Source organism: Gossypium arboreum, chromosome 4 (assembly GCF_025698485.1).
Source record: "Gossypium arboreum isolate Shixiya-1 chromosome 4, ASM2569848v2, whole genome shotgun sequence".
Classification (NCBI taxonomy): Eukaryota; Viridiplantae; Streptophyta; class Magnoliopsida; order Malvales; family Malvaceae; genus Gossypium; species Gossypium arboreum.
In genome coordinates this window covers 94,135,608-94,423,965 of record NC_069073.1, presented here as the reverse complement: position 1 = coordinate 94,423,965, position 288,358 = coordinate 94,135,608, and the positions used below count along the sequence as shown (strand labels likewise).

The following is a 288,358-nucleotide window of genomic DNA, read 5'->3' as shown; positions in this document are numbered from 1 at the left end:
GATGAACCAAACCTTTTGTTCTTCTTTTCTTATTTCAATTAATATTTTTATTTCAAAATAATGCAAATTCTTATTATAATATTTAATTAAACATATATATTGCCCATCAACAATCATTATGGTTGGCCACCATAATCAAAAATTGGATATTTGACATGCAAGTCCAAACTTTTTGTGACATGCATTAATAGACCCCTTTTTAAAATTACTTATCACCTTCCACAATTATTTCACATAAGTCCTATTTAATAATTTCACATACAAATGACAAAATTAGAGCATGAAACTTTCACATATGCATGTACACATATAATAAGCATAGAATATAACAATTAATTATTTTTATGACTCGGTTTTGTGGTCCCGAAACCACTTCCCGACTAGGGTCAAATTAGGGCTGTCACAAAATCACTGCTGGCAAGCCATTTACATCATCTGACTCAATTCAGATAATTTCATTATTCTGACATCTCAAATTAATTGTCTTTCTTTTACAATTCACAATCGCATCATGCAATGTTAGCCAATCCATACCCAAAATTATATCAATTCGTCAAATGGCAACAACATCAAATCGGCTGGAAAGAAATTATCCCAAATCATCAATAGACAGTTCTTGCACATTTTATCAACCAAAACATACTTGCCTAAGGGGTTCGATACTCTAATTACAAATGCAGTAGACTCTATAGGCAAAGTCTTACTGGATACTAAATTCACACATACATATGAATGGGTTGATCCTGGATCTATCAATGCAATAACTTTAGTATCATAGAGAGTAAAAGTACCGGTAATGACGTTTGGAGATGACACTTCTTCGCGAGCGCGAATAGCATAGGATCTTGCAAGTGCTCTCGCCTCTGACCTCACAGTAGAGTCTTTAGTCACTTTCTGGCTACCACTCACATTTCCCGTGTTTTGGGGTGGTCTACCTCTAGCTGCAGTGTTTCTGCGTGTGTCTTGGTCGTGTGACTTCAATTTTGTAACGCCCCTAACCCGTATCCATCACCGAATAGGGTTACGAGGCATTACAGATCAATACACATCATTCACATACATTTATACATTTCAATATCAAAAATATTATCCCTTCTAAGGTCCTACGAGACTTTAAAACATGCTTAGAAGTGGTTCGGGACTAAACTGATAACATTCACAAACTTTGAGAAACTTATAAAATTTTTAAAATTTAAAAAATCACATGCCCGTGTGAACAGGCCGTGTGCCTCACACGGTTATCAAACACGAGTGTGTTTTCGGTCGTGTGGTACAAGTGAGTATGTATGCCCTGTTTCCTGTAACACGGGCGTGTCTGATAACCGTGTGAGGTGCACTGCCTGTTCACACAGGCATGTGATCTTTTAAAGTTTGAAAATTTTATAAGTTTCTCAAAGTTTGTGGATGTTATCGGTTTAGTCCTGAACCACTTCTAAGCATGTTTTAAGGTCTCTTAGGACCTTAGAAGGGACAATATGATTGAGATGAATGTATTTTGATATTAAATGTATAAATGTATGTGAATGATTGTATTGATCATAATGCCTCGTAACCCTATTCCGACGACGGATAGGGTTAGGGGTGTTACAAATTTATTCTTGCGTGGCAAGTAGAGAGTTACACGGGTTAGGGACACAGGCGTATGTGACCACCAGACCTGACCAAACGGGCGTGTCCCAAGCCACACGGGCGTGTGACCCCTGTTTTAGCAAAAATTCTCTAAGTGTCGTAAAATTTTCTAAAGTTATCAGTTTAGTCCCGAACTATTCCAAAAGCATGTTTTGGGCCTCGTAGGCTCATGTTGGGGACTTTATGAGTATTTGCAAAAAAATTTATTTTGGACGAAAAATTGTGGCTTGAAAATGTACATTTTCTTGTGTTTAAGTTTGGTAATGCCTCATACCCTGTTCCTGTGTCAGATATGGGTAAGCGGTGTTACATTATTCCCCTTTCCTTTCCCTTGTCTTATAGTGTCACCAAGCTAGCTCGGGGATCAGAGAGTGTCAGAGATCCACTCACACTATCAATAATTATTTTGGTACCAATGATTTCAACATTTTAAGTTATGGTATGTATAGGGGACTTGGTTATTTTGTTATGTGTTATAATTGAATTGGCCAAATGTGTTGGCTTATATTGGTTGATAGTTCATTTTGCATAAGGCCATTTGAAATTGGCTATTATTGCTATAAGTAATTTATATGATGATGTCTTTCATGGATATAGAGTTTTTCCTTGATTTTAATTTGTTAAATATGTGATGTTTGTACATGAAAGATGGTAGCATGTGAATGTTGTGTTGATGTCTTGGTGTGGCCGAATTAGTTGTATGTAAATGTTTGAATTGGTGCTAGGTTAAGTTGTGTAGGTGTGCGCATCAAAGGGTGGCAAAATAGCTTGGTAAATAGCTTTATTTTTGTCTACACGGGTAGGCACATGGGCGTGTGTCTAGGCCATGTGCGACACACAGTCTGCCCCACAGGCATGTGTTCCAGCCGTGTATCCCCTGCACCTTAATTTTTACAAACAGAATGCTTAGAATTGAGCACATGGGTAGAGACATAGGCGTGTGTCTTAGCCGTGTCGATGACACGGCATCAGGCATAGGCGTGTGAAGTTTGCACCTATTTTATGAAAAATCATAATTTTTAAATCGACCACACGGCCCAGCACACGGGCTATGACTTGGCCGTATGTCTTCAATTTGTTCTTGGGTGAAAAATAGAGAGTTACACAGGTTAGGGACACGAGCGTGTGTGACCACACGGCCTGCTCACACGGGCCTGTCCCAAGCCACATGGGCGTGTGACCCCTGTTTGGTGGAAAAATTTTCTAAGTGTTGTAGAATTTTCTAAAGTATCCAGTTTAGTCTCGAACCACTTGCAATGTATGTTTTGGGCCTTGTAGGCTCGTAATAGGGACATCGTGATCGAATACAGAAAGTTTTAAAATTTGACAAAAATTTATGGCCTGAAAATGTGTGGTTGCTTGTGTTTAAGTCCGGTAATGCCTTGTACCCTGTCCCAATGTTGAATACGGGTAAGGGGTGTTACATTTAATGGTACCAAAGCTATGGTTTAGTCGATTCTTAGACTAACGTAGTGTGTGTAAAAGTCTAGCTATACATGCCATAATTGAAATGTGATAGTGTGATGAATCCTGACAATTTTAAATTGTGTTTTCATATAGTAAATGGATCCCAATCAAGCTGAGGCTGATGATGTTGAAAGTAACATATCGGCTTCCGCTCAAGGGGCAGCGCCGTCTGATATTAGACCCCCTACAGTTAGTCAGAGAGAAAGGGCTAGGGAAGCCTTTCTCTAAATGTTGAACGAGTGGTATATGGAGTTTGTTCAAACAAATCCGAATGCCCAACCTCCTTCACCCCTACCTATTCCTCGACCAGTTCTTGTAGCTCCGCAAGGTATGGAATTTGTAAGAATTAACAAGCCCCCGATTGATAAGATCTGAAAGCACAGGGCTGAAGATTTCAGAGCTAATGTGGATGATGATGATCCCGAGAGAGCCAAGTTTTGGCTCGAAAACTTCATTAGGGTATTTGATGAGCTGTCTTGCACTCCGGATGAGTGTTTAAAGTTACCATCTCACTTTTGAGAGATTCTGCATATCATTGGTGGAATACACTAGCATCTGTGGTATTGAGAGAGAGGGTTACTTGGGAATTCTTTCAAGAGAAGTTCTGAAAGAAATATATTAGTCAGTGGTTCATTGATCAAAAACGTAAGGAATTTCTTGAACTGAAATAGGGTCGAATGTCAGTGACAAAGTATGAGCGAGAATTTTTTAGACTTAGTAAATATGCTCGAGAATGTGTTTCCACTGAGGCTATCATGTGCAAGAGGTTTGAGGATGGATTAAATGAGGATATTCATGTGTTAGCTGGGATCTTAGAGCTGAAAGAATTTTATGGTGTTAGTCGAACAAGCTTGTAAGGCCGAAGAGTTGAATAAGGAGAAGAGGAAAGCAAATTGTGAAGCTAGAGATTCGAGGAAAAGACCGACGAGTAAGTCATTTCCATCTCAATCAAAGAAATCTAAAGAAATGTATTCTCATTCGAATGTATCAGCTGGGTATTCTCACAAAGACCATGGGAAGCAATACTCTAGTTTTAAATCTCAAGCTACTTCAATGGCAAGTGTGGGTAATGTAAGGTCTAACATGTAACGCTTTCGGGTTTTCTGTGTTTCTGTGATTTTTAAAATTTGTGTGTGTTCTGGTTGGTTAAAATATATATTTTAGTAGGTTAGTGGGCCTTTGGAAGGCCCAAACTTAAGTTAAATCTGTGGTAGTCTTCGGAATTTTAATTTTATGTACAAGTGATGCAATTGGCGTTTGGGCTTTTAAGAGTAATGGGGTAAAAGATGACACAAAAAGGAGTGTGGTGTAGTGGCAAGGTGGCGCCACTTAGGGGACAAAGAAGTGACGCCATAGAGGAAGCAAGGGGTCCAAGGTTCAAGTCTTGACTCTTGCAATATATTTTGGTTTCTCTTTTCAATAAATTTGGAAGCAAGTAGGTGCGCTTTAAAGTTTAATGCGTTGGATTTATGACACAAATGAGTTGATGGCCTAGTGGTGGTGGCGCGAGTTGGCATGTGAGAGAACTTTGGTTCAAATCCCTTGGCACGCAAAGGTTGATTATTTTGCTATGTTGGGACGGCAAGAGTTGGTGTTGGTTTTAAACTCTGGTGATGGAGGGATCCCACATCGGGAAGCTAACATAAGAGTAGATGGAGAGCTAGCTTTAAATAGAGCAAACCATGAGGAGAGTAGGCATACCCTTCTTGGGTGATCCCTTTCGCTTTGTGACGTGCTCGTTTGGGTTGCGCGTCAGCTAAGAGTGTTTGGAGCGCGGATTAACTGCAGTCTCCTAACAGGTGTGTATTTCTCATTACTCTAGCAGTAGGACAGCTATTTCGGGCCGCGATGGGCTGAAATGGGCCATGTGGTCCCAATGGGTCTATAGGCCCAAGTGGATAAGTTGTAGAATTACTAAAATACCCTTGTAGGGTAGGACTACCGATTTACCCTTGGAGGGTAAAATGACTATTTTGCCCCTCGTGTGTAAATGACTAACTTGTGGGATGATTGGGTTAGTTGACGTGGATTTATGTTAGTTATCGTTAATTTGTAAGTCTAATGTGTTAGTGATTGATCGTAGGATTATCGCGTGGGAGATATTGTCATCAATCGTCATCAACCAGGTGTGTAAACGACACCCTCCCTTAGACTAAATCGGTAAAACCCGAAATACCGAAACGTTGGTATTTTGTGAACTCGCGAGTGTGTGAGCGCTCGTGAGACAGTTGTTAATGAATATGGTGCATTTGGATGATTAGAGTGCAGAGTGTGCATTTTCGTGCACAACGGTATTTTTGGGCTTAATGGGCCGAAAACGGGCTAATGGGCCAATGGGCCCACTTTGGTAAAAAGATGAGGTAAGTACTTCTGATTATTTCGTAAACGTTAGAATGAGCATGAAACCTTAGCAATAGGTAATAATTGCTGAAATACCCTTATGCATGCAAAATTATGATTTTACCCCTAGGGTTATTTTTTTTTTTGAAAAGCATGATGTTCTGTTTCTGTATACGTATGCCATGACATATTGTTTCTGTTGCATGGGACATGTGTTTATATTGATGGAGGAAACATTCTGGCAACCTCATCGCAATCTGGTGGCCTCGCCACATATATTCTGATTCGTGACTTCGTCACAATATCCGGCGACCTCATTTGCAATCTAGTGGCCGCCACATATATATATATATATATATATATATATATATATATTTGTTCGTGGCCTAGCCACAATATTCAGATCTAGTGACTTCGTCACAATATCCGCACCTCTCGCAATTTCTATGGTGTGTAGCGGTTGGGTGGGTCGAGTAGTCTCCCCACATAGTGTAAGGCTGGTATGAGGGTGTTATGGATGGCTCTGGGTTGGGATTTCTGCATTCATGATATATTTGTTCTGTATCTGCTATGGGCATATGGGTTTCATCCTGATTTCTGTACTAGGCCAATGCCCAGATAAGTCTGACTCTGAGGTTTGATCTGTTTTGGGCTATGGTTGGGTTATGTTACACACTGAGTATACCGAACTCACCCTTTATTTTCATCTCTGCAAGAAATCCTCAACCATAGTGGGCTTAGAGCTATGAGGGATTCGGAGTGGCCACATCATCTGCAAAGTTGGTTTTTCTAAGTTAGTTTATTTTTATTATTTTTATATTCTGATTTAATTTTGGGTTTTAAGTTGTAATAAGGCCGCTATTTAAATTTCTTTTTTCCGCTATGGTTTTATTTTACGATTATATTTATACTATGACAAAATCTGCTAGTGTTAGGTCATGGGGTTTTCAAAATTAATGAACGTTTGAAGACTCAACAAGCACAACAAATGGATAGCCTAAAGATTGATAAACCGCTTTTCATTCAACATTGTTTTTACAAAGACCACCCCAATCATTTAAACCAGCGAATGCATACTAAGTCGTAAGTCCATGTGACACGTCAAATCTGGCCATAACGTTTGGGCTGGGTTTGGGGTGTTACATAACAGACTGAATGTCAGCATTGTGGAAGAAGACATCCCGGCAAGTGTAGGATGAATGATCGGGCTTGTTTCAAATGTGGTTTCTAGGAGCATTTTATCCGAGATTGCCCTGAAATGGCTAAGAAAGAAAAATTTTAAAGCACAAGGCTGAGTAATACTACCAATAGGGGTAGGCCACTGAGAAATACTGAAAATGGAACTAGTAGTAAAGGTGTGACGAAAGATTCAGCTGTGAGATCCGAAGCTCGAGCACCTGCTAGAGCCTATGCCATCCGTGCTCTCGAAGAAGTGACATCTCCCGATGTTATCACTGGTACTTTTTCTCTCTATAATACAAATATAGTTGCATTGATTGACCCTGGATCGACTCATTCTTATGTTTGTATAAAATTGGTAGCCAGTAAGAGCTTGCCTATTGAGTTACTGAATTTGTGATTAGAATGTCGAACCCCTTAGGCAAACATGTTTTAGTTGATAGAGTTTGCAAGAATTGTCCATTGATGATTCGAGGTTACTATTTTTCGGCTGATTTAATGTTGTTGCCATTTGATGAATTCAATGTTATTTTGGGCATGGATTGGTTGACATTGCATAATGCCATAGTGAACTATAAAAGAAAGATTATTGAATTGAAATGTGAAAATGGTGAAACTCGTCAGATTGATTTAGATAAGTCGGGTGAGTTACCCGTTGTGATTTCTTTAAAGTCTGCCAAAAATATGTAAGGAAAGGTTGTGAAGCTTATCTTGCTTATGTGTTGAATACAAAGATGTCTGAATTGAAAATTGAATCAGTGCCAATAATTTATGAATATCCGGATGTGTTTTCAGAAGAGTTGCCTGGGTTACCTCTGATTAGAGAAGTTGAGTTTGGTATTGATTTAGTACCAGGGACTTCAGCGATATCTATTGCTCTGTATAGAATGGCTCCGACTGAATTGAAAGAATTAAAAATTCAATTGCAAGAGTTGATAGACAAGTGTTTTGTGAGACCAAGTTTTTCTCCCTGGGGTGCTCCTGTGTTATTTGTAAAGTAGAAACATGGATCTGTGAGACTTTGTATCAATTACCAACAGCTTAATAAGGTGACTATAAAGAACAAGTATCATTTGCCAAGGATTGATAACTTATTTGATAAGTGAAAAGGAGCAACGATGTTCTTGAAGATTGATTTGAGATCTGGCTACTATCAGTTGAGAGTTAAAGAGTCATATGTGCCGAAAACTGCTTTCAGGACAAGGTATGGACACTATGAATTTCTTGTTATGCCTTTCAAGCTAACTAATGCACTTGCTATTTTCATGGGCTTGATGAATAGAATTTTCCAACCGTTTTTAGATAAGTTTGTAGTTGTGTTCATCAATGATATTCTGATTTATTCTCAAGACGAGTCCAAGCATGCTGAGCACTTAAGAACTGTATTGAGACTTTGAGAGATAAGAAATTGTTTGCTAAATTCAGTAAAAGTGAGTTTTGGCTCCAAAAAGTCAGATTTTTGGAACATATTGTTTTAGGTGATGGTATTCGGCCAAATAAGATTTCGGCAATTGTTGATTGGAAACAGCCAATAAATGTATCTGAAGTTAGAAGCTTTTTGGGTTTAGCCGGTTATTACCGATGTTTTGTCAAATGATTTTCGATGATTTCTACTCTTATGACCAAGTTGTTGCAAAAAGATGTTAAGTTTGAATGGTCCGAAAAATGTCAACAAAGTTTTGAGAAATTGACAGCATTATTGACTAAGGCAACGGTTTTAGTACAACCTTAATCGGGAAAAAAAAATTTAATTTACAGCAACGCTTCATTGGATGGTTTGGGTTGTGTGTTGATGCAAGAGGGAAAAGTGGTAGCTTATGCCTCGAGACAGTTGAAACCGTATGAGAAGAATTATCTGACGCACTATTTGGAATTAACCGCCATCGTTTTCACTTTGAAAATTTGGCGTCATCATTTGTACGGCGAGAGATGCCATATCTTTACTGATCATAAGAGTTTAAAATATTTGATGAGTCAAAAAGATCTGAACTTGCGACAATGGAGATGGCTCGAGTTACTGAAGGATTATGACCTAGTGATTGATTATCATTCGGGAAAGGCGAATGTAGTCGCAGATGCTTTGAGCAGAAAGTCCTTGTTTGCTTTGAGAGCTATGAATATGAGATTGACTTTGTCTAATGATAGTTTAATTTTGGCCGAGTTGAGAGCTAGACCAATATTTATTCAGCAGATTTGTGAAGCTGAAAAGAATGATAGTGAATCGCAAGCCAAAAGAGCTCAGTGTGAATCGGGTAGTGATACAGACTTTCGGATCGACTTAGATGATTGTTTAATGTTCCAGGATAGAGTTTGTGTACCAAAAAATGATGAACTTATTCAGAAAATCTTACACAAGGCACACAGTGGTTGTTTATCGATTCATCTAGGTAGTACAAAGATGTATAATGATTTGAAGAAAATATATTGGTGGTCAGATATGAAACGTGATATTTCAGAGTTTGTTTCGAGATGTTTGATTTATCAACAAGTAAAATCCGAACATCAAGTGCCTTCGAGTTTACTACAGCCAATGATGGTACCCGAGTGGAAGTGGGATAGGATTACGATGGACTTCGTAACTAGGTTGCCTTTGACACCGAAATAGAAAGATGTTGTCTGGGTTGTTGTTGATAGATTGACGAAATCGGCTCATTTTATTCTGGTACGTACTGACTACTCTCTTGATAAGTTAGCCAAATTGTACATGTATGAGCTTGTGAGATTGCATGGAGTGCCTATTTCTATTATTTCGGATAGAGATTTGAGGTTCACTTTGAGATTTTTGGAAAAAGTTGCAAATAAAAAGTTGAACTTTAGTACCGTATTTCATCCGCAAACCGACGGCTAGTCTGAAAGAACGATTCAGGTATTGTGTTCTAGAATTCGAAGGTAGTTAGAAAAAAAATCTACCATTGGTCGAATTTGCTTATAACAATAGTTTTCAGTCAAGTATAAAGATGGCGCTATATGAGGCATAGTATGGTCGCAGGTGTCAAACTCCGTTGTATTGGACCAAGCTCAGATAGATTGCAACACCCTTTACCCGTATTCAACACTGAAACAGGGTACGAGGCATTACCAGACATAAACTTACACAATCATACCAAACCGAGACCTGAATTTTCGTCCAAATTTACAACTTTTCATTCACATGCATATCGTCCCTTATATGGCCCTCGAGGCTCAAAACATATATTGGATGTGATTCAAGACTAAACCGAGAACTCTTGAAACTTATACAATACTTAGAAAATTTTCCTATTTTGGAGGGTCACACGCCCATGTGGGTAGGCCATGTGGTGTCACATGCCCGTGTGGCTTCGGACACGCTCATGTGCTCAACCCGTGTAACTCTCTATTTATGACGTCATCAACTAAATTGAGGTCACACAGCCAAGTCACACGTCTGTGTGCTTAGGCTGTGGCCTCTACACGGCTGAGACACAAGGCCGTGTCTCTGCCCGTATGTTTACTACCGAGCATTCTGTTTTACCAAATTAAGGTACACAGGACAAACGGCTAGATCACACGCCCACGGGGGCAGACCGTGTGTCACACACGGTCTAGACACACGCCCGTGTGCCTACCCATGTCGACAACTTTGAGGCTATTTTCCAAGACAGTTTGAAACACTCCTAACCTGAATTCGTCGCCGGAATAGGGTTAAGAGACATTACCGGACATATCGAAACATTTCACATTCATTTCACAAACATCATAGCATTATAAATCATACATCAATACAGAGTCCTTTACATAGGTTAACGAGACCTTAAACATGTTTTGAAAAGGGGTTGGAACTAAACCGAACACATATAAAATTTTTCGAAACTTAAACATTTTTCAAAGTTATACAGGTCACAAACCCGTGTGAGCAGGCTGTGTGCCTCACACGACATTAGACATGCCCGTGTGTCTGGGCCGTGTCAAAACAGGGCATACATACTGACTTGTCCACACGGCCACATGACATGCCTGTGTGCCAGGCCGTGTGAAAATTAAGGAGGCCACTGACTTGAATCACACGGCCAATCACATGCTCGTGTGTCTAGCCTATGGTCAAAACTGACTTGGCCACACGGCCTAGCACACGCCTGTGTGTGCGACATTGTGGTTTGCCCAAGCTCATTTCGAAATGTCACTCGAGGAACACAGCTGAGACATACGCCCGTGTCCGTGCCTGTGTGGGCAAAAATTAGGCCATTTACAAGGCCAATATGCCACCTTTTTAGGGTCCTTCCTACAAGTAACATTCAAGCAGCAAATACATCATATTTCCAACCAATTTCAGCCACAAAACATTCATCATTCATATCATATATTCATCAACTAAATTCATGCTCATTATCCAAACTAAAAAATACCTTATTTACCTACCAAACACATTCAATTATACATGTCCTTATAACTAAGTTTCACATTCTTTCTCATGCCAAACTATTACCAAATTCCAAAATAAAAATATACCAAAACTTACCAAATTTGACCATTTCATTTGGTCATTCATAACACATCATACAGACAATATTATACCACATGATTCATACCAAAAACTCTTTCATTCACACAATCAAAACCAAGCCGAATCACATGGCTAGATATACACATAACCAAACATATACAATTACTTCTAGCCTATACATGCCATACTTCATATTTACACTTTCAAAAAGTAGCAAAAATGAGTCGATAGTAGCTTTGATATCTATAAAACAATACAAACACACACAAAGCAATCTTTCAATAGCATAGTAAGCCATATACAAATAAAATCATCACAAATCAAAAATATTAACAAGCCATAGGTATAAATCATAGCATAATTCAATGTTAAGTTCATACTTCTAATTCAGCTCAAATACTTATAACCATTTACTCATAGGTACATCACATTTCCATATAATACAAACATACCTCATATGTTCACACATATAAACATATACTTACCTGTCATTTTAAATATTAATAAGCATTTCATACGTACCTGAATCATTTACATATTCACATAGTCATTCATTTTCTCGAAATGCCCGTTGAACTGTTCAGAATTAATAAGGATACTTGGATAGCTTGAAAAGCTCGTACAATAAAAATGTCCCAGATGTGGTCTTACATGTAATCAAATATCGATGCCATTGTCCCAGATAGGGTCTTACACAAAATCAAATACGATGCCAATGTCCTAGACGTGGTCTTACATGAAAACACATATTAGATCCTATGTCATGACATATGTATCCTAACTATTCCAATGGTTCATACGAGGCTTTTCGGACATCGGAACTTTGTCGATACTCTCTCAGATATCTCATATTCAATGAATTAAGCAATTTATCATTATTCAATAGCATATAAGCATAAATAAATCATTTCAAACACATTTATTTGTATATAGACTTACCTCATACGGGTATGAACAAAAACGAACGACTATTCGACGACTTTCGACTTTTCCCGATCTAATTCCGTTTTCTTTGGTTCTTGATATATATAAATTCAAATTTAACTCTTTTATTCACCAAATCATTCAAATCAATTCACAAACACACATTTAGGGCATTATACAAATTAGCCCTCAAATTTTCACAATTGACACTTTAGTCCCTAATTCAAAAAATCATAAAATACATAAAATTTCCTTACAAATATGCTTAGCCGAATTTTCATAGTGTTCATATAAGTCCATATATTTCATTTATTTCTCATTTTAGTCCTTCAAAATATCATTTTCACAATTTAGCCCAAATTACTCAATTTCATAAAAAATTCAAAGACAATACTTAGTAATCTAACACATATCTTTCATTTACTAACATCAAACTTCATAAAGCTCATAGTTTCATCAATGGCATAACTCAAAATCATCAACAAAATCAGAAATTGAAACGTGGGCTTTATAGTATATAGAGCAACGATTACAAAAACATAGAAGTTATCAAAAACCGAACAAAAACGGACCTTTAATCAAACTTGGAAGTAGCCGAACCCTAAAACACCATGGAAGCTTTCTTTTCTTTCTTAATATTCGACCAACAATAGGATAAAGAAGCCAATTTTTTATTTTGTTTTATTTAATACATAATAATTATACTAATTACTATTATATCCTTAATGAATTTCATTTATAAACATAAAATAAATGGCTATAATGGTCCACTTACACTTCCAGTGGTCTATTAACATTATAAGCACCTCACAGTTAAGAAGACATAGCAAATAAGCACTTTACCAAATAGAAGGCCACTTTTACATTTTACGCGATTAAGTTCTTATATCAAATTGTGAACACAAACGATTAAATTTTCAAACAAAATTTTCACACATACTCATTCACATATAATAAGCACATAAATTAATATTAAAATATTTTTTGACTTGGATTTGTGGTCCTGAAACCACTATTCTGACTAGGTCTAAACCAGACTGTTACAATTCTTCCCCTTTAGGGATTTTCATCCTCGAAAATCTTACTGTTAAATAGATTTAGATATTGTCGTCTCATAACATCTTCAGGCTCCCACGTAGCCACTTCAACACCATGTCGATGCCACATTACTTTTACCAATAAAATTTTCTTATTTCTCAATTCTTTAATCTCATGAGCTAAGATATGGATCGGTTCTTCTTCGTAGGTCATATTAGATAGAATCTCTATCTCAGACGGAGAAATCACATGTGAGGGATCAGATCTATACCTTCAAAGTATCAATACGTGGAATACATTATGAATCTTTTCTAGCTCAGGTGGCAAAAATAATCTATAAGCAAGTAGGCCGATACACTCGATAATCTCATATGGTCGAATGAACCTCAAACTCAATTTGCCTTTTCTGTCAAATTGGAGTACTTTCTTCTACAGAGATATTTTCAGAAACACTTTGTCACCGATCTCAAATTCATTGTCTTTTCGTTTCAAGTCTGCGTATGATTTTTGACTATCGGAAGCTGTTTTCAAACTATCTCAGATCACTTTTACTTTCTATTCAGCCTCTTTTATCAAATCAACCCCGTGAATCTTATTCTAGCTGAGTTCACTCCAATACAAAGGTGTATGGCATTTACAACCATATAAGGCTTCATACAGTGCCATTTTAATTCTCGATTGAAAACTGTTATTATAGGCGAATTCAATCAAAGTCAAATATTGTTCCCACGTACTTTCAAACTCAAGAATGCAACATCTCAACATATCCTCGAGTATCTGAATAATCCGCTTGGATTGACCATCTGTTTGTAGGTGAAAAGCAATGCTGAAATATAATTTTGTAACTAAAGCCTCTTGCAGTTTCTTCCAAAACCGCGATGTGAATCTCGGATCTCTATCTGACACAATAGACAATGGCACACCATGCAATCTCATAATATCTGAAATGTATAGCTCAACTAATTTATCACGAGAATAATCAGATCGTACCGGAATAAAATGAGCTCATTTCGTCAATCGGTCAACTACAACCCAAATCGCATCTTTCTTTTTCGAAGATAGGGGCAAACCCGATCAATATACATTTTTGTACTACCTAGATGCAAATATAAAAAACTATTGTGAGCTTCGTTCAAAATCATCTGAATCAATTCTGGATTTCTCAGAACATAGATCCGATCTTGGAATCTCAGAAAACATAGATCCGATCTTGGAATCTCAGACAATCATCTTTATCAACTTTGAATTCTGAATCAGAATCTAAATTACACGGGGCTCATTTTGCTAAAATCTTATTATCAACCTTCTGAACTTCATAAATCTGTTGTAAAAACAAAGGTCTCACTTCCAATTCAACTAAAACTGAACCATCATCAGACAAAACTAAATAAGCATTCATCACACGTAAAGCAAATAATGATTTTCGACTCAAAGCATCAGCAACAAAATTGGCCTTTCCCGGATGGTAATCAATAACAAGCTCGTAGTCTTTTAGTAGTTCTAGCCATCTTCTTTGATGCAGATTCAAATATTTCTGAGTCATTAGATATTTCAAGCTTTTGTGATTAGAATAAATGTGACATTTCTCACCAAACAGATAATGGCGCCAAATCTTCAAAGCAAATACAATAGCTGCCAATTCCAAATCATGTGTCGGATAGTTCTTTTCGTGAGGCTTCAACTGTCTCGAGGCATAAGCTATGACTTTGCCTTCTTGCATCAAAACGCAACCTAATTCGTTCAGCCAAGCATCACTGTAGATCACAAATTCTTTACCCAATTCTGGTTGTACTAACACCGGAGCTTCAGTCAATAGGGCTTTCAACTAATCAAAGCTTTTTTGACACTTTTTAGACCATTCAAATTTTACATCTTTTTGAAGCAGTTTCGTCAACGGAGTTGAAATCATAGAAAAGCCTTTTACGAACCATCTATAATAATTGGTAAGTCCTAGAAAACTGCAGACTTCAGAAACATTTCTCAGAGGCTCCCAATCCAAAATAGCTGAAATTTTGCTTGGATCAACTCAGATACCTAATGCTGACATAATATGGCCTAGAAAACCAACTTCGTGCAACCAGAACTCACATTTGCTAAACTTCGCATACAATTGCTTATCACGCAAAGTTTGTAGTACTATTCTCAAATGCTCGGCATGCTTGGATTCGTCATGCGAATAAATCAATATGTCATTAATGAATACAACAACAAATCAATCTAAATACGGTCTAAAAATTTTGTTCATCAAATCTATAAAGATGGTAGGTGCATTAGTTAATTCGGAAAGCATAATAGTGGTCGTACCTCGTTCTGAAAGCGGTTTTCGAAATGTCTGAATCTTTTATTCGCAACTGATAATAACCCGATCTCAGATCTATATTTGAAAATATAGTAGCTCCTTTCAGCTGATCAAAAAAATCATCAATTCAGGGCAGAGGATATTTGTTCTTGATAGTCACTTTGTTCAACTGACGATAGTCAATGCACATTCTTATCGTTCCGTCTTTCTTTTTCACAAACAGAACTAGAGCACCCCAAGGTGAAAAACTCGATCGTGCAAATCCTCTAGCAGCCAACTCTTGCAACTAAGACTTCAATTCTTTTAACTCAGTCGGAGCTATTCTATACGGTTATCGAAATCGAAGTAGTTCCTAATACTAACTCAATGCCAAATTTAATTTCTCGGATCAAAGGTGTGACAGCCCTAAATTGGCCCTAGTCGGAAAGTGGTTTCGGGACCACGAAACCGAGTCTTATAAATAATTAAAGGTTATATTCTGTGTTTATGATGTGCGTAAATGCTTGTGTGATAGTTCCATACTTTAATTTGGTCAGTGTATATGAAATTTTTTAGTAGGGACTTATGTGAGACAATTTAGAAATATGCTAGGCAAGTGTTCAAGTGGCCTATTAATATATGTGGGAAAGTGCTTGTCCTTGCATGTCAAATTAGCCAAATTAAAGCATAGTGGCCGGCCATGCTATGGTGGAAACATGTCACAAACATGTTATGTTAGTGATGTATGTTAGGAAAAATAAAATAATGAGCATGGTAATTAAATAATGAAAGGGAGGAGTGATGAAAAAATGGTCTCATCCATGCCCTCCCTTTGCGGTGAATGGAAGAAAGAAAACAAAGAAAAAAATGTGTGTTCATCCTTGAACATCTTTGGCCGAATAGAAGAAAGAAAGGAAGGGAATGAGCTTGGAGAAAAATCAGCTATGAAGGCTCACTAGATTAAGGTATGTTTAATGTTGCTTTGAAAGTTCATACATCCCTTGGATGATTAGTCTAAATTCTAACTATCTCATGGATGGATTTGGGATTATTAGAGAGTTAGTATTCGACTAAGAGGCTTCAAAAGTTTTAGTTGAAGCCTTGAGACTATTAGCATGTTAGCTATATGGATGTGTTATGAGGCTTGAGGTATCTTGAGCCTCCGGCCATGGTAGGAAGTAGAAGGGAAAATATGGTTGTTGTTAGATGAAGTAGAGTCTAACAAATGAGCACATATGTGCATTAGTTGCTAGATGGAGAAGAATCAGCTAGCAAGTTGTGTGCTAAGGCCGAATATAATTTTGTATATTAATGAGTAATGCATGTGTTGAATTGATGGAAAGGGAGAGGATGCTTTACTGGTGTATATATGTGTATTGGCCAAGTTTTGAACTTGAAACAAAATGGTGTTTAGTCCATACAAGTGGCCATACTTGTAGAATGTATTAAGTGTTGCAATCGGCCTCAACATAGACATGTATGTTCGGCCACATGAATGAGTACATAAGTTGATGTGTATGTTCGCAAAAGGTAAGCATATTGATGGCTTTATCTTGACTTAGAAAATTCGCTAAGGGAATATTAGCTAATATGTTGAATTCGATTCGTGATTTCGTATATATGTGACTCTAATGTCTAATGTATATATGGACTAAGTACCTTGAGGTTCTCTTTGATGTTCAAATGAATTGTGTTAAATTGCTTAATGTGATTAAAATGCGCATGACCATTGTGTATTTGAGCTAAAGGGTGGCCATATGACCTATTAAACTCCTTGTCATATTCGCCATAAGCTAGCATAATAAGACTTTAATAAGTTAAATTTGTTTGAATTAGCTCAAGAGCTTAGAGGACCACAATTGATAAGGAAAGGAAAAGTTATCGAATAGCCACCAAATCGCTCGACCACATCCGAGGTAAGTTTTCGAGTAATGGAACTTAGATTATGATTTGAATAGATCATGTTTTAAGCAAATCAAAATCATGCTCTTTGTATGTGGCTATTGAGCCGAAATTTCAAGTGTGATAAGTGTCTTGTGTTTGAGCTTTGGTAATGAAAATGAAATACGGATGTGTCATGATTTATTGATAAATGTACATGGTTATTCAATGATGTCCTGCTAAGTCCTCAAGGCTTTGTGCTAAGTGACTATATCCGACTAAGATCCAAGGCATTTGTGCGAAGTTACTAATTCGGGCTAAGCCCAAGGCATTGGTGCGAGTCACTAAATCCGACTAAGATCCAAGGCATTTGTGCGAAGTTACTAATTCGGGCTAAGCCCAAGGCATTGGTGCTAGTTACTAAATCCGGTTAAGTCCCAAGGCATTTGTGCGAAGTTACTATAATCGGGCTATGTCCCAAGGCATTTGAACGAGTAGCTATATCCGTTAAATTCAAGGTACGTGATTCGGGAATGAGCGATCTTGCTGTAAAAATTTCAGTTAATACGCTTGTAAAATCCCAACAATGAGGTATGTTTCAGATATGCATTGGAATAGTTGATTCCTTCAATAATATTCGCCAATGAGTAATGAGCTTCCTAGATTTGGCTAAGATGATCCCTTATGTATGAATATAGGGGTTGGAATGTGAAGTAAGAATGATTTGAGCATATGTATATATGGAATTATCCGCTTAGTTATATGAATGCTATACTTTAGTTGTGCTTAAATTCTTTGCTCAAAACTTACTAAGCATTTAATGCTTACTCCGCTTATTTAATTCTCTGCTTTATAGATTTTGGTTCTTCACCATCGGACTCGGATTTTTGAAGTCAAGTCGGCCACACTATCCAAGCTCCTTTTGGTATACTTTTGGTTGAACTTTGAAATGGCATGTATAGGACTACCCTTTTGTTGTTGGTCATGTACCCTTTGGTTTTGTGTAAATTTGGATAGCCATGCGAAAATGGCTTAAATATACTTTGATCATAGCATTATAATCGTTTTGTATGTTGTCCGTCGAGAGGTATGGAAATGTTGGTAACGGTTAGCCATGGTAATGGTTATTCATGATCACTTTTGGTATATGCATGACAAACCCTAGTTGATCCATGGAGGATCATGAAATAGGTAAAGTTTACCTTAAAAATAGATGCTGGCAGCAGTAGTGATGTGGATGTGACAAATCACTAAAAATAGTAGGAATGTAATTAAATAGTGAATAAATTATGTAATCGAACCTTGATGAATCTATTTTCATAGGAAAGTAACGAAACGTTCGTATGAATAGTATATTATGAGATGTTAAAGTTTTCGTGAGACAGGGCCAGAACGGTTTCTGGATCCCCTGATCTGACTTTGGAAATTCATTATAAATTAACCAGAGACATTTAAAGTCATTCCATATATTTATAGATTCCTTTTTGAGTCTAGTTTCTATAGAAACAAATGGCATCAGTATTGAAGCCCTGTACAGGGAGTTATCTAAGTCGCAATGCAAGAAGGTCAGTGTAGTCAAACCCTGTAATAGGGGAGAATTTAACTAATAAACTATACTAATTTGCCTGACGAAAAATTCTAGAAAAAAATCTGTAGATGGATATATGAGTCTAGTTTCAGGGAAAAATTACGAAACTGATTTTCGAGTTGTGGAACTCAAGTTATGATTTTTAAGGTGACAAGGACGCAGTTAGCGCTTGTCCGGAAAATTTTCAAATGGACTGTGAAAATGAGTGATTAAGCCCGTTAACCCCTCGTGTCCGACTCCTAACGGTCTCTGCACGGGTGTTACAATTTTATTGGTATCGAGCTACGGTTTAGTCAATTCTAGGACTACCGTAATACGCTTGGGTCTAGCTATACATGCCATTATGTGATTATTTGATAGTGTGGTGATTTTTGACGCTTGCAAATGTGTTTACTTATAGTAATGGATCCCGATCCCGACCGAAGCGGTAGTGATGATCTTGAGAGTGTAGCGCTTCCCGCACAAGGGACAAATACGACGAACTCTCAACCTATTGCTAGTAATCCGAATGATGAAGCTAGACAAGTTTTCTATAACGTGATGAATGATTGGTTCAACCAATACATTCAACTAATGCGCTTTTCCACAACCTCCATTCCCGACAAATACCACCCCGCACCTACAATACCTCGTAATCGACCAAATAAGGTCAAATAAGCCCCAGCTGATGTAATCCGAAAACACGGGCTATCAATTTAAAGCCACGGACAAATGATGACGCCGAGCAAGTGGAATTTTGGTTGGGCAACACTATCCGGTACTAGATGAACTATCTTGCACACCCGATGAGTGCCTAAAGTGTACTATCTCCTTGCTACGTGATTCGCCTACTATTGGTGGAATACGTTGACTTCACAGCCTAGAGAGCAAGTAACTTGGGAGTTTTTCCAAACCGAGTTTCGGAAAAAGTATATCACCGAGATTTATGGATCAAAACGGAAGGAATTTCTTGAACTTAAACAAGGTTCCATGTCGCCATCGACTATGAACGAAAGTTTGTAAGGCTTAGCCAGACGCACGAGAATGCATTTCTCGAAGTCGTAATGTGTAAACATTTGAGGATGGATTGAATGATGATATAAAGTCGTATGTTGGCATATTGAAATCCGAGAATTTGTGGTACTTGTCGAGCGAGCTTGCAAATCCGAGGAGCTCAGTATGGAGAAAAGAAAAGCTGATATGGGAGCAAAGGAGTTTCGTAAAAGGTCTTCGGGGAGGCCCTTCCCACAGTCATCGAAGAAATTTAGAGATGGCTTAGGCCGGTCTAGAGACACTTCGGGCTTTTCTAGACGAGATCGCGATCGACCCCCTGTGAGCACACGAGTCACTTCGATCGCTAGTGTTGGAAATGATCGTCGAGACGTAACGGAGTGCCAATTGCAGTAAATGGCACTCGGGAGTCAGAGATTCCATGACCGCCTCCTGTTACAAGTCTTGGTCACCAACTACTTTATCGAGATTGCCCGAGGTTGTCCGAATGTAATGCAAATCGAGTGGGAAACCGGTGCTACCACCGCTCGGGTAGACCATCTAGAAATACGGCAATGCTAGTGGTGGTCGAGAGGATCTAGAGATGTCACGACCGATCCGAGGCTCGTGTTCTGCTAGGGCTTATGCTATACGCAAGACGCCGAGGATGCTTCCTCGCCAGATGTTATTACCGTACTTTTACTCTCTTTGATACTAATGTGATTGCTTTGATTGACCCTGGTTCTACTCATTCTTATATATGCGAAACCTTAGCATCCAGTAAGACTTTACCTATTGAGTCTACTGAGTTCGTAATTCGGGTGTCAAATCCCTTGGATCGTTACGTGCTGGTCGACAAAGTGTGTAAGAAATGCCCCCTAGTAATTCGAGGTTCCTGTTTTCCGACGGACTTGATGCTTTTGCCGTTTGATGAATTTGATGTTATTCTTGGTTTGGATTGGTTGACCGTGCATGATGCGGTTGTGAATTTCAAAAGCAAGACTATTGATTTGAGGTGCGTAAGTAACGAGATAATCCGAGTTGAGTCTACGAACTTAAAGGGGTTGCCAGCTGTAATATCATCAATGTTGGCTCAGAAATATGTAAGAAAGGGGTGCAAAGCATACCTTGCGTATGTACTTGATGACAAAGAATTGGAAAAGAAACCCGAATCTGTGCCGGTGGTTTGTGAATACCCGGATGTTTTTCTCGAAGAATTACCGGGTTTACCACTTGTTCGGGAGGTAGAGTTTGGTATTGAGCTTGTACCTGGGACTACGCCAATTTCGATAGCTCCGTATCGTATGGCACCAACGGAGTTAAAAGAGTTGACGGATAGAGGTTTCACTCGACCAAGTTTCTCACCTTGGGGTGCACCAGTATTGTTTGTGAAAAAGAAGGACGGAACCATGAGGTTGTGCATTGACTATCGTCAGCTGAATAAAGTGACGATAAAGAATAAATATCTCATATCACGTATTGATGATTTGTTTGATCAACTAAAGGGAGCCTCAGATTTTCAAAGATAGATTTGAGATCGGGTTATTACCACCATGAATTTGAGATTCTGATATACCCAAAACCGCTTTCGTAATCGAGATACGGCCACTACGAGTTCTTAGTGATGCCGCTTGGGCTCACTAATGCCCTTGCGGTATTTATGGATTTGATGAATCGGATCTTCGTATGATTTGGACCGATTCGTAGTTGTGTTCATTGACGACATCTTGGTCTACTCAAGAGATGAGACCTAACATGCCGAGCACCGAGATTAGTGTTGCAAATTTTACGGATAAGCGCTTATATGCTAAGTTCAAGAAGTGTGAGTTCGTTAAGAGAGGTTAGCTTCTTGGGCCATGTGGTATCTCAGACGGTATTCGAGTTGACCCAAACAAGATTTCGCCATACTTAACCGAAGCCTCGAGAAATATTACCGAGGTTCGAGCTTTTTGGGACTTGCTTACTTACCGATGGTTTGTAAAAGGTTTCTCGGTGATAGCCACACCCATGACGGCTTACTTCAAAAGATGTTAAGTTCGAATGGACGGAAAAATGTCGAAAAGTTTTGATCAATCAAAACTTATTTGATCAAGCTCAATTCTAGTGCAGCCGAATCGTGCAAAGAGTTTGTCATTTATAGTGATGCCTCCCTACTTGGGTTGGGTTGCGTATTGATGCAAGAAGGTCGAGTTGTGGCCTATGCGTCGAGACAACTGAAACCACATGAAAAAAATTATCCGACCTATGATCTCGAACTAGCTGCCATTGTATTCACTTTGAAAATATGGCGACACTACTTATTTGGGGAGAAGTGCCATGTATATTCGGATCACAAAAGTCTCAAATATTTGATGACTCAAAGAGACTTGAATCTGCGACAAAGACGTTGGCTCGAGTTGATAAAAGATTATGAGCTTGTCATTGACTATCACCCGGGAAAGGCTAATATGGTTGCGGATGCCTTAAGTTGTAAATCACTGTTTGCTTTACGAGCGATGAATGTACACTTGTCCGTTCTATCCGACAATGTGTTAGTGGCAGAATTAAAGGCCAAACCATTGTTGATTCATCAATTTCGTGAAGCTCAGAAAGTTGATGATGAATTGGTTGCAAAACGGGCTGAATGTGTTCTGAATGTGGAATCAAAGTTTCAAATTGATGATGACGATTGTTTGAGGTTCAGAAATCGGTTGTGTGTTCCAAGAAATTCAGAACTCATTTCGATGATTCTGAACGAAGCTCATTGTAGCCGAATGTCAATTCACCCGGGAGTACGAAAATGTACCACCACCTAAGACGCCGCTTTTGGTGGCATGGTATGAAACGAGACATTTCGATTTTGTCTCGAAGTGCTTAGTATGTCAACAAGTGAAGGCGAACATCAAGTGCCTACAGAGTTTACTCCACCGATCATGATACCCGAATGGAAATGGGATCGAGTCGATGGATTTCAGATCTGGGTTGCCGAGACGGCAAGTAAGAAAGACGCAATTTGGGTTGTTGTGGATAGATCGACTAAGTCGGCTCACTTTATCCCCGTCACGCACCGATTTTTCATTGGGTAAACTAGCTGAATTGTATGTTTCTCGATTGTGAGATTACACGGGTACCGATTTCTATTGTGTCGGATAGAGATCCGAGATTCACCTCGCGATTTTGGAAGAAATTGCAAGAAGCTTTGGGTACCAAGTCGCATTTTAGCACTTTTCATCCACAAACCGATGGTCAATCCAAGCGGATAATTCGGATACTTGAGGATATGTTGAGATGTTGCATCCTCGAGTTTAGTGGTTCATGGAACGGTATTTACCCTTGATTGAATTCGCCACAACAATAGTTTTCAATCAAGTATTAAGATGGCACCCTACGAGGCTTTGTATGGGCGTAAATGCCGACGCCATTGTTTTGGACCGAGCTCTTGAAAGCAAAATTTTCGAGTGGATTTGATTAAAGATGCTAAATGTAAAGTAAAAATAATTCGTGAAAGTCCAAGGCAAGATCGATCGTCGAAGTCGACGCGCGGATTTAAAACGAAGAGATATTGAGTATCGTGGGAGACAAAGTGTTTCTTAAGGTATCCCTTGGAAAAGATACTCGATTTGGTCGTAAGTGCAAATTGAGTCCGAGATTCATTGGGCCGTATGAGATCTCCGAACGAGTTGGCCTGGGCCCATATAGGTTGCTTTTACCCCGAACTCGAAAGAATCCACAACGTTTTTCATGTTTTCATGCTTCGACGTTACAGATCCGATCCTTCGCACGTAATAAACCCCTCCGAGGCCGAAATTCAAGCCGATATGAGTTATGAAGAAGAACCGATTCATATCCTAGCTCGTGAAGTGAAAGAGTTGCGAAACAAAAGGGTTCCGTTAGTGAAAGTGTTATGGCTCAAACACGGGATCGAAGAAGCTACTTGGGAACCCGAGAACTCTATGAAAGAGCGATACCCAAACCTATTTACTGTAAGATTTTCTAGACGAAAATTTCTTAAGTGGGGAGAGTTGTGACACCCCAAATTGGCCCTAGTCGGAAAGTGGTTTCGGGACCACGAAACCGAGTCTTATAAATAATTAAAGGTTATATTCTGTGTTTATGATGTGCGTAAATGCTTGTGTGATAGTTCCATACTTTAATTTGGTCAGTGTATGTGAAATTTTTTAGTAGGGACTTATGTGAGACAATTTAGAAATATGCTAGGCAAGTGTTCAAGTGGCCTATTAATATATGTGGAAAGTGCTTGTCCTTGCATGTCAAATTAGCCAAATTAAAGCATAGTGGCCGGCCATGCTATGGTGGAAACATGTCACAAACATGTTATGTTAGTGATGTATGTTAGGAAAAATAAAATAATGAGCATGGTAATTAAATAATGAAATGGAGGAGTGATGAAAAAAAAATGGTCTCATCCATGCCCCCCCTTTGCCGTGAACGGAAGAAAGAAAACAAAGAAAAAAAAAATGTGTGTTCATCCTTGAACATCTTTGGCCGAATAGAAGAAGGAAAGGAAGGGAATGAGCTTGGAGAAAAATCGGCTATGAAGGCTCACTAGATTAAGGTATGTTTAATGTTGCTTTGAAAGTTCATACATCCTTGGATGATTAGTCTAAATTCTAACTATCTCATGGATGGATTTGGGATTATTAGAGTTAGTATTCACTAAGAGGCTTCAAAAGTTTTAGTTGAAGCCTTGAGACTATTAGCATGTTAGCTATATGGATGTGTTATGAGGCTTGAGGTATCTTGAGCATCCGCCATGGTAGGAAGTAGAAGGAAAATATGGTTGTTGTTAGATGAAGTAGAGTCTAACAAATGAGCACATATGTGCATTAGTTGCTAGATGGAGAAGAATCGGCTAGCAAGTTGTGTGCTAAGGCGAATATAATTTTGTATATTAATGAGTAATGCATGTGTTGAATTGATGGAAAGGGATAGGATGCTTTACTAGTGTATATATGTGTATTGGCCAAGTTTTGAACTTGAAACAAAATGGTGTTTAGTCCATACAAGTGGCCATACTTGTAGAATGTATTATGTTGCAATCAGCCTCAACATAGACATGTATGTTCTACCACATGAATGAGTACATAAGTTGATGTGTATGTTCGCCAAAGGTAAGCATATTGATGGCTTTATCTTGACTTAGAAAATTCGCTAAGGGAATATTAGCTAATATGTTGAATTCAATTCGTGATTTCGCATATATGTGACTCTAATGTATAATGTATATATGGACTAAGTACCTTGAGGTTCTCTTTTGATGTTCAAATGAATTGTGTTAAATTGCTTAATGTGATTAAAAATGCGCATGACCATTGTGTATTTGAGCTAAAGGGTGGCCATATGACCTATTAAACTCCTTGTCATATTCGCCATAAGCTAGCATAATGAGACTTTAATAAGTTAAATTTGTTTGAATTAGCTCAAGAGCTAGAGGACCACAGTTGGATAAGGGAAAGGAAAAGTTATCGAATAGCCAGCCAAATCGCTCGACCACATCCGAGGTAAGTTTTCGAGTAATGGAACTTAGATTATGATTTGATTAGATCATGTTTTAAGCAAATCAAAATCATGCTTTTGTATGTGGCTATTGAGCCGAAATTTCAAGTGTGATAAGTGTCTTGTGTTTGAGCTTTGGTAATGAAAATGAAATACGGATGTGTCATGATTTATTGATAAATGTACATGGTTATTCGAATGATGTCCGTGCTAAGTCCCGAAGGCTTTGTGCTAAGTGACTATATCCCACTAAGATCCAAGGCATTTGTGTGAGTTACTAATTCTGCTAAGCCCAAGGCATTGGTGCGAGTCACTAAATCCGACTAAGATCCAAGGCATTTGTGCGAAGTTACTAATTCTGGCTAAGCCCAAGGCATTGGTGCGAGTTACTAAATCCGGGTTAAGTCCCGAAGGCATTTGTGCGAAGTTACTATAACCGGCTATGTCCCAAGGCATTTGAACGAGTAGCTATATCCAGCTAAATTCAAGGTAAGTGATTCGGGAATGAGCGATCTTGCTGTAAAAATTTCAGTTAATACGCTTGTAAAATCCCAACAATGAGGTATGTTTCAGATGTGCATTGGAATAGTTGATTCCTTCAATAATATTCGCCAATGAGTAATGAGCTTCCCAGATTTGGCTAAGATAATCCCTTATGTATGAATATAGGGTTGGAATGTGAAGTAAGAATGATTTGAGAATATGTATATATGGAATTATCCGCTTAGTTATATGAATGCTATACTTTAGTTGTGCTTAAATTCTTTGCTCAAAACTTACTAAGCATTTAATGCTTACTCCGCTTATTTAATTCTCTGCTTTATAGATTTTGGTTCTTCACCATCTGGACTCGGGATTTTGAAGTCAAGTCGCCCACACTATCCAAGCTCCTTTTGGTATACTTTTGGTTGAACTTTGAAATGGCATGTATAGGACTACCCTTTTGTTGAACTTTTGTTGTTGGTTGAACTTTTGGTATACGAAACATTCGTATGAATAGTATATTATGAGATATTAAAGTTTTCGTGAGATGTATGTAACAGTTTCTCGATCCCTAATCTGACTTTGGAAATTCATTATAAATTAACCAAAGACATTTAGAAGTCATACCATATATTTATAGATTCCTTTTGAGTCTAGTTTCTATAGCAACAAACGGAATCAATATTGAAGCCTGTCAGGAGTTATCTAAGTCCCAATGCAAGAAGGTCAAGTAGTCGAACCCCGTAATGGGAGACTTTAACTAATAAACTGTACTAATTGGCCCAACCAAAAATTCTAGAAAATAAATATGTAGATGGATATATGAGTCTAGTTTCAGGGAAAAATTACGAAACTGATTTTCGAGTTGTGGAACTCAAGTTATGATTTTTAAGGTCACAAAGGACGCAGCTTAGCCGCTTTCGAAAATTTTCAAATGGATCGTGAAAATGAGTGGATTAAGCCCGTTAACCCTCGTGTCCGACTCCAAGAACGGTCTCTGCACGGGTGTTAAAAAGGTAATCCCGAAAGTTCTTTAAGAAACACATCAGGGAATTCACAGATAACAGGCACTGATTCCACTTTCTTTTTTGTTACTTTTGAATCAATTACATAAGCAAAGTAAGCTTCACAACCCTTTTTCACAATACTCGGAGCTTTCATTGAAGATATCACAGCCGGTAACCCATTCAAATCACTAGATTCAATTCGGACTATTTCATCATTCTTGCATCTCAAATCAATAGTTTTCTATTTGCAATTCTTACAGACTTAATGAACAATTCTTACAGACTTTATCAACCAAAACACACATGCATAAGGGGTTCGATACTCTAATTATGAATTTAGTAGACTCTACAGGAAAAGTCTTACTGGATACTAAATTCATGCATATAAATGAATGCGTTGATCCAGGATCTATCAATGCAGTCATAGAAGTATCGTAAAGAGTAAAAGTACCCGTAGTCACATCTGAATATGAAGCTTCCTCACGAGCTCGAATGGCATAGGCTTTGGCAGGTGCACAAGCCTCAGACCGAACAGCAATGTCTTTAGTCCCTCTTTGACTACCACTTCCATTTCTCATATTTCTAGGAGGTCTGCCACTAATTGAGGTGTTACTCAATCTCGAATTTTGTGCTATCTCTGGTTCAACGGACTCAGGATAGTCTCGAATAAAGTGATCTAAGGATCTACATTTGAAACAAGACCGATCATACAATCTGCAATTACCGGGATGTCTTTCACCACAATGTTTACACTCAAGTCGATTGGATCAGACATTTCCAACACTAGCAACAGAAGTAGCTAGAGCTCTAAAGCTCTAATGTAATCTTGCACTATCTCTAATCGAATACCCCACATTAGCCTTTGAACGGCTAAAATCATCTCGGAATTTCTTTGACGCAGAATGAAATGATTTACTCACGAATGTTTTTCTCATATCTCTAGCTTCTGAATCAGCTTTTCTTTTCTATTTCCCAAGTTCTTCAGCTTTACAGGCTCGTTCAACAAGCACAACAAATTCTTTTATCTCTAGAATCCCAACTAACAAGTGGATATCCTCGTTCAAGCCATCCTCGAATCTCTTTCACATTATAGCTTCAATCGAAACACATTCTCGAGCATACTGGCTCAGTCTCACAAATTCTTTCTTATATTCTGTAATAGACACACGGCCTTGTTTCAGCTCAAGAAACTCTTTATGTTTTTGATCGATGAATCTCTGACTGATGTATTTCTTTCAGAATTCAACTTAGAAGAAATCCCAGGTAACTCACTCTCTCAGAACCACCGATATCAATGTCTTCCACCAATGATACGTTGTATCTCTCAAAAGTGAAATGGCACATTTTATACATTCATTCGGAGTCAAAGACAGTTCATCAAACACTCGTATCGTGTTCTCTAACCAAAATTCAACTCTCTCGGCATCATCATTAGTAGTAGCTCAGAATTCTTCGGCCCCATATTTTCTAATCTTATCGACCGGAGGCTTATTCAACTTAATCAAATCACTTGTGGCATAACAGGAACTTGCGGAGGATTAGACGGGGGTGAAGGTTGTGGCACAGCCGGATTAGTTCAGATATATTGGGTGAACCAATCGTTCATCATTTGATAGAAGGCTAGTTTAGCCTCTCCATCATGGCTACTTGTAGCTGGTCTAGAGTTGGAAGGCGCTGTCCCTTGCGCGGGAGTAGGAGCATTACTTTCGACATCATCAGCTACGGCTCGTTCAGGATCTATTTGCTATATGAAAACACATTTTCATTGTCAAGATTCATCATACTATCGCAGTTTATAAATATGGCATGTATAGCTAGACTCACATATACTACATTAGTCCTAGAATCGATAAACCATAGCTTTGGTACCAACCAAATGTAACACCCTTCACCCGAATCTGTCACCGGAATAGGGTTAAGAGGCATTACCAGACATATCAGAACATTTCATATTCAGTTCATAAACATCATAGCACTATAAATCATACATCAATACAGAGTCTCTTACATAGGTCAACAAGACCTTAAACATGCTTTAAAAAGGGGTCGGGACTAAACTGAACACATATAAAAATTTTCGAAGCTTAAACATTTTTCAAAGTTATACAGGTCACACGCCCGTGTGAGCAGGTTGTGTGCTTCACACGGCATTAGACACGCCCATGTGTCTAGGCCATGTCGAAACAGGGCATATATACTGACTTGTCCACACGGCCACATGACACGCCTATGTGCCAGGTCGTGTGAAAATTAGGAAGGCTACTGACTTGAATCACACGGCCAGTCACACACCCATGTGTGCGACCGTGTGGTCTGCCCCGGCTCATTTCAAAATGGCCCTCGAGCAACACGGCTGAGACAAACGCCCGTGTCCCTGCCTACGTGGGAAAAAATTAGGCCATTTACAAGGCCAATATGCCACCCTTTTACGGTCCTCCCTACAAGTAATATTCAAGCATCAAATACATCATATTTCTTCAACCACAAAACATTCATCATTCATATCATATATTCATCAACTAAATTCATGCTCATTATCCATACTAAAACATACCTTATTTACCTACCAAACACATTCAATTATACATGTCATTATCACTAAGTTTCACATTCTTTCTCATGCCAAACTAATACCAAAATCCAAAATAAACATATACCAAAACTTACCAAATTTGACCATTTCATTTGGTCATTCATAACACATCATACAGACAATATTATACCACATGATTCATACCAAAAACTCTTTCATTTACACAATCAAAACCAAGCCAAATCACATTGCTAGATATACACATAACCAAACATATACAATTACTTTTAGCCTATACATGCCATACTTCATATTTACACTTTCAAAAAGTACCAAAAATGAGTCGATAGTATGGTGATGATCCTCGCTGATCCCTGAGCTCCCAGTAGCTTTGATATCTATAAAATAATACAAACACACAAAAAGTAAGCTTTCAAAAGCTTAGTAAGCCATATACAAATAAAATCATCACAAATCACAAATATTAACAAGTCATAAGTATGAATCATAGCATACTTCAATGTTAAGTTCATATTTCTCATTTAGCTCAAATACTTATAACCATTTACTCATAGGTACATCACATTTCCATATAATACAAACATACCTCATATGTTCACACATATAAACATATACTTACCTTTCATTTTAAATCTTAATAAACATTTCATACATACCTGAATCATTTACATATTTACATAGTCATTCATTTTCTCGGAATGCCCGTTGAACCGTTTGGAATTAATAAGGATACTCAGATAGCTCAGAAAGCTCGTATAATGCGAACGTCCTAGACGTGGTCTTACATGTAATCAAATATCATGCCACTATCCTAGACAAGGTCTTACACGAAATCAAATACAATGCCAATGTCCCAGACGTGGTCTTACACAAAAACACATATCGAATCCTATGTCATGACATATGTATCCTAACTATTTTTATGGTTTGTACGGGGCTTTTCGAAACATCGAAACTTTGTCGATACTCTCTCAAATATCTCATATTCAATTCATTAAGCAATTCAGCATTATTCAATTGCATATAAGCACAAATAAATCATTTCAAACACATTTATTTGTATATAGACTTACCTTGTAGGGGTATGAACAGAAACGAATGGCTATTCGACGACTTTCGACTTTTCCTGATCTAATTCTATTTTATTTGGTTCTTGATCTATATAAATTTAAATTTAACTCTTTTATTCACCAAATCATTCAATCAATCCACAAACACACATTTAGGGTATTTTACAAATTGGCCCTCACATTTTCATAATTTGACACTTTAGTCCTTAATTCACAAAATCACAAAATACACAAAATTTTCTTACACATATGCTTAGCAGAATTTTCATAGTGCTCCTATAAGTCCATATATTTCATTTATTTCACATTTTAGTCCCTCAAAATATCATTTTCACAATTAAGCAAAAATTACTCAATTTCATCAAAAATTCAAAGACAATACTTAGTAATCTAACACATATCTTTCATTTACTAACATCAAACTTCATAAAGCTCATAGTTTCATCAATGGCATAACTCAATCATCAAAAAAATCAGAAATTGAAACATGGGCTTGATAGTATATAGAGCAACAATTACAAAAAATATAGAAATTATCAAAAAAATCGAACAAAAATGGACCTTTAATCAAACTTGGAAGTAGCCGAACACTAAAACACCATGGAAGCTTTCTTTTCTTTCTTAATATTCGGCCAACAAGAGGATAATGAAGTCAAGTTTTGATTTTGTTTTATTTAATACATAATAATTATACTAATTACTATTATATCCTTAATGAATTTCATTTATAAACATAAAATAAATGGCTATAATGGTCCACTTACACTTCCAATGATCTATTAACATTATAAGGACATCACAATTAAGAAGACATAGCAAATAAGCACTTTAACAAATAGAAGGTCACTTTTACATTTTAAGCGATTAAGACCTTATATCAAATTAAGCACACAAACGATTAAATTTTCATACGAAATTTTCACACATACTAATTCACATATAATAAGCACAAAAATTAATATTAAAATATTTTTCTAACTCAGATTTGTTTTCTTGAAACCACTATTCTGACTAGGGTTTAAACCGGGCTGTTACATAGTTGCCACCCTTATTTGCACATACACATACATGACTTCAAAGGCATTTAGCATGGCTTAAGTAAGCACTTAAACATACACAAACAAGACATGACGGTGATCATTTCATCTTTACTTATACATGCATAAGACTTCATACTTTGTCAAGCCCAACTTACCAATTCTCATTTAAGCCATGTCTATCATCATACTAAACAAATCCCAATTAAATCTTCAAGCATTCATAACCACAACACATCTCATCACATTCACACAACCACCAACCACATGACCATTGCATGGGCATATGTATACTTAAATAAATAGGCTTACAATCCAATAATCAATATGAGCCACATCTCATGGCCTTATACCAAATAAAGCAAATATCAATATAAGCCAATATAAGCCAATTTACATGGCTTCACATTACATCAAGCCCTTAACCATTACAAGCCAATACCTTTGGCTAAATCGTAATGACACATTCACAATTGACTAAGTCCCTATACATGCCATAAACTTAAGAGGTTTGTATTCATTTTTTTTACCCACAATGATAGCTTGATAGTGTGATGAAATCTCCGATGGTCTCCAACCCGAGCTAGCTAATTTAACCTATAAGACATGGGAAAGGAGAGGGTAAGCTATATAATATAGCTTAGTAAGTTCATATGCAAATAATAACAACTATTAACATTCATTTACTTTATCTATCCATAAGAGTACTATAATTTCAATTGGAATTAAATTTTAAGTTTTCTATTTATTCGTTCATAGTGCTTACTCCTTTAACTTATAAACACCATTTACATGCCTTGGAATTAGCCTAGCCACTATAGTCTTCCAATTATAACAAATCACATTAACTAACAATTTATTTTCATCCTCTTAATCACATACACATTATTTGTGAGTAATCATAATTTCAACATATAGTTCAATCACCTTTCACTTGTCAAAGCTCGTATCTTACTATATTCTCATAATGTCCTTATTCGGCAATTATGCCTGTCTTTCTTTTTCTCATATCCAATGAAACACAATTTTAATAAATGAACCGTAATATATCACAACCAATTAGGCTCCTAAGCCTATCACATGATCATTATCAAATCTTATCATGAATCCATTCATCATAAATGTTGACCATTTGTCGCAAGGTTATCAATGTTTCACAAGAATAACTTGTTCATGTACATTCTCACCAAAAATTCATCATAAATCAAATTCACTTCACATGAGTTCCATGTACATACCTGTACCACTCGTAATATAGTCACATATTTTCTCGTTCTTAGCATACCCGTTGAGATACAATTCAAGCATATAAACATATTAGGTCACATCTCAATTTGACCAATCAGCCTAACACATAATCATCATTCATATTCATCATATATCCAACATCACGAGTATGTGCACTATCAATCACTATGGGTAATAAACAATTATTTCCACAATAATCATGAATTTACAATTATAGGCTTAAGTACATGTCTGTTTACCCATAGTAATTTCATTCTCATACTCATCTTTAATTTACCCGTTGAACACATCAAAATACTAAGTAAGCTCGGGGATCTCATACTCTTAGTACCGTATCAATGCCATATCTCAGATATGGTCTTACATGAAATACCATAATGTTACTGACATGGTCTTATATGAAATCACACACCAATGCCATATCCTAGATATGGTCTTATACGGAATACTAGCTCTAATATCATGACATTTGTATTCTACCCTTGAGGTTAAATCGAGATTTCTCATTTCTCGAAATCTCGTCAAAATCGTCATTAATCCATTTCATAAAAACAAATGTATACAATTCATGCAATATCAAAATATTAAATACATAACATAAGGTTGCATTATTTACACATGAACTTACCTCGACACCAAAATGGCAAAAGGGATCTAACCGTCAATTTCTCATTTTTACTCAGTTCTAGGTCCGAACCTCATTTTCTTTGATCTATAATATCATATTTAGTCTATTTATTAGTCACATTAGTAAATGTGATCCAAAAATCATACTATGGCAAAATTATGTTTTTGCCCCTAAACTTTGTCATATTTACACTTTTGCCCCTAGGCTCGTAAAATGATTTCTAATTAATTTATTTGCACTTTAAGCCTAGCCGAATCATTTTCATAACTATAGCAGCCCCAATTTTCACTAAATCACACTTTTATGACAAATTTTAAAACTTTTACAAATTAGTTATTTTTATCATTTTCACCGAAAACTACTTAGTAGAAGTCGTTTAACACACAACAAGCATTCATATTTCTTCCTTAAACATCAAAATATACACATGTACCACATGTGTATATTTTTAAACATCAACCCTAGCTAAAATAAATGGTAGAATTAGATAGATCTTTTTAAACATCAATCCTAGCCATGGTTTCTCTATGCAAGTTTTGGCCAAGGGAAAAATTGGCTTTAATTTTGTTTTTAATTCATTTTAATAACTAAATGACCAAAATGCCCTTAATGAAAAACTTTGGAAACATGTCTAACCATGTCCATTTTTGTCCACCAACTTAACCAATGGTCTAATTACCATATAAGGACCTCCAATTTAAACTTTCATAACAATTGGACACCTCTAGCATGTAGAACTCAACTTTTTTACTTGTTACGATTCAGTCTTTTTGACTAAATTTAGTGCCCGAACGTCAAAATTTTCAAACAAAATTTTCACAAAACCATTTCATGAAATTGTAGACCATAAAAATATAATAAAAATAAATTTTCTTACATCAGATTTGTGATCTCAAAACCACTGTTCTGACTAGACCCTAAATCGGGATGTTACACAGATTCATGGGGTTGACTTGGTTAGAGAAACCGAAGCAAAAGTAAAAGTAATTCGTAACTATTTGAAAGCTGCTTTCGATTGACAAAATTCTTACGTAGATTTGAAAAGAAAAGAGATCGAGTTTCAGATTGGTGATAAAGTATTTCTGAAAGTATCTCCGTGGAAGAAGATTTTGAGATTTGGCCGTAAAGGCAAGTTGAGTCCACGTTTCATTGGGCCGTATAAGATTGTTGAAAGAATAGGGCCAGTGGCATATCAGTTAGCTTTGCCGACAGAGTAAAAAGGATCCACAATGTGTTTCATGTGTTTATGTTGCGTCATTACTGTTTTGACCCTTCACATGTGATTTCACCGACAGAAGTCGAGATTCAACCTAGTATGACTTATGGTGAAGAACTGATCAAGATCTTGGCTCGAGAAGTTAAATATTTGAGAAATAAAAGTATAGCTCTAGTGAAAGTTTTATGGCAACAACATGGGGTCGAAGAGGCTACATGGGAACCTGAAGAAGCTATGAGAAAACAGTACCCAAACCTATTCTCTGGTAAGATTTTCGAGGACGAAAATCCCTAAAGAGGGGAGAGTTGTAACAGCCTGATTTTGGGCCTAGTCAAAAATTGGTTTCGAGACCACAATTCAACGCGAAAAAACTTATTTTTTTATATTTTTATGGTCTACAATTTTACGGAGGAAATAGCGATAACTTGAGCTAATTGATCCTCCAAGGAAGAAAATCTAGACCCCATGTTATCCTCTTTCCTAGAAACCCTAATGTCTAAACCCTAAAATCCTATCATAATGATCCAATAGTGTCAAGTATAGCAAGAGTATCAATCAGGAACGTTGGTGCTTACAGTGGAGCAGATGAACTTGTAGGTGTCGACGCTAGCTCAGGTGGAGAAACATCATTTTGCTCGCCTCCTCCAACTTCTTCATCATCAACCTCATGCAGTTCTGGTTGAACACCCTTGACCCAATTTCCAGTAAGTGGATCTTTCTTGTAGCTGGCACGATGAAGAGCACCAAAACTAAGAGGAGTATGGGTTGTGGTCAAAGGAGGGTTGGTATGTTGAGGTAGATAAAAATATAGGACAACTAAGTTCCAAAAGGCAAGGTAACATTGCTTGTAAGCTCCTTACTAATGACCTTGGCAATGTCATTAAACATAATAAGTGCAAGGTCGAGACGCCTATTTGACTGAAAATAATCGATCCACCAATAGTTGATGGATCAAAGGATAGCATGTTTGGAAATAGAGCATAATATCCATGTGAGAATTATGTGTAAAAAGCAATCATGGATATTAAGCTCAGATACATATGAGCTCAGAATGGTTAAGGTTGGATTGTAAGAACCTTTCTCATTCGATACACCACCAGAAGGCAGTTTTAGAAATTCTCTGAAATTTTCTAAGGTGAGACGAATAGGTGTGCTTATAAGAAAGAGTAAATAGCAACAGTAGTCTCACCCATTTCATCATGTTTGAGCGTAGTAGTCAAATAAAATGCTATAACGAGATTAGCATAGGTTGTTAAATGACTTTTAGAAAATTAAACCAATTCCATTTGACAAAAGTATGAATATATCGAAAATTAAAATCAGCTAAGGAGTGAAAATCAAGTGGCCAAGTTACGTTTACTTTGTGATTAGAAAAATAATTATTAAAATGATAACTATCATCGGGATTTCTAAAGCAGTCATTTAGTGAAACAGTTTGACACTAGATAGATTAGAATACGAAGGAACAATACGTAGGCATTTTTTGATAGGCATGCTTGCTAACTAGACTAGTAGAGGCACTAAATTTACCTTGAAATTTTGTTTGGGAATTTAATCAAACACTTTTTAGGAGTAAAAAAAATTTTCAATAGTAAGTTTTGTCTTTGACAGCCTTCTTCAATAAAAATACCACTTATATGTTGTAACAGCTCGATTTTGGGCCTAGTCGAAACAGTGGTTTCGAGACCACAAATCTGACGCAGAAAAACTTATTTTTACTATATATTTATGGTCTACAATTTTACGAAATGATTTTTTGAAAATTTTGTTCAAAAATTTTGACGTTTAGGCACTCAATTTAGCAAAAAGGACTAAATTGAAGGTCCTTAGATGGTAATTAGTCCATTTGTTAAGTTAGTGGACAAAAATGGACATGAGGTAAGAGAAAATTTATGTTTTAAGAAAAGGGCATTTTGGTCATTTAGTAATTAAATGAATAAAAAGCCAAAATAAAGCCAAAATTTGTCCATCTTCTTCCTCCTATAGCCCAAAATAGAAGGGGAAACCATAGCTAGGGTTTGGCAACTTCCAAGTTCGATTGAAATCCGTTCTTCCTCGTTTTTAATGCTCTTTACATTTTTAAAGTCGTTGTAACTCGATCTACCTATTTCTAGCACTAATTTGAGGTATGATTAAGGTCTAGGGTTTGACCCATGTTAGACATGTGTGTATTTTGATGGCTAATGGTAGAAAATGCATGTTTGTTGTTAGAAAAATGACTTTTGCTAAGTGATTTTCGATAAAAAGGTCAAAAATGACCTATTTGTAAAAGTTATAAAATAAGTAGTAAAAGTGTGATTGAATGAAAAATATGGGCCGGTAAGTTCAATGAAGATTCGTCTAGGCTTGGGTAATGAAGAAATTTGATGAAAACCATTTTACAAGCCTAGGGACTAAATTGTAAAAATGTCAAAAGGGGGCAAAAATGTAATTTTTCCAAAATATAAATTTTGGGCTAAATTGAACAATGTGAATATTAAATAATTTAAATTTGCTATTATAGATCAAGAGAAACGAGGTTCAGACTTAGATCGGGGGAAAAACAAAGTGTTTAACGATTAGGCCCCATTTTTACTATTTTTGTATCGAGGTAAGTTCGTATGCATTATTTGCATTGTTTTAATTATGTTTTAAATGCTTTATTATTGTATGAATTATGATTAACCCTTGAACATATTCGAAAAAGTTCTGACAAGCGTGAAATCCCAGTCGAACCTTAGGAATAGATAGGATACAAATGTCATGACATTAGGGCTATCGAGATTTACATGTAAGACCATATCTGGGATATGGCATCAATATGAGACTTCATGTAAGACCATAGCTGGGCTATTGGCATCGATATGAGATCACATGTAAGACCATATCTGGGATATGGCATTGGTACTGTACTATATGTACAAGATTCCTGAGTATCCTTTAGTATTCCAAGTGGTTCAACGTGTAATTTAATGAGTATGTCAAAGGTGAATTGCATATAAATCTAATTTGAGATTACTCAGGTATGTACAAAAAACTGATACATAATGAGCTCAATATGTGATGAGCCCTCGGTAAGGTTATGATTGAGTAAGTTATAGTTACAAGATCTTAATAATATTTATGCCAATTATTATCATGTTAAATGTTTGGATATGATGCTTATTATTTGCATAGGAACTTAATAAGCTATAAAGCTTACTCCCCTTTCTTTTCCCTTGTCTTATATTGTCACCAAGCTAGCTCGAGGATCAGAGAGTGTCAGAGATCCACTCACACTATCAACAATTATTTTGGCACCAATGATTTTAACATTTTGAGTTATGGCATGTATAGGGGACTTGGTTATTTTGTTATGTGTCATAATTAAATTGGCCAAATGTGTTAGCTCATATTGGTTGATAGTTCATTCTGCATAAGGTCATTTGAAATTGGCTATTATTGCTATAAGTAATTTATATGATGATGTCTTTCATGGATGTGGAGATTTTCCTTGATTTTGAGTTGTTAAATATGTGATGTTTGTGTATGATAGATGGTAGCATGTGAATGTTGTGTTGATGTCTTGGTTGTGGCTGAATTGGCTGTATGTAAAAGTTTGAATTGGTGCTAAGTTTAGTTGTGTAGGTGTGCACATCCAAGGGTGGCAAAATGGCTTGGTAAATAGCCTTATTTTTGTCCACACGGGCGTGTGTCTAGGCCGTGTACGACACACAGTCTGCCCCAAGGGCATGTGTTCTGGCTGTGTGTCCCCTGTACCCTAATTTTTACAAAATAGAATGCTAAGAATTGAGCATACGATCAGAGACACGGGCTTGTGTCTCAGCCGTGTAGATGACACTGCATGAGGCATAGGCATGTGTCCTGGGTGTGTGACGTCTGCACCTATTTTATGAAAAGTCATAATTTTTAAATCAACCACACGGCCTAGCACATGGGCGTGTGACTTGGCCGTGTGTCTTCAATTTTTTCTTGAGTGACAAACAGAGAGTTACACGGGTTAGGGAAATAGGCGTGTGTGACCACACGGCCTACCCACACTAGCGTGTCCCAAGCCACACGGGCATATGACCCCTACTTGGTGGAAAAATTTTCTAAGTGTTGTAGAATTTTCTAAAGTATCCAGTTTAGTCTCGAACCACTTCCAATGTTTGTTTTGGGCCTCGTAGGCTCATAATTGGGACATTGTGATCGAATACAAAAAGTTTTAAAATTTGACAAAAATTTATGGCCCGAAAATGTATAGTTGCTTGTGTTTAAGTCCGGTAATGCCTCATACCCTGTCCCAGCATCGAATACAGGTAAGAGGTGTTACATATGTTTCAAATAACCCCAATGAACAATATTCAACAAAATATTTAACCAAATAAATGAGTGAAATTCAAAATAAAAAATAACCAATTTACCTCAAAGATGGCTTTGAAATGATGAAATTTTAGAGCAAACTTGTTGAATCCTTGTTGAGATGGATAACGTGGGTTACTTTGTTTGAAAGTTTTAAAGAAAAATGAAAATTTTGGGAGATTTGACAGTTAGGGTTTGAAAAGAGTTTAAAACTGTTCCGGAAATAATTTTGGGGAAAAACTGATTTTGAATTAGAACACAATGTAGGAATTTTAAAACCCTGATAAGTATCGATACTTTTAATTAAACATCGATACTTTTTATAAAGAATCGATAAATTTGTACTGGTATTGATACTAAATGTCCAATCTATTTTTCAAAGTGCAAAAACTTTTCCCAACTTGGCTTTTAAGTCTTAATATGTTCTAAACTAACCTAAAATGACTTCTTATTAAATTATAATGATTTCATATGCTTAGATATTCCAAATTTAAGATATTCCAAATTTATGTATGATGTATATGAAACATATAATATTATATGGTATGCAAAAAATTGAGCATTTACATCAAATAAAGTCTAATTTAGCACACTCAAAGGCATTAAAAAAATGTATACTAGACAAAATAGGTCAAGATAGATTAAACATACAACATTAACTCCCCCTAACTTTTTGCATATAAGAGTCATAGAAACCCTTCATACATGATTTTTCAATCAATTTTAAGTAAAAATAAAATAAAAATATTAAAGTGCATAAATTTATTTGAACTTAAAATCATGGTAAGGAAGTAATACCTAGTTCTCTCCTAAAGTGTCCAAAATCTTTTATTATCTAATAGTTTGGTAAAAATGTCAGCTAATTGGTTCAAAGAGTCAACAAATTCTAGAATTATATCTCTTTTTTAGATATGGTCTCTAATGAAATGATGTCTAATTTCAATGTGCTTAGTTCTAAAGTATTGGATGGGATTTTTAGTGAGACAAATAGCACTAGTATTGTCACACTTGATAGTAATGGTATCTATATCAACTCCATAGTCCATAAGTTGTTTCATACATAAAACATGAGAACAACAACTACTGGCAAAAATGTATTCTACTTCAGTGGTAGAAAATGCAACACTATTTTGTATCTTTGAAAACTATTATACGAGCATGTTGCCTAGGAATTGACAAGTACTGGAGGTGCTTTTCCTATCTAATTCTCAACCTCCAAAATTCACTTCTAAGAAGGTATGCAAGCTAAATGATGAGTCTCTATGATACCAAAGGCCTAAATTAGGTGTGTCTCTAAGGTTTCTAAAGATTCTCTTAATGGCTTGTAAATGTAATTCCTTAGGACAAGATTGATATCTAGCATACAAGCAAACACTAAAAAGAATATCAGGTCTGGTTGTGGTAAGGTAAAGTAATGAGCCAATCATTGACCTATATAATTTTATATAACATATTTACCTTCCTCATCTTTGTCAAGCTTTTTAAAAGGGCTCATAGGAGTAGCTTGTGGTTTGAGAATATCCATCATAAATTTCTTGAGCATCTCCCTTATATATTTAACTTTATTGATAAATATTTCATCCTTCCTTTGCTTGATTTGGAGTCTTAAAAAGAAATTTAGTTCTCCAATCATGCTCATCCCAAATTCACATTGCATTAGCTTGGAAAATTCTTGACAAAGAATATCATTAGTAGCACCATAAATAATATCATCAACGTATATTTTAACTACTAATAAATCGTTGTCTTTTCTATTAATAAAAAGTGTTGTGTCAATCTTCACTTTACAAAAACCTTTTTCAATAAGAAAATTTGATAATCTTTCATATCAAGCTCTAGGATCTTGTTTTAAACCATATAAGGCTTTTGAAAGTTTGAAAACATGATTTGGAAATTTTAAATCTTCAAAATCGGTTTGTTGTTCAACATACACTTCTTCATTTATAAAACCATTTAGAAAAGCACATTTAACATCCATTAGATATAATTTAAAATCATTAAAGCATGCAAAAGATAAAAGCATCCTAATGGTTTCCATCCTAGCTACAGGAGGATAAGTTTCATCATAACATATTCATTCCTCTTGATTATAACCTTGAGTAACAAGCCCAGCCTTGTTCCTCACTATGTTGCTACTCTCATCTAGCTTGTTCCTAAAAACTTATTTAGTACCTATAGTTAATTTATCACAAGGTCTTTCAACTAGGGTCCATACTTTACTTCTCTCAAATTGATTTAACTCTTCTTGCATGGCCAATATCCAATATTCATCATTTAATGCTTATTTGATATTTTTAGGCTCAATATATGCGATCAATGCAACATAATTAAAAGTATTTCTATGAGAAGACCAAATAGTTACCCTTTTGGATGAATCTCTCAAAATCTTATCATCCTCCATATAGTTGTATTCCTCTAGAGTAAGCTCATTTAGAGCATCTTGAGTTTGTTCTTATGTCTTCTCATTTGGTGATTGATCCACTTTCTCATTATTATCAAAACTTTTTGCATCATCATCATTAACTGTAACATCCCGAATTAGGGCCATGGCGGAACAGTGGTTTCGGTACCACAAATCTGACACAGTAAAATTTGTTTTTACTATATTTTAATGGTCTACAATTTCACGGAATGATTTTGTGAAAATTTCTTCAAAAATTTTGACGTCTAGGAACTCAATTTGGTCAAAAGGACTAAATTGTAAAAAGTGAAAAATTTGAGTTCTAGAAGCTAGAGGTGTCTAATTGATATGAACTTTAAATTGGAGGTCCTTATATGGTAATTAGGCCATTGGTTAAATTTTTGGACAAAAATGGACATGAAATAGGTGAAATAGAATATTTTTAAGTTAGGGGCATTTTGGTCATTTAGTAATTAAAATAATAAAAAGGGAAAATAAAAGCCAAATTTATCCTCATCTTCAACCTTTGGCTGAAATTTGCATTGAAGCCATGGCTAGGGTTTTGTTCAAGCTTTTCAAGCTTAATAGTAAGCCTGTTCTTGCCCCGTTTTTAATGATTTTTACGTTTTTGAAATCCTCGTAACAAGATCTAGCTATTCCTACCATTTATTTGAGTTAGGGTTGATGTTTAAAAATTTACCCATGTGCTACATGTGTGTATATAAATGTTTGTTTTGTGTTAAACAGTTTTTGCTAAGTAGTTTTCAGTAAATACGCTAAAAAGAACTAATTTGTAAAAGTTATAAAATTTGTCATAAAAGTGTGATTTAGTGGAAATTGTGAGCTGATATAGTTATGAAAATGATTCGACTAGGCTTAAAGTACAAGAAAAATGAACACATTTCATTCTACGAGCCTAAGAGCTAAATTGCAAATATGTGAAAGTTTAGGGGTAAAAATGCAAATTTGTAAAAGTATGATTTTTGGGTCAATTTGAATAATGTGAGTAATAAATAAGCTATATTTGAAATGTTAGATCAAGAAAACCAAGATTCGGGCTTAAATTGGGAAAGTAAGAGATTATGGGCTAAAATGGAATAATTAGCTGTGCTCGGATTCGAGGTAAGTTTGTGCGTCAATAATAATGCAATGTTAACACTTGATATTACATGAATTGTAAGTACATTTGTAAATAATGTGAAAATGTGGTATGTCATGTTGTGTTAACATTATGTGATAATTATTTTATTACTTATTATGTATGCTATGTCTAATGGTCCTATTGTAAGCATGAATGATATTATGGTCATTATCCACAATGTCATGAGCAAGTGCAATAGAGGTGCAATGTGCAAGTGAGAAAAACCCCATTTGAACCTTAGGAATATTTTAGGATACAAGTGGTCCGGGTTCGTGATATATGTGGCATTTGAGCTCGTTGAGTGGTCTGAGTTCATAATGGATGCGATACATGTGATTAAGTTCTAGGCAATGGTCTTGTGTGTCCTACCAGTGGCTAGGTAATCCTTGAGTGGTCGAATACCTGACAGCTTTTGTGAACAGCCCGTGTAGTTACACGTTGACCGATAGCTTTTATGAGCAGGCCCGTGAGCAACTCCATTGCGAGCGTTACATGATATGAGGTAGCTCTGGCTACGTATGTATATGTGGCACTTATGTGCAAGTTTTTTGCGTATCCAATAGTATTCCGAGTGTTCAACGGCTAATGTAATGGATGATGTGACGAAAGTTCTAAGGAGAATATGTTAAGGAAGTTATGATTATATGCTGTATTACGAGTTGGTACAGGTATGTGCACTAAACTCACGAGTAATGCCTTGATATATGATGTTTCATGATAAAGAGGTATGTGGGTGATAAGTAAGTCAAAGGTTTTGAATGATGAATAAACTTATGTTTATGTTTATGTTTATGATTATGCTCATTATGTCATCATATGATAATTATCATGACATTGCACTAAAACAGTTTTGGATAACAGCAATTGTGTGATTTTGAAAATCCACCAAAAATTATGGAAATTTAATTAGAAACTTAATAAGATATGAGATTAAATCTTATTGAGCCTAGTTTCTCAAAGAGGAAACGGTGTAAACAAAAGAATTTCATACTATTAGATATTTGAATTTTTATGAGATAGGGTCAGAGTGATATCGGGTTCCCCTGTTTTAACTTTCGAAAATCACTAAAAATTGTACAAGAATAATTATGGGTTATAATTTATATGAATAAATCCTTAATGAGTATATTTCCAAGAGAAATGGACAGGAACATTAACAGAATCCTAAACTAAGATATAAATAAATTTTACTAAAAAAAGGTCAAAGCTGTCAAACAACAGAACAGGGGTAACTTTAAAGAATAAACTGTACTTACTGGCTAATCCATAAATTCTGAAAATTTTATGGTACGAAGATATATGAGTCTAACTTCATAAAAAATTAGAGGATCTTAATTTAGAGTTCTGTAGCTCAAGTTATAAATAATTTAGTGACTATGAATTCAATAGACAGATTGACTGGAATATGAGCAAATAGTGGAGTTATGTGTAATTTTGATTGTGTTACCATGAGAACATGTTGTAAGAATTTGGAAAAAGCACGTTAATAAATTGCTTATTATTATTTTCATACGGGCTTACTAAGCTATAAAGCTTACCCCTCTCTTTTTCATTTCTTTTAGTGTTGTTAGGTTAGCTCAAGGTTGGAGATCGTCGGAGGCAGCATCACACTATCAAATTATCAAGTTGGGGTATTAATAAATCTTAAGTGTTTTCAAGTGAGTGGCATGTATAGAGACTTAGTACTTTATGATATGTGTTTCATGATTTGGCCAATTAAGTTGGCTTATAATAATTCATTTGTATAGAGCCATGAGATATGGCTTATATTTGATCATTGGGTTGTAAACCTAATTGATTTTGCTTGACTGTTCTAATGTCTTGATGATGTGCATGTTGTGATGGCTTGATATCGATGGATGTATGATATGGTATGTGTATTTGATGGATGAACTTTGATCAATAGATGTGACCATAATCTTAGTATAAAAGTGTAAATTTAGAGTAAGTTAATGATGTTAATGAAGATGACAAAACCAAATGAATATGGTTTGGTATGTCTAGACTTGATATAAAATGAGTATGAGAAACACAAGTATGATGACATGCAAATGTTATGTTTGTAACTTAATTGAGGATGTTTAATCTTTAATTGGATACCATGTTTTATGCCTTTGATGTTGTATAAGTGTGTGAGGATTAAAGTTGACCAAGGCTTGGAAAATAGCCTAAGTGTTGGCCAAACAGACAGAGATACGGCCGTGTGTCTCTGCTGTGTGGAAGACACGGCCTAGCACACGGGTGTGTGTCTTGGCCGGCTGACGTCATAAACAGATAGTTACACAGGCTGAGGACACGAGCTGAGGACACGGGTGTGTTTGAGCCACACGAGCGTGTGTGACCGCACGGCCTACCCACGCGAGCGTATAACTCTCCAAAACTAGAAAATTTTCTAAGTGTTGTAAAGAGTTCGTAAGTTCTCAGTTTAGTCCCGGACCACCCACAATGTATGTTTTAGGCCTCGTAGGCCCGCATAGGGGACAATATGCAAGTGTTTGAATATTTTTGAATTGATTGAAATTTTATGGCCCGGTTTTACATGCATGTGTATGTTTAAGGCGGGTAATGCCTCGTACCCTATCTCGGCCTCTGGTACGGGTAAGGGGTGTTATGTTTAATGGTATCAGAGCTAAGGTTTAGTCGGTTCTTGAACTAACTTAGCATGCATGAGAGTCCAACTATGCATGCCACAAATTTGTGATAGTGTGACGTCTCCCGATGCGAATGAGAACCATCTTGTTTGGACAAAGGTACTTTCCAACCGAGCTATACTGACCATGTTAAATGTGATGCCAAAGTATCCGGGTAAAGTACAGTTATGATGAGCCTAAACTCAGAAAATTATGAATAAAAGTTCATGTTGCAATGAGTATCCATACTTGTTTAATGTTCATATGAATGAAATGACACATATATGATAAAGTGCGAGATGAAAGTTTTGATTGTGATATACTTATCCATGCTTACTTGGCCCTCATATGATGCTATGTGCATGACTTGTTTGATTGAATGAATGGGATAAGTAATGTTATTCAGAATCCATAAAATGCATGCATAAGTGCACTGTTTAAATAAGATAACTGGGAAGCTCGTGTCATACAACTGTTAATAATAGTTTGTCTGAAGTGAATGTTATGCTTGTGAAACTGTTGCTATGATGATGAAATAGTGCTATATGCATATGCGTATGAGAGACGAGTTAGGGACCTTACAACCCCACCCTTTTACCAGACTGGTGTTTATAAAGGATTTTATGAGATTTGTGGGATAAGCTCACAAGTGTGAAACCAAAGAGTTCAGTTGTAGTATGATTATAAATATGGTAAGAATTTGTAAATGAGTTGATAAATAAAGACAGAACTAGAAAGGTATCAGATTGATTTAAAGATTATTTTATTTACGAAACATCACAATGAGAGAAGAACTTAACTTCGGTAAATCGACTTATTCAAACACAATGTTGAAAGAATGTAGTAATCGAAATTCCTTCTAAACTTATTTTCTTTAGTGAAAGGAAGAATACGAGATTTTTGATGACAGAAATAGTTGAGGGAATAATATTTGAAGGGTAAGATATCTGAGTGTAACAGTTATGGCTGAACAGATTTCGACAGCTTCTTCTGAGGTATTATATATGTTTAATTGTTCTTGGGATTATTCCATGGCTATTGCTCTTCTAATAAAATCCTTTTTCTGTGGGAATATTTTCTAATCATGATGCATAGACGAAAGTATTGATAGTCCGACTGGTATATAATCTGTATTGCTCTATTTCCCTCTGGCATTCTATTACATTTCATCTATTGGGACTTTATGAGGTAATAAACATGATGTTATGATTTTGTTTCTTCTAATTGATGTTCTGTTCGATACATACATGGGAAGGTATATTATCCTTGTTGCATTTAATTCTAGTGGGTTAGATTGATGTATTCTTCTGGACTTTTTTTCTCTAAGGAATTATCGAGATCCTTCATATTTTTCTTATGAGCGTTGTTCTGGGACTTTCATTATGACATTGTATCTTGGATTTCTGTATCTTGGATTTCTTTATCTTGGATTTTTTTTGTCCTGGACTTCTTTATCTTGGTTTTCATGTCATCTCTATTATGTAAATTGTCGAATATGGCTCATATCTAAAGTGTGTTCTTTGGCTTATGATAACTATGTTAATTATTATCATGCTTCTGGTTGATTATAGTAACGTGGTGATTCCGATATCTGGATTTCTCTAAATTTTCGTGAAAAATTTGACACCAACAAGGACATAAGTAGTGAAAATGCAAATTTCAAATGGTATGGTGGAATTCTTTTTCAAGTTAATCGAAGTTAATACCTTCAATTGAGATATCCTTGTTACTTGAGTTAATGCATTTGAAATGGTTTTTTATTAGCATGATAAGTGAACTTTGAATGATTACTTGTTGAATCGTTCTATCGACTGGAAGAGAGGTGTAACACCCCGAACCCGAGACCATCGCCGGTGTCAGACACGAGGGGTTAACAAGCCAAGTTCACATGTTTTGCCCACCAATTTGGCATTTCCAGTCAGGCTGGAAGACTGCGTCACCGTCGCCTTAAAAATCATATCTCGAGTTTCAAAACTCGGAAACTGGTTTCGTAAATTTTCACTGAATTTAGACTCATATATCCATCCATGGATTTATTTCTAGAATTTTTGGTCGGGCCAATTGGTACAGTTTATTAGTTAAAGTCACCCATGTTACAGGGATCGACTGCTCTGACCTTCTCGCGGTATAACTTGAATATCTCTCTGTACAGGGCTTTAATGCTGGTGCCGTTTGTTTCTAATAAAACTACACTCAAAATGGAATCTGTACATATAAGGTATGTCTCCTAATTATTTCTGGATAATTTATAGTGAATTTTTAAAGTTGCGACAGGGGACCCAGAAACCGTTCTGGCCCTGTTTCACAATAGCTTCAATATCTCTTAACATGTAACTCCTATGATCATTTCGCTTCTTCCATATGAAAATAGACTCATTAAGGTTCATTTACATAGCTTATTCACTATTTAATACCATTCCTACAATTTTGGTGATTTTCACATTCACGTCACTGCAGCTGGCAGCATCTGTTTTAAGGTAGGTCTTATCTATTTTTTGTAGTCTCCATCAACCAACTAGTCTTGCCATACATAGGTTCACATATGATCATTTTAACCATACCAATGGCTGATCATGTGACCAACACTCCCATTTCCGATCCATAATCACATCATGACACCATATATATACATTCAAACCACAAATAGTCTAAGTTCATGCTTCCTTTTACGAGCCATTTTCGCATGGTCGTATACATATACATCGCCACATTTTTAAACCAACAAGGGTAGTCCTATACATGCCATTTCAAAGTTCAACCAAAATTTATACCAAAATAGAGGCGTGGATAGTGTGGATGACTTCGACTTTATTGATCCCGAATCCGTTTGCTATCGGCGAAATCTATAAAACAGAGAGCCAAAGCAACGGGTAAGCATTTTATGCTTAGTAAGTCTCAAGGAATATAATCAGCTTTAATTAAAGCAATACATTCACATAACCAAATGCATCATTTCATTAATGCACATTCACATAATCGTACTTACTTCACCATCCCAACACTTATGTTCATACACAAATAACGGCTTCATTAAGGCCGATAACTCGCTCCATCATAGGAGCAGATATTCATACGCTCTTACTCCTAGCGCGCAAAGCACACACCGCACTTACCTTGTCATTGGGAAATTTCACAAGTGCATTAGCTGAAATTTTCCAGTAAGCTTATAATTTTCAAATCACATACCTTCGGAGTTTAACCGGACGTCGCTACTCGTTCAATCGCCTTCGGGACATAGCCCGGTTATGGTAACCCGCACCAAGGCCTAACGGACTTAACCCGGATATCACGATTTGCACAAATGCCTTGGTCTTAGCCCGGATTTAACAACTTGCACGAATGCCTTGGTCTTAGCCGGATATAGCTACTAGCACAATTGCCTTGGTCTTAACCGGATATAATTTTCAGCATAATTGTCTTCGGGCTTAGCCGGATATCATTCAATTTCTCATGCACACATACATCAATAATCATTGGACATACATATTTCATTTTCCTTACTAAGGCTCAAACACAATTATAATCATTAGCATATTCGCCGGGACTTAGCCCGGTGGAATTCAAATACTCATACACACATAATCAATAATCATACACATCCATATTTCATCTCACATAATTCAAGTAAGGTCACTTCTTGAGGACTTACCTCGGATGTTGTCGAACGGCTTTTCGGCTATTCGATCACTTTTTCCTTCCCTTGTCCAATTGTGGACCTCTTAGCTCTTGAGCTAATTCAAACAAATTCAATTTATTAAAACCTCATTGTGCTAGCTTATGGCGAATATGACAAGGAATTTAAATGGTCATATGGCCACTCTTTAGCTTGAATACACAATGGTCATGCACATTTTATACTATATCAAGCAATTCAATACAATTTATTTGAGCATCAAGGAAATGCTAAGGCCTTCAATAGGCTACCCAAGGCCGAATATTCATGTACATGTTGAGGCCAATTATGCACTTAATACCTCACAAAAACAGCATGCATTTTACTAGTTAATGCTTTGCATATTGTGGCTCAAAACTTATAATATAGCATCAAGCACTTATATGTGTGCTAGGCCGATTTGTGCTTGCAATTTCACAATTATTCTTCAACATCTTCTTCTTTAAACAAACTTATTCATCACTTCCTTCATAACCAAAACATCATGTGCAAACATATATATACATATATGAGCATGGCGAATTTCAAGGTGTCCATAGCCATCCAAAACACAAATTTTAACTAACATGCAAGAAGCATGAACCATGCTCATGAATGCATCATGGTCGAATATGACAATCATGCTCCTTTTCAACTTCAATCATGATAAAACAAAAGAAAGCTCAAAATCTTACTCAAGAGTAGACAATCCATCATTGCATGCATCATCATCAAGCTTCACACTTAGCATGCAATGGCTTTATCACCATAACAACTTTGGCCAAATACCATTTCCATGGCTTAACAAAGATTTGAGCCATGGCTAACATGCACATCAAGTTAGCAACCAAAACATGCATGAAACTCCTAACACAACCTCATACATACCTTAATCTTGATGCAAACTTAGCCAAATCTCCTTCTAGATCTCTTCCAAACCAAGCATGAAGCAAAAATCCTCCTTCTTCCTTAGTTTTGGCTCAAAGAAAGGATGAACAAAATTTTTTCTTTCCTTCTCTACAACCGACGGCAATGGGGGATTACCACACTCACACATTTTTTTTTTTTCATTTTTTATCACCCATACACCTTTGTTTATTATTTCACCCTAATGCACCAACAAAACATGTTTCATGACATGTTTAGCCCATCCTCCTTGTCATGGCCGCCACCACCTATAAAGGGGAATTTGACATGCAAGTCCATTATTTTGCATGCATGCTTTAATTAGTCATCACACATTTCCTATCATACTTTCAAAGTTCATTACTAAGCCTTTCTTGTGGAATTCACCCTTATAACACTAAATCAATCATCATAAAATGTCATACATGAGCACACATATTATAGGCATCAAAATAAATTTTAATTATTTTTATGCCTCGGTTTTGTGGTCCCGAGACCACCTTCCGACTAGGGTCAATTTTGGGCTGTCACAACTCTCCCCACTTAAGAAATTTTCGTCCCGAAAATCTTACCGTAAATAGGTTTGGATATCGCTCTTTCATAGAGTTCTCGGTCTCCCAAGTAGCTTCTTCTATCCCGTGCTTGAGCCATAACACTTTTACTAGCGGAACCCGCTTGTTTCAAACTCTTTCACTTCTCGTGATAGGATACGAATCGGTTCTTCCTCATAACTCATATTAGCTTGAATTTCAATTTCGATGGATGATCACGTGCGATGGATCGGATCTATAGCGTCGAAGCATCGAAACGTGAAAGACATCGTGAACCTTTTCGAGTTCGGGGCAAAATCAAACGATATGCCACTTGGATCGACTCGCTTCGGATATCTCGTATGGCCCAATGAACCTCGGGCTCAACTTGCCCTTACGGCTGAATCTGAGTATCTTTTTCCAAGGCGATACCTTGAGAAACACTTTATCACCCACCTGATACTCGATATCCTTACGCTTCAGGCCCGCGTACGACTTCTGACGATCGGAGGCTATCTTCAGACTTTCACGGATTACTTTCACTTTCTGTTCAGCATCTCTAATCAAATCCACCCCGAAAATCTTGCTTTCACCAAGCTCAGTCCAAAACAATGGTGTACGGCATTTACGACCGTACAAGGCCTCGTAGGGTGCCATCTTAATACTTGACTGAAAGCTGTTGTTGTAAGCGAATTCAATCAACGGCAAATACCGTTCCCATGAACCACTAAACTCGAGGACGCAACATCTTAACATATCCTCAAGTATCTGAATTATCCGCTCGGATTGACCATCGGTTTGGGGGTGAAAGGCGGTGCTGAAATGCAACTTGGTACCCAAAGCCTCTTGCAATTTCTTCCAAAATCGCGATGTAATCTTGGGTCTCTATCCGACACGATAGAAATAGGCACCCCATGCAATCGAATAATTTGGGAGACGTATAATTCTGCCAATTTATCGAGCGAAAAATCCGTGCGGACAGGGATAAAATGAGCAGACTTGGTCAGTCTATCAACAATGACCCAAATCGCATCTTTCTTACTTGCCGACACTGGTAATCCAGATATAAAATCCATTGTCACTCGATCCCATTTCTATTCAGGTATCATGATTGGCTGAAGTAATCCCGATGGCACTTGATGTTCCGCTTTTACTTGTTGACATATCAGACACCTTGAAACAAATTCAGAAATGTCTCATTTCATACCGGGCCACCAAAATTGGCATTTCAGGTCATTGTACATTTTAGTACTACCCGGGTGGATTGACATTCGACTCATGTGAGCCTCGCTCAAAATCATCGAAACAAGTTCAATTCCTTGGAATACATAATCGACCCTTGAGCGTCAAGCGGTCATTGTCGTCAATCTGAAATTCGATTCTTTATCCGAAACACATTCGGCTCGCTTAGCGACCAATTCAACATCGACCTTCGAGATTCAAGTATTTGATGAATCAATAACGGTTTGGCCTCTAATTCGACTACTAGCACCTCCTCGGGTGAAATGGATAAATGAGCATCCATCGCTCTCAAAGCGAGCAAAGGCCTTGCGACTTAAAGCATCGGCCACCACGTTGGCCTTTCCCGTGATAATCAATGATGAGTTCATAGTCTTTCAACAACTCAAGCCAACGTCTTTGTCCTGTGTTTAAATCTTTCGAGTCATCAAATATTTTAGACTCTTGTGGTCCGAATAAATATGACACCTTTCTCCAAACAAGTAATGCCGCCATATCTTCAAAGGCGAACACTATGGTCTGCTAGTTCAAGGTCATGGGTCGGATAGTTTCTCTCATGCGGCTTTAGTTGTCTCGACGCGTAAGCCACAACTCGACCTTCTTGCATCAACACACAACCTAACCCAAGCAAGGATGCGTCATCAGATATGACAAACTCTTTACCGGACTCCATTGTACTAGCACTGGGGCCTCGGTTAAACAAGTTTTTAGTCGATCGAAACTTTCTTGACAAATAAGTTCACGACCACTCGAACTCAACATCTTTTTGGAGTAGTTTCATCATCGGCGCACTATCATCGAAAAACCTTTCACAAATCGTCGATAGTATCCGCAAGCCCCAAAAGCTCCTAACTTCGGTAACATTCCTTGGAGGTTTCCAATTGACTATGGCGAAATTTTGTTCAGTCCACCTTGACACCCGATCACGGACACCACGTGCCCCAAAAAAGCTAACCTCTTTCACCAAAATTCACATTTACCGAACTTTGCGTATAACCGCTTATCTCGTAAGATTTGCAACACTAGCCTCGGTGTTCAAGATGTTCGATTTCATCTCTCGAATTGACCTAAATGTCATCAATAACTACAACTACGGACCGATCCAAGTATGGCTGAAAATTCTATTCATTAAATCCATAAACACCACAGGGGCATTAGTGAGCCCAAACGGCATCACCAAGAATTCAGTAGTGACCGTACCTCATTCTAAAAGCGGTTTTGGGTATGTCCGATTCTCGAACCCTCAACTGATAGTACCCCGACCTTAAATCTATCTTTGAAAACACCAAGGCTCCCTTTAATTGATCAAACAAATCGTCAATTTGTGGCAACAGATATTTATTCTTTATCGTCACTTTATTGAGTTGACGATAGTCGATGCAAAACCTCATGCTTCCGTCCTTCTTTTTCACAAACAATCTTGGTGCGCCCATGGAGAAAAACTTCGATCGAGCGAAACCTCTATCCGTCAATTCTTGCAATTGGACCTTCAATTCCTTTAACTCCGTTAATGCCATACTAAACGAGCTATCGAAATTGGAGTGGTACCAGGTACCAATTCGATGCCAAATTCTACTTCCCAAACAGGTGGTAAGCCCGGCAATTCTTCGGGGAAAACATCCGGGTATTCACAAACCACGGGCACAGATTCGGGTTTCTTTTCTGATTCCTTGTCATCGAAAGCACGTCGCAAGGTACGCCGCACCCTTTTCTTACATATTTCGGGCCAACATCGCGATATTACAGCTGGCAACTCCTTTAAGTCCGTAGACTCAACCCGTATTATCTTGTTATTCGCGCTCCTCAAATCGATAGTCTTGCTCTTGCAATTTACAACCGCATCGTGCATGGTCAACCAATCCAGACCAAGAATAACGTCGATCTCATCGAACGGCAAAAGCATCAAGTCCGCGGGAAAACAAGAACCTCGGAACACTAGGGACTTTTCTTGCACACTTTGTTGACAAGTGCGTAATGACCCAAGGGGTTTGATACCCGAATTACAAACTCGATGAGACTCAATAGGCAAGTCTTCTTGGATGCTAAGGTTTCACATATATATGAATGAGTAGAACCGGGGTCAATCAAAGCAATCACATTTGTATTGAAAAGAGTGAAAGTACCGTAATGACATCCGGAGAGCAGCATCCTCGCGTGCGGCGTATGGCATAAGTCCTCGCAGAGAACACGAGCCTCGGATCGATGGTAGCATCTCTAGATCCTCTCGACCGCCAATGACATTGCCCATATTTCTAGGTGGCCTACCTCGAGCAAGTAGCACCGGGTTTCCACTCGACTCACATTCTGCTCAAGCATCCTCGGGCAATCCTTCATAAAGTGGTCGGCCGTTCCACACTTATAACAGAGCGATCACGAAACCAACAGCTCCCGAATGCCATTTGCCACAATGTGGACACTCGCCCTCTCTCGGCGATTATTTCCACCATCGGCGATCGAAGTGACTCGTGTGGTCACGAGGGTCGATCGCGTCCTCGTCTAGAAAAGCCCAAACGCCTCTAGACCGCTCACATCATCTTGAAATCTCTTTGATGCTTGTTGAAGAGACTTTCCGAGGACCTCTTCGAATTCTCCGGTTCCCACATCAACTTTTTGTTTCTCCTTTTAAGCTCTTGACTTTACAAGCTCGCTCAACAAGTACTACGAACTCTCGTATCTCGAGAATGCCAACGAACATCCTTATATCATCATTCAGCCCATCCTCGGCGTTTACACATAATAGCTTCGGACGAAATGCATTCTCGCAGCGTCTGGCTAAGCCTCACAAACTTTCGTTCGTAGTCGATAACGGACATAGAACCTTGCTTAAGATCAAGAAATTCCCTTCACTTTTGGTCGATGAATCTCGACTAATATACTTTTTTGAACTCGGTTTGAAAGAATTCCCAAGTCACTTGCTCTCTAGGCACCACAAGTCGAGTACTCCACCAATAGTAGGCGGACTCACGTAGCAAGGAGATGGTACACTTTAAGCACTCATCGGGTGTACAGGATAGCTCATCGAGCACCGGATAGTGTTATCCAACCAAAATTTAGCTCGCTTCGGCATCATCATCATCCGTAGCCTTAAATTCAGTGGCCCCATGTTTTGAATCCTATCGATTGGGGCTTACTTGACCTTATTTGGTCAGATCACCGGAGGTATTGTGGGTGCGGGGTTGCATTTGTCGGGAATGGAGGTTGTGGAACAGTAGTGTTAGTTCGAATGTATTGATTAAACCATTCGTTCATCACACTATAAAAGGCTTGCCTAGCCTCATCATTCGGATTGCTGGCCATAGGTTGAGAGTCCGCCGGCGCTGTCCCTTGCGCGGGAGCAGGCGCCACACTCTCACACCATCAGCTATCGCTCGGTTGGGATCGGGATCCATTCTAATAACAAACACAAAGTCAAATTGTCAGAAATCACCACACTATCGATTCATCATTTAATGGCATGTATAGCTAGACCCCAAACACATCACGGTAGTCCTAGAATCGACTAAACCGTGGCTCGATACCAATAAAATTGTAACACCCGAACCCGAGACCATCGCCGGTTATACACGAGGGTTAACAAGCCAAGTTCACATGTTTTGCCCACCAATTTGGCATTTCCAGTCAGGCTGGAAGACTGCGTCACCGTCGCCTTAAAAATCATATCTCGAGTTTCAAAACTCGGAAACTGGTTTCGTAAATTTTCACTGAATTTAGACTCATATATCCATCCATGGATTTATTTCTAGAATTTTTGGTCGGGCCAATTGGTACAGTTTATTAGTTAAAGTCACCCATGTTACAGGGATCGACTGCTCTGACCTTCTCGCGGTATAACTTGAATATCTCTCTGTACAGGGCTTTAATGCTGGTGCCGTTTGTTTCTAATAAAACTACACTCAAAATGGAATCTGTACATATAAGGTATGTCTCCTAATTATTTCTGGATAATTTATAGTGAATTTTTAAAGTTGCGACAGGGGACCCAGAAACCGTTCTGGCCCTGTTTCACAATAGCTTCAATATCTCTTAACATGTAACTCCTATGATCATTTCGCTTCTTCCATATGAAAATAGACTCATTAAGGTTCATTTACATAGCTTATTCACTATTTAATACCATTCCTACAATTTTTGGTGATTTTTCACATTCACGTCACTGCAGCTGGCAGCATCTGTTTTAAGGTAGGTCTTATCTATTTTTTGTAGTCTCCATCAACCAACTAGTCTTGCCATACATAGGTTCACATATGATCATTTTAACCATACCAATGGCTGATCATGTGACCAACACTCCCATTTCCGATCCATAATCACATCATGACACCATATATATACATTCAAACCACAAATAGTCTAAGTTCATGCTTCCTTTTACGAGCCATTTTCGCATGGTCGTATACATATACATCGCCACATTTTTAAACCAACAAGGGGTAGTCCTATACATGCCATTTCAAAGTTCAACCAAAATTTATACCAAAATAGAGGCGTGGATAGTGTGGATGACTTCGACTTTATTGATCCCGAATCCGTTTGCTATCGAGAAAATCTATAAAACAGAGAGCCAAAGCAGCGGGTAAGCATTTTATGCTTAGTAAGTCTCAAGGAATATAATCAGCTTTAATTAAAGCAATACATTCACATAACCAAATGCATCATTTCATTAATGCACATTCACATAATCGTACTTACTTCACCATCCCAACACTTATGTTCATACACAAATAACGGCTTCATTAAGGCCGATAACTCGCTCCATCATAGGAGCGGATATTCATACGCTCTTACTCCTAGCGCCGCAAAGCACACACCGCACTTACCTTGTCATTGGGAAATTTCACAAGTGCATTAGCTGAAATTTTCCAGTAAGCTTATAATTTTCAAATCACATACCTTCGGAGTTTAACCGACGTCGCTACTCGTTCAATCGCCGGGACATAGCCCGGTTATGGTAACCGCACCAAGGCCTCACGGGACTTAACCCGGATATCACGATTTGCACAAATGCCTTGGTCTTAGCCGGATTTAACAACTTGCACGAATGCCTTGGTCTTAGCCGGATATAGCTACTAGCACAATTGCCTTGGTCTTAACCGGATATAATTTTCAGCATAATTGTCTTGAGGCTTAGCCCGGATATCATTCAATTTCTCATGCACACATACATCAATAATCATTGGACATACATATTTCATTTTCCTTACTAAGGCTCAAACACAATTATAATCATTAGCATATTCGCCTTGGGACTTAGCCGGGTGGAATTCAAATACTCATACACACATAATCAATAATCATACACATCCATATTTCATCTCACATAATTCAAGTAAGGTCACTTCTTGAGGACTTACCTCGGATGTTGTCGAGCGGCTTTTACGGCTATTCGATCACTTTTTCCTTCCCTTGTCCAATTGTGGACCTCTTAGCTCTTGAGCTAATTCAAACAAATTCAATTTATTAAAACCTCATTGTGCTAGCTTATGGCCGAATATGACAAGGAATTTAAATGGTCATATGGCCACTCTTTAGCTTGAATACACAATGGTCATGCACATTTTATACTATATCAAGCAATTCAATACAATTTATTTGAGCATCAAGGAAATGCTAAGGCCTTCAATAGGCTACCCAAGGCGAATATTCATGTACATGTTGAGGCCAATTATGCACTTAATACCTCACAAAAACAGCATGCATTTTACTAGTTAATGCTTTGCATATTGTGGCTCAAAACTTATAATATAGCATCAAGCACTTATATGTGTGCTAGGCGATTTGTGCTTGCAATTTCACAATTATTCTTCAACATCTTCTTCTTTAAACAAACTTATTCATCACTTCCTTCATAACCAAAACATCATGTGCAAACATATATATACATATATGAGCATGGCGAATTTCAAGGTGTCCATAGCCATCCAAAACACAAATTTTAACTAACATGCAAGAAGCATGAACCATGCTCATGAATGCATCATGGTCGAATATGACAATCATGCTCCTTTTCAACTTCAATCATGATAAAACAAAAGAAAGCTCAAAATCTTACTCAAGAGTAGACAATCCATCATTGCATGCATCATCATCAAGCTTCACACTTAGCATGCAATGGCTTTATCACCATAACAACTTTGGCCAAATACCATTTCCATGGCTTAACAAAGATTTGAGCCATGGCTAACATGCACATCAAGTTAGCAACCAAAACATGCATGAAACTCCTAACACAACCTCATACATACCTTAATCTTGATGCAAACTTAGCCAAATCTCCTTCTAGATCTCTTCCAAACCAAGCATGAAGCAAAATCCTCCTTCTTCCTTAGTTTTGGCTCAAAGAAAGGATGAACAAAATTTTTTCTTTCCTTCTCTACAACTGACGGCAATGGGGGATTACCACACTCACACACATTTTTTTTTCATTTTTTATCACCCATACACCTTTGTTTATTATTTCACCCTAATGCACCAACAAAACATGTTTCATGACATGTTTAGCCCATCCTCCTTGTCATGGCCGCCACCACCTATAAAGGGGAATTTGACATGCAAGTCCATTATTTTGCATGCATGCTTTAATTAGTCATCACACATTTCCTATCATACTTTCAAAGTTCATTACTAAGCCTTTCTTGTGGAATTCACCCTTATAACACTAAATCAATCATCATAAAATGTCATACATGAGCACACACATATTATAGGCATCAAAATAAATTTTTAATTATTTTTATGCCTCGGTTTTGTGGTCCCGAGACCACCTTCCGACTAGGGTCAATTTTGGGCTGTCACAAGAGGATTTCTTGAAATGTCATTTATTGATGATTAAGTCCGACTTGGTTGTTCAAACGGTATTGGTTATTGTTTGAAAGATTAAATGAGATATTTATGTCTGGGAATAAAATTTCATTTCTTTATGGGTAAAAGACGGTTAGTCTGAATGAAAAGTGTATATTTCCTAGCAGACTTTGATATGATTTAAAGTTTCTATGAATGAAAAAGTTATCGCCTTGTAAAAGTTGAACAGTCTATTGCATGTTAGTAAAGTTTGGAATAGACGAGAACATTGTTAATCAAAACATTAGACCCGGTTTAGCCTACATCGGGCAAGAAATTCTTGATTTTTAGTGATGTGTCATTAAATGGATTGTAATGCGTTTTAAGACTAAAAGGCAATGTGATAGCTCAATGTATCCAATGTTATAGCCAGATCTGAGTATTTGATAGCATAGATGATTAAAGTTGTTAAAAAATGATGAGATAGTTATTGTATGATCTTCGAGAAAAGAAAAATACAGTCACTAGGGCTTGGACAAATAATCCAGAGCTAATACAAAAAGCCAAAAGCAAACTCACAGGAGTAATGTATTGGTGTTCGAGTTTGGAACTTGACATTTCTGATCTTTGTGCTTGAATACATGAAATGTTATAAGGATTAAAGTCAAATATTAGGTAATGTCAGAACGATTTTCGTCAGTGGTGGTAATTGAATGGAAATAAGAATGAGATTATTATGGATTTCATATCAGGATTATTCCTATCTTTGAAAGAGAAAGATGTTATGTGGCATGTTGTTAAGAATTTGATGAATCTACAAATCATGTTGTATGTACTGAATTTTTGCTCATCAGACTTCTGGAATTAAGTATCTATAAGACTGTTGAATTTCTTAAAAAGCTAGTTTTTGTTAATTGGATTAAGATCCGGGATTTATATCATGAATTATTGAAAAAGCTAAATGAGGTTCTGAATTTTAATGGCGACCAAAGGTTGAATTAGTAAACTATCAGGTTGTATGAAATGATAGAGAACTTAAGGCCATGATGATCAGGCTGGCTACGCCATTTGAATCTGAGAGGATTCAAGTATGATGTCTATATATGTTCTATGATGGTATGGATTTGACCCTTGTGTAATGAATTCTCAGATGGAAATCAAGATTCGGTTGATGTGTCGTAAAACAAAGAATTGCTCATAACTTTAGTATGAGAAATTAAAGAGCTAAGTATTAAGCATAGCCTGAGTAAAAGTTCCTTAGCAATGATTATGAGATAGTGGAGTTTATGTGAAAAACGAACCACTCTTTTGGTAAGATTTTCGGGGATTCGGTTGATGTGTCGTAAAACAAAGAATTGCTCGTAACTTTAGTATGAGAAATTAAAGAGCTAAGTATTAAGCATAGCCTGAGTAAAAGTTCTTTAGCAATGATTATGAGATAGTGGAGTTTATGTGAAAACCGAACCACTCTTTTGGTAAGGTTTTCGGGGATGAAAATCCCTAAGGTTGTAACATCCCGAATTAGGCCTAGTCAAAATAGTGGTTTCGGTACCACAAAATTCGACATAGTAAAATTTGTTTTTATTATTTTTTATGGTCTACAATTTCACAGAATGATTTCGTGAAAATTACTTCGAAAATTTTGACGTCTGGGCACTCAATTTGGTCAAAAAGACTAAATTGTAAAAAGTGCAAAACTTGAGTTCTAGAAGTTAGAGGTGTCTAATTGATATGAAATTTTAAATTGGAGGTCCTTATATGGTAATTAGACCATTGGCTACATTTTTGGATAAAAATGGACATGAATTAGGTAAAATAGAATATTTTTAAGTTAGGGGCATTTTGGTCATTTAGTAATTAAAATAATAAAAAGGGAAAATAAAAGCCAAATTTATGCTCATCTTCAACCTTTGGCCGAAATTTGCATGGAAGCCATGGCTAGGGTTTTGTTCAAGCTTTCCAAGCTCAATAGTAAGTCCGTTCTTGCCCCGTTTTTAATGATTTTTACGTTTTTGAAATCCTCGTAACAAGATCTAGCTATTCCTACCATTTATTTGAGCTAGGGTTAATGTTTAACAATTTAACCATGTGCTACATGTGTGTATTTTGATGTTTAAGGGAGGAATATGAATGTTTGTTGTGTGTTAAACGACTTTTGCTAAGTAGTTTCGATGAAAACGCTAAAAAGGACTAATTTGTAAAAGTTATAAAATTTTTCATAAAAGTGTGATTTAATGGAAATTGAGGGCTGATATAGTTATGAAAATGATTTGGCTAGGCTTAAAGTACAATAAAAATGAACACATTTCATTTTACGAGCCTGGGGGCTAAATTGCAAATATGTGAAAGTTTAGAGGTAAAAATGTAAATTTGTAACAGTATGATTTGGGGTCAATTTGAATAATGTGAGTAATAAATAAGCTATATTTGAAATGTTAGATCAAGAAAACCGAGATTCAAGCTTAAATTGGAAAAGTACGAGATTATGGGCTAAAATGGAATAATTAGCTGTGCTCGGATTCGAGGTAAGTTCGTACGTCAATAATAATGCAATGTTAATGCTTGATATTACATGAATTGTAAGTACATGTGTAAATAAAGTGACAATGTGGTATGTCATGTTGTGTTAACATTATGTGATAATTATTTTATTGCTTATTATGTATGCTATCTCTAATGGTACTTGTCGAAACCTTTTTTTTTAAAAAAAACGGGGTCGCTGACTTTTTATTTTGAAAATGAAAATGGGGAGTCGCCACCAATCTTTTTTTTTATTTGTTTAGGTGTGATCGGATCACCTCGTAATTTGATTGTTTTAATAAAATGTTTTGTTTTACTAAAACAGTGATTTTGGTATACGAAATTCGAGAAAATGGGTTTGGGAGTCGATTACGTACGAAGAAGGATTAGCACCCTCATAACGCCCAAAATTGGTACCTAATTGATTAATTAATGTCTTAATGTCGAATATTTAAAAACTCATACGAAATTGCATTATGATCCCTTTTTTATTAATGTTAATTTTACTAAAAAAGACTTGAATAAGTCGAAACAACGTTAAAGATCATCTCGTCTCGAGATAACAAAAGGTCACATCCCGTAAGTTAGGACACGACACCTTGGACCTTTGAGAATAGGCTTGTTTTTATTTTTTATTTTTGAAATCCCACATGTTTTAATTTAGAAGGATATTCGATTATTTAGATCCATCAAGAAAAATTAAAACCCCGAAAGTTAGGGCACGACTTTCTCAAGTTTCTAAGTACGGAATATTGCCTTTATTTTTATTTAAAAATCATGTATTTTAATTTGAAAGGATATTTGGCGGTTCAATGAGAAAATCGAAACCCTGTAAGTTAGGGAACGATTTCTCATTTTCCCAAAATACGAAATATTACTTATTTTCAAAATTCCCCTTTTTTTACAAATTTAGATAAAAATTAATGTTATATTTAAAACAATACCTATTTAACACGATAAAATAATCTAAATTCAACCAACGATATGTGTTGGAAAGGATATGACTTGAAGATGTCAAAAATAATAAAATGGATGATGGCGTAACACCAAGAAAAAGGAAATTGATAACCATATAATAACGTGTACACATGCGAGCAATATGAATAAAAAAGCAAGGCAATAATAAATAAATAAATAAATAAGCAAATATATACGAAAATAAAAAAGAAATGAAAAGGCTAAAATTAAACATAACGGATTTAATTAAAATTTAAACAGAACTGGGAGAAAATTGCGAAATAATTAAGGAAATAGGAAATAGAGGACTAAACTGAAAGTCCAAAAATGTCTAAATCAAAAATAAAATAAGAGAGAATGTCAAGTTAAAATAGAAGAAAAATAATAATTAAAAAAATCTAAAAGTTTGGAACCCAAAACTAATACTAAACAAATAAATAAATAAATATAGTGTAACATAAATTAAAAATCATAATGTTAATAATAATGATGATGTTAATAATAATATAATAAAAGTCTAAAGATTTAAAATTATAAAAGAATATAAATGAGTAACAAATAAAATAAATGTGTATAAAATTTAGGTAAATAAATATAAAAGAATCATAATGATAATAGTAATAATAAAGCAAAATTGATTAATAATATGATAATAATAACTAATAAGTAGATACAAGAAGAGAAAATAAAATAGCAATAATAATAATAATAATAATAATAGTAAAAATACAATAGTAGCAATAATAATAGTAGTAATAATAATAGTAATAGTAATAGTAATGATAATAATAATAGTAAAAATAAAATATTTTAAAATTTGAAAGCATGTAAAGATATAACAACTAAATAATAAATAAGATGACAATAATAAAAATAAGTAAATAAAAAATATTTAATATTAAATTAATCCGTTTATTAATATAAAAAAAACAAAAAAGGGCTAAATTGGAATCAAAATAGAATTTTGGGTAAAAATCAGGGATGAAAAATAGGATGGAGGACTGAATTGCAACACACGCACAACATGGAGGGACTGAAATAGAAAATATCTCGCCCTCCAAAACAGTAGTTTAAATATGGACCAAATTGAAGTAAAAACAAAATTATGCGGTAAAATTAAAAGAAAAACAAAGAACGGGACTAAATTGAAATAGGTCGAAAAAGCGGAAGGGCCAAAGGTGCAATTAGCCCTTCTGTTTAAAAAACACGCGAATCCTAGGCTATGGGTCAGGTCGAAATCAGGTCATAAGCAAAACGGCGCCGTTTTGGCGTCTGAAATTAAAATCCAAAACGACGTCATTTTGGAACCCCTATTTAAGTCAGAATTTTTCCAAAAAAAATCATTTTAACAAATTTAAAAAAAAAAACTTCAAAAACACTCTCCTCTCTCTCTCTCCCCTTCAAGTATCCGGCCATGGCTCCGGCGCCGGACCACCGTGGCGGCCAAAAAAATAAAAATATCCCTTTTTTTATTATTAGTCTCTGAACCCAATGAAAGTCAATTTTCATCGGAATTGACAAACCTTGGCCACCTACAGCGGTGCAATGCGAGAACGACGGTAAGGTTTCGATTCTCTGCTTTTATATTTTTTGTTTTCTTTTCAAAAATAAAATAAACAAAATAAAAAACGAAATAAAAAAAAAACTACCTTTTAAGAATTTTTCTTCTGATTCGATTGCTATTTTTTGTATTTCAATATCTATGTGTAAAAAAATACATTCGTGTTTGTGGCTTTTATAGCCGAAATTCGTTACAATTTTTGTTCTATTTTTTGCTTTCCTTTTTTTTTGTTTTCTACTATTCTTGCTGTATGTTTCTGCAGGTACGGAGTACAGAGGGGACGTGGTGCCATGAAGCGTGAAGCATATGGAGGCCAACATGGCGCTGGAGGCTGGGGGCTGCTAGTGGTTGTTGCGGCGCAAAGCTGTTGGCTAGGGTTTTCGAAAACTTTAAAAAAATTAGGCTTTTCGGGCTTTGTATTTTTGGGTGTAGGGTTTTAAAGTTTATTATTTTTGGGCCTGTTGGGCCTTGTAACTGGACACTTGAATTATTTATTTGGATTTGGTTGTTTATTTTTGGTTTGAGCCCGGGCTGAATTAGCCCATTACAGAACCATTGTAAGCATGAATGATATTATGGTCGTTATCCACGACGTCACGAGCAAGTGCAATAGAAGTGTAATGTGCAAGTGAGAAAAACCCTGTTTGAATCTTAGGAATAGTTTAGGATACAAGTGACATGTCACTAGGAATTAAGAAGTCCGAACTCGTTGAGTGGTACGAGTTCGTGATATATGTGGTATCCGAGCTCGTTGAGTGGTCCGAGTTCATAATGGATGCGATACATGTGATTAAGTTATGGGCAATGGTCTTGTGTGTCCTACCGGTGGCTAGGTAATCTTTGAGTGGTCGGATACTTGACAGCTTTTGTGAGCAGCCCGTGTAGTTACACGTTGATCGATAGCTTTTATGAGCAGGCCCGTGAGTAGCTCTATTACAAGCGTTACATGATATGAGGTAGCTTTGGCTACGTATGTATATGTGGCACTTATGTGCAAGTTTTCCACATATCCTATAGTATTCTGAGTGTTCAACAGGTAATGTAATGGATGATGTGATGAAATTCCTAAGGAGAATATGTTAAGAAAGTTATGATTATATGTTGTATTACGTGTTGGTACAGGTATGTACACTAAACTCACGAGTAATGCCTTGATATATAATGTTTCATGATAGAGATGTATGTGGGTGATAAGTAAGTCCAAGGTTTTGAATGATGAATAAACTTATGTTTATGTTTATGATTATGCTTATTATGTCATCATATGATAGATATCATGATATTGCACTAAAACAGTTTTGGGCAGCAGCAGTTGTGTGACTTTGAAAATCCACAAAAAATTGTGGAAATTGAGCTAGAAACTTAATAAGATGTGAGATTAAAGCTTATTGGTTAATCCATAAATTCTGAAAATTTTATGGTAAGAAGATATGTGAGTCTATTTTCAAGGAAAATTAGCGGATCTTAATTTAGAGTTTCGTAGCTCAAGCTATAAATGATTTAGTGACTATGACTAAAGTAGACAGCTTGACTGGAATATGAGCAAATAGTGGAATTATGTGTAATTTTGATTGTGTTTCCTTGAGAACATGTTGTAAGAATTTAGCGAAAGCAAATTAATAAATTGCTTATTATTATTTTCGTACGGGCTTACTAAGCTATAAAGCTTACCCCTCTCCTTTCCATTTCTTTTAGTGTTGTTAGGTTAGCTCGAGGTTGGAGATCGTCGGAGGCAGCATCACACTATCAAATTATCAAGCCAGGGTATTAATAAATCTTAAGTGTTTTCAAGTGAGTGGCATGTATAGAGACTTAGTACTTTATGATATGTGGTTCATGATTTGGCCAATTGAGTTGGCTTATAATAATTCATTTATATAGAGCCATGAGATATGACTTATATTTGATCACTGGGTTGTAAACCTAATTGATTTTGCTTGACTATTCTAATGTCTTGATGATGTGCATGTTGTGATGGCTTGATATCGATAGATGTATGATATGGTATGTATATTTGATGGATGAACTTTGATCAACAGAAGTGACCATAATCTTAGTATAAAAGTGTAAATTTAGAGTAAGTTAATGATGTTAATGAAGATGACAAGGCCAAATGAATATGGTTTGGTATGTCTAGACTTGATATAAAATGAGTATGAGAAACACAAGTATGATGACATGCAAATGTTATGTTTGTAACTTAATTGAGGATGTTTAATCATTAATTGGATACCATGTTCTATGCCTTTGATGTTGTATAAGTGTGTGAGGATTAAAGTTGACCAAGCTTTGGAAAATAGCCTAAGTGTTGGCCACACGAATAGAGGTACAGCCATGTGTCTTAGCCGTGTGGAAGACACAACCTAGCATACAGGTGTGTGTCTTGGCCGTGTGACCTTAAAATATTGTTGACGTTATAAACAGAGAGTTACACGGGCTAAGGACATAGGCGTGTCCAAGCCACACAGGCGTGTGTGACCACACGGCCCACCCACGCGGGCGTGACTCTCCAAAACTAGAAAATTTTCTAAGTGTTGTAAAGAGTTCGTAAGTTCTCGGTTTAGTCCCAAACCACACCCGATGTATGTTTTGGGCCTCGTAGGCCCGCATAAGGGACGATATGCAAGTGTTTGAATATTTTTGAATTGGTTGAAATTTTATGGCCCGATTTTACATGTATATGTATGTTTATGTTTGGTAATGCCTTGTACCTTATCCCGGCCTCGGGTACGGGTAAGGGGTGTTACATTAACACAAGATTCCTTTTCTAGGAAAAGTGTTAGATTCATAAAAAAGAATGTATAGACTCTTTTACTACTAAATCTCTTTCGTTAAAGACTTAATAAGCTTTAAAATTTAAGGAATAATTAAGAAAAATTCCTCCACCGCTTTTTGCTTCAAATTTGTCAAGATTATCTTTTTCATTATTTAAAATAAAACACTCACATCCAAAAGGATGAAAATAGCTAAAGTTAGGCTTTTTATTTTTGAAAAGTTCATATGAAGTTTTCTTCAAAATAGGCCTAATCATTACTCGATTTACAATATATCATGTGGTGTTTGTGGCTTTCGCCCAAAAATATTTCAAAAAATTATTTTCACAGAGCATGGTTCTAGCCATTTCTTCTAAAGATCTATTTTTCTTCTTAACAACTCCATTTTGTTGAGGGGTTCTGGGTGCTAAAAAATTATGGCTAATACCATTTGAGTTGCAAAAATTATCAAAACCAGGATTTTGAAATTTGATTCCATAGTCACTTCTAACACAAGTGATAGAGTAATCTTTTTCATTTTGATCAAGTTTTTAAAATGTGATGAATTTATTTAAAGCTTCATCTTTAGTACTTAAGGAAAAAAAAACCCAAGTAAATCTAGAATAGTCATCAACAAGCACAAAATCATATTTTTTTCCACCCAAGCTAGTTTTTCTAATAGGTCCAAAAAGATCTATGTGAATAATTTGTAAGGCTTTACTAGTAGACACATTATTAATAGGTTTAAAGGATACTCTTTTATGTTTGCCTTTAGTACGTGCATCACAAACTATCTAAATCTAAATCAATTTTTGGTAAACCTCTTACTAAGTCATTTTTAGCTAATTTATGCAATATGCTCATGCTAGCATGATTCTATGCCATAACAAAGAAGTGTTTTCTTTCTTGACTATGAGACAAACATTTGAATTATGTAATTCATCTAAATGCACCATGTACATATTTCCTATCCTATGACCTACAAACATAATCTTATTAGATGCAATGTTAATAACTTTGCAACCATTTGATTCAAATATGACATTGAGACCTTTATCGCACAATTAACTAATACTCAAGAGATTATGCTTAAGACCACTGACATACAAAACATTTTCAATAAATATTGAAGAGTTTTTACTAATAGAATCAATTGATTCTATGAGTCCTTTAGGGTTGTCACCAAATTCAACTTCTCCTTCACTTTTTGGCTTTAAATCGATAAAATGGCTCTTGTCACTAGTCATACGTCTTGAGCATCCAATATCAAGGTACCATGAGTTCGTGCTTGAATTTTACACCTTGAAGCAATGCTCCTTCCCCTAAAAACATAGAATTAAACTTTGCTTTTTGGTACCCAATTTCTTTTGGGTCCATAAGCATTAGCTCCTAAAATCCTAGCCCCTTTAGGTATCCATTTTGAAAAAGCTTCTTTGTCTTGAGTAGCACTAAGTCCTTTAGGGACCCATATACTCTTAACAAGTTTTTCCTTGTAGAATCTTGAGGGACCTCTATGTTTATAGAAATTAAAGCTAGTTTTAACAAAGTTTTGTTTTGAATATTCTCCTTATTCAATCTTTTTGGCAAAACTTTGTTAGAGTGAGCTTTTTCACTCTTGAGCAACTTAAGTTGTTTTTCATGATCATCATGAACTTTGGAAAGTAAATTATCCAAGCCACAATTATTTTTTTCTCAAAATCATTTATAATAGCTTACATTTTACTTATTTTACTTTCAAGTTCATGATTGGCCTTGCGGAGTAAAGTATTTTCATCTTTTAATTTTGAAATGTTTTTCTTATATTTTGAAACCATAATTTCAAACTCCAAGATTAGTTCATCAAAAGCATCTTGTAACTCATCAAAAGAATAAGAAATTAAATTGGATGAGTTAGAACTTACCTTTTTTTCATTTATGGCCATAAGGCAAAGGTTTGCCACTTCATGTTATTAATCATCGAAAGGATCTTCGTCACTCCAAGTAGCAATATTAATCTTGAGCTTTTCTTTGTTTGATCCCTTCTTCTTCCATTAGGCAAAACTGAATTTTATGTGTCCCAGCTTTTTGCACTTGTAGCAAATGATAGGATCTTTCTTTTGGGGGCTCAAGTTTCAATCCCTCTTTTTTTTGGAATCTTCTTCCTTTATTAGACTTCATGAATGTAACAGTCCGTTTTTGGGTCAAATCAGAACAGTAGTTTTGGGACCACAAATCTGAAGTATAAATATTTATTTTATTATTTCTTTAAGGTCTACAGCATGATAGAATAATAGTGTGAAAAATTTCATTAAGAAATTTTATCGAATTTAGTTAGAAGGACTACATTGCAATAGGTGCAAAATTTGAGTTCTATACGTTAAAAGTGTCTAATTGCTATGAAATTTTAAATTAGAGGTCCTTAAATGGTAATTAGACCATTATACTTTAGAATGGAAAAAAATGGATATGGCTAGGTAAAATTTTAAAGTTATGCATTAAGGGTATTTTAGTAATTTGGTAAATAAAGACAAAATTAACTAAATAAAAGTGTCTATCTTCTCAAATTAGTCACCCCATAGCTGAATTTTACAAGAAGCCATAGCTAAGGTTTTTTCCATGCTTTCAATCTCACATTGTAAGTCTGTTCTTGTTCCGTTTTTAATGATTTTTATATTTTTTAGATCGTTGTAACTTGATTTAGCTATTTCAAGGACTAATTTGAAGAATGATTAAAGTTTAAAATTTGACCCATGATGAATATGTGTTTATTTTAATGTTTAATGGTATAAAATGTATGTTGATGTTAGATAAACAACATTTACAAAGTGATTTTTGATGAAATGTCAAAAAGGGACTTATTTGTAAAAGTCTACAAAATGTGTAGAAAAGTGTGAATAAATTGAAAATGTGAGCTTTCATGAGCATGAAAAAGGTTCGGTTAGGCTTGGGTTGTGAAGAAATTGAAAGAAATTCATTTTATTAGCCTAGGGACTAAATTATAAAATGTCAAAAAGTTAGGGGTAAAAATGTAAATTTTTCCATAATGTGTTTTTGGGCTGAATTGAACAATATGATGATTAAATAAGTTAAATATGGTATTATTGATCAAGAAAAAACAAAGTTAGGGTGTAGATCGAGGGAAAAACAAAGTAATTGACGAATAGATCTCTTTGGTCCTTTTTGTAACCGAGGTAAGTTCGTATGTTAAATAAGCTTTAAATGTATTTTAAATGCTTTAATTTATGCATGAATTGTGTAATCGACCTTACAGACACATTTGACGACATTTTGACAAGCGAGAAATCTCAATCGAACCTTAGGAATAGATTAGGATACAAATCGCATGTCATTAGGGTTTTATGTTATGTGATCCGGATGCTGGTCTTGTACGTCCTACCGATGGCTAAGTATACCGGCATGTGTTGTGATTACCTGACAGCTTGTATGAGCAGCACCAAGTAGCTATGACTTGACTGACAGCTTATGTGAGCAGGCCCGTTAATGGCTCAAGAGTGAGCATATATGTGATATGAGATAGAGGTAGCAATGGCTACATATGTGGCACCTTGTGTGCAAGATTTCCCGAGTATTCAAGTGGTTTATTGGGTATGATAAAGATGAGAATGAGTATGGAACCATCATTAGTGGTACACGTATGTGCACAAAACTTATGATTATTAAATTCACAAAATGATGAACTCAAGGTAAGATGTGATGGAATGAATTATGATCATAAGAATATGGTAAAACACATTATCTTATGTTATATTATTTGCATGTTAGTGTATGGTAAGGTTACCTTATCTCTTTCATACGAGCTTACTAAGCTATATTGTAACACCGCTAACCCATATCCGTCGCCGGAATAGGGATCAATACACATCATTCACGTACATTTATACATTTTAATAACAAAATACATTCATCTCAATCATATTGTCCTTTCTAAGGTCATATGAAACCTTAAAACATGCTTAGAAATGGTTCGGGACTAAACCAATAACATTCACAAACTTTAGAAAAATTAGAAAATTTTTCAACATTTAAGGGTCACATGCTGGTGTGAACAGGCCGTGTGCCTCACACGGCCACCAGACACATCTGTGGCACAAGCCATGTGAAAATAGGGCATACATACTGACTTGTACCACACATTTGGAGACACGTCTGTGTGCCATGGCCGTGCAAAATTTAGGGAGGTTATTGACTTGGTTCATACGACCGACCACACAACCATGTGCCAGCCCGTGTGCCACACACGACCAATAGACACGTCCGTTTGTCTAGGCAGTGCCAAACCTGTAAGGTATACTAACTTTAATTCAAAGGGCTACCCCAGGGGGCACACGGCCGTATAACATGGCTATGTGTCACACACGACTGAGACACACGCCCGTGTCTCTGCCCGTGTGGACAAAAATAGGCCAATTGAAAAGCCAATTTGCCACCCTTTTCACAAACACACATAACAACCAAAATAACACCATTTCAATACATCTTTAAGCAACCAAAAACATGCCAACTCAAACACATATCAAGCTAACTATCATCAACCAATTCAACTACTAAATTCCATATACAAATATACCAAATCCATATACCTAAATCATCACAACTTGCATAAATTTCAAATGCATTAACTCATCAACTTATCAACTATTTTATGCCTCAAAATCAATCCACGACATATTATATTTCAAGCCTTAACTTACCCAATGGCAACTAACTATTTGAGCAACCATATAACCATACCAAAACATGAGACAACTTATACATCATATATTACTCAACAAGCACATAATTCAAGCCAATTTAAATGGCCATACATACTAACATTTACAAGCCAAATACCATGGCTAAAACCATAATTCAAAACACACCAAAATAACACTAGCCTATAGATGCCATATACCATAAATACAAAGCTTCCAAAAATACCAACGAGATGATTGATAGTGTGATGATGTTTCCCGATGATCCTTGAGTCTGAGCTAGCTTTGATAATCTATAAAACATGGAAAGAATACACAAAGCAAGCTTTAAAAGCTTAGTAAGCCATATACAAATAAATCTATCAGATGAACCTTTGCATATCAATTCAATTATGCTAAACTTAACTAATCACACACAAGTTCACAAACCTTTCACATTGAAGACATATTCAATATCATAATCAAATTCATCATTTACTTCACTTCTCAATAATCGTATGAACCTTGTACATACCTGAGTCACTTAGCTCATTTCCATATTCTTTTTCAACTTGACTTTGCCCGCTGAACCATTCGAAATCGTTAAGGATACTCGAAAATCACATAAGCTCGTACAATGCCATATCCCAGATGTGGTCTTACATATTATCACCTATCGATGCCACTGTCCCAGACAGGGTCTTACATGAAATCGATTAACGATGCCAATGCCCCAGACATGGTCTTACACGTAATCTCAATACAATGCCAATGTCCCAGACATGGTCTTACATGTAATCACATCTCAATAACCTAATGTCATGACATTCGTATCCTATACTATTCCTAAGGTTCGTACGGGACTTTCAGATATCGTAATTCTGTCAATTCATGCTCGTAAATTTTCATTCAACATTTATAACATTTCAATGATAAGTATACACATATAATTCAAATTTAAGGCATTCATTTGTATATGAACTTACCTCGTAGTCGGAATAGACGGACGGGGTCGACTATTCGGTAACTTTCATTTTCCCCCGATCTAAATCCAATTTCTTTTGTTCTTGATCTATAAACAGTCAAAATTAACTCTTTTATTCATCAACACCTTCAATTTCATCCACAAGCACATATTTGGGCATTTTTCACTTTAGCCCTAACATTCCATATTTTTACAATTTAGTCCCTATTTCAAAACAACACAAAACACTCATAATTTCAACAAACCCCAGCATGACCGAATATTCCCTAAGTCCTTAGCAGCCGATAAATTTCATTTATTTCACATTTTGACCCCTCAATTTGCAAATTTCACAATTTAATCCTTAATAAGCATTTTTGTCAAAAATCACTTAACAAAGCTTGTACATCTATCATTAAACATTCATAATCTATCATTAAACATCACAAAGCTTATAAATTCAACAATGGCATTTCAAAAAATCTTTGACAATTTCGAAAGTTAAAGCACGGGCTAGTTAGAACATGAAGCAATAATCATCAAAGACCGAGCAAAGAACATACCTTAGTAAAGCTTCAAAGGTGCCAAATTTTACAAGCCCTAAATTTTTTCTTCTCCCTTTTATTTTTGGTTAAAAGATGATAATAAAACATGATTTTTGATTTTTTTGGTTTTACTTATTATATGTTAACTTACTTAATTACATATTTAACCTTTAAAATATAACTTCAAAATCACTTAAACCATGGTCATAATTGTCCACTTACCTTAGTTATGGTCTAATAACATCATAAGGACCTCACATTCAATAAACCATATCAAATAAACACTTTTAACTTATAGCATGCTACTTTTGCATTTTACGCGAGTAGGTCCTTTTCTCAAATTAAGCATTCAAATGCTAAAATTAGCTCATGAAATTTTTGCACATATAAAATCAAATATTGTAAAACCGAAAATAATATAAAAATAATTTTTCAACCTCAAATTTGTGGTTCTGAAACTACTTTTCTGATTCAGCTAAAACCGAGCTGTTACATATATAGCTTACTCCGTTTACTTTCCATGTTTTATAGTGTCACCAAGCTAGCTCGGGTTGGAGATTATCGAAGTTTGCATCACACTATCAAACCATTATTTTGGGTACTGATGATTTTAAACATTTTGAGAATATGGCATGTACAGGGACTTGGTCATTTTGTTATATGTGTCATTATGAATTTGCCCAAATGTATTGGCTTGTAATTGTCAAAGGCTTGATGTGGTATTTGGCCATGTAACTTGGTTCATTTTGGTTGAATTGGTTGTAAGCTTATATATATCTATATATGCATGCATGTGTAATTATCTCTTGTGTGATGTGGTTAATAAATGCTTAGTAAATGGTTGAATGTGGCTTAATGGTTTTGTTGTTGAATAGTTAAGATTGGCTCATTGATATGCTAGGAAAACTAAGTAAAAATTATGCATGTTATTAGTAGCTATATTGGAACTTGTAGAATGTGAGTTTGATATGATTTGATTTGGCAAAGTATGATGTTGCAAATAGGTTGAGTGTGGATAATGGAATGACATGTATTGGCCATGATTGTGTATGTTTTGGTTGCCTAAATATGTTATTATTTATGTCATTAAAGATTGTGGATGTGTATGTACAAATGAGGGTGACAAATGGGTTAGTAAATAGCATTTATTCTATCCACACTGGTAGACATACAGGCATGTGTCTAGACTGTGTGTGACACACGGCCTGTGCCATGGTCATGTGTTTCGGCCATGTGTCCCCTACACCTTAATTTTGAGAAATAGAATGCTCAGAAATGAGCACACAGGCAGAGACACGGGCGTGTGTCTCGGCCATGTGAGGGACACGGCCTCAAACATGGGCATGTGTCCCAGGCGTGTGAAGTCTGCACCTATTTTATGAAAATAAAATTAACCACATGGCCTAGCACACAGACGTGTGACTTGGCTGTGTGACTTCAATTTGTATCATTGCCTTGATACATTCATTCCACACTGCTTGACATATGATTGCCTTATTACCCCTAACAATTATCTTCCTTTGACTTGGTTTTTACATCTGCTCTTCACTAAGGAGTCCAAATTCTAACATCTTCACTTGCAATCTTGTATAAGACAATTAGGCTAATTAATAAACACTTCTTTCCTTGTAGATTTGTGCTCCACAGGATAGTCCCGTAGGATCTTTCCCCTTTGGAACAATTTGATAAGGCATCTCCAATAGCAGATAGCCCCCGAAGGTTTATCTCTTTCTCAAATTTCCCTAGTGGTTTTTCCACTACGGACAATCCCTCGCGGACTCTTTGTGCTATAATAGACTTGACTGGCATCCTCTTCTTTATCCAAATTTTGATGGATTCTGTAACACCCCTAACCTGTATCCGTTGCTGGAGTAGAGTTACGAGGCATTACCTAACAAAACACAGCTTAAACAGGTATTCATTACATTTCATGCTTCGCAAATTAACCACATCAATGCACTTATCTAATTCAAATTTCTAATCATAATACTAAAATATTCACATCCATCACATATTACTATATTATTTAACTCTATATTATTATATAACATTTATCATACATATATCAAAACAAACATTTTCAAAAACTGACTATCCAACGTTTTATTCCAATACATGCGAATATTATACTTATTATGCGATATCACATGGCATACAAACCAAAACACATTCGGCATAAACAACCTCACAAAATAATCAAGTATAAAATTTTCAAACATCAAAGTCATGTACTCATTTTAACTAATTAATATAAACCATTTTAAAACACATACTACAAATCAAAGTATACTCAATTTACAAATTTAATAATCAAGCTAAACCACATATATCTATATATTCACTTCATGAACTATTCGGCTAGCACAATAACCTAAATTAAATTATTTTCACTGCATAGTAAACACATATATTTTACACATAAACAATCTTTATAACAAGACCAATTATACCTCTTCACTCATCATGAAACTATGTGCATAAGTCCACATTACTTTAAACCCTCTTGAGCACAAATAACAACTAAAAGTACACCCATTTCACATGCCTAATATTTCACATGCCAATTACCATATCACCTACTTAACAATATGAGTCCACTACCTTAGCTGAATATGCTCACACATTATTCATCATTTCTAACCAAATCACCAATACCGACATTCTATTTCAAATCGACTCAAAATAACCATATTCTTTAATCAAATTATTAAAGCCTAACCTAGTCCACACATGACCAATACAACAAATTCAACATTAACATTTTGCTAAACACTTGACTAAATTATTTAAACCATCATTGCCGAATCACAAAGTTGATTATAATCATCACATAACCGAATACACAAACACATTTTAAACAATTTCCAAACTAATTTATATATCAATCACACCACATACAAGTACCATGAAACCTAATTTCCCACATGAACATATATCATAATTAAAACTACGTAATCATAAGCATCATTTCTAGCCATTTTCGCATGGCTTTATATATATACAAATCCAAAATCAACTAACATAAAGGCTAGCCTATACATGCCATAAGTTCATAGTTTTAAACTTTTGTAATACCGAAATAACAATCGATAGTGTGACGGATTTCCTTGACAATCCCCGAGCTCGTAACTAGTTTTCAAGAATCTATAAAACAAAGAACAGACACTCACACAATAAGCTTAAATAGCTTAGTAAGTCATAAGCAAATAATTCATTTTAATGACATCCATAATTCAATTTAACTAGGTCAAACTAAACAAATCTTAACCAAATGTACATGTACCACACTTACAAAATCATACATATCTCATAATCATTAGCATTTTAATATCAATGACCGAATATACATATACTCATAAACATATATAATTCTCACTTTTATAATGCATATTTCATATATATATCACAAGTACACACTTACCTTATTTTCCCAATCATTTAACTTAGCACCTACCTGAGCTCTTAGCTCGATTTCACATTCAATCATTACTCGATATTGCCCGTTGAACCTTTTGGAATTAATAAGGATACACAGATAGTCAAAAAGCTCATACAACGCCAACGTCCCAGACGTGGTCTTACATGTAATTACATATGGATGCCAGTGTCCCAGACAGTGTCTTACACGAACTCATATACGATGCCAATGTCCCTGACATGGTCTTACACATAAATCACAAATCGATGCCAACGTCCCGGACATGGTCTTACACGAAATCACATATCCGAATCCTATTGCATAACATATGTATCCTAACTATTCCTAAGGTTCGTACGGGGCTTTCGGACGTCGTAACTCAATCAATTCAAGCTCGTAAATATTGCTCCCATGCTTAATTCAATTCGGCATATAGATATACACAAGTAATAATTCAATTTGGCACTATTAATATATATACAATTGAATTTAACGACATTTATTTACTTATGACCTTACCTCAGACGAAGATGAACGAACCGAGACGACTATTCGACAACTTTAGATTTCCCCCGATCCAATTCTGATTTCCTCCTTTCTTGATCTAAATTTATACAAATTTGAATAATTTAATCTCACATTCATTCAAATTAATCCAAAAACACATAAATGGGCAAATTACACTTTTGCCCCTAACATTTAATATTTTTCACAATTAGTCCCTATTTCACAAAACACAAAATATTCAAAATTAGACCACACCCATGCTTGGAGGAATTTCACTAAGGTCCCTAGTAGCCCATTTCTTTCATTTATTTCATATTTTAACCCCTAAATTTACAAAATTTGTAATTTAATCCTAAATAGGCATTTTTACTAAAAATCACTTAATTAAATTTAACAATCTAACAACATATATTTATTTTTCATCATCAAACACAAAATTCATCAAGCTATCAACAATGGCTATTCATGAACACCATCAAATTCAAAAATTCAAGCATGGGCTAGCTAAAACACGAAGCAACAATCTCAAAAACGTAAAAATTATCAAAAACCGAGCTAAATACATACCTTAATTGCACTTGGACAAGGCCAAACCTAAGAAATATCTTTTATTTTCTTTTTCCTTCAACTTTTGGCTAAGATGAACACAAAATGCGTGGCTTTTTAATTTTTTTATTATATCATCATTAATTTGCATTTTTACTATATAAACCTTTTTAATTTAATAACCAAACTACATATATCAAGTCCAATACCGTCCATGAATGGTTCCAAGGGTGAAATTTCATCTTAAGGACTCCTCATTATAAAAACAATGGCAATGTAGCACTTTAACAATTAGCTAGCCACTTTTACATTTTACGCGATTGAGTCCTTTTAATTAAATCGAGCATACAAACGATAAAATTTTCACACAAAATTTTCACACATATTAATTCATATACTGTAAACACCAAAAGTAATATTAAAATATTTTTTTGACTCGGATTTGTAGTTCTAAAACCACTGTTCTAAATAGGGTCTAAACTGAGCTGTTATAGATTCCCTGCCAAAGATAATCCCTGGCGGATTTCTCTTTTGAAAGAATCATTGGCGAGTTTACCCATCTCTTGCTGCCTCTTACCTATAGACCCTTAGGATTGAAATCTGCTTGGTCATCTCACTTGTAACGCCCCAATTTTCGGGAATTCTGTGAATATTGGCAAAATTTCATGCTTTGATTTTTGTCATTTGTGAGTGAAATTATGAAATAGGACCTATGTGAAAATGTTTGAAAATTATATAGGCTAATTTGTAGTGGCCAAATAAATAGGAGTGCAAAATAGGAGGATTTGATGTCAAACCTCCCATTTTACATGAAGTGGCCGGCCATCATGTTGTTGAAGACAATATGTGCACTTGATATCCATAATTTATGGTACAAATTGATAAAAATTGATAATGGGTTAGGTAAATGTTCCATGATAATGGGTTAGGTAAATGTTCCATGATGGGCATTTCATGTCTTTTGTATTAAAGAATTAAATGGATGAAATATGAAATTTTATTAAAAGAAAAATGGGTGAAAAGAACAAAGTTTTGTCCATCTTTGTTCATCATAGCCGAAAGTTAGAGAAGAGAAAGGAGAGGAGAAAGCTCTTGAATGTTCGGTCACTTGGGGAAGAAAATTGAAGGTAAGTTCATGGTAGTTTGCTGCTATCTTGATGTTCATGAGTTCTTCTTAATTATACCTTAACTCTTGAAGCATATTTTGGTTTTTGGGTGTGTTGTGAGCATTTGGTCATGAATTAAAATGAAGTAAATGGTTGTTGTTTCATGTTCTTTTGATGAAAAATGGAAGATAGGTGAAGTTGAGCCAAACAAATGATCATGCATGTGCCTTAGATGCTAAAGGGAAAAATCGGCTAACATGTTGTGCTTTAAAATGATGAAATGGAGATTATGCTTAAGTAAAAATCATAGATATGTGATGATTGATTGGTGATATACATGTTTAAATAACATGCATGCAAGATAGGTGTGTGAAAGAGTGATTTGGTAATAAATCTGCTTGGGACAGCAGCAGTAACGTGACTTTGGAAAATCACCATAAATTGTGGGAGATGAATTAGAAGTTGAATAAATTATGTAATTAAAGCTTAATGAGTCTAGTTGCAAATGAAATAAACGAGAATATATTTTGAATTCTGTACAATGAGAAATTTGATTCGTAATGAAGAGTGGTCAGATTAGTCAAACAGTGAAACATGGGAAACTTTGAGAAAAATCTGGTATTGATTGGCTAAACCAAAAATTTTGAACATTTTATGGATAGAATATATATGAGTCTATTTTCAGGGAAAATTAACGGCACTTGATTTGGAGTTTCGTAGCTTCAGTTATAAATGATTTAGTGATTGTTGCTCAGGAAGACAGCTTGCAGTGAAATTATGATTATGTGGTAAACATTGACAAAAATTTGTTAATGAGTTGCTTATTGATTTCTTATAAGCTTACTATGACCTGTAGGTGTGGTTGGCCGAATATTGTAAGGGGTTAATACGTAGTTTGTATTTGAATAGTTAGATTAACGTGCTAGTAATCCAATTGTAGGTGGTTCGTGTGTGGATCTCGTCAGCATATCGTCGCAAACAGGTGTGTAGCTAACACCCTCTTTCTTAGTCTAGATCAGCAAAAGCCGAAAAGCTGAAATGCCGAAAACTGGTATTTTTTAGATTTGTGAGTGTGCGAATGCTCGTGAGGTGAATCGATTAATGTTTTTGGTAAGCTGCAATGTTTGGACTGCAAAGTGAATGATTTCTGTGCCCTCGATATTTTTGGGCTTAATGGGCCAAAATTGGAATGATGGGCCAACAGGCCCAATTCGATAAGAACCCTCGGTAGTGATTCTGTTAGTATGTGGAAGGTAGGAATATGCATGAAAAACCCTAAAATAGATAAATTACTGAAATACCTTTAAAAGTTGAAAATTTACAGTTTTATCCCTAAGAGATAAATTACCGAAATACCCCTAAGGTTAAATTGACCTAAATGCATGTTTGACTGTTGTTATTTACTACATGCCATGTTGTTATTATCTGATGCATGGGACTGGGATATTAACGGAGGAAGTACTGAAAGTGGCTTGTCCACGTACTGGAGGCTTTGCCTCAATTCTATGATAATCGAGCGAAGAAGGCAGCAATCGTGGAGTGTTGGGCTGGGTGGGTTGAGCTATTCCCCACATGGATTGTATGGCTAGTACGGGTGGAGTGTAGTGGTTGGTGGGTTGAGTAGTCTCCCCAAATGGGCTTGTATATGTTATTGATGTTGCATGTATTTTGAAATGGGCCTATGGGCCATACTATTATCTGAATAAGGGGCTAAGGCCCGGTTATTATAATCTGAAAAGGGCTCGGCCCAAGATCATTTATTACTGAATGGGCTTAGGCCCAATGGGCTTGAGTTGACTTGGGCTTTGAATGGGTTTTCCTTACACACTGAGTTTCCCCAAACTCACCCCTTCTTTAACCTTGCAGGTGAGCCTTGATGTGGGTGACTTGGAGCCGGAGGGGATTCAGAGTGGCCATGGTGAATACTTTTGGGTTTAAAAAAGAGACTGGTTTTCTTAAGTTATTTTTAATTACTATTTAATTTTTGGCTTGTAATAAGGCCATTTTAACTTTATTTTCTTCTTTGATTTTTTGGGATTATATTATTTTAAACAACTTTAAATTGATGGATAATAATTCAAATGGGCTAGACTTAGGGCGTGATTTCAAAACGATACTTGTTTTTTTTAAATAACACGACGTCATGAATATTCGATTTACCAAAGATAATCACTCAAAGAAATTTCAACTTGTTATAACCAAGTGTGGCAATAGATGTGGGCATGTCTAGGATTGGATACAATCGGAGAGCTTTGTACTTAAGCAGCCTTCATGGCTTACCTCCTCTGTTATGGATACCTACCTAGTGCCCAGCTTCCATTCACTTGGTTAGTTTGACAAAAGTCGGCTTTTTAAAACACTAAAAAGGGAACACGGGTTTTTTACTTCAATGTGGCACGTCAGATTCGGCCTTAATGTCTGGGCTGGGTTTGGGGTGCTACATTTAGTGGTATCAGAGCCCAGTTGCAACAACTCGGCTGTGGATCAGGACCAAAAAGGGTTTTCAAAACTTTATGCCAAAAAAAAGAGGGTATTTTTGAAAAAACATGACTTTTGAAAATTTCCTGTTTAAAGGAGATAATCTCCGAACTTTTTTTTTAACACAAATGTTTGGAAAATGGATTTCAAAAAGCCTAAATCTTTTGAGTTTATCTGAAAACTGATGAGGTGGCACACTGAATCCCCGGCACCAAGGCTGTAAGTACTATTCTGTTTTATATACTGAACTGTACTGTAGTTAGTACTAAACCTTAGAGATAGTACTATAGATAATATAGCGTAAAGGCTATGAAACTGAGACTGTAGGGTAAACTAAGCCCTAGGAAACTGAGACAGTAGCAAAACTGTGGTTACGCAAGAACAACTCTGAAACCTTATTTGTTCATAAGATATTCTGTAATAAACAGTGGAAACAGTAAACTAAATGCATAAAATTTGTAATCAGATAAATCGATATGAGTACGAGAGCTACTCGGGGAAGAGCCCGTGGTCAAGGCCGAGGTAGTACTCAAGCTGGATCTTCATCTTCTGAACACATACCCACTGGAGTAGCACGACCATCACCGGTGGATGAGAATGGGCCGTATGAACGGTCACGGGGGATGATGCCCTGTCACAGGCAATGCTTCGTGTTCTATGTTGCATGTGCCATATCTAGGTCGTTGGGTGAGCACTCTGAGGACATTGTGAGTGGAGTATCTGTACTAAGTCCTTTGGGTCACTCGGTTAGGGTAGACAAACTGTATAGGGATGTACCCTTAGAAACTCAAGGTAAGATTTTCCCTGGAGATCTGATGGAGTTACCGTTCGGAGAGTTTGATCTCATTTTGGGAATGGACTGGCTTGTTAAGCGTAAAGCGACTCTGGATTGTGCTGCTAAACAAATGGTGTTAAGGACCACAAAGGATGAGGAGGTTATGGTGATAGGTGAGCGAAGGGATTATTTGTCCAATGTGGTGTCGGCATTAAGAACCAAAAAGTGGATTCGGAAAGGTTGTGAGGTCTATTTGGCATTTGTAAGTCAGTTAGAAGAGGAGGGACTGACAGTGGATAAGGTTAGGACCATAAAGGAGTTCCAAGATGTTTTTCCGGAGGAGCTTCCAGGATTGCCTCCGAACCGAGAAGTTGAGTTTGGAATAGATTTGTTGCCTGGAATGGCGCCTGTGTCCATCACACCGTATAGGATGGCACCGAAGGAGTTAGTGGAGTTAAAGGCTCAAATTCAAGAGTTGTTGGATAGGGGCTTCATTAGGCCAAGCGTGTCTCCATCGGGAGCACTGGTGCTGTTTGTGAAGAAAAAGGACGGGACAATGCGCACGTGCATCGATTACCGCCAGTTGAACAAACTGACAATAAAGAACAAATACGCTCTGCCAAGGATTGATGATTTATTTGACCAACTTAGAGGAGCTTCAGTATTTTCCAAGATTGACCTTCGATCTAGATACCATCAGTTAAGGGTAAAGGAAGTGGATATTCATAAGACAGCATTCAGGACTCGATATGGTCATTACGAGTTCTTGGTTATGCTGTTTGGGTTGACGAATGCACCTGCCGCTTTCATGGATCTGATGAATCGAGTGTTCCAATCTTACTTGGACCGATTCGTGGTAGTTTTCATCGATGATATTCTGGTATACTCGGAAACCAAGGAGAAACATGAGGAGCATCTACGTGTTGTCTTTGCAAGTCTTTGAGAGAGAAGGAACGTATGCAAAGTTTAGTAAGTGTGAATTTTGGTTGCGAAGTGGCTTTTCTAGGTCATGTGGTTTCTGCTGAAGGAATTAGAGTGGATCCTCGAAAAGTTGAGGCAGTTCTGGGATAGAAGCCACCAAAATCAGTATCGAAAATTCAGAGTTTTCTGGGTTTGGCAAGCTATTACCGAAGGTTCGTAGAAGGATTTTCTCTGATTGCTGCACCATTGATGAAACTGTTAAGGAAAGGGGTAGCATTTGTCTGGACTGAGAGTCAGCAAAAATCTTTTGACCATTTGAAAAAGGTATTGACTGAAGCACCAGTGTTGATTCAACCGGAGTCTGGGAAGGACTTCACTGTGTACAGCGATGCGTCACATGTGGGGTTAGGATATGTACTGATGCAAGAGGGTAAGTGGTCGCTTATGCTTCACGGCAGCTTAAGTCTCATGAAGCGAACTACCCTACGTACGACTTAAAGCTAACAGCAGTGATCTTCGCATTGAAAATCTGGAGACATTACTTATATGGAGAAAAGTGTAATATCCTGATTTTGGGCCTAGTTGGAATAGTGGTTTCGTGACCACAAAATCCGAGATAGAAATAATTATTTTATGATTATTTTGAGGTCTATGATATGATTGCATGATTGTGTGAAAATTTCGTGAAGAAATTTTATGCATAAAGTGCTTAAATTGAAATTAGGGACTAAATCGAATAATTTGTAAAACTTGCATTCTAGAAGTTTCTAGTATGAAATTGTTTTGAAATATTAAATAGGAGGTCTTAAATAGAAATTTTACCAATTTCTAAGTCTATGGAAAAAAATTGGACATTGATGGAATTTTTGGAAAGTTTAGTAGTAAGGGCATTTTGGTCATTTAGGGGTAAAATGAATTAAAATACAAAATTAAAAGCCAATTTTGCTCATCTTCAACCCCATGGCCGAATATAGCAAGGATAAACCATGGCTAGGGTTTTTCAAGCTTCCAAGCTCGATTGTAAGTCCATTCTAGCCCCGTTTTTCAAGTTCTTTACGTTTTTTGAGTCCCGGTAGCTTGATTAAGCTTATGCTAGCAATAATTCAACCTAGGGTTCATATTTGGAAAAATACCCATAGGTTAAATTTGTGTATTTTGGTGTTTTATGATAGAATATGAGGTTTTAAATTATGTTAGACAACCTTTGCTACTCGGTTTTAAGCGAAAACTAGCAAAAGGGCTTAATCGGTAAAAATACCTAATAGTCATAAGTACATGTTAGAGTGAGAATTTGATGTTGCCATAGAAGGGAAAAATGATCAGCATGTCATAAAACATAAGAAAATAGGCTGAAGTTTAATTTACGAGCTTTGGGGCAAAAGTGTTAAATATGCAAAAGTTTAGGGGCAAAATTGTAATTTTGCCAAAATATGATTTTGGGTCAATTTGAATAATGTGAGTCCTAATTAGACTATATTTTAAATGATAGAGCAAGGAAAACTAAAATTCGGGCTAAAATGGGGAAAATACCAAGTTGTGGACGAAATGGTAAAAGTAGCCATTTTCGCATACGAGGTAAGTTCATATGTAAATGTTGGTAACATAGTTATTATTTTAAATGTTTTTATGTTATTTAAATGATATGATAATTATTATGAAATATCATACTTGTGACAATTGTTTGATAATATGTCAAATTATGTGATATACTTGAAAAATGAAATGTGAAATATTATCGAGTATCGGTATCGACATTCTGTAGGAGATGGTTGAGACACATGATTGGGAAAAAGGTCCCGTTGAACCTTAGGAATGGATTAGGATACAAGTGACATGTCACTAGGATGTTTGGGCATCCGAACTCGTTGAGTTGAGTCCGAGTTCACTTATGGATGCGAATGTCCGAACTCGTTGAGTTGAGTCCGAGTTCGAGAGATGTAACTAGGCATCCGAGCTCGTTGAGTTGAGTCCGAGTTCACTTATGGATGCGAACACCCGATCTCGTTGAGTTGAGTCTGAGTTCGCTTATGGGCGGATTACGTGGTAGCTTGGCTACATATGTGGCGCTTATGTGCAAACTTTCCATGTATCCGAATTATATTCCGATGTGTTCAACGGGTAAAGTTCTACTGAAATGGAGGAATACTCAAGATGAAAGGGACGTATTGGTAAGTGTTGTGAAATGAATACTTTGAACAGGTATGTACTTAACCCTCGGGTTGAAAACTTGATATAACAACAATATGGTAAGATGATAAATGAAAATGTGATATGAATGTCTCGGTGATGATTATGCAAATGATGTTTTATGTTTGCTTATATAGTTATGTTACTTGCTATTTGCATGTGAACTTACTAAGCATTTATGCTTACTCCCTCCTTTTCATTCCTTGTAGTTTTGAACAAGCCAGCTCGGGAATCGGGACGGGTCGAAGGTTCGATCACACTATCCAAAGGACTTTCATCTGGGTAAATGGCTTGTAAAACTTAAGTATGGCATGTATAGCAATATATTTATTTTGTGTAAATAATTTTATGATATGGCCATGATTCATTGAGAAAATGTTTGATATTGATAAGTCATGGTGATGGTTAAATTTAGATCATGTTTGATATCATGGAAGTTTAATAGGTTATCTAGTTCATAACAACTCATGAAAAGATGAAATTTGCCTTAAAATAGAATATTGCTGCAGCAATGACATGAATTTGAAAAATCACTAAAAATAGTATAAATGGAATTAAATAATGAATAAGTTATGGAATCGAAGCTTGATGAGTCTATTTTCATATGGAAGAACAAAAATAGGTATATGAGCTATATTTTATGAGATGTTTAAATTTTTGTGAAACAAGGCCAGAGTGATTTCTGGATCCCCTGTTCTGACTTTGGAAATTCACCATAAATTTTACAAAGATAATTAGAAGTCATGATTTATATGTACAGATTCATTATTGAGTCTAGTTTTATTAGAGACAAACGGCATAGTCATTGAAGCTCTCTACAGGTAGATATCTGATTTGTAATACACAGAGGTCAGAGTAGTCAAACCCTGAAATAGGGGAGACTTGAACTAATAAACTGTACTAATTTGCCCGACCAAAAATTCTAGAAAAAAATTAATAGATAGATATATGAGTCTAGTTTTAGGAAAAATTTACGGAATTGGATTTCGAGTTTCGGAACTCGAGATATGATTTTTAAAGCAACTGTGATGCAGTTAGCCAGCTTGTCTGGAAATTTTAAAAATAAATTGTTTGAGCTGTTTAAGTAATGAATTAAGTCTATTAACACCTCGTGTTTGACTCCGGCGACGGTCTCGGGTACAGGGCGTTACAAAAAGTGTATTATATACACGGACCATAAGAGCCTAAAGTATCTGTTAACTCAGAAGGAGTTAAACCTTAGGCAACGAAGATGGGTAGAGTTGCTTAAGGATTACGACTGTTCGATTGAGTACCACCCAGGTAAGGCTAACGTGGTGGCTGATGCGTTGAGTCGAAGGGTTGTTTCTGATTTGAGAGCCTTGTTTGCACGTTTGAGTCTGTTTGATGATGGAAGTCTGTTAGCAGAATTGCAAGTGAGGCCTATTTGGACTGAGCATATTAAAGAAAAACAGTTGAAGGATAACTTGTTGGTTCTTCGGTTTCAGGAAGTTGAGATGGGTGAGAATGAGGATTTTGGACTGAATACTGAAGGAGTTTTATGCTTCCGAGGAAGAATTTGTGTTTCGAAGGACTTTGACTTGAGACAGTCAATATTGAAGGAAGCTCATGGGGGACTTTGTGCCATACATCCTGGAGGGAATAAGTTGTATCACGACTTGCGAGAACTGTACTGGTGGCCTGGGCTTAAACGAGAAGTAACGGAGTTCGTGGGGAAATGTCTGACATGCCAGCAAGTGAAAGCTGAACATCAATTTCATTCTGGATTACTGCAACCGGTGAAAATTCCATTGTGGAAGTGGGAGAGAGTCACAATGGACTTTGTGAGTGGGCTACCTTTGACACTCACCAAGAAAGATTCTGTGTGGGTAGTGGTGGATAGGTTAACAAAATCTGCCCATTTCATACCAGTTCGTACTAATTACTCCCCACAAAAGTTGGCTAGGTTGTATGTGGCAGAGATAGTGCGACTACATGGAGTGCCAGTGTCGATTATTTCCGACCGAGACCCTAGGTTTACATCTCGGTTGTGGAAGAAGCTACAGGAGGCATTGGGTACACGTTTGGATTTCAGTACTGCCTTTCACCCACAGACAGATGGACAGTCGAAGAGGTTTATTCAGATTTTGGAGGATATGTTAAGGGGTTGTATCATCGATTTTCGTGGGAGTTGGGAGGACTACTTGCCATTGGCGAAGTTTGCATACAATAACAGCTACCAAGCAAGTATTCAGATGGCTCCATATGAGGAACTTTATGGGCGGAGATGTCGTACGCCTACGTGTTGGACAGAGTTGGGTGAACGACAAGTGCTTGGACCGGAGTTGGTGGCAGATACTGAAAGTAAGGTTAAGTTGATAAGAGATCGATTAAAGGAGGCATCTGATAGACAGAAGTCATATGCAGATCTAAAGCGCAAAGAGATAGAGTTCGTGGTTAGGGATATGGTTTTCTTAAAGGTTTCACCTTGGAAGAAGATCTTGAGATTCGGCAAGAAAGGCAAATTGAGTCCGCGATTTATAGGGCCTTATCGGGTTCTTAAGTGGGTAGGGCCAGTAGCGTATCAGTTAGAGTTACCACTAGAGTTAGACAGAATCCATGACGTCTTTCATGTGTCTATGTTAAGACGATATCGATCGGATCCCTCACATGTTGTGCCAGTGGAGGAGATTGAAGTAAGGACTGATTTGACCTTTGAGGAAGAACCCATACAAATTTTAGATCGAGAGGTTAAAGTTCTAAGAAGGAAGTCGGTTCCGTTGGTAAAAGTACTGTGGCGTAATCATGGAAGGGAAGAAGCTACTTGGGAACCAGAAGAGACTATGCGTCAACAATACCCTCAACTATTTGGATCAGGTAAATTTCGAGGCTGAAATTTCTTTAAGGGGGGTAGAGTTGTAACGCCCCAATTTTCGGGAATTCTTTGAATATTGGCAAAATTTCATGCTTTGATTTTTGTCATTTGTGAGTGAAATTATGAAATAAGACCTATGTGAAAATGTTTGAAAATGCTATAGGCTAATTTGTAGTGGCCAAATAAATAGGAGGATTTGCATGTCAAACCAACCATTTTACATGAAGTGGCCGGCCATCATGTTGTTGAAGACAATATGTGCACTTGATATCCATAATTTATGGTACAAATTGATAAAAATTGATAATAGGTTAGGTAAATGTTCCATGATGGGCATTTCATGTCTTTTGTATTAAAGAATTAAATGGATGAAATATGAAATTTTATTAAAAGAAAAATGGGTGAAAAGAACAAAGTTTTGTCCATCTTTGTTCATCATAGCCGAAAGTTAGAGAAGAGAAAGGAGAGGAGAAAGCTCTTGAATGTTCGGTCACTTGGGGAAGAAAATTGAAGGTAAGTTCATGGTAGTTTGCTTCTATCTTGATGTTCATGAGTTCTTCTTAATTCTACCTTAACTCTTGAAGCATATTTTGGTTTTTGGGTGTGTTGTGAGCATTTGGTCATGAATTAAAATGAAGGAAATGGTTGTTGTTTCATGTTCTTTTGATGAAAAATGGAAGATAGGTGAAGTTGAGCCAAAAAAATGATCATGCATGTGCCATAGATGCTAAAGGGAAAAATCGGCTAACATGTTGTGCTTTAAAATGATGAAATGGAGATTATGCTTAAGTAAAAATCATAGATATGTGATGATTGATTGGTGATATACATGTTTAAATAACATGCATGCAAGATAGGTGTGTGAAAGAGTGATTTGGTAATAAATCTACTTGGGACAGCATCAGTAACGTGACTTTGGAAAATCACCATAAATTGTGGGAGATGAATTAGAAGTTGAATAAATTATGTAATTAAAGCTTAATGAGTCTAGTTGCAAATGAAATAAACGAGAACATATTTTGAATTCTGTACAATGAGAAATTTGATTCGTAATGAAGAGTGGTCAGATTAGTCAAACAGTGAAACATGGGAAACTTTGAGAAAAATCTGGTATTGATTGGCTAAACCAAAAATTTTGAACATTTTATGGATAGAATATATATGAGTCTATTTTCAGGGAAAATTAACGGCACTTGATTTGGAGTTTTGTAGCTCCAGTTATAAATGATTTAGTGATTGTTGCTCAGGAAGACAGCTTGCAGTGAAATTATGATTATGTGGTAAACATTGACAAAAATTTGTTAATGAGTTGCTTATTGATTTCTTATAAGCTTACTATGACCTGTAGGTGTGGTTGGCCGAATATTGTAAGGGGTTAATACGTAGTTTGCATTTGAATAGTTAGATTAACGTGTTAGTAATCCAATTGTAGGCGGTTCGTGTGTGGATCTCACAAGATATCGTCGCAAAAGTGTGTGTAGCTAACACCCTCTTTCTTAGTCTAGATCGGCAAAAGCCGAAAAGCCGAAATGCCGAAAACTGGTATTTTATAGATTTGTGAGTGTGCGAATGCTCGTGAGGTGAATCGATTAATGTTTTCGATAAGCTGCAATGTTTGACCGCAAAGTGAATGATTTACGTGCCTCGATATTTTTGGGCTTAATGGGCCAAAATTGGAATGATGGGCCAACAGGCCCAATTCGGTAAGAACCCTCGGTAGTGATTCTGTTAGTACGTGAAAGGTAGGAATATGCATGAAAAACCCTAAAATAAATAAATTACTGTAATACCTTTAAAAGTGGAAAATTTACAGTTTTACCCCTAGGAGATAAATTACCGAAATACCCCTAGGGTTAAATTGACCTAAATGCATGTTTGACTGTTGTTATTTACTACATGCCATGTTGTTATTATCTGATGCATGGGACTGGGATATTGACGGAGGAAGTACTGAAAGTGGCTTGTCCACGTACTGGAGGCTTTGCCTCAATTTACTGTTAACTGAGCAGCAAGGCTGCAACTGTGGAGTGTTGGGCTGGGTGGGTTGAGCTGTTCCCCACATGGAGCGTATGGCTAGTACGGGTGGAGTGTAGTGGTTGGTGGGTTGAGTAGTCTCCCCAAATGGGCTTGTATATGTTATTGATGTTGCATATATTTTGAAATGGGCCTATGGGCCATACTATTATCTGAATAAGGGGCTAAGGCCCAGTTTATTGTAATCTGAAAAGGGCTCTGGCCCAGTATCACTGTTACCTGAATGGGCTTAGGCCCAATGGGCTTGAGCTGACTTGGGCTTTGAATGGGTTTTCCTTACACATTGAGTTTCCCCAAACTCTCCCCTTCTTTAACCTTGCAGGTGAGCCTTGATGTGGGTGACTTGGAGCCGGAGAGGATTCAGAGTGGCCATGGTGAATACTTTTCGGTTTGAAAAAGAAACTGGTTTTCTTAAGTTATTTTTAATTACTATTTAATTTTTGGGTTGTAATAAGGCCATTTTAACTTTATTTTCTTCTTTGATTTTCTGGGATTATATTATTTTAAACAACTTTAAATTGATGGATAATAATTCAAATGGGCTAGACTTAGGGCGTGATTTCAAAATAATACTTGTTTTTTTTAAAATAACACGACGTCATGAATATTCGATTTACAAAAAAGATAATCACTCAAAGAAATTTCAACTTGTTATAACCAAGTGTGGCAATGGATGTGGGCATGTCTAGGATTGGATCCAATTGGAGAGCTTGGTACTTAAGCAGCCTTCATGGCTCACCTCCTCTGTTATGGATACCTACCTGGTGCCCAGCTTCCATTCACTTGGTTAGTTTGACAAAAGTCGGCTTTTTAAAACACTAAAAAGGGAACACGGGTTTTTGACTTCAATGTGGCACGTCGGATTCGGCCTTAACGTCTGGGCCGGGTTTGGGGTGCTACTCACTATCCTACCTTAGGCTAGTTTACTCGCCAACACTGGCAGACTTATGCTGGCAGAAATTTTAATTACCTCGAAGGGAATATCCCTCCCATTAAGTTTGTCGCATGAAAAATGCATATACCAATTCTTCTCATTTTCACAATTTGTTAGATCTCTGTCAGACGGTTCTACCAATTCTTTTTATCTACTAAATTTGGCGAACTCTCTTATTATCCCGCTTACTCGTATTCTCAGATGAACCATGATAGTCTTGTTATACCGCCCGTCGCACAAGTCATACAATGTTTCCCCTTTTTGTGCCTTGACAGCTTCCTAGTTTATTGTCTTAGTGGACTTCATATGTTGCCATAACCAGCTATGGTCTTACATAATATGGTGCCATGTTTTTTGTCCTGGTGGAATTGATATGTTGCCTAGCCCAACTATGGTCTTACACTATGTACCATTACATAGTGTCGCCCCAAAAGACTAGTTAATAATCATTATCATGGTGTCGCTCCATAAAGTTGATAGACCATCGTCGCAGTGTCGCTCTAACAAGCCAGTAGATAACCATTCCACGATGCCACCAAACACCCTTGAGTCCCATAACAATCTTCCCATTCCTTCACTTCACCAGTTGTTCCTATCTTCATCTCTCCCATCAAGGTAAATTCCTCTATACACCACATACAATTAACATGCATAACACTGAAGGCATTTCACTTATTACTATATCATACAATATGCCATTAATTACTTAGTAAACTCATATTCCATTTGATATCCAGCATACATTCTTACACATTAATATGCATACTAAGCATGCTTATTAACCATTACTGCACACAGCAATAGATTTAAAAAAACCCAAAACAACCACAAACACAGACCATTTCAATAGTTCGATATCAACAATCATCCCAAGGCAAAGTACAGGAAGTCACCTTACATCCTTTATCCTCGCCAGCTTAGCTTGTCCAAATGCCAGAGTCTCTAACATTTAGAAGCTAAGCACAACACCCATATATCGGTTAAATTGAAGGCATTCAAACTATAAAATCCAAAATTCAAAATCATTCAAAGTTTTCCAGAGAATTCAGAATTCCATACTCCCTTTTCTCAAACCACAATATAAAAATATATAAAAGCTTACTCGTTCCTATAATTCTTTCCTCCTTGACTTATATCATCACGATAACTACCCATGCAATGCTTTCATCCATTTTTCCCCTTCATAACAACTTAAGAAGATGATGGAGAATGAAGGAAATTAAAACAAAAATGAAGAGGGTTGTACCTTCAAAAAATCCTCCACTTACACACATATATATATATATAACCCTTATTTTGCACAGTTCAAAGCCCTAAGTAACCACCCAATAGAAATTATTTTGTCTCCCATTAAGGAACTAGTTGGTTCCAACATAAACAAACCGAAATTTGATCTCAACGAATTACTAACCAACCAAAATTTCCCAGTTTTTTAGTAGAGCTCTCCAACTTACAATTTAATTCAATTAACTCCTAACTTTCCTTTAAATTTGGGACATAAGTGAAAATCGGGTGTGAAAATATCCCAAGCCGCTAAATCATTGGCTTGAATAAATAACATCATCCTCTTCTTCCAATAAGAATAATTTGCACCATTGAAATAAGGAGGTTTGGAGATAGGTTGAGATTCTCCATAGAAAATTGACTCAGAAGTAGACGTTGTTCTTTGTGGATTGAGTTGATGATTTGAAGAGCTTTCTTTAGGATTTTCTCTTGCTTGGTAAAACATCTTTTAGAGACTAGTTCTGATACCAATTGTTAGCTCGATAAATCAATCTGAAATTACCAAGTGGGGGTGAATTGGCTTTTAAAAATTTTGGAAACTTAAGCAAAATGATAAGAAATTTAGAGTGGTTTGGCCTCAATTGCCTACTCCACTACCTTAACTTTCTACAACTAAGGATTTTCTCAAATTAACTAATTTAATCAACCTTTGAGGACAAGGTTTAACCTTACAACTACCTTAAGATTTATACACAAATTTAATACTTAAACCCTTTTTAAAAAGAAACAAATAAGCAAATAAAAAAATAACTCTTACAAAATCAAAGTGTTTTCCAATTAAGCACAATTACAAAAAAAAAACACTTAAGCTGATAGAAAAATAATAGAAGCTCACAAGTATATACAAGAAAAGTATGAAAACTTTAATCACAAAGGTTGATTTATTGAATTTTTTGCTTTGATAATCCCTCTTATTGTTGTAGGACCTTAAGAAGCTAGTATTTATACCATACAATTGATTTCCAACAGTTGTGGTTGTTGGGATATTGAATAGAGTTATTAGGGATGAAAATATCAATGCATTAATGTCACCAACAACAATAGGTATTTAATGACCGTTGGAACCATCAATATCAGTACCAAGAAAATTCTATCGATACCAAATAAAATGTATCGATACTATATCGATACGTGATGAATCCTTTGGAAGTCAAAATGCCAATTTCATATCAATACTGAAAAATGTATAGATAAAAGTATACCATTATCAATACTTGAAGAAATTTATCGATACCCAATCAAAAGGTATCGCTATTATATCTGTTAGAGTGTACCCAAAGACCAATCATGAGATAATTGCAATCACATGCTTATTTTACCTTGTTTGTTAATAATATAAGGCATTAACATTGTTACTTCATTTTATTTTTCTCTGTGTATAAATAAACTAGTTAATAATAAGGTCTTGAGAATAATATGATTATTCTTAAAAGGTCCTTTGTCAAGTATTATTATGGGCTTGGAAATTAATAATGCATTGAGACTAATGTGTTAGAGAACAACATACTGGACTGACCCACTATAAGTATGTTTCTTGTATTATTATGTAATAGTTACAACATTACTCATAGTGATAACTATGTATAAGATCCTCAAACTTGAGATCATCATTATCCCAACATCATGAGTCATATATTTTGATACAGTCAAATGTCTACCATAACAGGTTGTACTATAAAGACTAATGTTGGATATGCCACAATCTATGAAGTGGGGTATGATTGATCAAGATAGGATTTGTCCCTCCAACATAATAGAAGCAATATCTTAGGCCACTTGATGAAGTGAGACTAGAAATACATGATCATGCTCAAATAAGTTGATATGAGATATGACACTTATTTGTTTATTGTAGTCTACTTAAAATATCAAGAAATATGAGATTAGACTATACAAGTGTGACTATTCTATGACTTGTGTCCAATCTAGATATAAAGCATAAAAGGATATAATACATGAAAAATTTACCACAAAAAGGTTATGTTGAATCACGACTTCTTATAACTTGGGTAGCAATGAAGCATTGCTAGATGCCATTCATTACTTGTAACACTAGAAATATTCTAGTATTACTACTAATGTTATAAGAGCCTATAGAATCACACCCTATGGTTAAAGCGAACAGAATAGAAACACAGTTGATAACTTGTTTAACTGTCACATGAATTAAATTAGTTATTAAATTAATTTAATTTGACAGTTAAATATTGAACACATTATATCTACAAACTTGTTGTACACAATAGAGAACATAGTTAAAATTATATATGAAATTGATTTATATAAAATATTAATTGAATATAATTTCTCAAATTATTAATATAAATAGTTATACTAAAATTTCGGTCAAATATAAAAATATGGAAATTGATATTCTTTTGGAAAGAATATAATATTATAAAACTTTTCATATGTTTCTCTAAAAGCAAAGGAATAATTCTCTTTTTATTATCACGTGATATTAAAAGAAAAGGAAGTGAATCCCTGTGTGTAAGGGTTACTAAAGAAAAGAAAAGAAATCAGAAAAGGTCTAGTAGCCACTTTTCAAATTCTCTCTGAAAAGTTCAAAGAGTTTTTGTTGTCCATTGTTGATTGGATGGACTACGTAGAGGCTGATACATTTTTGGTTGCGACTAGGAATCGACATCATGAAAGAAATAAGATATTAAAGGTATATCTTCAACTCTTTTTCAACCGATTTGTTCCTCCTACATGGATCTGTGGTTGATGATCATCGGAATAATTTTTTCACTATGCCACGGGGTGTACGGGTGATTCAACAATATTGATACTTGGTAAATACTTTGAAAAAAATAATGTCATCCTGGTATCAATATTGAAAAATGTATTCTATCAATACTCAGAAAAAACTATAGATACTTTGACAAAACGTATCGATACTGGATCAATACTTTTTGGCCTGGAGCAGTTTTAACAAGTTTGGAAAAATGTGAAAGTTTGTTTAACTAACTTGGCTTTAAAAAAATTCTCTGTATAAGTTCAATAATTTTTCTTTTTACATATCATTTGAAATGAAATTCTTGCCAAGTTTTGTTTAAAATTATTTTTAATCAAAATATAGTATTGGTTATATCAAAATAATTTACAAGCTTGGTTCAACATGGAGAAATGGAATCATTTGGAAATGAATGTGGTTTTCTCAAAATGAAAATGGAAATGAGAAATGATTCATTTGCAAATGAACATATATTACACAAAAATGATCAAAAGAATGAGTTTATGTTTTTGAGCTATTTAAAGCCTGAAAACGAAAATAAATCATTCGGTCATGATGAACATGTTGAATGGTGAAATGTTAAACATATTTTCTCAAAAATTTTACTAAAGGTAAACTCATCATAATTTTATCAGGGGTAAAATTGGGATGAGAAAATTATTTAATATAAAATATTGAAGTTTATTTTGGGAAATAGAAAAACAAAATCAGGTTGGATCAAATTACCAAGTTCTAGATCAAAAAGTTTGGGAAGTACTCATAATTGGACTCGATGTAAGAAAGGCCCAAAATCCTCTTATGGAATATGAAGGGGTTGGAAGTTGTCTTTCTATTTGAAATAAACCTCTACAATTCAACAAGGGTTTTACTTTCTCTTCCTATAAATAGATGGCATCAGTAGAGCTATTAGCACAACTTTGAAAGATTGTTACTCTGTCGAAAAATAGAGAGAATTTATTCTCAGCAATTAAATATATTTTCCAGAATAACAATTCTACCGATTTCTATTAAAAAAATAGAGAATTTTTCATTTTCACCCTAAAAGGAAAAGAAAATTTTTCTAGTTATGTGTTTTGATTCAATTGGTTGAGCCTACACTCGAAGTAGTTCATGGTGCATGAATAGTAGAGAAGATAGTTTGGTGGAACATTGAAAAACATCAATGATCTGTTTATTCGAAAACACAGGTATAATTTTGGTCTAAGATTTATTGCTATAAATATCAAAAATCAAGTTAGTTTTCAAAATTTTAATTTTTCGCTGTGCAAGAAAATCTTTTTCAAATCGAATTTTTTCCAACAGAAGGAGTATATTATGGAGATGTTCCATATTGCTTCAAGACTTAGGGCACTTAAGATCGAGCTTTCTAAGGATTTGTATGTTCTTATGGTTTTGGTATTGCTTCCTACATAGTTTAACCAATTTAAAATTAGTTACAACTATTAAAAGGAAAAATAGACTCTAAATGAGCTCATTTCTTATTGTGTGCAAGAGGAAGAAAGGTTGAAGCATGATAAGTCTAAAAGTGCTCATTTGGACAGTGCCTCCAAAGACAAGGGCAAGAAAAAAAATATCAGAATAAAGTTGCTAAGGGTCCAGCTCAAAAGAAACAACTGCAAGTTATAGAGGATTGTTTCTTTTGTAACAAGTCTAGACACGTAAAGAAAGAATGTGCCAAGTATCACGCCTAGCGTGCAGAGAAAGGTATATTTCTTGGTGGATAGATTTTGGTGCTACTACTCACATAAGTGTTTCTATGCAAGGTTGTATGAGCTACTGAAAGCCAAGTGATGGTGAAAGACACATCTTCGTGGGCATTGGAAAATCGATAGAAGTAGAAGCAATTGGGAATTTTAGGTTGTTATTAGGAACTAGTTTTTATTTGGATTTAAAAGATACATTCATAGTATCATCTTTTAGGCGAAATTTAGTTTATGTTTCTTTGTTGGACAAATTTGGATATTGTTGTTCATTTGGAAACAATCAATTTAGTTTGTCTTCAAATTTGAATGTTGTTGGAACTAGTTATTTAAATGCTTATGAAAACCTTTGTCCACACCAATTTTTTCCCGGCCCAACAATCAAAATTAAACCTACCCAACAAAACAAAACCCAACCTATCCTAACCCAATTACATGAGCCCAAACAAACACCTAACCCTAGCCCAAACAGAAAACAAAAAAGAAGAAAAAATCAGATTTTTCAAGGGCATTCGGCCAACTGCCCTATCCCATCATCAGTGCAAGTAGCACACCTGCCCCCTGCCTCCACCGCCGTTCACCTGCAAAAATTAAAAGGAGAAAAGACAGTATGCATAAAGAATAGAAATCTTGTAAAAAAATGGGCTATATAAGCCACCAAAGAATCAGATGTACGGTTCGGTTCATTTTTTTGAAATACAAAAGGAAAATATAGTAGACATCGAATAGCAAAAAGGAGAAACTCAAATAGCAAATAGAAATCTACAAAAACAGATTCGGGGATAAATCAAGTTAAAAGGGTATTTTTTTCTTTTCTTTTTTATTTTATTTTCTTTTTTTATCTACTAACATGGATACATAGATATTTTTACATTGTTCTTTAAAAATACGTAAAAAAATACAAAAAAAAAATCAAAAAAATACCTTTTTTGAATTTTCAGCCACCGTACGTGGTGGCTGGTGACGGCTGGCGACGGCGGCGGACGGAGCTGGAGGTTGGCTGGAGGGAGAGGGCCTTGAGAGAGAATAGAGAGTTTTTGAAAAAAAATTTAAAAACAAATGAAGAATGGGTTTTTTTTAAAAAAAAATGACTTATATAGGCCCCCAAAACGACGTCATTTTGGGACTGGCCTTAAATGCCCAAAACGACGTCGTTTTAAGACTACCCGCGCGTCGACCCGATCCGCCTCAGGGGATCCGCGTGTTTTTTATGAAGGGGCTAATCGTATTTTTAGCCCCTCCGCTTTTTATCGTTTTGAAATTGAATTTTTCATTATTTATAATTTAGCCCTGTAATTTATTTTGATCTCCAATTTGGTCCCTCTTGGTGCTGTGCGTTTTGGGAGGATGGGATATTGCCCATTTTGGCCCTCCCTTGTTATCCGCGCACCCAAATTGGTCCTTTCCTGTGTATTTTTATTCCGAATTGGCCCCGAACTTTTACTTTAAGTTCAATTTAGTCCTTTTTGTTATTTTCAATATTGTAATTAAATTAATTAATTTATTATTATTATTATTATTATTATTATTATTATTATTATCATCATCATTTACATGATATTATTTCTTACTCTTTTATTGTAGTCTTACTATTATTACCACTATTTTTATTTTTTTATTTTTTATTTTTTATTTTTTATTTGCCTACTATGGTTGTTATTGTACTATTACTATTATCATTTTTTATATTTTCATTTTTTACTACATTATTATTATTATTATTATTATTATTATTATTATTATTATTATTATTATTATTTAGTTATATTACTATTATTATTGTTATCATTATTACTATTATTTTTATTTTTATTTTTATTTTTATTACTATTATCTTTTTATTATTACTACTACTATTATTCTTATTAACACATTATCATCATTTTTACTATATTTTTGTTCCTTTTTTTACATATTTTTATTATTGTTATTAACATATATTATTATTAATGTATTGTTGTTCTCTATTACTATTATTATTACCATATCATTGTTATTAAAGTATTATCCGGTATCATTATAATTATTCCTTGTTTTATTATTATTATTCTTATTATCATTTTTTTGTTTGTTTTATTTAATCTTTTTATTATTCTCACATTTGTTTGTTTAGCTTTTTATTATTTGTTATTCGAGTTCTTTTTATCTTATCAAATAATTTTGTTTATTCACTTATCGCTTTTATTTAACCCATTATTTATTTTATTGATTATTTTGCACTTGTCATCGTTATTTACGTTATTACGTTTATTACGTTCTTTGTTTCACATATTAGCATTATAATTTGTTCTCTCATTTGGCCATAAAATCATAATTCATTAGTCTTTCACTCGACACAACAATTGTGCTTTCTAAAGTAAAGCAATATTCCATATTTGGAAATTCAGGAAATCGTGCCCTAACTTACTAGGTTTCAGTTTTTCTCGTTTAACCTAAATAACGGCACATTCTTTTAAATCACAATACGAGTTTTGAAATAAATGTTTACTCTCGGAGATACGAGGTGTTGTGTCCTAACTTACTGAATATGACATCTTGTTACCTCGAAATAAGAATATTTGCAAATAAAGGCAATATTCGGTATTTAGAAATTCGAGAAAACGTGCCCTAACTTATCGGGTTTCGACTTTTCTCGTTTACCCTAAATAACCGAACATCCTTTTAAAAAGTTAAAATACATGAATTTTAAATAAAGGCGAGCTCATTCTCAAAGTTCAAGATGTCGTGTCCTAACTTACTGGGTGCGACATTTTATTACTTCGAGATGAGAAGGTATTTAACATCCGTTTCAATTTATTCAATCATTTTTAAATTAGCATTAATACAAAGAGGGATCGTATTTCAAATTCTTTCAAGTTTTCAAAACTTCGACACTAAGACACTAATTAATCAACTAGGTACCAATTTTGTGCGTATCGAGGGTGCTAATCCTTCCTCGTGCGTAACCGACTCCCGAACCTATTTTCTTGATTTGCGTGGACCAAAATCGTTGTTTAAATAAATCAAACTATTTATTAAAAACAATCACTTTTACAAGGTGACCCAATCACACCTCATCAAAAAGGATTGGTGGTGACTCCCTTTTTTTTCATTTTCAATTTCTAAACCAAAGTCGACCCCATTTTTCAAAAAAAAATGGTTTCGACAACCTTTATTTGCTATAAATTGTTGCATCCTATAATGATACATTGCATGTGGAATCACGTGGTATTAAAAGCAAATTAAATAAGGAAAATTTAGCATCATTATGGCATAAGTGCTTAGGTCATATCTCAAAAGGTAGAGTTTAGCGCGTTGTGTCTGATGGCATTTTAGAGTCCCTTGACTTCAAAAAATTTGATGTCTGTGTCGATTGCGTTAAGGAAAAACAGATCAAAACTAATAGATTGGGTGCCAACAGATCTTTAGATGTCTTAGAATTAATTCATATTGATATTTTCGTGTCATTCTCTATATCATCTTGGAATGGTTAACAATATTTCATAACATTCATATACGGCTACTCACGTTATGGATACTTATATCTCGTTCATGAGAAATCACAGTCTATAGATATGTTCAAAACCTATAAAGCTGAAGTTGAGAATCAATTTAACAAAAAGATTAAGAACATCAGAACTAATCATGGTGGTGAATACTACAGTAGATATGATGGCTTAGGTGAACAACGTCCAAGACCATTTACAATATTCCTAAAGGAATACGGTATTATCCCACAGTACACCATACCAGGATCACCTAATATGAATGGTGTAGCTGAAAGACGAAATAAGACTCTTAAGGATCTAGTAAGGAGCATGATTTCTCATTCTACCTTACCTGAGTCCCTTTAGGGAGAAGCATTACAGCAGCTTACATTCTAAATAAAATACCCACTAAAGCAACTGTAAAACACTTTATTAGCTTTGGACATGTCGAAATCTTAGTTTAAAGCACTTTCACATTTAGGGATGTCTAGTTAAGGCAAGGTCTTATAGGCCACATGAAAAGAAATTGGACTCTAAAATAGGGAGTAGCTACTTTATTGGTTATTCTGAGCAATCTAGGGGCTATAAGTTTTATGATCCTACAATTAGGAATATTTTTGAGATAGGAACTGCAACATTTTTTAAAGATGATGAGTTTGAAGGGAGAAATAAGGTTAGAGACATTACTTTTGAGGAGGAGTTGGATTCTAACTCAATTACTGCTATCACTTTTGATAATGTTCAAACTCTCATACCTATCATTGATCAAGAAATGAATCCACAACCTTAACAAGACAATATTAAAAAAACTCTCTATTCAATATGAGGTAATTCTTCTAAAAGAAAAAACTTAACAACCTGAAGAATAAGTGTCAATAAAGAGGTCCATGAAAGAGAGGAGAAATGCTATTTTAGATGATTGTGTTGTATTTCTCCAAAGGCGTGATGATAAAAATGGAATGATGAAAGATGATCCAATCAACTTTAATCAGGCCATGAAAACTTTTAATTCTAAAAAGTAGATTGATACCATGCAAAAAGAGTAGAAGTCTATGCAAGATAATAAAGTTCGGGGACTTGTCCCATTACCTGAAGGTGCAAAACCAATTGGTTGTCAGTGGATATTTAAGGCCAAGAGGTATGTAAATGGTAATGTGAAGAGGTATAAGGCGTGTCTTGTAGCTAAAGGATATACTCAAAAAGAATGCATTGATTTTATATAGACTTTCTCTTCAATTTCATCTAAAGGCTCTTTCAGGACAATCATGGTGCTTGTTGCTCATCTTGATCTTGAGTTACATCATATGGATGTTAAAACTGCATTTCTAAATGGCAACATTGAAGAAACAATTTATATGGCGCAACCAAAAAACTTTGAGTTGGGAGACTTAAAGAATATGGTTTGCAAATTAACAAAATTCAACTATGGACTCAAACAAGCTTCCCGTCAATGGTACCACAAGTTTTATCAAGTAATTAACTCATTCAATTTTGATATCAATATTGTTGATGAGTGTGTGTATCACAATTTTAGTGGGAGTAAGTATATATTCCTGGTTTTATATGTCGATGAAATTTTATTTGTCAGCAATGATATAAGCTTATTGCATGAAACAAGAGGTTTTTATCTAAGCATTTTGAAATGAAAGATCTTGGAGACGCCTATTTTATTTTAAGAATTCAGATACATTGAGACTGATCTTGAGGTATTCTTGAATTATCACAAAAAAGCTATATCAATAAAGTACTCAAAAGGTTTAGCATGGAAGGTTGTAGATCAGATGACACCCCTATTACTAAATGAGACAAATTTAATCTTACTCAATTCCCTAAAAATAACCTTAAAATTTAGGAAATGCAAAAGATTTCTTATGCATCAATTTTTAGGAGTCTAATGTATACTCAAGTATGTACACTTCCAGGTATTGCATACATTGCTGGGATGTTAGGTAGATATTTAAGCAACCCTGGTATGGACCATTTGATAGTAGCCAAGAGGGTTATGAGGTATCTTCAAATAACAAAAGATTAAATGCTCACTTATAGGAGATTAGATTATTTACAAGTCATAGGGTATTCTGATTCCGACTTCACTAGGTGCCAAGATAGCAAGAAAGTTAAATTAGGCTATAGTTATCTGTTAATTGGAATAGCTATATCCTGGAAAAGTGACAAACAGACACTTGTAGCTTCTTCCACTAAGGCATCAGAGTTTGTAGCATGCTATGAAACATCAAACCGTGGAATATAGCTGTGAAACTTTGTCATCTACACATTTAAGAGAATGTAGAAAGACACGCCCGTGTCTCAGGCCATGTAACATTCGAAATAAGGACACACGACCATGTCCCAGCCCACATCTGTACTCGTATAACTCTCTGACTTGGGTCACACAGCCAAGCCACACGCCCGTGTGCCAAGCCGTGTGCTAGGCCATATAACTGTCTGACTTGCAACCCTTTGAAACCTACAGGGGACACACAGCCATGTCGCATGGCCGTGTGTCACACACGACTGAGACACACACCTGTATCTTTGGCCGTGTGAACAAGAAATAGGCCAAATTCAAGCCATTTCATTCACCCAAATCAAGCACACACCTACAAGCCATTTGCACATACAATCAAACCTTTAAAACATGCCTAAAACATGCATAACAAGACCAATTCAATAGGTCATTTATCCATACAACCAATATGCCCAAAAGGCACCTCAATCACAACAACCAAATATGCTTAAACATATGCATAATTTAGTCATTCATTACCCATACATTTCGAACCTATTTTCTTACCAAACTTACCGCAATGACCACATGCCAAATCACATTAAAACATACCAAATTGGTCTTTCAAACATACTTTCACTTGGCCATAACCATACTAACCATCAAAGCATTAAAATGCCAAAAGTTTACCAACCATATTACCACATTTACAAGCCAAACATAACAACTATCTCATCAAACACTATTCACCTATACATACCATTATAACCATGACCACAACATCAAAATATATCGATATAGTAGCTCGATAGTGTGATAGGTCTCTGACGAGCTTCCAAATTGATCGAGTTTCCAATAATCTAGAAAACATAGGAAAGAAAAACGTCGTAAGCACATAATGCTTAGTAAGTTAGTAAATTATGAGCATAGCTTACCATTCAATGCATAATCATAAAAACAGACATGAATCAATCCAACATAGCTTGACACAAGCCTAGGTATCATCAACAACCCAAGTTAGTGATTAAACACATAACTTAACAATATCATCACATGGTAAGGTATAGTACATGAGCTTAACATCACTTAAATAATACTTCACATAAACATAAGTATTTATACTTTGATTATCAATATTTCATACCTTTTCATGAGTTCTTAATTTAGCTTTCGGTACACTTACCATTCTTTCCCTTTTAATGCCCGTCGAACCACTTAGAATAATATCAGATATACGGGAAGCTCACACAAACTGTGCTAAATACATGGTCGAAACCATTCCTTTCCTTTTCCTTTACATAAATGCTCACTCGAGCCATAAATGGGTTTGTTCATACAAGATGATAGTCAGAATATAGCTACACAATGCCTCTCACACAAGCTGACGAGTATCCGCAACAAATGCTGGAACTCAACCATCGGTAGGACATTTAGGACCAGCACTCGTAACATGCTAACCCTAATGACATGTCATTTGTATCATATATATTCCTAAGGTTCAAATGGGGCTCAATAGTCGGCGTAACATCATTGGATTTTCGTCGTGACAAATACGATGAATAACATAATGGCATTTAAATCAAATACATTAAAATGTTATTTAAACATATGAACTTACCTCGATCACAAAAACAACGAAATAGGATCGACTAGTTTGATACTTTATTTTCCCCTCGATCTAGATCAGTACGAGGCTTAACTTGATCTAAATAAGCAAATTCAATCCATTTAATATTCACTCTATTCAATTCAATCCAAAATACATACTTTTGTAAATTTACACTTTTACCCCTAATATTTTAACTTCTTTACAATTTAGTCTTTAAACCCGTAAATTGAAATTCATGCAATTTCATTCACATATTATGCTATTCGAATTCTATATAAACCCATAGCAACTCATACAAATCATTATTTCACAATTTCACCATGTATTTTTACACATTTTACAAATAAATCCCTTATTGACATTTTCAATAAAAATCACTTTACAAAAGTTGTTTATTTATCAACAAAGATTCATTTTCTTCCATCAAACATCAAAAATCACATGAACACATTCATGGAAAAGCCCTAACCCTTTAATAGTTTTGCAAACTAGTCTTTGGGCTAGCTAGATTAAGCTACAACGATTCTGAAAACATAAAAATCATTAAAAACGGAACCGAAATTCACTTACATGTAAGGGAGATATAACCGAAGCTTTAAAACCCCATTAATGGCTTTCTATTCGTCAATAATTGGTGGAAGAAGACAACAACAAAGATGATATCTTTGTTTTCTTTAATTTACATAACATATTTATCAATTTACTAACTTAACCTTATTAATTAACTTTTAAAAACACTTCATTTTAGGTCCATATTTGTCCACCAACTTCATGAATGGTAAAATTACCATTTAAATCCATTCACTTTAAAGTTTCATAGCAAATTATCCCTTTTAACTAATAGAACTCTACTTTTGCATATTTTTCAATTTAGTCCTTTTCACCAAATTAAACATGTAAGCAATAAAATTTCTTAACGAAATTTTTATACAACACTATTAACATATTGTAGACATTAAAATAGTAATAAAATAAATATTTTCACGTCAAATTTGTGTTCCCAAAACCATTGTTCTGATTTCACTAAAAACGGGCTGTTACAAATATACTCAATTATGGGCACATATAATGTATAATGCTATTTTAAAGTGTGACACAAAATTAAGTGACCAATTATGTTATAAGTATCATAGGTATTAAAGTGTCATGGAAATAATGTGTAGTTATTATAAGTAGTATTTATAATTTGATCTTCGTCAATTTATAAATACCCAAACCTGATTTAATAATAAATTATTTTAAAAAAAAAGAGAATGGTCTCCAAGAAATAGATATATCTCATATTTCTTTTCCATCCTCTTCTGAAAATACAAAAGAAAAATAATTATTTTCTTGAATGATCAAACCTTCTGAAAAATCTCAAATAATAAATTCAAGTATGCTTTCATATATAATTTTATTCTTAATGGCTTGATAAGATAGTTACTTATTTATATTAGATTCTTTCGATTTTGTCAGAATTTTCATTAAGCGCCAACAATAGTCGACGGTATCAGTGATGAGTCAGGAAGGAAAAATCAAAGTTGGTTCGTTCATGAAGGAGAACCGGATAAAACCATAGAGAAAAGAAAGAGAAAAAATAATATTATAAATAAAATTTTGGACGCTGATAGATAGGTTTTTAATAGTATTTTTAATATTTAGAATAATTTTGAATACTATTTTTAGGTTTTTTAAATAAAAATTAAATTTACTGTTAAACTAGGAACATTCTCTTCTGGTTTCACCCGAAATTCAAAGGAACTAAAAAAAATTTACTTGTATTTATGAAGAAGAGAATAGTGGCATACATAAGTTCACGTGAAATTCATTTTTATATTATACATGAAGAAAATTAATTTTAATTTTTTAAATAGTCCCTCACAATCATCCTTTCTAAACGACTGCTTTCACGTTCACGTTGTGAAAATGGCTAATTTTAAACTGAGATCTCAAAAAAGATTTTTTTTTTTTTTTATCTTGAAATCTAAATGTAACATTATATTATTGCAAGCTTCTAATCGTATAGAGGTTAATAGAAAATGTAAGTGCCCTTGTCGTGGAAAATTATTTCTTCTTAAATTAATATATAATAAAATTATAATTTAGTCCCAAAATGTTAGAATTTCGATTTAAATCTTTTGAAAGTTATAAATATATGAATCAATACAGTTGTAAAATTATTATTCAACTCTCATAAAAATATATAACTTAATTTAAACCCTATAAAAATTTCTAACAGCCCCTGCTGATAGAAACAGATATATTAAGAAAAGCAATGCCAACTTCATTCGTATTTGACCCAAGGGATGAAGCAAATGGAAAGAAAGAGTTGAATAAATAGGACCAAACCCCAAATATTTAATTAAGCAAAGAAAAACATTGCCAACTTTAAACAAAGATTTGAGATTCCAATAATAATGACCAGTAGAACCGCAATCAACATGGCTAGCTATAGCGTTAATGATGGTAAGCCTCTTGTTTCATTTATGTTGTTCTTTTGAAAGAATTAAATTATTTTAATATTATTTTGTGATATAAAATTTGTAATGTTATTATTGGATTATATTATATTATATTATATTATATTATATTATAATACTATTCTAAATATATAATAATATATTCATATATTAAATTTTTAATTATAATATTAAAATTTTCTACATATATATTGATTTTGTAATTTTTATGAATTATATTAGTTTAATTTAATTTACATAAACATTTAATAATAACAGAATAGTAATAATATCATTTACACTTAATGCTATTACTTCTCTAATTCATTCAACAAATCATGATATTTATTATTTCTATATTTTATTCTCACTATATAATTATTACAATATACCTTATTCTATTTCTATGTTAGTGTTATATTGCTTTTGATTAGATAAATTATGATATTCCTTAAATAAAATATGAGTAAAATTTTTCGTTAAAATATGATGATGCAACACTTTAGAATTACACATTATTTAAAGATTTAAAAAAAGTTACACAAAATCTAATAAATACAAAAATATTGTAAAAATAACTAATTTTAAAAATTTAAAACTTTTAATAATAACGTGAAGCAATCTTAAAAACTCTCTTGATTAATGGCTAAAGGCTATCACCCATGAAATCCACTCAGTGATGGACAACTTTGAATATAATACATGCATGTGCGACTCAAATATGTTCCTACAATAAGTAATTCAAGATTAATATAATATATATATATATTCAAGAATAGGATAGAAAACCTCGCTAAGTTGAAAAGACTAAATGCTACTATCTAAAAATTGATAAACCTTACTAAAAATGAATATCTTCACTCCGAACACATTCTAATTGTTTTAGAAATAAATTTTTACCTTTTTCAAAGAAACAAAAAAACGGAAGTAACTTAGAAAACCAAATAGACAAATAATGTCCCAAAGTTAAACTAGTACTACATTTAAATTTGAAAGGAGCACAACCTCTAGTATATTTAAACCTTCTGCTTTCAATCATCGTGTGTTACAAACGGTAATAAGCGGCAATAGTTGATTATTCTGGTAAGAGGAAAACAAATAACATACCGAGTCGAAATCCTGTTTTCTCATGAACTTGAACCAAGAAAATCCGCTGGCAAATTACAAATTTTAGTTTCAGAACATAAATTACATACTATAAAATATGATTTGGATCCACTGAAATCGTCACGATACCCCCCACTTCGCATCCAATTTGAGACCACATATGACTTTATGCCCTTTTCCTCCGCTCAAATACTCATACAGCAACTTACTAAAACATGGTGCAACTAACAAAAATGAAAATCAAACCAACAGAATCGGGCACAAATAGTCGAGTATACAGCATACTATAAGCACAATCTGTTTGTTCCTCTTCTCTAGCATTTCACCAAGATAGCTTTGACAGAAGGTTTCCGTTCATAATAAACCGGCTGACCGGAGAGCAGTTCTAAAGTCTTCCTCATTCCTCCAGTCAGGAACCTACCATCCAAGAACGATGTTGTGGAAAGCAATCATATGAATATGATAACAAAAAAAGAAAAATGTATGGACTTGCACCAGCACCACGCACAGGGAGGGCTTTACCTCTGCTATTTTGCTGTCAAAATGATTTTCGATTTTGGATATTATCATTTGGTCCATATCACCACAGAGTAAGTTGAACACGGCTCCTGCAAATCAGACAGACATGACCCTGAATGATGTGTTCTTCAAGTAATGTTTTCATATGCAAAACAATTATTCAATGCCATTGATACAAACATTGTCTAACAGAAAAAAAATTGGGACATCTGGAAAAAGCTGAAATATTAGAACTACAAATCTAGCTACCAGTCAGGTTTATCAGGCAGCAGGAAGCAACAGTATCCTCATTTAAGGGAAATGACATTTTCATTCAGAAACCTACCCTTGCGACCAAAACGTCCTGCTCTGCCAATTCTATGCAAGTAAACCTCACAATCAGGCTCCACACGGTTGTCGTGTTTCACAGGAAGATCATAGTTGATGACCAAATTAACCTGCAGAAAAATACAATATTAGACAATACAACTTGTAGACGGCAAATACAATATTAGGATAATACACCTTGTACATAGCAAAACAACTCATAGAGGAGAAAGAGATACCTGTTGTTGGTCAAAACCCCGGGCAAGGAGGTCCGTTGAAATGAGCACTTGAGTCAAACCATCTTTAAATTCCTTGACTATCTTGTCTCGTTCAGCTTGATTGAGAGCACCTTGAATTGTGGTAACATCATAACCAAACTCAACAAGTGCTTTATGCAACATGCTTGCGCTATTCCTTGTGCGTACAAATATTATAGTCTGCCCTAGGCGCTCTCCAAATTCTAAAATTCTATCTTTAATCACCATAACTTTGGAAAGTTCATCTGGAACATTCACCTTGTATTGCTTCACAGACTCCAAAGATAGTTCTTCCTTCTTAACAAAAAGTTGATTGTGATCTCTCTTGACTATCTTTGAGACAAAATTCTTCACAGTGTCGCTAAATGTGGCAGAAAACAGAAGAACCTTGAAATTGATTCAAAAAATGTATACAGTCAATGTTTCCCAATACCAAGCATGAAAAAGAAAGTAATCAATCAGTCATTGGTCACTAATGCTAAGCATGCATCACAGAAAAATGTATTCAACCAGTCATTTTTCTTCAATGCTCAGCATGCAACTAGGTTGTGATATTAACCCTATTCTCTTAACCCATAGGCTTAGCCCTTTATAGACAAATAATACATATGCAAGTCCATTTGGAGCAAGAAATTAGCAATATCAATGCATTGGCATAGATCAAAAATTGATATCTACCAAACAAGCAGAATGATTAGTTTATAATCCATCACTCTTCATCCTGAACCATGTCTGAGTATAGGCTTCTTTGATAACAGCTTATAGAACCACCAATTTTATGTCATAGTTCAATAATAATAGACGCATAAAACGTTTCCAACACCCACTAGATAAAGAAAATTTAAGACATTACATAGAAAAAAGTTGACACACCACATGCAAATAAAATTTACAAGACATCTTTGATACAAACCTGGCAGTGAGAACTCATCTTTTCAATATCCCTCATTATTCTCAAGGAGTCATCTTTAAAACCATCCTGCAGCAAAGAAACGTACATAAGCAAATTAATGATTTTATGAAATCTAGTCAAATAGTTGGATCATATGATTGCACTACATAATTAAAAAAATGTCCATCCTTCCAAAATCAATCATCAACAAACAAAGTCATTCCAATCCTCCTCAATGCTCCCTCACAAACACTTCCCAGAACAAAAAATTAAAAGAATACAGCAAGCAAACATCTTTTAGATTGATAGAAAAGAGGAAATATCTTTTGGAGTTTTTAATGGCCTACCAATCCTATCATTCACAAAATTTAAATTCTTATCACACTTCACTATTATTAATTGAACCCTATTCTTCTTGTCATGCTTTACATTCTTAATTACAGTGACACGAAAACCTACACAAGGAATTCCCACAAGCATGCTCAAAAGCTATAATATTCAAATAAAACGAAAAATAGACAAAGCATTGTAGTAAAAATTCTGCAACCTCCACCTAAAATCCAAAGGGCTACACGCTGGATGTTGCAAATCAATTGAAAATGCAAACAATTGCTTAGGCAGCCATGAATATCACATACCACTAGAAAGATAACTCCCAAGTTACCTTCTCATATGCATAACATGATTCACTAACAAACACATGTCTCTACCTATACAGCTGACCAAACCAAAATCAGGTAGCCACAAATTCATATATAGACAAGTAAAGTTAGACAATGTTCCACAATAAAGAGACTTAGTTACAATTCTAAAGTTGCAACAATTTGTTCTTTCCTAATACTGAGAACAAGGCACTACAAATTCTAATTTCATCAAAACAAGAAGCAGATAAACCAGCAAAACAAAAGTTACCTCAGCCAGCATGTGATCAGCTTCATCAAACACAAGAATCTTCACATTACTCACACCCAATTTCTTTGCTGACATCCACTTCTTAATAGTGCCAGGAGTACCAATAACTACTTGAGCGATAACGGGTGCCCGTTTATTAATTGGAATATAATTGGAACTATCCATTGGAATAGCACATTCTGATGTTATCCCAGTATGCTTCCCCATCTTCCTAAGCACTTCCAAATTCTGCAAGAAAACACAGCCAAATTTTAACATCAAAACCAAAACCCAGATTTCATTGGTACCTCAAAAAATTCAAGATCTCATGAACTTAACCTGAATAGCCAGTTCTCTAGTAGGACAAATGCAAAGTGCTTGAGGAGCTTTTAGATTCGGATCAACACGAGACAGCATTCCAAGAGTAAAGCAAGTGGTTTTACCAGAACCATTGTGAGCTTGAGCAATTAAATCCAAGTGAGGAGGCGTCAAAATCATTGGTAAACTAATAGCTTGGATTTTGCTAGGCTTTTCAAATTTCATCTCAACATATAGCCCTTTTAACAATTCAGGGGACAGATTCAATTCCTCAAACGTAAATGCTGAAGTGTATGGTGTCTCCCCAGATGTGACCTGCAAAAGTCGAACAAAAACATGAAGAAGTCAAAACCCTAAATCTCAGTCGAACAAAAAAGGAAAAGGCTCAAGTATTTAGGGTCAGGGATAGATACGGCTTTGATGTTGGAGTCCTCGGGTTCGTCGAGGAACTTGTTGATCTTTTTGCTTTCATCGATTTTTAGGTTTTCAACTCCGAGTTCCGGCGCACCTTTGTCTTCCGATGAAGTGCTCGGTTCTTCCGAAGCTTCGTCTTCCATATCGGCCCATCTTACTGGTGCCTCGGTGGTCTTTTTGGTTTCTTGAGGCGCTGGCGCCTCGGCGGTGGTAGAGGTAGAAGGGGCGGAGTTAGAGGCGGTTTCAGCCATGAAGCTCTAGAAATCGATGGAACAAAGGCAAAAGGGTAGTAAATCGGTTTCTTTTTCTTATTAGGCTATTAGGAAAAACCAAAATCAGAAACAAAAATGACTATAAATATAGGTGGAGGAAAATTATAAAGAAGGCTCGTTAAAATCAGATTTAAATAGGCTCCAAACAATATCAACCGTTTGATTAAAAGCAATTAATCTGAACCATTGAAAGAAAAAGAAAATCTTAAAGATAAAAATGCAACTACCTTTTTTGTTAAATACAACTTGATTTATCGGTAAAATATTCGTGAATTCATACTTTAAAAAAAGGTTTTATTTACCTCACCCCTAACAGATTACTGTAAAATTCTCGCCGTTTAACCGACTTACACCCCAAAGTAAACGGTTTAGTTTCTTTCAACTATATCCTTCCTTTACTTTAGTTTTTTCCTTTTCAGCTTTATTTTCAATTAAGTAATTTGATGTTAAAAAAATTATTAAATTTATAAAAGTATGATAAAAATCTTTATAGTATAAACTAAATTATATTTTATTTTTCTATTCAAAAATGAGTATATTAATTCTTGTATGTTAATCTATTTTTGTTATTAATAATTTATTTTATATATCAACATAAAGTATAAATGACACCTCACATATCATTATGTTAAGTTTTATATTATTGTTACTCATTCTCTCGTTAAAATCTCTTTTATGGGTGATTTTTATTTGAATATAATAGACCACCTTCAAATATAGGTTTTAAGTTTTGTAGTGCTATTGATAGTAACTGAGACAATAAGGGCAGTAATGTCATTCTTTTAATCTTAAAACCACACTTTCTTACCCTTGGAAAATGTTTAGGAGGGTGCAAGCAGACTAAGGGTGGGTTTGGGGCGACGGTACGGTGCGTTTAGCTTACTTTTTATTTCACGCTATAGTATCGCTACAGTATCCAATCTCACTGTCACCGCTATTTTTTACACTAAGCGTAGGTAAACGCACCGTCTATCCAAACTCACCCTAAATTGATGGTGTCAAATACACGTAACCTGCATTTAGCTTTGAGCATTTGAGCTACAATGACACGCATAATATCTATAGCTACTTACATTATTTCATGCTACGAAGAAAGGCTTAGCTCAACTATTGCTTTCCCCCATTGTTGATGGACTTAAACTAATGAAATCAATTAGTTATTTGTTTTGCTTGTGTATGTAATAGGCCAAACTTGACCAGGCCTCAATTAAACTTCAAATTATTTACAACATCAAGCCTAAACTTAAACCCAAAATAAAAAAAAACCCTAAAGCCCAAAGTTATGGCCCACTACCTAAACAAATTTTGGCAAAAATCAGAAAACCCTAACCCTAGGAGCGCCGCTGCCCCCATGTGCATCCTCTGATAGCCACCTGCTCTGCCATCAACCACCACCCTGCAAAGAAGGAAGAACACGCAAGATCAATAGAAAAAACAGTGTTTGGAAATTGGCTATAAAGCCACACAAAACTGAATGTAAAGGGGTTCTTGAAAAAAAAGAGGATTATCAATACAAACAGTAGGTGTTCAAATACAAAAAAAAAAAATCAAAAACAGATAGCAGTTGAAGAAGAAAACGATTCGTTGTCAAGGTTTCCTCTTTTATTTTATTTATTTTCCTATTTTCGAATCTATTTCCTTGCATATATACGTCTATTATAAACATAAAAAATACAAAAAAAATAATAAAAAATAAACCTTTTTATTTTTCGGCCACCGTGTGTAGTGGTTTGGTGATTGGTGGCCAAGTGGTAGTCCTGTAGAAACGTTGCAGGAGCAGAGACCTCTGCAGAAAAAAAAAAGAGAAAGAAGAAGTTTTTTTTTGGAACAGAGAAAAAAATGAATTTTTAAAAAAAATTGGATTTATATAGGCCACCAAAACGACGTCGTTTTGGGACTGGCCTTATACGCCCAAAACGACGTCGTTTTGCCTCATGACCCGCGCACTGACCCGACCCGCCTCAGAAGATCCCCGTGTTTTCGATAAAGGGGCTATTTGCGCATGTGGTCATTCTGCTTTTTTAGTTTTATAATTAAATCTTTCTTTATTCTTAATTTTGGCCCAAAAATTTTGTTTTCATTTCATTTCTGTCCCTACTAAAACTGTGCGTTTTGGGGGGAAGGGGATTATTTTCCTTTTGGTCCCCCCATGTTATGCACGTGTTCATATAGGTCCTCCCCTTTCTTTTTATTTTGAATTTCCCCCCAAACTTTCGGTTTTAAATTCAATTCAATCCTTTTTCCTTATTTTGATGTTTTATTATTAAAATTAAGTGTTTTATCATTTCCTTATTATTATTATTATTATTATTATCATTATACTTATACTTATATTTATTTTATTTTAATGCCATTTTATTACTATTTCCATTATTATTATTATTATTATTATTATTATTATTATTATTATTATTATTATTATTATTATTATTATTATTATTATTATTATTATTATTATTATACATACACATCCTTTTACTACTGTTTTTATAAACATATATTATAAATATTATTACTATTATTATTATACTTATATTTATATTTATTTTGTTCTAATATCAGTACTATTACTACTTCTATTATTATTTTTCTTTTTGTTACAATTATTATTTTTCATACACATATATTATTATTTATATTATTCCTATTATTAACGCCCTTATTACTGCTATTATTATTCCTTTTACTATCACTATTATTATTACTATTATTACTATCTTTTTATTCTTATTTTTATTTATATTATTATTATTATCTTATTTCGTTCCTATTATCTTTTTAAGATTATTGTTGCTATTATTCTTTTACCATTTAATACATTATTATTAATATTTCGTTATTATTATTTCGTTATTATTATTATCACTGTTGTATTATTACTATTATTATTATTATTTTATTTTATTTTTTGTATTTACTTATACGTTATTTTTTTATATATCAACTAATTTAGTATATATATGTATATTTTAGCACACTTATTTTATTTATATATCACTACTCTTATTATTATCATTTCATCATTTATTTATTTATATCCTTGTAAATAATTTCAAACTTTAAATCATTTATTATTTGTATTATCGTATTATTACCATTATTATTACCATCACTTTTTACTTTTATTACTATCATTATATTATTTTATTTTTACTTTCTATTTACCATTATTATTATTATTATTACTATCATTAATATTCTTATTATGACTATTATTATTATCATTAGTATTTTTACTACTATTATTATTTATATTATTATTATTCTTGTTATCATTCTCATTATCATTGTCATTTTTATTTTTTATGTTTTATAGTTTTATGTATTTGCTTATTTCATTTTTCTTATACATTTGTATTTACATATTACTAGCCTTGCTATTATTTCATCTTTTATAATTGCTCATATTATTGTTATTGACAATCGTCGCACCTATTATTATGTTGTTATATGTATTAATACCATAATTTGCTTTTACGTTTTATTATAAATCACATTATATTTTTACTCGATACATTAAAATAATTCTTTCATAAAAGTAATATTCCGTATTTGGTAAGTCGAGACAATCGTGCCTTAACTTACTGGGTTTCGATTTTTCTCATTTAACCTAAATAATGGAATATTCTTTTAAATCACAATACTAGTTTTGAAATAAATGCTTACTCTCGAAGATGCGAGGTGTTGTGTCCTAACTTACTGAATATGACATCTTGTTACCTCGAGATATGAGTTTTTGCAAATAAAGGCAATATTCGGTATTAAGAAATTCGAGAAAACGTGCCCTAATTTATTGGGTTTCGACTTTTCTCGTTTACCCTAAATAACCGAACATCCTTTTAAAAAATTAAAATACATTAATAAAGGCAAGCTCATTCTCAAAGTTCGAGATGTCGTGTCCTAACTTACTGGGCATGACATTTTATTACTTCGAGATGAGAGAGTCCTTAATATCTGTTTTAATTTATTCGATCATTTTTCAATTAACATTAATACAAAGAGGGATCGTATTTTAAATTTTTTCAAGTTTTCAAATCTTCACCACTAAGACACTAGTTAATCAACTAGGTACCAATTTTGGGCGTATCGAGGGTGCTAATCCTTCCTCGTGCATAACCGACTCCCAAACCTGTTTTCTTGATTTGCGCGGACCAAAATCGTTGTTTAAATAAATCAAACCATTTATTAAAAACAACCACTTTTACGAGGTGACCCGATCACACCTCATCAAAAAAGATTGGTGGCAACTCCTCTATTCATTTTCATTTTCAAAATCCAAGTCAATTCCCGTTTTTCAAAAAAATGGTTTCGATAGTGTCGTCACTGAATTTTGTTGCCGGCATATTGTCTCTGGCAGCTAGTTGAAGAACAACATGGTGAACTGGCTTCTTTGTTTGGTTGAATGGATATGCATAACTACTTTTACCATTCTATCATGCACCGCTTGTGAGAGGAGATCTCACCGAAGCAATAAGCACCATCGCATTATCACCAGCTTGGCAACTACAGCAGCCACACTCTATGGTGAAGGCAGGTGTTTGATGGGTATATTAGAAACTATACACGTTTGGGGTTGGTGTTTGATGGGGTATGTAGATGGTTAAAGATTTTGTGCGAAAATTTAACTTCTTTGCTCATTGTTGCAATTGATTTTTCAATATGAAAAAAAGTTATTTCCACATTCACCGACTAGCTTGACTCCCTCTCATTCTAGTTCTTTTCCTACTACTTCATCATCACAAATACCAAAACCAAAGAGCAGTAAAACTTTCAGTGAACACATCCCATTCTCAGCAATACAGTAATGGCTCCTTGTTGGGGACCCATGCAAGGAAATGGCTTATCAAATCAATATATATCATTTTAATATAAAATAAATCTTTAATTAAGGGAAAGTTAGGGTGTTTAGAATTTTTATAATATATTTTTCAATTTTATATTTTTAAGTGTTTTTATATGATTTTTAATTTTTAATAAAAATAATTTTAGAATTTTATTATAACCAGCACCAAATTGAGATAATGTATAAATGTGATGGACAATTTTTTTATAATCAGATTGGTAAAATATGTAATCATTTAGTATTAATATTTTATTATACCAAATCTATAACTGTGGCGTCATCTTTTCCTTAAAAGAATTAGACCAAAAAGAAAAATTAGATAAATTAAATAATTATTTTATAATTTTTATAATTAAATGATAAAAAAATACTAAACATAGTTGGAGACTTCCAGCATAATTTATTCATAGAAAATGAAAGTATGCGTCACCAACAAAACATGATACAACCCGAGAGACTACAGTAACAGTAACAATATAAAGCGGGCAACAAAGATCGACAAATACGTGTCTCTATTAGAGCATAAGACAAAATATTAAAAAAGAACATGTAGTAGAAATTATCTAAAAGGATTAATACAAAAGGAGAGAAAAAGACATAAAATTCAGAGATGGGATATATATATACACACAAAATTAGTAGTACCTCAAATATTTTAACTCATAACAAACGAAAACACAACACAAAAAGGTAAAATTATCATGAGAATCGCCTATATTAGGAGCAGAGGCGAAGTCAGAATAATTTTTTAGGGAGTCAGATGAAATTTTAACTTTTTATAATCTATAATTTTATAATTTTTAAATGATTAAATCAAATTTTTATATTTTTAGGGGCTAAAGTGTAATTTTACCTTTATTAATTTAAAATTTTAAAATTTTTTAAAGGGCCTAAATAATAATTTTTTATTTTAGGGGGGCCCGGCCCCTGTCACCCCCTAGCTACTCCTCTGATTAGGAGTCATATTACATTTTAACCCTTATTCAAAAGAAGGCTAAATTAGTTCATGTACTTATATCAATAAGTAAATTGATTCTTTCTATTAAAATTCCATCAATTTCTACTATTAAAAATTGATCTCTATATATAATTGTCTAGTTATTCTATTAGCTATGTCAATTTTTATAATAGAAATAGATGAATTTTTTAATAGAAATGACCAGTTTGCTTTTTTATCTAACATATAAGGATTAACTTACACATTTTTTGAGTAAAAGAGACAAAATTCAATTTCACCCATAAATACTTTTACCAAACACAAAAACAAAACAAGCAAGAAATCCCAATTTTTGTATATAATCGTAAGTGTTCTCCAAGGTAGAGCCAAGAAATTTGAATTGTGTAGTCTTTTTTTTTATAATTTAAAACATTTATAAAAATCATATAAAGTAATGTACAATTTTTTCCTTGTTGTTTTTTCTCTATTTCACTAGTAGATTTTTTTAAAATATTTTTCATTCATTTTAAACATTTAGAATATATATATATATATATATATATATATATATATAAACACCTTAAACACGCAAAGGTTTTCATGAAGCTAACATATCATTAGTAATTTTCTTTCTCAAAAATTAATATCACTTAACTACTTTTTGGTGTCATGAGAATGCAATATATCAAATTTTCAAACATAAGATTCACAATAATTACCCTAGTAATAGTAATTTCTAAATCAAAATGTAACGCCCTTACCCGACCCTATCACCAAGTCCGAGTTTAGAGTGTCACAATTGAACTGGTTTGGTCTAATATCATACTAAAGTCAGAAATTTTCCAAAAAGACTTTACTAATTTATTTCAAATAATCATTACAACATGATCCTTAACTCAAATGTAGTTGACTAAACTAAAAATATAATCTCTAAAAAAATACTACTTAATTACAATATATCTGAAACCTAAGGCGAAACCTCTAAAGGTACCCTATTCCTATGTGTATGACACTTGACTAAATGATCATTGATCTAACAGGGTCTAGCTTGATCCCTTATCGAGTTCCTTATCCCACAAATCCTACAAACACAAGTTAAAACCCTTGTAAGTTCGAATGAACCTAGTGAGTTTTTTTCCTACATTATTAAAAAATAAACCTTATCTTGGAGGGGATTTAAAATGGAAAAGAACTAAATACACTACTCTCTGTTTCGTTTAGATGATCCCGTTTTGACTGGAGTGTCGAACTCCTATTCGACTTCCGCCTTTTCTTAATGGCGGATTGATCATTGAGCAATTGTTACCTAGTCAGCTTATTACTGTTCAACCAATTCTGGTGGATTCTAGATGATTTATCAACATTGTGAATCCTTTCCTTTCCTTGCACAAATTACTTGATTAACTTTAGTCTAACTCATAACCAAATCTTAGTTTTGGCGGATTAACTGACATTCTTCTCATCAGGCCTACTAGAAAAGGCTCATGCCCTACTGGCGGACTTACCTTATTTCATTCCTTCTACTTCTACCTTACAATCGAGTTGAAATTGTTGTGTGGACTACCTTTTGTAAACCGCCCTAACTGCGATACCTTGTTGTTAAAGCACATTGAATCCATCCGCATTGGACCGTTTTGGCTTATAGTTTCCAGCAGTTTATTATTCTTTCTAGTTCCCGATCTTCCTTATATAACATTTCCCTATGAAACTTCTCATTAGTGGATATATTTGCAATAGATTTTCCACAATGATGAATAGTCTTGACAGGCATATCTGTCACTTGAATTATCCATTTTTAGTACATTTTCTATCAATAGGTTCTAAAAAACCTCTCTTTACCAATTTAACGATCTAAAGTTCATGTGGTCAAACCTTCTCACACAAACAATAGGTTCAACGAACCTTATTTCAGAAATGATTTCCCATAACCTTCTAAGGTCTCCTCTAGCATACATAATTTCTTTAAGCCTTTCTTGGCGGTTCTCAATAGTGGATCCTTGTTCGTGATCCTCGGTTAAATCCTTTTTTTCTTTTACCTATATATAAGGCATTATTTGTATTTCATTCTCATAACTAATTTTAGTTGGGTTAACACCCTAGCCCTACTGACCTTTTGCCTACTGTTTCAGCACACCCTTCCTGTTTCTATTATTTTTCCCTTTTCAGCGAACGTCTCAAACCTGCTGAATAGCTTTTGATTTTCAACACTAGTATTATTCCTTGTTTCCATGATCTTTCCACGATTACTGCCTCGACGGCTATCCCATTTTATTGTTCCTGCAAATTACTCCATGTTATTGTCCTAGCAAACTACCCCGTGTTTAATGTCCCAACGGACTACCCGCATTTTAATGTCCTAATAGACTTTCTATGTTTCCATAATCGAGCTATGGTCTTACTCATCAGGCCCCATGTTTAATGTCCTAATAGACTTTCCAATGTTTACTATCCTAGTGGACTGCCTCATTTTTAACGGACTCTTTATGCTGCCATAGCCGGGCTATGGTCTTACACAATATACCTCATGTTTAATGTCATGGCTTCTATTAGTCACCATAGTTGAGCTATGGTCTTAAGCCTCAAACCTCTTTGAGGTGTCGCCCCGAAGGACTTTACCGCCATCGCGGTGTCACCCTATAAAGCCTATTGACCACCATTGTAGTGTTGCTCTATGGAACCTAATCATCATTACCATAGTTTCACCCTAAAGAACCAATCAATGTCATTCCATTTCTTATTTGAACTTGATGCTTGGAAACACGAAAATATACACACCTTTTCATGCCCTTTTTAACTCAAATTCATGCAGTTTCGGTAAAATTATTGTCGAAAAATATATAATTATTATAAAATAATTATTTTGTACTTAAATTATTAACATGTTGAATTTTAATTAATTTTATAATTAATTTTGATTAATTTTGATTATTTTCGACAGATTTGTACAAAGGGCGAAAAATGACTTAGCAGACACTGTTAGAAGCACAAAACCAAGACGCAATTTTGAAGCATCAAGGAGAATTAATTTTTCAGCCTAAGACGATCCAAATTTTGTGTATTAATTCATAATATAATTAATTTTAATTTTAATCCAATTTAATTTGGGTTAAATAAATTATTATTAATTAATTATGAAAAGAGGCCCAGTTGAGCTGAATTGAGAAAATCGATCCAAACGAGCACTGGGCAGCCCAAAACCGTCCCATATGCTGACCCAATCAGCTTGCTTGGCTGATTATTTAAATTGCAAAATGGACCTTGAAGACTCCTTCAAATTGCATTCAAACCCCTTTACTATTTGTGCCTTTCTAGATTTGCCCGTACCTTAAAATAGCAAGTTTGAAGAATTCAAACTTGCCACATGTGCTGCCGACCATGGGGGGAATCTATGGCTACTGATTTTTGGTAATTTTAGCAGTCATCTCAACCTATAAATACCCCCCTTTTCTGCTCACTTCAAACACATCTCAACATTTCCCATCTCTTCACTTTTCTCTCATTTCTCTCTCTTTATTCCCTTCCATTGTTCTTTATTTTCTTCCTCTATTCTCTTGTCAATTCCACCTCTTGAAAAAGACTCAATCAACCACCATTTGGAGCAGCATTCAAGTCTTCATAGAAGCCTCGGTTCGATAAGAACAAGCGGAGAAGGAGGAGTGTAGCAAACTAGTCAAGCCACGGAGAAAACACCGGATTTGATTCTTGTTCCCTATCCTTTTAATTTTGTTGTTGTTATAATGAACATGTCTATGAATATTTGTGATGTTGATATATTCAATTTAATTAATATGGCTTAAATTTAATTAGTGTTAGGTTGATTGCATTTCGTATTCTTAATTTATTAAAATTGTGTTTGTGTTGTTATAGGCCTCGGTAAGATGTTTGATTAAGTAAAACAATGACTAATTTATTCTTGCATTACAATCGTAAGGTAACTAATGAATTAATTACTTAAACGGATTGAAATTGTAATTAATTGACACGTTACTTAATCAGTAATGTTTGATCATCTAAGGTAGTTGAGGGTTAAATTAGCAACGGTATCTAACGATACATTAGCCTTGCATAACTTGCAAGATTATTGTGATTAAACTATTTCAAGGTATAAATACATTGTTACCTCACGTAATCTTTTATGTGCTTATAAGATTGAATTAATTGTTTGAATTGAGATAGAGATATGTACAAGAGATTATTTTAATTTCATAAGTATGTATGTGCATTAACACATTTGCTTATTAAAATTTGTTTAATCGGTTGAATTGACATAGAGATAGAGTCAAGAGATAAATGAATTTTTTGGTAAGTAAGTATGTTCATAAGTTAGTAATTACCGAGTTGCCATGAATTTATTCGTAACAACATAAACATGAGCTTAATAATTCTAAGTTAAGAAATGTAATTAATCTAACACAATTATGTCATCTTAATTAAAATCATCTTTTGAAATCGTGCATTGGAACTTTTATTTTATTTTTTATTTATTTTACTTAGTTAAAATCCTAGTTTTTAATCACCTCCTCAAAGCAAAATATTTTTCTTTAGCAAAGTGTTTTTAAAATTGCATTCATAAATAATTCTTTTCACAGTCCCTGTGGGTACGATAACTCGACATTTACTTGTCACTTTATTACTTTTTGTGATTGTTTACACTTGCACATTTCAGTCGTTCCAATGCTCAAACACCGTGATGTCCCCTCCTAAAGGCTCGAAGCTTCACATATCATGCTTTGCACTCAACAACACCAGATTGAGGAATCTTAACGAAATTCCATTTCCCTATCCATCTGTCCATTCCTCCATTTCATCACTTCTAAAATTGATGCTTGAACACCGCAGTGTTCCCTCCATAAGACCCAGATCTTTGATGCGACGTGAACTAACTAAAAGTTTGACTAAGGCAAGTACACCTATCAATTAATAGTATAACTATAATGAGCAAAGATATCATTCCTGCGAAGACTAAAAGTACTAGTAATTATTGTCTTTCTATTATTTAATCGAATAATTCGAGTGATTGATTAAAAACTAAAATTAACTAAATTAATTAACTAATGAACACAACAAAGAACAAGTCATGAAAATAAATAATTAACAACCAATAAGCGAAATAATACCCAAGAAAGAATCCACTTAGATTTCATCTGTCACTATTAATCTAAATTATGTAATTTCTTTACTTAGTAACTTGATCCATAGAAATCCCTAAATTATGCTAATATCTCTTTCGAGCATAAGAGCAACTAACTCTAAGTTGATTAATTGAAATTTCTTTCTAATTAAAACCCCTATTATCGCATTAACTTGTACTTTGGATTCCCCTATTAGATTTGACTCTAACCTGATAGATTTATGTCATCCTATTTCTAGGATTGCATGCAACGCCACTCAATTACGCAATATTTACTCTTAAACAATGTCTATTCAACCTCTGATTTAAGCACATCAAACATGGATCAATAATCTAGACATATTAAACCAAGAATTAAGTACACATAATTGAGAATAAGAAACTGAGTATTTATTGCGTAAAATAAAAATAAAACGATAGAATCCATCATAAGGTTCATCTCCCTAGGTATTTGGAAAATTAGTTCATGCTTGAAAATAAAAAATCGAAGATACAGTATAACCAAAAAAAATAAAGAAACTCATGATAATCTCCTAAGAAATCAACTGGGAAACTTCAATCTTGATGGAAATCTGCTTCAGAATCAGCTTCAATGGTGTTTTTCAAGTTGTTTTCTTAAATATTCTTTGACGGCTCACTCATATATTCTTATTTTTGTCATATATAGTCTTAGAATGTCTGAAAAACCTAAAATTGTGATTTTCTAAAGTTACGTGTGAAATCCCGTGAAAATAACACGGCCTACCACACGTCCGTGTGGCTTTTGTGACTTGCTTCGAATTTTCAGTTTTCTCTCATTTTGCTCCTAAGTGCTCTATTAAGCATCAAAACATGAATTTAAAGGATTAGGAGCATAAAATTCATAATTAACATCGAATAATCACCCAAAAATGCATTAAGAATGAGGTCAAAATATGTTACTTTTAACACTTATCAAGCTTCGCACATCACGGTTTGCACCTGATGACACCGTATGGCGGCATACAGAAACACCATTTCCCAAATCCTAACGTCATTTAACCTATCAATAATTTCTCCTTCAAACCCCACCGTTATAATCATGCAAAACATGCATTTCACTTACATACTATCATGGAGTACATTATCTTTTTAAGCATGGAAATAACTATTTCATGCATATTGAACTACATTGGCGGATAGCCATATACCAAAGCAATCTTATACATACTTAGCATTTCATAATTAGCGGACATCATGCATCATTACAGACCCTTACAAAACTCGACAAAAATTCATGCCAACCTTACAGTATTCCTAGATATGAAGTATAGAAACTCACTTGATGTTTCTTTGTCTCTTATGCTTAACTTTTTCGAATGTGACATGTCCCAAAAACTAAGCTAGTAGAATCGAGATAGTAAATTAGGGGTAAGTGAATCGAAAATCGTAACTGGGTTAGATAATTAAAATAATTAGGAATTAATTAAATAAAATACTAAAATAATTAGAAGTAATAATTTTAGGTTAAGAAATTAAAATTTAGTGTTCGGGAATTAATTTGGTTAAAACAGATTTTAAAAACAAGATTGGATTTGAAAATAATTTTAAAATTGGCTTTAATTGAAAAACAATGACCAATTTGGAAAAGGGAGAAAAATGGAGGTGATCAAATGGACAATGGCCCAATTTTTTTAAAAAAAGGTTACCTATGTAACAACCCCCGCTTTTTCTTCTTCCCTCCCATTCATCATCCTTTTCAATTTTTGCCAAATAGCAAATCAAAGCTTTTCTCCTAGAATTAGCTCATCCTCTTTGATTTTCAAGCTCTCCAAACACAAAATCTCTCTTCAATTTTGAAGAATACTCATGTTTTCAACCTTAATTTCTCTAAATTTCTTCATACGTTCCAAACTCGAATTAGCTTCATAGCTCGTCAATTTTGCAAAATTGAGGTAACATTATGAATTTTCATGATCAAACTAAGTGTGTTAGCTTTTCAAATTGAGTTTTATTTGATTAAATCAATTTCTCAATAAATCATTTGATTTTAAGTTGATTTTAAGTTGATTTTAAGCTTGAAAGTGGTGGATCTCGTTTTACTAAGTAAGTTGTAGTTTCAAAGCTATTTTTAGGTTTTTAAAGTCAATTTTAAAGATTTTCAAGGAATTCAAAGGATTTAGACATTTTCCCCTTTTTAATGAATTTATTTAGCTTGATTTTTCCAAAAAAATGAGATCTGTGTAATTGGCCTAAATTGAAGATTTAAATATGTAATTAAATGATATTTAGCATGTTTTGTAACACCCCTAACCCGCATCCGTCGCCGGACTAGGGATTAGAGGCATTACCGAACATAACATATTCACACAGATCTTCTTCGCAAATTAAAAAAAAAACATAAGACTAATTGAATATTAAATATTAAACATTAAATGTACATTATTAGTCATACTACAAATACGAATCATAACTCATAACTGTCTGAATCCCTATCAATAATATAATTATATTCGCACATTAATAAGCATACCTCAAAGTTGTACATAACATGTTTGGCTATATAAATATATACACAAATCATATGCTCATTATAAAATAATATTTGAATACTTCATAAATAATCAAACATTTTAACTTCATAATGATACGCATACACTTAAAAGACCAAACAAAATATATCACAAAACTTTATGTCCAATATCATATGCGGCATTGCTCATGGTCATACATTTACATATAATTCATTTAAACAAATATGATTTAAGACTAATCTTACCTCTTTTCTAGTCGCAAAACCATGTGCATATGACCATATGAATTTAAACCATTTTGAGAACAAGTAACAACTAAGAGTACACTCAATTCACATGTCAATTTACCATACCTAAATTACAAATGTATAACCAAAACACCAACCAAATTTTAACCATAATTCTCGTTCAACATTAGCCATTAACTATGTACCAAAGTAACCATCAGCTTATCCATTAATTCACAACCATTTTACTATTATACCAATCACCGTTTTCGATCACAATTAATAAGTTCATAATATACTTAGCTTACTAGCAGACTATTATAACATACACGACATACAAGACATATACATTTATACATATATGATACACATAAAAGGGACTTTAAAACTAAACTAAATATACATATTTTATTATTACAACTTTATGCATATAAGACCATATCTATTTGGGCTATTTTCGAACTCCTATACTCAAACAATACATGCCAAAAACTATTTTTTCATACTCGTCAACTTGAACCTAAAATCATAGTCGAATACTCATATACATGTTATCTATCATTTCCATCACATAAATCATGCCATAAAAATACTTTTAAAACAACTTACCATCATAGCCAAATATACAATTAATGAACATTACTCATTTACCAAATCAACTAATAACTATTATAAATACAAAACATATCAATATATCAAACTCATTACCTCACCTATTTAGTCAAGCCGAATAATACAATCATTCACACTTAATCTATCCTATTATATAATTTTTCTCTATAATGAACTAACCATAGTACCGATTGTATATTATACCTAGCATTTCTCATTATCAAATCACAAAACCAAACACCACAAGCATATTCACCATAAAACACATCTCCAAAATGAGTTGAAAACACAACCAAATAAACAAAAACATTGGCATTATGCCCAAGCCATTTTCGCATGGCTAAATATATATACATACTTCAAGTTCAAACATACTATCTAGTCTATACATGCCATAAGTTCAAAGTTCAAACTTATAGAATACCGAAAAGTGATCGATAGTGTGACGGATTTCCTTGACGATCCTTAAGCTCGTAACCAGCTTCTAAAATCTATAAAACGTTAAACAAATACACACTGTAAGCTTGAATAGCTTAGTAAGTCATAAGCAAATAATTCATCAAATGAACATTATCATTGAAATCTACTAGGCCGAATATGAACAATCTCAAAATCATATGTAATTCACTCTTGTATTAAACATATTTCATATCTTCATTACAAGTACTTTACTTACCTTACTTTCATAATCATTTAACTTCATACGTACTTGAACCATTTAGCTCGTTTTCACATTCGATCTTAACTTGTTATTGCTTGTAGAACCATTCAAAATTAATAAGGATACTCGGATACTGGAAAAGCTTGTACAATGCCAACGTCCCAGACGTGGTCTTACATGTAATCACATATCGATGCCACTGTCCCAGATAGGGTCTTACACGAACTCATATACGATACCAATGTCCCAGACATGGTCTTACACGTAAATCACAAGTCGATGCCAACGTCTCAGACGTGGTCTTACACGAAATCACATATCAAAATCCTATGTCATGACATATGTATCCTAACTATTCTTAAGGTTCATACAGGGCTTTCGAACATCATAACTCGAACGATTCAAGCTCGTAAATATTGCTCACATGTTTAATTCAATTCGGCATATACATATGCACAAGAAATAATTCAATTCGGCACTATTAAAATATATACAATTGAATTTAACGACATTTATTTACTTATGAACTTACCTCGTACGAAGATGAACAGACCGGGTCGACTATTCAACAATTTTAGATTTCCTCCGATCCAAATTCAATTTTCTCTTTTCTTGATCTAAATTAATATAAATTAAACTTATTTAATCAAATATTTAATCAAATACATCCAAAAACACATAAATGGGCAAATTACACTTTTGCCCCTGACATTTCACATTTTTCACAATTTAGTCCCTATTTCATAAAACACAAAATATTCAAAATTTGAATACACCCATGTTATGCTGAATTTACCCTAGCCCATAAAAGCCCATATTTTTCATTTATTTCACATTTTGACCCCTCAATTTGCAAAATTTACAACTTAATCCTAAATAGACATTTTTATCAAAAATCACTTAATTAAACTTGACAATCTAACAACATATATTTATTTTTCATCATCAAACACAAAAATCATCAAGCTATCAACAATGACAATTCATGAATACATCATCAAATTTAAAAATTCAAGCATGGTCTAGCTAGTACTCAAAGCAACGATCTCAAAAACGTAAAAATTATAAAAAACTGAACAAATTACATACCTAATTTGAAGAACACAAGGGCCGAACCTTTAAAACTCTTTTCTTTCTTTTTTTTTTTGTTATATTCGGCCAAAAGATGAACATTTGCATGGCTATTTTAATTTTTGTTTTATTATAACATTATTAATTAGCATTTTTATCAGATTAACCTTTTAAAATTAATAACCAAACTATATATTTCATGTCTAATACCTTCCATGCATGATTTCAAGGGTGTAGTTTCATCTTAAGGACTCCACATTATAAAAACAATAGCTATGTATCACTTTAACAATTAGCTAGCCACTTTTACATTTTAAGCGATTAAGTCATTTTAATTAAATCGAGCACACAAACAATAAAATTTTCACACGAAATTTTCACACATATCAATTCACATATTATAAACATAAAAAATAATATTAAAATAGTTTTCTGACTCAGATTTGTGGTCCCAAAACTACTATTCTGATTGGGGTCTAAACCGGGATGTTACAACTCTCTCCCATAGGGATTTTCGTCCCCGAAAATCTTACCAGCGAATAGGCTTGGGTAACGTTCTCTCATAGCATCCTCGGGCTCCCACGTAGCTTATTCTACCCCATGCAGATGCCTTAAGACTTTCACTAAAGAGATTTTCTTATTTCTTAATTCTTCAATCTCGCTATCTAAAATTTGAATCGGTTCTTCTTCGTATGTCGTATCGGATCGAATCTCAATCTCTGACGGGGAAATCACATACGATGGATCGGATTGATATCATCGAAGCATAGAAACATGAAATATGTTATGGATCTTTTCTAACTTAGGTGGAAACAATAGTTTGTAAACAATTGGCCCAATACGCTCAATAATTTCATACGGCCTAATAAATATCGGATTCAATTTGCCTTTACGACTGAATCGAATTATTTTCTTCCATGGTGAGACTTTCAAAAACACTTTGTCCCTGATCTGAAACTCAATATCTTTTTGTTTCAAGTTTGTATACGATTTCTGACGATCTGACACTACTTTTAGACTATCACGAATCACCTTCACTTTCTGTTCAGTCTCTTTGATCAAATCGATCCCGTGTATCTTATTCTCATTGAGTTGAGTCCAATATAAAGGTGTTCAAAATTTGCGACGGTACAAAGCCTCATAAGGAGCCATTCTGATACTCGATTGAAAGCTGTTATTATACGCAAACTCAATCAGTGGTAAGTATCACTCCCACGCACCTTCAAACTCAAGAATGCAACATCTCAACATATCCTCGAGTATCTAAATAATCCGATCGAATTGACCATCCTTTTGTGGGTGAAAAGCGGAGCGAAAATGTAGTTTCATTTCTAATGCATCTTGTAGTTTCTTCCAAAACCGCGATGTAAACCTCGGATCTCTATCCGAAATAATAAAAATAGGTACTCCGTGCAATCTCAAAATATGAGAAATATACAACTCAGCAAGCTTTTCAAGTGAATAATCTGTGTGAATCGGAATGAAATGAGCCGATTTAGTCAATCTATTCACAACAACCCAGATCGCATCTTTCTTGCCCAGTGACAAAGGCAAACCCGATACAAAATCCATCGTGACTCTGTCCCATTTCCACTCGGGTAACATAATCGGTTGAAGTAACCCAAATGGTACCTGATGCTCGGCTTTGAATTTTTGATAGATTAAACATTTCGAAACAAAGTCAGAGATGTCTCGTTTCATACCATTCCATCAGTAAAGCTACTTTAAATTGTTATACATTTTTGTGCTTCCCGGATGAACTGATAATCGACTGTTTTGTGCTTCATTCAAAATCATCCGAAGCAACTCTGAGTTTCTCGGAACACATATTCTACCTCTGAATCTTAAACAATCATTAGCATCAATCTGAAATTCTGAATCAAGGTTCGAGTCACATTGTGCCCGTTTTGCTAACAATTCATTATCGACTTTTTGAGCTTCGTAAATCTACTGTATAAATAACGGTCTCGCTTTTAACTCATCTACAATCGAGCCATCATTAGATAGAGCTATATGTGCATTCATTGCACGTAGAACAAACAAAGATTTTCGACTTAAAGCATCAGTAGCTACATTGGCCTTTCCCAGATGGAAGTCAATTACAAGCTCGTAATCTTTTAACAACTCTAACCATATTAGCTGTCGTAAATTCAGATCTTTCTGATTCATCAAGTATTTTAAGCTTTTGTGATCAGAATAAATGTGACATTTCTCACCGAACAGATAGTGGCGCCAAATCTTCAACGCAAACACTATAGCTGCCAATTCCAAATCGTGCATCATATATTTCTTTTCGTGCGACTTTAACTATCTCGAGGAATAAGCTATAACTTTGCCTTCCTGCATCAAAACACAACCCAAACCATTCAAAGATGCATCACTAAAGATTACGAATTCTTTACTCGATTCTGGCTGAACTAGCACCGGAGCTTCAGTCAACAAAGCTTTCAACTGATCAAAACTTTTCTGGCACTTTTTTGACCACTCATGTAACACCCCGAACCCGAGACCGTCGCCGGAATCGAACACGAGGTGTTAACAGACTTCAAACCACTTATTAAAAATTTCCCAGACAAGCTGCCAATCTGCGTACTATTCGCTTCAAAAATCATATCTTGAGTTCGAAACTCAAATCCAGTTCCGTAAACTTTCCCGAACTAGACTCCTATATTTATATGGTAGAATTTTTGTAGAATTTTGGTTGGGCCAATTGGTAGAGTTTATTAGTTAAAGTCACCCTGTTTGTGGTTCGACTACTCGACCTTCATGCATTACGACTTAGATATTTCCCTTTGAGCTTCAATGCTTATGCCGATTGTTTCTAATGAAACTGACTTAAAGGGAATCTATACATATAAGGCATGACTTCTAATTGTCTCTGATTAATTTATGGTGAATTTCTAAAGTCGGAATAGGGGATCCGAATTCGCTCCGCCCTGTTTCACAAGAGTTTAATTATCTCCTAACATACAGCTCATATGGTCGTTTCGTTTCTTCCATATGAAAATAGACTCGCTTCGATTACATAATTTATTCCTTATTTAATTCCATTCCTACTATTTTTAGTGATTTTTCAATCTCACATCATCGCTACTACCAAAGATCTATTACTAAAGCAAACTATGCCTATTTTGTGATTTTTCCTTAATCTAACTAATAATTCATCATACATATCATGAATTTAACACCGAGAATAATCAGCTATGACAACATTATCAAACCAATTTTTACTAAGACTTATGACGAAGTATCATAGGACCAAAATTCAACTTAATATTTATGCCATTTTCGCATGGCTAAAGTTTACATACCAAAGTTCAACAAAACATAATAGCCTATACATGCCGAAATGTTCTCCTAGACCAACTAAGAAGAAGATACCCCAAAAGTTGCAATCCGTGTGATGACTTAGATGACAAATCCGAGCACGCAAAAAGATGAGTCCAAGGAACCTAAAATAGGTGGCAAGCAAACACCGAATGAGTATATAACTCAGTAAGTCATAAGAAATGCACTACCATCCATTAATAACATTATCACAAGAGGAAACAAAATGGAACGAGGCTAATTACTCCATCCAAACCGAACTATACCATAGTTCCTTAGACCTTTCGGTTCAATCTCATACTAAGTTACACATTCACATTCCATATACTAATCAATAGGATATTTGAGGCATTTTTATACATCATTTTGTTTTCGTTACAATCATACAACTAAATAACCTTTCACTTATTCCACGATAATTCTTATGTACGTGACTTCAATTAAAATTGTCACATAGGTTCAAAACTTACCAAGCTCAACTCCAAATATAAACATAGCGCCTATTAGCCATGAACTCAAGGTACTTACCCGATCCGCTGTCCGTGATCAACTCAATAATGTCGCACACTCAGTGTCAATAGTGATTTAAAAACATATAGTGAGTCCGCACACTTAGTGCTATATAATCAACTCACACACTTAGTGCTATATAATCAAACTCGCACACTTAGTGCTGTACAAATTTTAAACCCGCACACTTAGTGCCAATCTCATGATCATGAATGTTTATACCCGCACACTTAGTGCCGAAATCAACAACTCAATACATCTCACCTCTTTTCTTTTCATTCAATACTTTCATCACCACATACATACATGTATATAAATTTATCATTCCTTTCAGCATAATTACATAGACATTATGTCTATTTAAATCAATACAAAATATATGCTTAGTGACTTACCTTGTGTTGGGTAAAATAGTTCCAAGTCGGCTACTCGATGACCTTCGTCTTTCCCTTGCTTGATTCTCCTCCTTTAACTCCTTGAGCTTAATCAATAAATCAACTAGTTTAACCATCTTGCTAAACATTCATAATTCAATTACACATGCATATGTATGTTTGTATATTCGCAACCATCCTCACTAATTACCCATTTAGTCGATTATACACATAATTAAAGGTAACATCACGAGCAGGCATACTTATGTATATTTATATATATATATACACTTCCAAATGGGCATCACAATTAGATTTAACACCACCTTCATACTCAATTAGATGGCCGAATGTATGTATATATATACAATGTCAACTATAACATCTTTTAAACACCTAATTTCATCTCATGAACACTTAATCAAATTTTCCTAATCTAGCATATATTTTCACATCTATTTGTAACATCATGTAAATTCACATATAACTACATTTCTTAAGTTCTACATCTTAATGCCCATTATAGCCACTCCCATGGTCTAAATCTAACAATCGGCAACACCTACCTTTTCACTATGTTAGCCGAATACTCATTCTCTTCTTAGTCCTAAATTCGGCACTTCCAACAAATTAGCTTAACAATTCCAACTTTCATGCTAACATCCCAAGCAACTTAACACATCCATATAACTAGCATGCTAATAGCATCAAGGTATCAACTAAAATTTTAGGCTCCTTAGCCAAATTCTAACTCTCCATCAACCCCAAATCCAACCATGAGATAGATAGAATTTAGACTCATCACCCAAAGGTTGTATATACTTCCAAAGATACCCTTGAACATACCTTAATCTAGAGGACCACCTTGGCGAATCTTCCTTCTTCCCTTCCTCTAGTTACGGCAATTGCAAAAGAAAGAAAACATGAACACTCCTTCTTCTTCTCAAGTCACGGCAATGGAGAAGAGAGATGAGCATTTTTTCTTTTTCCTTCTTTACTAACATTATTTTATTTCCAATAACCCAATTTCTTATTATAATATCTAATTAAACATATGTATTGCCCATCAACATTCCATCTTGGCGGCCACTATAAAGAAATTGGGCAACTTGACATGCAAGTCCACCTTTGTGTTAACATGCACTAATAAGCCATTTAAAATTAGCCTATCATATTTCACTATGTCTCATATTGATCCCTATTTAATAATTTCTCATGAAATTGGAAAAATTAGAGAATGAAACTTCCACATACTCATGTACACACATAATAAGCATAGAATATAGCAATTAATTATTTTTATGACTCGGTTTTGTGGTCCCGAAACCACTTTCCGACCAGGGTCACACTAGGGCTGTCACAACTCAAACTTAATATTTTTCCAAAGTAGCCTCGTCATAGGATTTGCAATCATAGAGAAACCTTTTACAAACCGTCTGTAATAACCAACAAGTCCCACAAAGCTTTGGACTTCAGATATATTTCACAGAGGCTTCCAATCTAATATCACGAAAATCTTACTCGGATCAACCCGAATACTCGATGCTGATACAATATGTCCCAAGAAACCAACCTCACGCAACCAGAACTCACATTTACTGAATTTCGCATACAACTGTTTATCACACAAAGTCTGTAGCACAATTCTCAAATGTTTGGCATACTTGGATTTATTACGGGAATAGATCAAAATGTCATCTATAAACACGACCAAAAATCGATCTAAATACTGTCTGAAGATTCTATTCATTAAATCCATAAAAGTAGCAGGTGCATTAGTAAGTTCGAAGGGCATAACCAGAAACTTATAGTGTCCTTACCTCATTCGGAAAGCAGTTTTCGACACATTGGAGTCTTTAACTCGCAGCTGATAGTAACCCGATCTTAAGTCTATCTTTGAAAACACTGTAGCCCCTTTCAACTGATCGAACAACTCGCCAATTCTTGGCAAAGGACAAAACCGGTGCACCTCAAGGAGAAAAACTTGTTCGCACAAAGCCTCTATCAGTCAATTCTTGCAACTGAGCTTTCAACTCTTTTAATTCGATCGGTTCCATTCTGTATGGAGCTATCGAAATTGGTGTTGTCCCCGAAACTAACTCAATGCCAAACTCTACTTCTCGAATCGGTGGCAAACCCAATAATTCTTTAGTAAACACATCCGGATATTCACACACAACTAGTACTGATTCAATATTCTTTTCGGTCACTTTAGAGTCAAGCACATAGGCAAAGTAAGCTTCACAACCCTTTCTCACATACTTCTGAGCCAACATCGAAGATATCACTGTAGATAAACCATTCAAATCATTAGACTCAATCCGAATAATCTCATCATTCTCGCATCACAAATCAATAGTCTTCCGTTTGCAGTTCACAATAGCATCATGTAATGTTAGCCAATCCATACCCAGAATTATATCAAACTCGCTGAATGCCAACAACATCAAATCAGCCGAAAAACATGAATCTCGAATCATCAACGGACAATTCTTGCATACTTAATCAACCAAAACACACCGGCCTAAGGGGTTTGACACTCTAATCACAAACTCAGTAGACTCAACAGGCAGAGTCTTACTGGATACTAAAGTTTCACATACATAAGAATGAGTCGATCCAGGATCAATCAATGCAACAACACTAGTATCATAGAGAGTGAAAGTACCGGTAATCACATCTGGAGACGAAGCTTCTTCACGCAGATAGCATAAGCTCTGATAGGTGCTCGAGCCTCAGATCTAATAACCGTGTCTTTAGTTCCCCTCTGACTACCACTCACATTACCCATATTTCTGGGTGGTTTACATTGAGCTGCCGTGTTACTAGACCTCATATTCTACTTCATGTCTTGCTCAACCAACTCAGGGCATTCACGAATGAAGTGATCCATCGATCCACATTTAAAACAAGCTTGATCATTCAATCTACAACTGACGGGATGTCGTTTACCATAATGTTTGCACTCAGGTTGGTTCGGTCGGATGTTACCAACACTACTACTGAGGTAGCTCTCGAACTCACTGGTGGTCTGTCTCGATCATGTCTAGAATAGCCCGTAGTAACCTTTGAACAGCTAAAATCATCTTGGAATTTCTTTAATGCTGACTGAAATGTTTTACCTGACAATCTTTTTTGTGAATCTCTAGTTTCAAAGTCAGCTTTTCTTTTTTCTTTCCTAAGCTCTTCGGCTTTGCATGCTCGCTCGACTAGTACAACAAACTCTTTTATTTCAAGTATCCCGACTAACAGCTTAATTTCTTCATTCAACCCATCTTCAAATATTTTACACATTATAGCTTCAGTCGGAACACATTCCTGGCTGCTAAGTCTAACAAATTTCCGTTCATACTCTGTTATGGTCATACGACCCTCTTTCGACTCAAGAAATTCTTTACGTTTTTGATCAATGAATCTCTGACTGATGTGTTTCTTATAGAATTCAGTCTGAAAGAACTCCCAGGTCACCCGTTCTTTCGGAACTACTGATATTAATATATTCCACCAGTGATACGCAGAATCTCGAAGTAAGGATACAACACATCTTATACACTCGTCAGGGATACAGGATAGCTCATCAAACACACGAATAGTATTATCGAACCAGCATTCAGCTCGCTCCGCATTGTCATCAACAGTGGCTTTGAATTCTTCAGCCCCATGTTTTCTGATTTTATCAACCGGGGGCTTATTTAATCTTATCGGATCAATAACTTGAGGTACCACGGGTATCTGAGGAGGATTAGGCCGGGGTGGGGATTGTTGAATAGTCGGATTTGTCCGAATATACTGTGTGAGCCATTCGTTCATCATCTGAAAGAAGGCTTGTTTAGCCTCTCCCTCGTGGCCATTTGAAATCAGCCTAGAATTAGTTGGTGCTGCCTCTTGAACAGGAGCAGGCACATTACTTTTCATGTCATCGGCTACGGCTCAATCGGGATCCATTTACTATACGAAAACACATTTTAATTGACAGGAATCATAAACTATCACAGTTTATAAATATGGCATGTATAGCTAGACTCATAAGCGCTACATTAGTCCTAGAATCGACTAAACTGTAACTCTGATACCAATCAAATGTAACACCCCTAACCCGTATCCATCGTTGGACTAAGGATTACAGGCATTACCGAACATCACATATTCACACAGATCTTATTCGTATATAAAAAAATATAAAACTAATTGAATATTAAATATTAAACATTAAATGTACAATATTGTCATACTACAAATACGAATCATAACTCAAAACTGTCTGAATCCCTATCAATCATATAATGATATTTGCACATTAATAAGCATACCTCAAAGTCATACATAACATGTTTGGATATATAAATATATACACAAATCATATGCTCATTATAAAATAATATTTGAATACTTAATAAATAATCAAACATTTTAACTTCATAATTATACACATACACTTAAAAGACCGGACAAATCATACCATAAAACTTTATGTCCAATATCATATTCGACATTGGTCATTGTCATACATTTACATATAATTCATTTAAACAAATATGATTTAAGACTAATCTTACCTCTTTTCTAGTCACAAAACCATGAGTACATGACCATTTTAATTTAAACCATTTTGAGAACAAGTAACAACTAAGAGTACATTCAATTCACATTTACCATACCTAAATTAAAAATGTATAACCAAATTTTAACCATAATTCTCGTTCAACATTAGCCATTAACTATGTACCAAAGTAACCATCAGCTTATCCATTAATTCATATCCATTTTACTATTATACCAATCACCATTTTCGATCCCAATTAATAAGTTCATAATATACTCAGCTTACTAGCATACTATTTTAACATACACGACATACAAGACATATACATTTATACATATATGATACACATAAAAGGGACTTTAAAACTAAACTAAATATACATCTTTTATTATTACAACTTTATACATATAAGACCATATCTATTTGGGCTATTTTCGAACTCCTATACTCAAACAATACATGCCAAAAACTAATTTTTCATACTCGTCAACTTGAACCTAAAACGATAGCCGAATACTCACATAGATATTATCTATCATTTCCATCACATAAATCATACAATAAAAATACTTTTAAAACAACTTACCATCATAGCCAAATATACATTGAATGAACATTACTCCTTTACCAAATAAACTAATAACTATCATAAGTACAAAACATATCAATATATCAAACTCATTACCTCACCTATTTAGTCAAGCCGAATAATACAATCATTCACACTTAATCTATCCCATTATATAATTTTTCTCTATAATGAACTAACCATAATACCGATTGTTTATTATACCTAGCATTTCTCATTTCCAAATCACAAAACCAAACACCACAAGCATATTCACCATAAAACACATCTCCAACATGAGTTGAAAACACAACCAAATAAACAAAAACATTGGCATTATGCCCAAGCCATTTTCGCATGGCTAAATATATATACATACTTCAAGTTCAAACATACTATCTAGTCTATACATGCCATAAGTTCAAAGTTCAAACTTATAGAATACCGAAAAGTGATCGATAGTGTGACGGATTTCCTTGACGATCCTTAAGCTCGTAACCAGCTTCTAAAATCTATAAAACGTTAAACAAATACACACTGTAAGCTTGAATAGCTTAGTAAGTCGGAAGAAAATAATTCATCAAATGAACATTAGCATTGAAATCTACTAGGCCGAATATGAACAATCTCAAAATCATATATAATTCACTCTTGTATTAAACATATTTCATATCTTCATTACAAGTACTTTACTTACCTTACTTTCATAATCATTTAACTTCATACGTACCTGAACCATTTAGCTCGTTTTCATATTCGATCTTAACTTGATATTGCCCGTCAAACCGTTTGAAATTAATAAGGATACTCGGATTGTTGAAAAGCTTGCACAATACCAACGTCCTAGAGATGGTCTTACATGTAACCACATATCGATGCCACTATCCCAGACAGGGTCTTACACGAACTCATATACGATGCCAATGTCCCAGACATGGTCTTACACGTAAATAAGGAAGGAAATGTGGGACTAATCTAGACAATTTAAGACTATGAACTGTTAATGGTTTGTAATTGGACATTATGGACTCTTTAATTGGTTTGATTTGGAGCTTTTATTATTAATTCAGATAGATGATTGAATGGTAGGTTATGAATGTTTAATGAATGGTATGAGTAATTTTTTGACTAACTTGTAAGTGCAGGTTGAAGAGCTATTGGTTATTAAGGTAAGTCTTCTATGTTTTATGTGTGATTTGGAAATTAATCATAGTTTAGTATGCATGAAATATAAAATTAGACAAATTACGTAAATAATAGGTGGCCTGTAAACTAATTAAATGATGATGATTTTATGAAGAGATGCATGATGTTTTAATGAATTTTCCCAAACAAGATTTATACATATTACTCTACTATATATTTTCAACCTTATGAAATGGTGTTTTCCAACATTTTACTACATTATGATTTAGATCTAATCATTTGTTTTTAAATAAAATGGTTTCTAAAATCCTTTCAAATATAATATTTTAAATACCCTATCACCTGCATAAATGTTCAATTGAAGCTTTTATAATATTTGCTTGTTAAAAATTCAATTTACGAATTATGCTGATGACTTGATGATCAGAGTAGTATAACGGAAGCATGAATTTAGGTTATCCAATATTCCATGAATAATTGTGTGAGGTGTGTTTGGTGGTTGGTGTGTTTTGTGGTGGTTTTAATGGAGAGTCACTTCGGTGGCTAATGTGAAGTTCGAAATTCAGGTCGAACCATCCCGACTGGGTTTGGGGCACCATAAAATGTCAGAGCTTCCATTCTCCTAGCAGCTAAGCATTATAACAAAAAACCATGAGTTAAGCTCAGTACTTTCATCTTAAAACTCAGTTTTCCAAAAAACATGCAAAACAACTAAAAAGGTTTCTGGAAATCCTTAACTTCACTTTCTTAATTTTACGTATACGAAAGGAATAAGAACTTTACTAACTTATTGGATTTTCTACTTTTTTTACTCAAACCTTATGATCACTACTCCATGCAAAGCTTCCTGTAACTGTCTCTTTCTCGGAGCAACTAAGGAAGAAGTTGAAGAAGAGAAGAAAATGAAACATATTTGAAAAGAATTCTCCCTAGGAAGTCATTTTCCTAGCTATTTATAGCCCTTCGCACTCAGTTATCAACCCCATAGAAACCATCTGTTGGTAATCATTTTGTCCCTCACTAAGAAACCAATCAATTTTAATCCAACCAAACCAGAATTTGATCTCAACCATGTCTAATTAAGTCACTTGACTTTCCTGATTTTTCAATAGAGGCTGCCAACTTACTGCTTCTTTCAATTTAATCCCCCACTTATTCCTAATTTCCAAACTTAAAAGAAAACCAAATGTGACAAAAAAATGCTAAATTTCTAATCAATCATAATTTCTTCAAGGGTTTGTATTAATCAATCTTAATTTCTTCAAGGATTTTTACCAAACCTCTAGAAATCATTACTTTATCACGAAGTTAAGAATCTCATACAAAATCAATAATCCCAAAATTATTCAATAAATAAAAAATAAATAATGCATAAAAAAGCCACAATCCTAATTTTCTAGGGATTAATCAATAAAACATATGTTAGAGCTATATGATCTAAATTCTGTTAAATAAAATAAGAGATTCCTTGCAAGTCAAGTTAAACAAAATATATTTTCTTTCTAGAAGATTTAGTATTTATTAGTATAATATATTTAGCATTTATAAGCATAATTTATTTGACCTACAAATTTAGTCCATAAATAAACTTTTTTATAGCTTTAGAAAACACACCCATTAAAGATTAGAACTCATAACACTTTTTGGAGAATTTTGTGTTTACGTTTTGAGGGTTCTTTGTTTTCGGCTTTTGGGGTTTAGTTTTTATCTCCATCTTTTTGTACTCTTCGTTCTTTTGCCATTATAGTAAAATTATCTTTAGCCGTGATTTTTATCCTCTTTGGAAGGGTTTTCATGTTAATATTGCATGTTCAATTTCTCAATTTCTTCTATTATTTTATTTGTTTGTTGCTTAATTAGATCGATCCCCAACAAGTGGGATCATAGTTAGTTCAATTTTTCGTAGATCAACTCGTTCAAAGATGACAACAATAATGTTTGACATTGAGAAGTTTGATGGTGTCATAAATTTCAATCTATGACAAGTTCAGATGATGGCAATTTTAGTTCAGACTGGCCAAAAAAAGGTCATTACCAAGAAAAAGCTTGAGAATCTATATTAGATAGAATGGGAAGAGCTTGATGAAAATGCCTTGTCTGCAATCCAATTGTACCTCACGAATAGGGTATTGCAAGAGGTATTGATGGAGAAAACCTCATCTACCTTGTGGAAAATGTTAGAGACTCTTTATGCAATTAAGTCTCTTGTAAACCGTTTAGTGTTGTAATAACAGCTATTTACGTTTCTAATGAATGAATCTGAGCTTCTTAGAGATCACATTAGTCAATTTATTACTCTTTTGAATGATTTAAAGAATGTTGAGGTTAAGATTGACGATGAAGATCAGGCTATGCTATTATTGTGCTCTCTACCCTTTCATACAAGTCTTTCAGGGAGACCTTGATTTATGATAGAGACAAACTCTCATTTGAGGATGTAAAGGGTCATTTCTTGAGTTAAGACAAACTTGAAAATGAGTTTGGTTCGGATAGTAAGGTAGGTAGGCAAGATTTTATTTTGGTAGCATCAAAGAAGTGAGACAAAAGTTGTCGTTATTGTAAGAAGTTAGGTCACGTCAAAACATATTGCTATAAACTACGAAATAAAAGGGCTGCTGAGAGTAGCGAGGAAGATGTAGCTGGTGCTAATTTAACCGATGAAAGTAGTGATGATTTCTTATTAGTGTCAACAAACGATAGCTCCGAGCTTATGTCCAAGTAGATCCTAGATTCGAGATGTTCTTTCTACATGTGTCCCAACAGAGAATGGTTCTCCATATACAATTCGATTGAAGGTGGAGTTATGCGCATGAAAAATGATTCATCCAGTAAGGTAATCGGTATTAGTACTATTAAAATTAGGAGGCACAATGGGACAATTAGCACATTCTCAGATGTCAAGATGTAACTGAGTTACAAAAGAATCTCATCTTCTTGAGTATTTTAGACTCGAAAGGTTGTAGAATCAACATTATTTTAATAGTATTAAGGTGTCTCATGAGGCTCTTGTTTTGTTAAAAGGTAAAATGACTGTCAATCTTTATATTCTGGAAGGTTCTATAGTGACTAGTGAAACCGGATGTCCCTCATCTGTTATAGAGTCAAAATCGACTCATTTGGAGCTAAAGCAACTTGGTCATATGAGGGAAAAAGTATGACCATGTTGTTGAAGAGAGGTTATCCTTTGGATGCATTTTTTGAAAATTTAGGGCACTGTGCTCATGAAAATTAGACCTCGGTTAGTTTTGGTTTGGCAGTGCACAAGTCGAAGGCTATAAGTCTTCCAGCTTCTGAGCACAGATTTAACTCAGTTAATTCCTTGCACAATTCAAGATAGTCCCGTGGCTAGCTTTGGCAAAGATGGCGTTGTGAGAATTCATGTCAAGCAGATTCGACTCTGTTAATTCGCTGTACAGTTCAAGATAAGCCAGTGGCGAGTTTTGGCACAGATGACGTTGTGAGAATTCGTGTCAAGGTAGAGATTGTTAGAGTTGTGTGATCCAAATTCCTGTTAGATAAAATAAGAGATTGCTTGCAATTCGAGTTAAACAATATATATATATATATATATATTTTAGAAGATTTAGTATTTATTAGTATAATATTTTAGCATTTATTAGACCTGGTTCTTTGTTTTCGAATTTCAGATTTAGTTTTTATCTCCATCTTTTTGTACTCTTCATTCTTTTGCCATTAGTAAAATTATCTTTACCCATGGTCTTTTATCCTCTTGGAGAAGTTTCCATGTTAAATTTATGTTCAATTTCTCAATTTCTTTCGCTATTTTACTTGTTCCTTGCTTAATCGGGTCGATCCCTAATAACATAAAAAAAAGTTGTTATCAAATTGGGAGATCAAAATGAAAGTATTGAAAGATTGAACACTTATCTTGTAAAAATTCTAGAGAATAAGAGAGTAAAAGAAATTTAAAAAAAATGTGATGAATGTTGGAACAAAAAGAAAAATAAAAATTTTAAGGTTTTAGTGACTAAAAAGCGATTCATTTGTTTTTATATGAAATAATTGATTTTATAAAATAATTTTTTTTTCAAAAAATTTTGTGAGATCAATTCTTTTTGTAGTCATTTTTTATTTTTTTTTTGTAAATTAATGCATCAATTTTGTAAAAAAAGTAATATTTATTTTGGAATTTTTTTTTTGTAACACCTCTTACTCAAGTCCGACTCTCGAACAGGGTACGAGGCATTACCGACTTAAACATACACATTCATGCAAAAATCGGGCCAAAAATCTTTTAATTCAAAACCTTTCAAACACATGCATGTCGTCTCTTATTTGGGTATACGAAACCCAAAACATTCATCAAAATCGATTCGGGACTAAACCGAGAACTTTGAGAAGTTCAGGAAAACTTAGAAAGTTTTCCCATGAAACAGGGTCACACGCTAGTGTGGACATAGGGACATGCCCGTGTGCCTTTGACACGCTCGTGTCCTCAGGCCTTGTAACTCTCTGTTTATGATGTCATCATGCACTTCGAACTACACGGCTGGGCCACATGCCCGTGTCTCCAAGCGGTGTCCCTCACACGGTTGAGACACACAACTGTGTCTCAGCCCGTGTGGCCAACACTTAGGCTATTTTCCAAGCCCTCATGTTACCCATAATCTCTTACAACCTTATGCACATCAAAATCGCAAATCATGCCATCATTTTAGTGATTAAACACTCTTTATTAAGACATATCCTTAACATTAGCATGTCCTCTTACAAGTAATGCATCTACTCATGCAATACCAAGTCTAGATTCCTTACTTCACATTCATAAGACTTGTCATTTTGATGACCACTTTTACCATTATACTATGGTTACCAACTTATCCATCAAGCACTCAAGTTCAATCATTATCACGTTGTGTTTATAACGTGCAATTATTACATGGCTATGACCACCTCAATTGGTCATAGAGCATACATCCAACACATATGTCATATTACTAACCATGCATGGCAAACAAATATAATCACCTTATAAACATTAGACATGACATGAATAGTTAGCCTTACAAGCCAAAATCAATATGAGCCACATCTCATGGTCATATACATATAACTCAATATAAGCCAACACATTAGGCCAAAGCAAAATAATACATGTCAATCAACTAGATCCTTATACATGCCACTCACTTGAAATTTCTAATATATACTTCATTATTCCAAAGGTAGCGACTTGATAGTGTGATGCTGCCTCTGACGATCTCCAACGTCGAGCTAACCTGAAAATACTAAAGGAAAGGAAAGGAAGGGAGTAAGCTTTATAGCTTAGTAAGACTGTATGAAAATAATAAGCAATCTATCAACTTGCTTCTCATGGTAATACAATCCTATTTGCAGTTTTACTCATGTTCTAGTCAAGCTATTTTATCGAGTCACAGTAACTAAATCATTTATATCTAGAGCTACGGAACTCCAAATTAAGTTCTAATAATTTTTCCTGAAACTAGACTCACATATATTCTTACGATAAAATTTTTAGAATTTTTGGTTTAGCCAATTAGTACAGTTTATTCCTTAAGGTTACCCCTTTTTCGCTGTCTGACAGTTCTGACCCCTCTTCACTAAAAATTAATTATCTCATAATACAGGACTCGGATGATGTTCCTGTTTATTTCTCTTGAAAATAGACTTATTAATAATTCTAATATATAAATTATAACTCATAAATATTTTTGTATAATTTTCAATGATTTTCTCAAATCACAACAGGGGATTTTGAAGTCATTCTAACTCTATCTCACAAAAATTAAAATATTTCATAATATAAAACTCTTTTGCTTACACCATTTCTTCTATGTGAAATTAGACTCATTAGACTTTAATTTCATATTTTATTCAGCCTCTAACTCAATTTTCAAAATTTTTTGTGGATTTTTACATTCGGACTATGGCTGCTGTCCAAATTTGTTTTAGTGTAAATTAACGATACTATGTTTATCACACCATATTAATTCATTTTCACCACATTGGTAAGGTTACATATTCATACATCATAAGTACAGACCTATAATCACAAGGTCATCATAAAATCATTCTCATAAGCATGAATTACCCATTTACATCTTCACTAAATGTGCATCATAAACTGAAATCACTTCTCATGGGCTTGGCATACATACCTGTGTTACTCAACATGTTCATATTCATTCCTTACTAATCATATAACATGAATTGAATTCACATCTCATCAATTTCATGTAAGTACCTGTACCACTCACAATATGGTCATAACCTTTCTCATTTAGCTTAAATCGTAACTCTCACCGTTGAACCATTCAGAAAGCTATCGGATATTCACAAAGCCTCAAATATAGGGTATAATGCCGATGCCATGTCCCAGACATGGTCTTACACTGACTATCTAAATTGAGGCCGACGCCATGTCCCAAACATAGTCTTACACTAGCTCTCACATATAGGTGCCGATGCCATGTCCCAGACATGGTCTTTCACTGACACATCTCGTAGCTGATGCATGTCCCAGACATGTCTTACACTGGCTTACATCTCAAGGCCGATGCATGTCCCAGACATGTCTTACATTGGCACACAAATAACCCGAATGTCATGGCATGAATATCCGAATTGTTTCTTAAGGTTCAAATGGGAATTCTACTATCTCAATATTCATCAAACATAATCATTTCCACAACTAAGCAATTCACGCTATATCAATTTAAACACATATAATAACAATGCAGTTGTACTATTTACATACAACTTACTCGTTTCAATGGAATATCATATTCCATCAAATCTCTAAGCATTCAATCAACACATAAATGTGATTTACATTTGACATCACTTTCTCATATACAATATCATCAACATAAAATTTAACACAATTATGGCAAGATAGATTTTCAAGTATAATAACAATGGCATAAATATCATGCTCATTTAATCACACGGGCTTACCTCAAATGTAATTTCGGCTAATTATTCTCTTTTTGTCTTTAATCACGCACTTTCTCGATTTAAGCCCAAATCTCGATTTTCTTGATCTAACATGATGAAATTCACTCATTTAATTACTAAATAAATTTTAACAATCAAAATTCACATTTTTGGAAAAATGACCATTTTGCCCCTAGACTTTCACAAAATGATTTACTCTTAGGTCCGGAAATCGATTTTTATCGAATTTTCTTATTAGCCAAGTGTAAATGACCAATTATTACTCTTATGACAACCCCAAATTTCCACTATTTCACACAATTACAACCTATTTTATAACTTATACAAAATGACCATTTTAGGTGTTTTCCATAAAAATCCTTTCACAAAAGTTGTTTATTACACAATCAAGACTCATTTTCTTCCATAAAAATTTAGCAAACAACATAAATCCTTTCATGGAAAATCCCTAGACCATCAACCATTTCACAAAATAGTCCCCCCATTAGCTAGTTCATGCTATAAGTGTCCTAAAAACACAAAAATCAACAAAAATGATCATCAAAATCACTTACTTGCAAGGGATGGAAGTTGCTGATATTTTGAGCTTTCAAAACCCCTATTTTTCTGGTATTTTTGGTGGGGGAAGGAAGAAAGATGAAAAGATGACATTTTTTCTTTTTGTTTTATTTTAATGCCAAGAAAAGCTACCTAATACCCACAACTTTGACTTTTCAACCTTTTTTTGTCTCTTTGATCAGCCACTAACATATTTATGGTCTATTTACTCAATAAATACCTTAATTTAATGTTCTATAGCTATTTGACACCTTTAACTAGCAAAACAAAACTTTTTCCCTTTACGCGATTTAGTCCTTTTTCGCAATTAAGCATGAAATCGCTAAAATTATTTCACCAAAATTTTCATGCACTCATATGATCATGCTATAACACATAAAATATCATTAAAAATAATTTCTCCAGCCCCAAAATAGTGGTTCTGAAACCACTGTTTCGACTAGGCCCAAAATCGAGCTTTTACATTTTTATAAGGTCAATTGACACCATAACCCATTAAGTGATTCTACCACTAAATATTTTCATCCTACTATTTGAATCTAAATTTATGCGAGTTGAAGTGATTGATAGCAAGATAAATTTGTATTTTTATTTTTGGCTAATTATAGGATAAAATGCTATTTAATTTGGGATTTTCTTATCAGGAATGAAGTTGGTGTGCTGAATTCAAACTCTTACAAAAATGGGCTAAATTGGAACAAAAATAAAATATGAGGGCTTTATTGAAATATTGAAGATTCAAAAATGACTAGATAAAGATTGAAGGGTTGAAGATTTTTCTAAAAGTGGCGGGATAAAATTAAAGGATTTTTTATATTGTTACAACTGTGTAATTAGTTTAAGTTTAATCTTTAGTTTAATTTTGATTTTTAAATTTTGAATTATTTAGTGATAATATTTACAATTATTTAGTGATTATATTTAGGATTATTTAGTGATAATATTTAGGAAAAATATAGCGAAATTTTAGCACTAAAAGTGTGTATAAATACCTAGTAGCTATAGCCAATTGAACACACACTTTTGCCTTAGGCATTCAATAAAATTCCTTAATTTTATTTCCTATCCTGTGTCACATTTCTATCTGCTGTTTCATTCTTTTTTTTTCTTTAAATTTCATTTTTTGGTTTAATTACCTTTCAAGGCCCTTTCCCTTTCTATCTTCTACAATTCCACAAAACCACTTTCAAAGCATGATTTTTTTCATGATTAAATATTCCATTTAAGCCTTAGCCCGGTTATCACTTTGATAAAGTAATCGTGAGATATGAATCCACACTAAATAATTTTCAATTCAGTATTCATTATCTCTCTGGTATATGAGATAGTACAAATTCGTTCCTCAAGTTTGATTCGATTTCAATTCAAAAAGCCCACATTGGGTTGGAATCGTTTGGCGTATAGTTGGGAAGTTGAGTCGGCAGTGCTATATTCAAAATCCCGCGAACAAATTGCGTGTTCAATTGGAAAAAGCTAGTTGGATTTCGTCAAGGGAGACAGTGATCGGATTTAAATGGCTCACACGGTTAGGCCGTTGATTCTAGTTGGGCTTTTTAGATTGCAAGGCTGTTGAAGCCTTAAATTACGGGTACATGCCACGTGGTTGGAAATTTGAAAAGGGTCGATTTGCAGGTGATACCGTGATTGACTACGAGAGGAAGAGTTGGTGATTTAAAGGATCCTCGATTGCTATAACCAGCTTATCAATTGGAAAGGAAAATCTATTTCAAGGATCGATTCAAGATTGGAGTACACCGAGGCTAAGGCTTTTTATTGTCTTAAAGTTATTTTTGCATTTTCGAATCTATTTTTATTTTATTTTATTTTTCGTATTTTATTATTTTATTATCTTAATCAATTTAAAACCATTTTTATTTTCTAGCATTGCAACACATTGGTCGTGGGTATGACTATTATCGCGACAACGATTCTGGTCACAAGAAAAGGCGAATTAGACAACCAGTCCCTGTGGATTTGACCTTACTACTCTATATTTCAATTTACTGTTATTTTGTTATAGGAATTTATATTTGGTGGTTTTGACGCCAATCCAATTTGGCGCCATTGTAGGGGACTGGTGAAAATTTCTAATTTTTGTTTGTTTTCTTTATAACCAAGTCAGAATTAGAAACTCTAGCTTTTGAACCGAAAATACAAAAGTTGGCTTGAACACTTCGAAGAGAAGCTATTCGGCGCGGTAAACAACCACAACCTGATTTTGAAGAAGGATCTTACACTGAATATATCTACCCATCCAAAGATTCAAACAAAATAGTAGATCAAACTATACGCCAACTTGCAGCTACACTAGATGAACAACAACCATTATGCATAACTTATCTGGTGGGTGAAACACAGTTCAAGTTAAAGTCGGGAATGATGCATTTATTGCCTACTTTTCGCGGTTTGAAAATTGAGAACCCTCATACTTATCTGAAATAGTTTCACATGGTTTGTCTGAGCATGAAACTAGAAGGAGTAACTAAAGATCAAATAAAACTACGAGCTTTTCCTTTTCATTAGCTGATTCTGCTAGAGAATGATTGTTTTATTTACTTTCAGGATCTGTTAATACTTGGACTGATATGTCTCGATGTTTCTTGGTAGGTTTTTCCCAGTAGCTCGAACAGCTGAATTAAGGAGAAGTATAGTCGAAATACAACAAAAAGAAGCAGAATCACTCTACGAATATTGGGAGCGTACAAGAAGTGCGCAAGTTGCCCACAACATGGCTTGTGTGAAAAGTTGATCTTATAGTATTTCTATGAGGGGTTACTCCCAATGGAAATGAAGATGATTGATGCTGCTACTGGAGGGAATATTGTAAACATGACTCCTCAAAGAGCTAGGGAATTAATTTCGACCATGGCTGCAAATTCTCAACAATATCGACCACCTATGGAACCCACGAGAAGGGTTCATGACCTAAATACTCTTTCCATAGTAAATAAGATTGATGAACTTACTAATGTGGTTAAAAGTATGCTTGCAGGAAAATCGAACCCAACTCGACTATACGGGATTTGTGCTCAGCCTGATCATCCAACTGACTCGTGTTTGATTTTACTTGAAGACACAACTGTACAAGTAGATGTCGTTGGGAACTTCCCATGGCCACCTCAAAGGCGTTATGATCCATATTCAAACACGTACAATGCAGGGTGGAGGGATCACCTAAACTTAAGCTATAGGTCGAACCCTCAATACAATCAACCATATCAACCAAGACCACATCTTCCTCAACAGTATCAATCTCCAAAGTCATCTCTTAAAGCCATAGTAAAGAGGTTAGCTGTTATCACCAAAAAGTTCCAATAAAAGACTGAAACACATTTCCAAGAACTAGATCAGCAAATAAGTAAGCTAGCACTTACGGTTAGTCGCTTGGAGAACCAAGGAAAATTGTCATCTTAAATCGAGCCAAACCCACGTCAAAATGTAAGTGTTGTAACCGTAAAAGATGGAACAGAGTCAAAACTAGTGCCTAGCACGAGTCGTGACCACGACGTTGAACAGGAAGCCAAACCAGTAGCTCCCACTAAGCCGGCACCTCATAAATTATTTGTTGTACCTTCCCCATACCTTAAAGGTTCGTCCAAGTTAAAAAGGAACGAGAGGAAAAAAAATCCTTGAGACATTCCGAAAGGTAGAAATTAATATTCCTTTACTTGATGTAATTAAACAGGTTCCACGCTGTGCAAAATTTTTGAAAAAATTGTGCACCGGTAAAAAGAAGCTCCATGGAAACAAATGGATGAATATGGGAGAAAACGTTTCTACAATGCTACAAAGGAAAATTTCACCTAAGTGTAAGGACCAAGGTATGTTTTCTATATCTTTCAAAATATGTAATATTGGCATAAAGAAAGCCACGTGTGATTTGGGAGCTTCTATTAATGTAATGCCTTTATATATTTTTAAATTGCTAAACATGGGTCCTTTGAAAGAAACAGGAGTGACTATTCAATTGGCAGATAGGTCATGCATATATCTAGAAGGGGTGTTGGAAGATGTCTTCGTAAAGGTAAATGAACTAATTTTTCTTTCAGACTTTTACATCATCTATATAGAGGACGACTACTTAAAAATACTTCTAATATTTTACTCGGAAGACCATTCCTAAATACCGCATGTACAAAGATTGATGTTCGAAGTGGAACCCTCATTATGGAATTCAATAGTAAGGTGGTAAAATTTAATGTTTATGAGGCAATGGGCCAACCCAATACAATGTCGAATATTTCTAGTGTTGATATTATTGAACCACTAACGAAATTTCATTTTGAGTATGATGAAGAGGATGGGTTACAAACTGTGCTTCGCAGGAATTTAGACCTCAATACAATAGATAAACCGTAGGAATTAATGACATTCAAAGAGTCAATTCGTGAAACTGTCGTTTACATGGAGGCACCACAGTTTCTCAAAAGTCAAGGTAAAGAATTTGAATTGTCTCCTTTTCAAACTAAACTTTTGTCTGCTATTTCGCAAGCCCCAGAATTGGAACTCAAACCATTACCGGAACATTTAAAGATTCAGATAGAGGAAAAGGAAAACTCAAGCGGAGAAGCTCGAATACATTTCAATCCAGCGATGATGAAGGAATCTGGAAAATGCTTCAAGGTCAAAGGGCAAAGGTTAAAATCTTTCTATGAGAACTTTCAAGTGCACGTAATGGAAGAATTAATTCTCGAAGAACAAACGAATAATACTCAGGTCGTCGAGCTAATGACGTTAAACAAAAGTGCTTTATTAGAGGCAACCCATATTTATCTTTATTTATTTAATTTAATTTTAAATTCTAGTTTAATTTGATAATTAAATAAAATTATAACAGCTTAATTTTTAGTGGTGTCGGAAACAGTGATTTGAGGTCACTAAACCTGACGAGTAAGTTTGAAAATTTAATAAATTAATATTTATGAGTCAAGTGTGATTTTAGAAATATTTTTGAATTAGTGAATTTTGAGATTTAAAAGAATTTATTAGGTAAATTGGGTAGAAAATGAGGAAACGAGACCTCGATTTCATAAATTGAGCCATAAATATTTTTATAAATATTTACAGAGTGCTAGTGAATTAGTATTAAAGTTTCGTTAGAAAATTTTAACGTTTTGATAGTCAATCAATTAAAAAGGATTAAAGTGAAAAAGGTGCAAAACTTGCTAATTAAAGAAATGGGGATTAAATAGCTTAAGAAGTAATTAAGGGAGAACCAAATGGGAAATTAGACATATGGGTAATAGGTTGGACGGTGTTTATGAAGAGGAAAACAACAAAACTAGTGTGAATAAGGAGCAAAATTGGAAAAGAAATAAGATTTAATAGATAAAATTGGACTAAAATGAATTTCTAGACATTTCTTCATTTTTATTCAGCCAAAAACACCGTTAACAAGTCTCTCTAAGTTGTTTTTTCATATTCTTGCTACAAGTAAGTTCAATTCTTGTTTCTTTCTTGTAATTTTTGTGATTTTGATACTTTTATAACTAGGTCCAACTATTGAATTCATTAGTTTTTTATTCTATGGAAAATTTTGAAAGTTACCATAAAGGAATGCTGGATATTTATGATGAATTAACACGGATTTGAAGCTCAATTTTATTATATGATGATTTTATTAAGTGATTTTGATAGAAATTGGTTTTAGGACCTAATTGTAAAAAAGTTAAGAATTAGGGTTTGGTGCTGAAATTCTGAATATCAGAGGCTTTGGGGTAGCTTAAAATGATTAGATAAAGTGTTAATTGAGAAAAATTAGCTCAATTGATGAGTTAATTAAATAAGGACTAAATTGTAAAAACTGTAACATTTGCGGTAAACGTGTAATTTTAAAATTTGAAGGGTATTAATTGTGAAGTGAATTAGAATTGAATTAGATACTAATGAATGAATAATTTTACATTATAGATCAAGAACCCGAAGATAAACGTGGAAAAGAGAAATTAATTAACATAATAGTTCCAGAATTTCTACTACTACAAATTACCCAGGTAAGTTCATATGGTTGATTTTTTATGATTAATTGTTAATATAGAAATAATATAATGTATAATTTCATATTTTTTTATTGAAATATGATTATTGTAATAATATATGAAGATCAAATTGAATGTTCAAATTAAGTGGAACACAGGATTGAGTACGATCATTCCATCTTACAAGATAAATTGACGAACAAGACCATGGTTGGACCATGGCAAAGTGTTAAATGTAAGACCATAACTGGGCTATGGCATTTTAGTGAAAAGACCATAACTAGGTTATGGCATCGTGAACGTAAGACCATAGTTGGACCATGGCAATATATGTATAAGAGTAAGACCATAGCTGGGCTATGACATCCTGATGATAAGACCATAACTGGGTTATGGCACTACGAGTGTAAGACCATGGCAAGGCCATGGCAATATACGTGTAAGACCATAGTTGGACTATGACATTAAGAAAACGATGTACTCAAATTCGTAAGACGTTCACTAATTTGATAAGTATTGGTAAGTGTCATATGGACTTATTCTGGAAGAAAATAAGAAGTTTTTAATATTGAGCTCAATTAAGTGAATTTATTAATTGAAGTTGTGATTGGCAGGCAATCTTAGTGAAATGCCTTGTTTAATGTTTTATTATAGTTTGTTCAGTAAGATTTATTTTTAAAGCCTATGAACTTACTAAGCTTCTATAAGCTTACTCTTGTGTGTTAAATGTTCTTTGTATATTGACGTGAGTTTGGAGGATCGGATCAACACATCAAACCACACTATCCAGATTTCTCCGATAGAGTTTGTAATACAACATATGGTTTATATGACATGTATAGGATTAGTTTAGAAAAGAATTAAACTTAAAATATGGTTGTGAATCATATATATATAAGTTTGTATGCATGTGTTTAATGGTAGTTTTTTGTAATTAATGAATGAAATTATTATGGTAAGTTTATGCAAATAAGTTTTGTAATGACTTAATAAGTTTAAAACATGATTTTTGGCTTGTATTGGTTACTTGGTTGGATTATATTGGTATATGAAAGTATTGTGTGCAGATTGATAATAAAAAGGGTGAGAAAAGTGACCTTAAAATGGCCTATTTTCATCCACACAGGTAGAGACACGGGCGTGTGTCTTAGCCGTGTGTGACACACGGCCATGTACATGAGCGTGTAGTCTGGCCGTGTGTCTCCTGCATCTTAAAATTGAGAAACATAATGCTCAGAATTGAGCATACGGGCAGAGACATGGGCGTGTGTCTCAACATGTGAGGTACACGGTCTAACACACGGGTGTGTAACTTGGCCGTGTAAAACCTGTACCTAATTTTCGAAAAAATAAATTGACGACACGGCTTAGCACACGGGCGTGTGGCTGGCCGTGTGACCTAAGTCAGAGAGTCACACAAGGTAAGACACGGCATGAAGCACAGGCATGTCAAAAGGGTCACACGGGCGTGTCCTTTGACCACACGGGCGTTTGTGCCCTACACTAAGGAAAAAATTTAGAATTTTGCAAAAAATTCTCTGAATGTTCGATTTAGTCTTGACTTGTTTCTAATCCTTAAATTGGGTTTCGAGGGCCCATTCAAGGGAAGATATAATTAGTTTTCGACTATGAATAATAAATGACAAGAATTATGTGTAATTACTCTGTAAACTCCAGTAATACTCTGTAACCCTATTCCGGCAACAAATACGGGTTAGGAATGTTATAAAAATATTGTTTAATACATTTTTTCGCATTATATTTCAAGTACATGAACCGCTCGAAGCAATAAAGTCTTTCGACGAAGACACGATCTGGCTACTAGAAAACAAGAGGAGCAATCACCTTCTACTGTAGATGAACGACTTCATCGCATTGAAGCTGGCCTTGAAACAATGGAAGCCAGCATCTCAAGCATCCTCAACATGCTACAAAGTGATCCCTTCCACCGTCCTCCGACCTATTGAATATACACATGGAGTACACTTAACCCTTCTATTTATTATTATTTTAATTTGCACATTGAGGACAATATGGGCTAAATAGAGGGTTCATAGGATCATGCCATACATTATTCTTTACATGTGTTTTGCTAAGAATAATTTCTTAATTCGTTTCAAAAATAAAACTCTAATTCTTATGTTTAGTTTATTTAAATAAGTGAGTGAATCATGAATAACTATTGCTTGCTTGTAGAATTGAAAATGTTATGTCTTAGTCAATATTTCATGAAAATTGTTGATTTTTTTAAACTTGCCTAATGAAAGTACTCGTTTTAAATAAATTTGCTAATAGCTTGGTTAAGAGTGAAGATTCAAAAATGTGACCAAGTTGAGTAACCGGGATGAGGTGCTTGGGTTGTCATCTCATTTCGCGTCAAAAGGTTTGGTGATGAGCCAAAGCTTGTAACACTTCGCTAACTAAGCTACCTTGAGAAAGGAGAAATAAATCGTTTAGGGACATGTGAAATTGAGTAACCGGGATGAGGTGCTTGGGTTGTCATCTCATTTCACGTCAAAAGGTTTGATTATGTCTCAAATTCATTAAAAATAAATAAAGAGAACGTGTCGGGTTGAGTAACCAGGGTGAGGTACTTGGTTATCATCTCATTTTGCATCAAAAGACTTGACTACGTTTGAAAAAAATAAAAATAAAAATAAAAATTAAACAAAAAAATAATAATATATATAAATATAAATAAAAGTATATATATTGTTTCGCATGTTTGATTAAGCTTAAATTTAGTGAAATAGTTCAATTTGACATACTATTCGAGATTTTATAAAATGCTTATTGATTGAGTTTAGCAGTTGTTTATTTTTTATTCACCTAATTGTTTGCAGTATGCTTGACTAGGAAAGGGGGTTTTGATTTTGAAAAGGATTGACGAATTGTTTTTGGTAGATATCATGCTTGAGGACAAGCATCGGCTAAGTAGGGGGAACGTAATAGCAAAATAAAGTTTTATTTTTATTTTTGGCTAATTATCAAATAAAATGCTATTTAATTTCAAATTTTCTTATCAGGAATGAAGTTGGTGTGCTGAATTCGAATTCTTACAAAAATGGGTTAAATTGAAACAAAAAGCAAATATGATAGCTTGATTGAAAGGTTAAAATTCAAAGATGATTGGATAAAGATTGAAGGGTTAAAGATTTTTTTCTAAAAGTGGCTAGATAAAGATTGAATTATTTTTTTATATTGTTACAACTCTGTAATTAATTTAAATTTAATCTTTAGTTTAAATATGATTTTTAAATTTTAAATTATTTAGTGATAATATTTAAAAAAATATCTAACTAAATTTTAGCACTAAAATTATGTATAAATACGTAGTGGTTTCAGCTAATTAAACACACACTTTTGCTTTTCACATTCAATAAAATTCCTTATTTTTCTTTCCCATCCTGTGTCACTTTTCTATACTGCTGTTTCATTTTTCTTTTCTTTAACTTTCATTTTTTTGGTTTAATTCCTTCTAAAGGCCATTTCCCTTTCCATCTTCCACAAAACTATTTTTTTTATGATTAACTAAATTCTTTTTAGTCTTAGCCCGATTATCACTTCGACAAAGTAATCGTAAGATGAGTTGGGTTTTTCAGATCGCAAGGCTGTCGAAGTCTTAAATTACGAGTACGTGCCACGTGGTTGGAAATTTGACAAGGGTCGATTTGCATGTGATACCGGAATTGACTACTAGAGGAAGAGTTGACGATTTGAGGGATCCTTAATTACTATAATCAGCTTATCAATTGGAAAAGAAAATCTATTTTAAGTTTTGATTTAAGATTGGAGTATAAGGCTAAGCTTAAAACATATTTTATTTATCCATTTATTTTATTTTCTTAAATTTACTTTTCTATTTTTGAATCTGTTTTTATTTCATTTTTCGTATTTTTTATTTTATTATCTTAATCAATTAAAAACCACCTTCTTTATTTTCCAATATTGCAACGCACTAGTTGTTGGCACGGCTGTTACTGCGACAACAATTCTGGTCACGAAAAAAGGTAAAATTAGACAATTAACCTCTGTAGATTCGACCCTACTACTTTATTATATTTTAATTTACTATTATTTTATCGTAAAAATTTATATTTGATGGTTTCGATGCCCATAAGTGATATTATAGAATTTGAGATTTGAATTGTTGGGAGAAAGAAATCACAATTTTTAACATAGAAATACCTGACCATAATTTTAAAAATTAAGGCATTATTTAACATAATGCTAGGTCATGAAGTGAAGTCAAGAATACCAAACATGCCATATACGTAGGTTTTATAAATAGAGGCAAGCATATATTTGAATCCAATATTCTGCAATTATGAGTTCAAATTACAAAGAAATTGAATTCAGTGTGAAGATCATCAAGTTTCCTGGCACCCTGCAGAAGCGGAAACAAGCATTTCAACCGCAACTTTTTCCACATCACGACGAACTCCGATGTCGGAAACCAAGCGGCTAAAACAATACATCCCGTAACCAACAGCAGCCAGGCCACTAAAGCTAGTCGTTAAATATCTCAACGGTGAAGAAACAATGGCGCTAGCAGCCGCCAATAATGACGTCGCTTGCCCACTCCGACCAACGCTGATCCTTGTGATTACCAGCAACCCGGTTTTACAATAAATCGCGAAGTCTTCACAATTGTTTTTGAATAGATGGTAGACGCCAAAACCGTTATGGAGTAGGAAGGAAGCACGATGAAGAACTTCGGATGTGGGATCTGAAGCGGCAATGGTGCAGGTTCCTCCCCTGGGTTTCGCCAGAAACAAAGCCGGTGAAACGGCGTATTGGAATAGGTATAACTCACCGTCGGCTAGGAAGCAATCTAAGCAGGAAGAAATGACGCCGCAGCGACCCGATTGATCGCCGCATGCGGCGCAATTAGAAGCCTCTGAAGATGATGAACTGAAAATTACACGATCTAAGACGGTTCCGGTGCCGATCTCTCGACCACCTTGTGATTGGGTGAAATGGATCACCTTTCCCTCGCCTATGTATATCCCTGATTTCATTAACATTGAAAAATTCATCAAATCATTGATCGATGAAAAAATAAATGAAGAGTGGGAAAAAAGAAGAAATGGAACCGTGATGCGCATAGATGTAGGCGTATCTCCAGGAGTAAATGTGATCGCCAGGCTTCAAGTCTTCTCTGCAAATTCTGTTTGACAAAACTCCCATTTTCATCTCTCCATTCCATATACTCTTTTTTCCCCGTTAATAATATTATAGTTAAAATTACTATGAAAGTTTCCTGATCCCATCGTTACCCCTTTCCTCATCTTACCTCTTTTGCTTAGACACTAAGCCACCCAACCCCCATTCATCTTCATCCACGTGGCCTTTATTAATTGCTTTTTTAATGAATAAATTCGTATTAAATCTAAATAATCAAAATACAATTATTTTTCGAGATAAATATTTAAATTATACATGAATTTTGTTATAATTTATAATGTTATACATAAACTTTAGTTTGATGCATTTGTATGCATTAAGTTTCAATTTTGATTTAATTTCTATGTTCGAGTTATTTGAAATCGAAAATTTAACTTGATTTGAACTTGAAATTCAAAAAATATTCTAGTTGACTCAATTAAATCGATTTGAATAATTCAAAATTTATTTTTTATTTTTTATTCGAATGGAATTTTGTTGACCCTACCAATTCACGAGTAAAATTCCTACTCAGAAAACAACTTGGGCTAGTTATTTTACTGTTTTAACTTGAATAATTCTAAGTTATAAGTGTTTTTTTTCAATTTTTAAATATTGATGTAATTTTGATTAAATATTCAATTTTTAACGAAAAATTAATATATTTAAATTTGAATAATCAAATTTTGTACCAAAATTTTAACAAATAAATATGATATATTTAAATTAAATAATAATTTATAAAATATCAAAGCATAATGGTAGTATAAGTTTTATGTTAAAACGTTAAGAATTTGAATAAGGAAATAATTTTATTTTATAAATTCAAAAATATAAAATATGTTTTAAGGCTTAATATAAACATGCAATTAAAATGTGTATGTTTGAAATTGGAAATAACTAAGTGCAGACTTTGCAAACATTGTGAAATTAGAAGACCAAATGAAAAAAGAAAAAAAACAGAGAGGCCTTACTTAAGGAATTAGTCCATATCTTTTATTACCATAAGAACCCCATTTTCTTTCCTCATTCTCACTACAGGAAATTTGTTTCCTTTTAAGCCAACTTTTTTTTCCTTTTATTCTATTTTATTTTTTAACAATTAATAAATTGATGATAATTATTTATAGATAATATAATTTAATATAAATATAGTATATTATATTATATTTTAAAATGCAATATTATAAAATTTTATATATGAAATATAAAATTACTTATTATATAATTTTTGGTTAATGAAACATAATAAAATAACTATAAAGTTTGACTTATTTATTATTACAAATTTCATTTAATAAAAGTATTTTAAAAATTAGAATTCTTGTTTATAAACATGATGAGTTTTTATCAAATAAATTAATCAATTTTAGTAAAATTAAAAACTCCGTAATAGATTATGGATAATGGATAGAGATCATAGATATTAGTCACTTAGTTAACAATAAATAAGTAATTTTAAAAAAACTAAATTTTAAATAATAAAATGTAAGTGATTGTTTTATTATTTAATTAAAATTTTAAATAATTTCATTAAATAAGTTGTTCGATAAACTGAAAAATAAATATTGAAAAAATTAAATATTGAAAAGTTAAGTAGTGGATTTAAATTATAAAAGTGTATGATATATTACTTCAAAATAACTATTGAATATAATTAGATTGTTTGATAAATATATATTTTAAATTATAAAACATATTTTATATTTTATACTTAATTTTAAACATTTTACTTTATTCTAAATAAGAATCAAAATTTAAACAGAAAATTTTTATAAAATAATATAAAATTAAATTAAATTGATTGAAAATATTATCTATAAAGTGATAAATAAATTTTATATATTTATTATTTTTCACATTTTTATAAAAATTCTATTAAATTGCTCTATTTTAGATTATTAAATGTGTAAAAATTAAATCTAATATTTTCAATGGTTTAATTTTTTAATTGTCTATCAAACAAACCGATGTTTAATTTAATTATTTTTTATACAATTTAATTAATATTTTTATTGCGAAGGATCAACTCCTTTAGGAGAAATCATTAAAGCGTTGTCATTGTCCCCAAGAAAGGTTTTATCCCCCCATTCCCAGAGAGTAGTGTACAGTTCATAGAGGAGGATGCCTTGATTGTACGTGAATGTATGATCTTTCACTAAGAGGCGACGTGAACATCTCGCACTTGATAAGATTCAAACCTCTAAGCTATTGAATATAGGTCAATTGTTGGGGTATATGGTACCACTCCAAGAAAATAATAATTTTTATTATTAAGAGATTAGATCAACATTTTCGAAGACAACATTTTAAAAACTTTTTAAAAAAAAACCAATCTCCCATGATCAATTTAATTAATACAACTATCAACTATCTCTACTTTGTTCTTTTCACTATGTTAATATAATTTTTAACAAACATAATCCTAATTTTTCCATAGGAAACTAAATTAAAAATAAAAATTATATTAAAATAGAAAAATTATATTACAAAAATATAAAAAGATAAAATAGAACAACTATACGCAGAAAGGGGCGTGGTGTTTGGGGAATTGAGGCCATAAATCGTTGAGAGCTACAGTAAAAAAGTAGTTTATTTGAAGTTTGAAGCAGTCTTTTAGAATTTAGATAAATTTTTTATACCTTTTATATTTTTATTTTGGCCTTGTATTTATTACATGCCAAATCAATAATTTTCACTTAATTATATAAAATATGGAAAAAATATTACACCTAAAAATTTGCACACCCGTTAGCAGATAATTAAAAAATAATAAAAATCTTTTCTAGATTATTTTTATAATAAAGGTATTTTTACTTTTTTTAAATTAGTTTTTATCTTATTTATTATTAAATTAATAAAAATACATTTAAAAAAAAAGTATGAAGGAAGCGTTAAAACTCTCCCAAAGAGCGCGTGCATTAACCCAAAGGGTGCGTTGCATTTCCTTATAGTTAACGTCCCAAAATCCTCTCGTTTGCTTGCGTCCATGCAAAAAACTCTTCTTATTTTCTTCTGAAAAAAAAACCCCCAAAACTCTGTCATTAATCACTCTCTAAATAACAGAAAAGAGGAATAAAGTGAATATTTTCGGTTTTTAGTACTGGGGATTACCAATTAATATCAATGGCGGTTCCATCGGCTGCAACGGTGACGGCTTCGCCGGTCTCATTGTACGTTGGGGACTTGCACCCTGACGTCTCTGACGCTAATCTGATCGAAACTTTCTCTGAGTTCAAGAGCTTGGCCTCTGTTCATGTTTGTAGGGATTCTTCTACCGGGAGATCTCTCTGTTATGGCTATGTCAACTTCATCTCTCCTCAGGATGGTATACCAGATTTCTTATTATCTTTTTCTTTTGGTTTGCGATATTGGGATATATTTAGGGTTTGGGAATTTGGCTTTTGCTTACGTTTGGTCTTCAAGTATTTGCTGTTGGATCGATTTTTTTTGAAAGACCTCTATTGAGATCCATGATTAATGGTACTAGACATCTTATTGTTGGTATTAGAATTAGTTTTTATTTTTATTGATTGATTTTGTTAAACCGTGAGTTGATTTCTTAGAACCATTATTCTCCCTTCATTACTTTTGGCTATATTAGCGTAGGGATGAGTGTCAGATACAGTCCGATAAAAGTATAACAATTTTATCGAAGTTTTTCTATGTATTTAGAGAATGTATCTGATGCCCCATATCTGAATATGTTTGGACAAAAATGCTTCACAGAAAATGAAAATCGAAGAGTCCGATTAACAGATAGACTTTCTGATCTTTAAACTTGTTTGGTTGTACGTTAATTTCTTGGTTGAAGTTTTTTCTATAAGATTCATCTCTAAAATGTTCTTTGTTTACTTCTTCTTGATTTGGCTAGCACATCATGCTATTGAGGCAAAGAATCATACCTTGCTGAATGGGAAAATGATAAGGGTGATGTGGTCACTTCGAGATCCAGATGCAAGAAAAAATGGAGTTGGAAATGTGTTTGTTAAGGTTCAGATCTTCCCATTCCTTTTTAACAGATATCTTACTCGAAGATTGAGCAAATATTATATAACTTTCATCTTTGTTTTTATTCTTTTCCCTTGAAATGAATTTGGTCTATTTGTTCATATCAGAATCTCAGTGATTCAATTGATAATGTGGGACTGCAAGAGTTATTCCGCAAGTTTGGGAATGTAATATCTTGCAAAGTTGCAACGTTTGAGGATGGAAAGAGTAAAGGTTATGGCTTTGTTCAGTTTGAGTCAGAGGAATCTGCAAGTGCTGCTATTGAGAAGCTTAATGACACCATTTTTGGGGATAAGCAGATGTATGAAAATTCTTGAAAGAGCCTTCATGTTTAATTTTCTCTGGAATTTAGTCATTTCAAAATTATAATTTTATTCTTCGTTGGCTCAGATATGTTGGGAAATTTATGAAAAAAAGTGATCGGGTTTTGCCAAGTCCTGATGTCAAATATACAAATTTGTACATTAAGGATTTGGATCCAGAAATCACAGAAGAGACTTTGCAAGAGAAGTTTTCCGAGTTCGGAAAAATCGCTAGCCTGGTTGTAGCAAAGGATGAAAATGGAGCCTCTAGAGGTTTTGGGTTTGTGAACTTTGAAAATCCAGATGATGCTAAGAAGGCAATGGAAGTGATGAATGGATCACAACTAGGTTGGTTTTTCTAACCAATTTTTAAGCCTTAATTGCTTCGAATAACAGACTGATACACTTATTTTGATCTCTGGTAACATTTGCATTGATTAGGCTCAAAGGTTATATATGTAGCAAGGGCACAGAAGAAAGCAGAACGGGAGCAAATATTGCGTCAACAATTCGAGGAAAGACGAAAAGAGCAGATCATGAAATATAAAGTATGCCTGATCTCATTTCTCGAACCGATACGTAATTCATGATAGTGAGTTTATAACTCTTTATGCCTGCCTTATTCGTTTCTGAATTTCAGGCTTCGAATGTTTATGTGAAGAATATTGATGATGAAGTCACCGATGAAGAACTGAGAGACCATTTTAGTCAGTGTGGAACAATCACTTCTTCAAAACTTATGCGAGATAATAAAGGATTATGCAAGGGGTTCGGATTTGTTTGTTTTTCTTCTCCCGAGGAGGCTGCCAAAGCTGTAAGCACATTTCATGGTATGTTAATTTTTCACTAGCAATGTTGGATCTTAATCTGTTGAAAGTAGGTATTAGGTATTCTTGTCAAAGTTGTCGATTATCTCATTGTTGCATATTTTTTTACAGGCTACATGTTTCACAACAAGCCATTGTATGTTGCTATCGCTCAAAGGAAGGAGGATAGACAAGCACACTTACAACTTCAGTATGCGCAGCGTATGGCCGGACTAGCAGGGCCTTCAACAGCTATTTTCCCTGGAGGATATCATCCACTTTACTACACAGCTCCAACCGGCGTCGTTCCACAAGTACCTCCACGGCCAGGAATGATGTACCAACCTTTAGGTTTGAGGCCAGGATGGAGGGCTAACGGCTTTGTACCGCCAACCAGACCAGCCTTTCAACCATCATCGTTGCCCATGGTATTTATTTATCCTCCTTTTAGCAAGCATATTAATGAGTAGATTAGTGGTTCAATCTACTATTTTACTTTATTTTGTAATCATAGGTTCCTAGTAATCCAAGGCAAACTAGACAAAACCGGGGTCGTATGAACGGGCATGCTCTTCCACAGGGTGGTTCTCACTCTGTCACATATATACCCCAACTGCAACAACCAACTCAGACAATCATTCCTTCAAAGGATCAAAGTAACTTACAGGTTGTTTTGCTCTCCCTTTTTCCTTGTTCATTGTTATACATAATGAAGCTGTATTTCAAATATCTGAGCTACATTTTGCAGCGGGGTGGGCAAGCTAAATATGTACCAAATGGTCGTGCACGAGAGGTGAACAAAGGATCTAGAGTCCCACCAGCGGCTTCCAATTCTGTTGCAGCTGTATCACAAGGATCTGAGATGCTGAGTAGCATGCTTGCTGCAGCTTCCCCCGAGCAGCAAAAAACGATACTCGGCGAACGACTGTACCCCCTTGTTCAGAAACACCAGGTAAAAATTAATTCCCATAGAATTTTATTATTATTATTTATGTTTCAATATCTCAATGGCATTGTTGTTGTCTGCAGCCTGATCTGGTTCCGAAAATCACAGGGATGCTGTTAGAGATGGACAATGCAGAACTGCTGCTGCTATTAGAGTCACCAGAATCTCTGGCTGCCAAAGTGGAGGAAGCTGTGGAGGTTCTGAAGCTGTCAAATGCAAAAGTATCTGGACAAGATGTTCTTCATCCCAGTTTCCTGTCTGCTGAAGTTGCCGTCAACTGAAATCCCCAACACAATTGGGCATTGGAAATAAAGAAGCGTGGATCTTTTTGGTTTTTGGGAATTTTCTTATTTCAGTTTAGTTTTCTTTGTAGGATGATGTTTTTGGTTGCTACTTTGAACAGTCTTATTTTTTTCCTTATACCATTTAAGATATAAGTATTTTGGTTGTCAAACTCAAAAGTTTTCAATCTTGTCACCACAAAGATAAATTAAAAAAATTAAGATATAAAACGAATAAATTTATCTTACCAAATGGAGGAGTTATAAAAAGATATCAGCTGAGTTCGTTTCTAATCCTCCCAACAATGTCGTTTTCAAGGTTCAAACATAATTTTTATTTTTGATAATACAATGTACCTTACTATTACATCCAATCACTTATTGATAGGTTAAATAATAGTTTAATTACTTAATAGTAACTAAATTATAAACTTGTAAAACTATAGCAATTAATCTTTAAAAAGTTAATTTAAGGTTTTAGTGGCATTTTTAGTGGCATTTGGATGAAAAACGCCGCAAATATTATATATTAGCGGCGCTAACGGAAAAACACCATAATAGGTAAAGCAGTAGCTGCGTTTATGAGAAAAACACCACAAAAGGTCAAGCAATAGCGGCGTTTATGAGAAAAATGCCGCAAAAGGTAAGCAATAGCGGCGTTTTTGAGCAAAGTATCATTTTATTTTAAACGAAACGGCGTCGTTTTGCTCTGCTTAGTTTTATCCCTAAATCATATCCCTAAAATCCCTTTTTTTTCCCCTAAAAATTTTCCCCAAATCCTTTAATTTTTTCTCCAAATCAAAATCCCCAAATCCCTTGGATCTTCCCCGACAATTTGTTGCATCGTCGTCGACTGTCCCTTCTGCTGCATCGTCGTCGACACTCCTCTGCCGCATTGCCGTCGACACTCCTCTGCCACATCGCCATGTAAGTTTTTTCTGTTTGTTTCTCGAGAAAATAAAAAAAAGTTGAGCATTTTCGTCTGTTCTTTGCTTTTTTTATTGTATATATAAGATTGCAGATTTGTTTACTTGACTGAAATCAACTAGAAAATAATGTAAAATCCCGAATTAGGGCCTAATCGGAATAGTGGTTTCGTGACCACAAATTCGAGATAGAAATAATTATCTTATAATTATTTTGAGGTCTCTGATATGATTGCATGATTGTGTGAAAATTTCATGAAGAAATTCTATGCATAAAGTGCTTAATTTGAAGTTAGGGACTAAATTGAATAAGTTGCAAAACTTGCATTCTAGAAGTTTCTAGTATGAAATTGCTTTGAAATATTAATTAGGAGGTCTTAAATAGTAATTTGACCAATTTCTAAGTTTATGGACAAAATTGGACATGGATGGAATTTTGGAAAGTTTAGTAAAAGGGCATTTTGGTCATTTAGGGTAAATGAATTAAAATACAAAATTAAAAGCCAATTTTGTTCATCTTCTTCACCATGGACGTGTATACCAAGGGAGAATCCATGGCTAGGGTTTCCAAGCTTCCAAGCTCGATTGTAAGTCCGTTCTAGCCTCGTTTTTAATGATTTTTACGTTTTTAGAGTCCCGATAACTTGATTTAGCTTATGCTAGCAATAATTCAACCTAGGGTTCATAATTGGAAAATTACCCATAGGTGAAATTTGTGTATTTTGGTGTTTTATGATAGAATATGAGGTTTTAAATTATGTTAGACAACTTGTGCTACTCGGTTTTAAGTGAAAACGAGTAAAAGGGCTTAATCGGTAAAAATACCTAATAGTCATAAGTACATGTTAGAGTGAGAATTTGATGTTGCCATAGAAGGGAAAAATGATCAGCATGTCATAAAACATAAGAAAATAGGATGAAGTTTAATTTTCAACCTTGGGGAAAAAGTGAAAATATGCAAAAGTTTAGGGTCAAAATGAAAATTTGTAAAATATGATTTTTGGACCCGTATGAATAGTGTGACTAATTATTAGGCTAAATGTGATATTATAGATGAAGGAAATCGAGATTCGGGCTTAAATCGGGAAAATACAAGGTTATGGACTAAAATGGTAAATTGTCGCTTCGGATCGAGGTAAGTTCAGTATGATAATAATAATGCAATGTTATGTTTGAATTATATTTCTTACTATTATTGCATATATTGTATGATTTAATATATTGGAAAAGTTGATGGAATGGTGTTTATGATGTGGAAATATGACATGAAAGAATGTTACATGAAATGCAAGAAAATTATGATACATGACAAGTGATATATGAAATATGTGATATATGTAATGTAAATTCTTAAAAGCTGATTTGATATTTGAGTTGTGTCTTATTATACTATGCATTGACAATTGGTACTATGGATAGTAAGATCGACACTTCGAGTAAGTTCATACATAAATAATCTATCGATTCTTTTTATGTTATTATATTTTGATATCATATGAAATATGGCTGCTTATCAAATGGTTATTTGATGTAAGTTATGAATTTAAATTGATTACGGACAATTTAGTAAAATGTTGAAAAGTGAGAAATTTCCCGGTTGAACCTTCGGAATAGAAATGATACAAATGAACTATTGTGAGGTCACGTGTGTAGTACTAAGTGCAGGCTACGACGTGTACCGGATAATTGGTCGCATGTGTGGTACTAAGTGCAGGCTACTATGCGTACCCGAAAACTGTGATCACGTGTGTAGTACTAAGTGCAGGCTACTACGTGTACCAGATTATTGGTCGCATGTGTAGTACTAAGTGCAGGCTACTATGCGTACCAGATAGCTTAGGCTACAAGTGTGGAAATGGGAAAATGTGCAGGCAATTGTGTATCTGTTATTATTCCGATGAGTTCAACGGGAAATCGATTAAATGAAAATACATGTGAAAGTGATTATGTGATGAACAAGTGCAAGTATATGTTTATTTGAATTTATGAGCAATATGCTCGATATTTGAGCGAACCTAGGTAAAATGGAATGGATTAAGTGAATTGTGTAAAAGTGAATTTTAGTAGTAAAACGGTGTTGGACAGCAGCAGTTGCATGACTTTGAAAATTCACCAAAAATTGTGTAAGTTGAATTAAATTTCAAACAAATTATGGAATTAAATATTAATGAGTCTATTTTCATATAAAAGAAACATGGGGAGCAAAAGAGTTATATATTATGTGATATTATAATTTTTATGAGACAGTATTAGAATAAATTCGAGATCCCCTATTCTGAATTTAGAAATTCACCATAAATTGTAAAAAACTTATTAAGATTCATACCTTACATGAATGGATTCCTTATTGAGTCTATTTGTAATGGAAACAAACAGCATGGTCGTTGAAATTCTGTACAGGGAGAAATTTGGTTCGTAGTGCACAGGGGTGAGAGTAGTCATACCCTGAAACAGGGGAAACTTTAATGAATAAACTGTACTAATTGGCTAAACCGAAAATTCTGGAAATTTTATGGGAGAAATATATATGAATCTAGTTTCATAGAAAATTAACGAAACTAAATTTGGAGTTTTTTAGCTTCAGATATGAATGATTTAGTAACTATAACTCGATAACACAACTTAACCTAAACATGTGTAATTGTACAATTACGGTGTTTTATCTTGGAAAGTGTGGTAGTAATTGCTTATTATTTTCATATGAACTTACTAAGCGTAAAGCTTACCCATCCTCTCCATTTCTTTAGTATTGGCAGGTCGACTCGGGGTTGGAGATCATCGGAGGCAAAATCACACTATCAAACTATCATTTTGGGAGAATTAATTCAAATATTAGAAATATCAAGTGAGTGGCATGTATAGGAAGTTGGTTTGTGATATGTATTTTTATTATGATTTTGACCATACGTATCAGTCTACATTGAGTTATCGTATATGATCATGAGATGTAGTCTTTATCCATTATGGTTTATAAGTTTAATTAATCGTGCCATGTCCTATGTTTTGATGTGATGATATAGTTAGCTTTGTTTGTTATGCATGTGTTCGAAAAGTTTTGAATTAAATGAAATTTTATGGCCCGATTTTCGTCTATGTGTATTTTTAAGTCTGGTAATGCCTCGTACTCTGTTCCAGCCTTGGATACGAGTAAGGGGTGTTACAAATAAAGTGGTATCAGAGTTATGGTTTAGTCGGTTCTCTGACTAACCTAGCATGTGTAAAAGTCCAGCTATACATGCCACTAATCTGTGATAGTGTGATGTCTCCCGACGTATATGAGCACCGTCTTGTTTAGACATAGGTACTCCCCAACCGAGCTGCACTGATCATGTTCAATGTGATACGAAGGCGTTTGAATAAAATTACGATTATGATATATATATAAGTGATAACACGTGAGATGAAAGGTCATGTTATGATAAATATCCATACTTGCTTGATGCTCATATGATGTAGTGTATTTGGCTTACTTGATAAGATGAACGGGTTAAATAGAAATTCATAGAGGTATGAGTAAAAGTTCCTAATATCATGATATGAATGAAAATGCCATTGCCTTGATTGAACGTTGAATGTTGATGAATGTAAATGATATTTTTTTTATGAGATAAATGATTATAATGAAATGAATTTATTTATGTTAAATTGTTTGGACTGAATTATGTGATTGTAATGATATGTATATGATGATGCACGAAATGAAAGTTGCGATTGTGATGCAAATATCTATGTTTTCTTAACCCTTATATGATGTCATGAGTATGATTTGTTCGAGTAGATGAATGGATAAGTCAAGCTATCCAGAAAACATAGAATGCATGCATAATTATACTTGACTAAATGAGATAACTGGAAAGTGGGCATTAAACCAATATGAATGTTAGTTACTCGAAATGAATGACATGATTGAGATATGATTGCTATGATGAAAACTGTGTTACATGTATATGTATATGAGAGTTGAGTTAGAGGCCTTACGACCCCTTCCCCCTTACCAAAGTGGTGTTTATAATAGAATTTCATGAGATTTGTACTGAATAAGTTTCCGGTTGAGAAACCAAAGAGTTCAGTGCTAGAATAATTATAAATATGATTAGAGATTGAAGAATGAGTTGATAAGTAAAGTCAAAGCTAGAAAAGTATCAGATTGGCATAAGGATTATTGGAGTTATGCACTGTTCTAGTTAGAGAAGAAATTTATTTTGATAAATCGAATTACTAAGGTACAAGGTCGAGAAAAGTGCAAATCAAAATTTATTCAGAACTAGTCTTCTTTAGTGAAAAGAAATTTTTGTTATATGGGGATGTTTTCTAATCCTGATGTTAGACGAAAACATTGGTACCTGATTGGTTTATAATTTGTATTACTCTATTCCTTCGGGCATTCCATTATATTCTGCCTGATAAAAAAATTGGTGAGAGAATATGTATAATACTATGATTCTGTTTCTTCTTCTTGATGCTCCATTTGATATGTATATATATGGGAAGATATATTGTTCTTGTTGCATTTGATTCCAGTGAGATTAAATGATGTTTTCTACTGGATTTCTTTTCTCTGAGGAATTATCGGGATCTTCTATATTTTCCTATGAGTGTGGTTTTCAATTTTCTGGCATAGTATCGTATCTTGGGTTTCTTTATTCTGGGTTTTTCTATCTTGGATTTCTTTATTCAGTTTTCTTGTTATCTTTATTCTGTAATTTGTCAATTATGACTTATGTTCGAAGTGCATTCTTCAGCTCGTGATAAATAGTTATACGGAAAGCTTAGTAAGTGTGAATTCTTGTTATCAGAGGTCGTATTTTTGGGTCATGTTATCTCAGCAGATGAAATTAGAGTTGATTCGAAAAAGGTAGAGGCAATTATTCAGCGGAAAGCACCAATGAATGTGTTAGAGGTTCGTAGTTTTCTTGGATTAGCTAGTTATTATCGAAGATTTGTAAATGGATTTTCAAAGACAACCTTGCCAATGAAAAAGTTGTTGCATAAGAATCTTCAGTTCGTTTGGATGATCAATGTCAAGAAAGTTTTGAGAAATTGAAGCAGATGTTGACTGAAGCTCTAGCTTTGACTTTACCAGAATTGGGAAAGGATTTTGTCATTTATAGTGACGCTTCCTTAAGTGTTCTTGGTTGTGTTTTGATGCAAGATGGGAAAGTGATTGCTTATGCATCTCGTCAGCTAAAAATGTATGAACAAAATTATCTGACGCATGATTTAGAGCTAGCTGCTGTGGTTTTTGCTATAAAGATCTGGAGACACTATCTATACAAAGAAAAATGTTATATTTATATCGATCATAAGAGTCTCAAATACCTTCTATCTCAAAAGAAGTTGAATTTGAGACAGCATCATTAGGTAGAGCTTCTGAAAGATTTTAATTGTGTTATTGATTACCACTCTAGTAAAGCTAATGTTGTAGCTGATGTGTTGAGTAGGAAAGCAGCAATTGAATTGCGAGCAATGTTTGCTTAGCTCAGTATCAATGACAATGGAAGCCTATTGGCTAAACTAAAAATCAAACTAGTGATGTTTGATCGGATCAAGTCAACGTAGTTAAATGATGAAAAGTTGACGAAGAAAAGAGAAATGGTTCAGAATAGTATATTAGAAAATTTCAGCATTGATAAATGTGGTTACTTGAGATTTCATAACCGAATCTGCGTTCCAGATGTTTTTAAATTACAAGAGTTGATACTTCGCGAAGCTCATGATAGTCCTTTTACTTTGCATCCTGGAGGAATGAAAATGTATCGCAATCTGTAAGAATCTTATTGGTGGCCAAGAATGAAAAGAGATGTGATCTAGTATGTGGCTAAATGTTTAACTTGTCAGCTAGTTAAGGCAGAACATCAGGTTCCCACCGGATTACTTCAGCCTATATCTATTCCTGAATGGAAATGGGATTGTATCACAATGGATTTTCACTACAGCAAAACTGACTTTTAACGGCGTTTTTTAGGCCTTTAGCGGCACTTTTAAGCGCCACTAAAACTATTCGCAAAGTTTTTTGCAAGCCTGCAAAAACGCCGCTATAGACGGTGCCGCAAAATTTTGCGGCGCTTTTCCCACAAACGTCGCTAAAGGTCATGAAATTTTAAAAAATATATATAAAAAATTAAAATTCATTATCAAAATATTGAGAAGAATAATGTCCATGATTTAAATATAAAAATTTTCTATTAAATATAAAAATTTTCTATTAAAATTCATTATCAAATTAAAATAAAAATAAAAATATAGAATCAAAACTAAAATAAATAATAAAATTAGATTAAATATAAATATAGAATCAAAATAATAAAGCACCAAACTTGTATACCGCCCACCATTATAAGTCACTAAAAGCAAGAAAAACAAAATGACTTAATTCATGGAATTCACGAATGTTAACATCGACATGAGTTTAAAACTTTGCCTTCGGAAGGATGTTCAAAACCGAATCCACAATAGATCGAAGCACTCCGGTTTCAGAAGAAGTTTCAATCCCGAACTGTGAATTCCAACATACCCCCTACACCACATAAAAAATAACATTGCTTTACACTAAAACTAGTAGATTATATTAGAACATTGTTTACCTTAAAAATATGTATAAATTAGAATCAACAAAGGCTAAAATACCGAGGAAGTGCTTTGACACAATGCGATAAGTATAAAGCATCGATGCCATCTCCTTCCCATCTCGGATAAATGTGTTCGCCATGCCATCAAATACAAGATCGAGACTAAAACAAAACACTAAAATATCAAAATTTTGCAATTAAAAACACTATGTCAAACTAAGTTTAATAGCTCCACCAAAATACATCTTAGAAGGAAAGGACACTTTGCTCACAAAATGTCTTTGTTTTTCACTCAAACTAGTAGTTGACAAGCACATATAATCATAGAAAGAAGATAAACATTTAGCCCATTAGTCAACCAACTTTGGTACCCTGAGAGTTAGAAAGTCAACTTATCAGATAGGACCAATCAAAAGCAAATACACTAACTCTTATTAATAAAATTTTACTTTTATTTTGTAATTTGGAAATTGGAAATTTTTTTATTAAAATGAAAATTGAAATCCTTTGGCTTAAACCACAAAAAAATAACTGAATTTTTTTTTGGTCATAATTGATACCTAAGCTAAACTTCATTACTCAAAGTAACATATAAACTACATTATGTTACTCAAATTACCCAATCTGTTAAAAAATTCACTTATCTAATCATTTTGTGATAGATGATAATATTTAATTAAAAAATAATTTTATTTCCTTAAACTTCTTTCTAAAAAAACTTATAAATATATACATTTCTTTTTTCTCCACCCAACAACTTAGCTATAGAAAATTCAAGTTCATCCAAACCTACTTTTCAATAACAAAACCTAAACTTCAGCAAGCTTTTTTGTTTTAAATCTCAATTTCACTCATTTTTCATCCAAATTCAAAATTCATTTATTAATTTTTTTAAAAATAAAATTTTTATTCTTTTCTATATACTTTGTATAAGATAATTAATATTAGATAAACATCTATAATAAAAAAATGGATAACACATTAAATTCAAATACTTGTAAAAAAGAGTAAAAACAGTAAAAGAATTACAAATAAAATTATCTAACAGCTTAAAAAATGCATCAAAAAAAGGATCATCATGCGAAGAGAGAGAGTAAAACAATGAAAACTTAATTTTATTAAATTTGATTTTTATTAGTTAAATTAAATTAAATTAATTTAATTTAAAATTGCCACGTTCATAAATTATTAGCTAATTTTAAAACATCAAAATGTAATTTAAGCATATTAATAACTTAAAATGTAATTTAAACATCAAAATGATAGTGGTTATGTTGTCAAGGGTTTTGATATCAGTATAAAAAATAATTTCTCTAATCATTTAATCACATCCAAATACACATGAAAGATATCACTCAGCTATTAATTCCCCTGAACAACATACTTGTTCAGGGGATGCACATCAAACTTATCATTTCTCTCCAAGCCAAAGATACAACCTTGAAACTAATACTCTTATGTGCCATATCTAACAATACTAAATCTGGTTGGCAGCATTGAACAAAACATAGACAACCACACAACAAGGACATGCAAACAAATATAATACTACTCTAAAAGGAATTGCCTCTGAATAAGGCCTTGTATTCTACAGCAACAACACGGATTTCGAACCATACCAGCGTAGCTTTAACTGTTTCAAAAATATCATTCAAAAACAAAGTGAAAGAATAAAGATCTAGATGGAAATTTGATACCTCTGCTCTATCAAACATGTCAATCTCATCAACTATGACCAAAGCTGGAAAACGATAAATGAGTGATCATGTCCATAAACAAAATTTTGTAGATGTTTGTCAACTCTCTAATGAAGTTAAAAAATTCCACAGCTTATAAAACAATTTTCCTTTTTAAGTAAAATATTTTTATTATAAAAGAAAATAGTAATCCAGCCAGAAAGTCTAAATAGGAACTCCAATTAATATAATGGAGAAAAATCGACTCTACGGCTCAACAAACACAATCGCACCTAAGGAGCCGTTTCGCTCATATTTACCAGAAATCAATGACCTTTATTATTCAATTTTTTATAGTGGTTATCAGATAGGTTTGATATTAATAGCTTGTGGTGTATTCATATTTTCTATTTTCATACACTGTTAAATACATAACAGGTCCAAATAACAATCATTTACAACCATTTAAGGTAAGCCAAAACAAAATCTTTGTTGATGTACATGGATAAGATAATACTACCAAGGCAGCCTAAAAAACTCGTATACTAAATTAACCATATGTTAGAACCCAAGGCCAAATGCAATTATCTATTACCTTATTTCATCATTTTGCAATATGCCTAGGTCGAATCCTAAGTACGGATCAATCCATCTTATGCTACGTGCAGGTTCGTGTTATGATCCTAAACTGCACAGTTAAGGGACATGTGAACTCATTTTCTGTAAATTCACTCTTAAGTTGACCTGTAACGCCCCAATTTTTGGGAATTCTGTGAATGTTGGCATAGGTTTAATTATGTTAGTGGGCCTTTAGAAGGCCCAAGCTTAAGATAGAACCCAACAATTTTAGTTAATTTTTTTTGTTCCATAAGAAAAAGGGGGTGAAATTATGAAATAGGACCTATGTGAAAATGTTTGAAAATGCTATAGGCTAAATTGAAGTGGCCAAATAAATAGGAGTGCAAAATAGGAGGATTTGCATGACAAACCTCCCATTTTACATGAAGTGGCCAGCCATCATGTTGTTGTAGACAAAATGTGCACTTGATATCCATAATTTATGGTACAAATTGATACAAATTGATAATGAGTTAGGTAAATGTTCCATGATAATGGGTTAGGTAAATGTTTCATGATAATGGATTAGGTAAATATTCCATGATAATGGGTTAGGTAAATGTTCCATGATGGAAATTTTATGTCTTTTGTATCAAAGAATTAAATAGATGAAATATGAAATTTTATTAAAAGAAAAAGGGGTGAAAAGAACAAGTTTTGTCTATCTTTGTTCATCATAGCCAAAATTTAGAGAAGAGAAAGGAGAGGAGAAAGCTCTTGAATGTTCAGTTAATTGGGGAAGAAAATTGAAGGTAAGTTCATGGTAGTTTGCTTTTATTTTGAGGTTCATGAGTTCTTCTTGATTCTACCTTAACTCTTGAAGCATATTTTGGTTTTTAGTTGTGTTGTGAGCATTTAGTCATGAATTAAAATGAAGGAAATGGTTGTTGTTTCATGTTCTTTTGATGAAAAATGGAAGATAGGTGAAGTTGAGCCAAACAAATGAGCATGCATGTGCCTTAGATGTTAAAGGGAAAAATCGGCTAACATGTTGTGCTTTAAAATGATGAAATGAAGATTATACTTAAGTAAAATCATAGATATGTGATGATTGATTGGTGATATACATGTTTAAATAATATACATGCAAGTTATGTGTGAAAGAGTGATTTGGTAATAAATCTGCTTGGGATAGCAGCAGTAACGTGACTTTGGAAAATCACCATAAATTGTGGGAGATGAATTAGAAGCTGAATAAATTATTTAATTAAAGCTTATTGAGTCTAGTTTCAAATGAAATAAACAAGAACATATTTTGAATTCTGTACAATGAGAAATTTGATTCGTAATGAAGAGCGATCAGATTAGTCAAACAGTGAAACATGGGAAACTTTAAGAAAAATCTGGTATTGATTGGCCAAACCAAAAATTCTTAAAATTTTATGGATAAAATATATATGAGTCTATTTTCAGGGAAAATTAACGGCACTTGATTTGGAGTTTCGTAGCTCCAGTTATAAATGATTTAGTGACTGTTGCTCAGGAAGACAGCTTGCAGTGAAATTATGATTATGTGGTAAACATTGACAAATTTGTTAATGAGTTGCTTATTGATTTCTTATAAGCTTACTCTAATCTGTAGGTGTGATTGGCCGAATATTGTAAGGGGTTAATACGTATTTCGTATTTGAATAGTTAGATTAATGTGTTAGTAATCCAATTGTAGGCAGTTCGTGTGTGGATCTCACAAGATATCGTCTCAAATAGGTGTGTAACTAACACCCTCTTTCTTAGTCCGGATCGACAAAAGTCGAAAAGTCGAAATGTCGAAAACCGGTATTTTGTAGATTTGCGAAAAGTGCGAATGCTCGTGAGGTAAATCGATTAATGTTTTTGGTAAGCTGCAAAATTTGGACCAAAGTGCATGATTTACGTGCCCTCGATATTTTTGGGCTTAATGGGCCAAAATTGGAATGATGGGCCAACGGCCCAATTCGGTAGAAACCCTCGACGTGATTCTGTTAGTACGTGAAAAGTAGGAATATGCATGAAAAACCTGAAAATAGATAAATTACTGAAATACCTTTAAAAGTGGAAAATTTACGCTTTACCCTAGTAAATAAATTACCAAATACCCTAGGGTTAAATTAACCTAAATGCATGTTTGATCGTTGTTATTTATCGCATGCCATGTTGTTATTATCGATGCATGGGATTGGGATATTGATGGAGGAAGTACTGAAAGTGGCTTGTCCACGATCGGAGGCTTTGCCTCAATTTATCGTTAATCGAGCAAAGCAAGGTCAGAATCAGGAGTGTTGGGCTAGGTGGGTTGAGCTATTCCCCACATGGAGTGTAGGGCTAGTACGGGTGGAGTGTAGTGGTTGGTGGGTTAAGTAGTCTCCCCAAATGGGCTTGCATATGTTATTGATGTTGCATGTATTTTGAAATGGGCCTATGGGCCATACCATTATCTGAATAAGGGCTAAGGCCCAGTTTATTGTAATCAAAAGGGCTCGTCCAGTACCATCATTACTGAATGGGCTTAGGCCCAATAGGCTTGAGTTGACTTGGGCTTTGAATGGGTTTTCTTACACACGAGTTTCCCCAAATTCACCCCTTTTATTTTTATCCACGCAGGAAATTCCCAACCATAGTGGGCTTGGAGCTGTGAGGGAATTCGGAGTGGCCACCCATTCTGAAAGTTTGATTTTCTTCTGGTAAACTGGACATCCTTTTATTTACGTTTAAAGTTTTGGGTTTTTAAATGTAATAAGGCCGCTTAATTATTTTTGATGGTTTTAATATGTATTACTAAGATAGGTATTACTTATTTTAACTGTTGAAATTGGATAGCTTTAGGGTGCGTTTTCAAAAAACAACAATTGATTTCAAAATAACACGACAACAAGCAAAGCTTCCGCAATGAAAGTATTTTCCAAAATTAATCACTTTTCCTAAAAATGACTTAATCAAATCAGTTTCCTAGAAATATCCATGACGTTAAGGTGTGGCAATGGCGATATGCATGTCTAGGATTGGATCCGAAGGGAGCTTGGTACTTAAGCAGTCCGATGGACTCACCATATCTTTTCCGGTTTCCTACTTCACTTTAACCTATAATGAAATTATCTTTTAAAACACTAAGTAAGTTTTTCTGGATCAACAATATAAAATATTTTGAACGCTTCGATGTGGCATGTCGGATCCGGTCATAACGTCTGGGCTGGGTTTGGGGTGTTACATTTAGTGGTATCAGAGCCTAGGTTGCAACAACTCGGCTGTGGAATGGGTTTACAAAAATAAAGATTTTCGAAAGCGAAAATTTTATAAAGAATGCGAAAAACTCGATTTTCAAAATTTAGATCTTTAGAAGGTGGCATTCCGAATCTCCGGCTCAAGTCTGTAAGTATTCTAAATTTTTCTGAATATTTTCCTGAATTATCTGTCTGTACTGAAACCCTATTAGGATACTCTAGATAGGATGATACTGAAACCATAGAAAAATTTGATAAGAGACTGAAACTGTAGCTAGACTTCGATTCTGCGAAAACAAACTCGAACTCTTCATCGATTCATAAAACATCTGTAATAAGCACTGGAATATTAATTGATGCATAAAAATTCGTAATTAAGATAATACGATATGAGTACAAGAGGCCGTGGACGGAGCCGAGAAAGTGCTCGAGCGAGATCTTCGTTTTCGAGACATATGCCGGCGGTGGATGCACCGGTAACACCGGCAATAGAAGTAGAGTCTCATGACCGCGGTGCCGAGGATGATGCCCTGTCACAGGCAATGCTTCGTGTTCTGGAAAGGGTTTCCGGGCAAGTACAGCAATAGAGTTTGGGGATCTATTTCGAACGACTTGGCTAACGGAGCGAGATCTTTAGGGCGTGTCGGTATAGCCCGAATGTGGCGGAATATTGGTTGGAGGCCACGTAATGATTATGGACAACTTGGACCGCTCTGAGGAGATTGTGAGTGGGGAATCAGACTAAGTCCTTTGGGTCACTCGGTTAGGGTAGACAAACCGTATAGGGATGTACCCTTAGAAACTCAAGGTAGGATTTTCCCGGAGATCGATGGAGTTACCGTCGGAGAGTTTGATCTTATTTTGGGAATGGACCTGCTTGTTAAGCATAAGGCGACCACGGATTGTGCTGCTAAACGAATGGTGTTAAGGACCACAAAGAATGAGGAGGTTATGGTGATAGGTGAGCGAAGGGATTATTTTTCCAATGTGGTGTCGGTATTAAGAGCCGAGAAGTGGATTCGGAAAGGTTGTGAGGCCTATTTGGCATTTGTAAGTCAGTCGGAAGAGGAGGGACTGACAGTGGATAAGGTTAGGACCGTAAAGGAGTTCCAAGATGTTTTTTCGGAGGAGCTTCCAGGATTGCCTCCTAACCGAGAAGTTGAGTTTAGAATAGATTTGTTGCCTAGAACGGGGCCTGTGTCCATCGCACTGTATAGGATGGCACTGAAGGAGTTAGTGGAGTTCAAGGCTCAAATTCAAGAGTTGTTGGATAGGGGCTTCATTAGGCCAAGCGTGTTTCCATGGGGAGCACCAGTGCTATTCGTGAAAAAGAAGGATGGTACGATGCGGATGTGCATTGATTATCGCCAGTTGAACAAACTGACGATTAAGAATAAGTATCCACTGCCAAGGATTGATGATTTGTTCGACCAGCTTAGAGGAGCTTCTGTATTTTCCAAGATCGACCTTCGATCCGGATATCATCGCTTAAGGGTAAAGGAGGCGATATCCATAAGACAAAGATTCGTGACTCGGTATGGTCATTACGAGTTTCGGTTATGCCATTTGACCGATTTAACGCTCTGCAGCGTTTATGGATCTGATGAATCGTGTGTTCCAACCATTTTAGATCGGTTCAGTAGTCGTCTTTATTGACGATATCCCGTATATTCTGAAACTGAAGCGAAACATGATGAGTATCTCCGTATAGTGCTGCGAGTGTTAAGGGAGAAGAAACTCTTTGCGAAGTTCAGCAAGTGTGAATTTTGTTGAGGGAGGTAACCTTCTTAGGACATGTGGTCTCTGCCAAAGGGATTAAGGTGGACCCTCGAAAGATTGAAGCAATTTTGGAGTGGAAGGCACCTAGGACGGTGTCGGAAATTCGAAGTTTCCTAGGGTTGGCAGGATACTACAGAAGGTTTGTAGAAGGTTTTTCTGTGATGGCAGCACCTTTGACAAAACTCATAAGGAAAGGAGTACCGTTTATATGGACTAAGAAGCAGCAGGAAGCTTTTGAGAAGTTAAAGAAAGTTTTGACCAAGCACTGTGTTAATTCAAATGAGTCCGGAAGGATTTTAGTGTGTGTAAGTGATGCATCACACGTGGGTTTGGGCTGCGTGTTAATGCAAGAGGGTAAGGTGGTTGCATATGCATCACGATAGCTTAAGCCTCATGAGGGGAACTATCCGACTCATGATTTAGAGTTGGCAGCAGTGATATTTGCACTTAAGATTTGGAGACATTACTTGTACGGAGAAAGGTGTATTATATACACTGACCATAAGAGTCTTAAGTATCTGTTAACTCAGAAGGAGTTAAACCTTAAGGAACGAAAAGGGGTAGAGTTGCTTAAGGATCACGACTGTTCGATTAAGTACCACTCAAGTAAGGCTAACGTGGTGGCTGATGCGTTGTGTCGAAGGGTTGTTTCTGATTTGAGAGCCTTGTTTGCACGTTTGAGTCTATTTGATGATGGAAGTCTGTTAGCAGAATTGTAAGTGAGACCTATTTGGACTGAGCAGATTAAAAAAAAACAGTTGAAGGATAACTCATTGGTTCTTCGGTTTTAGCAAGTTGAGAAGGGTGAGAATGAGGATTTTGGACTGAATACTGAAGGAGTGTTATACTTCCGAGGAAAAATTTGTGTTCCGAAGGACTCTGACTTGAGACAGTCAATATTGAAGGAAGCTCATGGAGGACTTTGTGCCATGCATCCTGGAGGGAATAAGTTGTATCACGACTTGCGAGAACTGTACTGGTGGCCTAGGCTTAAACGAGAAGTAACGGAGTTCGTGGGGAAATGTCTGACATGCCAGCAAGTGAAAGCTGAACATCAATTTCCTTTTGGATTACTGCAACCGGTGAAAATTCCATTGTGGAAATGGGAGAGAGTCACTATGGACTTTGTGAGTGGGCTACCTTTGACACCCACCAAGAAAGATTCTGTGTGGGTAGTGGTGGATAGGTTAACAAAATCTGCCCATTTCATACCTGTTCGTACTGACTTTTCACTTCAAAAGTTAGCCAAGTTGTATGTGGCAGAGATTGTGCGACTTCATGGATTCCTAGTTTCAATTATTTCTGATCGGGATCCCAGATTTACATCTCGATTTTGGCAAAAGTTGCATGAGACGTTGGGGACGTGATTGAATTTTAGTATGACTTTCCATCCTCAGACTGATGGTCAATCGGAAAGGGTTATTCAGATTCTGGAGGACATGTTGAGAGGATGTGTGATTGACTTTCGAGGTAGTTGGGAGGATTACTTGCCGTTGGCAGAATTTGCGTACAATAACAGTTACCAGGCGAGTATTTGAATGACACCGTATGAAGCACTGTATGGACGAAGGTGTCGTACACCTAGTTGTTGGACTGAACTAGGAGAGCGACAAATTCTTGGACCAGAGTTGGTAGCTGATACTGAGGATAAGGTCAGAATAATTAGGGACCGGTTAAAAGAAGCATCTGATAGGTAAAAGTCATTGGGCCTTATCGAGTTTTGAAGCGAGTAGGCCCAGTGGCTTATCAGTTGGAATTGCCTCCAGAGTTAGACAGGATTCACGATGTTTTTCACGTCTCCATGTTAAGGCGTTATCGTGCTGAACCTGCTCATGTCCTGCCAGTTGCAGAAATTGAAGTTCAAACTGATTTGACCTTTGAGGAGGAGCCTGTGCAAATATTGGCTCGAGTTGTTAAGGTTCTCAGAAGGAAATCTGTCCCGTTAGTGAAAGTACTTTGGCGTAATCATGGAAGGGAAGAAGCTACTTGGGAATCAGAAGAGACTATGCGTCAACAATACCCTCAACTAGTTGGATCAGGTAAATTTCGAGGACGAAATTTCTTTAAGGAGGGTAGAGTTGTAACGCCCCAATTTTTGGGAATTCTGTGAATGTTGGCATAGGTTTAATTATGTTAGTGGGCCTCTAGAAGGCCCAAGCTTAAGATAAAACCCCGCAATTTTAGTTAATTTTTTTTGTTCCATAAGAAAAAGGGGGTGAAATTATGAAATAGGACCTATGTGAAAATGTTTGAAAATGCTATAGGCTAAATTGAAGTGGCCAAATAAATAGGAGTGGCAAATAGGAGGATTTGCATGACAAACCTCCCATTTTACATGAAGTGGCCAGCCATCATGTTGTTGTAGACAAAATGTGCACTTGATATCCATAATTTATGGTACAAATTGATACAAATTGATAATGGTTAGGTAAATGTTCCATGATAATGGGTTAGGTAAATTTTTCATGATAATGGGTTAGGTAAATATTCAATGATAATGGGTTAGGTAAATGTTCCATGATGGAAATTTTATGTCTTTTGTATTAAAGAATTAAATGGATGAAATATGAAATTTTATTAAAAGAAAAAGGGGTGAAAATGTAACGCCCCAATTTTTAGGAATCATGTGAATGTTGGCATAGGTTTAATTATGTTAGTGGGCCTTTAGAAAGCCCAAGCTTAAGATAGAACCCGCCAATTTTAGTTAATTTTTGTTCCATAACAAAAAGGGGGTGAAATCATGAAATAGAACCTATATGAAAATGTTTGAAAATGCTATAGGCTAAATTGAAGTGGCCAAATAAATAGGAGTGCAAAATAGGAGGATTTGCATGACAAACCTCCCATTTTACATGAAGTGGCCAGCCATCATGTTGTTGTAGACAAAATGTACACTTTATATCCATAATTTATGGTACAAATTGATAATATGTTAGGTAAATGTTCAATGATAATAGGTTAGGTAAATGCTCCATGATAATGGGTTAGGTAAATGTTTCATGATAATGGGTTAGGTAAATATTTCATGATAAGAATTTCATGTCTTTTGTATTAAAGAATTAAATGGATGAAATATGAAGTTTTATTAAAAGAAAAAGGGGTGAAAAGAACAAAGTTTTGTCCATCTTTGTTCATCATAGCTGAAAGTTAGAGAAGAGAAAGGAGAGGAGAAAGCTCTTGAGTATTTGGTCATTAGGAGGAGGAAAATTGAAGGTAAGTTCTTGGTACCTTGCTTCTATTTTGAGGTTCATGAGTTCTTCTTGATTCTACCTTAACTCTTGAAGTATATTTTGATTTTTAGTTGTGTTGTGAGCATTTAGTCATGAATTAAAATGAAGGAAATGGTTGTTGTTTCATGTTCTTTTGATGAAAAATGGAAGATAGGTGAAGTTGAGCCAAACAAATGAGCATGCATGTGCCTTAGATGTTAAAGGAAAAATCAGCTAACATGTTGTGCTTTAAAATGATGAAATGGAGATTATACTTAAGTAAAATCATAGATATGTGATGATTGATTGGTGATATACATGTTTAAATAACATGCATGCAAGGTATGTGTGAAAGAGTGATTTGGTAATAAATCTGCTTGGGACAGCAGCAGTAACGTGACTTTGAAAAATCACCATAAATTGTGGGAGATGAATTAGAAGCTGAATAAATTATGCAATTAAATCTTATTGAGTCTAGTTTCTAATGAAATAAACAAGAACATATTTTGAATTCTGTACAATGAGAAATTTGATTCGTAATGAAGAGTGGTCAGATTAGTCAAATAGTAAAACATGGGAAACTTTAAGAAAAATCTGGTATTGATTGGCCATACCAAAAATTCTGAAAATTTTATGGATAAAATATATATGAGTCTATTTTCAGGGAAAATTAACGGCACTTGATTTGGAGTTTCGTAGCTCCAGTTATAAATAATTTAGTGACTGTTGCTCAGGAAGACAGCTTGCAGTGAAATTATGATTATGTGGTAAACATTGACAAAAATTTGTTAATGAGTTGCTTATTGATTTCTTATAAGCTTACTATGATCTGTAGGTGTGGTTGGCCGAATATTGTAAGGGGTTAATACGTAGTTTGTATTTGAATAGTTAGATTAACGTGTTAGTAATCCAATTGTAGGCGGTTTGTGTGTGGATCTCGTCAAGATATCGTCATGCAAAAGCAGTGTGTAATCGACACCCTCTCATAGACTAGATTGGCAAAAGCCGAAAAGTGAAATGCCGAAAAGTCGGTATTTTGGGAATTTATGAGTGTCTGAATGCTCGTAAGATAGCTGGGTTTGTATATTTGGTAATCTAAAGTAATAAACTGCAATACGCGATTTCAGTACATTTTGATAATTTGGGCTTAATGGGCCAAAGATCGGGTTCATGGGCCAATGTGCCCAATTGATAAGTATGCACGGTAAGTGTTCGATAGTACGTAAATAGTTAGGATATGCATGAAAACCCGAAAGTAGCTAAATTACTATAATACCCCTATGTATGGAAAATTATTGTTATACCCCTAGGTGCAAAATTATCGTTATACCAGTAGGGTTAATTTTGACCGAAAAGCATAGCGATCGATTACGTATGATGTATGCCATGATTATATATCATTGCATGGGGACATGGGTTATATTATGGAGGAAGCGTTACGTGGCTATACCATATATATACATTACGGTGGCTCGCCACGATTATCTCAGATCTGGTGACTCTGTCACATTATTCATTCGGCACCATGCTGCAAATTACGTGGTGTGTAGCGGTTGGGTGGGTCGAGTTGTCTCCTCACACGGTGTAAGGTTGGTACGGGGTGTATACGGTTGGATATGGTTGGGTTTCGCATAAACATGTAATATCTGCTCGCTACGCTACATTATGGGCCTATGGGCTTTATTCTCAATTACGCTCGGGCTAAGGCCAACTTATTCTATTTACGTGGTTTGAGCCGATATAGGCTATGGTTGGGTTAATTTACACATCGAGTTTCCCCAAACTCACCCTTTTATTTTCATCCACGCAGGTAATCCCCAACCATAGTGTGCTTGGAGCTGTGAGGGAATTCGAAGTGGCCACCCATTCTGAAAGTTTGATTTTCTTCTGGTGAACTGGACATCCTTTTATTTACGTTCGAAGTTTTGGGTTTTTAAATGTAATAAGGCCGCTTAATTATTTTTGATGGTTTTAATATGTATTACTAAGATAGGTATTACTTATTTTAACTGTTGAAATTGGATAGCTTTAGGGCGCGTTTTCAAAAAAAAAACAACGATTGATTGCAAAATAACACGACAACAAGCAAAGCTTCCGCAATGAAAGTATTTTCCAAAATTAATCACTTTTCCTAAAAATGACTTAATCAAATCGGTTTCCTAGAAATATCCATGACGTTAAGGTGTGGAAATGGCGGTATGCATGTCTAGGATTGGATCCGAAGGGAGCTTGGTACTTAAGCAGTCCGATGGACTCACCACCTCTTTTTCGATTTCCTACCTGGTGCACAGCTTCCATTCACTTTAACCCTTAATGAATTAATCTTTTGAACATCAAGTACGATTTTCTGGACTTAGAATGGAATTTTTTTTAACGTTTTTGATGTGGCATGCCGTATCCGGCCATAACTTCTGGGCCGGGTTTGGGGTGTTACATTTAGTGGTATCAGAGCCTAGGTTGCAACAACTCGGCTGTGGAATGGATTTACAAAAACAAAAATTTTCGAAAGTGAAAATTTTATAAAGAATGCGAAAAACTCGATTTTCAAAATTTAGATCTTTAGAAAGTGGCATTCCGAATCTCCGGCCCAAGCCTATAAGTATTACTCTGAACTTTTCTGAATATTTTCCTGAATTATCTATCTGTACTGAAACCCTACTAGGACACTCTAGATAGGATGATACTGAAACCATAGGAAAATCTGATAAGAGACTGAAACTGTAGCTAGACTTCGATTCTGCGAAAACAAACTTTGAATTACTGTCTGATTCATAAAACATCTGTAATAAACACTGGAATATTGAATTGATGCATAAAAATTCGTAATCAAGATAAATCGATATGAGTACGAGAGCTACTCGGGGAATAGACCATGGTCGAGGCCGAGGTAGTACTCAAGCTGGATCTTCGTCTTCTGAACACATACCCACTGGAGTAGCACGACCACCACCGATGGATGAGAATGGGTCAGATGATAGGGCAGCCAAGATGATGCCCCGTCACGAGCAATGCTTCGTGTTCGAAAGGGTTGCGAGCAAGTTCGAACAACGAAATTCAGGGATCTATTTCTAAATGACTTCGGGACTAACGGAACGGAGATCTTTAAGGGCGTGTCTGGTATAGCCCCGAATGTGGCGGAGGCCACAGAACGGATTATGGACGACTTGGACTGCTCTGAGGAGATTGTGAGTAGGGTATCTGTACTAAGCCCCTTGGGACACTCGGTTAGGGTAGACAAACTGTATAGGAATGTACCCTTAGAAACTCAAGGCAAGGTTTTTCCTGGAGATCTGATGGAGTTACCGTTCGGAGAGTTTGACCTCATTCAGGAATGGATTGGCTTGTTAAGCATAAGGCGACTCGGATTGTGCTTTGCTAAACGAATGGTGTTAAGAACTACAAAGGATGAGGAGGTTATGGTGATAGGTGAGAGAAGGGATTATTTGTCCAATGTGGTGTCAGCATTAAGAGCCGAAAAGTGGATTCGGAAAGGTTGTGAGGCCTAATTGGTATTTGTAAGTCAGTCGGAAGAGAAGGGATTGTCAGTGGATAAGGTTAGGACCGTAAAGGAGTTCCAAGATGTTTTTCCGGAGGAGCTTCCAAGATTGCCTCCGAACCGAGAAGTTGAGTTTGGAATAGATTTGTTGCCTGGAACGGCGCCTGTGTCCATCGCACCGTATAGGATGGCACCGAAGGAATTAGTGGAGTTAAAGGCTCAAATTCAAGAGTTGTTGGATAGGGGCTTTATTAGGCCAAGCGTGTCTTCATAGGGAGCACCAGTGCTATTCGTGAAAAAGAAGGATGGTACGATGCGGATGTGCATTGATTATCGCTAGTTGAACAAACTGACGATTAAGAATAAGTATCCACTGCCAAGGATTGACGATCTATTCAACCAGCTTAGAGGAGCTTCTGTATTTTCCAAGATCGACCTTCGATCTGGATATCATCAGTTAAGAGTCAAGGAGGCAAATATCCAGAAGATGACATTCAGGACTCAGTATAGTCATTACGAGTTTCTGGTTATGCCATTTGGACTAACGAACGCTCCTGCAGCGTTTATGGATCTGATGAATCGTGTGTTCCAACCATTTTTGGATCAGTTCGTAGTCGTCTTTATTGACGATATCCCGGTATATTCTCAAACGAAACGAAACATGATGAGCATCTCCGTATAGTGCTGTAAGTATTAAGGGAGAAGGAACTCTTTGCGAAGTTCAGCAAGTGTGAATTTTGGTTGAGGGAGGTAACCTTCTTAGGACATGTGGTCTCTGCTGAAGGGATTAAGGTGGACCCTCGAAAGATTGAAGCAATTTTGGAGTAGAAGCCACCTAGGACGGTGTCGGAAATACGAAGTTTCCTAGGACTGGCAGGATACTACAGAAGGTTTGTAGAAGGTTTTTCTGTGATGGCAGCACCTCTGACAAAACTCATAAGGAAAGGAGTACCGTTTGTATGGACTAAGAAGCAGCAAGAAGCTTTTGAGAAGTTGAAGAAAGTTCTGACTGAAGCACTTGTGTTAATTTAGCCGGAGTCTGGGAATGATTTTACTGTGTACAGCGACGCATCACACGTGGGTTTGGGCTACGTGTTAATGCAAGAGGGTAAGGTGGTTGCATATGCATCATGATAGCTTAAGCCTCATGAGGGAAACTATTTGACTCATGATTTAGAGTTGGAAGCAGTGATATTTGCACTTAAGATTTGGAGACATTACTTGTACGGAGAAAGATGTATTATATACACAGACCACAAGAGTCTTAAGTATTTGTTAACTCAGAAGGAGCTGAACCTTAGGCAAAGAAGATGGATTGAGTTGCTTAAGGATTATGACTGTTCGATCGAGTATCACCCAGGCAAGGCTAATGTGGTAGCCGATGCTCTAAGTTGTAGAGTCAGATCGATCCGAGAGCAATGTTTGCTCGTCTCGAGTCAGATGATGATAGAAGTCTGTTGGTGAGTTGCAAGTGAGGCCAACCTGGGTGGATCAGATTAAGGAAAAACAGTTGAACGATGAGTCTTTGGTCGCTCATTTTCAACAAGTTAAGGAAGGGGAAACTTCTGAGTTTGGGAGCCAGAAGAGACGATGCAACAGCAATACCCTCATCTGTTTGGATTAGGTAAATTTCGAGGACGAAATTTCTTTAAGGAGGGTAGAGTTGTAAAGCCCCAATTTTCGGGAATCATGTGAATGTTGGCATAGGTTTAATTATGTTAGTGGGCCTCTAGTGTAACACCCCGAACCCGAGACCATCGCCGGTGTCGGACACGAGGGGTTAACAAGCCAAATCCACATGTTTCGCCCATCAATTTGACATTTCCAGTCAGGCTGGAAAATTGCATCACTGTCGGCTTAAAAATCATATCTCGAGTTTCAAAACTCGGAAACTATTTTCGTAAATTTTCCCTGAATTTAGACTCATATATTCATCCATGGATTTATTTCTAGAATTTTTGGTCGGGCCAATTGGTACAGTTTATTAGTTAAAGTTACCCATGTTACAGAGATCGACTGCTCTGACCTTTGCGCATTACAACTTGAATATCTCTCTGTACAGGGATTTAATACTGGTGCCGTTTGTTTCTAATGAAACTAGACTAAAAATGGAATCTGTAAATATAAGGCATAACTCCTGATTCTTTCTGGATAATTTATAGTAAATTTTTAAATTTGAGACAGGGGACCCAGAAACCGTTCTGGCCCTGTCTCACAATAGCATTAATATCTCTTAACATGTAACTCCTATGACCGTTTCGTTTCTTCCATATGAAAGTAGACTCATCAAGGTTCATTTAAATAACTTATTCACTATTTAATACCATTCCTACAAATTTTGGTGATTTTTCAAAACCACTACACTGCTGCTGCCAGCATCTGTTTTCAAGGTAGGTCTTATCTATTTGTAGTCTCCATGATCCAACTAGTCTTGCCATACATAGGTTCACCTATGACCATTTTAGCCATTCCAATGGCTGATCATGTGACCAACACTCCCATTTCCAATCCATAATTACATCATGAAACCATATATATATATATACAAATCACAAATGGTCTAAGTTCGCACTTGACTTCTACGAGCCATTTTCGCATGGCCGTACACATATACATCACAACACAATTGAACCGACAAGGGGTAGTCCTATACATGCCATTTCAAAGTTCAACCAAAAATTATACCAAAATGGAGGCTTTGATAGTGTAGATGACTTCGACTTTAATGATCCCGAATCCGTTTGCTATCGAGCAAAATCTATAAAACAGAGAGCCAAAGCAACGGGTAAGCATTTTATGCTTAGTAAGTCTCAAGGAATAAAATCAGCTTTAATTAAAGCAATACATTCACATAGCCAAATGCATCATTTCATTAATACACATTCACATAATCATTCTTACTTCACACTTCATCATTATATACTTTCACAAGGTATCAACCACTTCAATAGTTGATATTCGTTAGTCGATTGAGCGAATGTTGCTCAAACATGTCGACTTTTCCAATGCACATATAAACATACCTTATTCTTTGGGCTTTTCGAGCGTACTAATTGAATTTATTACAGCAACCAACACTCACCTCCAGCCCAAGCTTCTTGAATACAACCGGATATAACCACGTGCACGAATGCCTTGGTCTTAGCCCGGATAGAACGACTTGCACGAATGCCTTGGTCTTAGCCCGGATGCACCGCTAGCACAATTGCCTTGGTCTTAACCGGATATAATTTCAAGCATAAATGTCTTTGGGACTTAGCCGGATATCATTCAATTGCTCATGCACACATACATCAATAATCATTAGACATTCATGTTTCATTTTCGTTACTAAGGCTCAAACACAAAGGTAATCACTAGCATAATCGCCTTGGACTTAGCCCGGTATCATTCAAATACTCATACACACATAAATCGATAATCATTACACATCCATATTTCATTTCACATAATTCAAGTAGGGTCACTTCTTGAGGACTTACCTCGGATGTTGTCGAACGGCTTTTACGGCTATTCGATCACTTTTTCCTTCCCTTGTCCAATTGTGGCCCTCTAAGCTCTTGAGCTAATTCAAACAAATTTAATTTATTAAAACCTCATTATGCTAGCTTATGGCGAATATGACAAGGAGTTTAAATGGTCATATGGCCACCCTTTAACTTGAATACACAATGGTCATGCACATTTTATACTACATCAAGCAATTCAATACAATTCATTCAAGCATCAAGGAAAAGCTAAGGCCATCAATAGGCTACCTAAGGCCGAATATACATGTCCAATTTGAGGCCAATTATCCACTTAATACCACACAAAAAAACAGCATGCATTTTACTAGTTAATGTTTTACATATTGTGGCTCAATACTTATAATATAGCATCAAGCACTCATATGGCCGATTATACTTGCAATTTCACAAACATTCTTCAACATTTTCTTCTTTAAACAAACATATTCATCACTTACTTCATAACCAAAACATCATGTGCAAACATATATATACATATATGTGCATGGCAATTTCAAGGTGCCCATAGCCATCCAAAACACAAATTTTAACTATCATGCAAGAAGCATGAACCATGCTCATGAATGCATCATGGCGAATACATCACAATCATGCCCCTTTCAACTTCAATCATGGTTAAACAAAAAAGAAAACTCAAAGTCTTACTCAAGATGGCTACAAAGAAATTTCAAGAGTAGACAATCCATCTTTGCATGCATCATTATCAAGCTTCACACTTAGCATGCAATGGCTTTATCACCATATTCACTTGGGCGAATTTCATTCCCATGACATAACAAAGATTTGAACCATGGGCTAACAAGAACATCAATCTAGCAACCAAAACATGCATGAATCTCATGGCACAACCTCAAACATACCTTACTCTTGATGCAAGTATAGCCAACCTCTTCCTAATCCTCTTCCAAACCAAGTATGAAGCAAAACTCCTTCCTTATCCTTAGTATTTTCGGCCAAAAGGAGAGTGAAAATAGATGAACAAAAATTTTTTTCTTTGTTTTGTTTCTCTCATGTACGGCACAAGGGGGAAAGCATCCACACTCATTTTTTTTCATTTCTTTACCCATGCTCTTATTTTATTATTTCTAACATCCACCACTAGCAAAACATGTTTAAGACATGTTTTCTTTTGCCCATCTTCATCACCATGGCCGCCACTTCCTTCTCTTTGGGTAAATTGACATGCAAAACCATTCTTTTGCATGCATATACTATTAGACCATTGAAGATTGGCCTATCACCTTTCAACAATGTTTCATATAAGTCCATCTTAATAAATTCACATAGAAATGATCAAATTAATGCATGCAACTTTCACACATGCATTTGCTAACATCATAAACATAGAATATAACTTTTAATTACTTATAAGACTCGGTTTAATGGTCCCAACACCACTTCCCGACTAGGGTCAAATTAGGGATGTCACAACTCTCCCCCACTTAAGAAATTTTCGTCCCGAAAATCTTACCGTAAATAGGTTTGGATATCGCTCTTTCATAGAGTTCTCGGTCTCCCAAGTAGCTTCTTCTATCCCGTGCTTGAGCCATAACACTTTCACTAGCGGAACCCGCTTGTTTCGCAACTCTTTCACTTCCCGTGATAGGATACGAATCGGTTCTTCCTCATAACTCATATTAGCTTGAATTTCAATTTCTGATGGACTAATCACGTGCGATGGATCGGATCTATAGCGTCGAAGCATCAAAACATGAAAGACATCGTGAACCTTTTCGAGTTCAGGGGGCAAAATCAAACGATATGCCACTGGACCGACTCGCTCGGATATCTCATATGGCCCAATGAACCTCGGGCTCAACTTGCCCTTACGGCCGAATCTGAGTATCTTTTCCAAGGCGATACCTTGAGAAACACTTTATCACCCACGATACTCGATATCCTTACGCTTCAGATCCGCGTCGACTTGACGATCGGAGGCTATCTTCGGACTTTCACGGATTACTTTCACTTTCAGCATCTCTAATCAAATCCACCGAAAATCTTGCTTTCACCGAGTTCGAGCCAAAACAATGGTGTACGGCATTTACGACCGTACAAAGCCTCGTAGGTGCCATCTTAATACTTGATTGAAAGTCGTTGTTGTAAGCGAATTCAATCAACGGCAAATCGAGTTCCCATGAACCACTAAACTCGAGGACGCAACATCTCAACATATCCTCAAGTATCTGAATTATCCGCCGGATTGACCATCGGTTTGGGGTGAAAGGCGGTCTGAAATGCAACTTGGTACCCAAAGCTTCTTGCAACTTTTTCCAAAATCGCGAGGTAAATCTCGGATCTCTATCCGACACGATGGAAATAGGCACCCGTGTAATCTCACAATCGAAAACGTACAATTCGGCTAATTTGTCCATTGAAAAATCCGTGCGTCGGGGACAAAGTGAGCCGACTTAGTCAATCTATCTACCACGACCCAAACCGCATCCTTCTTACTCACGACAATGGCGGTCCGGATACAAAGTCCATTGTGACTCGATCCCATTTCCACTCGTGTATCGTGATTGGTGAAGTAATCCTCAAGGCACTTGATGTTCCGCTTTCACTTGTTGACATATTAAACATCTCAAACAAAGTCGGAGATGTCTCGTTTCATACCATGCCACCAAAATCGACGTTTCAAATCGTTGTACATCTTCGTACTCCCCGGGTGGATTGCCATTCGGCTACAATGGGCTTCATTCAGAATTATCGAAATGAGTTCCGAATTCTTTGGAACACACAGACGACTTTTGAACCTCAAACAATCGTCATCATCGATTTGAAACTCCAAGTCCTTGTTCGGAACACACTCAGCCCGTTTTGCAGCCAACTCATCGTCGACTTTCTGAGCTTCTCGAATTTGATGTATCAATAATGGTTTGGCTTTCAATTCAGCTACTAACGGTATCGGATCGAATGACAAGTGCACATTCATCGCTCGTAAAGCGAATAATGATTTACGACTCAAGGCATCCGCAACCACATTCGCCTTTCCCGAGTGATAGTCAATGACCAGCTCATAATCCTTTAACAGCTCGAGCCAACGTCTTTGTCGTAGATTTAAGTCTTTTTGGGTCATCAAATATTTGAGACTTTTGTGATCCGAGTACACATGGCACCTCTCACCAAATAAGTAATGTCGCCAAATCTTTAAGGCGAATACGATGGCGGCCAATTCGAGATCATGGGTCGGATAATTTTTCTCATGTGGCTTTAATTGCCTCGACGCATAGGCCACAACTCGACCTTCTTGCATCAATACACAACCTAACCCAAGTAGGGAGGCGTCACTATAGATGACAAACTCTTTGCCGGATTCGGGTTGCACTAGAATTGGGGCTTCACTCAAATAAGTTTTCAGTTGATCGAAACTTTTCTGACATTTCTCCGTCCATTCGAACTTAACATCCTTTTGGAGTAAGCCGTCATCGGCGTGGCTATCGTTGAGAAACCTTTACAAATCGTCGGTAATAACCTAAGAAGCCCCAAAAAGCTCGAACCTCAATAATATTTCTGAGGCTTCCAATTAAGTATGGCTGAAATTTTATTCGTGTCGACTCGAATACCCAATGCAGATACCACATGACCCAAGAAGCTAACCTCTCTTAACCAGAACTCACACTTGCTGAACTTAGCATATAATTGCTTATCCCGTAAAATTTGCAGACTAACCTCGGTGTTCAAGATGTTCGGTCTCATTCCTTGAATAGACCAAGATGTCATCAATGAACACGACTACGAATCGATCCAAATATGGTCCAAGATCCGATTCATTAAATCCATAAATACCGCAAGGGCATTAGTAAGCCCAACCGCATCACTAGGAACTCATAGTGACCATATCTCGCTCAAGGCGGTCTTGGGTGCGTCCAATCTCGGATTCGCAATTGATAATAGCCCGATCTCAAATCTATTTTCGAGAACACCGAGGCTCCTTCAGTTGATCGAACAAGTCATCGATCGTGGTAACGGATATTTGTTCTTTATCGTCGCTTTATTAAGCTGACGATAGTCGATGCAAAGCCTCATGGTTCCATCCTTCTTTTTCACAAACAACACTGGCGCACCCCAAGGCGAACAACTCGGGCGAGCAAAACCTCTATCCACCAATTCTTGCAACTGAGCTTTCAACTCCTTTAATTCCATTGGTGCCATACGATACGGAGCTATCGAAATTGGAGTGGTACCAGGTACCAATTCGATGCCAAAATCTATTTCCCGAACAGGTGGTAAACCCGGCAATTCTTCAGGGAAAACATCCGGGTATTCACAAACCACGGGCACAGATTTGGGTTTCTTTTCTGATTCCTTGTCATCGAGCACGTACGCAAGGTACGCTTCGCACCCTTTTCTTACATATTTCCGGGCCAACATTGCTGATATTACAGCTGGCAACCCCTTTAAGTCCGTAGACTCAACCCGAATTATCTCATTATTCGCGCACCTCAAATCGATAGTCTTGCTTTTGCAATTTACAACCGCATCGTGCATGGTCAACCAATCCAAACCAAGAATAACGTCGAATTCATCGAACGGCAAAAGCATCAAGTCCGCCGGAAAACAAGAACCTCGGAACACTAGGGGACTTTTCTTGCACACTTTGTTGACAAGCACGTAATGACCCAAGGGTTTGACACCGAATTACAAACTCGAAGAGACTCAATAGGCAAAGTCTTACTGGATGCTAAGGTTTCACATATATAAGAATGAGTAGAACCAGGGTCAATCAAAGCAATCACATTAGTATTGAAAAGAGTGAAAGTACCGGTAATGACATCTGGAGAGGCAAGATCCTCGGCGTGCGGCGTATGGCATAAGTCCTAGCAGAGCACGAGCCTCGGATCGATGGTAGCATCTCTAGATCCTCTCGACCGCCAATCGACATTGCCCATATTTCTAGGTGGCCTACCTCGGCGATGGTAGCACCCGGTTTCCACTTTGACTTACATTTTGTTCAAGTATCCTCGGGCAATCCTTCATAAAGTGGTCGGCCGATCCACACTTATAGCAGGAGCGATCACGGAACCAACAGCTCCCCGAATGCCATTTGCCACAATGCAGACATTCCGCCCTCTCTCGGCGATCATTTCCACCACTGGCGATCGAAGTGACGCGTGTGGTCACAGGGGGTCGATCACGTCCTCGTCTAGAAAAGCCCGAAGCGCCTCTAGACCGGCTCACATCATCTCGAAATCTCTTCGATGCCTGTTGAAGAGACTTTCCGAGGACCTCTTCGAATTCTCCGGTTCCCACATCGACTTTTTGTTTCTCCTTTCTAAGCTCTTGACTTTACAAGCTCGCTCAACAAGTACTACGAACTCTCGATTTCGAGAATGCCAACGAACATCCTTATATCATCATTCAGCCCATCCTCGAAGCGTTTACACATAATAGCTTGGACGAAATGCATTCTCGCTGCGTCTGGCTAAGCCTCACAAATTTTCGTTCGTAGTCATGAATCGACATAGAACCTTGCTTAAGATCAAGAAATTCCTTCGCTTTTGGTCGATGAATCTCGATGATATACTTTTTGAACTCGGTTTGAAAGAATTCCCAAGTCACTTGCTCTCTAGGCACCACAAAGTCGAGTACTCCACCAATAGTAGGCGGAATCGCGTAGCAAGGAGATGGTACACTTTAGGCACTCATCGGTGTACAAGATAGCTCATCGAGCACCGGATAGTGTTGTCCAACCAAAATTCAGCTCGCTCGGCATCATCATCATCCGTAGCTTTGAATTCAAGTGGCCCCATGTTTTCGAATCCTATCGATTGGGGCTTACTTGACCTTATTTGGTCGATTCTGGGAGGTATTGTAGGTGCGGGGTTGCATTTGTCGGGAATGGAGGTTGTGGAACAGTAGTGTTAGTTCGAATGTATTGGTTAAACCATTCATTCATCACACTATAAAAGGCTTGCCTAGCCTCATCATTCGGATTGCTGGCCATAGGTTGAGAGTCCATTGGCCTGTCCCTTCGCGGAGCAAGCGCCACACTCTCCACATCATCAGCTATCGCTCGGTTGGGATCGGGATCCATTACTATAAACAACACAAAGTCAAATTGTCGAAATCACCACACTATTGATTCATCATTTAATGGCATGTATAGCTAGACCCCAAACACATCACGGTAGTCCTAGAATCGACTAAACCGTGGCTCGATACCAATAAAATTGTAACACCCGAACCCGAGACCATCGCGGTGTCGGACACGAGGGTTAACAAGCCAAATCCACATGTTTAGCCCATCAATTTGACATTTCCAGTCAGGCTGGAAAAATGCGTCCACTGTCTCCTTAAAATCATATCTCGAGTTTCAAAACTCGGAAACTGTTTTCGTAAATTTTCCTGAATTTAGACTCATATATCCATCCATGGATTTATTTCTAGAATTTTGGTTGGGCCAATTGGTACAGTTTATTAGTTAAAGTCACCCATGTTACAGAGATCGACTGCTCTGACCTTTGCGCGTTACAACTTGAATATCTCTCTGTACAGGGCTTTAATACTGGTGCCGTTTGTTTCTAATGAAACTAGACTCAAAATGGAATCTGTACATATAAGGCATGACTCCTGATTCTTTCTGGATAATTTATAGTAAATTTTAAAGTTGCGACAGGGGACCCAGAAACCGTTCTGGCCCTGTCTCACAATAGCATTAATATCTCTTAACATGTAACTCCTATGACCGTTTCGTTTCTTCCATATGAAAGTAGACTCATCAAGGTTCATTTAAATAACTTATTCACTATTTAATACCATTCCTACAAATTTTGGTGATTTTTCAAAACCACTACACTGCTGCTGCCAGCATCTGTTTTCAAGGTAGGTCTTATCTATTTGTAGTCTCCATGATCCAACTAGTCTTGCCATACATAGGTTCACCTATGACCATTTTAGCCATTCCAATGGCTGATCATGTGACCAACACTCCCATTTCCAATCCATAATTACATCATGAAACCATATATATATATATACAAATCACAAATGGTCTAAGTTCGCACTTGACTTCTATGAGCCATTTTCGCATGGCCGTACATATACATCACAACACAATTGAACCGACAAGGGGTAGTCCTATACATGCCATTTCAAAGTTCAACCAAAAATTATACCAAAATGGAGGCTTTGATAGTGTAGATGACTTCGACTTTAATGATCCCGAATCCGTTTGCTATCGAGCAAAATCTATAAAATAAAGAGCCAAAGCAACGGGGTAAGCATTTTTATGCTTAGTAAGTCTCAAGGAATAAAATCAGCTTTAATTAAAGCAATACATTCACATAGCCAAATGCATCATTTCATTAATACACATTCACATAATCATTCTTACTTCACACTTCATCATTATATACTTTCACAAGGTATCAACCACTTCAATAGTTGATATTCGTTAGTCGATTGAGCGAATGTTGCTCAAACATGTCGACTTTTCCAATGCACATATAAACATACCTTATTCTTTGGGCTTTTCGAGCGTACTAATTGAATTTATTACAGCAACCAACACTCACCTCTAGCCCAAGCTTCTTCGGAATACAACCGGATATAACCACGTGCACGAATGCCTTTGGGTCTTAGCCCGGATAGAACGACTTGCACGAATGCCTTCGGGTCTTAGCCGGATGTAGCTGCTAGCACAATTGCCTTGGTCTTAACCGGATATAATTTCCAGCATAAATGTCTTGGGACTTAGCCGGATATCATTCAATTGCTCATGCACACATACATCAATAATCATTAGACATTCATGTTTCATTTTCGTTACTAAGGCTCAAACACAAAGGTAATCACTAGCATAATCGCCTTGGGACTTAGCCCGGTATCATTCAAATACTCATACACACATAAATCGATAATCATTACACATCCATATTTCATTTCACATAATTCAAGTAGGGTCACTTCTTGAGGACTTACCTCGGATGTTGTCGAACGGCTTTTACGGCTATTCGATCACTTTTTCCTTCCCTTGTCCAATTGTGGCCCTCTAAGCTCTTGAGCTAATTCAAACAAATTTAATTTATTAAAACCTCATTATGCTAGCTTATGGCGAATATGACAAGGAGTTTAAATGGTCATATGGCCACCCTTTAGCTTGAATACACAATGGTCATGCACATTTTATACTACATCAAGCAATTCAATACAATTCATTCAAGCATCAAGGAAAAGCTAAGGCCATCAATAGGCTACCTAAGGCCGAATATACATGTCCAATTTGAGGCCAATTATCCACTTAATACCACACAAAAAAACAGCATGCATTTTACTAGTTAATGTTTTACATATTGTGGCTCAATACTTATAATATAGCATCAAGCACTCATATGGCCGATTATACTTGCAATTTCACAAACATTCTTCAACATTTTCTTCTTTAAACAAACATATTCATCACTTACTTCATAACCAAAACATCATGTGCAAACATATATATACATATATGTGCATGGTCAATTTCAAGGTGCCCATAGCCATCCAAAACACAAATTTTAACTATCATGCAAGAAGCATGAACCATGCTCATGAATGCATCATGGCCGAATACATCACAATCATGCCCCTTTCAACTTCAATCATGGTTAAACAAAAAAGAAAACTCAAAGTCTTACTCAAGATGGCTACAAAGAAATTTCAAGAGTAGACAATCCATCTTTGCATGCATCATTATCAAGCTTCACACTTAGCATGCAATGGCTTTATCACCATATTCACTTGGGCCGAATTTCATTCCCATGACATAACAAAGATTTGAACCATGGGCTAACAAGAACATCAATCTAGCAACCAAAAACATGCATGAATCTCATGGCACAACCTCAAACATACCTTATTCTTGATGCAAGTATAGCCAACCTCTTCCTAATCCTCTTCCAAACCAAGTATGAAGCAAAACTCCTTCCTTATCCTTAGTATTTTCGGCCAAAAGGAGAGTGAAAATAGATGAACAAAAATTTTTTTTCTTTGTTTTGTTTCTCTCATGTACGGCACAAGGGGGGAAAGCATCCACACTCATTTTTTTTCATTTCTTTACCCATGCTCTTATTTTATTATTTCTAACATCCACCACTAGCAAAACATGTTTAAGACATGTTTTCTTTTGCCCATCTTCATCACCATGGCCGCCACTTCCTTCTCTTTGGGTAAATTGACATGCAAAACCATTCTTTTGCATGCATATACTATTAGACCATTGAAGATTGGCCTATCACATTTCAACAATGTTTCATATAAGTCCATCTTAATAAATTCACATAGAAATGATCAAATTAATGCATGCAACTTTCACACATGCATTTGCTAACATCATAAACATAGAATATAACTTTTAATTACTTATAAGACTCGGTTTAATGGTCCCGACACCACTTCCCGACTAGGGTCAAATTAGGGATGTCACATCTAGAAAGCCCAAGCTTAAGATAGAACCCGTCAATTTTAGTTAATTTTTGTTCCATAACAAAAAGGGGGTGAAATCATGAAATAGAACCTATGTGAAAATGTTTGAAAATGCTATAGGCTAAATTGAAGTGGCCAAATAAATAGGAGTGCAAAATAGGAGGATTTGCATGACAAACCTCTCATTTTACATGAAGTGGCCAGCCATCATGTTGTTGTAGACAAAATGTACACTTGATATCCATAATTTATGGTACAAATTGATAATATGTTAGGTAAATGTTCAATGATAATAGATTAGGTAAATGCTCCATGATAATGGGTTAGGTAAATGTTTCATGATAATGGGTTAGGTAAATGTTTCATGATAAGAATTTCATGTCTTTTGTATTAAAGAATTAAATAGATGAAATATGAAGTTTTATTAAAAGAAAAAGGGGTGAAAAGAACAAAGTTTTGTCCATCTTTGTTCATCATAGCTGAAAGTTAGAGAAGAGAAAGGAGAGGAGAAAGCTCTTGAGTATTTGGTCATTAGGAGGAGAAAAATTGAAGGTAAGTTCTTGGTACCTTGCTTCTATTTGAGGTTCATGAGTTCTTCTTGATTCTACCTTAACTCTTGAAGTATATTTTGATTTTTAGTTGTGTTGTGAGCATGTAGTCATGAATTAAAATGAAGGAAATGGTTGTTGTTTCATGTTCTTTTGATGAAAAATGGAAGATAGGTGAAGTTGAGCCAAACAAATGAGCATGCATGTGCCTTAGATGTTAAAGGGAAAAATTAGCTAACATGTTGTGCTTTAAAATGATGAAATGGAGATTATACTTAAGTAAAATCAGCTAACATCTGTGCCCTCGATATTTTTGGGCTTAATGGGCCAAAATTGGAATGATGGGCCAACGGGCCCAATTCGGTAAGAACCCTCGGTACGTGATTCTGTTAGTACGTGAAAAGTAGGAATATGCATGAAAAACCCTAAAATAGATAAATTACTGAAATACCTTTAAAAGTGGAAAATTTACGCTTTACCCTAGTTGATAAATTACCAAATACCCCTAGGGTTAAATTGACCTAAATGCATGTTTGATTTGTTATTTATCTGCATGCCATGTTGTTATTATCGATGCATGGGATTGGGATATTGACGGAGGAAGTACTGAAAGTGGCTTGTCCACGTCTTGGAGGCTTTGCCTCAATTCTTTGATAATCGAGCAAGAAGGTCAAGAATCGTGGAGTGTTAATTTGGGTGGGTTGAGCTATTCCCCAAATGGAGTGTAGGGTGATGCAGTAGAGTGTAGTGGTTGGTGGGTTGAGTAGTCTCCCAAATGGGCTTGCATATGTTATTGATGTTGCATGTATTTTGAAATGGGCCTATGGGCCATCATCATTATCTGAATAAGGGCTAAGGCCCGGTTTATTGTAATCTGAAAAGGGCTCGGTCCAAGACCATTGTTACTGAATGGGCTTAGGCCCAATAGGCTTGAGTTGACTTGGGCTTTGAATGGGTTTTTCTTACACACCGAGTTTCCCCAAATTCACCCCTTTTATTTTCATCCACGCAGGAAATCCCCAACCATAGTGGGCTTGGAGTCGAGAGAGAATTTGAGTGGCCACCCGCTTCGAAAGTTTGATTTTCTTCCGTGAACTGGACATCCTTTATTTACGTTTGAAGTTTTGGGTTTTAAATGTAATAAGGCCACTTAATTATTTTTATAGTTTTAATATGTATTACTAAGATAGGTATTACTTATTTTAACTGTTGAAATTGGATAGCTTTAGGTGCGTTTTCAAAAACAACAATTGATTTCAAAATAACACGACAACAAGCAAAGCTTCCGTAATGAAAGTATTTTCCAAAATTAATCACTTTTCCTAAAATGACTTAATCAAATCAGTTTCTAGAAATATCCATGACGTTAAGGTGTGGCAATGGCGGTATGCATGTCTAGGATTGGATCCGAAGGAGCTTGGTATTAGCAATCCGATGGACTCACCACCTCTTTTCCGCTTTCCTACTTGGTGCACAGCTTCCATTCACTTTAACCTATAATGAAATTATCTTTTAAAACACTAAGTAAGTTTTTCTGGATCAACAATATAAAATATTTTGAACGCTTCGATGTGGCATGTCAGATCCGGTCATAACGTCTGGGCCGGGTTTGGGGTGTTACATGACCATCCAACTCGGAGAAGGTAATGTTGAAATTTAAAATGCCACAGGAAAATGTATGAAGCTCTTACCATGGCTCAGAGTTATTGCCAAGATAATTTCTGACATGCAATGGCCGGGTCCAACCTTCCTCCATTGCAATGAGATTGAGACGCACAATCAATTTCTTCACAAGATCTTTTCTAGGTTGCTAATCGGATCTGTTGACGGATTTTATGCGAAGAACTCGAAAATAGTTCACTAAACATGTTTGTCCCAATTCTTCAAAAGCGAGTTCAAGTTGCATATTAAGGTGTACCATGAAACTTACCTCCATGTCTTAATACAATTTGAGAAATTTCAGAGCACCTTTCGTACAATCCACAATGATAGAGGAGAATGCTAAAATCTCTCATTTCCTTCGGATTGGTTCTTAGAAGAATAAAGTGTTCACATGCTGGAAATATGGTAACAATTTCACCATAATAGAAGTACATAAACCTTGACATTACATCAGAAATGCATTGAGCCATACAACTTCATGAGCAAAAAGAAGACAAAATTTTACCTAAAGCAGGTTTGAGAAAGGAAATTCAAAAGCGGAGAAAAAGGATAATGAACTTAATAGCTGAAACCAAAAGCTTTGAACTGACAAGAAAAGGAAGAAAGATCGAATGCTAAAACTGGAAGTAGTGCAAATAATTTTCTGAACCCTTTCTATTGCAAGGAATGAGAACGAGAGAAGGAACGCACAATAATAAGTTTCAATTATCTTTACATTTAATGATCTTGATATGTGATACCTAAAATAAAAAAGTATTTACTCATGCAACACCATCTAGTCATACCAGATAAAGCACGCCTCATATCCCCAAAATGAACACTGGTCCAGACACCCCAATCTAGCCTATGTTGAGCAGCCTTTGCAGATGCAAGCCGATACCCACTGCATGAAATAAATGTGAAATCATAACCTAGAACACCAAAATAACATCTAAATACAGATTGAATTGAAATATAGATAAAATACATATCTTCAAAGCCATTAAATTTATCTATACAGTTAGCAGCATTTGCTGCCTTTAAGAATAAACTATCAGCAGTACCACGTTGAAATGGCCAGAAAGCATCCTTTAAATTTCTTAAAATCTGCAATCATGATTCTATCTGAGAAGAGAATAGATAACAAAACCCAAAGGTAAAAGATTACAAAATGAGGAGAAAGTGCAATATCTATAACAGAAATAGATTAAATAAAAAGGTCAAAGTTTGAATGTATTGAAGATAAATCTCCCACAAATACCCAAAAAAAGGAAAAAGATTAGCTTACCCATACAAGATTTGAACTTAGACTTACTAGATTTCGGCGAAAATCAAAGGGATGGAGATTTAGAGATGGAGATTTAGAGAACCAAGAAATGCAGTGAGAGAGATGCTGAGGATTAGGGATCAGTATGGCGACACGGAAATGGTGAAGGATTTTGATTTGGGGATTTCAATTTGGGGGAAAAATTAGATATGTTTTGGGGATACTGATTTTAGGGGGAAATTTTAGACGTTCCAATGGGTAAAATTTGGGGATAAAATTAATAAGGGATTTCAGGGTTGTGGTTTAGGAGAAACAAAATAGGTTTTTAGTAGAGTAAAACGGCGTAGTTTTGTTCTAAGTAAAATGATTTTTGTATGCGTTTTATGAAAACGCCACTATTGCTATCTTTTGTATGCGTTTTCAAAAACGCACAAAAAATTATTTTATTTATTTTGCTTTAAATCCCTTGTTTTGTCTGGTGAAAATTATTAGTCAAATGATTTTATAAAATATTTATTATTACTATTTTTATAAATTGGATTTTATAAAAAAAGACTAAAATTTTTATTAAATGGCTGTAATTAGAGAGACTAACACATAGTAGGGAGAGTGAGTGGATGTGGTAGGAGGAGGAGCGATTCTTAAGGCACCTGAAATGGAAGAAAGAATAAGAGGCACCAATGGGGGAAAAATTAAGAGTTTAATGGGGGAAAATTTTGGGGATAAAACGCGTGATGTTTGAAGGAAAATATTTTTTATGCGTTTCATATAAAACGCCACTATTGTTTACTTTTTGCTGAGTTTTTCATTGAATAAAAAATGTTTGAATATATAAATTTCCTTTTTAGACAAAACTTAAAATACTAATTTATTGAATTAGTAAAATTTATTTGATGATGTAATGCTGATTATATGAATTTCCTCTGTAGACAAAGCCTAAAATACTAATTTAAATTTTTGTTTTTAGTGTTAGATTTTATAAAAAAATGTTGACTTTTTTTGTCACTTTTGCTCGATTTGAATATAGTATTGAAGTCGAAGCTATTAATTTCCTTTTACTTATTTGAAAGATAAAACCAAAATAATAATTTATATTTTCTTTTGGTTTAATGTATAATTTGGTACCGAGTTTGATTTTTTAGTATTTAATTCGAGTTTTAGAGTTAATTTGATGATAATTCATGTTTAGATAATAATATTAGTTATTAATTTTTGCTAAAACAACCCTAAAATCATAATTAAATTACATCCATAAATGAAAATTTAAATAAATTCACAATTCACAATTGGCGTTGAATGTTAATTGCTAAGACTCAGTCAACAGTTGGGTGACATCCCAATACCATCAAACATGTCGTCTAATTTGTATGCCAACACACCAATGTTGTTCAATTGTAGTTCATGTTTCAAAGGTTTAGACATTTTTCTTCCCTTTCAAACCCCATTCAGTTTTAAGCTACACTCTTTCAAATTGAAATTCTTTAATTGTATGTGATATCATTTCAAACCCCATTCAGTTTTAATTCCATAATTTATTATGAACATAAGCTTTTACATTAATATCTATGTATATACACATCAACATCCATATGATGTTTTTTGGAGTTTAGGGTTTTAGAGGTTATAGTTTAGTGTTTAGGGGTTTTTAGGATTTAGAGGTTTAGTGTTTTAGGGGTTATAGATTAGTGTTTATTATTTTTTGGGGGTTTAAGGTTTTAGGGATTATATGACTTTTAGTGGCGTTTTATCGAAAGCGCCGCTAATGCTCTGGTTTTAGCGGCGTTTTACCAAAAGCGCCGCTAATGCTCTGGTTTTTAGCTGCGTTTTACCAAAAGCGCCACTAATGCTCTGTTTTTAGTGGCGTTTTAACAAAAAGTGCCGCTATTGCTCTATTTTTAGCGGTGTTTTTGGTAAAACGCTGCTATTGCTCCGTGTTTTATAATTTTGCGGCGTTTTTTGATAAAACGCCGCTAAAGCCCTATTTTCCTGTAGTGTTTGCAACGAGGTTACCTTTATCAGCAAGTAAGAAAAATGTTGTATGGGTAATTGTTGATCGACTTATGAAATCAACTCATTTCATTGCAGTCAGGACAGATTGGTCACTTCAAAAGCTTGTTGAAGTTTATACTCAAGAAATAGTAAGATTGCACAGTGTTCATATGTCGATAATTTCTAATCGAGATCCATGGCTCACCTCGAAATTTTGGAAACGCGACTTAATTTTAACACAGCTTTTCACCCGTAGACTGACGGACAATCTGAGCGTGTTATTCAGATTTTGGAAGACATGCTTCGTACTTGTGTTATTAATTTTGAATCAGGTTTGGAGCGTTACTTACCTTTGGCCGAATTTGTATACAACAAAAGTTTTCTATCGAGTATTCAAATGGCTCTGTATGGAGCCTTATCTGGTCGTAGGTGTCGATCACCTGTTTGTTGGATGGAATTGAGTGAAAGAAGAATGATCGAGCCGGAATTAATTCAAGAAACGAAAGACATTGTTAAGAAAGTTCGAGATAAAATGAAGACAACTTTTGATAGACAAAAATCATATGTATATTTGAAACGTCGAGATATTGAATATTCTGTTGGGGATAAAATATTTCTTAAAGTTTCACCTTGGAAGAAAATTTTGAGATTTGGTCGAAAAGGGAAATTGAGTCTTTGTTTTATTGGACCATATAAGATCACAGAAAGAGTGGAACTAGTTGTGTATCGTTTAGCTTTGCCTACGGAGCTACAGAAAATTCATGATGTTTTTCACATTTCAATGCTTGGAAGATATGGATCGGATCCATATCATGTTATTTCGACAGAAGATATTGAAATTCAACTTGATTTGCCATACGAAGAAGAACTGGTTGAGATTTTGGCACATGAGGTGAAAGAATTGCATAATAAGCGAGTTCCGTTAGTGAAAATGTTGTGGCGTAGTCATAGTGTTGAAGAAGTGACTTGGGAACCGGAAGAGAATATGAGATCTCAGTAGCCCCACATCTTTTTAGGTAAATTTCGAGAACTAAATTTAATTAGGGGGAGAATTATAAAGATTCGATAGTCAAGGGTGTCGAAAAGTGCATTTTCGGGATTTCATTTTTGTAAATCAGACTCGTAAATATTTAATAAATTTTTACAAAGTTAGTTGTGTAGTTAATTAGGCTTCGGTTAAGTGAATTTGCTTGACTTAAGAGTAATGAGGTACAATGACTAAATTGCATATAGGGTGAAAGTTGAATTATAGATTAAAGAATAATTAAAGGGACTAAAGAAGCAATTATGCCATTGTTCTTTAATGAGGCGGCATATGGTGTAAAATTATTATATATATTATTAATAAATTAAAGTTAATATATATTATAATATGTTTTACTTAATATTTAAGTAAATATATATTATAGTAATAAAAGAAAAAAAGAAAGAAAAAAGCAAAACGAAACAAAAAGAAAGAAAAAGAAAAAGAGAAAGAAAGAAGAACCCACAGCTTAAGGGTTTCAAAATTCCTAGTTCAATTGGCTAGTCAATATGTCGAAATTTTAACAATTATTGAGTTTTTAAATATTTTTAATGTTGAATAATTTTAGTATTAGGGATTAAATTAATAGATTTTAAGTTAGAAATGAAAAAGGATTAAATTGTAGAATAAATTGTAAATTTTGAGTAATAGGGACTAAATTGTGAAAATTTTGAAATTTAAGGATTTAAATGAAATAAGAGAGTTAAATTTAGTTTAAAGTGGAAATTGTATGAAAATATAGAATTAATTGTGAAGAATAAAAATTATTCTTGGTTTAGGACTAAATTGGAGTTTAGGCAAATATTGAATAAAAATTGAAATATTCAATATGAAATTGAATTGCGTTGTATTGATGAATTTTAATTGTTTTAATTCCATACCTAACGTCATGCCGGAATCCTTAACTAAAAAGGGGAAAGATAACATTGACGTGGAATGGCTCGGAATTCCTGGTTTGTATTTCTATAAACCGAAACTAGTTATTAATTGTTGTATTTTTATTTAATGTATATGGTAAGTATTGAGGTGAGTATTTGACATTTTGACATTGAATTGAATTAAAAGTTGATTGAATGGTTTGAATTGATATATATATTATGAATATATTGATTATTTGAATTGAAATAAATATATATGTGCAATATGATAATTCAATATTGGTTGTATTTGAAAAGTGAAATTAAAATCTATTAACTGTATCGGGTTGAGTCGGATATAAATGGCATGCCATAGGATTGGAAGAGTTCAGGGATTTCTTCGACTTTGAGTCAATGAGGCATTGGGTGTCAATTTACTTAGGTTTAACCGACGAAACACTAGGTGTCAAATTTATATAGCGCTGGGCGCAGTTATTATTTCGGATTTATCAGATGAGGCACTGGGTGCCAAACTTGTGTGTTGGTTGGATCCGTGTATCCGTCTAAGTTTGAGTCGTGTTAATAGGGGTAATTAAATAAAGTAGTACTATGATCGATATTGGATGATATTGTATGTGAATGAAAATGGTATAGCGAATTAAAACATGAAAATGAGACACATTAATATATTCATGAATTGGATATGGATTGAATAATATTATAGTTTAAATGATATATATATTAAATTGTGAAAAGCTATTATATAGCAAGTGATGAGATTTGAGAATGGTATGAAATGATGTCTTTATGAATTGAATATTGAATGACTAATGCCATTGCATGAATAAATGTGGTCTTAAATATTCAAATGTGCTTATAATTAAAATATGCATATTATATTATCTTGTCTTTAAATATTTGGATTATAGAAATACCACTGAGTTTTACTCAGCATACGGTTTTGTTTTTCGTGCGCAGATTAGGTACTTCAATTTTGATCACCGATTTAGCATCCAACTACTCTCCTGAACTCAAATGTGGTGATGTTTATCTTTTGTGTCGGCATGTACCTAGGATGTCTAAACAATAGTTATTTTGTGGATTGAATGTAAATGAGATTATAAGTTTAATATTGGTTGGTTTTATAAATCTAAATATGCGTTTGTTTTTGAAGCCATATTATGGCATGGTAAATTGAACTAAATCTAGATAGGTGCAAGTGAATTTAATTCTATGTTTAAGTGCTCATGAATTAGGCAAATTGATTTGGATTTGGTATGTTTATAATTTGGATTAAAATGATGCTTTGATGACTTGTTTTGATGATATGAAATGTTTGAGAATTCTGCCTGTTTGATCGATAAACTTTGGTAATACTTCGAAACCCTATTCCAGCGATGGATATAGGTTAGGGGTGTTACAAAACTGCTTGTTCAATTATGCATTTTAAAAAAAGTTAATTTAGTTCAATTTATTGAATTTTGATATTAAGTGATCCGTTTATTCAATTATATGTTTTTAAAAAGGCTATTTTAGTTCAATTGATTGAGTTTTTAAAAAGGCTATTTTAGTTCAATTGATTGAGTTTCGATATTAAGTAAAACCGTTTATTCAAGTTATATGTTTTGAGAAGATTAAATTAATTTGATTTATTGAGTTTTAATATTAAGTAAAATCATTTATTCAATAATATGTTTTTAGAGTGTTAGTTTAGTTTTTATTTATTGAAATTTGGTATTAAATAAAACCATTGTTTTAGTTGTACATTTTCAGAAGAGTCTTTACTTAGTCCCTGTGTATGTCATCTGCGGGCTACTATTTTGTACTTGTAAATTATAAAAAGGATATTGCTTGGCTTATCTCTATATAGATGATCCTTTTTTCTCCACGGATTTAATTCTTTCCCTTATTGCGGGCTATTATTTATTTAATTTTTATTATATATGTATTTCAGAAACATTATAATTTGTTTTGCACTTATCACATATCGTTTAAATATGGTTAATTTTAGTATTGACAAAATAAACAAAATGAAAAGAAGTAAACAAAAGAAATAACAAATCTTTAAAATCTTTAATTAAAAAAGAAGAAGAATAATCAATTTAAATAATCAATGTTGATATTTCACATGGGAATGGATATTCAAATATTATATTTTACATGGTTAAGATTTAAGTCCTTATTTCATTTAAGTAACTTCATTGTAATATCTTATTTTATTGATATATTTATATTTAATCCAATTTTATTATTTATTTTAGTTTTGATTCTAAATTTTTATTTTTATTTTAAAATTTAAGATAACTTAGTTCTAACTTTTGGATTTTAATTGTGTTATTAATTTATTATTTTAAATTCTAAATTTAAATTCATTAATTTTATATTTAAGTTCAAATTTTCATAGAAAATTTAATTTAAATAATATTTTTTATTTATCCTTAAAAGTATGTAGTTTAAAGTTCAAATTTAAAAATAAAACATAATATAATATTTATCATAGAAATAAATATTATTTAATTAAAATAAATTTTCTAAAGGAAAATAATATTTATCATGTTAAAATTATTTTAATATTTTTCATAAATATTATCATAAAAATAAATATTTAATTATCATAAAGAAATATATTGTTTATCTATATATTTAAAATTTATTTATCCTTTCATAAAATCCGTAAAACAATTTTAATTTTAATTTTTTTAAATTCTAAATTTAAATTGGTCGATTTTAAACATAAAGGTGATAAAAACAAAAATATAAAAATTAAAAGAGTATAATTAAAAGAGTCAATATTTAAAGTTAATATTTAAAGATGATAATCATAACTTACATAAAATTTAAAGAATATATATATAAAAAGAATTTTCTAACCTTTAAAGAATATAAAAATATATATCATATCATAACTTACATCAAATTTTGGATAAAATATATAAAAATCACAGAAATTATGGCAATACTATTGTTTTTCCCTACTCTTAATTATACTTATAAATAAACCCACAATGTTGTTACTAATATATATCTTTTAAATAATTAGATACTTGACACTTGATATATATTATCTATTTTAGTACAATGATATGATTTAAATCTATATAGAATACTTAAGTAATCGTAATTTATTATCAACTTTAGACTTCAAGAACTACGAAATGGATAAGAGTTGGATGGATTTGTTAAGGGTAAGCAACGACTATCGAAATGGAGTACAAAATTTTCTAAATTTTGCATTTCAAAATGCAAGCCAAGAGAATATGACAAATAATAATGTTTTCGTATAACATTTATAATTATTCAATTTATTTTCAATTCAATAGGTTTGGAGTGGAAAGGACGTCAATGACGAAGTTAAATGGCTTTCCCAAGGTCCGAATAGAATATTAAAAAGATATACTACCTTCCTCATTAATGGATTCAGGTTTCATACAAAATCTTGCGAAAGATTGAGGAGGACTCAAAATTGTGGAATAGTTGTAAAATTTCCAATTACAAGTTATGTTAGTGCTAGGGACAGTAATCCTGTTGAGGGAAATGTAGAGTATTACGGATTTTTTACGGACATTATTGAGTTGGATTACTATGGAAAATGGAAGGTTGTCTTATTTCGATGTGATTGGGCTGATGTTAATACTGCTCGCCGAATTAAAAAAGATCAATGTAACACCCCGAACCCGGCCTAGACGTTATGGCCAAATCCGGAGTTGTCACAAAGAATGGGTTTAGTTGTGTGAGGTCATTTCAATTACTTAATTAGTTTATTTGCTAAACCTATTTTACAGCGAAAGTCCAAAAAGCCGATGCATTTAGAAATCCAATTCGTATTTTTTTGAAAAACCACATTTTGTGTGAAAACAGTCTATTTCACAAATCATTTTAACCAAGCATGCATAAAACTGATAAACCAATTTCAACAGTTTAAAACCAAAAAGTCCAGAGAGTCCCAAATATTACAAACTCTCAAAATAAATGCCAAAACATAAATAAAACATAATTTACTAAGTTTAATCAATTTACGGTCATGTGGTCACCGTAGAGTCTCTGCCGCACCGATCCGCCTAAGTTTGTGGATTACCTAACAAATAGATATGAGTTTACGTAAACTTAGTGTGTAATCCATCAGAAATAAGCATGCAAACATACAACATCATATATACAATCAGAAATAGATACAGATTCAGTTTCAGATTTAGATACAGATATCAGATTCAGATATGCCAAAATCCTACCCCCATCCTCTACACACCAACTCCGACCATCCCATCACACCATGTGGGGTTGAAAACACCCACCTATCCCTACATACCACATCATGCCATTAAAGTACATATCAGATACTATGCAGCCAAGCTACCAGAATATAGGCGATTAACGCCAAACAGAATACTTCCTCCATACATATAAATCCCACCCCAATAACAGATATAGAAATCAGATACAAAATAACAGAATAAACATACTCAACATGCTTATATACAGATATCGAAATAATTAGACTTGCATAGTATTATCTTACTCAGAACAGAATATCAGTCTATCAGATCCATAATTTTAAGGTTTGGTTAGCCCTTACCGACCCTATGGTACACAGTCAATCAGAGTGACCCGTGTGACCCTAGGGAAAATTTTAGAATTATGGGCCCACATGCCCGTGTGGGCTAACACGCCTAGACTGGCCTTGCCCGTGTGGCCCACACGACCTGACCCAAGATCCACACGCCCGTGTAGCCCACACGGCCACACTCGAGCCACCACACTGCCGTGTACTGAGCACGGTCATGCTTTCGTCAACCACACGGTCGTGTCTCGCACACGGCCATCCACACGGGCAACTACACACTCGTGTGGCATTGATAGTGCAGTTTTTTGACTTTCACCGAAACTCAAATTTTCGTATTTTGGGAACACACCTTGATTCGATTTTCATGCCACTGCAAACACGAACCCTCCAGAACCTCAAAATGACATCCCAACATTTAGAATTAACTTAAGACACGATTAAATCGCAACTTCAAAATTGACAACAATTCCAATCAACCATCTAACACTTACTTCAAAACTCCGAGAAATCTCAACTACGATTCCGTAAAAGGGGAGCCCATTTCCTCACGATTCACTACTGTCCAAAACTTAAAATCAGCCAAGGGAACGAATGAATAGAATGATTAACAACTTAAGGAAACAACAACCCCAATCCACACGAAAAATTACTCATTGTACTTACCAGATTGCACAAAAACACTGACGAACTAAAAACCAGGATTGTTGAATGGAATTTCGACAGAATTACAAACGCGAGATAGCAAAATATTTTTACCAGACAAAAGGGAAGAACGTCAAAATTATTTGGGAGTTTGGAAGAAAGAGAAAAAAAGAAAAAAAAAAGAGATATTCCTCAAATCCTTTAATTATCTTCCACTAACCCACTTAACTCATAATTCCTCAAAAATTTAGCTCCACCGAAACTCTTTAACAGATATTCAAGCAAAAATTTACACCCTTGCTAACGCAGGGATTCGAACACAGAATCTCCAACACATTGACCCCCTTACCACTCGAACCAGTAGGCTCATTCTAATATGAATTCACAGGCAATTAAATAAAAGCCCACTAAACAAGGATAAGGCTTGGATTAAAAAATATCAAAAATTTGCCAAAGGTGATGACTTGAACCCAAGACCTCACACACACGCCCAGAACACTTAACCACTGAAGAAGATACACATTTGTGTTAAAATTGTACAGAAACAGAAATAAGAAAATTAGGGTGTTACAATCAATTTGGTTTTACAATGGTGAACTTCTCTCGATTAATTCACACTGGACATCAATTGATAGATGAGCCGTATGTAATTTCTTCTCAAGTCAAACAAGTTTTTTACTCGAAAGATCCAACTGATGAGGGTTGGTACGTTGTACTCCGTAACACCCCTAGAGAGTTGTTTGACATGGACAATGGAAGTAGAGATGACATCGACGAAAGATCAGAAACTTTGCATTTTCCAGAACAAAACTTAAATGAAAATAACCCTAGTACTAGTACACAATTTCAATAGTTTCGCTAGGATGTGGATGAAGATATTTACGAATCATGATGTAGTAAGATTTTATGATTTTTTGATTTTTTAATTATAAATTATATGTAATATTATAATTTAAATCTTGATCTTGTTAAATATTTTAACTATTTTATGTGTATTGTAGATAAAATGCCTAGAAGAAGATTGCGAGATCTAAGTATTATTCAAAATCCTCCAAATTTGAAAGAAACAAATAGTGAACAACAGATTACTATTGGATTTTCGAATGTTCCGAATACAACTAATGAACTTGTAAAAATTCAAAGTAATGTTAACTTTAATTTACATGCATTTTGACTTTTATTATTGATTTTTGTTTCAAATTCTTATATTATCATATACCATTTTTTTAGCTGAAAGTGGTGGGAGGCGCAAAACTCGAGGACGTATGCTATTAAAAGATCTATACAAGCTAAATTCTGTCGAGCGTGTCAAAGTAGGTAGAAACAGTCATGGTCAGCCTATTGGATCAGAAGCTTGACTTTTAGTAGGATACTTGGGCATTATAGCATGAAATGCCAATCCATTGCCTAGCAACTATGAGTCATGGCATCATATGCCTGATAGTAATAAAAATCAAGCTCTCAATAATATTAAGGTAATAACGTGAATGTAATTTATAATACTTTGGTTTAAATTTCATTTATATTTACTTTCTAAACTTGTGTTATTTGCAAGAGAGATTTACTTTAGAGGTCTCGGATAATTATATGAAGAAGGAATTAGGAAAGAAATGGAGAGACATAAAAGTACTTTAAAGAAGGAATATTTTAAGAAAAATATAACCCTCGAAGAGAAATTGCGAAATGTCCCACCGGGAATGCTGAGGTACCAATGGGAAGATGCAGTTAGATTTTGGAATTCAAAGAAAGGAGAGGTATTACGTACTTCCAAACTCTTATAATTATTTCAGTTTATAGTTTTTACTATATACGTAATAATAATTTCATAACGTAAGATCGTGAGCGAGTTGGAACTACAAGTAGGCAAAAATAAAAATTCACGCACACAGCTGGGTCGATAAGTTTTGCTTGTGTAGCTGATGACGAGGTATTTTGAATTTATTAATTGTGTCAAATATTAATTACTTTTTACTAAATAATATTTTTCCTACTATATTGTAGGAAGCGTAAATGCAGTCAAAAGTTGGGCGCCTTGACTTTTTGACATTACACATAGAAAGAAAGATGAATCTCCTATGACTACTGAAGCTACAAAAATTATGATATATTTACCTAATAAAATTTGAATTATTTTAAATATATATCATGTTTAATTATAATGGTTTAATTCATCGTTTGTAATGCAAATAATTCCAAGTTATGTTGCATTTGTTTTAATTATATATTTCGTTTCTAACTTTTAATTATATATTTCGTTTCTAACTCTTTGATTGATTTATTAGGAGAAACTAAAGGATAAAAGGGCGGAGTATGAAGTGATGGCTTTTAGTGGTAGTTCTGTTAATCTTGATGACATCGATAATTGAATTATTACTAAAGTTTTGGGTCCTGAAAGGTTTGGTCAGGTTCGATTTCAAGGATCTTTTGTTAACCCAACCCAATATTTTGGATCCAGCTCACAGTAATACATGCCTTCGGGGAATTAGGCTCAAGCTGAAGTTTAGAGGTTAAGAGAGCAGATGGTTCAGATGCAAGCGAGCACAATTGAGCAAATTGCTCAACTTAAAGCGGAGGTAGCATCGAGAGAAGTAGAGGCTCAAAGGAAATATAATGAACTCCAACTACAACTTAAAGCGGAGGGAGCAGCAAGAGAAGCAGAGGTAGCAAGAAAATATGACGAACTCTAGCTACAACTTCAGAATATGATGAAGATGTTTCAGTAGAATCAATCGCATAATCTACCATCTTAGACTTTTGTTTTCTTATTATGATAATATTTTAACAATATAACTTTTGAACATAATATATTTTGTTATTTCATTTATTAATTTAGATTATATAAATATTTCTTTCGTGATAGTATCATTTAGATTTGAAGTTTTTGGTTGGATTTGATGTTACAGGAAATTATGTTGACAATTCGGGTTCTATATGAATGAAAAAGGGTTGGTAAAATCTGTTAAAGTTGGTGGTATTTTTTCACAAATGCCGCTAAAGAACATGAGCTTTAGCAGCGTTTGTGGGAGAAGCACCGCTAAAGGTCATATTCTTTAGCAACGTTTGTGTTAGTGGGAGAAGCGCCACTAAATGTCATGTTCTTTAGCGGCATTTGTGGCAATTGCACCGCTAAAGGTCATGTTCTATAGCGGCATTTTTGACATAAACGCACCAAAATTTAGCGGCGTTATCTATAGCGGCATTTTTTGCGGCGTTTATCAAGACGCCACAAATTATTTTAGCGATGCCTATAGGGCCAAAAAACACTGCTAAAAAAACCTATTTTGCTGTAGTGAATTTTCATATCTAAAACTATAAAAGCATAAAATACAACCCTAAGAAAAAGAAAGAAGAAAGAGAACCACATATTATTAACAACCATTTTAAATAATAGTTTAAAATTATTATTTTTTAATTATAAGAATAGGGTAAAACCTTAACAGCTGCGCAATTCGAACTCAAATCATATCTGAGACAATAAACACCCTAACCATCAAGCCAACACATAAAGTTTAATAATTAAAAATTATTTAGCAATAAGAATATTACTAAGATTAAACTAATTTAACTATCATATGTAAAATATTTTAACTAATCTCATATAAAGTACCTTGAGTATAATGTAGTTGCTTCTTCTTCCGCCTCCTATCAAAATGAACAAAAATCCTTCAAAAGATGTTTCTTAAATTTCAAACGCAAAAACAAATTTTTCATAGAAAATAACATTACCTTTGAATATAAACAAAGGGTAATATTTTAAAAAAGTATAGCTTGCAAGTAAAAATATATAAAGATTTGATTTTAAGGGTAAAATTTTTAACTAATTAAGTCTTGTGGTGGAAAACACACTCAATTTAGTCTTTAAATGTTAAAATTAATTAATTAAGTTTTTGACTAATAATTTTCATCGTTGATTATCACTTTAACGATGTGGTTGTTAATAACCGCTAAGCCAACAGTTGATTAATAAACAAATATATATGTTTTATAGTTTTCTTAGGAAATGTTTTATAGCTAAGCATTTATAATAATCATATAATATAATATTGAATCTTATTGATAAAAATATATTAAAATATCATTTGTTATATGATTATTTTAATATTATGTCATAGTTATTAAAAATATTTTAGTATTTTATATTAATTAAAAATTATAATTTAAAGGTAAATTTTATATATTTATTATTTAATATAAATAAATCAAATTTATATAAAATGAAATATCATTATTTAAGAGTAATTACTTTTTATTCCTTGACATCATTTTACCCAATCAAACTTCTCGATTTCATTCCTATGAATAACTACAGAATCACGCATATAAGGGTAGATTGATACAATATAAACCTCTAGTAAAATACCCCTCATAACCCAAATGGATAAAATACATTACATAGTTTGTTTTAGGGATTGGCGACTTAACCATTCGTGACTTTGGCATGGGACGTTCCAAAAATGGGTACTATCGGGTGGGTGAATTCAATAATAGGCGCTGGTGGCATTCCACTTTCCTTCTCCTTTCGGGACCTATCCGAAAGAGAACCCGTACTTCTCGATCGTGAATATCTGAATAGGGCGAACCGCCTTATGGATATCTTTGCTTCAGAACAAAACAATTAGAATAGAATTAGGCCCGATCAACTAGAATGTGTATTATTCATATATTATCCATATAAGGGATCTTCCAATTGAGAAGATCCATCGACCTGAGACGAAGAGAAAGGTCTATCTATTTTATTTAGTTATTTAGTTAAACCAATGATTCGTTATTGGAGCAGATAGCAACAACCATTTCATCTGACATACGTATTTTTTATTTTCCAACTATTCAAGTCATGCTCTATTCTATTTTAACCAACTAAATATAACGTCACCAAGCATTTTTCATGTTATCACTATTTTATGGTTATTTAAATCCATTCTAGATGAATTATAAAACTTTTTTAAAACTATCACTACAGGAAATTAAACTTTTAGTGGCGTTTTTAGTGACGTTTGAACCTAAAATTCTGCAAATATATACCATTAGTGGCGTTTTTCCTATAAACGCTATAAAAAGTAAAACAATAGCTGCGTTTTTGTGTAAAGCAATAACGGTGCTTTTCTCATAAACGTCGCAAAAGGTAAAACAATGTTTTTCCCATAAATGCTGCGAATTATTTTAATTTTTATTGAAACGGCGCCATTTTTATTCTTCGATACAAACCGAATCCCTTTTCTTTCTCAAACGGCACTGTTTTTCCCAACAATGTCTGATATCATCTCCTCCAATTCCCTTTTCTTTCTTAGTCTGTTCTTTGCTTGACTCAAATATACAAACTTGTTCTTCTATTTTATACCCCAAAATCCTCACAGTTCTGCTCTACAAATATATTACCTTCCCCATCCACATTATTTGATTTCCCAAAATCCTAAACACCCACTGTGCCCCCCTTTCCTCAGAAGCTGTAATCAAGCAACCGATGCCTAGCCACTTTACCCAGCAGCCAACTCACTCGCCAGCCTCCGTGAGTTTTAGCAAGTATATGAGGTTTTTCATATTTTTTGGTTTGGGTTTGTTAAAATTTACTTTTATCATGTATATCGTGTTAAATTTTAGAAATTGTTTTAGCTTCAATCCACATTGTCTTCGGTTGGTTCTGCTTCCTTTAATTTTCAATCGTGTTAAAATTTTAGAAATTTTAGCTTCAATCGTGTTAAATTTTAGAAATTTTTTAATTTTCTTATTGGCTTTTTATTTTTGTGTTTTTCTTTAATCTCTAGACCTTCTGTAATTTATTTTCTCTTTTCTTCTGAATTTTGGGTTTTCATTGATGGTTTAGTTAAGTACATTTTGTTATTATGCTGGTTGGGTGCTTAGAAAATTGGGGTAATAGGAACATAAGTGCTTGATTAACTAAATTATTTAGTAGCATTGTTTCTTTTTAAGAACATAAGCATTTGTTTTGGAAGAATTTGCTTGAAAGGTAAACAATTTCCTATATATATATATTAGCAAAATACGAATATAGAAAATATTAATCTACCCTAAATATATATATTGTTTTGGAAGAATTTAGGTGAAAGGTAAACGATTTCCTATATGAGTTGAAATCTAAAGACTAATTGGCATGCCCTGCAACTTGAATTTTGGTGAGGGATGGACCAAAATCATTCTAACATATAACCATTCCAATTTTTGTGATTGATATACTAGTTAATGAGATAGTCACTTATAAAAATTCATTTTTTTGAAAAAATAATAAAATTTTATTTAAACATGAGAGTTTTGATATAGATATGTGTAAATAGTAATCTTCTAATTATATGATATAACACATAATAACCCAATCTAGCGATGTGTGTTGTTGTTGCTGATAGCTTCTATTCAAATGCTTCCAAGTATAAACTTTATCTTATAATTTGAGTTTTTATCACACCAGTTTTAAGATGTGGTACTAATGAAGGTTTAGTAATTTTGATGTTTAGGAAATCTTTTAGCATTTAAGGAAGCTTCACGATTTTTTTTTTTCTATTTGCAAGCTGGTTTAGGTAAATAATTGCTAGCACTTGGTGTGTGTATCTACTGTACTGGGTTTATGAATGTTAATTTGTTTTTCTTGCAGGGTTTTGGTTTGGGGAAACATTAAAGTTTGGGTTTGGAGATACGTAGTTATCAGCATTAGTTGGCAGATAACATTGTCCCAGTGCAGGCCGCAGGTGTTCCCCTCTCCACCCAAACATAATCTTCCTTGCCAAGGTGCGCTATCCTTTTTAATTTCTCAGCTCAACTTTTCCGTATTTCCCCTATTGTAACAAGTTTCAACTTGCTATGTTTAATGGTATCGATGCATATTTATGCATGGTTTCTGTTATTTGCTTTCTTGATATGCCTATTTATGCATGGTTTCTTCGAATTTGGTTGCAATGTCCTTATTTGCTTTCTTGCTATGCTTATTTATGCATGGTTTCTGTTTTTCTTTTTTTAGAACACAATATATGATTGGCCATGGTTTCTGTTTACAACTAAAGATCAGCAAAATAAGTTTACAAACAGTTGGTCAATAGACCAAAGAAATAAAGTTGGAGCAGATGGACCATTAAGATTGTTAGACATTAAGGTGAAGAAATAAACTCTACTGATTAACTGTATTCATAATATTTGGAAAAAGAAAAAAGTAATCTGCAGTGCTACAACATGCAATGGTAACTACAGTGTCTGCCGAAGTATAAACCAGTAAAAGAAATCACCTTGGGGTAATCTAACTTACTGACATATGAAGTTCAACAAAAGCTTGTCATGACACGATAATAAACAAATTTCCTATACATAATTTTTTTTCTTGATTTATTTATGTGTTCTTTCATATACAGCATGAATTAGTGTAAAAAGAAAAAAATGGTTGAAGTTGAGTAGGTGTAGACAATATTTCATTCTTTATTCATCTCTCTTTCTTGCTCTCTATTACCCTTTTATTTTTCAGCTGGTGTTCCATGCACCACAATTCCTTTCGAAGAATGAAAATTGAAGCTTTTTCTTTCCATCTTTCTTTGTTCAGGTTATTGTTTTTTTATTATTATTTACATTTGGAGCTTCATAAAATTGGCACAAGTGTTGACTAATTGTTGCTGGAGCTATTTGAATGTTGCCCAATCTTCATTTCTTACTTCTAATGCTGTAACTGTTTCCATTGAATTTTGATTTTTTTTCTTTCTAATGGTTGTAGGAAAATATCAATTGTCTGCTCGACACATAGAGACAGGTAATTTCTTCTTCTTCACTATTTATTTTTGTTCAAAATATTTGGTTAAAAGTTTCCTCATTTTGACATGTAATTTACCCTACTATCCTTTTATCCTAGCTACCATCTTCCTTTTGCTTTCCTGCTTGCTCTCTTTTTTACACTGTTTTCTTTTGGGAAAAAGAAAAAGAAAACAAATCAGGTAAGAAATTTAAGAAGGCCCAACTCATGGGCAGCCAGATAGCTGCCTTCATTCATATTTTCCATTTTATTTTTTTTTAAGTATGTTCTGAAAAATTATACAAATTATATATTTTATTTACTAAGAATGCATCAAATAATGAAATATGAATAGAAAATGCAAGGAGTACTTCTTTAATTAGATTTTGACTGAAACAAATGACAAGTTTTAACAATATATGTTTTAAATTGTATATAATTAATCGTTGCTTTTTCCATGTTATGTGAATCTATTTAATGAGATTTATAGATATATAAGTTTCAATTAGCTATGGTTTAATTTGACATTTGTCAACAATTAAAACGATATTAAGTTGATTGTTAGGTGTTTCTCTTCGAATATAGCATCTAACTTTATATCATATTTATAAAATTAAAATAAAAAACTTATTTACTGAATATTGGATATTTCAATGCATTTTAAGTAGTGAATTTCTCTTATACAATTTACCTATTTTAAATTTTTACTATCTCTTGAATCTATTTCAGATGCCCATATTTAAGTTAGCATAATAGTTGAGAATTTTTAAAATATATTAAATTTTATAACAAAAATGCAAGTAAATTATAGATTTATGGTAAAAACATTTTGCCCAAATATTTGAAAATGATTACTCAAATTTAAAAAAAAAATTGTGAGATGAATTAACTAGACCTATAGTAAAATAATTTTTATTGATAAAATAGTACAAAATTAAGTAATTGTGTTAATTAATTTTGACTATATTAGTGGAACCTTTTCTTTAAAAGAGAACAATTTTTATTGTATTTTTAAATTAAATTAAATCCTTATAATATGAGTCTTATTTTAAAATTTTGATAATCTGACTCATTAAATTAATTAGTTGAAAATTAAAATAATCTTTTAATTATATATAAAATGTGTTATATCACTTATTGGTTTTATTAATTTTTTTAAAAATATAATGTAATCTAAATTGTAAGTGTAAAATAAAAGACTTAATCCTACTATGCTCACCAATTTACAATTTTGCATATGCATCGAACTACTTGGGGATTCAATAAATTTAAATAACATGAATTAATATATATTAATGCTAATTTATCCTATAATTTATTTATTATGTTTTTTTAATTGAAACAGTGAATTAAATCCTTACAAAAGAAGTATTCGATAGGCTCGTTGGAATTGCCTAATCAAACAACTCCATTTTAAGCTCTCCTTAATTGCATTTGTAAGTACCTCGTATTACTTACATGTTTTAATTTAATACAACATTTTTTGAGATAAATCCATGTTAGTGCTTTGAATTAAGGCATAATATCTTACATATCTCCTTGTGATATTACTATTTTAGGTTAAATGTGTTTATTTAATTATATAAGTACCACGTTTCTTATAAATAAACAAACATAAATAGTAATAAACAAATTATAAATAAATAAAAGAAACACATAAACAATAATAATATTAATTATATAATTAAACAATAGTTGATTTTAAATGATTTACTAAACCATTTTAAATTAGCATGAAGATAATTAGTTTGGATAAGTTTCATTTATATTAGGTTAATTTAATAAAAAATTTTAAATTTTTATTAATGTTGATTTATTCAACTTAACAAGCGAATATAAATAAACAAACATCCAACTCATAAACTATTTATTCTGACCTTAAATTTACGGAATAAAAATTTAGATTAATTAATCATATTATAAACATTGAGATATAAATTTGAGCATAATATAAAAATTAGAATTGAAATTTAACTTAAATCTATTTAGAACACTTAATTAATCATATTATAAACATGAATTAAATCTATTTAGAACACTTAAGTAACCGTAATTTATTGTCAACTTTAGACTTCAAGAACTACAAAATGAATAAGAGTTGGATGGATTTGTCAAGGGTAAGCAACGATTATCGAAATGGAGTACAAAATTTTCTAAATTTTGCATTTTAAAATGCAAGCCAAGAGAATATGATTCTTTGCCCGTGTAAAAAGTGTGGCAACATCAATTGGCATATTTATGAAGTTGTTTACGAACATCTAATTGTTGATTGCTTTATTCGGGGGTATAAAAAATGGATTTTCCATGGAGAGTGTACACCTTATAGAACCTCTTCAATGATTAATTCGACTTGTCCTTATAGAGAAGATGACATGGAAGATATGTTGCGGGATGCATTTAATATGCACAGTCATGGTTTGCTTGAAATTATTGCATCCAATGATTGTGCTATTGGTGGAAATACTTTTAGTGAAACATGAATAAGTGCACCTGATGCAGAGTCAAATGGAGAAGCGACAAAGTTCTACAAGTTACTTAATGAAATGAATAAAGAACTCTATGAGAGATCAAAATTTTCAAAATTGTCCTTCTGCATTCTTCTTTTTCACTTAAAATGTTTGGGAGGATGGACCAAAAATTCTTTTACGCTGTTGTTAAAGGTTTTGAGAGATATGTTTCTGTTTGTAAAAATTCTTCATTCATGCAAAGATATGAAGAAACTGATAAAGGATTTATGCATTGGGTACGATAAAATTCATAGTTGCCCAAATGACTGCATGTTGTATTAGGGTGATCGAAAAAATCAACAGTCTTGTCATGTTTGCGGTAAATCTCGTTGGATGAATAGGAATACAGAAGATGTGAATGAGGATGAAGGTGATGCACAATCAATAAAGAAGCCAACAAAAATTTTGCGATATTTTCCACTAATACCAAGGCTTTAAAGGTTTTTTATTTCATCAAAGATAGTCGATCCTATGAGGTGGCATCATGATCAATGAACCGATAATGGATTATTAAGGCATCTTTCGGATACTTTAGCTTAGAAATCATTTGATAGTAAATTTCCAAGCTTTGTAAGCAATCCTCAGAATGTGAGGCTCGGGCTAGCATATAATGGATTTAATCATTTTAAAATCATGAGTACTTCGTACAGTACTTGGCCTATAGTACTTGCTCCTTACAATTTGCCTCTGTGAATTTGCATGAAGCAATATTCTTTTATCTTATCTATGATTATCCCTGGAGAGAAAGGTTAGAGGAATGATATTGACATTTATTTGCAGCCACTTATTGAAGAGTTGAAACAGTTATGGGTGGGTGTTGAAACATATGATGTCTTGAGAAATGAAAACTTTTATTTACGTGCAGCCTTGTTGTGGACTATTAATGATTTCCCAGATTATGCCAATTTATCTGGTTGGAGTACCAAAGAATGTTATGCTTTGCATTGTTATGCTGTGCAAACATGTTCGAAGTGGTTATACAATGGGAATAAGTTCTCTTATATGGGGCATCATCGGTGGTTAGATGAAAATTATAGATTTAGATTACAGAGGGCCTTATTTGACGGTACTAAAGAGATCAGAGAAGCTTCTGAGCAGACCATTGGATCTAAAATCTTATTCATGTTAAAAGATATCAATTTTAGTTACGGGAAGATGAATCAACCACCTAACACGTAAACAAAGAAAAGACCGAGGGAGGCGTATGCTGGCGATGTTGATAGGCAAAGTGATGATAAATCTAATAAAGAGGATAATCCTAATGAGGCGGACTTGTGGAAAAAAAGAAGTATTTTTTTTAGTTGCCTTATTGAGAGAATTATATTTTGCAATAGAATCTTGATGTCATGCATATTGAAAAGAATGTTTGCGAGAAAATCATCGGGACAATTCTCAATGTCGATAGAAAATCGAAAGGCAATCTTAAGAGTCGACTTGGGTAGCACCCCAAACCCGGCCCATACGTTATGGCCGGATTCGACATGCCACATTGAAGCATTCAAAACATTTTCGATCCAGAAAGAAAACTTACTGAGTGTTTTAAAAGATGATTTCATTATAGGTTAAAGTGAATGGAAGCTGTGCACCAGGTAGGAAACCGGAAAAGAGGAGGTGAGTCCATCGGACTGCTTAAGTACCAAACTCCCTTTGGATCCAATCCTAGACATGCAAACCGCCATTGCCATACCTTAACGTCATGTATATTTCTAGGAAACCGATTTGATTAAGTCATTTTTAGGAAAAATGATTAATTTTGGAAAATATTTTCATTGCGGAAGCTTTGCTTGTTTTCGTGTTATTTTGAAATCAATTACTGTTTTTGAAAACACGCCCTAAAGCTATCTAATTTCAACATTTAAAATATAAATATTACCTATCTTAATAAAACATATAAAAACCATCAAAAATAAATAAGCGGCCTTATTACATTTAAAAGCCCAAAACCTCAAACGTAATTAAAAGGATGTCCAGTTCACCAGAAAAAAATCAAACTTTCGAGCGGGTGGCCACTTGAATTCCTTACGACTCCAAGCCCACTATGGTTGGGGATTTCTGCGTGGATGAAAATAAAATGGGTGAGTTTGGGAAACTCGGTGTGTAAGGAAAACCCATTCAAAGCCCAAGTCACTCAAGCCTATTGGGCCTAAGCCCATTCAGTAACAGTGGTCTTGGACGAGCCCTTTTAGATTACAATAAACTGGGCCTTAACTCTTTATTCAGATAACAGTATGGCCCATAAGCCCATTTCAAAATACATGCAAAATCAATAACATATGCAAGCCCATTTGGGGAGACTACTCAATCCACCAACCACTACACTCCACCCGTACCAGCCATACACTCTATGTGGGGATAACTCAACCCACCCAGCCCAACACTCCACAGTTGCGACATTCTTTGCTCGATTAACGATAAATTGAGGCAAAGCCTCCAGTACGTGGACAAGCCACTTTCAGTACTTCCTCCGTCAATATCTCAATCCCATGCATAAGATAATAACATCATGGCATGCAGTAAATAACAACAGGTAAACATGCATTTAAGTCAATTTAACCCTAGGGGTATTTCGGTAATTTATCTCCTAGGAGTAAAACTGTAAATTTTTTATTTTTAAAGGTATTTCAGTAATTTATCTATTTTAGGGTTTTTCATACATATTCCTACCTTTCACGTACTACAGAATCATGTACCGAGGGTTTTTATCAAATTGGGCCCATTGGCCCATCATTCCAATTTTGGCCCATTAAGCCCAAAAATATCGAGGGCACAGAAATCATGCACTTTACAGTCCAAACATTGCAGCTTACCAAAAACATTAATCGATTTACCTCATAAGCATTCGCACACTCGCAAATCTACAAAATATCGATTTTCGACATTTCGGCTTTTCGACTTTTGCCGATCTAGACTAAGAAAGAGGATGTTAGTTACACACTTGTTTGCGACGATATACTGACGAGATCCACACACGAACTGCCTACAATTGGATTACTAACACATTAATCTAACTATTCAAATACGAACTACGTATTAACCCCTTACAATATTCGACCAACCACACTTACAGATCATAGTAAGCTTATAAGAAAACAATAAGCAACTCATTAACAAATTTTTGTCAATGTTTACCACATAATCATAATTTCACTGTAAGCTGTCTTCCCGAGCAACAATCACTAAATTATTTATAACTGGAGTTACGAAACTCCAAATCAAGTGCCGTTAATTTTCCCTGAAAATAGATTCATATATCTTCTATCCATAAAATTTTCAGAATTTTTAGTATGGCCAATCAATACCAGATTTTTCTTAAAGTTTCCCATGTTTCACTATTTAACAAATCTAACCACACTTCATTACGAATCAAATTTCTCATTGTACAGAATTCAAAATATGTTCTCGTTTATTCCATTTGAAACTAGACTCATTAAACTTTAATTACATAATTTATTCAGCTTCTAATTCATCTCCCATAATTTATCTTGATTTTCTAAAGTCACGTTACTGCTGCTGTCCCAAGCAGATTTATTACCAAATTCACTCTTTCACACATAACTTGCATGCTTGTTATTTAAACATGTATATCACCAATCAATCATCATATATCTATGATTTTACTTAAGTATAATCTCCATTTCATCATTTTAAAGCACAACATGTTAGCCGATTTTTTCCCCTTAGCATCTAAGGCACATGCATGCTCATTTGTTTGGCTCAACTTCACCTATCTTCCATTTTTCATCAAAAGAACATGAAATAACAACAATTTCTTTCATTTTAATTCATGACTAAATGCTCACAACACAACTAAAAACCAAAATATGCTTCAAGAGTTAAGGTAGAATCAAGAAGAACTCATGAACCTCAAAATAGAAGCAATGTACCATGAATTTACCTTCAATTTTTTTCCCCAAATGACCGAACATTCAAGAGCTTTCTTCTCTCTTTTCTCTTCTCTAACTTTAGGCTATGATGAACAAAGATGGACAAAACTTTGTTCTTTTCACCCTTTTTTCTTTTAATAAAATTTCATACTTCATCCATTTAATTCTTTAATACAAAAGACATGAAATGCCCATCATGGAACATTTACCTAACTCATTATCATGGAATATTTACCTAATCCATTATCATGGAACATTTACCTAACCCATTATCAATTTGTACAATGAATTATGGATATCAAGTGCTCATATTGTCTACAACAACATGATGGTTGGCCACTTCATGTAAAATGGGAGGTTTGTCATGCAAATCCTCCTATTTTGCACTCCTATTTATTTAGTCACTTCAATTTAGTCTATAGCATTTTCAAACATTTTCACATAGGTTCTATTTCATAATTTCACTCACAAATGACAAAATCAAAGCATGAAATTTTGTCAACATTCATAGAATTCCCGAAAATTGGGGCGTTACAACTCTACCCTCCTTAAAGAAATTTTGTCCTCGAAATTTACCTGATCCAACTAGTTGAGGGTATTGTTGACGCATAGTCTCTTCTGATTCCCAAGTAGCTTCTTCCCTTCCATGATTACGCCAAAGTACTTTCACTAACGGGACAAATTTCCTTCTGAGAACCTTAAAATCTCGAGCCAATATTTGCACAGGCTCCTCCTCAAAGGTCAAATCGATCGAACTTCAATTTCGCGAATCGGCACGACATGAGCGTGGTCAAGACGATAACGCCTTAACATGGAGACGTGAAAAACATCGTGAATCCTGTCTAACTCTAGAGGCAATTCCAACTGATAAGCCCCTGGGCCTACTCGCTTCAAAACCCGATAAGGCCCAATGAACCGCGGACTCAACTTGCCCTTCTTATCGAACCTTAATATCTTCTTCCAAGGAGAAACCTTTAAGAAGATCATATCACCTACTGAGTACTCAATCTCTTTACGCTTCAAATCTGCATACGACTTTTGCCTATCAGATGCTTCTTTTAACCGGTCCCTAATTATTCTGACTTTATCCTCAGTATCAGCTACCAATTTTTGTCCAAGAATTTGTCGCTCTCCTAGTTCGGTCCAACAACTAGGTGTACGGCACCTTCATCCATACAGTGCTTCATACGGTGCCATTCGAATACTCGCTTGGTAACTGTTATTGTATGCAAATTCTGCCAACGGCAAGTAATCCTCCTAACTACCTCGAAAGTCAATCACTCATCCCCTCAACATGTCATCCAGAATCTGAATAACCCTTTTCGATTGACCATCAGTTTGGGGATGGAAAGCCGTACTAAAATTCAATCGCGTCCCCAACGCCTTATGCAACCTTTGCCAAAATCGAGATGTAAATCTGGGATCCCGATCAGAAATAATTGAAACTGGGACTCCATGAAGTCGTACAATCTTCGCCACATACAGCTTGGCTAACTTTTGAAGTGAAAAGTCAAGACTGAACAGTATGAAATGGGCCGATTTGGTCAACCTATCGACAATCACCCACACCGAAGTCTTTCTTTGATGGTGTCAAGGCGCCCACTCACAAAGTCTATGGTTACCCTCTCCCACTTCCAAAGTGGTATCTTCACCGACCGTAATGATCCGGAGGGTAATTGATGCTCGACTTTCACTTGCGGCATGTCGACATTTCCTACAAACTCTTACTTCGTTTAAGTCCGTGCCACCAAGACAATTCTCGCAAGTCGTGATACAACTTATTCCTCCGAATGCATGGCACATAGTCCCCATGAGCTTCCTTCAATATTGTGCGCTTAAATCGAGTCCCTGAGCACAAATTCTTCCTCGGAAACACAGAACTCCATCACCATTTAAACTGAACTCAGAAGTTTCCCCTTCCTTAACTTGTTGAAAACGAACAACCAAAGACTCATCTTCCAACTGTTTTTCCTTAATCTGGTCCACCCAGGTTGACCTTACTTGCAATTCAGCCAACAAACTGCCATCATCATACAGACTCAAACGAGCAAACATTGCTCTCAGATCAGATACGGTTCTACGACTTAAAGCATCGGCTACTACATTAGCCTTGCTTGGGTGATACTCGATCGAACAGTCATAATCCTTAAGTAACTCAATCCATCTCCTTTGCCTAAGGTTCAGCTCCTTCTGAGTCAACAAATACTTAAGACTCTTATGGTTAGTGTATATAATACACCTTTCTCCGTACAAGTAATGTCTCCAAATCTTAAGTGCAAATATCACTACTGCCAACTCTAAATCATGAGTCGGATAGTTCCCTTCATGAGGCTTAAGCTATCGTGATGCATATGCAACCACCTTATTCTCTTGCATTAACACGCAGCCCAAACCCACGTGTGATGCGTCACTGTACACACTAAAATCCTTCCCAGACTCCGACTGAATTAACACAGGTGCTTCAGTCAGAACTTTCTTCAACTTCTCAAAAGCTTCCTGCTGCTTCTCAGTCCATACAAACGGTACTCCTTTCCTTATGAGTTTTGTCGAGGTCGCCATCACGAAAAACCTTCCACAAACCTTCAGTAGTATCCCGCCAAATTTAAGAAACTTGAATTTTCGACACCGTCCTAGGTGGCTTCCACTCCAAAATTGCTTCAATCTTTCGAGGGTCCACCTTAATCCCTTCGGCAGAGACTACATGTCCTAAGAAGGTTATCTCCCTCAACCAAAATTCACACTTGCTGAACTTTGCAAAGAGTTCCTTCTCCCTTAACACTCGCAGCACTATACGGAGATGCTCATCATGTTTCGCTTTAGTTTCAGAATATACCAGGATATCATCAATGAAGACGACTACGAATCGATCCAAGAATGGTTGGAACACCCGATTCATTAGATCCATAAATGCAGGAGCGTTCATCAGTCCAAATGGCATAACCAAAAACTCGTAATGATCATACCGAGTCCTGAATGCCGTCTTATGGATATCCGCCTCCTTGACCCTTAACTGATAATATCCAGATCAGAGGTCGATCTTAAAAAATACAGAAGCCCTTCTAAGCTAGTCAAACAGATCGTCAATCCTTGGCAGTGGATACTTATTTTTAATCGTCAGTTTGTTTAACTGGCGATAATCAATACACATCCGCATTGTACCATCTTTCTTTTTCACGAATAGTACCGGTACTCCCCATGGAGACACGCTTGGCCTAATGAAGCCCCTATCCAACAACTCTTGAATTTGAGCCTTTAAATTTACTAACTCCTTCGGTGCCATCCTATACGGTGCGATAGACACTGGTGCCGTTCCAGGCAATAAGTCGATTCCAAACTCCATTTCTCGGTTCGGAGGCAATCTTGGAAGCTCCTCCGAAAAAACATCTTGGAACTCCTTTACAGTCCTAACTTTATCCACTGTCAGTCCCTCCTTTCCCGACTGACTTACAAATGCCAAATAGGCCTCACAACCTTTTCGAATCCACTTCTCGGCTCTTAATGCCGACACCACATTGGAAAAATAATCCCTTCGCTCACCTATCACCATAACCTCCTCATCCTTTGTGGTCCTTAACACCATTCGTTTAGCAGCACAATCTAGAGTCGCTCTATGCTTAACAAGCCAGTCCATTCCCAGAATGAGGTCAAACTTTCCGAACGGCAACTCCATCAGATCTCCAGGGAAAACCTTGCCTTGAGTTTCTAAGGGTACATCTCTATATAGTTTGTCTACCCTAACCGAGTGACTCAAAGGACTTAGTACAGATACCCCACTCACAATCTCCTCAGAGCAGTCTAAGTTGTCCATAATCTGTTCTGTGGCCTCCAACCAATATTCCGCCACATTCGGGGCTATACCAGACACGCCCTTAAAGATCTCCGCTCCGTTAGTCTAAAGTCGTTCAAAAATAGATCCCTAAACTCTATTGCCCGTACTTGCCCTAGCAACCCTTTCTAGAACACGAAGCATTGCCTGTGACAGGGCATCATCCTCAGCACTGTGGTCATGAGACTCTACCTCTGTTGCCGGTGGTATCGGTGCATCCACCGCCGGTATATGTCTCGAAGATGAAGATATCGCTCGAGCACTTCCTCGGCTCTGTCCACGGCCTCTTGTACTCATATCGTATTATCTTGATCACGAATTTTTATGCATCAATTAATATTCCAGTGTTTATTACAGATGTTTTATGAATCAGACAGTAGTTCAGAGTTTATTTTCACAGAATCGAAGTCTAGCTACAGTTTTAGTCTCTTATCAGATTTTCCTATAGTTTCAGTATCATCCTATCTAGAGTATCCTAGCAGGATTTTAGTACAGACAGATAATTCAGGAAAATAATCAGAAAAATTCAGAATACTTACAGACTTGAGCCGGAGATTCGAAATGTCACCTTCTAAAGATCTAAATTTTAAAAATCGAGTTTTTTGCATTCTTTATAAAATTTTCGTTTTCGAAAATCTTTGTTTTTGTAAACCCATTCCACAGCCGAGTTATTGCAACCTAAGCTCTGATACCACTAAATGTAACACCCCAAACCCGGCCCATACATTATGGCTGGATCCGACATGCCACATCGAAGCATTTAAAACATTTTCGATCCAGAAAGAAAACTTACTGAGTGTTTTAAAAGATGATTTCATTATAGGTTAAAGTGAATGGAAGCTGTGCACCAGGTAGGAAACCGGAAAAGAGGAGGTGAGTCCATCGGACTGCTTAAGTACCAAACTCCCTTCGGATCCAATCCTAGACATGCAAACCGCCATTGCCATATCTTAACGTCATGTATATTTCTAGGAAATCGATTTGATTAAGTCCTTTTTAGGAAAAGTGATTAATTTTGGAAAATATTTTCATTCATGAAGCTTTGCTTGTTTTCGTGTTTTTTGAAATCAATTCTTGTTTTTGAAAACGCGCCTAAAGCTATCTAATTTCAACATTTAAAATATAAATATTACCTATCTTAATAAAACATATAAAAATCATTAAAAATAAATAAGCAGCCTTATTACATTTAAAAGCCCAAAACCTCAAACGTAATTAAAAGGATGTCCAGTTCACGAGAAAAAATCAAACTTTCGAGCGGGTGGCCACTCAAATTCCCTCACAGCTCCAAGCCCACTATAGTTGGGGATTTCCTGCTTGGATGAAAATAAAAAGGATGAGTTTGGGGAAACTCAGTGTGCAAGGAAAACCCATTAAAAGTCCAAGTCAGCTCAAGCCTATTGGGCCTAAGCCCATTTAGGTAACAGTGGTACTGGACCAGAGCCCTTTTCAGATTACAATAAACGGGCCTTAGCCCTTATTCAGATAATGATGGCCCATAGGCTCATTTCAAAATATATGCAACATCAATAACATATGCAAGCCCATTTGGGGAGACTACTCAACCCACCAACCACTACACTCCACCCGTACTAGCCATACACTCCATGTGGGGATAGCTCAACCCACCCAGCCCAACACTCCACAGTTAAACATTCTTTGCTCGATTAACAATAAATTGAGGCAAAGCCTCCAGTACGTGGACAAGCCACTTTCAGTACTTCCTTCGTCAATATCCTAATCTCATGCATCAGATAATAACATTATGGCATGCAGTAAATAACAACAGGTAAACATGCATTTAAGTCAATTTAACCCTAGGGGTATTTCGGTAATTTATCTCTTAGGGGTAAAACTGTAAATTTTCCATTTTTAAAGGTATTTCAGTAATTTATCTATTTTAGGGTTTTTCATGCATATTCCTACCTTTCACGTACTATAGAATCATGTACCGAGGGTTCTTACCGAATTGGGCCCATTGGCCCATCATTCCAATTTTAGCCCATTAAGCCTAAAAATATCGATGGCACAGAAATCATGCACTTTGCAGTCCAAACATTGCAGCTTACCAAAAACATTAATCGATTTACCTCGCGAGTATTTGCACACTCGCAAATCTACAAAATACCGATTTTCTAAGATTTCGACTTTTCGCTTTTGCCAATCTAGACTAAGAAAGAGGGTGTTAGTTACACACATTTGCGACGATATCTTGACGAGATCCACACACTAACGCCTACAATTGGATTACTAACACATTAATCTAACTATTCAAATACGAACTATGTATTAACCCCTAACAATATTCGACCAACCACACCTACAGATCATAGTAAGCTTATAAGAAAACAATAAGCAACTCATTAACAAATTTTTGTCAATGTTTACCACATAATCATAATTTCACCGCAAGTTGTCTTCACGAGCAACAAATCACTAAATTATTTATAACTGAGCTACTGAAACTCCAAATCAAGTGCCGTTAATTTTCCCGAAAATAGACTTATATATCTTCTATCCATAAAATTTTAGAATTTTGGTATGGCCAATCAATACCGATTTTTCTTAAAGTTTTCCATCTTTCACTATTTGACTAATTTGACCACACTTCATTACGAATCAAATTTCTCATTGTACAGAATTCAAAGTATGTTCTCGTTTATTCCATTTGAAACTAGACTCATTAATCTTTAATTACATAATTTATTCACTTTTAATTCATCTCCCATAATTTATGGTGATTTTCCAAAGTCACGTTCTCTTCTTTGTCCCAAGCGGTTTATTACCAAATTCACTCTTTTACACATAACTTGCATGCTTGTTATTTAAACATGTATATCACCAATCAATCATCATATATTTATGATTTTACTTAAGTATAATCTCCATTTCATCATTTTAAAGCACAACATGTTAGCCGATTTTTTCCCCTTAGCATCTAAGGCACATGCATGCTCATTTGTTTGGCTCAACTTCACCTATCTTCCATTTTTCATTAAAAGAACATGAAACAACAACCATTTCCTTCATTTTAATTCATGACTAAATGCTCACAACACAACTAAAAACCAAAATATGCTTCAAGAGTTAAGGTAGAATCAAGAAGAACTCATGAACCTCAAAATAGAAGCAAGGTACCATGAACTTACCTTCAATTTTCTTCCCCAAGTGACCGAACATTCAAGAGCTTTCTTCTCTCCTTTCTCTTCTCTAACTTTAGGCTATGATGAACAAAGATGGACAAAACTTTATTCTTTTCACCCCTTTTTCTTTTAATAAAATTTTATATTTCATCCATTTAATTCTTTAATACAAAAGACATGAAATGCCCATCATGGAACATTTACCTAAACCATTATCATAAAACATTTACCTAACCCATTATCATGGAATATTTACCTAATCTATTATCATGGAACATTTACCTAACACATTATCAATTTGTACCATGAATTATGGATATCAAGTGCTCATATTGTCTACAACAACATGATAGTTGGCCACTTCATGTAAAATGGGAGGTTTGTCATGCAAATCCTCCTATTTTGCACTCCTATTTATTTGGCCACTTCAATTTAGCCTATAGCATTTTCAAAAATTTTCACATAGGTTCTATTTTATAATTTCACTCACAAATGACAAAATCAAAGTATGAAATTTTGTCAACATTCACAGAATTCCCGAAAATTGGGGCGTTACAACTTGATCTAGTTGACATAGGAATTCAACATGATTTTCATCCTCAATTACTTCCAAATGAAAAATTTTGGTTGCCGCTTTTTATTTTTGCAATGTCGAAGAAAGAAAAAAAAGTGTTTTGCATGGTGTTGAAGGATATAAAGGTTCCAAATATGTATGCATCAAATATATCTCGATGTGTGAGTCTTAAAGATCGAAGGATATATTCCCTAAAATCACATGATTGCCACATCTTGATACAAGATTTACTGCTAGTTGCTTTACTATGTTGTATATAAAAAAAAGGTGGCGTATTGTATAATTGAACTATCCAATATAATGAAAGCAATTTGTGGCAAAGTCTTGATTGTTGAAGAACTTGAGAAAGTACAAGATTGAGCCACCTTGACTTTATGCAACTTGGAGAAAATGTTTTCACCTTCGTTCTTCACTATTATAGTGCACTTGCTAATCCATCTCCCTCATGAAGCAAAACTTGGTGGACCGGTTTTTTATCAGTGGATGTATCCTATAGAGAGGTGCTAATTTATTTGAAAAGTTTTCATTCATTCATGAATATACCTTTAATTACAACTTTTGATAATGTTGTATATCGTGTTTATGTTCCTATTCAAATTGAAGTCTTATTGTCGTAATAAGTTTTATCTAGAAGGATCAATTGCGAAAGTTACTTAGCAGAGGAGTGTATGACTTTCTACTCTAGATATTTAGATGTTAAAACAAGACTGAATAGACCAAGTAGAAATGCTGGGCTCACTAATCATAACTTAGCTAAAATTTATCTATTTCGAAGTTATGGACAACCAATCGGTAAAGTTGAAATTGCACACATAGATGATAAATCCTAGGTACAAGCACAACGATATGTTCTTTTTCACCATGATTCAATTAAACCATTATGCAAGTAAGTTTTAGAATTTGATAAATATTCATTTTTTTTAATTTGTTTATTTTCTAACCAAGTAACCCACTTTTTAACATAATGAGTTTAAACAAGTCTTGAGATCTCGTTCACCCTCCCGAAGATTACAACATCGAGAGATTCATAAGTTATTAACAGAATCTTTTCATGAATGGTTAGGGCAGATGGTATGCAACTAAAACTATTAATGACAAATAATAATGTTTTCGTATAACATTATAATTAATTAATTTAATTTCAATTGCAATAGGTTTGGAGTGGAAAAGACGTCAATGAAGAAGTTAAATGGCTTTCCAAAGGTCCGAATAGAGTAGTAAAAAGATATAATGCCTTTCTCATTAATGGATTCAGGTTTCATACGAAGTCTCGTAAAAGATTGATGATGACTCAAAATTTTGGAATAGTTGTTAATTCTTCAATTACAAGTTATGCTAGTGCTAGGGACAGTAATCCTGTTAAGGGAAATGTGGAGTATTACGGACTTTTTACGGACATTATTGAGTTGGATTACTATGGAAAACGGAAGATTGTCTTATTTCGATGTGATTGGGCTGATGTTAATACTGCTCACGGAATTAAAAAAGATCAATTTGGTTTTACAATGGTGAACTTCTCTCGATTAATTCACACTGGACAACAATTGATAGAAGAGTCATATGTATTTTCTTCTCAAGTCAAACAAGTTTTTTACTCGAAAGATCCAACTGATGAAGGTTGGTACGTTATACTCCATAACACCCCTAGAGACTTGTTTGACATGGGCACTGGAAGTAGAGATGACATCAATGAAAAATCATAAACTTTGCATTTTCCAAAACAAAACTTAAATGAAACTATCCCTAGTACTAGTACACAATTTCAATGGGTGTGGATGAAGATATTTACGAATCGTGATGTAGTAAGATTTTATATTTTTTTTAATTATATGTAATATTATAATTTAGATTTTATATTTTTTAATTATATGTAATATTTTTTTATATGTACTATTATTGTTGTAATTAGTTACTAATATTTCAACTATTTTATGTGTATTGTAGATTATATGCCTAGAAAAAGATTGCGAGATTTAAGTATTATTCAAAATCCTCCAAATTTGGAAGAAACCAAAAGTGACCATCAGATTGCTATTGGATCTTCGAATGTTCCGACTACAGTTGGCGAACCTGTAGAAATTCAAAGTAATGTTAACTTTAACTTACATGCATGTTGACTTTTATTACTGATTTTTGTTTCAAATTCTTATATTATCATATACCATTTTTTAGCTGAAAATGGTGGGAGGCGCAAAACTTGAGGACATACGCTATTAAAGGATTCATACGATCTAAATTCTGTAGAGCGTGTCAAAGTATCTAAAAATAGTCATGGTTAACCTATTGGATCAAAAGCTCGATTTTTAGCAGGATACTTGGGCATTATAGCACAGAATGCCAATCTGTTGCTAATCAACTACAAGTCATGGCATCATATGCTTGATAGTAACAAAAATCAAGCTCTCGATAATATTATGGTAATAACGTGAATGTAATTTATAATACTTTGGTTTAAATTTCATTTATATTTACTTTCTAAACTTGTGTTATTTGCATGAGAGATTTGCTTTAGAGGTATCGGATAATTATATGAAGAAAGCATTAGCAAAGAAATAGAGAGACCATAAAAGTACTTTAAAGAAGGAATATTTTAAGAAAAATATAACTCTCAAAGAGAAATTGCGAAATGTCCCACCGGGAATGCTGAGGTTCCAATGGGAAGATGCAGTTAGATTTTGGAATTCGAAGAAATGAGAGGTGTTACGTATTTTCAAACTCTTATAATTATTATGGTTTATAGTATTTACTACTATATACGTAATAATAATTTCATAATATAGGATCGTGAGCGAGTTAGAACTACAAATTGGCAAAAACAAAAATTCACGCACACAGTTGGGTCGAAAAGTTTTGCTTGTGTAGTTGATGACGAGGTATTTTGAATTTATTAATTGTGTCAAATATTAATTACTTTCTACTAAATAATATTTTTCCTATTATATTGTAGGAACCGTCGTCTGGTCAAAAAGTTGGATGCTTTCAACTTTTTGACATTGCACATAGAAAGAAAGAAGGATCTCCTATGACTACTAAAGCTGCAGAAATTATGATATATTTACTTAATAAAGTTTGAATTATTTTAAATATTTATCATATTTAATTATAATGGTTTAATTCATCATTTGTAATGCAAATAATGCCAAGTTATGTTGTTTTGTTTGATTATATATTTCGTTCCTAACTCCTTGATTGATTTATTAGGAGAAACTAAAGGAGAAAAGGGAGGAGTATGAAGTGATGGCTTCAAGTGAAAGTTCTGTTAATTTGGACAACATTGATAATCGAATTATTACTGAAGTTTTGAGTCTTGAAAGGTATGGTCAGGTTCGATTTCAAGGAGGTCAGGTTCAATTTCAAGGATCTTTTGTTAGCCCAACCTAATATTTTGGATCCAACTCGCAGCAATACATGCTTTCGGCGAATCAGGCTCAAGCTGAAGTTTAGAGGTTAAGAGACCAGATTGCTCAGATGCAAGCGAGCACAATTGAGCAAATTGCTTAACTTAAAGCGGAGGCAGTATCAAGAGAAGCAAAAGCTCAAAGAAAATATGATGAACTCCAGCTATAACTTAAAGTGGAGGTAGTAGCGAAGGAAGCAGAGGTAGCAGTAAGGGCAGCAGAGGCAACAAGAAAATATGATGAACTCTAGCTACAGCTTCAAAATATGATGAAGGTGTTTTAGCAGAACCAATCACAGAATCCGCCATCTTAGACTTTTGTTTTCTTATTGTGAGAATATATTAACAATATAATTTTTGAATATATTTTGTTATTTCATTTATTAATTTAGATCATATACATATTTCTTTCATCATAGTATCATTTAGATTTGAAGTTTTTGGTTGGATTTGAAGTTACAGGAAAATATGTTGAAAATTTAGGTTCCATATGAAATAAAAATAAATTGATAAAATCTGTTAATGTTAGCGGCACTTTTCCCACAAATGCTGCTAAAGAACATGATCTTTAGTGGCACTTTTACCACAAACGCCGCTAAAGAACATGATTTTTAGCAGCGCTTTTACTACAGACGCTGCTAAAGAACATGATCTTTTGCAGCGATTCTAACTATAAACGCCACAACATGCTCGGCTCTCTTGCGGCATTTGTAAAAAAAAGAGTCGCTAAAAATCATGTTCTTTAGCGGTGTTCATAATAAAAGCACTGCTAAAGATAATGTTCTATAGCGGCGTTTGTAGGAAAATCGTCGCTAAAGATATGTTTGTAATAGCCCAAATTTGACCGAGTCTTAAAACCAAAAAAACTTAAAATAAATAAATAAATGTTTATTTAAACAGTCTATATACAGAGCCCAAAAATTAAAACCCAACAGCCCAAAGTCCTAAACCCTATGCCCGGTTACAACCTGATAGCCCATACCCAATTATGCTACTACCCCATACCCATTACACCCGGGGCCCATGGGGCCCAAATGTTTAACAGATGAGGAAAGACCTAGGGTTTCTAGAACCCTAGGTGCCTCAAATGGGTTTCCAGAAGCTTCGCGCCGCAATCAGTCCAAAAGTCACGTCCCTTCGACTCGTGTCCGTTTGGCTCGCAGTGATTCCAGGCCATGATTCTAGGCCTCGAATCTAGCCATGGTTAACGCCCGAATCAACGCTGATGTGCTGTTATCAGCATTCGTCCATGATCGCTAAATCTCATCACTGGTACCTGCAAAAGAGGAAAGAAAACAGCAGCAAACAAGGCAAGAAATCGAATAGGGATAAAACAACTTGTAAATAGAGGCTATAAAAGCCGAATCATCTCACTGTAACAAGGGCGTTTTTTTTGACAGAATAAAAAGGTTATACATACATAAAAAAGATTCAAGCAGTTTCTTGGAAAATGTGATTTAAGTTTTATATTTTGTTATTTATTTTTTAACGAGCATACGAATTGATCTTTTGCAAAAAAAATTGATAATATCGTAAAAGGAAGGGGTTACCTGTGTATTTCTTGGAAGAACAAGGGTTTATAACCCTTCGTCCACTGGGTGTGGTGGCGCGTGGGCGCGTGGACACCTGGAGACGGAAGCTCGACGGAGCTCGGACCTTTTTTTCCTCTCTCATTTCAGAGAGAATTTTAAAGTTTTTTTTTTAAAAAAACACCGGTTAAAAATGATTTTAAAACCAAAATCGGGGCTTATATAGCCCTACAAAAACGGTGACGTTTTGCTTAATTCAATAAGCCTTAAAACGGCATCGTTTAGATTAAAGATCCGCGTGTTGACCCGATTACCCGGGGAGGATTCGCGTTTTTTGTAAAATGGGTAAATTGCCTAATTGATCCTTCCTCCTTTTTAAATATTTATAATTTCATTTTATTTTTATTTAAATTTGGCCCCAATATTTTGTTTTAATTCAATTTTAACCCTTTTTTAATACTTTATATATATTTTAAATATTAGTTATATAAATAGTACATATTTTTATTATCCATTATATTATTATATTTTTATTTTTTTATACCTATTCTGTTATATTTATATTTTACTATATGTTATCTATTTTTATTATATATTATTTATATTACTATATTTTTATAAAAATACTTATTATATTATTATTATTGTATTCTTTATCATATCATATTTCATTATATTTTATTTATGTATTTTTACTACATACTATATTTTATTATATATTATTCCTTATAATATCTATCTTTCTTATATATATTATATTATATAGATTTTATTATATATATTTTTATATTATTTATTATAGGATTTATATTATTATATATTTTATTTGTAAATTATATTATACACTCTATTTTACCATATTTTCTTACATTACTTTTATTTTATTATAAAGTATACATTATTTTATTATTTATTAATTATATACATTTTTAATTTAAATATGTGAGATATTAATATTTAGTACATTATTTTATTAATGTATTAAGGTATTATACCCTATAATATAGTTTATATATATATTAATCATTTTTTTGGGTTTTCTTTTATTATTTTCATATTAATCTAAAATTTATGAATGTCCTTATTTGATTTATATTTCATATGTTTATACTTTGCTAATTTTTCATATTTCATTATTGTTTAGTAAATTATTTGTTATTGTTTTTTTACATACTTACATGGAAGTTAATTATTTATATTAATTTAAGGTACATTTGCATGAAATGTTGTTATATATAGGTGTTATGTAATTTATATTATTAAATTCATTATTCTCTATATTGTATTTTTATGTGTAACAATAATACATGAACATTTAGGTTATTTATGATAATATATGCCTAAAGTGGTAATGTATATTGTGTAATTTATGTCAAATTGTATATCATACATCACTTGTAAGTTAATTATTGTTTTGCATGTTTATATGTTTTGCTTACACATTTTCAATATATGCTATTTGTATCTTTGTGTGTATGATGTTATGTAATTTTAAACATGTATGTATCTAGTGTATGATCTTTGCATTATTTCCATTGTATTGTTTGAATGCATCTTTTATTTGCTTATTATTGCAATATTCTATTTTATATGTTATAATGTATATATGATTCTTCATACATCAATAAAAATGAGATTCCAAAATTTCCAAATAAAAAGGCAATGCTTGGTATTTGGAAACTTCGAGAAAGGTAGTGCCCTAACTCACTGGGTTGCAACTTTTCTCGTTGAGTTCGAATAGTTAAGCACCCTTCTAGGTTTTAAGGTTTTCAAAATACGAGTAACTGTCTTGAAATTTCAAAGCGTTGTGTCCTAACTTACTGGATATGGCGCTTTGTCATCGTAAGATAGGGATTTTCAAAAGGGGCTAGCTTAGCGTCGAATGTCTTAAAAATATTACTTCCTAACTTATTGGATGTAATGTTTTGATTCATTTGATACAAGTGAACCCTAATTTTCATAATTAAAATATTCTAAAGAGGATTGCATCTTAAAACTTTCAAATTTCCGACATTAAAGACACTTGATAATCAATTAGGTACGAATTTTTGGGCGTTACGAGGGTGCTAACCCTTCCTCGTATGTAACCGGCTCCCGAACCCGTTTTCTGATTTCGTAGACCAAAACTAATAATTTTTAAACAAAATATTTTAAAAGGTGATCCAATCACACCTAAAAAGATTGGTGGCGACTCCCATTTTCGTTTTTTAAAGTCGATTCTTATTTTTCAAAACTCGATTTAAAAACATGGTTTCGGCAATGTTCTTTAGTGGCGTTTGTAGGGAAAGCGCCTCTAAAGATCATATTCTATAACGACGTTTTCCCACATAAATGCCGCAATTTAATGGCGTTATCCATAGCGGCATTGCGCCGCAAATTGTTTTAGGGCTAAAAAAAGCCACTAAAAACATGTTTTGCTGTAGTGTATTAAAATTTTAATAAATCTTTTCATTCATCTAGATAATTTGATAAAAAAATTTATAACCGACCCTTATTGATACAAATGAGGGTGACGAACAGGATCGTAAGTTTGTCCAAGTCACGAATTTGGTTTAGAACTCTAGACGTTTGAAAAAAAATTAAATTTTAACACAACCTATATTATGAAAATTTTAATGAAGAGATTTTTAAATAAATATTTAATTATTGACATTTAATCGTTTCAAATTCTAATCATCTCTACTATCAAATTATTTTCAATGCTAGAGAGAACCAAATAATAGCAAAACAATTTTAAAATAAAAGTAAAACCTGTATATAATCAAATTATTTATAGTTATATTGGATACTTTTATTTTAAATAATATATAATTATACTTAATTATTGGATAATGAAGTTTGATTTTAAATTTTAAAATTTAATAATTTAGATGGATGGTTTTAAATATTTAATTTTTGAATAATATTATTTAAAATAATATACTTATATAATAATTATTTTAAAATAACACTAGAAGTAATAAATAGATAAACTATTTAATTAAAAGATAACTCTTTTAAAAAGTGTAATAATAGACACTTGCAATTTTGATTTGGGTTTGAAGGGTAATGAATTTTTTGGGCATGATTATTTTGATTCTAAATTTAAATTTAGCAACTTAATTTTAAATTTTTTTCTTTAAAATTGAATTAAGTTAGATTTAATTAATTTTGGTTTCGAAATCAATTTTAGAAATTTTTTATTTCTTTGAAATTTTGGCATGAAGTGGAGTGGATATTTGAATATCCATTTCTGAAATAATAATAACATTAATTTTTAAAATAAAATAAAATTACTTTTAGAAAATTAAGAAAATCATTCTTAAAGAAATTTGTTTTGGACTTGAGCTTAACTTTGAAAGATTATTTTAAATTTGCAAAGCCCAAATCAATTTTCAAGAGCGGGGATCTATTTTGTTTTTAAAACTCCAAATTAGTTTTTTTAAAGCCCATATTACATGTTAGAGTTGAAACCTTGGTTTGGTCGTTAGTGTGAATGGACAAAAGAAAATGCCACATTTTTTTTTAATTCACTTAGTAAAATTGTTTATACACAAAACAAATTAAAGATAGTTTTTTCTCTAACATTAATCTTTATAGGTTCTTATCATCTATGTTCTTTTTGATACAATGGCTAAAACTACTCATAGCCTCTCCTCAACTCTTAAATAAGAGGATAATACACTTCAATGCAGTTGAACCTATGTCCTCCCGCACTGGCAATAATGTCGATACCAATCAAGTTAAAACTCAATAATATGCATGATTAAGGGTTAATAAAGAATAGTAGCACAATATATATTCAAGAAAAAAAAAAGAATGAGGGGTTGATTGATGGTTAGAGTGAGCAGTCATAATACAATCGAATATAGTTAGTAGCATCAAAGAGATCGAAACCTAAGAAATCAGAATACAAGGAAAATCAAAGTTTTTTGAAGGTAGAACCCTAGAGTTTTTTTTTTCTTTTTTACTATTTGATTTTTGGTTGCATGTAGGAATAAAAGGAAGGGGGAGCTCTGGTGAGGGTGACTTTATCAGATCAATGGTCCTCAACCACCATGACATTCATAACCCCATCTTTCTGGGACACAAAAATACTAAAAAATAAAGAATGCTAGTCATTAAAGATAACTTTTCAATTTCGTCATTCTTCTTTTTCCTTTTCTTCTTTTCTTTCTCTCTTTGGGGAAATATGGTGTAACACCCTAATGTAAGCACGCCTAGAAGCTCATCAAGCACGAGCCAAGAACCCCTTAAGTTGCCTAAAGGACCAATGACTCAAGCACGGGCTAAGCATCTTCAAGAAGCTGTTTCAGCTTTGTTTGCTCAACTTTGGAACGACAATGAGCTCCAATCCAAAGGGATAGATCGAGCCATCTTAGAACAAGCTCCATGCACTTTAGTTCAAGCTGATTTCAACTCAACTCCGCTTGCCGAGCTCTATCTAGCTCAATTCAGCTCACTTGGGCTTAATTTAGCTCGTTGAGCTAGATTTAGTTTTCCTCCACCTTATTTCTTTATCTTTTTAAATAAACTGAGTATTAGTTTTATTTTCATACAATTTTTCACAGTTCATGTCCAAATTCTCTAGCTCAAATCAACTCATTAAATTTGTTTTCACATGTTTGAGCTAGCCGAATTTAATGTGTTTCTTATTTAGTGCATAGTTTTAATGTGTTAGGATTTGAACAAATTTAATAGCTGCTGCTATTTAATTTGTCCAGTCGATGACAAGTTTTTAATTTGTCTAAGTTACAGTCGAATTTATGTTGTGTCTTAATTTGTTGTTTGTGATTAATATGTCTTAGTTATTACTTGTTTGATGTGTCCTAGCTGAAAGCATGATTTTAATGTGTCTTGGGCTGCCAAAATTAATGTGTCTTAAGTTTGATTTATTGTTGAACTTATTTGGTGCAGGTGCATGCTTGGGACGGCATAAATAGGAGCTGATGGTTCAGCTCTTCCAAGAACCTCTTCGTGTATTGCAAAGGCCAAAGTGAGCTGCTGGTTGCTATCTCCTAAGCAACCCATCGTGCATTGCAAGGGTCACTAAAGCTTTCACACTTGTTTTAATTCAGCTGAAGGTTCTTTTCAAACCTTAAGACTATTTGGTTTTGCGCATTCACACTTAAAGGGCTGTTCAATATTGGCTGTTCACATTTGTGACTTTCTAACGCCACAAGCTGCCATTATGGGCTCCCAACTATTCGGTTCTCTAAGTCAGCCTATTAAAGCTTGTTCACACTCCTTGCCGATCATATTCAACTTGATTCAGCTGATCACTTAATTCCAAATTAAACCAAGCTGCTTTGGAAGCTCCAAGGGACGTGTGGAAGAGCTCAAAAGAGCATTTAGCTCAATTAAGCTAATTAGAGGCATCTAGAAGCAGCCTTTGACGTTCTCCATGCACAAGAAACTACAAGGAAACTTCATGAGGAATTCTAGAATTTTCAGCTAATCATTTAGCTACCTTAAGAGCCTATCCGACTAACCCTTGTAATATCTACAAATAGTTCGCTTATTTCAGCTTGAAAAGAACTTTTGACATTTTGATTAATGAAACTTTGTTTCTGTGATGTTTACTTCCTTTCAACTTTCGTACGAGTCTCGAGCGACTTATCTAGCTTGCTAGTGGCGTCAACCGAACTTGTTTTTAGAACTTATCACCATCTCTTGGTGTGGCGTTCTCCTATCCAAGTACCTATCACTTTTTCACCTTAAACGATATAGGAATTGGGGTGACACTCATCATAGTGTTGAATCACTCCTGAAGTTTAAGTTCGTTTTCCATTTCCATATTTTTCTTTTATTTAACCTTTTATCCTAAAACAAGCCATCCACAAATCTTCTATCTTTGTTTCCGTCTAACCGAACCTGTAACACCCCGTATCCGAGTCCGTTACCGGAGTCGAACACAAGGTGCACACAGACTTAACTTAATTATTTTCACAGTCCATTTAAAAATTTCCAGACAAGCTGGTTACTGCGTCACTGTCACCTTAAAAATCATATCTTGAGTTTCAAAACTCGAAAATCAGTTTCGTAATTTTTCCATGAAACTAAACTCATATGTCCATCTACATATTTTTTTCTAGAATTTTTGGTCAAGCCAATTAGTACAGTTTATTAGTTAAAATCTCCCCTGCTCCAGGGTTCGACTACACTGACCTTCATGCATTACGACTTGGATATCTCCCTGTACAGGGCTTCAATACTGATTCCGTTTGTTTCTATAGAAACTAGACTCAAATAGGAATCTATATATATATGGCATGACTCCTAATTATCTCTGGTTAATTTATAATGAATTTCCAAAGTCGGAACAGGGAATCCAGAAACCGTTCTGGCCCTGCTTCACGAAAACCTAAATATCTCTTAACATACAACTCATATGACCGTTTCGTTTCTTCCATATGAAAGTAGATTCATCAAGGTTCATTCAAATAATTTATTCACTATTTAATTCCATTCCTACTATTTTTAGTGATTTTTCACATCTACATTGCTGCTGCTGTCAGCATCTGCCTTTAAGGTAGACTTTACCTATTTCATAGTTTCCATGATTCAATTAGCCCTTTTTGCATACATAGCACAAAGTATAATCATGATTAACCATTCCAATGGCTAATCGTTTCCAAATATTTCCATACCTCTTAGCGATCAACATACAAATGATTATAGTACTATGCTAAAAACGTATATAAGCCATTTTCGCATGGCTATCCAAATTTACACAAAATCCATGGGTACATGACCAACAACAAAAGGGTAGTCCTATACATGCCATATCCGAGTTCAACTAAAAGAGTACCAAAAGGGCTTTGATAGTGTGGGTGACTTGACTTTGATGATCCCGAATCCGATGGCTAACGAACAAAATCTAGAAAACAAAGAGCCAAAGCAACGGGGTAAGCATTTTAATGCTTAGTAAGTCTCAAGTAATGAAATCAGCTTTGACTAAAGTATTACATTCACATAGCTAAATGAATCACTTTATTGATACACATTCTCATAATCATACTTACATCACACTTCATCAACATAGACACACACAAGGTATCAACCTATCTAAGAGCCGAAAGTTCGTTAGTCGATTGAACGAATACTATTTAAAACGAATCAACTTTTCCGATGCACATGCAAACATACCTTATCGTTTGGGTTTTTCGAGCGTATTAATTAAAATTATTATAGCACAAATCGCTCACCTTCAAACCCAAGTTTCTTCGGGATTTAGCCGGATATAACCACAGCCCAATTGCCTTCGGGTCTTAACCCGGACATAGCAACTCGCATAAATGCCTTCGGGTCTTAGCCCGGATATAACATGTGACATCCCAAAATTGACCATAGTCGGGAAGTGGTTTCGGGACCGCTAAACCGAGTCACCGACATGTTCGAACATAATATTTATTGTCTAGAATATGTGAAAATGCATGTGTGAATTTTGAGTTCTTTGATTTAGTTAATTTGATTGTGAATTGAAAGAAAAAGGACTCATGTGAAAGGATTTAAATAGATGATAGGCTAATGTTAAAGTGGCCAATTAATGCATGTAAGAAAAGGGGGACTTGCATGTCAATTTCCCCCAATTAGTAGTGGCCGGCCATGCTATGGGTGGAAAACATGTCTCCAACATGTTATGTTAATAGTGTATGTAGGAAACTATTAAATAAAAAAAAGAAAAAAGCTAGCATTAAAGAAATGGAAAAAGGGAAATGATGAACAAAGAGAAATGGTCTCATGCATGCCCCCCCTTTGTTGCCGTGAGTTAAAAAAAAAAAGAAAGAAGAAAGTGTTCATCCTTGGTTCATGCTTGGCCGAATTGAAGGAGAAAGGAAGAGAAGGTTTGGTCACCCTTGAGCTTGAATTAAGGTAAGTGAGTTCATGTTGGTTCTTGAAAGGTTAGCATACTTTAAGCTAGCTACTAAGTTTCCTACTTAGCCATGTCAAAACCTTGATGATGAATGGTTAATGTTTATACTAGTAATAGCCGAAATAAAGATGCTTGATGTCATGAGTAAATGTTGTTTATATGTTTGGAATTGAAAAAAAAAGAAAAGAGATTGATGTTTAATCACTTAAGGATTCGGCATTGTTTAGGATGACTTAGTTAATATGTGATTTTGGGTATTTTGAGTTTGAAATGTAAGTATATGTGTGTGCTTGGTCATAAGAGTTTGCTAGAAAATTTTGTTGGTTGAGTGATGAATGGCGAATGAACTATGAATGTTATGAAAAGAATGTAGGAAGCCCAAGGTGTGAATTTTAGTCTCGGTGATAGGAAGGATTCGGTTGGTGTTTTGATGTTGTGGATGAGACATGAAGTCTTGACCATGGTGTTAAAAATGTGGTACTTGTGTTAGACTTAGAATCAATTTGCTATATGGTTAGTATAGCTATGGATGACCGAATATGAGAGCATGATTAGATGAAGAGTTTGGTTAATTGATATGTGGTAAATGTTAAGTGTTAAATGAAGTGGAAATGATAGATTGATGTTGCACATTCGGCTATAGTTAGGCAAATCGATGATTTTATCTTGACTTAGATAATTGGCTATAAGTCGAATAGCTTAAGATCATAAGGTAGAAAGATATAAATTTGCCATGTGTCTCCTATGCTATGAAATCATTAGTATTTTGATATTAATATTGGGCAAGATGGTTAAACTAGTTAATTTATTGATTTAGCTCAAGGAGTTAGAGGAGGCGAATCAAGCAAAAGCAAAGGGAAGAACGTCGAGTAGCCGAGTTGGAACCGTTTTACCTAACACAAGGTAAGTCATTAAGCACGTATTTGATATTGCTTAAATGATTGTAAAATTTATGCAATTGTGTTTAATGGGATGATATATATATATAAATGAAAATGTATGTGTATGGAGTGATGACATTTGTTGAATGTAAAAGAAATAGTGAAATGTGTAGAAAGTTTGCTTTCGGCACTAAGTGTCTTGAACAATACGTGTGTACGGTGACGAGATTGGCACTAAGTGTGCATGCTGGAAATATATGGCACTAAGTGTGCATGCTGGAAATATCTGACCTTTGGGTGTGCGAGCTCGAAGGGTATGGCACTATGTGTGCGGGCTTAAATTGCATGGCACTAAGTGTGCGAAATCGAGTAATAAGCACTGTGTGTGCGTACTCTATATATATGTATATATATATATATATATCTCCGATCGAACAATTATATGGAGGGTGTGTCTCCATCGATTTGAGTATGGACAGCGGATCGGGTAAGTACCTTGAGCTCATGACGAATAGGAAATACGTTCATGCTCGGGGCTGAACTTGGTAAGCCTTAGATCTATGCGATGATTGCAATTGTATGATTGTGTTGTGAATGAGTTGGGGTATAAAGTGCCTCAAATATCATATTGTATAAATATGAAATGTGGATGTATGACTTGGTATGAGATTGAACCGAAAGGTCCGAGGAATTATGGTATAGTTTCGATATGGATGAGTACCTAGCCACGTTTATTGTTTCATGTTGTGATAACTTTATCAATGGGTGGTTGATGAATGCTTATGACTTACTGAGTTATAAACTCACTCGGTGTTTTCTTGTCACCCATTTTAGGTCTCTTGGACTCGTATTGTTGCGTGCTCGGAACCGTCGTTGAAGTCATCACACCGGCTGGAAATCTTTTGGTATTGTCTTCGTTGTTGAAGAACATTTGGCATGTATAGGCTGTTATGTTTTGTTGAACTGTGGGTTGTAAACTTTAAGCCATGTGAAAATGGCCTATGTGGTCGTCGAGTGGGATGCTAGAACCTATAGCTACGAGTCTTAGAAACTTTAATTTTGATAAGGTGGCCATAATTTGTGTCATGTATGATGGATGATTAAGGCCAAGGAAAGATTCATGAAATTGGCATAGTCTACTGCAGTAACTGTTGCGGACAGCAGCAGTGAGATAAGATTGAAAAATCACTAAAAATAGTAGAAGTAGAGTTAAATAGTGAATAAATTATGAAATTGAACCTTGATGAATATATTTTTATATGGATGAAACGAAACGACCATATGAGCAGTATACTGAGAGATATTAAAGTTCTCGCGAGACAGGGCCGGAACGGTTTCTGGGTCCCCTGTCGCGACTTTAAAAATTTACTATAAATTATTAAGAAAGAATTAGAAGTCATGCATTATATGTGCAGATTCCATTTTGAGTCTAGTTTCATTAGAAACAATCAACACCAGTATTAAAGCCCTGTACAGAGAGATATTCAAGTTGTAATGCGCGAAGGTCAGTGTAGTCGACCCCTGTAACATGGGTGACTTTAACTAATAAACTGTACCAATTGGCCCGACCAAAATTCTAGAAATAAATCCATGGATGGATATATGAGTCTAAATTCAGGAAAATTTACGGAATCAGTTTCGAGTTTTGGAACTCGAGATATGATTTTAAGGCAACAGTGACGCAGTTTTCCAGCCTGTCGGAAATGCCAAATTGGTTGGTACTTTGAGAGGATTTGGCCCGTTAACCCCTCGTGTCCGACACGGCGACGGTCACGGGTTCGGGTGTTACATTTAATTGGTATCGAGCCATGGTTTTGTCGGTTCTAGGACTACCATAGGCGTGTGAGTCTAGCTATACATGCCAAATTGTTAGTGCTTAATAATGTGATGACTTCGACGGTTGAAATTTTTGTTTTGATTAGCGATGGAACCGGGGTAGAGAGACCCTTGGCGGATGACATCGAAAGTGTAGCGGCTGCTCCGCGCAAGGGACACCGCCTGTTGAGCCTCGATCATCCGCGAATAATCAAAATGAAGGGCGAAACAAGCCTTCTTCACCATGATGAATGAGTGGGTTGCATAATATGCCCGAACCAACCCGGCTGTCCAACCATTCCCGAATTTAAATACTCCGCCCCAAGAGTCCGCAATGCCTCCGTTCTTGATCCTGTAAGGCTAAGCAAACCACCGATGAGACTTGATTAGGAAGCGGGCCGAGGAGTTCAAGGCCATAGTCATGATGATCTTTGAAAGAGCCGAATTACGCTCGATAACACCATTCGAGTGTTAGATGAACTGTCATGCACACCGATGAATGTCTTAAGTGTGTTATATCCTTGTTGCAAGACTCGACTTACTATTGGTGGAGGACTTTAATTTCCATAGTCCCAAATGAGCGAGTTACTTGGGATTTCTTTCAATCCAATTTGAAAGAAATACATTAGTCAACGGTTCATCGATCGAAGCGTAAGGAGTTCTTGGAACTCAAGCAAGGCCGATGATCAGTCTGAATACGAACATGAGTTCGTAAGACTTAGTCGGTATACTCGGGAGTGTGTGGCTGATGAGGTTGCTATGTGCAAAAGATTTGAAGAAGGATTGAATGAAGAGTTAAAGTTACTAGTGGGAATTTTGGAGATAAAGGAGTTTGTGACACTAGTCGAGCGAGCACGCAAGGCGGAAGAACTTAGGAAGGAGAAGAAGAAGGCTGAATTTGAAGCAAGAGATTACCGTAAAAGATCAACGAGTAAAGCTCCGTTCTCGATGTAAAGAGGTTCGGGGAGGACACCGATGAAGTCGAGGCGTGCGGGAATTTCCATTAGAGCCCGACCATTGACGGACTCTGAGCTACATCGATAGCTAGTGTGGGCAATAATCGTCAAGAGAGACTGAATGTCCCCAATGTGGAAGACGACACCTAGGTGAATGTTGGGGTAAGTCATTAACAAGGCTGTTACGGATGTGGTTCAAGGACCACTTCATTAGGGATTGCACGGAGCTAGATGAGAAGAATAAGATGCAAGGTGCGAGATCTAGTGGGGCGACGACTAGAGGTAGACCCCGAGGGTTTCGGGAGGTAGGGGTGGTAATCGGAGGAGCCACCGATCGGCTGTTCGATCCGAGACCCGAGCTCTGCTAGAGCATATGCCATCCGCACGAGAGGAGGTATCCTCCCCGACGTTATCATTGGTACTTTTACTCTCTTTGATACTAGTGTGATTGCATTGATTGACCCGGCTCTACTCATTCATATGTATGTGAAACTTTAGCATCGATAAGACTCTACTGTTGAGTCTCTTGAGTTCGTAATTCAGTGTCAAACCCTTTGGGTCAATACGTACTCGTTGATAAAGTGTGCAAGAGATGCCCCTAATAATTCGAGAATCTGTTTTCCTACCGATCGATGCTTCTACCATTTGATGAATTCGATGTTATTCTTGGTATGGATTGGTGACCGTACATGATGCGATGGTGGATGCAAAAGGAAAACCATTGATTTGAGGAGTGCAAATAATGAGGTAGTCCGAGTCGAGTCTCTTGATTTAAAAGGAGTGCCGCGATAATATCTTCTATGACCGCTCGAAGATATGTGAAAAGGGTGTGAAACATACCTTGCGTATGTGTTGGAAAGTAAAGAGACGGAAAAAAACTCGAATCGGTATCGATGGTTTGTGAGTATTCGATGTTTTTCGGAGGAGTTACTGGGATTGCCACCGGTTCGAGAAGTGGAATTGACATCGAAGTTGTACCGGCACTACGCCGATCTCAATAGCTCCGTGTCGTATGGCATTAACGGAGTTAAAGGAATTGAAGGTTCAATTGCAAGAATTGACGGATAGAGGTTTCGCTCGACCGAGTTTTTCTCCATGGGGCGCACCAAGATTGTTTGTGAAAAAGAAGGGCGGAAGCATGAGGTTGTGCATCGACTACCGTCAACTCAATAAAGTGACGATAAAGAATAAATATCCGTTGCCACGAATTGACGATTTGTTTGATCAATTAAAGGGAGCCTCGGTGTTTTCAAAGATAGATTTGAGGTTGGGATACTATCGGTTGAGGGTCCGAGAATCGGACATACCCAAAACCGCTTTTAGAACAAGGTACGGTCACTCTGAATTCTTGGTGATTCCGTTTGGGCTCACTAATGCCCTGCGGTGTTTATGGATTTAATGAATAGAATTTTCAGGCCATACTTGGATCGGTTCGTAGTTGTATTTATCGATGACATTTTGGTCTATTCGAGATGAAACCGAACATCTTGAACACCTAAGGCTAGTGTTGCAAATCTTACGAGATAAGCGATTATCATAAAGTTCAAGAAATGTGAATTTTGGTTGAAAGAGGTTAGCTTTTGGGGCACGTGGTGTCCGCATCGGTGTCGAGGTGGACCCGAACAAAATTTCGACCATAGTCAATTGGAAACCTCCAAGGAATGTTACCGAAGTTAGGAGCTTTTGGGGCTTGCGGTTACTACCGACGGTTTGTAAAAGGATTCTCGATGATAGCCACACCCATGACAAAGCTGCTTCAAAAGATGTCAAATTTGAATGGACGGAAAAGTGTCGAAAAAGTTTCGACCAATTGAAAACCCATTTGACGAAAGCTCCAGTTCTAGTACGCCGAATCGGCAAAGAGTTTGTCATCTATAGTGATGCCTCCCTACTTGGGTTAGGTTGCGTATTGATGCAAGAAGGTCGAGTTGTGGCCTATCGTCGAGACAATTAAAGCCACATGAGAAAAATTATCCAACCCATGATCTCGAATGGTCGCCATCGTATTCGCCTTAAAGATATGGCGACATTACTTATTTGGTGAGAAGTGCCATGTGTATTCGGATCACAAAAGTCTCAAATATTTGATGACTCGAGAGACTTAAATCTGTGACAAAGGCGATGGCTCGAGTTGTTAAAAGATTATGAACTCGTCATTGATTATCACCGGGAAAGGCTAATGTGGTTGCGGATGCCTTAAGTCGGAAATCACTTTGTTTGCTTTACGAGCAATGAATGTACACTTGTCTATCCTACCCGACAATGTGTTAGTAGCGAATTAAAGGCCAAACCATTGTTGGCTCATCAAATTCGGAAGCTCGAGAAAGTTGATGAGGAGTTGCTTGCAAAGCGAAATGAGTGTGTTACGAACAAGGAATCGAGTTTCAAATTGATGATGACGATTGTTTGAGGTTTCAAGTCGTCATGTGTTCCAAAGAATTGAAACTTATTTCGATAATTCTAAATAAAGCCAATTGTAGCGAATGGCAATCCACCCGGAGTACGAAGATGTACAACGATTTGAAACGTCGGTTTTGGTGGCATGGTATGAAACGAGACATCTCGATTTTGTTTGAAATGTTTAATATGTCAACAAGTGAAAGCGGAACATCAAGTGCCATCGGGATTACTTCACCGATCACGATACCCGAGTGGAAATGGGATCGAGTCACAATGGACTTTGTATCCGGACCGCCATTGTCGACAAGTAAGAAGGATGCGATTTGGGTCGTTGTAGATAGATTGACTAAGTCGGCTCACTTTGTCCCCGTCGTCGGATTTTCAATGGACAAACTAGCCGAATTGTATGCGTTCTCAGTTGTGAGACTACACGGGTGCCTATTTCCATCGTGTCGGATAGAGATCCGAGATTTACCTCGCGATTTTGGAAGAAGTTGCAAGAGGCTTTGGGTACCAAGCGCATTTTAGCACTTTTCATCCCCAAACCGATGGTCAATCCGAACGGGTAATTCAAATCCTGGAGGATATGTTGAGATGTTGCATCCTTGAGTTTAGTGGTTCATGGGAAAGATATTTGCCTTTGATTGAATTCGCTTATAACAATAGTTTTCAATCAAGTATTAATATGGCGCCTTACGAGGCCTTGTACGGGCGTAAATGCCGTACACCATTGTTTTGGACCGAGCTCGGTGAGAACAAAATTTTTGGAGTGGATTTGATTAAAGATGCTGAACAGAAAGTAAAAGTAATCCGTGAAAATCTGAAGATAGCCTCCGATCGTCTGAAGTCGTACGCGGATCTAAAACGAAAAGACATTGAGTATCAAGTGGGAGATAAAGTGTTTCTTAAAGTTTCGCCTTGGAAGAAGATACTCAGATTCGGCCGTAGGGGCAAATTGAGCTCGAGGTTCATCGGGCCATATGAGATATCCGAACGAGTCGGTCCAGTCGCGTATCGTTTGATTTTGCCCCCTGAGCTCGAAAAGATTCACAATGTTTTTCATGTCTCGATGCTTTGACGATATAGGTCTGATCCATCGCACGTAATTGCTCCATCGAGATTGAGATTCACCTAATTTGAGCTATGAAGAGGAACCGTTCGCATTATGAGGCGTGAAGTAAAAGAGTTGCGCAATAGGAAAATACCGTTAGTGAAGGTGTTGTGGCATAAACACGGAATGGAAGAAGCCACTTGGGAGCTTGAGGACTCTATGAAAGAGCGATACCCGAGCCTATTCACAAGTAAGATTTTCGGGGACGAAAATTTCTTAAGTGGGGGAGAGTTGTGACATCCCAAAATTGACCATAGTCGGGAAGTGGTTTCGGGACCGCTAAACCGAGTCACCGACATGTTCGAACGTAATATTTATTGTCTAGAATATGTGAAAATGCATGTGTGAATTTTGAGTTCTTTGATTTAGTTAATTTAATTGTGAATTGAAAGAAAAAGGACTCATGTGAAAGGATTTAAATAGATGATAGGCTAATGTTAAAGTGGCCAATTAATGCATGTAAGAAAAGGGGGGGACTTGCATGTCAATTTCCCCCCCCAATTAGTAGTGGCCGGCCATGCTATGGGTGGAAAACATGTCTCCAACATGTTATGTTAATAGTGTATGTAGGAAACTATTAAATAAAAAAAAAAAAAAGCTAGCATTAAAGAAATGGAAAAAGGAAATGATGAACAAAGAGAAATGGTCTCATGCATGCCCCCCCCTTTGTTGCCGTGAGTTAAAAAAAAAAAAAGAAAGAAGAAAGTGTTCATCCTTGGTTCATGCTTGGCCGAATTGAAGGAGAAAGGAAGAGAAGGTTTGGTCACCCTTGAGCTTGAATTAAGGTAAGTGAGTTCATGTTGGTTCTTGAAAGGTTAGCATACTTTAAGCTAGCTACTAAGTTTCCTACTTAGCCATGTCAAAACCTTGATGATGAATGGTTAATGTTTATACTAGTAATAGCCGAAATAAAGATGCTTGATGTCATGAGTAAATGTTGTTTATATGTTTGGAATTGAAAAAAAAGAAAAGAGATTGATGTTTAATCACTTAAGGATTCGGCATTGTTTAGGATGACTTAGTTAATATGTGATTTTGGGTATTTTGAGTTTGAAATGTAAGTATATGTGTGTGCTTGGTCATAAGAGTTTGCTAGAAAATTTTGTTGGTTGAGTGATGAATGGCGAATGAACTATGAATGTTATGAAAAGAATGTAGGAAGCCCAAGGTGTGAATTTTAGTCTCGGTGATAGGAAGGATTCGGTTGGTGTTTTGATGTTGTGGATGAGACATGAAGTCTTGACCATGGTGTTAAAAATGTGGTACTTGTGTTAGACTTAGAATCAATTTGCTATATGGTTAGTATAGCTATGGATGACCGAATATGAGAGCATGATTAGATGAAGAGTTTGGTTAATTGATATGTGGTAAATGTTAAGTGTTAAATGAAGTGGAAATGATAGATTGATGTTGCACATTCGGCTATAGTTAGGCAAATCGATGATTTTATCTTGACTTAGATAATTGGCTATAAGTCGAATAGCTTAAGATCATAAGGTAGAAAGATATAAATTTGCCATGTGTCTCCTATGCTATGAAATCATTAGTATTTTGATATTAATATTGGGCAAGATGGTTAAACTAGTTAATTTATTGATTTAGCTCAAGGAGTTAGAGGAGGCGAATCAAGCAAAAGCAAAGGGAAGAACGTCGAGTAGCCGAGTTGGAACCGTTTTACCTAACACAAGGTAAGTCATTAAGCACGTATTTGATATTGCTTAAATGATTGTAAAATTTATGCAATTGTGTTTAATGGGATGATATATATATATAAATGAAAATGTATGTGTATGGAGTGATGACATTTGTTGAATGTAAAAGAAATAGTGAAATGTGTAGAAAGTTTGCTTTCGGCACTAAGTGTCTTGAACAATACGTGTGTACGGTGACGAGATTGGCACTAAGTGTGCATGCTGGAAATATATGGCACTAAGTGTGCATGCTGGAAATATCTGACCTTTGGGTGTGCGAGCTCGAAGGGTATGGCACTATGTGTGCGGGCTTAAATTGCATGGCACTAAGTGTGCGAAATCGAGTAATAAGCACTGTGTGTGCGTACTCTATATATATGTATATATATATATATATATCTCCGATCGAACAATTATATGGAGGGTGTGTCTCCATCGAGTTGAGTATGGACAGCGGATCGGGTAAGTACCTTGAGCTCATGACGAATAGGAAATACGTTCATGCTCGGGCTAAACTTGGTAAGCCTTAGATCTATCGATGATTGCAATTGTATGATTGTGTTGTGAATGAGTTGGGGTATAAAGTGCCTCAAATATCGTATTGTATAAATATGAAATGTGGATGTATGACTTGGTATGAGATTGAACCGAAGGTCAGGGAACTATGGTATAGTTTCGATATGGATGAGTACCTAGCCACGTTTATTGTTTCATGTTGTGATAACTTTATCAATGGGTGGTTGATGAATGCTTATGACTTACTGAGTTATAAACTCACTCGGTGTTTTCTTGTCACCCATTTTAGGTCTCTTGGACTCGTATTGTTGCGTGCTCGGAACCGTCGTTGAAGTCATCACACCGGCTGGAAATCTTTTGGTATTGTCTTCGTTGTTGAAGAACATTTGGCATATATAGGCTGTTATGTTTTGTTGAACTGTGGGTTGTAAACTTTAAGCCATGTGAAAATGGCCTATGTTGTCGTCGAGTGGGATGCTAGAACCTATAGCTACGAGTCTTAGAAACTTTAATTTTGATAAGGTGGCCATAATTTGTGTCATGTATGATGGATGATTAAGGCCAAGGAAAGATTCATGAAATTGGCATAGTCTACTGCAGTAACTGTTGCGGACAGCAGCAGTGAGATAAGATTGAAAAATCACTAAAAATAGTAGAAGTAGAGTTAAATAGTGAATAAATTATGAAATTTAACCTTGATGAATCTATTTTTATATGGACGAAACGAAACGACCATATGAGCAGTATACTGAGAGATATTAAAGTTCTCGTGGGACAGGGCCGGAACGGTTTCTGGGTCCCCTGTCGCGACTTTAAAAATTTACTATAAATTATCAAGAAAGAATTAGAAGTCATTCCTTATATGTGCAGATTCCATTTTGAGTCTAGTTTCATTAGAAACAATCGGCACCAGTATTAAAGCCCTGTACAGAGAGATATTCAAGTTGTAACGCGCGAAGGTCAGTGTAGTCGACCCCTGTAACATGGGTGACTTTAACTAATAAACTGTACCAATTGGCCCGACCAAAAATTCTAGAAATAAATCCATGGATGGATATATGAGTCTAAATTCAGGGAAAATTTACGGAATCAGTTTCCAAGTTTTGGAACTCGAGATATGATTTTAAGGCAACAGTGACGCAGTTTTCCAGCCTGTCGGAAATGCCAAATTGGTTGGTACTTTGAGAGGATTTGGCCGTTAACCCCTCGTGTCCGACACGGCGACGGTCACGGGTTCGGGTGTTACATAACAACTTCGCACAAATGCCTTGGTCTTAGCCGGATATAACAACTCGCACAAATGCCTTGGTCTTAGCCGGATATCATTCAAATGCTCATGCACATATATCAATATTCATGACACATCCATATTTCATTTCCGTTACTAAGGCTCAAACACAAATCATTTATCAAACCTTTCCAATTTCGGCTCAATAGCCACACACAAAGAGCATGATTTCAATTGGCTTTATAACATAGGCTCTATGCACATTCGGCTATCCGCCATAATATGACAAATCATTTCAATATAAATCAAGTAGGATCATTACTCAAGACTTACCTCGGATGTTGTCGAGCGATTTAACTGACTATTCGCTCACTTTTCCTTCCCTTATCCAACTTTGGTCCTCTAAGCTCTTGAGCTTAATTCAAACAAATAGAGCTTATTTAATAATTTATCAATTTAACAATCCGATTAAATACATTTATATTATACAATTAGGCGCGAATAGCTTTATTGACTAGTTATTCAAGCATTATACATGTGCTCTACTCATGCACCACCGAATAATAGGACTAGCTTAATACCTTGCATTTTCAATTCATAGACATCATTTCGTTCCTCACAACACACATTTTGTCCCTAACCATCATAAGAGCCCAAGGCATCACTTACAATGCCGAATTCCAATTAAGTCTACCATCATAGCATTATCATATTTATGCACTTGGTAAGTTGTGTTTGAACACATTCGGCACTAGGTGTCCAAACCAATGTTCCTCGAACATTAAACTCAATTTATAACCCATTCAAAATTCCTTAGCAACAAGCATTTAACAACAATGTACTTAACCAATTCCTTAAGCACACATTCGGCAACATATATATATATATGTCAATGACTAAAACACTTAGGCCGATTCTTTCCATTTTGTATCTATGCACCTATTTGATCATTAGTTTAGTTCAAACACCCTTACACCAAGATTCATCCAATTTAACATGAAACAAAAACCTAAATCCTCAATAGCTACCATGGCCGAAAGTTCTAGTCATCCCAAAATCAAAATTCTTAGCATGGGCTACCTAGAGGATTTGATGACTAGTTCAAATCTCAAACCATTTAACATACTTATCAAAATATATAACATTACCACCATTTTCTTTAACCTCTACCATGGCCGAATGTTCATATCACCATCCATTTCAAAGATTTCGGCATGGTTAAGTAAGGGACTTAGAATCTAGCTTAAAACCATGCTAAGATTTTAAAGGACTAGCTTGAGTTTCTTACCTTAATGAAGGCCTACCATGGCCGAATGGCTCCTCCTCTTCCTCTCTTAGAATCGGCCAAGAAGAAAACATGAGAAAGACTCCTTTGTTTCTTTTCTCTTTCCTTATTTTATTTACTTATGTTATAAAATATAAGCTACTAACTAATAATTAATACATATTATGTGCATATAAGCCCATCATGGCCGGCCACTACTTATGATATATGGGAAATTTGACATGCAAACCCCTCATTTTTGCATGCATGATCAACTAGTCATCACACATTTCCCCATCATACTTTCAAAGTTTACTACTAGGTCTTTTCTTGTGAAATTCACATTTATAACTCTAAATCAAAACATAAAAAATGTCACACATGAGTTAACACATATTATAGGCATCAAAATAAATTTTAAATTATTTTTATGCCTCGGTTTTGTGGTCCCGAAACCACATTCCGACTAGGGTCATTTTAAGGCTATCACAACTCTCCCCCACTTTAGAAATTTTCGTCCCCGAAAATCTTATCGGTAAATAGGTTTGGGTATCGCTCTTTCATAGAGTTCTCGGGTTCCCAAGTAGCTTCTTCTATCCCGTGTTTGAGCCATAACACTTTCACTAGCGGAACCCTTTTGTTTCGCAACTCTTTCACTTCACGTGCTAGGATACGAATCGGTTCTTCTTCATAACTCATATTGGCTTGAATTTCAACCTCTGATGGACTAATTACGTGCGACGGATCAGATCTATAACGTCGAAGCATCGAAACATGAAAGACGTCGTGAATCTTTTCGAGTTCAGGGGGCAAAATCAAACGATACGCAACTGGACCGACTCGTTCGGATACTTCATATGGCCCGATGAACCTCGGACTCAATTTTCCTTTACGGCCAAATCTGAGTATCTTTTTCCAAGGCGAAACTTTAAGAAACACTTTATCTCCCACCTGATACTCAATGTCTTTTCGTTTCAGATCCGCGTCGACTTACTTCGACGATTGGAGGCTATCTTCAGACTTTCATGGATTACTTTTACTTTCTGTTCAGCATCTTTAATCAAATCCACTCCGAAAATTTTACTTTCACTGAGCTCGGTCCAAAACAATGGTGTAAGGCATTTACGCCCGTACAAAGCCTCGTAAGGTACCATATTAATACTTGATTGAAAACTATTATTGTAGGCGAATTCAATCAAAGGTAAATACCGTTCCCATGAACCACTAAACTCGAGGATGCAACATCTCAACATATCCTCAAGTATTTGATTTATCCGCTCGGATTGACCATCGGTTTGTGGATGGAAAGCGGTGCTAAAATGCAGCTTGGTTCCCAAAGCTTCTTGCAATTTCTTCCAAAATCGCGAGGTGAATCTCGGATCTCTATCCGACACAATAGAAATCGGTACCCCGTGTAATCTCACAATCTGAGAAACATACAATTCAGCTAGTTTATCCAATGAAAAAATCCGTGCGTACGGGGATAAAGTGAGCCGACTTAGTCAGTCTATCGACAACGACCCAAATCGCATCTTTCTTACTTGTCGACATTGGTAACCCAGATACAAAATCCATCGTGACTCGTTCCCATTTCCATTCAGGTATCATGATCGGCTGAAGTAAACCCGTAGGCACTTGATGTTCTGCCTTCACTTGCTGACATATTAAACACTTCGATACAAAATCGGAAATGTCTCGTTTCATGCCACGCCACCAAAATTGGCGTCTCAGATCGTTGTACATTTTCGTACTCCCCGGGTGAATTGACATTCGGCTACAATAAGCTTCGTTCAGAATCATCGAAATGAGTTATGAATTTCTTGGGACACACAAACGACTTCTGAACCTCAAACAATCGTCATCATCAATTTGAAACTCCGATTCCTTGTTCGGAACACACTCAGCCCGTTTTGCAACCAATTCATCATCGACTTTCTGAGCTTTACGAATTTGATGAATCAATAATGGTTTGGCTTTTAATTCACTACTAACACATTGTCGGGTAGAAACGCACAAGTGTACATTCATCGCTTCATAAAGCAAAGCGGTGATTTTCGGCTTAAGGCGTCCGCAACCACATTAGCCTTTCCCGGGTGATAATTAATGACAAGCTCATAATCTTTCAACAACTCAAGCCAACGCCTTTGACGCAGATTCAAGTCTCGCTGAGTCATCAAATATTTGAGACTTTTGTGATCAGAAAATACATGGCACTTCTCACCAAACAAATAATGTCGCCATATTTTCAAAGCAAATACGATGGCGGCTAGTTCGAGATCATGGGTCGGATAATTTCTCTCGTGTGGCTTCAATTGTCTCGACGCATAGGCCACAACTCGACCTTCTTGCATCAATACGCAACCTAACCCAAGTAGGGAGGCGTCACTATAGATGACAAACTCTTTGCACGATTCGGTCCGCACTAAAATTGAGCTTCCACAAATAAGTTTTCAGTTGATCAAAACTTTTCTGACATTCTTCCGTCCATTCGAACTTAACATCTTTTTGAAGTAGCTTCGTCATGGGTGTGGCTATCATCGAGAAACCTTTTACAAACCGTCGGTAGTAACCGCAAGTCCCAAAAAGCTCGAACCTCGATAATATTTCTCGAGGCTTCCAGTTAAGTATGGCTGAAATTTTGCTCGAGTCAACTCGAATACCGATCTGATACCACATGACCCAAGAAGCTAACCTCTCTTAACCGAACTCACACTTCATGAACTTAGCATATAACTGCTTATCCCGTAAAATTTGCAACACTAATCTCGGTGTTCAAATGTTCGGTCTCATCTCTTGAATAGACCAAGATGTCATCAATGAACACAACTACTAACCGGTCCAAATCTTTCGCGAAGATTCGATTCATCAAATCCATAAATACCGCAGGGCATTAGTGAGTCCAAGCGGCATCACTAAGAACTCGTAGTGACCATATCTCGATTAAAGCGGTCTTGGGTACATCCGAATCTCGAATCCATGGCGATAATAACCCGATCTCAAATCTATCTTTGAAAACACCGAGGCTCCCTTTAGTTGATCAAACAAATCATCAATACGCTGATAGCGGATATTTATTCTTTATCGTCACTTTATTCGGTTGACGATAGTCAATGCACAACCTCATGGTTCCGTCCTTCTTTTCACAAACAATCTTGGTGCACCCCAAGGTGAGAAACTTGGTCGAGCGAAACCTCTATCCGTCAACTCTTGCAACCGAGCTTTCAATTCCTTTAACTCGGTTGGTGCCATACGATCTGAGCTATCGAAATTGGTGTAGTCCGGTACAAGCTCAATACCAAACTCTACTTCCCGAGCAATGGTAAACCGGTAATTCTTCGGAAAAACATCCGGTATTCACAAACCACCCAAGACAGATTCGGGTTTCTTTTCCAATTCCTTGTCATCAAGTACATACGCAAGGTATGCTTCGCACCCCTTCCTTACATATTTTTGGGCCAACATTGCTGATATTACAGCTGGCAACCCCTTTAAGTCCGTAGACTCAACTCGGATTATCTCGATATTCGCGCACCTCAAATCAATAGTCTTGCTTTTGCAATTCACAATCGCATCGTGCATGGTCAACCAATCCAAACCAAGAATAACATCAAATTTATCGAACGGCAAAAGCATCAAGTCCGCCGGAAAATAGGAACCTCGAATTACTAGGGGGCATTTCTTACACACTTTGTCAACAAGCACGTAACGACCCAAGGGATTTGACACCCGAATTACAAACTCAATAGACTCAATAGGTAGAGTCTTACTGGATGCTAAGGTTTTACATATTTAAGAATGAGTAGAACCAGGGTCAATCAAAGCAATCACATTAGTATCAAAGAGGGTGAAAGTACCGGTAATAACATCTGCCGAGGAAGCATCCTCGCGTGCGCGTATGGCATAAGCCCTAGCAGGAGCGCGAGCCTCGGATCTGGTCGTAGCATCTCTAGATCCTCTCTGACCGCCACTACCATTGCCCGTATTCCTAGATGGTCTACCCCGAGCAGTAGTAGCACCTGGTTTCCCACTCTGACTTACATTTTGTTCAGGCAACCTCGGGCAATCCTTGATAAAGTGGTCAGCTGATCCGCACTTATAGCAGGAGCGGTCATGGAACCTACAGCTCCCCGAATGCCATTTACCACAATGCTGACTCTCCGTTCTATCGCGACGTTCATTCCCAACACCGGCGACCAAGTGCCTTGTGTACCCATTGAAGTCGATCACGATCTCGTCTAAAAGGCCCGAAGTGCCTCTAGACCGCCCACATCATCTCGAAATTTCTTCGATGCTGTTGAAGAGACTTTCCGATGATCTTTACTGAAACTCTCCGGTTCCCACATCAACTTTTTGTTTTTCTTTTCTAAGCTCTTGACTTTACAAGCTCGCTCGACAAGTACTACGAACTCTCGTATTTCAAGAATGCCAACGAACATTTTATATCTTCATTCAGCCCATCCTCGAGCGTTTACACATGATAGCCTCGGACGAAACACATTCCGGCGTATCTACTAAGTCTAACAAATTTTCGCTCGTAATCGATGGCGACATAGAACCTTGCTTAAGCTCAAGAAATTCCTTCCGTTTTGATCAACAAATCTCGATGATATACTTTTCCGAAACTCGGTTTGGAAAAACTCCCAGTTACTTGCTCTCGGGGCACAATGAAGTCGAGTACTCCACCAATAGTAGGCGAATCGCGTAGCAAGGAGATAGTACACTTTAGGCATTCATCGGTGTACAAGATAGCTCATCGAGTGCGGATAGTGTTGTCCAACCAAAATTCAGCTTGCTCGGCATCGTCGCTATCCGTAGCTTTAAATTCATAGCCCCATGTTTTGGATTACATCAGCTGGGGCTTATTTGACCTTATTTGGTCGGTTATCGGAGGTATTGTAGGTGCGGGGTTGTATTAGTCGGGAATGGAGGTTGTGGAATAGTCAGTATTAGTTCGAATGTATTGGTTGAACCAATCATTCATCACGCTATAAAAAGCTTGCCTAGCCTCATCATTCGGATTGCTAGCAATAGGTTGAGAGTCCGCCGGCATTGTCCCTTGTCTTGGAGCAGCGCCACACTCTCCACATCATTAGCTATCGCTTCGGTTGGGATCGGGATCCATTACTATAAATAAACACAAATTCAAATGTCAGAAATCACCACACTATCAATTAATCACATAATGGCATGTATAGCTAGACCCAAACGTATTACGGTAGTCCTAGAATCGACTAAACCGTAGCTCTGATACTAATAAAATTGTAACACCCCGTACCCGAGTCCGTTACCGGAGTCGAACACAAGGTGCACACAGACTTAACTTAATTATTTTCACAGTCCATTTAAAAATTTCTAGACAAGCTGGTTACTGCGTCACTGTCGGCTTAAAAAATCATATCTTGAGTTTCAAAACTCGAAAATCAGTTTCGTAATTTTTCCATGAAACTAGACTCATATTTACATCTACATATTTTTTTCTAGAATTTTTGGTCAAGCCAATTAGTACAGTTTATTAGTTAAAGTCTCCCCTGCTCGAGGGTTCGACTACACTGACCTTCATGCATTACGACTTGGATATCTCCCTGTACAGGGCTTCAATACTGATTCCGTTTGTTTCTATAGAAACTAGACTCAATTAGGAATCTATACATATATGGAATGACTCTAATTATCTCTGGTTAATTTATAATGAATTTCCAAAGTCGGAACAGGGAATCCAGAAACCGTTCTGGCCCTGCTTCATGAAAACCTAAATATCTCTTAACATACAACTCATATGATCATTTCGTTTCTTCCATATGAAAGTATATTCATCAATGTTCATTTACATAATTTATTCACTACTTAATTCCATTCCTACTATTTTTAGTGATTTTTCACATCCACATCGCTGCTGCTATCAGCATCTGCCTTTAAGGTAGACTTTACCTATTTCATAGTTTCCATGATTCAATTAGCCCTTTTTGCATACATAGCACAAAGTATAATCATGATTAACCATTCCAATGGCTAATCGTTTCCAAACATTTCCATACCTCTTAGTGATCAACATACAAACGATTATAGTACTATGCTAAAAACGTATATAAGCCATTTTCGCATGGCTATCCAAATTTACACAAAATCCATGGGTACATGACCAACAACAAAAAAGGTAGTCCTATACATGCCATATCCAGAGTTCAACTAAAAGAGTACCAAAAGGGCTTTGATAGTGTGGGTGACTTCGACTTTGGTGATCCCGAATCCGATGGCTAACGAACAAAATCTAGAAAACAAAGAGCCAAAGCAACGGGGTAAGCATTTTAATGCTTAGTAAGTCTCAAGTCATGAAATCAGCTTTGACTAAAGTATTACATTCACATAGCTAAATGAATCACTTTATTGATACACATTCTCATAATCATACTTACTTCACACTTCATCAACATATACACACACAAGGTATCAACCTATCTAAGAGCCGAAAGTTCGTTAGTCGATTGAACGAATACTATTTAAAACGAATAAACTTTTCCGATGCACATGCAAACATACCTTATCGTTTGGGTTTTTCGAGCGTATTAATTAAAATTATTATAGCACAAATCACTCACCTTCAAACCCAAGTTTCTTGATTTAGCGGATATAACCACACGCCTAATTGCCTTGGGTCTTAACCGGACATAGCAACTCGCACAAATGCCTTGGTCTTAGCCCGGATATAACAACTTCGCACAAATGCCTTGGTCTTAGCCCGGATATAACAACTCGCACAAATGCCTTGGTCTTAGCCGGATATCATTCAAATGCTCATGCACACATATATCAATATTCATGACACATCCATATTTCATTTCCATTACTAAGGCTCAAACACAAATCATTTATCAAACCTTTCCAATTTCGGCTCAATAGCCACACACAAAGAGCATGATTTCAATTGGCTTTATAACATAGGCTCTATGCACATTCGGCTATCCGCCATAATATGACAAATCATTTCAATATAAATCAAGTAGGATCATTACTCGAAGACTTACCTCGGATGTTGTCGAACGATTTCGACGGCTATTCGCTCACTTTTTCCTTCCCCTTATCCAACTTTGGTCCTCTAAGCTCTTGAGCTTAATTCAAACAAATAGAGCTTATTTAATAATTTATCAATTTAACAATCCGATTAAATACATTTATATTATACAATTAGGCACGAATAGCTTTATTGACTAGTTATTCAAGCATTATACATGTGCTCTACTCATGCACCACCGAATAATAGGACTAGCTTAATACCTTGCATTTTCAATTCATAGACATCATTTCGTTCCTCACAACACACATTTTGTCCCTAACCATCATAAGAGCCCAAGGCATCACTTACAATGCCGAATTCCAATTAAGTCTACCATCATAGCATTATCATATTTATGCACTTGGTAAGTTATGTTTGAACACATTCGGCACTAGGTGTCCAAACCAATGTTCCTCGAACATTAAACTCAATTTATAACCCATTCAAAATTCCTTAGCAACAAGCATTTAACAACAATGTACTTAACCAATTCCTTAAGCACATTCATTCGGCAATATATATATATATGTCAATGACTAAAACACTTAGGCCGATTCTTTCCATTTTGTATCTATGCACCTATTTGATCATTAGTTTAGTTCAAACACCCTTACACCAAGATTCATCCAATTTAACATGAAACAAAAACCTAAATCCTCAATAGCTACCATGGCGAAAGTTCTAGTCATCCCAAAATCAAAATTCTTAGCATGGGCTACCTAGAGGATTTGATGACTAGTTCAAATCTCAAACCATTTAACATACTTATCAAAATATATAACATTACCACCATTTTCTTTAACCTCTACCATGGCGAATGTTCATATCACCATCCATTTCAAAGATTTCGGCATGGTTAAGTAAGGGACTTAGAATCTAGCTTAAAACCATGCTAAGATTTTAAAGGACTAGCTTGAGTTTCTTACCTTAATGAAGGCCTACCATGGCCGAATGGCTCCTCCTCTTCCTCTCTTAGAATCGGCCAAGAAGAAAACATGAGAAAGACTCCTTTGTTTCTTTTCTCTTTTCCTTATTTTATTTACTTATGTTATAAAATATAAGCTACTAACTAATAATTAATACATATTATGTGCATATAAGCCCATCATGGCCGGCCACTACTTATGATAAATTGGAAATTTGACATGCAAACCCCTCATTTTTGCATGCATGATCAACTAGTCATCACACATTTCCCCATCATACTTTCAAAGTTTACTACTAGGTCCTTTCTAGTGAAATTCACATTTATAACTCTAAATCAAAACATAAAAAATATCACACATGAGTTAACACATATTATAGGCATCAAAATAAATTTTAAATTATTTTTATGCCTCGGTTTTGTGGTCCCGAAACCACATTCCGACTAGGGTCGTTTTAAGGCTGTCACAGAACCTACCATCATCTACCTAGCCAACTTTGAACCCCATTTCATTAACATTTAGCCTTCTAAGCCAATTCCAACAAATCGACAATTTTGTGAACGACCCTTCTCGTTGACGATTGGGTAACTTATGTGAACTCGACTTAATCACTCGAGCTGGATCACATCACACCCCTTACCCGAGCTAGTACCTAAACTTGAGCAAGGAATGCTACATTTCAGGACAAATACTTTATCCAATAGCCAAATTTATTATTCAAGTTCTTATCATCATTTATACATTTTTAAAGTCATTTAAGACATTATAAACCATTTCTAGGTTTTCTCTAAAGTTTGATTGCATTCATGGTTCATTCGGGACTCTTTCGAATAAATAAAGAAAAAGACAGAGGAAAATAGGGTTAGTGTCAAAACATCATGGGGCTTGTATCGCAACACTAAATTCTCTGATGCTTATGTCAAGACATCTTGTGGCCAGTGTCATGACCTTGAATCCTCTTATGCTAAACAAGTCAAAACTTCTTTATATTTGTGTTAAGATCAATAACACATAATCCAATACATGTTCCAATTAATTTAAATCCATACAATACTTTAATTCATCAAGAACTACTTCTTCAATTCATCATATAACAGTTACTCACTTAATGTCCCAACAATTTTATTTAAACTTCTCTTATATATTAGCAATTCCATCACTTATATAAACTTCTTAGCATTACAACTCTTATATTATTTTCCACCTCCTCTCCATTCCATATCCTATATGTACATGTTTATATATATATAAGAATCTTTGGCTTTCAAAGATATCATGCCTATATGTAATATTAATTATTCTTTCACTAATTACATAAATAGTTTATATCTTGTCCTATAGAATTCAAAATTAAGATTAGTGTATTGTTTTTGAAACTAGGCTAAATGAAGTTTTTACTATAAAATTTCAAAATTTTCATATAAGTCAATTAATATATATATTTTGTTGTTAGGTAGTTTTGACTATTTTCTACTACAAATTATTTATCTTTCAAGACAAGATTCATATAATGTTTCTATTCGTTTTTATTGAAAGTAGGCTCATTAATATTTTAAACATATAAATTTTATCTCTTAAATATATCTTTTTACAATTTTTAGTGATTTTTCAAAGGCGAAATAAGGAGTCCAAAATCAATCGACATTGTCTTATTTAAATTTATTTATCTCACGATCTACCATTTCATTACTTACACTGTTTATTATATACAAAACTAGACTCAATAGAATCTAATTTTATATTTAGCTCAACCTCTAACTCAATTTCTAGTGAATTTTCAAAGTTGAACTATTACTGCTATCCAAAACTGTTTTAGTAAAAAAATTACTTATTATCAATCATATCACACATGTGACAGCCCTAAAGTGACCCTAGTCGGAAAGCGGTTTCGGGACCGCTAAACCGAGTCACCAAATTATTTGAATATGATAATTATTGTCTAAAATATGTGAATATGAATGTGTGAAAGTTTTAAGCTTCGATTTAGTTAATTGCATGTGAATTTAGTCAATAGGACTTATGTGTGACACTTTTGAAATGTGATAGGTTAATCTATAAGGATCTATTAGTGCATGTAATCAAAGGGGTGGACTTGCATGTCAATTTCCCCATGTAATTAGTAGTGGCCGGCCATGACAATAAGGGTGGACAAAATGTGATGGGTAAAACATGTCATAAACATGTTGTGTTAATGCTTTATGTTAGAAATGATAAAATAAGGAGCATGGTAATAAAATAATGAAAAGGAAAATGATGAAGAAAAAAAAGAAGAAAAAGTTCTCATGTTGTTGAACTTGGCCGAATAGAAGAAAGAAAAAGAAGGGAAAGAGCTTGGAGAAAATCGGCTATGGTGGTTCACTAGACTAAGGTATGTTGATGTTGTTCCATGAGATTCATGCATAGTTTTAGTTGTTAGCTTGAGTTCTACCTAGACCATGGTTTAAATCTTTGCTATGAGATGGAGATGATATTCGGCCATGGGTGTTGTCTTCTTGGTTGGTGTTTGATGTTGTGGTGATGAGGCTTGAAGATGAGCTAAGTTTGACTAAGGTGGACTTGTGTTGATGTCATTTGCATGCTAAGTGTGAAGCTTTGTAGTGATACATGTAATGGTGATTGATGACTCTTGGATTTTCTTTTTAGCATTTTGAGTTAGACATTAAGTTCTTTGTTTAACCCATGACCAAAATTGAAATGGTATGGTGTCTTGATGCATTCGGCCATGTTAGGAAGTAGATGAGAATTGGTAGTAAGGTAAAGTGCAAATGTTAGTATTTGATTACTAGTGTATATATGTGTATTAGCCGAGTTTTGAACTTGAAACAAAATGGTATGTAGTCAATACAACTAACCATATTTGTAGGAAGTATTAAGCATATAATCGGCCTCAACATGGACATGCATATTCGGCCACATGAGGTAGATGTGTTGCATGTACTCGGTTAGAGGCAAGCATATTGATGCTTTTATCTTGGCTTAGATAATCGGCTAAAAGAGAGTGTGGGCTAAAATGTTGAGTTGATTCATGATTTCGTATATATGTGACTCTAATGTCTAATGTATATATGGGTTAAGTACCTTGAGTTTCTCTTTTTGATGTTCAAATGATTAAATCAATTTATTTGTTAAATTAAGCTCAAAAGCAAAGGAGAACTAAATCCGATAAAGGGAAGGAAAAAGTGATCGAATAGCCGTCGAAATCGTTCGACAACATCCGAGGTAAGTTTTCGAGTAATGAAACTTAGTTTACGATTTGATTAAGTCATGGCGTATAATCATAACAAATATACGGTGATATAATGACTCTACTTGAATTATATGTTGAGTTAATTAGTCTATACGTATGATGGGTAGCCGTATGTACATAGAGATCATGTCATAAAGCAAACCAAATCATCCTGTTTGTATGTGGCTATTGAGCCGAAAATGGGAATGCTTAATAATTGACTTGTGTTTGAATTCTAGTTATGAAAATGAAATAAAGATGTATCATGATTTACTGATATTTGCATGAATATTCGGATGATAATTCCGGGCTAAGTCCCGAAGGCATTTGTGCTAGTGACTAATTCCGGGCTAAGTCCCGAAGGCATTTGTGCTAGTGACTAATTCCGGGCTAAGTCCCGAAGGCATTTGTTCGAGTTACTATATCCGGGCTAAGTCCCGAAGGCATTTGTGCGAGTTACTATATCCGGGCTAAGTCCCGAAGACATTTGTGCGAACTACTATATCCGGGCTAAGTCCCAAAGGCATTTGAGCGAGTGGCTATATCCGGTTAAAGCCTGAAAGTACTTGGTTTGGGAATGAGCGATCTTGCTGTAATAATTTCAATTAATATGCTCGTAAAATCCCAACGATGAGGTATGTTTCGTATATGCATTGGATTAGTTGATTCCTTTTAAATAGTATTCGCTCAGACGATTAATGAGCTTCCGACTTTTGGTTAAGTTGATCTCTTATGTATGAATATAAGGGTTGGTAATGTGAAGTAGGTATGATTTTGAGAATGTGTGTATATGAAATTATCCGTTTAGTCATATGAATGCTATACTTCAATTGTGCCTAATTTCATTGCTCAAAACTTACTAAGCATTAAATGCTTACTCCGTTTCTCTGATTTTCTGTTTTATAGATTTTGATTCGTCGACTATCGACTCGGGATTGTCGAAGTCGAAGTCGTCCACACTATCAAAGCCCTTTTGGTACACTTTTGGTTGAACTCGAAAATGGCATGTATAGGACTACCCTTTTTGTTGTTGGTCATGTACCCTTTGGTTTTGTATAAATTTGGATAGCCATGCGAAAATGGCTTATATATACTTTGAGCATAGCATTATAATCGTTTTGTATGTTGTTCATTGAGAGGTATGGAAACGTTTGGTAACGATTAGCCATTGGAATGGTTAATCATGATCATTTTGGTGCTTTGTATGACAAATTCTAGTTGATTCATGGAAAACCATGAAATAGGTAAAGTTTACCTTAAAAACAGATGCTGACAGCAGCAGTGGTGTGGATTTGAAAAATCACTAAAAATAGTAGGAATGGAATTAAATAGTGAATAAATTATGTAATCGAACCTTGATGAATCTAATTTCATATGGAAGAAACGAAATTATCATATGAGTCGTATTTTGAGAGATATTTAAGTTTTCGAGGAACATTGCCAGAGCAATTTCTGGATCCCCTGATCTGACTTTGAAAATTCACTATAAATTAACCAGAGATAATTAGAGGTCATTCCATATATGTATAGGTTCCTTTTTGAGTCTAGTTTCGTTAGAAACAAACGGCATAAGTATTGAAGCCCTGTATAGGAAGATATATAAGTCGTAATACATGAAGGTCAGAGCAATCGAACCCTGAAACAGGGGAGACTTTAACTAATAAACTGTACTAATTGGCTCAACCAAAAATTCTAGAAAACAATTTGTAGATGGATATATGAGTCTAGTTTCAGCTAAAATTTACGAAACTGGTTTTTGAGTTTTGGAACTCAAGATATGATTTTTAAGGTAACAGTGACGCAGTTAGCCAGCTTGTCTGGAAATTTTTAAAATGGACTGTGAAAATAAATGAAATAAGTCCGTAAATACCTCGTGTTCGACTCCGGGAACGGTCTCGGGTACGGAGTGTTACAATTTTATTGGTATCAGAGCTACGTTTTAGTCGATTCTAGGTCTACCGTAATACGTTTGGGTCTAGCTATACATGCCATTTTGCGATTATTTGATAGTGTGGTGATTTCTGACAATTGAAAATGTGTTTATTTATAGTAATGGATCCCGATGCCAACCGAGCGGTAACTGATGATCTTGAGAGTGTAGCGCCTGCTCCCACGCAAGGGACAGCGCCGGCGGACTCTCAACCTATTGCTAGTAATCCGAACGATGAAGCTAGACAAGCTTTTTATACCGTGATGAATGATTGGTTCAACCAATACATTCGAACTAATACGGTTGTTCCACAACCTCCATTCCCGACTAATACCACCCCCGCACCTACAATACCTCCGGCAACTGACCAAATAAGGTCAAATAAGCCCCAGTTGATGAATCAAAACACGGGCTATCAATTTAAAGCTACGGACAGCGATGATGCCGAGCAAGCTGAATTTTGGTTGGACAACACTATTCGGGTACTCGATGAGCTATCTTGCACACCCGATGAGTGCCTAAAGTGTACTATCTCCTTGCTACGTGATTCTACCTACTATTGGTGGAATACGTTGACTTCTGTTGTGCCCAGAGAGCAAGTAACTTGGGAGTTTTTCCAAACCAAGTTTCGGAAAAAGTATATCAGTCAGAGATTCATGGATCAAAAATGGAAGGAATTTCTTGAACTTAAACAAGGTTCCATGTCGGTTACTGATTATGAACGAAAGTTTGTAAGGCTTAGCCGGTACGCTCGAGAATGCATTTCTTCAGAAGCCGTGATGTGTAAACGTTTCGAGGATGGACTGAACGATGATATAAAGCTGTATGTTAGCATTTTGGAAATCCGAGAATTTGTGGTACTTGTCGAGCGAGCTTGCAAAGCCGAGGAGCTCAAGATGGAGAAAAGAAAAGGCGATATGGGAGCAAAGGAGTTTCAGAAGAGGTCTTGGGAGGCCCTTTCAACGATCATCGAAGAAATTTAGAGATGATTTAGGCCGATCTAGAGACATTTCGGGTTTTCTAGACGAGATCGTGATCGACCCCACGTGAGTGCACGAGTCACTTGATTGCCATGTTGGAAATGATCGTCGAGACGAACGGAGTGTCGATGATTGTGGTAAATGGCATTCGGGAGTTGTAGATTCCATGACCTCTCCTGTTACAAGTGCGGATCGGTGACCACTTTATTAAAGATTGCCCGAGATTGTCTAAATGAACGTAAATCGAGTGGGAAACACGGTGCTACTACGCTCGGGGTAGACCATCTAGGAATACGGCAATGATAGTGGCGGTCGAGAGGATCTAGAGATGCTACAACCAGATCTCGAGGCTCGTGCTGCTGCTAGAGCTTACGCTATACGCGCACGCGAGGATGCTTCCTCGCCAGATGTTATTACCGGTACTTTTACTCTCTTTGATACTAATGTGATTGCTTTGATTGACCCTGGTTCTACTCATTCTTATATATGTGAAACCTTAGCATCCAGTAAGACTCTACCTGTTGAGTCTACTGAGTTTGTAATTCGGGTGTCAAATCCTTTGGGTCGTTACGTGCTTGTCGACAAAGTGTGCAAGAAATGTCCCCTAATAATCCGAGGTTCCTGTTTTCCGGCCGATTTGATGCTTTTACCGTTTGACGAATTTGATGTTATCCTCGGTATAGATTGGTTGACCGTACATGATGCAATTGTAAATTGCAAAGGAAAAACCATCGATTTAAGGTGTGTAAATAACGAGGTGATCCGAGTTGAGTCTACTGACTTGAATAGGTTGCCAGCTGTAATATCATCGATGTTGGCTCAGAAATATGTAAGAAAGGGGTGTGAAGCGTACCTTGCGTATGTACTTGATGACAAGGAGTTAGAAAAGAAGCCTGAATCTGTGCCAGTGGTTTGTGAATACCCGGATGTTTTTCCCGAAGAATTACCGGGTTTACCACCTGTTCGGGAGGTAGAGTTTGGTATTGAGCTTGTACCTGGGACTACACCGATTTCGATATCTCCGTATCGTATGGCACCAACAGAATTAAAGGAATTGAAAGCTCAGTTGCAAGAGTTGACGGATAGAGGTTTCGCTCGACCAAGTTTCTCACCTTGGGGTGCACCAAATTGTTTGTGAAAAGAAGGACGGAACCATGAGGTTGTGCATCGACTATCGTCGGTGAATAAGGTGACAATAAAGAATAAATACCGATCTGCGCATTGACGATTTGTTTGATCAACTAAAAGGAGCCTCAGTGTTTTCAAAGATAGATTTGAGATCGGGTTATTATCAGTTGCGAATTCGAGATTCGGATATACCCAAAACAACTTTCAGAACGAGATACGGTCACTACGAGTTCTTAGTGATGCCGTTTGGGCTCACTAATGCCCTTGCGATATTTATGGATCTGATGAATCGGGTCTTCAGACAGTATCTGGACCGGTTTGCAGTTGTGTTTATTGATGACATCTTGGTCTACTCAAGAGATGAAACTGAGCATCTTTGAGCACCGAGATTGGTGTTGCAGATTTTACGAGATAAGCGCTTATATGCTAAGTTCATGAAGTGTGAGTTCGGTTAAGAGAGGTGAGCTTCTTAGGTCATGTGGTATCCGTGACGGTATTCGAGTTGATCCGAGCAAAATTTCAGCCATACTTAACTGGAAGCCTCAGAAATATTATTGAGGTTCGAGCTTTTGGGACTTCTTGGTTACTATCGACGGTTTGTAAAAGGTTTCTCAATGATAGCCACACCAATGACGAAACTACTTGAAAAGATGTTAAGTTTGAATGGATGAAAAAGTGTCGAAAAGTTTCGATCAATTGAAAACTCATTTGACGGAAGCTCCAGTACTAGTGCAGCCCGAATCAGGCAAGGAGTTCGTCATTTACAGTGATGCATCCTTACTTGGGTTAGGTTGTGTATTGATGCAAGAAGGTCGAGTTGTAGCTTATGCGTCGAGGCAACTAAAGGCACATGAGAAAAATTATCCAACCCATGATCTCGAATCGGTCGCCATCGTATTCGCTTTGAAAATATGGCGACATTACTTATTTGGTGAGAAGTGCCATGTATATTCGGATCACAAAAGTCTCAAATATTTGATGACTCAAAGAGACTTAAATCTGCGACAAAGACGTTGGCTTGAGTTGTTAAAAGATTATGAGCTTGTCATTGACTATCACCCGGGAAAGGCTAATGTGGTTGCGGATGCTTTGAGTCGTAAATCACTTTGCTTTACTTCTGACGATGAATGTACACTTGTCATTCTATCCGACAATGTGTTAGTGGCGTATAAAGGCCAAACCATTGTTGATTCATCAAATTCGTGAAGCTCAGAAAGTCGATGATGAACTGGTTGCAAAACGGGTTGAATGCATTTCGAAAATGGAATCAGAGTTTCAAATTGATGATGACGATTGTTTGAGGTTCAGAAGTCGTTTGTGTGTTCCAAGAAATTCAAAACTTATTTCGATGATTCTGAACGAAGCTCATTGTAGCCGAATGTCAATTCACCCGGGGAGTACAAAAATGTACAATGACCTGAGACGTCAGTTTTGGTGGCATGGTATGAAACGAGACATTTTCGATTTTGTTTCGAAGTGCTTAGTATGTCAGCAAGTGAAGGCGGAACATCAAGTGCCTACGGGTTTACTTCAGCCGATCATGATACCTGAATGGAAATGGGATCGAGTCACGATGGATTTTGTGTCTGGGTTGCCATTGTCAACAAGTAAGAAAGATGCGATTTGGGTTGTTGTTGATAGACTGACTAAGTCGGCTCATTTTATTCCCGTACGTACGGATTATTCACTGGATAGACTAGCTGAATTGTATGTTTCTCAGATTGTGAGATTACACGGGGTACTCATTTCTATTGTGTCGGATAGAGATCCGAGATTCACCTCGCGATTTTGGAAGAAATTGCAAGAAGCTTTGGGTACCAAGTTGTATTTTAGCACCGCTTTTCATCCCCAAACCGATGGTCAATCCGAGCGGATAATTCAAATACTCGAGGATATGTTAAGATGTTGCATCCTTGAGTTTAGTGGGTCATGGGAACGGTATTTACCTTTGATTGAATTCGCTTACAACAATAGTTTTCAATCAAGTATTAAGATGGCACCTTATGAGGCTTTATACGGTCGTAAATGCCGTACACCATTGTTTTGGACCGAGCTCGTGAAAGTAAAATTTTGAGTTGATTTGATTAAAGATCTTTGACGAAAGTAAAAATAATTCGTGAAAGTCTGAAGGCGAGATCCGATCGTCGAAGTCGTCGCGGATTTAAAACGAAGAGATATTGAGTATCAGGTGGGAGACAAAGTGTTTCTTAAGGTTTCACCTTGGAAAAAGATACTCAGATTTGGCCGTAAGGGCAAACTGAGTCCGAGATTCATTGGGCCGTATAAAATCTCCGAACGAGTTGGTCTAGTTGCATATAGGTTGCTTTTACCCCCTGAACATGAAAGGATTCACAATGTTTTTCATGTTTCGATGCTTCAACGTTACAGATCTGATCCTTCGCACATAATTAGTCCATCAGAGGTTGAAGTTCAATCTGACTTGAGTTATGAAGAAGAACCGATTTGTATCCTAGCTCGTGAAGTGAAAGAGTTGCGAAACAAAAGGGTTCCGTTAGTAAAGGTGTTATGGCTCAAACACGGAATCGAAGAAGCTACTTGGGAAACCGAGAACTCTATGAAAGAACGATACCCAAACCTATTTGCCAGTAAGATTTTCGGGGACGAAAATTTCTTAAGTGGGGGAGAGTTGTGACAGCCCTAAAGTGACCCTAGTCGGAAAGCGGTTTCGGGACCGCTAAACCGAGTCACCAAATTATTTGAATATGATAATTATTGTCTAAAATATGTGAATATGAATGTGTGAAAGTTTTAAGCTTCGATTTAGTTAATTGCATGTGAATTTAGTCAATAGGACTTATGTGTGACACTTTTGAAATGCGATAGGTTAATCTATAAGGATCTATTAGTGCATGTAATCAAAGGGGTGGACTTGCATGTCAATTTCCCCATTTAATTAGTAGTGGCCGGCCATGACAATAAAGGTGGACAAAATGTGATGGGTAAAACATGTCATAAACATGTTGTGTTAATGCTTTATGTTAGAAATGATAAAATAAGGAGCATGGTAATAAAATAATGAAAAGGAAAATGATGAAGAAAAAAAAAAGAAGAAAAAGTTCTCATGTTGTTGAACTTGGCGAATAGAAGAAAGAAAAGAAGGAAAGAGCTTGGAGAAAATCGGCTATGGTGGTTCACTAGACTAAGGTATGTTGATGTTGTTCCATGAGATTCATGCATAGTTTTAGTTGTTAGCTTGAGTTCTACCTAGCCCATGGTTTAAATCTTTGCTATGAGATGGAGATGATATTCGGCCATGGGTGTTGTCTTCTTGGTTGGCGTTTGATGTTGTGGTGATGAGGCTTGAAGATGAGCTAAGTTTCGGCTAAGGTGGACTTGTGTTGATGTCATTTGCATGCTAAGTGTGAAGCTTTGTAGTGATACATGTAATGGTGATTGATAACTCTTGGATTTTCTTTTTAGCATTTTGAGTTAGACATTAAGTTCTTTGTTTAACCCATGACCAAAATTGAAATGGTATGGTGTCTTGATGCATTCGGCCATGGTAGGAAGTAGATGAGAATTGGTAGTAAGGTGAAGTGCAAATGTTAGTATTTGATTACTAGTGTATATATGTGTATTAGCGAGTTTTGAACTTGAAACAAAATGGTATGTAGTCAATACAAGTAACCATATTTGTAGGAAGTATTAAGCATATAATCGGCCTCAACATGGACATGCATATTCGCCACATGAGGTAGATGTGTTGCATGTATTCGGTTAGAGGCAAGCATATTGATGCTTTTATCTTGGCTTAGATAATCGGCTAAAAGAGAGTGTGGGCTAAAATGTTGAGTTGATTCATGATTTCGTATATATGTGACTCTAATGTCTAATGTATATATGGGTTAAGTACCTTGAGTTTCTCTTTTTGATGTTCAAATGATTAAATCAATTTATTTGTTAAATTAAGCTCAAAAGCAAAGGGAACTAAATCCGATAAAGGGAAGGAAAAAGTGATCGAATAGCCGTCGAAATCGCTTCGACAACATCCGAGGTAAGTTTTGAGTAATGAAACTTAGTTTACGATTTGATTAAGTCATGACGTATAATCATAACAAATATATGGTGATATAATGACTCTACTTGAATTATATGTTGAGTTAATTAGTCTATACGTATGATGGGTAGCCGTATGTGCATAGAGATCATGTCATAAAGCAAACCAAATCATCTTTGTTTGTATGTGGCTATTGAGCTGAAAATGGGAATGCTTAATAATTGACTTGTGTTTGAATTCTAGTTATGAAAATGAAATAAAGATGTATCATGATTTACTGATATGTGCATAAATATTCGGATGATAATTCCGGGCTAAGTCCCGAAGGCATTTGTGCTAGTGACTAATTTTGGGCTAAGTCCCGAAGGCATTTGTGCTAGTGACTAATTCCGGGCTAAGTCCCAAGGCATTTGTGCTAGTGACTAATTCCGGCTAAGTCCCAAGGCATTTGTGCGAGTTACTATATCCGGCTAAGTCCCAAGGCATTTGTGCGAGTTACTATATCCGGCTAAGTCCCAAGACATTTGTGCAAACTACTATATCCGGGCTAAGTCCCGAAGGCATTTGAGCGAGTGGCTATATCCGGTTAAAGCCCGAAGGTACTTGGTTTGGGAATGACCGATCTTGCTATAATAATTTCAATTAATATGCTCGTAAAATCCCAACGATGAGGTATGTTTCGTATATGCATTGGATTAGTTGATTCCTTTTAAATAGTATTCGCTCAGTCGATTAATGAGCTTCCGACTTTTGGTTAAGTTGATCTCTTATGTATGAATATAAGGGTTGGTAATGTGAAGTAGGTATGATTTTGAGAATGTGTGTATATGAAATTATCCGTTTAGTCATATGAATGCTATACTTCAATTGTGCCTAATTTCATTGCTCAAAACTTACTAAGCATTAAATGCTTACTCCGTTTCTCTGATTTTCTGTTTTATAGATTTTGGTTCGTCAGCTATCGGACTCGGGATTGTCGAAGTCGAAGTCGTCCACACTATCAAAGCCCTTTTGGTACACTTTTGGTTGAACTCTGAAAATGGCATGTATAGGACTACCCTTTTTGTTGTTGGTCATGTACCCTTTGGTTTTGTATAAATTTGGATAGCCATGCGAAAATGGCTTATATATACTTTGAGCATAGCATTATAATTGTTTTGTATGTTATTCATTGAGAGGTATGGAAACATTTGGTAACGATTAGCCATTGGAATGGTTAATCATGATCATTTTGGTGCTTTGTATGACAAATTCTAGTTGATTCATGGAAAACCATGAAATAGGTAAAGTTTACCTTAAAAACAGATGCTGACAGCAGCAGTGGTGTGCATTTGAATAATCACTAAAAATAGTAGGAATGGAATTAAATAGTGAATAAATTATGTAATCGAACCTTGATGAATCTACTTTCATATGGAAGAAACGAAACGATCATATGAGTCGTATTTTGAGAGATATTTAAGTTTTCGTGGAACAGGGCCAGAGCAATTTCTTGATCCCCTGATCTGACTTTGGAAATTCACTATAAATTAAAAAGAGATAATTAGAGGTCATGCCATATATTTATAGATTCCTTTTTGAGTCTAGTTTTGTTAGAAACAAACGGCATAAGTAATGAAGCCCTGTACAGGAAGATATATAAGTCGTAATGCATGAAGGTCAGAGCAGTCGAACCCTGAAACAGGGGAGAATTTAACTAATAAACTGTACTAATTGGCTTGACCAAAAATTCTACAAAAAAAATTGTAGATGGATATATGAGTCTAGTTTCAGGTAAAATTTACGAAACTGGTTTTCGAGTTTTGGAACTCAAGATATGATTTTTAAGGTAACAATGACACAGTTAGCCAGCTTGTCTGGAAATTTTTAAAATGGACTGTGAAAATAAATGAAATAAGTCCGTAAATACCTCGTGTTCGACTCCGGCAACGGTCTCGAGTACGGGGTGTTACAACACATACCAACATTTAACACTTATTTCACTTATAAACTATTAGATTCTTATGCAAGACCATTTGGTTGTACATAACATTATAATTTTGATTATTTTTTTATTTAGTCCCTAAAAGCTTACATGTAAATTTAATTACATCATCACTTCACGTACTATAACTCATATCACTTTCTCTTTATATAGTTCACAAAACTTCCATTACTTCTTCTTCATTCTCACTTCATGAACACATTAAAACATAATCAATCCCTATACTAGAAATCACTTTCGTATGTCTTTACCTCAATTAAACATAAATTTCATAAGAAAAAACTTGAATTCTTACCTTGTCTCTTTAATCTCTTCACTTTTTTCTTAGCTTTCTTCACTTCAATTTTCCAATTTATTGCTTCCAAGATTTTATTTAAACTCTCTAGGGTCTCTACTACAACATTCCTCTTGGATGCTTAAGGAAATTCTCAAGGATTTAGAGTGAAATAGTGGAAATGGATGACAAGGGACCAAATTGTATGAAATGGAATGTTCTTTCTTCCCATATATAATTGCGTGAGAAGCACGGCAATATGAGAGAATTCTATAGAATTTTCCATAAAATATCCCTTTTATTTGATTAATTAAAATATTATAATATAAAATATCTTATAGTAAAATAACTAAAATAATAAAATATTTCTCCAATCACATTTCAACACAAAATATTCATCAATTATTTTTATGATAATTCATGATAATTATCTTGATTGATAAATGAAAAATTTCCTTTTAATATCTCAATATTCACTTTTGTGTCATTTATTATTTTTGGTAAAATTCTAATTTAGTCTCTCTTATTTTCCACTTATTCAATTTGGTTCCTCATTCTCCAATTTATTTTACCCTTTAGTCCTCCCATACTTTGGGGTATTTTCACTTTTCTCCTTTAATTTTTCCATATTTATATGTTGGCTCCATAAATTATGAATGTTTACATTAAGACCACAATACATTTTCACAATTTATGATATAGTCCCTATTTTAAATTAATACATCATGCCACTTCTTGATTTAACTTCTTTTGGCATCCAACACCTTTCTTTTTTCAGTTTTATGTCTTATTTCGCTTTATCAAGAAATTCACTACACACAATTTCAACTTAATACCACTTTTATGACATAGCGATTTTTGGGGCATTAAATGGCATCATCAGTTCGAAAACCTAACCATGAGAACCAATTATTTGAGATCTGGATCTCCAGATCTGAAGAGATGGAAAAAAAAAGAAGAAATGTTCATTTTGGAAATTTTTTTTTGAAACAAAAGAAGGAAATCATGTTTCTCATGAAAATAGTAGGAAGAAGACAAATATTTTATTTTTTAATGAAAATTATTAATTTTTGACCATCATGTACGGTGTTTTGCCGCCGGAGGCGGAACTAGCCAAAAAAAAAAAAAACAGAGGAAGCTGAGCAAAAAAAAGAAAAAGGTTACTGAAAATTGAGAAGGAAAAAAAAAGAGAAAATGGCAAACGGTTGGGATATTTACAGAGGAGGTCCCTTTGTGATTTTTTCAGTTTTTTAAAGGACCTCTACATTTTTTATCGCACCCAAAGTCCCTTCATGTTTTCCATTTACTTTTATGGGACCTCTTCCCTTTCTAAATAACACTTTTAGTTTGAAATTTTAGTTTATAAAAGTGTTCAATAAGCCACTTTACCTTCCACGTTCTTTTAATTTTCAAAATTAAGCATTTTCTTCCTAATTTAATTTAATTTGAATATTTTAAAATTAGGTGAATGTCCATCAAGATCAAGATCAATATCAAGTTGGTATACTTTAATGTTAATTAGAAGCGAGTTTTATATCATGTATACTTCTTATGTATATAAATATAGACTTTAGAGAACTATTGTTAATATTCCCATTTTTCTTTGTTCTTTATTCTTTACTCTCTCATACTACTTGATTTATTTTCTTCCCTAACTTCTTTATTTTTATTTTATGACCCCTTTCTTTCTTTATTTTAACCTATTTTGAGAAAAAAAAATTCTTTCCAACAACCATCCTAAAAGATTGAACTCAAGACCCGTTTCATTGGCGATAGGATCAAATATTATTAATATTTTTTAACCCTCCTAATCTATTTTAACCACTTAGCCATTCAAATATTATTATTAATTTTTGTCAACTGATTTATAAAATCAATGGACACTAAAGAGATAAAACCACAAAAAGAAATATTTGAACCCATAACCTCTCATAACCTTCACACCTTCTACAACTCAACCACCTTTAAAAATTTCAAAATTTCTTTTGTGCAAAGAAATATGTAAAACATGTTTAGCCATATATGATTGAATTTACTCATTTGAAGATCGAATATTAGATCTATGCGTCGAACCCTTAACATGCATGATGCAGGGATTTGCAGGAAATTTTTTTCCGTTCGTATTTTATGTCTAGATTCATTTTAATTTTAATTCATGATTATCTTTTCGAGTTTCTCTCAACATTGATTTTAGTTCTTGATCTTGAATTTATTGGGCAAATTTTAGATTGGAGCTTTGACATTTTTTTGATTGAGGTATGATTATTATGTATTTGTTTTAACTCTACTCAAATTATTATTAAGTTGGATTATTAAATATTGATGGGTTTATAAGATTATTAATGAACCTTTTAGTATATCATTTTCTAATAATTTTCTAATGTCTTATAATATTTGAAAAAAATATAGTATAGTAATATTCTTTTAATATTTTAAAAGCTTGGGGTTCTGATAGAAATATATTAATATTATATTACTTTATATACTAGTACATATTTTTTTCTTATCAATTTTTTTTTAAAATATATTGATTGCTAATTCAAATGTAAGTTTTGTGATCTTTATTCTTTTAAGTAAAGAATATATTGGGACGTTTAGAAGTCCAACCTTCTAGATCTTTTGCATTCCCCCAAGTGAATGTAAGTATAAAAAAAATTTAAAGATACAATCATAGATGTAATAAGTGGCATAATAATAACCACTTGAAATGGAAACAGTAATAAATAAGATAACAATAATAGTTCTCAAGATAACCCTTTAAAGGGTAGATATAACTTATCTTACTAATGTGATATGAAAGATCATTAGTCACAAGCTTGTCGTGTAACACCCCCTAACCCCGTCCCGACGCCAGAACAGGATTACAGAGCATTACCGGCCTTTACAGTCCTTTAACACTTGAAACGGAAATAATTGAGTAATGTTACTTGATATGAATCTTATTAAATCCTTAATGGGCCCATAGTGCTTACTATATACATTTAAATCCAATCGGGGTTCGAGGCTTAGAAAATTTTTCGTAAAATTTCTTTATGAACAGTACCACACGCCCGTGTAACTAAATTAACATGCCCGTGTGGCTTGGGACACGCCCGTGTCCTCAACCCGCGCGCAACACTGACTTTTTAACACGGTCACAGAACACGTCCGTGTGTCCTACCCTTGTACTAAACTGACTTTAAGACACGGCCGTGGCAACCAAGGCACACGCCCGTGTGACAAACTATGTGAATTCAAAATGAACCTTGTATTTTAAAAATTTACCAATCCTGTAAATTTCAATCCACAACCAATACAAATACCAATCCAAACGCATTTTATATATTATCCAATACTTAACTTTAAACACTTATTACGTATCATTATCAATTATCAATTTACTTATTTCACTATTACAATCATGATTCAATATGACACACTTAAGACATCCTAGGTACATGCCACTATCTATAATTAACATGCTTTATCTTTTTGAGTTCGGGATCGGCTTAAGATGCTGATTTGACGATCTGTCTTTAACCTAACCTGCGCACGGAAACAAATCGTACGCTGAGTATGAACTCAGTGGTATTTCTATAAACAGAATTACTGAATAGTGTAAGAAATTTAACATTTACTTAAGTCATATAATAATCATAGTAAACTTGTAAATAACTAAATAATAATACTCGTCATTCATATATACATTCGAGCTTTAAACTTTAACTTCATAGTCTCTTTACTTCAGGCATTTAACTTAATTTCATAACATATAAACCTTACCATTTGAATCGGTCTACCTTCATTGTCCATTTGTACCTTTCATTTCATCATTCAACAATTAATATAACATTTACTTTCATTAACAGTCAACATTCATGTATTCTTAAACTTTAAGCATTACTTTAGAATCTTAATACTTCAACCATTTACTCTTCATTATTTAGCTTTAAAACCTTATTAATCGGTCCTCAATACACTTTCATTATTATACAGTAATCTTCATCTGTCATGCAGTCAAGCAGTCTTTTTAGACATAACAGTCAATAAATAATAAATTAATAACATTCATTCTTTGATATCCTTGATTATTCACTTTTCATTCAATATTATATACTATCTCATTTCAATAACAATCAATATTCTTTGGTAACAACCAATTGATCTTTATCGTTCAGTACCAGTCAGTCAACAGTAATAATCGGTTAATCAGTAATATTCATTTATTCAAGATCGATCGTTTATTCTCAGAATACCAATTATTCAGTAGCAGATAGTCTTTGATACTTTTCATTACCCCTATTAACATGACCGGACCTGGATGGATACACGGATCCAACCCACACACCGGGGATAGTATACAGTGTTTCATCTACCAAGTCGGAATACACCGTAAGGGTAATAATAGAATAAAGATAAAGATAAAGAATAAAATGTAACAGTGGCGGTACACAAAGTACCTCATCGGAACAAATCCGAAACAATAATAGTAACAGTCAGGTACAGAGTACCTCTTCGGAACGAATCCGGAACAGTCACAGTAGTCAACACATATAGTGTCTCATCGACACACAGTCGAAATATCCCTGAACACTTCCAATCCTATGGCATGCCAATTATATCTGACTAGCCCGACACTGTTAATAGGGTATTCAGTAAACTTTCAAATCTTCAATTTCATTCGTAATTTAATTTCACTTCATTTCAATACCTTTCTTTATCAATTCACATGTAATTCAATTTTAATACAACATACCTTTTAATTCATTTTCCAATAATCACACATTCAAATATTTCATAATTTAATTATTTGTCACATATCAATCATGATACAACAATTAATAATCAAATTCAATAAATTATAAAACATTATAATTCTTACCTTAGCATTTCCATTTTCAAGCAATTCAAATATTAACGTTACAATTAAGTTCAGTTTATAGAAATACAAACAGTAATTCTCGAGTTTACTCGATATCCTCGTGCACTTTCTCTTTCCCCTTCTTCAATGACATTTCCGGCACTACATTAGCTACGGAAAAATTTACATTCATTCAAAGTCATTAATATCACATTCTTAAGATTTCCATGTAACTTTTCCATAAATTCCAATTTAGTCCTTCCACCATAACCATTCTTTTTCTTCAAAATTAACTTAAGTTTTCATCTTTATACTTGTTTAAAATAAATTCCAACATTTCATATTCAACATAGAACTTAAATTCTGAATTTCTTTCAACTTAGTCCTTACTATGTCAAAACTTAACTTTCTCTTTATAATTTAATCCTTTTCCCACTTCTAACTTAAACTCCTATCAATAAAACTCATAATTCTTTAATTTGTTCAGCTTAATCAACACATAAAAATTCATTAACTTCCTAACTTTTGATATAATTCATGTAGTACTCTTCTCTAGGATTCCATAAACATCAAAATTGCAAGAAAAGAGATCAAATTGACTTACCAATTAAGCTTGAAACCTCAAAGCCCTAATTTTTCCTTTCTTTTTCTTTCTTTCTTTCCCTGCTTCATTCGTGACCTTATTTTTTCTTTTTCTTTATTTTTTTATTTTAATTACTTTATAATATTATATAATATACTTTAATTATTATTTTTTTACTTATATATTAAGTAAATACATATTATAATACATGTGTACCATTTATATTTGTACACATTTAACTTATTTTAACCATACATTTGTCACCCTTTTTTGGCTTATTTGCCTATTTAGTCCCTTCACTTTTCTTTATTCTATAATTAAACTTTTATTCTTTATTCAATTTAATCCTTATACTTAATTATTCTTAATTAAGCTAAATTTTCCAAATTAAGCTTTAATTGACTATTCACTTAACTTCATAAATATTTTTAAATAAATATTTACGAATCCACTTTTCAGAAATAAAGACCCGAAAATACACTTTTCCGGCATCGGTAAAATTCAGGTCATTACATGTCGTACGCTTAAATATTTTGTTCAAAGTCTATTAATTTTGTTTGAGGAAGAAAAATGTCTCGCTGACAATGTAACAATGAATACTGTCCTATATGTAGAAAGTATTTATCTTAACTAGTACTGAAACAAACCAATATTAATGCAATATTTGGTAGTACAAAATTGTTGAAAGCTTTAGGGGAGCTAATATATCAATATCTAAAAGAACAAATTTAGTGATGGTTAATGCATAATCCTCTAGAGACATTCACGGTAAATGATCTCATATTGAGATTGTGAATCAAGGCAATATTATATTTGATATGAATCAATCTATCTATTTTGATTTTGGAAAGGATAAGGAAAGATTGAGTTATTGAGTTATAATTATCACTCTTGTTATTAAATTGAATTGACTGTGATTATCTCTGTGATCTTCTTTTTTCATCATCCCCATGAAGGGTTGAAAGCAAGATATTTGATTGTGAAAGATCCACTTGAATTATGAAATATTTTTGAAAAAAGATACGAGCAACAAAATATGATAATTCTAGCTAAATCTCGTTATGATTGGATGCACCTGAAGATGCAATGTTTTAAAACTGTGAGCGAGTATAACTTTGCAGTATTGAGTTCTTAATTAAAATTCTATTGGGAGAATATTACTGATAGGACTTGTTAGAATTTTTTTTCAACTTTTCATGCTTCAAATGTGATATTGAATAACGAACTATTAAATGAAAAACCCATAAAGCTTGACGTATTAGATTTGTTCTATTCCCTAAAGCAAATGTAGCAATATATAAAGGTGTAATCTTTGACGTGGATGTAGTAAGTGGCTATATAATAATCGTAAAATGGATAGTCATATTAATTCTTCTCACTACCAGAAGTGGAAAAATGAAGATAAATAAGGGAAAAATAAGAATTCTGAAGAGAACCCTTTAAGAAGTGAAGATAACTTATGTTATTGATGTGGTATGAAAGGCCATTGTTTTGTATTTATCGTAACCTAAACATTAAGTATTAATTGCATTCTTTTGTGGATTGCAACACTGATTACTTAATTATTGAACTTTGTACTAGAAATCTTTCTTCTCACCACTAGAAGTGAAGACATAAACAAGTTTAGCTTTATCTGTTTCCACATTCCCTTCCATATTTCACTTCTTATTATAGATCCACTTACACCCTATGGGTTTAATCCCCAATCGGTAAGTCTACAAGTTCCTACACCGTATTAGATTTCATAGAATCAATCTCGACATCCATGACTTGTTTCCAGAGGTTGGATTCAACGTCCTACATAACCTCATCGTAAGTGAGTGGATCATCATCCTCATAATTGACTTTCATATTATAAATACTACCATCATAGATGAAGAAGTTCGGTTTCTTAGAAACTCTCCCACTATGACAGATTCCCCTATGTTGTTGATTGTTTGCAGGTTTTTTTACAACTTTCTTGAGAATTGAACTTGATGATTATTCTACAACTCCCTAAAGTTCCTCGAATACCACTTTACTTCGAGGCTTGAAGTTATCCATATAGCTTTACTCAAGAAAAGTAGCATGAGTAGAAACTTTAATCGCATTATCTTTCAGAGTGTAGAATAATCCACCATTTGTTCGTTCCGGATATCTTACAAACATCCAAAATTATGTCCGTGCATCAAACTTCTTTGCATCCTTATCTAGAACTTTTGCTCGATAACCACATATTCTAAAGTGATTTAGAGCGGGTTTCTTTCCATGCCATAGTTCAGAAGGTGTCTTACAATTAGACTTGGTTGGCACATCATTCAGAATATAGCAATCCGTTTGTATCGCATATCCTCATAAGGAAGTAGGGAGTTGTGAATAACTTAACATTGAATGAACCATGCCAAGTAACATTGAGTGAACAATGCAGTGCCCGACAGAGTTAACTGGGATAAAATCTCATTCTCTATGAGTTATCCTAAGAACTCATCGAACAAGTATTCCCCACCTCGATCAGACCAAAAATTCTATATGGATAATGTAACACCTCTAAGCTGTATCTGTTGCTAGAATAGAGTTACAGAGCATTACCAAACAAATGAGACAGTAAACCATTCAATTCATGCAGCAATACCTATCCAAAATACCTATCAAAGGTATCTCAATCACAACATTTCTTTAATACATATTATTCACATTAGTATAAAAACTATACCTTATTCTCATATATTATATAAGTTGACCATTTACACAAAAGATCATCCATAAATTTTATATAAACCAAAACATTAACGATAATCATGCAAAAGACTATACATGCCATATAATCTGAATTAAACGTTCCAAAAACTACAAAATTGGGCTGGATAGTATGACTTGAGTGTCGATTCGATCGCCCAACCTTTCAAGAATCTACAATGACATTAAACAACACAAGTAAGCTTAATGAAGCTTAGTAAATTTCAAATATTAAACGATAAATCTTATCGAAGCAAACACGATAGTTCAAACAATAATAATCAACCATGAGCATTCCCTATTATCCACAATTTCAACTGATGAATTCATCCATGTTTAGATCAATATTTAATAAATAACAAATCTTTCAAATTCATTAAACATATTACCTTACTATGATTTTTCATTCGGAGAACGACTTACAGATAATATTACATCGTCAGATCAATCGAACATACCAGATAGAAGCTCATAAGAGCTAATCCAACTGAAACACGCTAGACAGATGGTCATAAGAGCTAATCAAATCGAAACACGCTAAACAGAAGCTCATAAGAGCTAATCCAATTGAAACACGTCAGACAGAGAGTATAACATGAGAGTTTGCAACAAATGTTGAACCTCAATTTACTTGGGTAATATACAGATATTTCCCTCCAATACCATCTCCACTCCAAACCCCTGAAACACACCAAATCATGATTGTACTCTATCCCGTGTTCAATCCAAATCGAGCATCAAATTCAATATTATATGTCAAATTACCATTAATTATCAACAATTAAAAATAAATATATAAGTTGTACCATGTTAATCTACTCAACAATTCATATTGCTTAATCTACTCAACAATTCATATTGCTGTTAAATTCTAACCGTACGAACTTACCTGGCTAAATTGCAAAAATGTCAAAGTATAGGGGTATTTTAGTAATTTTCTAATCTCCTTGATTTTCCACTCAATCTTGATCATGCATGCTCCAAAAGAAGACTGAATGCTTAAACCCTCTTCCATGGCTTCTTTCATTCTCAAATTCGGCAAAACATCAAAGAGAAAGATGATTGCCTTAATTGTTTTATTTAATTTTAGGTTTAATTGAATAATTATCATTTTACCCTTAAAAACTCAACCAAATCTCACCAAATGCCAAGCCATGTTCATCCACTATCTTTTAATTTGGTTGAATTACATATTTAGGCCTTTATTTCATGCTTTTATATCCATTAGATACAAATAATGCTATAGCCATTAAATTTTACAACCTTTATGATTTAATCCTTTTTGCTTAATTAATTATCGAAACATTAAAATTTTTCAATGAAACTTTAATACCACTTTAATGACACTTCGTAAATATTTATAAAAATATTTATAGCTCGGTTTATAGAAACGAGGTCCCAATACCCCATTTTCTAAAACCACTTGACCTTAGGGTCTTACCACTTGAACTTAACTAATCATTCAAATAGCATAAATTATCATATCAACAACCTTTTTAAAACCATACTCGACTAGTAAATATTAAATAATAATATTTACAAACTTACTCGTCGAATTTGTAGCCTCAAACCACTGTTTTCGACATAACTGAAAATGGACTGTTACAACTCTCCCTCCTTTACGAAAATTTCGTCCTAGAAATTTTTCACCTAATAGAAGTCATCACATCAAATCTTTCTTTCATCTTCTTGAAGTAGTCCAAAAATAAATGAATTATAACTCATCTCGATCTAGAACTCGTATCAGAAGTCATATCAGAACTTGATATTATATTTGAGCTTAACTGAACGGCTATGATGTTCTCCTATCATAACTTTACCATTAGTAGTATAACTACCGATAAATTCCCAGTGATTGTCTGTCGAAACATAACCGAGAAACCTGATTTATCAAACTCTGACTGATGCTTTTGACATGTTTACATCTATAACTTTCAACTAATATTTGTTCCCCTTTCATGGGAGACGACTTTAACCCACAATGACATTTCATGATTATAACTGATTTGATAGATATATTTCTGTATCATGTCTTCTAGAATATGAATCTCTCATTCTAACTATCTGTCAATTTACCCGTGAATGTACAAAATTTATTCCCAGACTTGAGAATAAACTGAAATGCATATAACTCAATTAACTTTTCAAATGAATAACCTGCTTTAATTAAAACAATTGAATCGATCTTAACTATCGGATAATAACATTTCAGAATAATCCCTTCTTCTTGTTGTCAAGACAACCGAAACCTACAATCTATCATAATTCCCTCAGAATACTAATCAAAGATTTCTACAAACTATATTAAATCAAACAAAACATAACATCCCATTTTAACTCATTAACATAATTCGAGATTACCTGAATAATGAGAATCAATATGCAAGGTTGAGCTCGATCTTCCATCGTCTATACTTTTTCGTTAGCTATCCCCTTATAAAAACTATAAATGGGATATTAATAAAGCTATTTCAATTATTAACATCCAAGCTTTGAACCATACCTTAGCCACAACCATAAGATGAATTAAAACCATAGTGCTATAATAAGACCAACGTTTCAACCGTATAGATAGAACAATACCTTAACATCAATAGTGTACTCCGAAATAAAAGAGAAAAACCAAATGTAGTTCCAGTAACAACCAGTGCATTAACTCAACCTTTATAAATCTGCGATTTGTATCACCATGTTCTCATGATCGAACCAAAAATTATAACCATAGTAGGTGTAATTACCTTCGGCCAGTGAATATTTTTTACAGATGAACCATGCTTGATAGATTAAATAATACAAATGATAAGAAAACTGAGATAATGAAATCCAAAATGTGAAGCTATACTAAATTTTCAAGAATACAACCCCCGTTGAATGATAAAGAGATCGATGATACCCTGAGAAAATCATCGCTTATATGCACTGGAAGCAACTGAGACAACATAAATTGTATATGCATAATTCAGAGTATCAACCAGTAGAAGAAATAAAATAACATCATATGAGTCTTATTGTTGAATCTTCTACCGAACATAATAGAATAGAATGCCAAAGAAAAATAGAGTAATTCTAATCATAATCAACCAGACTAACAATACTTCCATCTAACATTATGGTTAGCTAGCATTCCCATATAATAAGAATTACATCTGAAAATAAACAATTGCATATGTCTCTGAAGATAAAAGAACATATAGAATATACAGAGAAAATCGTTGTAAGATACTCGATCATAATAGCTAAATAAGTCGATTACCCATGATTAACCTCTTCTTTAATAGCAACGTTACGTATCTCGAATAAACTTCAGAAAAATCTAATATCTTTTCTAGAACTCCCTTTACTTGCTAATCCCTTCTCGGCTCTAACCATAATATTACTAATTCAATCATTGAATTCTATAGCTTTTTTTTTGTAGACTTAATCAACATAAATCTTGTATGAATTTCGTTATGTGAGACTTTGAAGGTGAGGGGGTGGAGGTCGTAAAGCCACTAAATCTAATGCTCATATATACACAACAAACATATCTTTCATTAACAACATAACATTATGGACATATTTTTAAATTCATTTGAATAAACTCATTGAACCACTGGTTCATAAACTCAAAAAACATATTTTTAAGTTCATGTTCCTCAGCAGGAAAAATCGAAACACTACTACTCATCCCATGATCAGAGGTCGGTACATTACTATTAACCTCATCATTGTCAGCACGATCAGCTCCGTCCAACATCTTACAATCTATCAAAAAACAAAGGTTAGATCAGATCAAACACGGCACACTATCATAGATTTAT

General features: G+C 34.9%; 4 protein-coding genes and 1 long non-coding RNA gene across 9 annotated transcripts; 3 read left to right on the top strand and 2 right to left on the bottom strand.

The window, feature by feature from the left end:
* The first annotated feature begins 78,572 nt into the window (after nt 1–78,572).
* LOC128291878 (uncharacterized) lies at nt 78,573–174,190 on the top strand. The gene is made up of 2 exons (XR_008281848.1): nt 78,573–78,622; nt 174,042–174,190. It is a non-coding gene; the product is annotated as an uncharacterized LOC128291878 (long non-coding RNA).
* On the bottom strand, nt 106,250–110,486 carry LOC108465691 (DEAD-box ATP-dependent RNA helicase 38). The gene is made up of 8 exons (XM_017766072.2): nt 109,971–110,486; nt 109,579–109,872; nt 109,261–109,488; nt 108,370–108,435; nt 107,439–107,843; nt 107,219–107,330; nt 106,897–106,982; nt 106,250–106,791 (listed from the first exon to the last, which is right to left on the bottom strand). Exons 1-8 carry the CDS (start codon nt 110,220–110,222, stop codon nt 106,729–106,731), a joined length of 1,506 nt encoding a protein of 501 aa, XP_017621561.1. The 5' UTR covers nt 110,223–110,486; the 3' UTR covers nt 106,250–106,728.
* Nucleotides 154,440–155,456, bottom strand: LOC108455961 (protein LEAD-SENSITIVE 1). The gene is made up of 2 exons (XM_017754546.2): nt 155,257–155,456; nt 154,440–155,171 (listed from the first exon to the last, which is right to left on the bottom strand). The coding sequence occupies exons 1-2, from the start codon at nt 155,354–155,356 to the stop codon at nt 154,531–154,533; spliced, it is 741 nt and encodes a 246-aa protein (XP_017610035.1). The 5' UTR covers nt 155,357–155,456; the 3' UTR covers nt 154,440–154,530.
* LOC108456024 (polyadenylate-binding protein 7-like) lies at nt 158,235–161,852 on the top strand. The gene is made up of 10 exons (XM_017754618.2): nt 158,235–158,654; nt 159,201–159,319; nt 159,445–159,638; nt 159,728–159,987; nt 160,081–160,187; nt 160,280–160,469; nt 160,578–160,873; nt 160,960–161,112; nt 161,194–161,397; nt 161,475–161,852. Exons 1-10 carry the CDS (start codon nt 158,453–158,455, stop codon nt 161,670–161,672), a joined length of 1,923 nt encoding a protein of 640 aa, XP_017610107.1. The 5' UTR covers nt 158,235–158,452; the 3' UTR covers nt 161,673–161,852.
* Nucleotides 174,191–213,683: 39,493 nt separating the features above from the next.
* On the top strand, nt 213,684–234,172 carry LOC108456291 (uncharacterized). Of its 5 annotated transcripts, XR_001866886.2 has the most exons (8): nt 213,684–214,112; nt 215,211–215,344; nt 216,312–216,347; nt 217,672–217,762; nt 232,205–232,345; nt 232,433–232,677; nt 233,462–233,574; nt 233,663–234,172. XR_001866886.2 is itself a non-coding variant. In XM_017754886.2 (4 exons), exons 1-4 carry the CDS (start codon nt 214,068–214,070, stop codon nt 217,677–217,679), a joined length of 246 nt encoding a protein of 81 aa, XP_017610375.1. In that variant the 5' UTR covers nt 213,684–214,067; the 3' UTR covers nt 217,680–217,912. The 5 variants fall into 5 exon arrangements, 3 of the variants coding, with proteins under 3 accessions (XP_017610375.1, XP_052883158.1, XP_017610374.1); XR_008281689.1 differs by lacking the exons at nt 232,205–232,345; nt 232,433–232,677; nt 233,462–233,574; nt 233,663–234,172 and adding an exon at nt 218,689–219,296 and having other exon boundaries at nt 213,685–214,112; XM_017754886.2 differs by lacking the exons at nt 232,205–232,345; nt 232,433–232,677; nt 233,462–233,574; nt 233,663–234,172 and having other exon boundaries at nt 213,684–214,135; nt 217,672–217,912.
* Nucleotides 234,173–288,358: the final 54,186 nt, after the last annotated feature.

What these genes read in the sequence shown, in the direction of transcription:
- LOC108465691 (XM_017766072.2), bottom strand. Translation starts at nt 110,222, where the DNA reads ATGGCTGAAACCGCCTCTAACTCCGCCCCTTCTACCTCTACCACCGCC. An exon ending in AGGACTCCAACATCAAAGCC is followed by an intron (nt 109,873 to 109,970) that starts GTATCTATCCCT and finishes CGACTTTTGCAG; the next exon opens with GTCACATCTGGGGAGACACC. An exon ending in GGGGTTTTGACCAACAACAG is followed by an intron (nt 107,331 to 107,438) that starts GTATCTCTTTCT and finishes ATTTTTCTGCAG; the next exon opens with GTTAATTTGGTCATCAACTA.
- LOC108455961 (XM_017754546.2), bottom strand. Translation starts at nt 155,356, where the DNA reads ATGAAAATGGGAGTTTTGTCAAACAGAATTTGCAGAGAAGACTTGAAG. An exon ending in CTACATCTATGCGCATCACG is followed by an intron (nt 155,172 to 155,256) that starts GTTCCATTTCTT and finishes TAATGAAATCAG; the next exon opens with GGATATACATAGGCGAGGGA.
- LOC108456024 (XM_017754618.2), top strand. Translation starts at nt 158,453, where the DNA reads ATGGCGGTTCCATCGGCTGCAACGGTGACGGCTTCGCCGGTCTCATTG. An exon ending in TTGGAAATGTGTTTGTTAAG is followed by an intron (nt 159,320 to 159,444) that starts GTTCAGATCTTC and finishes TGTTCATATCAG; the next exon opens with AATCTCAGTGATTCAATTGA. An exon ending in AGCTGTAAGCACATTTCATG is followed by an intron (nt 160,470 to 160,577) that starts GTATGTTAATTT and finishes ATTTTTTTACAG; the next exon opens with GCTACATGTTTCACAACAAG.
- LOC108456291 (XM_017754885.2), top strand. Translation starts at nt 214,068, where the DNA reads ATGCCTAGCCACTTTACCCAGCAGCCAACTCACTCGCCAGCCTCCGTG. An exon ending in AGTTTTAGCAAGTATATGAG is followed by an intron (nt 214,136 to 215,210) that starts GTTTTTCATATT and finishes TTTTTCTTGCAG; the next exon opens with GGTTTTGGTTTGGGGAAACA. An exon ending in TGCTCGACACATAGAGACAG is followed by an intron (nt 216,348 to 216,446) that starts GTAATTTCTTCT and finishes CTTTTATCCTAG; the next exon opens with CTACCATCTTCCTTTTGCTT.